Source organism: Epinephelus fuscoguttatus, linkage group LG11 (genome assembly GCF_011397635.1).
Source record: "Epinephelus fuscoguttatus linkage group LG11, E.fuscoguttatus.final_Chr_v1".
Taxonomy (NCBI): Eukaryota; Metazoa; Chordata; class Actinopteri; order Perciformes; family Serranidae; genus Epinephelus; species Epinephelus fuscoguttatus.
Window position 1 is genome coordinate 20,815,729 of NC_064762.1, and position 259,840 is coordinate 21,075,568.

Below are 259,840 nucleotides of genomic sequence, written 5' to 3' on the forward strand. Positions count from 1 at the left end.
CCCATTAGACCCTCTAAGATCCTTCGGAGCATGGAGATGCATTGCTACACTGCAATGAGGCTTGGCGGGATAATGCTTAGACTGTACATCTATTGTCTTTCCAAAAACAAAATTCTTAAATCTAATCAATATTTATATAAATATATGAGAATCTGAACTGATGGATTAAAGCTTCGGTTAAATGTCTAGAGAGGCTCAAGCCCCCTTTGGACTCTATCTGTGTACATGTCTGTCAGTGCAAACACTGTCAGTATCTGACAAACTTTTAAAAGGTCCTGATGGGGATATATTGCAACAGACCGTTACCCAACGTTCAGATGTAGTTATGTGATCAATTTTTTTTTAATAGAAAAACTGCTTGCTCTCTCAAACTTTGCAATGTTAATAAAAGATACTAAAAGACTTCAGCCGATTCAAGGGTTACTGCCGTTTATTTATTTACTGTGTCTGCTGTCCCTGCCACAAACTAGACCGCCGTCCAATTTAAACAGAAAATCAAACTCTGCCTGAACCTTTCAATCTTTGTGGATTAAAGTTCACCATCAACCCATATCAAAGTTTGGCAAATGTTTTCGCTGTTGTCATTTTGGCTTGTGGCGGTGGAAGCAGAACAACAACATCAAACTCTTATACAAGTTACTAAACTGTAAGTACTATAACTAGAATTATTTTTACTGTAAAGATTAGCCACATCACCATCTAAAACATAGAGTATGGTCCTAATGTATGTAGTATTGTGTTTAATAAATGTATATGAAGATATCATTAAATAATGTAAAAGGGATGAAAAAATAACTTTCTGCCTAGTCAACTGCTGCTTTAACCGAGACTGTAATTAATGTGCATTCTCCCTGTTAAATGAACCAATAAATAAAAGAACCAAACCAACATTAGATGATTAATCCAACAGCTGCTGCTACAATGCTGCTTTAAGGTTTGTTTTTTGGTCAATATCATCAACCGATAAAGTTGCTGATAAGTTTATTATCTTTTTTTTTTTTTTTGTTACATCTACAGGGACTTTGTGTGTGGAGCACGCCTTGATCACTCAGTGTTCACTAATGGGTGTTTATCAGTAACCTAATTCACACTGGAGCTGCTGGCTTGTTAACTTCATTGATTGACTCTGCATTTTTACAGCAGAAGCTCATGAATATAAACTTGTGCCTGTTTATGGACCTTTGAAACGTCCATACATAAATTTGGTCCATATGATAATCCAATAAATTATAATTATCATTAGACAGTGACCTGTGGAATATTTGACCCTGACATTTAAGTCAAGGCACACTCCTCTAGTCTAATCTTTAGTTATATAACAGTGAATCACAGAAAATATAATAATAAGTAAAATAAATGCCTTATTTAACTGACTACAAGTGTTACTTCTTTTATTGCAAAATGGATACCTGGGCCTACACATACCTGAAAACAGTAAAATCATTGTGACCACACAGCTACACTTCATCAATATTTAAATTATAAAAGAAATAGCGAAGAATCATAAAACCATCAGTGTCTGTTAAAGCTGAACTTTAATGTGCTATAATAAAACAAAATATATCATCAAAAGTCTTAAGTGCATTTTAATATCCATAAATTGCCCCTTTATTGCAGTTAAAAGAGTGCCTTTTGAGGACTGATTAGAAACGATCAGTTTTGAAAGCTTGTGTGCTTTGAGCAATGAGTATCTTTCTAAACCTTTTGCCTTTGTCCCTCCACACTGGAGGGTGGGGTGGACTTTGAGCGTTCAAACCACTGTCTGTGCCTCCCAGTCTCCCGACAGGGCCCAGCTGAGCATATAAAAGTCCCGAGCTGAGGCTGGGGAATCAGTCTCGTCTGAGTACTCGCCAATACCAAGGGAGAGAGCTTCAACGAACCCATCATGGGGGACTCAAAGCTCTGCCTTTTGCTGCTCCTCAGCACATCTGCCTTGGCTTGTAAGTACTTCTTTGAACATTTCTCTTAGCACTGCACATAGTTTAACATATTGCTTAGTTAAACACTGTAATAGTTCTTTATGTTTATGTTTATGTTTATGTATGTATGTTTTTTGTTTTTAAATCTTTTAAAATATGATAAAATAGCCTTTAAAAATAACATGTACAGATAAGTCATAAAAGTGAAATGTCACCCACCTATGTTTGGAGGCATGCTACAGTAATACAGGGCTGTCTCAAGGCAATTGAATTGAACGCAACTGGACTTAGTTTTGTCTTTGAAGATGTTTCACCCCTTATCCAAGAGGCTTCATCAGTTCATGCTTGTCTGACTAGGCTGGAACTAGTCTGACAAACTGGTGTGGAAACAACCCAGGTATTAAACCTCTGAGGAGGTCTTCACAAGGTTAAATACCTGGGTTGTTTCCACACCAGTTTGTCCAATTAGGTTCAATTCAATTGCCTTGAGATAACTATGACCTGGATAAATGAGAATATCCACAGGCATAATACAGGGCTGCTACACACATTTTCTGTTTCAAAATTCCATACTTTTCCAGGGTCAAATTTCTAGACTTCTCTGCAGACTCTAAGCAAAAATATCTAGATGTTCATCATGTAAATACATTTTTAAAATACAACTGCTAACATCTGTGTTTCATTTTAACTATTTGTGCTGCGAAATAATTGCCAGAAGACTGTTGCTAGGTAATGTAGCTCATAAACATCAATTGACTGAATAAACAGTATTATATTACTTTGTGCCCCCCCCCCCATATTTTTCATTCTTTTTTATAAATAAAAACTAAAGCTGAGTTGAAAAAAGTTAAATGATTTCATTTTTACAGCATCTGTGCAGCTTTGTTCACTCACTGTGTCCATGGAAACGATGATGAACGTAGCCACAAAGTTACAGTTTCCTTGCACGGAAAAATAGCCAGTTTAGTTTTATAATAATAACACAACTGCATAACTCATAAATGTTCAGACAAGCTTAATAGTTGTTATTTGTGATGATTCTTTCAAACTAATTTGGGTATGGATGTTTGGATTAGGCACAGTTATGAGCACTTGGGGCAGAGGTAGGCGTAGAAGTAGTCCTGCGTAGAAGTGTGCATTTCATCACACGCCACACTTCTTGCCTTGCTTTCGATGACATCAAGCTCGCTCTGGTTCACACTTTTGCACACAGTGGTAAACATTTTGGCTGGGCCGGCTGCGTGCTCCAAATGCCACAGAAACCCTTTGCTTGTATACTCAATTTACTTTTAGAAATTCTGCATTTTGTACTTTAGAAAACAGAATAAGGGCAATAGTCTGGAAACACAAAAATGTTTCGTACTCTTGTTTTTTCCATACTTATCCAGACCTGGAAATCACTAAAATTAATTCCATACTTTTCCACGTTGCATAGCAACCCTGACCATAATTTTGGCGTAGGACCTATGGATTTGTGTAGTTATAGTAGTTTAGTAGTTGTACATTACAATTACTAAAGAATATCCAACTTTTTTTTTAACAGTTGCCCAAGATGACGATCAACCATCCTGCCCATGTAAGTTACACCATACTACTTGCTGTGATCATGTCCATGCTAATAAGTTTATTTTTTGGTACTGACATCTGCTCTCCACATTGCAATTAATGTTACGGGAATAAACAGATGGCATACAAAATCTGCTCTTAACAATGATCTTCTCTTCTAGTGGCCCAGAGGTACAAGACCCTACACAAGTATGAATACCGATATGAAGCCGAATCTCTGAATGCCATCAACGGAGCCTCGCAGCTCAAGAACGGACCCAAGGGCGCTTGCACGGTACGAGAAACATCATTCACAGTTATCTTTAATCATCTGATTTTTCTCTTTTTCAGAGAGTGAGATTAAAAATAAAAATAAAAAAAAACATTTATCTTTTCTCACAGGTTGTAATTGAAGTACCTCAGACTTGTAGTTTCATCGTTCGCACCACTGGCTGTAGCCTGAGTGAGGTGGTCGACATGGACGCAGATGGCAACCCTGTGTTTGGTCCTGCACCAACCTCTGATGCCTTTGCTGCTGAAATGGAGAGGTATGTTGATTAATGAAAATCCCTGAAGTCTGAGGTTTTCCAGTGGGAAGTGAATTAAAACATCGTACCTTTTATTTTAGGTATCCTCTGAAGGTTGTGGTTGAGGGTATGTACGATGTGAAGCTGTACCCCGAGGACGGTGAGACAACAACTATCCTGAACATCAAGAGGGGCATCATCTCTGCCCTCGCTGTGCCTCTGCTGGAAGAAGACAAGAACAAGCACATGGTACATTTATTAGCCAAGAAAATACTTTAAAAAATTTGCATATTTCAGTGTCATCTTCTAAATTAACCATGCCGATAATTACAGTTTCAAAAAACTGCCAGTAGCCCACTCTACATATGTTATTTCCCTCTATCTATTTCAGCCAACCATCCATGGCAAGTGCAGGACCTATTCCACCGTTAATGCCAGAGAGGATATTGCAACTGACATCAGCCTCACAAGGGACCTGTCCAGATGCAGCAAATTTGTCCCAATCAGAGATGACACCAGCCCACTGGCACTCATTTCTGGCATGGTAAGATATCCTATTGTATGTACTGCCAACATGAATTTTTGAAAACAAAACTTAAAGAGTTAAATTGAGCTGTCATAGCTTCAATGTTGACAAATCAAAAAAAAAAAAAAAAGCAAAACAGGCACACATTGATCTATTTGATTGACAGGATGCATCTGGAAAGTACAGTGCAAACTATTCAACTCATTTATTTTGAAAGATTCATTGCATTAATATGATAATTTGTCTATTTTCAGCACTACCCTCTTGCTCAGCTGGTCAGGAGCTCTCAGACCTGCAACTACAAGTTTGACAATGAGAAGAAACACATGACCTCTGGGTCCTGCACTGAGAACCACATCCTCATTCCCTTCTCTCACAAGTAAGTCCAGCCTTACACTGCACTCTATACTGTGCTCCGTCATGTAAGTGTACATACTGATATGTAGGAGACTGATTCTAAGCATTTGTTTTCTTCTCACAGGGGAAAATATGGAGTTACCAACGTTGGAAAGCAAGAACTGACTCTGGTTGAGGTCTCTCCTCACAATGAAAGAGTTTTTGACCACAGTAAGCCCTTTGTGTAATTTTCTTCTCATTTAGCGTTAATTGTTTTAAAATGGTAATGAAAGCAAACACTAAGTAATTACAATCAATGTTGCTTGTGTATTATAGGTGACTCTGTCCAGGGTCTTCACATGGAAGTTGTCAAGGACAAGAGTGCTGTCCAGGACAAGGACGCAGCTCTGAACCTCCTGAGAGAACTGGCCAATCTGCCCGAGACCGAGGGTGATAGGAGGGCCCACCTCTTCCACAAGCTTGTCACTATGGTCCATGGAATGAAGACTGAGACCCTGAGTCCCGCCATTCCAGAGGCTCTTGCAGTGTCCCGAGTCCTGACCTACCAGGTTCTGGTGCAGTGTGGAACCCCTGAGTGCAGCAGTGCCATCATGCAGATCCTCAGGACTTTTGACACCTCCTCACTTGAAGTGGATGCCAGTGTTTTTGCTTTGGGACTCGTGTCCAACCCCTCTGACCTCCTGATCAATGACATGCTTGAGATGGCCAAATACAAGCCCAGCAAGCCCATCATGTACGCCCTGAGCAATGTTGTCAAGAGGTGAGTGAAGTTAACCACATTTTATTCCAGGTTTAATATCTAAATAATATTTCAGTAGACGTTTTTCACTTGGGGAAATAAGATACAAAGGCTTTAAATTCTAAATGTCTTTTTTTCTTCGACAGGTTTTACAAAGCTGAGGGAAAACTGATCCCTGAGATCTTCTCAGTTGCTGAGTTCATGGCTGCCCAGTTGGGTGACTGCTCTGGTGACAAGGACAACACTTTCATGACATTGAGAGTGGGTAACTTTCCCTATAGATCAACATTTCAGTGACTGCCAACCCCAAAGTGCACAATATAAATGTGTCATTTGATTCTAGGTTATTGGCAACATGGCTCCAGCTCTGGTATCTGCTGGTCCTGCACTCAGATCTGCTGTGATCCAGTGTGTCAACCAACCTGCTGCTTCCCCAGCTGTGCAGCAGGCTGCCATCCAAGTGTTCAGGCTGACTCCCGTCCCAGAGGAGGTGAGTCAAATTATTTCAGAGCTTTGACACATCACTGGAGTAGTTACTTCTACTTGTTACTCATTTCATCCATGTTTAATGCTCACAGGGCAGAGAGATTCTCATGCAGGTGCTTTTGGACAGCGCTAGCCCCATGCAAAAGCGTATTGCTGCATATCTGGTGCTTATGAAGGACCCCCAGCCCACTGAGCTGGCCCAGCTGGCTGATGCCTTGCCCAAGGAGCAGGACAAACAAGTCAAAAGCTTTGTGATCTCCCACATCACCAACATTTTGTCCTCAACTGAGCCAGAGACCCAAGAGTGAGTGAAAAGCAGTCACGGCTTTTGATTTATATTTTTTAATGTGTTGTTTCACTACATGGTAAGTGGGTGTCTTTATTTAATAACCATCAGATGTTTAACAGTAACACTTTGTTCTTTCCTACAGACTGAGACAGAAGATTCTTGACGCCCTGCAGGGTAACGAGATCGGATCCACCATGGACCCCACCAAGTTCTCTCAACTACAAAATGGGATCTGTGGAGGGCAACATGATCTTTGAGGGTACCAGCTACCTGCCCAAGGAGCTCATGCTTGAAATGACTCTGAAGGCATTTGGCTTTGACATCGACATGATGGAGGTAAACATTTTGAGCTGTTTAATTTAAAGTGTGCTTTGACAAGTTTTCAGTCAGCTAAACTGTGACACTGAAAAAATGTTGTCACCTTCACAGATTGGTATGGAGGGGAAGGGATTTGAGCCAACTGTTGAGGCCCTGTTTGGAAAGAATGGCTTCTTCCCTGACACTGCCCTGAAGACAATGTACTTTGTCTCTGACAACATGCCAGTCAGAGTCAGTGAGATCCTGCAGAACATTCTCCCTGCTCTGAAGAACAACAGGATGAAGAGACAGGTACTCAAACCAAACTGCTTTGTCCACATGATTAAAACAGCTATAATTATGATCATCAGTTTTTTGACAAAGGAAAAATCTAGTAACAGAGCAAACACTTCCGTGTTTAGGCCTCACAAAACTTGATGAGGGAGATCGGACGCAACCTCAACAAACTGGTCAGGGACATGAAGACGGCAGAGTCTCCAGAGGCAATGGTTTATCTGAGGCTTTTCGGAAATGAGCTGGGATATCTGAAGACCAACGAAATGGAGGAGATGGCGTACTCTGCTGCCATGATGATTGACAGCATGTTCAAGATGTTCCCAACTGATGTTAGTTACTTTTTAAAGAGCATATTTGACTATGACAATTTGCACTGACTTAGAAAATCATGTAAATGATTTAAATGTCTGGTGTGTATCTTTTTTGCCAAAGATCATGAAGGCACTGATGACCAAGGCTGACAATACAATCTTTGCCCACTACATCTTCATGGACAATGAATTCTTCCTGCCCACTCTCACTGGTGTGCCTCTGAGGATTGAACTGTCTGGTGCTTTCACCCCTGGCATCAAGGGAGGACTTCAGATTGCTTCAGACATGGTAATTATCCAAAAATGTGTTTAAATGCCACCAATAACATTTTTTTCTTTTAATAAACTGCATCAACACAGCTCTTCACAATTCTCCTGTGTGTCCATGCAGAGTGAGGTGACCTTCATGCCTTCCGCTGGCATTGAGTTTGTAACTCATGTTGGCGTCCACATCCCTGAATATGTCAACTCTGGATTAGAGATGCACACCAACTTCTTCCATGAAAGTGGGCTCAGTGCCAAGATGTCCATGGAACCTGGCAATATCAAGCTGACCATCCCTGCTCCAGTGAATCCTATGAAAGTCGTCGAAATGACGTAAGCCTAAGAGAAACTTTCGAAAACACAATGGTCAGAAAGTGCTTTGCAACTGTAGTTGTATTCCAGCTGTTAATTAGCTAATCTGATGTATAAAGGGGAAAACCGACGAGCTACCTTTTTTTTCTTTGTATAATCCTGGCCTCACACAATTCAGGAGACCTTATGTCTTGATTGAAGCAATTTCAACGTTTCTACAGTTAGATTAAAACAGCCGAAGTTGCATTTTAACTTTTCTGTATTTAAAATTTAGAAACACTATGTGGGCAGTGACTGGATCAGAGAAGAAGACCATCCCTTCTATGCTGATGGACAAGGTTGATGTCAGCGAGTGCACTCCCTTCTTTGCTGGAATGAAATACTGCACTGCTCTGCAGTACACTGATGCTTTCTCTCAGGAGACAGCCCCCTACTTCCCCTTCACCGGCGACAGCAAGTGAGAAAGACTTTCTCAACAACCAGCACAAAATTGTCTTTTAACAAAAAAATGAATTCTGGTTAATTAATTGCATTATCTACACAGATTTGCTGTGGAGTTCCACCCCACTGGTGAAGTAACTGAGTACACAGCCACTGTTGCCTACGAGCTCCTCAAGGAAGGAGAAGAGGGCCGGCAGAAGGTTGACTCTGTGAAGTTTGTTCTGAGGGCTGAAGGTAATGAACTATATTTAAAAATCTTTCTGAGTTATCACTAGCTCAATTTTGAAAGTCTCTGACATTTAGTGGAGTAACGTGATATTAACCTCGTGGTTGGTCAACAACAGGCACAGCACCCACTGAAGCCAGAGCAATCATGAAATATAACAGAAGGAAGAGCATCATCACGGCTGACATCCAGATCCCTGACTATGATGTGGAGGCTGGACTCAGGCTGGGTGTTGTTGATGGAAACACCAAGGGAAAAGGAACTCATTCCATTTCTCTTGACTTGATAAACAAGAACATCCCTCAGCTCTCCCTGGTTGGCCGTGCCAAGTAAGAAATCAACCATAAATCCTCATGATAGAACATTAATGTCACCCTCATCACTGAACGCACGCTAAGTTGTTGGTACATTTTTCAGTCTGAAGGAAATGAAGGAAGGTATGCTGCAAGTCCAACTTCTTGTCCCCTCAATCAATGCTGATGCCACCGTCACTGCTAACATGAAGCGCGATGAAGAATTGGAACTGGAGCTCAAGAATGAAATCAAAGTCATGGCTGCCAGCTCTGAGCAGACAATCAAAATGAAATATGGTAATGTAATTTTCTAGTTACTTTTTTTTTCAGAATATTACATAACATTTCATTTAACAGTTGTTGATTTATTAGACAGATGGATATAAATCTTGATCACATCCTACATCTAACTACATATGGCAGTGTCAGAATTGTGGTTAAAATCTGGGGCCCAAAATAGGGGGACATTTTGCGTGAGAGAAATTCCCATATTTGACTTTGTTTTGAGTAACTGCACTCTTGGACTTACTTTTACAGAAATACTTCCTTGTATGTCAGGATTAAATTTATTGTGCTCTATTGTTGCAGATGCCAGCAAGTTTGAGGTTGAGTTCAAGTCTGATGTACACGCTGAGCCAAACAGTACGCCATATGCTGATATGATTTATAACTATGGCGACAAACTTATTGACATGCAGGTGGGACAGACTGACATGAAAGTCCGTCACATCTTTAAGAAGTTTGGAGAGGTATGAATCTTGGACTTAGCAATTATTAACATTTTCTTTGATAAAAATTTGGAGCATAACTATAACACTGCTTGGTGTCTTCTTAGGCAGCAAACAACTACATGGAAAAGTATGGCGCAGACATGCCTTACATTCGGGACTTCAGAGTGCCGGATATGCCTGAGATTTCCCTGCCAGATACACTGTTCCTGAATAAGTAAGTTTAAATACCTTTTGAGGTAAATGTTTAAGTTATTCTTTTCTTTCCAAAACATTTATGCATTTTGCTTTTTTCTTTATAACAGTGAGGCAAAGGCTGTCTACTACTTCAACAATGAGCGCTTCACCATTACTATCCCTCTCCTTCTTGGAGGAAAGTCAACAGAGGATCTTAACTTCCCACCAGTTTTGACCACACCTAGCCTGTCTCTACCCCAGTTTGGACTGGAGATTGCCTCCATGGAAATTCCAATCCCAGAGCTTGTTGTTCCTGAGGACATTGCACTGTCCATTCCTCTTTTTGGCAAAGCTGAGGTTTCAACTCTGATGAAGAGCAACCTATATGACATGGAGGCCTCAATGGCTGCAGGCAAAGATGTTGTGGAGACTCCAAGCTACTCAGCTAAGTTTGATGTGAAAGGAACCTCCCCAGTTGACATCCTCTCAATAAAGATTGCAGGTATTTTATAGTGAATATCATCCATGAATTTAGAATTTACATTTACATTTTGATCCTTCACCCTTTTAAGTTACCAGCTTCCACTGATGTGAAACAATGTGACTTAATTTGAGTTACAAGATTACAGTGTTCCATGACAGCACTATGCTAAACGAATAATTTAGATATATTTTTGTATACAAACACATGAATGAATCTCAAAGTTTTATTATCAGTTGTCATTCATCTTCTCTTCTTTTGTGTTTTATTTAGGCTCTGGAATGTTGGCCACCACTGATTCCATCAAGGCCGAGTTGAAAAGCTCTTTGACTCATAAATTCCTTGAAGCCAGTATTAGTATTGTTGAGGATGCAACCATCACAGACAAAATCAATTTGAAATCAAGCAGCAAGATTGAAGCCAATAGCCCACTGGGTCTCAGTATGGCACTCGAGCACACTGGCATGACTGGATTCAACACTGAAGAAATCTCTGCTGACAGCAGCTTTGACGGAATGTTCAAGGCTGGGCCCATGTATGGCAAGACCACTTCAACTCAGGTGTTTGCCGTCTACCCATTCAGGCCAGAGGCAACGATTGACTCCACTGTTAAGGTTGACTCCACCATTGTTAATGCCCAGAACACAATTGCAGCAAACCTGGCCAATGGTGAATTCTCAGTTGTGTCTAACACCAATGCCTTTGAAGACACCTTGACCCATGTTGCCGAGCTTTCCTTCAAAGACAGCAAGCTGTCAATGAAATGTGACGCTAATGCTCTTGCTCTTGGCCTGAAGATCCGCAACCAGGCTGAAGCCTCTGCTGGTGCTGGTGAAGTTGTCATGAGAATGGAGACGAACGCAGACCACTCTGAAAACCGTGTTTACTCTCTGCTGACTGCCTCTCTTGATGTCAATGGTCTGGCTGTAAACAGTGATGCCACAATGAAGCTCCTTGAGAATGAGGCTACTCACAAGGCTACTCTGAAAATGAATAAGGATGGTTTGACCACAAGTGGAACAACCACCCTCCAGAGCCCCCTCTCTCTGGAAAACACCTTCAATGCTGGGCTTGATGCTTCAAAGGCTACTCTGTCCATTACCAACAAGGCTGCAATGCGCGACACAAAGGTCGATAATGCCAACACTCTGACCATCACTCTCTCTAGTCTTGACTTCAACTCAAAGGCTGAAGCCACTGTCAGTGAGTATTCCTCCTACACGCATGATATCACCATTGACCTGAAACCCTACACTGCCTCTGTTAATGTTCAAAACAACCTGAAACTTCTGGAGGCCAACTTCAATAATGAGGCTCAGCTGCAGGCAGAGCTTTACAAAATGGACCTGACTGGAAGCATGAAAGCAACCTATGGTGAGGAAGAGTTCAAGCACACCTATCAGGTAAATTATGTGGACATGACTGGTAACGCAAAGTGCAGCACCACTGGAAAACTCTTTGGAACCCACATGAGCCAAAATACTGAGCTTGAAGTTATTGGTCTTGCTGCCATGATCACCAATGATGCCCGCTTCAACTCCCAGCCAATGCGCTTTGACCACACCATCCGTTGCAGCATTGTTCCTTTTGACTTCAACCTTGATGCCATTTTCAATGCTGATGGAGACATGACCATGTATGGAAAGCACAGTGCACAGCTCTATGGCAAGTTCCTCCTTAAAGCACAACCCCTGGCTTTTACTAGCTCACATGAATGCAGAGTGTCAGTAAACCAGCAGCTAGATTCCGGTTTTGCCCTTGAGACCACATTTGATAACAAGATGGACACTGTTCTGTCACTCCAGGAGCAGAAGGCCAGTTTAAGAATGAAGTCTAAAATGAATGAGCATGCCATTAATCAGGACATGAGTGTTTACAACACTGCTGAGAGAGCTGGAATTGAGGTTTCTGGCACCTTCCTCACAAACATGCTTAATGCAGACTCCACGGAGACCCAAGAGTTCACCATGTCTTCCTTCCTCAAGTATGATAAGAACACATGTAGTCAAATAATTCAGCTCCCTCTACTTGAAAATCTGCCTGCTTTCTTGGAAAGCATCAAGGGCATTGTTGTGCGTGTTGCAGAGGCACTGCAAGACTACATCAACAATGACGTGATAAGGGCTAAACTTGAGGCTCTTCCTGAGCTTGTAAGTGACTTTATTTCTCAACTGCATATAGAAGACAAGGCTGTTCAGCTGAAGCAGTATTTCACTGATTTTACCCAAGAATATGTCATCTCCATGGAGGATGTGGAAGCCTCTTTGACTAATCTGAAGGTTTCTGTTACGAAACTGTTGGCTGATCTCACATTTTATATCGAAAACTTTGCTGTAATGATGAAGGAGATTATTTTAAGTGGCACACTCCCTGAAACCCTCATGCAGAACATCCAGGAACAGATGAATGCAATTAATGAGGAGTATGACATCAAGGGTACTGTTGTGTATGTGATTGATACCATGAGGGAGATGATCCAACAGTTCGACCTGGAAAAACTGAAGGGCAGCAGCATCGCATTCCTGTGTGATATTGATTCCAAGTTTGAAGTCAAGGCTAAACTCCAAGAGATCCTAATTAATATGAAAGAAGTAATTGAAAAATTTGACATGCAGAAATTTGTAACTGGCCTAAAGGAGTGCATTTCATCCCTCCAAGATTTCATCATGTACCAAGTGAAAGGGATTCCCGCAGAGATTCTTCGCGATTTAACAGATACCATTAGAGATATGATTCAGGACCTTGACATTGTAAGTAAGATCAACACATTCTATGCCAAACTGAGAGAGTTGATTGTAAAGTTTGAGGCTGACAAAATGGTTCAGGCTGTCTTGGAAAAGGCTGTTGATCTCATCAAGCAGTTTAGAATTGAGGAAACTATTAGGGATGTGGCCAAAATGGTGAAGGATGCGGACATTCTTACCAAATTCATGCAAGTCTTCCAGAATGCTATTGACTATTTGAAAACAACTGAGGTGAAGGACATAATTAACGAGCTGAATATGTACATTGAAACAATTGTGCAGAAGCTTAAGTCTTTGGATTATAATGACTTTGTGGAAACTGCCAATCAAGTTATTGCAGAGTACACAGTTAAGGTGAATGAGCTGATCAGGACTCTTGAAATCCCCCAGAAACTTGAGGCAACAAGAGATTTTGTCAACCTTGTCTTCGCCTCTTTTAGAGGTTTTATGGAAAGTCTGAAAGACATCAAAGTGGCAGAAATGATTAAATCTGTAAAGGATTTCATTGATCATGGTGTGCTTGACAACCTTAAGGGATTTGCAGAATATATAAAAGATAAAATTACAAATCTGGATATCACAGCTGAGATTACCTCTTATCTGGACTTTGTGAGCAAATTTTACAAACAGATTATTACCTCTGTCAAAAAGATGTTCACCAGGATGGTTAAGACAATTAAGGAAGTGGCACCTGAGCAAAAGATCATCAGCGAGATTCAGCAGATCATTGAAGGGCTCCTTACTGAACTTAAAAAGGCTGAGTTGAACACACCATCCTTCTTCATTCCTTTCACTGATCTTGCTGTACCTTCAGTGAAATTCAGCATGGACAAGCTTGACCAGTTTGAAATCCCAACACAGCTTGACATCCCTGACTTCACCATCATGGGCTCCTACACTGTGCAGGCCACATCAATTTCACTTGATGACATCAAGCAGAGAATCATTGCACTTATTGATTTCATTGCACACTTTGAGATAAATTTGCCTGATATGGATGCTTTCTTTGGAGAACTGACCATGAACTACCTTCCTTCCATGCCTGAGATAACCCTTCCAGAAATCTCTCTTCCTGAGATCTCATTCCCTACCATCCCACAAGTTCCTGTAGAAAAGCTTGTCAAGTCTCTTCAGCTTCCTGAGATCACACTGCCTACTATTCCAGATCAGTTTATGGTCCCATGCTTTGGTAAACTCTATGCCGAGATCAAATTCCAATCTCCCATCTACACCATCAAGACTTCTGCTGAGTTCCAGAACTCCACTGAGAGTGAAATGACACCTCAATTCACTGGATTCCTCACTTCCCAGGCCACATCTCCAAGTGCTGATGTTCTTAATTACAAACTTGACGCCACAGCTCGCATTGCAATCCCAAAAATGAGTCGCATTGTCCTTGCAGAGACTGTTAAATTCAGCAATCTTGCTCTTGGAGTTGAACATCAGGCATCTGTAACTCTCTATGGTCTATCAGCACAGGCCCAAGCGAAATCTACAATTAAGGTTACCACTACACCTTACACTGCTGATTTTATGAACACAGCCTTTATTGCAATCGAGGAAGGAATGACTGGCTCTCTTGAAACAACTTACCAACATGAAGTAGACCTCCCATTTTTCAGTGTCAAGAGTGTGGCCACTGCAACCCAGAAAGCAATTGCTCGCCAAGATGGCTACACCTTCACTCTATCAGTTGACAATACAGGCACTGGCAAGTTTAATGCTGATGATGGCACCCACAAGAGCAACTTGCAACTGACACTCACTCCCAGCACTGGTAAACTAACTTTCTCTGGTGACACAGACTCTAGCCTCTTCAAGATGAAACAGCAAATTACTGCTGAATCTGCCACATTTTCGTACTTCAAGTTTAATATCCGCAATGAGGCAGAGGCACCAGTCATTAAGAACAGTCTTTGGGTGGCATCTGGAAATGCCAACCTTTATGATATGAAAGCTGAGCTGAGGGCAAACCATGACACAGAGCTTTATGGTGCAGTCAGTGGAGTCCTGTCCAATGGAATCCACGTTGTTGTCCGTCCTGTTGAGTTTGTCTTTGAATTCCAAAACAAAGGAAATGCTAAGGTCAACATTTTTGAAAGTCTGACTGCTAAGATAGATCTGCAGAATGACTACTCAGCCATCTTCAACCCCAACAGCCAACAGATGAACACAGTAACTTTGGCTCGTCTTAATCAGTACAAAATGTTCTACAACTTCACTGTTAACAATAATGAAAATCAGGCTGGCATCTTTGTTGACATGGACGGTGAGGCCAATCTTGACTTCCTGACATCCCCCATCAGCATTCCTGAGATTGATCTGCCTTTTATCAATTACAATACTCCAGCTATCAGCGATCTGAACCTGTATGAGCAGATTGGATTAAAGGACATTCTGACCACCACTGAGCAGTCTGTGGATGTGCACGGCAAGTTTGTTTACCAGAAAAGCCAGGCTGCCCCACTTGTTGATATGATGGGTCTGATCCAGATTCCCTCTATGGGCAACCTAATTACAGAGCTGTCCGTCAAGTCTGCCATCATTAATCTGAATGTCAATGCTGGTTTCTATGCTGAGGATGATCTTGTGTTCCGTCTGGGAGCTACCACAGCCTCTGTGTTTGATAGTCTACAAGCTAAACTTGATGGCACCACCAGTCTCACCACCAAGAGGGGAATCAAGTTGGCCAATTCCCTGTCCCTTGAAAATCGTCACATCGAAGGCACTCATGACAGCACTATCAGCATGAGTACTGAGACATTTGAAACTGCAGCCACTGTGGCTACTGTTGCAAAGATTAACCTTCCAATACTCAACCTGGAGGCAAACCAAAATTTGGCTGTAGACACCAAAACCAAAGCAAATGCTGCCTCAACTTTGAAGATGAAGGGTGACTTCAACATCCCTTTGATCAGGGCTATTGGAAAGGCCGAAGCAGACCACAGTTTGAAGCTGGAGGGAACCTTTGAGTATGTGTCTATGGAGTCAGTAACTAAGGCTAACATGGATGGCACAGTGCTTGAAGACTACCTCCTATCGGGAGTCCTGGATAATGATGTTAATCTGTACCTGAATAATGATGGCCTTCGCTCCACCTCAAAGGTTATTGCTGATGCCAAGCTTAATCTAGGCCCCACCAAAGTCATTGGTATGGATGTAAATGAGAATCTTGCTGTTGAAGCCTCTCTGAGCCGTGTGTATGCAGTGCTGAAGTATACTGGCAACAATGAAGCAAACTTGTTTGAATTTAACACCAAGGGGAAGCATGTTGCCCAGGCTACCATTGATCTTGCACCAATCTCTTCCTTGGTTGCTGATATCGAGATCGATGTGTCTCAGCCAAGCAGCCTGGGTGACCTCACCATCTTTGAGAAAATTGCAGCTGAGGTTACAGCCACTAAGCAAAAGATCTTTAGCAACAGCAAGTTTGTCAGCCCACTGTACACCACAAACATTGTAGCTGAAGTAGAGGGCGATGCTCCAGTCTTCAAAGTCACCTTCAAGTCCTCTGCCACCTCTGTCATTGTCTTCTTGGAATATGACATGGATGGTGAGTTGACGAAAAGCCCAAAGCATATTTATCTGTTTTATATTGCAAGCAATGTTTAGTACTATATCTTACAAAAATATATTTGTTTCAATAGCTTCTACTACTGTGAACTTTGAGAATGAGGCTCTGAACATGATCGGCAAAGTTGGCCTGACACACGCTGACTTGACCATGGATGTCAATCATATCATTACCCTACCCTTGAGGTAAAATTTTTCATTCAATAATCTACGTTAAATAATTTTTCCGATATTCAAAGTTTAAATTAACTCCTTTTCTTCACATTTTAGGATAGAGCCCCAGACTGATGACAGGTAAATACTTAATTGACTGCTTTTTCTACACTTTGGCTACATTTTTAACCATTTATATAAATGCGCATAAATCAGTTTCCTTTTCTATTAAATATCAGGTCATGAATTGTGATTTTTATTTGAAATGAATTCTTTCTCTTTCAGTTACTCTCGCCACACCCTGAATGTGGACATCACCAGTCCTACTTTCACCAATGCGAACCTTCGTTATACTGCTCGCACAGATGGTGTCAGTGCCTCAGTATCTACCCCATCCACTGGCTTCATGGGCCTTCAGTTCAGTGGCAAAGTCCCATCTCTGACTGCAAGAGTCTATGGTCGTTATCCTGTGAGTATTACTAACATTACCTTTTTGAGACAGTGTAAAACTAAATACCAAAATAAAAAAACTAAAACAGTATTCTATTTTTCTCTCCTCAACAGTCTGCCCCAGAGGTTGATGTTGAATTCTTGGTCATCAGATCATCTTCTAAGGATGCTGATAAGATGAACCTGCAGATTGCCTACAACATGGAGGCACCCAAAGTAATGCTCACTGAACTCAAGACAAGACTCCCTTCCATCATTTCAACTTTCACAGCGTTTGCTGACAAGTATGAGATCACAGGGAAAATGGTGGAGTTGAAGAACTCTGTTGTTGACCGCATCAGCGAGGCCTACAATGCTGCAATCAACTATGACGCTCAAATGAGCCAACTGTCAATCTTCTTCAGGAACATCATTGTCCAGTACCAGAAGACTGTCCAGGTATTTCTGGATGCTGTTGTGAAGGTCTTAAGAGAAACCCAGTTCAAACTGCCTGGGTCTGATGAGATGACCACTCTCCCCGAGGTCCTGAAAAAGCTGACCACCAGCATTGCTGCTATGCTAGATACGACTCTCCAGGCTATCTATGACAACATGGAGGTTTCCTATAACTCCTTTGTTGAAATGATCAGCAATGTAAAATTGCGCATGCCGGTAGGTGATGCAATCACTGGAGGCCAGATCTGGGATCAGGTCAGAACAACTTTCAAGAGCATCTCTGATGAACTGGTGGACTTTGTGAGAAATATGGAGAGTCTTGACACAATGCTAGTGAAGATAGGTGAGACCCTGAAGGCTATTGTTGAGAAATCTCAGGAGTTTATTGACTCTATCAAGTCTGACTATTTAGATGCAGTGTTTGTCAACATCAATAACCTGTATCTTAGCTTTGTCACAGTCTTAAAGAATGGTGTGGACCAGATCTCTGCCCTAAATATGGAGCAGTTCAACAGTTCATTTGAGTACATTATGGACATGCTCATTTATGTAGTGGAGCAGATGAATAACACTGTGTATGGTTTCCTGCAGCAAGCTTCAGATGAGGTCCATATGAAAGTTAGTGATGGAAGGCTTGAAATTGACCTTCCATTTCCCTTCCAGCAGTGAGGAATCCTCACAGACTGAGGCCTAAGTCCATATGAAACACTACCATCTGTTTAATACATATGCTTGGAAGGAGTATGGACAATATCCTCGTTAACCATATTTATAACAATAAATTCAACAGAAACACCTGTTGTATCATTTCCATTTAGATGGTCTATTGTGTACACTGAAAATGTAACATTTTACTGAAACTCACCTACGAAGACTGAAAAACATCAATAAAATACATTAATGCAATCTGTCAATGTCTGATTTCCTGCTTTTAGATGTTTTCTGGAATTCACATCAAAACTTTAAATAAATGAGAGCAACTGTTTAATGAAACTACACAGAAAAGGGTATTGCTTAGCGTTGCAATATAGTTTGTATTAATTGCAATTTATTTAGAGTCAAGATTCAAACATTGATTGGTGTTTTTAAGATAAACTGCAGATGTGTAAAACTGACCAGTTATGACCAATTAGCTGACTGTCAACCAAATGTGTACCATTTTCACCTAACTATGTAGTAGGTAAACTTAAGTTTTCTAAATCAGTGACTCGACAGTAAGACTTATTCACACAAACACTGTAAAGGTTTAAATAATTCCAACACTAACAAAAATAATTCAACACAATAAAGGAATGCATGCAAAACCATAGCAGACAATTAAACAAAAGTGGCAACAGCAGCAACATCTACATACATACAGCCTGACATAGGTTGCCAGTTACTGAAATGATAAGCAAATGTAAAGAAAACACACACACACACACACACACACACACACACCTTTGTAAGAGACACCAACCAAACCTGCAAGAACTATATCCAACACAGGGAATCTGGTCACACTTGGGATCGCCTCTTGTTGCTTCACATAGACTAGAGCAGACAATTGACCAAAACACACATACAGTGTGTTTTGAACCTGTGACAGAAGAACTAACTAGTTCGTAGCCTGCCTAAATAATTTGTAATAATATTTGTAATACGTTGCTACTGCAACTGAAAAGCATCTTTGCACTTAAGATAGCTGCTACTGTAAAAATCTCTCAAGGGAAGGGATGGAGGAAGAGGAGAAAATAGTTGAGGGAGTTAAAGGATACACTGCATTTTGATTATGTTTGTAGTTAATCTTGTCCGAAAAAAAAGGCCATTCAAATACAATATACAATATAAACTCTGGAAAAGCAAGAGATTTGTTAGGGTTTGCTATATGATAAGAATTAACACATTTTATACGAACAAAGTAAGATAATTATAATATGTCCATGTTTTAAAAGTTTTAAACGTTTTTAAAAAAAAAAGTGTACCAAAGGGGTGGGTTGACAAACCAAATAACCAAATGGCCAAAGCGGAGCACTTTCAGAAAGAGATGGATCCAGCTCTGTTTTGAGGAGGACCACTACAGGAGGTCCTCCCTACCAGCGGCCATATCCCTACACCACCAGTCCCCTCTGTGTCGAGACAAGCTCCCCCCAAACAGACTAATATAAACATTCTCACCCAGGACTCACTTTTTATCATCTTTCAAACATCTGATACAAAACTGCACTACAACTTTACAGTTTACCTGCATTTAATTCAGTTTGCACTGCTTGCACTGTGTCCACTTCATTTAACATGTCTACCACTGCACAGCAATACACATATACAGTAAAATGTCTCCCAAAATTCTTTCTTATCTAAGCTATTGTTGAGTTTTTTGTACATTATCTTTGTCTGTTTCTGTTGCTAAACTGCTGAATCTATATATCTATCTATCTATAGTATAGACCAATTTTGAGTGGACGTCACAGTTACGTAACAGAAGATGTGTCCATACTGGTGGCAGAAAAACAATGGACATCGGAGAGAAACAGTTGTCATACAGTTATCTTGCTGTGCCGCTGAATGTCAGAACAGGAATACAGAGCAAAATAACCTTAATTTTTTATAGAAAACCATTGCAAGGACACCGTGGTAGAAAATAGAGTTTGTCTCAAGTTAATTATATTCTCGATATTCAGGCTATAATTACTGATGGACGCTCCGTAGAGGAGTGTGTGTTTGGCTTACATGAACAGAATTACCGACGTGGTGAAAGATAATTCTTCATCATGAAAACTCACATTTGTCATGGATTTTACTGTCCTTGGTTAAAACTTGTGGAGACGTCTCCATATAATATAATTTAACTTGGAAGTAACAGACATCTTTTCAACTAGCTAGCTAACACTGTCTGCTCATTGCTTTTTGATCATAATAGAATATAGTAACTTTCACCACCACTCATTTTGAAAGGGACGCTACAAGAAACATGCTCTTTGTTAAGATTATCCAATCGACATTGGATCATCATTTGTTTCTAGCTGTCAGCGATCAGCTACAGGGTGGGCTAGCTACGTTAGCTACATCGCTAATGTAAGAGAGCCTTTCATTTTCCCTGCCTGGATGCAGATGGGAAAGTGTTTTGTTGCGGTGGCCTTTCTAAACTAAGCAACGGTGAAAGTTAATATACTTTGTTTTGATATGGAGACGTCTCCACTACTATCAATCAGTAAGGACAATAAGCCCAATCCATGCTTGACAAACTTGAGTTTTTACAATTCTTATGGTGGTTTATCTTTCACCACGTAAATAATTAAGTTATTCAATTAAGTCGAACACACACTCCTCTTTTGAGCATAAAAAAGCAGCAGTGATTACAGCCTAAATATTGAGATTCTACTTAACTGGAGACAAAACGTTTTTTTCCACTACACGTAGATCATTGAGTCATGGATATAAAAACCACTCATTGCAATAGGTTGAAAAATATAAACATTATAGTGCTTTTTACGTCCCTTTCTGCCACCAGTTTGGCTCCGCCCACAAAATACATCATCACTATTTACAAACACAAAAAGGGTCTATATCCACAGTTTAACTTGGCTTTTCGGGACCTTCTCTCTCCTTCACACAGATATCGATACGAGAAGCCAGTGCACTCCATTACATCCAGAGGATCTAATCAAGGGATCTACAATTACTTAAACCATTAGAAGGATCAATGTTGTTTATGTCATGTATAACAAGTTACATACCACAGACTGAAACGCATTAACTTCTCCTGTATCATGATTTTAAAATCACAGATAAGACATATTCAGCCATTTGTGAACTGTTCATCTAAATTAAAAGCATCCAAATTGACTCTAATGGAACAATACTTGTGTCTCAAGCCAGGCACTCTCTCAGCTCCCTCTTGGGTTTTATGTTTGGATAAATATCACCTTCTTTGAAGACTGATCTGCATCTTTAAATCACAGTCACTAGTCATTTGACATCATTGTGGGATATGTAAATGATAATTTCTTGTGATATTTCTCTATGAGTGGGTCCCGGTTTTGTTTATCTCATGCATGCAAATGAGGACATGCATGCAGGTTATCCGATACACAGTCCTACGAATATGGTCACACTATTCTACTGATCTACAGGTAGGGGTAACATGCCAAGATATGCAGCAATGCACCAGCAAAGGCAGGGAAGAAGACTGCAAACTAGCATACATGACATTGACAGTGAATGATGATATGAACATGTTACTGATTTCATTGTTTATTGGAGTGATGGCCTGTGAGGAGGAACTGTTCTTCCCACAATGCACTTGACATGTTTGTTAGACTTTAAGAAAACAGAACTTTTGTTTGTTTACAAGGAAAATAAACAGGGCCTCTTTGAGTAGCCTGTCGCCCTGTCAGGAAAGCACAGACAGATCACTGATCGCTGTCTTCACTGACATCTAGTGGTGTAACCTGAGACTTGTCAAAACCAGTGACATTATACAGTATATGTGCTCATAACGACGGCAGTTTGACATGATAAGCCTTCTTAGATTAGATATTGACAGCTTTCACAGCTACCAGGTAAGACACAATTATTTCCATTGCAGCCAAATCAGATAATTGAGTCTACTTGTAAGGTAAGGTTTGGTAAGAGGTGTAGATTTAAAGACAAAGTAGGAACTTCTCTACAACATTAAAGGTCCTATTGATAACATTTTCTGTAGATGAATATTTAAAAAAAAAAAAAAACATCCTCAGAGCCTGTGCAGAATAAAAGTACTTGTTATATTATGAATGCAAATCAATTATTTAAAAAAAATTGACGGGTTCAAAATGAATATTTTGCTTATCTCAGTGTACTATGTCTGACGTTTGGTTACTGCTTCTAAGAACGCCTTTTTGTAACTGTTTTTATGAGAATGAAGCTATTTGCTCGCAGTTTTTGCGTTGCGACACGCAAAAACAGCCTGGGGTTTTTGCTGGAGCACCCCGACCTCCTCAAGTTGAAAAAACTTAAACTCAGAGCAGAAAATCGCCCCACGTCATCTCTTTTTTCATCATCTTTTTTTCCCCATTGTCCAGTGAGATGATTTGAGAGGCGAACCTTCTGTGGTGGTCACGACAACAAGTTTTGTTTGGTAAACAATGAGGAAAAACTGGTGGTAGCAGTTGCTAAATACCTAGAGCTGTATGGATAGATAGACAGCAGGTTGTCAAACTGCCCCTGAGTCCTAGAATATGCCTGGAAACAGCCATTATCGAGGCGAAGCTCCTGGACCAACTGGTGGTACTCCCCATGATCCACCCTCTTTTTCAGGGTCTCATGTACCCACACAGATCTCTGTTTCCCTGTGCCCAACAAACTATTTGCTGACAGCTCTAACTGTCAACCAGAGCTACAGCAAGTACCCTCTGCCTCAACATATTGGGAACTAGATACTAATTACTGTGAAATGAAATAAATAAACAGCATATCGATTACACAGGAACGTTAGGGTAAGGAAGTGAGTCCACGATTGCCTTGCAACAATAAAAAGGCGCAGCAAGCGTTTTATTTTATCACTAGTGGCATTCAAGACGCCAAACATTTTGCAACCTGCAAAATGCTTTCTGTGTGATCAGGGCATTAATCTTCATCATTATCTTCTTGACACAACAGAAGTCTTCTCTTTCAAGTCTTTGTTTGTTCCACACATATTCTTATCTATTTTCCAAACAGTTAACACAGATCTCATAGAAAGACTCAAAGATCTATTAGACGAACTGTGGTAAACAAAAGGAAAACATCTATTCACAGCTGATAGAAATTACTTGCATAATTATGCATCTCTAATGCATCTGTGAAACTCCTTTGCACAACTTTTCAGTGAGCCATCAGTCCGTATTTATTCATAAAATATTATGTACAAGCATGGATCAAAGAGGCCAAAGGCATGCTAAAATTAAATGAACAAAAATAAAACACTTTTTTCTTCAATATTTCAACAGGACATCTTCTCCATCTTAATGATAAAAAAAAGGGTGTTGGACGGTTTGTTGTAGCTGTATTTTTAATTCAGTTGTCCATTGTGTAATGACTGCTTGAAAAAATATTTTAACCTCCTAATGTTAACCAGTGGCATGGCGAACTCTTTAAAGTTTTGTATATGGAGCACCTGAGCTCAGTTTTAAAGGAGCACGACAGAGCTTCTGATAAGCTGTGGGCACCTTTCCTGAAGTAGCTTCCAAATAGCACAGCAGACCTAGTACATAGGGGACATGGCACCATATATTGGCACCCGTTGAGTACCCCTGTGAATGTCTAAAGCTCTCTCCTGTGTATTATGGTTCTCTGAATTAGCTGTGTTCCTCCTGAGCTGTGATTCTTATCTAGGCTCTTTGATCTTTTTACAATGATTTCCCATGTAATGTGTATTTGGTGTATTTTTTGTTTTGTTTTTATGTTTGTTGTTGTTGGGTCATGTTTTGTTATTAAAATGGAAACCTAAACAAAAATAAATAATTTATTAATTTGACCACAAGTTGTGCCTATTGATGGAACTATTTTGCTTTTGTTACAACTTTTCAATGTTTTTTGAGTGTTAGGGTGCTTTCACATCTGCCCTGTTTGGTTTGGTTCAATCATACCAAACAAGTGTGGTATGTTTGCGCAGGTGTAAACACCTGCACCAAAACAACCGGACCGAGACCTTCTTGCATTTCATTTGTGGTGAGAGCGTGTCCCGACCTCGATCTGAACCAACTGCAGTCACATGACACATTATTTGGGTTAAACATGAGCATGTTACAGTCCTGGAGGATTATTAATGTGCACCTCCTCCTGTACTGCCTTAATATGCACATTCAGCACATCCAATGCATCAAAACATTGTTTTCTAGTTGGAGCCGCGCCTCGTTTTCAAACTGTATGCTTTGACTAAAATGAACAATGACAGCAATATAGTCCACGATGAGCAACGCTAAAATCAACCTGCGTAGTTGTCCCTCCATTGTGACATTAGAAAGTGTCACATTTACCCTGCAAGTTCTTCAATGTTTTGTTTACTTCCTGGATTTTTCCAGCATGGAAATTCTGACCAATCAAGAGCAGCTTTCTCGAGAAAGGCATTTTATCTGGTCCGCTTGTAAATGTTGCCGTGAGAACACAAACCAACTCTAGGTAATTACGCAACTTTGTAACAAAACTCTTGGTCCCAATTCACCCTTAGAGCATTTTGCAAACAAAATGTGTAATTTTGGCTTTTAGTTGAGGCCTGTGTGTGAACTGTTTTGAAAATTTAACTTCTGAATGGACAAATGTGTTCAAGTTAATGATAACTGTAAAATCACTAAAATAACTGTAAAATGACAGAAATGTATTTCAGTTTTGTCCTACAAATACTTGTGTCATGTTTTGTTTATAATCAATATCTCCGAATCAGCTATGCTGTAAGATCATACCACATTGCCTTTAGTATGACCACAAGCGTGTTGTGATAGGGTGTTTTTTATCCAAAAGAAATAACCAGTTTAGGGAATGTAAAATCTCAGATTTTTAATTGGGACACCTTCCACTATCATCCCTGGGCTAACAAATTGAAATCATTATTTCATTTGAACAATTTGTCATTTATTTTCCAGGTTACTTTGTGACATTCAGGAGATTAGGAGTGAAATGTGTTGCATGTTTAGACAAAAACTGTCTGTTGATATATGATATATGATATAAATTAAAACTACGAATTTATTGTCTAATAAAAAACAGCTGCAGTGTGGAACCTTATGTGAACTACAATCTAAACAAAAAACAAAGGTCCCTGTGTGCACAGCTGCGCTCAGGAACATTATCATTAGCTTTAGAGACTGGAAGGTTTAACACCACACCAGAGGGGGACAGAACTTGTTTGTTGTGTAATTTAGGTGAAGTTGAGAATGAGGTTCACTTCCTGTTTTACTGACCTGTATATGAAGACATAAGGAATGTGCGTTTCAGTATCTATGTTGATTAGTTTTGGCTAGATGATCATGAAAAAATTGAGTTTTGTTTCAGAAAGGGAACCTTTTTTGTGGCTGAATTTCTTTGACAGGCCTGGGCTAGAAGCCGGAGTATTCTGTTTCTGGACTGAGTAGTTCAATGACATGTACTTTTGATTGTTACTGCAACAAAATTGTAATGGTGTCTTGTAAACCCAATAGGGTTGGGCATATGTATGTGTGCATGACACAAATAAAAATCAATCAATTAATCAATCAGTCAATCTAATTCACTGTGCGTAACATCGCGTCTATACAACCGACAGACTGTAGTCCACCACTCCTTTCACAAGATGCTTAAGAACAAACTGTTCAAGTTCAGTGTTACAGCTCCTTATCAGTGGCAAGGGGGCATAATTCCACCGTTTCTGGGTTATACATCTGAGTAAGCACTTTAACTACATGATTATGCAGTGTATGCATGGCTTTCAGCTTGATACACCAAATTACATTGATTGACTCTAAACTTCGTGAATGTTTTAAATCTTTAATATTGGGTGTTGATGATAAGGATTAGGATTATAAGCATGTTTTACAATAAGTGTATTTATAGAAGCCATAGTATCATCACATTGTATAGTATGTCATGTAAAAGATGAAATTAATAGTCGATTAAAATGTGCTTTAAAATGTGCTGGTGCAGCTGCAGTTTTGATTTAAACCAAGGTGCATCTTTAGCATCCACTGTAATGAGACTTTTGGAAGTATTAAGAAACACACAACTACACATTTATGTTTAGCCTGAGAAGCAGTAACAGGGCATTACATGACAATTTGATATCATACTATCTCAGACTAGTATTTGTTACTTAATATATTATACATATATTTAAACCTGTCACTGAAAAAAAACTATGCTCAATCTAGTGGCTTTTAACCTACATAAAGACAGATTCTGAAACTTTGCAATCATATTCAAGGAAAACCTTATGAAACTAGTTGCCTTTGTCCCTCCACACATACGTATAGAGTGGACTTTGGAACTGGGACAGTGCTGTATGTAGTTCCCACCTACCCCCCGCACAGAACACTTTTGGTATAAAAGGCAGATGAAGACATAGGGGCCTCAGTCTCGTCTGAGTACTCACCAAAGGAGCGCAAGGGAGAGTTGCAGAGAGCCCACGATGGGGGAGTCAAACCTCTGTCTTTCACTACTCCTTACCACACTCACCTTGGCTTGTAAGTATTTTTAAATTTACATCATATTACTTTTGATTGTGAATATCATGAATATAATAGTTTTGAAGCAAACACACCAAAGCAAAAACTCTATTCTAATGAGGAGTTTAAATCTAATTTTCTTATGATTGTCTTTACAGATGCCCAAGAGGAGCAGGGAACATGCTTGTGTAAGTGCTATGGTTTTCATGTATTAATTACACAACCTGAACACGTAGCTATCTGACATTACCCTCTATTATTGTTTAGGACAGTGGTTCGTAACTGGGGGGTTGCGTTCCAAGAGTGGGTCATGGGTCCATTCTGAATTGACTGCAAGTGACTTGCAACCATGTTTAGTTTGTAAGAAACATTCTTCATTGTAAAGTACGGTGAAATTCCAGCTCAGAGCTGCATTTTTAAGTGCCGTTTCTTGCTGTAGAGTGAGTGACTAACAGACAGCTACTTGACAGAGACTGCAAACTAGCTGGACAACATGGCCAGATGCAAGAATGAAGCTGAATGTCTTAAACTGTGTGGACCTTGAAGTAATGACTACGGAGAAATCTGGAACTTGTGGCTGGACCAGTTGGGAACCAATGATTTAGGATATTAAACATATCTGAGCATTCATGCTATCTCATACACTAAGCAGTTTTTTTCTCAAATTACTGATGTAAAATAAAACATGATGTCTTATCTGAATTGCTGAATTTTTAGGGCACTTTCTCACAGTACTTGCAGGGTACTGATATCTAACATGAAACTCTACATCCTCTTCCAGTAAACCAAAGGTACAACGTCAACCACAAGTATGAATACTTGTATGAAGCTGAGTCCTTGAATGCTATCACCGGTGCTTCACACCTCAGGAATGGACCTAAGGCCACTTGCAAGGTACTATTGTGCTTTGAGAGCTAAATTCATTGTTTTACATTATATTAAATCCATTTAAGATGGATCCTTTGCTTTGTGCAGGATATCTAGCAGCTAAAATGATGTTTTTGAACAGGTTGAAATTGAAGTACCTCAGACTTGTCGTTTCATCATCCGCACCACTGACTGTAGTCTCAGTGAGGTGATCGACATGGACGCAGAGGGCAAACCTGTGTTCGGTCCTGCACCAAGCTCTGATGCTTTTGCTGCTGAAATGGAGAGGTACGTTCAAAGTTTTCCAATAAGACATATTCATTCATGTGAACACATATTGTGCAATGAAACAAATTTGCTAAAGGACTTAATGGTAAAAGTCTCACATTTTCTATAGATATCCTCTGAAGGTTGTGGTTGAAGGTGTGTATGATGTGAAGCTGTATCCCGAGGACGGTGAGACAACAACAATCCTGAACATCAAGAGGGGCATCATCTCTGCCCTCGCTGTGCCTCTGCTGGAAGAAAACGAGAAAAAGAACATGGTAAGTCTCCTTAATACTGTATGCTACAAAAATAAGACAGAAACACCTCTCACCTGCTCATGTGCTCAAAAACTGTAAAAAGAATTTAACAGCAATTACATTGTTTTCAAATCTCTATTCCTACCAATTTCAGCCCACCATCCACGGCAAGTGCAAGACCACTTACTCCATCAACGCTAGAGAGGACATTGCAACTGACATCAGCCTCACCAGGGACCTGTCCAGCTGTGACAAATTCAACCCCATAAGAGATCACACCAGCCCCCTGGCTCTTATCTCTGGCATGGTAAGATATCTAAGCAACATGAAATGCTGACAATTCCATTTTTCCTGATAACATCAAACAAGAGCAAACAACAACAGTACACTGAACATCCACAGTGTTGTTAAAATCAGTAGACAAACTGGATTCTTTCTCTTTCAGCACTACCCTCTTGCCCAGCTGGTCAGGAGCTCTCAGACCTGCAACTACAAATTTGACAATGAGAAGAAACACATGACCTCTGGGTCCTGCACTGAGAACCACATCCTCATTCCCTTCTCTCACAAGTAAGTCCAAGCTTAATCTGTACTCTATACTGTGCTCAATTACATAAGTGGACTAACTGATATGTGTTATTCCACTGTACTTTACAACCTTGTGTTGTCTCTCCACAGGGGAAAATACGGAGTTACCAATGTTGCAAAACAGGCACTGAATCTGGTTGAGGTTTCTGCTCACAATGACAGAGTCTTTGACCGCAGTAAGCTCCTCCTCTTATCTCTGTTCTTTGCATTTAAGGCTAATTATCTCCACCAGGCAAAAGGCTAGAGAGGATCATGCATTCAGTTAAGTGTGTGTGTGTACGTGTGCACTTGAACATGCTACACAGTGAGGACCTGAGGACATGAATGTGCACATTCATGTACGTAAGCTCACGAACCTCTCATAGCTGTGGTGTTTCACAATTTTTGAAAAGCCTGTGTTTTACACATCACAGTCTACTGACTCCTTATTCCTGTTAACCAGCTGGTAGGGTTCACAAGTGATCAACAACTGCTAATCACATTGCAAAAGGCATACCCAGCAATTGGCAAGCATAAAAATAAACCTTACCGAGTCTGTTTTAGGCATCATTTTGGCTTTTCTCATGGCTCAAAAAGTGACACCATAGAAAAGTTTGGTCTCATTTTGAACCAAAGCATTTGCAGATTAATTTCATGCCATCTATGGTTCGATCCACTGAAGGTAGGCACAATACGAGATAAATAGGTCCCCATTTTTATTGTCTTCACCTCCAACATATCATGCATATATGCCGGACACTTAGCTGACCCTGCACTCTATCTGCACTCCACTGAACAACTCAAACCTTGTCCTTGTGTATCATAGGTGGCACTGTCAAGGGTCTTCACATGGAAGTTGTTGAGGACAAGAGTGTTTTCCAGGACAAAGAAGCAGCTCTGAACCTCCTGAGAGAACTGGCCGATCTGCCCGAGACCGAGGGTGATAGGAGGGCCCACCTCTTCCACAAGCTTGTCACTATGGTCCGTGGAATGAAGACTGAGACCCTGAGTCCCGCCATTCCAGAGGTTCTTGCAGTGTCCCGAGTCCTGACCTACCAGGTTCTGGTGCAGTGTGGAACCCCTGAGTGCAGCAGTGCCATCATGCAGATCCTCAGGACTTTTGACACCTCCTCACTTGAAGTGGATGCCAGTGTTTTTACTTTGGGACTTGTGTCCAACCCCTCTGACCTCCTGATCAATGACATGCTTGAGATGGCCAAATACAAGCCCAGCAAGCCCATCATGTACGCCCTGAGCAATGTTGTCAAAAGGTGAGTGAAGTTAACCACATTTTATTCCAGGTTTAATATCTAAATAATATTTCAGTAGACATTTTCCACTCTGTGAAATAAGATACAAAGGCTTTAAATTCTAAATGTCTTTTTTTTGTTCGACAGGTTTTACAAAGCTGAGGAAAAACTGATCCCTGAGATCTTCTCAGTTGCTGAGTTCATGGCTGCCCAGTTGGGTGACTGCTCTGGTGACGAGGAAAACACTTTCATGACATTGAGAGTGGGTAACTTTCCCTATAGCTCAACATCTCAGTGACTGCTGACACCAATGTGCACAATATAAATGTGTCATTTGATTCTAGGTTATTGGCAACATGGCTCCAGCTCTGGTATCTGCTGGTCCTGCACTCAGATCTGCTGTGATCCAGTGTGTCAACCAACCTGCTGCTTCCCCAGCTGTGCAGCAGGCTGCCATCCAAGTATTCAGGCTGACTCCCGTCCCAGAGGAGGTGAGTCAAATTATTTCAAAGCTTTGACACATCACTGGAGTAATTACTTCTACTGGTTACTCATTTCATCCATGTTTAATGCTCACAGGGCAGAGAGGTTCTCATGCAGGTGCTTTTGGACAGCGCTAGCCCCATGCAAAAGCGTATTGCTGCATATCTGGTGCTTATGAAGGACCCCCAGCCCACTGAGCTGGCCCAGCTGGCTGATGCCTTGCCCAAGGAGCAGGACAAACAAGTCAAAAGCTTTGTGATCTCCCACATCACCAACATTTTGTCCTCAACTGAGCCAGAGACCCAAGAGTGAGTGAAAAGCAGCTTTTTATATACATGTTTTTAATGTGTTGTTTCACTACATGGTAAGTGGGTGTCTTTATTTAATAACCATCAGATGTTTAACAGTAACACTTTGTTCTTTCCTACAGACTGAGACAGAAGATTCTTGACGCCCTGCAGGGTAACGAGATCGGATCCACCATGGACCCCACCAAGTTCTCTCGCAACTACAAAATGGGATCTGTGGAGGGCAACATGATCTTTGAGGGTACCAGCTACCTGCCCAAGGAGCTCATGCTTGAAATGACTCTGAAGGCATTTGGCTTTGACATCGACATGATGGAGGTAAACATTTTGAGCTGTTTAATTTAAAGTGTGCTTTGACAAGTTTTCAGTCAGCTAAACTGTGACACTGAAAAAATGTTGTCACCTTCACAGATTGGTATGGAGGGGAAAGGATTTGAGCCAACTGTTGAGGCCCTGTTTGGAAAGAACGGCTTCTTCCCCGACACTACCCTGAAGACAATGTACTTTGTCTCTGACAACATGCCAGTCAGAGTCAGTGAGATCCTGCAGAACATTCTCCCTGCTCTGAAGAACAACAGGATGAAAAGACAGGTACTCAAACCAAACTGCTTTGTCTACATGATTAAAACAACTATAATTATGATCATCAGTTTTTTGATAAAGGAAAAATCTTGTAACAGAGCAAACACTTCTGTGTTTAGGCCTCACAAAACTTGATGAGGGAGATTGGACGCAACCTCAACAAACTGGTCAGGGACATGAAGACGGCAGAGTCTCCAGAGGCAATGGTTTATCTGAGGCTTTTGGGAAATGAGCTGGGATATCTGAAGACCAACGAAATGGAGGAGATGGCGTACTCTGCTGCCATGATGATTGACAGCATGTTCAAGATGTTCCCAACTGATGTTAGTTACTTTTTAAAGAGTATATTTCACTATGACAATTTGCACTGACTTAGAAAATCATGTAAATGATTTAAATGTCTGATGTGTATCTTTTTTGCCAAAGATCATGAAGGCACTGATGACCAAGGCTGACAACACAATCTTTGCCCACTACATCTTCATGGACAATGAATTCTTCCTGCCCACTCTCACTGGTGTGCCTCTGAGGATTGAACTGTCTGGTGCTTTCACCCCTGGCATCAAGGGAGGACTTCAGATTGCTTCAGACATGGTAATTATCCAAAAATGTGTTTAAATGCCACCAATAACTTTTTTTTCTTTTAATAAACTGCATCAACACAGCTCTTCACATTTCTCCTGTGTGTCCATGCAGAGTGAGGTGACCTTCATGCCTTCCGCTGGCATTGAGTTTGTAACTCATGTTGGCTCCCACATCCCTGAATATGTCAACTCTGGATTAGAGATGCACACCAACTTTTTCCATGAAAGTGGGCTCAGTGCCAAGATCTCCATGGGCCCTGACAATGTCAAGCTGACCATCCCTGCTCCAGTGAATCCTGTGAAAGTCATCAAAATCACGTAAGCCTAAGTGAAACTTAGGAAAACAGAACAGTCAGTTGCAACTGTGGTTGTACTGCAACTGTTAAATAAGTTAATCTGATGTATAAAGGGGAAAATGTTATTTCATCTGGCCTCACACAAATAATTTTGAGGATCTTGTCTTGATTGAAACAATTTCAACATTTCTACAGTTAGATTAAAACAGCCAAAGTTGCATTTTAACTTTTCTGTTTCTAAAACTTAGAAACACCCTGGTGGCAGTGACTGGATCAGAGGTGAAGACCATCCCCTCTATGCTGATGGACAAAGTTGATGTCAGCGAGTGCACTCCTTTCTTCGCTGGAATGAAATACTGCACTGCTCTGCAGTACACTGATGCTTTTTCTCAGGAGACAGCCCCCTACTTCCCCTTCACCGGAGACAGCAAGTGAGCAAGACTTTCTCAACAACCAGCACAAAATTGTCTTTTAACAAAGAGTAACCTTGGAACACTGCTAAATTAATTGCATTATCTACACAGATTCGCTGTGGAGCTCCACCCTACTGGTGAAGTCACTGAGTACACAGCCACTGTTGCCTACGAGCTCCTCAGGGAAGGAGAAGAGGGCCGGCAGAAGGTTGACTCTGTGAAGTTTGTTCTGAGGGCTGAAGGTAACGAACTATATTGAAAAATCTTTCTGAGTTATCACTTACTCAGTTAGGAAAAGCTTTACTGTTTATTGGCATTCATAATATTAACCTTGTGGTTGGTCAACAACAGGCGCAGCACCCACTGAAGCCAGAGCAATCATGAAATATAACAGAAGGAAGAATGTCATCGCAGCTGACATCCAGATCCCTGACTATGATGTGGAGGCTGGACTCAGGCTGGGTGTTGTTGATGGAAACACCAAGGGAAAAGGAACTCATTCCATTTCTCTTGACTTGATAAACAAGAACATCCCTCAGCTCTCCCTGGTTGGCCGTGCCAAGTAAGAAATTAACCATAAATCATAAAAAAAATAATGTCCCTCTCATCACTGAAAGTACACTAACTCCCTGGTACATTTTTCAGTCTGAAGGCCATGAAGGAAGGTATGCTGCAAGTCCAACTTCTTGTCCCCTCAATCAATGCTGATGCCACCATCACTGCGAACATGAAGCGTGATGAAGAATTGGAACTGGAGCTCAAGAATGAAATCAAAGTCATGGATGCCAGCTCTGAGCAGAAAATCAAAATGAAATATGGTAATATAACTTTCAATTTACTATATCTTTCCAGCTGGCATATTTTCACTTTAACCTGGGTCATAAATAGTTGGTCCAAACACGGTGACACTCATCTTTCTCTTTCTAATGTTCCGGTATTCTTTTTCAATTTTCTTTACAGGTGCCAGCAAAATTGAGATTGAATTAAAGTCGGACATGAACTCTGACACCTCAGGCATTCTTCCATACACTGACAAGATTAAAAAGTATGGTAATGATGTTCTTGACATGCCAGTAGGGGGGACTGAAATGTCACTCTACCAAATCTTCAAGGCATTTGTGGAGGTATGAATCTTTGATTTTACAGTTATTTTGACAGATCTTCTTTGATTCGATGTTGATCGGAGAAAGTCTAAAATAAAAATTACTTCTTCTTCAGGCAACAAACAACCACATGGAAAGATATGGTGTTGATATCCCTTATATCGAGAGCTTCAGAGTGCCAGATATTCCTGAGATTTCACTGCCAGAGATGCTGTTCCTCAATGCGTAAGTCTGAAAGATCTCGTTTAATATCAATAATTTTCATAAGTTTCAGAAAATGTTACTGTTCGAGGTATATTTTTTAATCTTTTTGTTTTATCCTAACAGTGAGGCAAAGGCTGTCTACTACTTCAACAACGAGCGCTTCACCATTGCTATCCCTCTCCCTCTTGGAGGAAAGTCAACAGAGGAGCTTAACTTCCCACCAGTTTTGACAACACCTAGCCTGTCTCTACCCCAGTTTGGACTGGAGATCGCCTCCATGGAAATTCCAATCCCAGAGCTTGTTGTCCCTGAGGACATTACACTGTCCATTCCTCTTTTCGGCAAAGCTGAGGTTTCAACACTGATGAAGAGCAACCTATATGACATGGAGGCCTCAATGGCTGCAGGCAAAGATGTTGTGGAGACTTCAAGCTACTCAACTAAGTTTGATGTGAAAGGAACCTCCCCAGTTGACATCCTCTCAATACAGACTGAAGGTATTTTATTGTGATTATCATTCATAAATTTAAAATTGTGTCTTTCACTCTTGGTGGAGCAATGTTCAGCTGCAGTTACCAACTTTCACTGATGCGAAACAATGTGACTTGATTTGAGTTACAGTGTTTGTAAAGACTTGCTAAACTAATGGATTAGAATCTCATTTTTCACGAGAAGTAATCCCACTATGCAATTATCAGTTGTCATTCATTTTTTCTTCCTTTGTGTTTTATTTAGGCTCTGGAATGTTGGCCACCACCGAATCCATCAAGGCCGAGTTGAAAAGCTCTTTGACTCATAAATTCCTTGAAGCCAGTATTAGTATTGTTGAGGATGCAACCATCACAGACAAAATCAATTTGAAATCAAGCAGCAAGATTGAAGCCAGTAGCCCACTGGGTCTCAGTATGGCACTCGAGCACACTGGCATGACTGGATTCAACACTGAAGAAATCTCTGCTGACAACAGCTTTGTTGGAATGTTCAAGGCTGGACCCATGTATGGCAAGACCACTTCAACGCAGGTGTTGGCCGTCTACCCATTCAGGCCAGAGGCAAAGATTGACTCCACCGTCAAGGTTGACTCCACCATTGTTAAAGCCCAGAACACAATTGCAGCAAACCTGGCCAATGGTGAATTCTCAGTTGTGTCTAACACCAATGCCTTTGAAGACACCTTGACCCATGTTGCAGAGCTTTCCTTCAAAGACAGCAAGCTGTCACTGAAATATGACGCTAATGCCCTTGCTCTTGGCATGACGATCCGCAACCAGGCTGAAGCCTCTGCTGGTGCTGGTGAAGTTGTCATGAGAATGGAGACGAACGCAGACCACTCTGAAAACCGTGTTTACTCTCTGCTGACTGCCTCTCTTGATGTCAATGGTCTGGCTGTAAACAGTGATGCCACAATGAAGCTCCTTGAGAATGAGGCTACTCACAAGGCTACTCTGAAAATGAATAAGGATGGTTTGACCACAAGTGGAACAACCACCCTCCAGAGCCCCCTCTCTCTGGAAAACACCTTCAATGCTGGGCTTGATGCTTCAAAGGCTACTCTGTCCATTACCAACAAGGCTGCAATGCGCGACACAAAGGTCGATAATGCCAACACTCTGACCATCACTCTCTCTGGTCTTGACTTCAACTCAAAGGCTGAAGCCACTGTCAGTGAGTATTCCTCCTACACGCATGATATCACCATTGACCTGAAACCCTACACTGCCTCTGTTAATGTTCAAAACAACCTGAAACTTCTGGAGGCCAACTTCAATAATGAGGCTCAGCTGCAGGCAGAGCTTTACAAAATGGACCTGACTGGAAGCATGAAAGCAACCTATGGTAAGGAAGAGATCAAGCACACCTATCAGGTAAATTATGCTGATATGACTGGTAACGCAAAGTGCAGCACCACTGGAAAACTCTTTGGAACCCACATAAGCCAAAACACTGAGCTTGAAGTTATTGGCCTTGCTGCCACAATCACCAATGATGCCCGCTTCAACTCCCAGCCAATGCGCTTTGACCACACCATCCGTTGCAGCATTGTTCCTTTTGATTTTAACCTTGACGCCATTTTCAATGCTGATGGAGACATGACCATGTATGGAAAGCACAGTGCCCAGCTCTATGGCAAGTTCCTCCTTAAAGCACAACCCCTAGCCTTTGCTAATTCACATGAATTCAGAGCATCAGTAAACCAGCAGCTTGATAACGGTTTTGTGCTTGAGACGGTCATTAACAACAACATGGATACTGTTCTGTCACTCCCAGAGCAAAAGTCCAGTTTTAAAACAAAGGCTAAATTGAATGACAACAATTTCAATCAGGAGTTGAGTATTTACAACACTGCTGAGAGAGCTGGAATTGAGGTTTCTGGCACCATCCTCACAAACATACTCAACACAGACTCCACAGAGAACCAGGAATTTACCATCTCTGGCTTCCTCAAGTATGATAAGAGCACAAATACTCACATCATTGAGTTTCCTATTGTTGAAAGTATTTCTGCTTTCTTGGAAAGCATCAAGTTGCTTGTTGTACATGTTGCAGAGACACTGCAAGACTACATTGACAACAATGACATCTGGACCAAACTTGAAGACTTATCGCAAAATATAGGGGAATTTTATACCAATCTGAATATAGAAAGCAACCTCATTCAGATGAAACAGAATCTAGATGATTTTACCCAAAACTATGTCATCTCCATGGAGGATATGGAAGCCTCTTTGAGAAATCTGAAGGTTTCCGTTGAGAAACTATTGGCTGATCTCACAGTTTATATCCAGCACTTTGCTGATCTCATGAAAGAGATTATTGGTAGTGGCACATTCCCTGAAACCCTCATTCAGAAGATCCAGGAACAGCTGAATAGCATTAATGAGGAGTATGACATCCAGGCTATTGTTGTGTATGTGATTGATACTATGAAAGAGATGATTCAGCAGATCGACCTGGAAAAACTGAAGGGCAGCAGCATCGCATTCCTGTGTGATATTGATTCCAAGTATGAAATCAAGGCTCAACTACAGGAAATCCTAACTGATATGAAACAAGTAATTGAAAACTTTGACGTGCAGAAATTTATATTTGACCTGAAGGAGTACATTTCCTCCATCAACTTTAAAGCTCACATTGAGGAACTACTGAGTCAGATTCCCACAGAGATTCTCAGTGATATAACAAATTACATTGGGGGAATGATCCAGGACCTTGATGTTCCAGGAAAGATCAATGCACTCTATGCCAAGCTAAGAGAGTTGATTGTCAAGTTTGAGGTTGACAAGTATGTTCAGACTGTCTTGGAAAAGGTTACGGAGCTCATCGAGCAGTTCAGAATTGAGGAAACCTTCAGGGCAGTAGCCAAGATGGTAAAGGATGCAGATATCCCTACCAAATTCATGGAAATCTTCCATGGTGCTATCAACTACTTAAAAACAACTGAGATTACAGATATAATTTCACAGTTGAATTTATATATTGGCATAATGGAGCAGAAGTTGAATTCATTTGATTACAATGACTTTTTGAATCACGCCAATCGAATGATGGCCAAGTACACTGCTTATGTGAATGACCTTATAAGGTCTCTTGAAATCCCCCAGAAACTTGAGGCCACAAGAAATTTTGCCAACTTTATCTTATCATCAGTTAGAGGTTTTGTGGAACAAGTGAGAGAAATTAAGATTGCAGAATTTATGAAATATGTGAAGGATATCATTGACCAGATTGTGTTAACTAATCTGAAGGGATATGCTGAAATTGCAAAGCAGGAAATAGCAAAATTGGACATCAATGCTGAAATTTTCTCTTATTTGCAGTTGGCAAGGAAGTGCTTTACTGAGTTCACAACCACTGCCGCTGATATGTTCACCAGTATGGTTGAAATGATAAAGAATGTGGCACCTCAGCAAAAAATTGTCAGTGAGATATTACAAATCATTGAGGGGCTAATAACTGAACTGAGAACAGCCGAGCTGAACATGCCATCTTTCACCATTCCTTTCACTGATCTCCTTGTGCCTTCCATGAAGTTCAGCATGGATAAGCTTCACCAGTTTGAAATACCAACACAGCTGGACATCCCTGAGTTTACTATCTTGGGCTTCCACACTGTGCATGCCACCACCATCTCACCTAATGACATCAAGCAGAAAATCATCGACTTAATTGATTACATTCTCAACTTTGAGAAGGAGATGTTTGATATGGATGCTTTGTTTGAAGACCTGACTTTGAATTACCTTCCTGCCGTGCCTGAGTTTTCACTCCCTGAGATCACTGTACCTGAGTTCTCCTTTCCCACTCTTCCTCATGTTCCAGCAGAGAAACTTGTTAAGACTCTCCAACTCCCAACATTCAGACTGCCAGTCATTCCTAGTAAAATCATGATTCCAGGATTTGGTAAAATGAGTTATGAGATAAAAGTCAACACCCCTATCTACACTATTAGGAATGCTGTTGAAGTCCAAAGCTCTCCTGACATAGATGAGACTCCTGAGCTGACAGCTTTTTTGACTTCACAAGGAACATCTCCAAGATTTGAAATCCTTAACTTCAACCTGGATTCCACTGCTCGTATTGCTGTTGTCCAGGGGCATCGTGTGATTGCTGCTGAGACCCTTAAGTTCACTCACAATTTTCTTGCATTGGACCACCATGCATCTGTGACATTTTTTGACTTCTCTGCCCAGGCCTCAGCCAAGACCACAGCGAAGGCCACCACAGCACCTTACAAGGCTGAGCTCTTAAATGAAGGCTATTTGACTACTAAGGGTGGCTTATCTGCCACTATTGACACTTCCTATAAACATGTGCTCAACCTCCCTAACATGGGCATCGCTGGTGAGACATCTGTAACTCAAAAAGCTGTGGCCCGCCAGGAAGGTACTTCTATCACGATAACTGTTGGAAATCAGGGTATTACCACCATTAACTCGCATGAGAATACCCATAAGAGTGACCTGCAAGTCACTGTCAATCCAAGTACTGTCAAGTTGACCTTCATTAGTGACACAGATACATTCCTTTTGAAGATGAAGCAGACCGTGAGTACTGATTTTGTCATCTTCAGTCATTTCAAGTTTGATTTTCGATCTGAAGCTGAAGGCCCAACAATCAAAAACAACCTTTTAGTGGGATCAGTAAATGCCAATCTGCATGACATGGAGCTTGAGCTCAAGGCAACCCAAAACACAGATTTAACTGGTATTGTCAATGGAGACGTATCCAATGTGATCGATGTTGTTCTCAGTCCCAAAGCCTTTGTGTTTAGCTTTCAGAATAAGGCTAAGGGAAACACCAAGGTCAATTTTAATGATGCTCTTACTGTCAAAATAGATTTGCAGAATGATTACTCTGCAACCTTCAGGCCTGACAGACAACATATGAACACTGTAGCTCTGGCTCGTCTTAATCAGTACAAACTGTTCTGGAACTTTACTGTAGACAACAATGAGAGAGAGGCTGTCATCCTTGCTGCTGTAGAAGGAGAAGCAAACCTTGATTTCCTGACTAGGCCCATGAGCATTCCTGAGTTTTATATTCCACTTGTTAACCTCCGTACCCCAGCTATCAGTGATCTTGACTTGTATGACCAAACCGGGCTGAAATACATTTTGACCACTCCTGAACAGTCTTTTAATGTGGATACCAAGACTGTTTACCAGAAAAGCCAGGCTGCCCCCCTCGTTGATATGATGGGTCTGATCCAGATTCCCTCTATGGGCAACCTAATTACAGAGCTGTCCATCAAGTCTGCCATCATTAATCTGAATGTCAATGCTGGTTTCTATGCTGAGGATGATCTTGTGTTCCGTCTGGGAGCTACCACAGCCTCTGTGTTTGATAGTCTACAAGCTAAACTTGATGGCACCACCAGTCTCACCACCAAGAGAGGAATCAAGTTGGCCAATTCCCTGTCCCTTGAAAATCGTCACATTGAAGGCACTCATGACAGCACTATCAGCATGCGTACTGAGACATTTGAAACTGCAGCCACTGTGGCTACTGTTGCAAAGATTGCACTACCCATACTTAACCTGGAGGCAAACCAAAATTTGATTGCAGACACCAAAACCAAAGCAAATGCTGTCTCAACCTTAAGGATGAGGGGTGACTTCAACATCCCTTTGATCAAGGCTGTTGGAAAAGCTGACATAGACCACAGTCTGAAGCTGGAGGGAACCTTTGCGTATGTTTCCATGGAGTCATCTACTAAGGCCAACATGGACGGCACTGTGCTTGAAGACTGTCTAGTTTTGGGAGTCCTGGATAATGATGTTAATCTGTACCTGAATAATGATGGCCTTCGCTCCACCTCCAAGGTTATTGTTGACGCCAAACTTAACTACGGCACCACCAAAGTCATTAGCATGGATGTAAATGAGAATCTTGCTGTTGATGCCTCTCTGAGCCATGTCTATGCAGTGCTGAAGTATACTGGCAACAATGAGGCAAATGTGTTTAGTTTCAACACCAAGGGGAAGCATATTGCCCAGGCTACCATTGACTTTGCACCAACCTCTTCCTTGACTGCTGATATTGAGATTGACATGTCTCAGCCAAGCAGCCTGGGTGACCTCACCATCTTTGAAAAAACTGTTGCTGAGGTGACAGCCACCAAGCAGAAGATCTCTACCAATGGCAAGTTTGTCAGCCCACTGTACACCACAAATTTCGCAGCTGAAGTAGAGGGCAACGCTCCAGTCTTCAAAGTCACCTTCAAGTCCTCTGCCACCTCGGTCACTGTTCTCCTGGAATATGACCTGGATTGTAAGTTGTTTTTATTTTTGTCATATATAACTTTTACATCTTAAATAAAAAGCATAATTGTTGTTGTTGTTTTTACTAATTTTTCCTCAATGTGCTTCAACAGCTTCCATTATTCTTAACTTTGAAAATGATGGCGTAAGCCTGATTGGGAAGGCGGTTTTCACCCATACTGATATGACCATGGACATTCAACACATTGTCTCCCATACACTGAGGTAACATGATAAGCATCATGTGTGATATATTTTGGATTTTACAGCTGCAATATGACTTATTGCTCCAGCTTACACACATTTTTTTCTCATTTCCCAACAAAAGACACCATATGATTAAAGATATTTGTGATTGTTTTCTGCCTTCTTTACTACAGAAAAGTGACACATCTCTGTTTGTCCCTACAGTGACTCCCGTCTCACTCTGAATGTGGACATTAACAGCCCTGCCTTCACTGATGTGAACTTGCGTTACGTTGTCCGCAAAGATGGAATCAGTGCCACAATTTCTATCCCATCTACTGGCTTTCTGGGTGTTCAGCTCCAAGGCAGGGTCCCATCTCAGATGAATGCCAGGCTTTACGGGCGTTATGCTGTAAGGATCTAATACTGATACTATATATGCACAGTTACAATGATCAAGAGTTTCACATCACATCTAATGTTTTTGTTTTCTGTTTAACAGTCAGATCCTGGGAAGGATGTTGATGTCTTCACCATCAGAGCTTCTGCCAAGGATGTTGATAAAATGAATCTAAAGATGGTCTTCAACATGGAAGCCCCTGACATCATGCTCAGCGGACTTCAGGAAAGACTTCCTGTCATCATCTCTTGTTTTTCTAGCTTTGCTGAGAAATATCAATGGGTCAATCATGCTACTTGGCTGAAGAGTATTATTATTTACTATACTGAGGAGGCCCATAACATTGCAAACAACCATGCCCCAGATCTGAGCCAGGTGTCCATCCTCTTTAGGAACACTGTTGCTCAGTACCAGAAGACTCTTCAGGTCTTCCTGGATGATGTAATCAAGGTCCTGAGGGAGACCAAGGTCAAACTGCCTGGCTCTGAGGAGATGACCCCTCTCATTGATGTGCTCAATAAGGTGACCACCAGCATTTCTACTATGCTAAAGAAGGCAATGCATCTGGTGGCTGTCAGTGTAGAATATTCTTTCAGTGCCGTGCTCAATATGACCAAAAAAATTCAGGTCACTATGCCCATTGGTGATGTCATGGCTGGAGTCAAAATAATTGACAAGATTAAGGACTGGGTAAAGACTGCGCCTAATCCTATTGCAGGTCTCCTGAAGCACCTGGAGAGTGTAGACGTGCTCCTTGAGAAACTGGGTGACACCTTAAAATTCATTGTTGACAAAGCTCAGGACTTTGTTGACAACAACTTGAAGTCTGATGTCCTTGATGCCATTGCCGTCTACATTAATGCTTTCTATGACCAGTACGTTAGCTTTATGAAAAGAATCACAGAGTATGCAGACACAGCTGTGGACATTGAGTCTATAAATAACACCATTAATTACATTCTGAATGTTTTCAGATCTGTAGTGAATCAGTGTCACAGCACCGTTGCTGACTATCTGGAGCAGGCTCCTGCTGAATACAGATCCTATGTAAAAGTAAAGGGTAGAAAGCTTGAGATTAATTTTTGATTTAATCTCCAACAAAAGTGTAAAAGACTGACATGCTACAGTATTACCTAAACATAAATGTGTAAGAATTAATATAAAAAATAATTGAAAAACAAAACAAAAAAACAGATGAAAATAAGTTATCAAGTTTAGTTTTATTTAAAAAATAGATGGTTAAACACTGAAAGATGCATATAATACTGATATTACATGTAACAACTGTTTACAATAACCTGTATACCATGTGTTGCAAGTGTCTTTTTCTATCGTTGTGTTTGACAGAGGTGTGAAATAAAGTGTTAACTAAATATTGTCGCAATGTCATTATTCATTATTCACGATGTTTAAAGACACTACTACGTACCTCTGCAATGACATAAACAGGCAACTATAGATTTCTGAAGCATATAAACCACAATGTATGAATGCATGAAGAGTTACAACAAACTAAGTAGTTTTATCTTGGAATGACAAGACTATTTCATTTATAAACTTAGTTTATTTGATTTATAAGAGGACAGTGTGCAATGACATCAATCATTTACAAGAAATGAAAACATGGTTGCACCAAATTAAGCTAACTAATCTCCCTCTGAAGACCTACACATAATAAGTTGATGCAATAAATAAAATTCAAGGTGCAATGCAGACTACAGTAAATCCATGCACCTAACATAGAAGCATTAGGTACACACTGCACAATACAAAATACAATATAAAAACGCAGTACCTACCTTGTATAGTGACCAGGTTACCAGTGCAGACATCTTACATAAAAAAACAGTAAGTACACACACTGCACAGTACCAAATACAATATGAAATGCACAATAAAAATAATTGAAATAAACTATTTTCTTTTTAAAAGTGAGTGTACATTGTATGGTTGAAATTAGAGATGTACCGATCCAGCTTTTTCAGTTTCCATACCGATCCTGATGCTGTGGCTTTGATTATCAGCCGATACTCGATACCGAACCATGGTTGACCTAAAAAGCTATACTTTACATGTCAAACAGAAAAGACTAGAAGCATCAGGCATTGATGACTACACAGTTCTTTCCTAAGATAAAATGAAACAAGATGAAACAGATTAATGCAATGATGAACTATTTATTTTTAACAAAAATAAACAATTGTGCAACAGCAGTTGAAATAGTGTGAAATACCTCCACACAGCAGATTCTCTCCTTCGCTCCATGACGTATGACGTAGCTTGCGTCGCAATAGATTTAAAGGGAAAGGATCTCCTCAGGTATAGGTTGCATTTTCCGATACCCGATCCATCTACTTTGATGATATCAGGGCCAATATACGATCCAGATAATCGGATCGGTGCATCCCTAGTTGAAATACAATTTGAAGTACAATAACTATATTTTTCCATGACCAAGTTGACAATTTCTCTGCCTTACACAATAAACATCGGTGACTACAATTTTTTGAATCTAGTGCAAAACTACACTTTATAACTCATACAAGATAAAGGCATACTTTTGTCTTGTATGTAACATACATTTCCATATGCAAATGTCCCATAATTTAAAAAACTGCCATTGAGTAAAATGTAACTATATGTCTAAGTTTATTATTTTAAAAAATTAAGGTAAAATCTATCTAAATATTATTAAATCTGTGGCGCTATCTCCTCAACACAGATGTTTTAATGAGCAGACAAAGCACCAGCATCAAGTTGAGCAAAATTCATCATGTTAGATAAATACTGCCACCTCATCATTTAAGGCTCCTTTAAGATTGATGAGACATGATCTAAAAAGACCTAGAAAAAAACTGAGAACAGTGTTGTGAACTGAGTTAAAATGCATACTTTAATTGCTTCAAGTTACTCTTTTTTTAATCATCTCATTGCGTTTTCAATATGATATTGTATGTACAAGGAGCCCAATGTAAACAGGATAGCAGAGCACAACAACTTTGTCTCAAACTCTAAAGCTGGCACAATTGTGCTCTCTATGTTGGATATCAGATTCAAGAATAAGACAACAGACACACGAATGTAATTTCTATTAGCAACCACAGGGGGCCACTATAAGACAGGGCTCTGGACTAACTTAATACATCAGTTGCACCAACACGTAATTTAGATGCACACAAAAAATGTTACTGCGTCTTTTGACTCTGTAATAATACATTTCAAGTGTTACCTTTTTGTCAGTTCCCATACACATTGAAATTTCTTAGCAAATAATGTGAGTTATTTGTGTTGGTGCTCCAAAAGTTGACAGTTTTGTTTTGTTTTGACAGGCCACAAAATAGTATCACGAATATCAACTAAGTCCACAATTGTTTGAGACAATTCAAATTCTGTGTCAAGGGGAGTTAAAGGTAAATTTCGACCTTTTAAATGAATGTAGTACTGAGAAAATGCAGACAGTGTTTTAACTGTCTTTATCATCATTATTATTATTATTATCGGGGAAGGAAACGGGTGTTGAGGGGGTTGCAGCACCTCTGAAAACCAGGTAGCATAAAACATATCAATTGATACAAAGTTTATACTACATTGGTGAGAGTGTTTGTTTGCTGTTGGTATTGTTTCAACCAACTTGTCACTTGTAGGAGTTTATCTTTTAGTTTATTTTTTATGTCAATGCAATGTAATTAATGTGAAATGTTCTACATTTAAATATGCTTTGGCAGACAGAGAGAGAGAGAGAGAAAGACAAACCCTCACACAATTCAGCCCAACCAAATTATAGCTAAAGACAAAGAAGACTACATCAACTATTGGACATCTACCACAAATACCCCAAACAAACTTCAATGCTATTTGGCCCCAACAATATTTCTTATTGTTTTTAAACGTTTTAATGGTTTAGCTCTGTCCTCTGTCGTTGACATGCTCACAGAGTACACACCAGAAATCTCCATTAGATCATCAAATAAAGGTCTACTCGTTGTACCTAAAATCACCTCTCAGCCCATGGTGCTTTTAGTCGTTATGGTCCTACTCTCTGGAATATTCTTCCACATGATCTACAGTCTGCTACAACAGTGTTCTCTTTTAAAAGCAAACTAAAAACATGTCTTTTTCGCAAGCTTTTAGTTAGGTCGTGTAGTGTGTTTTTAATTGTTTTACAAATTAGTAGTATTGTTGTTATCTCCCTTTTTGTGCAAAAAATGATAATAATACCTTCTTATTTTGTTTTTATCATGTCCTGCTTGTTTTTATATACTTTATTATCTTATATGATATTTTATGTTTGTCATGTATGATGTATCTTAAGCACATTGAGTTTACCCTTGTTGTACAAAATGTTCTATTTATATAAAGTTGGCTTGACTTGACTTGACGATGGACTACAACTACAAAGCAGAATAGTGACACATGCTGTTAATTCACCTTACACACAACCTATAATCTCAAACAAGAAACAAGCAGCTTTGTCTCACGCACACTACAGAGCTGTATCGCACGTGTGCTACTGCGGTAATTTCATTCATCGCACAGACTGAATTTTGTATATATGTTCCGCACTATACACCACGAAGCAGCACTGTTGTCATCTTTCCTCATTAATTGAAACCTGCTGCGTGCCACACTCTGGAGCCCATATTCTTTATAAACTATACTAATGCAGCTATTACTGCTGTGAGACTCCAAGTGTTAGTGAATCAACCCCAATGTGGTCAGTGTGGCTGCCTGTCTTCTAGTCTTGCAGTTTTATAAAGGCGTTGCGTAATGTTCATTACTCGTTTGGCAAAACCCTGAATAGCAGAAATGCATGCATGCATGCGTACACTGATTATTAGCAGATTTAGTTCTGCAAATATGCTCACGTAGCTTTCAGATACTTTACAACCAACCTACCATGAAAAATGCACCCCAAACCAATTTGAAAGGCAAGAGGACAAACAAACATATAAGCTTGATTTTGATATATGAACTTAATTAATGGTCTTGTTGCTTTGTGCTGAACTATGTAACTGCATGAACTTGTATTGAAAAATGCCCTTATTAGGATTTATAGTTACTGTTAATAGCATCTGGGTTCCAGATGGTATAATGTGCAGCATGCAGCACCATGTGTTTAGTTTATTAAATATAGTCTAATAGCCTATATATAATATTTTGTCGATAAAATAAGTCAAAACAAGTCCTGGCAAGTTCAGCTAACCCCCTGAAACCTTTGGATCCATGGCTGTCTCTCCTTAACAGTACAGGAACATGTTATCAACTACTTCACAAAGATACTAGAAGATACCAGTCAGATGTTGGACAATGTTTTCCCTCTGTGAGTGTAATCAGTTGTGCACCTGGAAAAACGTTTGCACATACAGGCTGGTCTATGCCGCTTCTCAAAGCACTTTACAAGCGTTTCACACACACATTCACACACTGGTGCCACCTGTTCATCAGAGCCGATAAACACTTACACGCACACTCGCACACCGATGACACAGCCATCAAGAGCAATTTTGGGTTAAGTATCTTGCCAAAGTATGCTTCAACATCTAGAGGACTGAACCACCCACCTTCCTATTAGTCGACAGCCGCTCGACCCTCTAAGCCACCCCTGAAACATCATGACAATGCTGAAGTTACACGCCTATTGTATGTTATTATGTAATGTTATCCAATAAGTTAAAGCCTGCCCCAGCATGTCTGATGAATACTGGAGGCTCAACGCTTAAAGCCAGAGCAACTAATACTGGGTTATTATCAGTTATGCAATTTCTAAAACCTGCTGTTTGCCAACAGACACACAAAAACACACACACACACACACACACACACACACACACACACACAGTAGTGTACAATTATTAACTGACAGTGGCAACAAATAAGATGACTCAATATCATGTTTACCAGGTTCTACTTTGCTCTACGTGTTGCACACCCTGGTTTGGTGTTGAAGGTGCTACTGGGACTGCTACCACTTTCTCCAAAGCAACGACACTGCAAAGATGCCTGGAGGAACACACTCACAACAGCTGGAAAACCACAGGAGAACTCCTCATTTAAACACTGTCACAAGAGTCTTGCAATACCCTGTTCTGCAAATTCAAAGTGCAGGTGAGACACACACAGGGCACGACATTAGATATCTGCTCTGCTGTTAAGCACTGCTCTGGTACAGAGCTCTTCAGATTACAGGCCTATCATATCTAATGGTGTAATGACCCATGATGACCCATAGGTCCTCTTTATGAATGACACGGTCATATGTCAGATATGTCACAGAGGAGATATGCACAGGTTAATTACGGTAATAACATTAATAATGGCTGAATGCCATCTACCTGTCCTTGGGACCTGGGGCCTCATTACATAAACTTCTAGGCCTGAAATCTGATCTCATCTCTGCTTAGGATGAGATTAAAGATTTTTGATATTAATATTACCAGCGGCCATATGCACGGAGCTTCCTGGTACAAATAGTTGCTCCTTGTGATGAAATTCTATGCACCCAAACTTTAAAGTCCAGTTTAAACTGGGATACAGGGTTAACTTTAAACCTACTAGTCCAGTCAATCAAAAATAGTAATGTTCCATAGTTTTATTGGATCTAACACCCTACTGCATCATATATTAAAAGTATACCTTCATGGATTTAGTGGAACATTATTAATTCAAGGTCAAAAGCAAAGTTTCAGCATTTTACAGTTACATGGTCTGGGTGAAATGATATTAGAGGGTCTATGTACATGTATTCAACATATTAAGAGACTTTTCCTGAGTTTTTGGGGTCAATCTTTTAAATAAAACACTTTTTAAGAGGGTAATCGCATGTATTATACCTGTAATCCTGTTTGTACTACCCAATAACCTTTTCTTTTTTTGCCAAATTGTCCATTTACAGTTTGTGCCACACTGCTCCTATGGGTGTATCCTCATCTAAACTGGGTATAAATTATTCCGTATGTATTTAGTATCTATAACGTCATCATTTGTTGTAAGTTTGAGAGTTATGTAAGGGATTATTGTGCAGGGAGGTGAAGGGTTGGGTTGACGTGGAAATTCAGTGTGTGTGACTTTTCTACTCTGTTCTATTCAATTATTTTATAAGCGTCTTCACTCTTGTTGTCAACATCATCAACGTCTTTTTTTCATTCACCTAAAACAATATATTTAAATGTGAATCAATTGGAAAAGCAAGATGAAATCCTGTGCCAGAAAAGACATCCTGTACATCTTAGATGGGATGGGGAACATATACGGTGCAATAGTACGGTGCTATTTGTTACAGTCGAAACAATATTAGAAATCGGTGGTGATTGTGTTTTATGGGTCCAGTCCAGTTTGGTGTTATGAAAAACTCTTTATCTCTAGATGATATTTCAACATAAGAATCCCTCCCAAAAGGCAGCTTAGTCACAGATATCAACCTTCAATGGCATCAACAGTTAAACCATAGAATGAAAAAGCCAAGGCATGTTTCAAATTTGGTCTCATTTAAGGTCTCAGTCTGAGTGCTGATATGCATCATGATTTTCATGGACAAACAGATTTGCTTGCAAACAAATATGCCGTATAACCTGATTTTACTGATGTTGTTTGGATTTTTAAAAAAAAAGTCATTTTGGGGTACGCGTACCCCCTAATTGCACATATTCATATCTGATGGTTATATGTAACAGAACATCATAAAAATTAATGTTTAGATAAATTATATGAAAATATCCTGGCAGAGATATGCACTGCTCTGTAGGGCTGCAACGATTAGTCGACTAATCGATGACTAGTCGACTATCAAAATAATCGGTGACTATTTTAGTAGTCGACTAATCGGTTTGAGTCATTTTTCATAGAAAAGTACTATAAAAGTACCCCATAATACTCTTATTGCAGCTTCTTATGTTCAAATATTGGCAGCCTTACACACTCTCCCATGACGCTGAACGAAAGCCCTTTTGCGTGAGTACAAAACAAGACATTAGATGACATAATTTTGGGGTGTGGGAGAGACAGACCGACATCTTTCAACATTTTAACACATTTTTTGATAAAAATGATTAGTCGACTAATCGAAGAAATAATCGACAGATTAGTCAACAATGAAAATAATCATTAGTTGCAGCCCTACTGCTCTGTGTGATGTTGTGACATAATGGCCCCAAATTTCAATCCCTGAATTTACATTGATCTACTAAGTATACAACGGTATACTTTTAATATGACCTTTTCGGTCAGTCCTTGTTTTGTTAACTTGTGCTTTGTTGCTGATATATTTTTTTTTCTGTTGCTTTTTAATGACCGAATCAATCAATCAATCAATCAATCAATAAATATGCTATTTGGATAGCCCAAGAGATCATAAACAAACCCACCAATGCATATTATGCGTTTTACTCCTGCAATAGCTGCCTTTTTGACTCGGATTCAGCAAAATAATCAACTTCCTCATATAAAGTTGAGACAGATTCAACCCACTTGACTTATATGATGAATTTTTGTCAAGATACTGGTTTACCAAGCAAACTGTTTTGAAGCTAACGGGAAGATTGGGCCAATTGTCAAACATGGCAGTGACAGAGAAGCTCCTGGTGGCCCTGACATTTTATGCTACCAGTTGTTTCCAGAAGGTGAATGGGAACCTGTTTTTTATCAAAGGAGGAAAAATTTGAGCCTCTCTGCCGAGCCATCATGAGTACCTTTAAGCTAGCAACTTTTTAAGCTAGCTAGCTAGCCACGGAAAAGCAGCCGTTTGAGCCATTAACGCCCACTCTCCACCTCTTTTCTACTTACTAGGTGCCGATTATGCCCGTATTTATTCATATAATATTTATTTTTTTATTTTGATTTCGATATGAGCTTCTATCTATAGATGTAACTAAGTTTAAATTCTGTTTCAACAAATAAACTTGGTTTTGCTAAAATGGGCTAAATATATAATGGTGCAACAGAGCTCTGCCTAATAAATAAAAAATACAAAATAAAAAAAAGTTTAGTTTTATTAAACTACTGCCTAATTAAAGCTGACTTTAATATTAAAATTAAATTAATCCTTGTCAGTGCAACTCAGTCTCAATGTCACCAAAAAAAACAAACTGCCATGGAGCAAGATGCTAGCATGTAGTGATGCTAAAGGTTAGCTAGCATGGCACAACGGACGTTAACAAGTTAACTTTACTAACGGTGAGTTACAAGAAATTATTCAGCTGTTATGAGAAGAAGTAACGTTACTGTAACTTTAGCTATTGATATCACAAACTTTTGACAGCCATAGTTTCTTACCTGCAGCCACTTTAGCTTTGATCATCATGCAGATGGAGATGCTAACTGCGCTAGCTACTTTAGCACGGCTAGCTAAAACAAACAGCAGTCAAGGTTGGCACCTGCCGTGCGCTTTCACGCTCCCACGCTGTCAAAATATTTCCACGCCAGAACACTGCAAGAAATTTTTTGTTTAGTCCCGTATGATTCTTCACAATGAGTGGTTAACTGTCACTAAAGAAGACAACAGAAAGGAGATCCATACCAGAGGGTTTTTTTTCTCACAGGAAAACACGGTACTGCAACACACGTGGACATGACACAGTTATTTTTCTACCCAAAGAAAAAAAAAGTTAAGATAGTACATATGCCGAATTTACAATATGGGACAAATAATTACGAATTTGTCGTAGACAGTGTTTCACAAAGTTTATTAAGTTTCCCTTACTCAAAAAAAATCATAAAACTAAGTAATTTTTTAATGCAGTCTGGTGCTTTCTCCCTGATTGGGTTACAGTACCATTTAGATTGTGTCCCAAACACATCAAGTCAACCGCACATCATTATTACCCAACCATAAGATAAATGTCATAACATTACTGTGTGGTCTAAATAACTGCTTCCCAACCTGGGCGTGCCAAAGTCTCATGGGGGGTGGGGTCGCAAGGCCTATTATATATAGACAATAAAAACAATTGTAGTAGTAAATGCTATATCTCCAAATTTCATTAATTTCTGTGATGAAAACAAAAATAAACTGTTGTTATTAAGGTTAAGATCGTTATTCAAGTTGTAAACTTAAAAAAAGTAGGCTAAAGGTAAGGTGGTGACCTGAACCAGAGCTGTATTTACACAGTCCTCACTGTCAAACAGCCTTGTCCTACATCAGAAAAGTACACAGCTAAAACAACCAAAGAGCTAACAGATAAATAGACAAGTGTCAGGGAGAAGAAAACACTGAATTTGTCATACACACACACAATCACTGGCCACTTTATTAGGTACACCTTGCTAGTACCAGGTTGGACCCATCTTTTGCCTTCAGAACTGCCTTAATTCTTGGTGTCATAGATTCAACAAGGTGCTGGAAACATTCCTCAGAGATTTTGGTCCATATTGACACAATAGCATCACACAGTCAGTGGCATGCACAGACATTTTGAAGGGCAAGGGCGAAAAGAAAAAAAAGGGCACATACAGCGCGTTCTCGCCACTGAAGAGGGCACTAAGTTCTGCGTGTTTTCGAGGGCACTTTAGACATGTTTATATGTTATACAAATGGCACATTATATAGCCTTAAAACAAACTAACGAGACAGACTACTCAAGTTAGTTTGTAGTTAGGATCAGCACCCACGAGAACTGTGTAGATTCAGCGTTGGACCGTGAAGAACACACAGAGACATGGATGTATGAAAGAAATAAATCCCTGGGGGGGTCTGGGCGTCGTCTCCCAGAAAATTTTCAATTAAGTAGATGCCATTTCCTGTATTCTAGTGCATTTTAACACCATATTAGCACCAGATAATCCAAACTGGTTCTCTGAGATATAGTTCTGGCTCAATATAGATCAAAAAAGGGCCCAACATAAAAGTCATTGCAACAGTAATGTTTTGACCACCCAAGAGGGCAGTTTATCATGTTTTAACCAGTCAAGAGGGCAGTTTAGTGTGTTTTTTGGCTCCAAAGAGGACACTTTAGCTGCCAAGAGGGCACTTTAGCGCGCGTTTTGGCTCGCAGGAGGGCATTTTGGCTGCCAAGAGGGCACTTTAGCATGCGTTTTGGTTCCCATGAGGGCATTTTGGCTGCCAAGAGGGCACTTTAGTGCGTGTTTTGGCTCCCAAGAGGGCACTTTAGCGCGCGTATTGGCTCCCAAGAGGGCACTTTAGCGCGCGTATTGGCTCCCAAGAGGGCACTTTAGCATGCATTTTGGCTCCCAAGAGGGCACTTTAGCGTGCATTTTGGCTCCCAAGAGGGCACTTTAGCGTGCATTTTGGCTCCCAAGAGGGCACTTTAGTGCGTGTTTTGGCTCCCAAGAGGGCACTTTAGTGCGCGTTTTTCAACAGTTGGGCCATGAGGGGGACCACATCCCAAAGGTGCTCTATTGGATTGAGATCTGGTGACTGTGGAGGCCACTGGAGTACAGTGACCTCATTGTCATGTTCAAGAAACCAGTTTGAGATGATCTGAGCTTTGTGATATGGTGCATTATCCTGCTAGAAGTCCTGCATCCAAAATATCATGCAAGTAAAAGTACAAAAATATTAGCATCAGGATATACTTAAAGTTCCAGTTCCAATCTCTGTTATGTATTTACCTCTTAATGTTTGTCCACATATTTATTTATATATATCTGGTTGTGATTTGAAAATATGACTCATGGTTGTTTATCCCTTGCCATTTATCAGTAATTTCAGTCTGAAGAACCTTATCTCTAATTTGTACCTCTTCCAATAGTTATGACACCCACTGCATCAACAAGACTGTATCACCACAGGTATAGAGGTGAGTAGGATTGCAGTTTAAGATTATTTTTATTGTCCATTCATCTGTGGATTGTTTTCTTGATTAGTCGATATATGTGCTGAGAAATGTCAATCAGTGTTTTCCAAAGCCCGAGATGACATTTTTAAGTGTGGTCCAGTGTGTAGGATTTAGGGGCATAGATTGGCAGAAATGGAATATTATATAATATAGTATGTTATCCTTATCTTAGAATGAGCCATTTTTATCTACATAGGGAGCAGCTCCTTGCCTACAGAGATGTTGCACCTCCATGTCTTTACATTGGCCTAGAACAGACAAACTAAACACTGGTCAACTAGTTCAATCAACTCTGGGTTTTCCGGTTACCTGCTCCACCAGGTGAGTCAGCAGGTATTGTGCGGGTGCTGTGTTCTTGCCGTGGTGGCTATGAGATTGATTCCAGCCCACATCCCTTTGATACATATAATTCCCCCTCTCTCTCTTTCCCTTTTGCACTTTGGCTATCCTGTATTAGTAAAGGCAATGAAGCCCCAAAAAATGTCTTAAAAAAAATGTAAAGGTTTTCCTATCTAGCAACAAGCACGCATTCATGTTAAAGAGGTGGGGGTGTTAATTACAAGCGACATCATCACAGCCATCCCAACAGCCAAAGCTGTTCTCAGGGGGAAGATCATAGCAAGGTCATCCAAGCTTATAAAGTTAAAAGCCACTTGTACACTTTGTAAACAAGGACCCTTCTATTATACACAAAATCAGAAATGTTAAGCAGGAAATAGATGCAATATTAAGTGAGGAAGTAGAGACAAAAGTATTACGAGGCAGGCCCTAAGGCAGCAAAAGTCCTAGCTTGGAAGCTGCAGGAAACAAGATTAGAGATACTGTTACAAATAAGGCCACCAGTAGCCTGGTTGGTGTACAAAAAGCATTTCAAACATATTAGAAATCTCTTTACTCCCAACCAGATCAGGTTAATAGGCACACAATTGTTGAACAGTTGTTAACTAATTAATCGCTGCAGTTTTAGAGGTGAGTTGAATTTGCTGAGCGCTTTAAAAGCAATTATACGTCTGGCTCCAACTAATCCTGTAACAGTCCAGTGTGACCCAAACCCAGATTAAAGGCAAGACGCAATCAGGCCTTATTGACTTTGGGATACCCTGCTTGTTATGCTCAGTGTTGGGGAGTAACTAGTTACATATGACACATGATATTACATATGAGTGACGTAACTAAATTACGAAACAAATGTTGCAGGAATGCATAGTCCATTTTCTAAGCATTTTTCAGCTTAAGGTTTCAGCTTGTTAGAAAACTAACCAATAAGTAATAAATATAATATAGTTAAGTTTATTTTGGACATTTTCCAACTTGTAAAACTCAAATATAATGGTAGATAGACAATACATAAACATGAACTTTAACTAACTTTACTTTGTTGAAGTAATTCAAATAGTTACATGCACATGTTTGATAATTTAACTAGTAATCTGTACTGGTTAGGCTGCGTAAATCAGGTTTCCCAAACTCCCTTTTATGAATGTTAATTTAATTAAACATTTTTTTATTAATTACTTCCTTTTAATCAGTCCCACGCTTCTGCTGACTGTTTTAATGTCTGCAGTGTTGCTTGTGTGTTTTTGCGTTACGTAACTGTTTGGCTTCTTCACTGCTTTGTGGTTTTTGGTGTTATATATCCTCGTTGGTTCGGGGGACAATGACATCACATGTAGCGCATTGAACCGCATTGATCTGATGCGCTTGTGCTCCTTTCACAACACGATTGATTGACCGCAGTGCTTGAAGTTCAGTAGATGATCAGCTTAAAAGAATGAACTCTGACTGGAGCTCAGAGGTCCATCAGACAAAGGGACGGAGTTTTGATGTGTCAGAAAGTGTCCACTGGTTCAGATTGACTCTAATATTATATGATATCTAATATCATATTATCATCAACATAGTAGAAAGTTGATTTCTCTGTGATTATTTAACTTTGAAAATGCTTGTAGTACATCACAACAACCCCACAATAGGAGCACAGACTTCTAATCTCTCTTTTAATTGTCCCACATTGTCTGTGTATTGATTAAACATTCAGTTACAGCCACTTGCTCCAGGCCCAATGAGATATTTTGCACGTACTGTAATCACTGTACTCAGTGCTGCTGTGACTCTTGTGCAATGTCAGACTGAGTTCTTCAGCCTGATTAACTTATCTTGAGTTCACCTCTGTCATAGACCTTCCTTAGCAGGGGAAAGGTTAACCGAGACGTTAAGAAACCACTGATGAGACACCGATTGTTTGATCAACAGAGTTGGAGGACAATGGCTTAATTTAACTTTTCGAAATCCATAGTAAATCTACATACAGTTGGTCAGGAAGCCAAGCAGGCCTACCTTTGAATAGTAGGATATAACATAGGATAACAAAGCCTGCACACATTCATGTAGTTTCAGTCAAATTAAAATGAACAATGAAGAATACTGGACAACATCTGGGGATCATTTTAGTCTGAAATTAATTTTAAACTATCTTGGGCTTCACTACAGAAACTTCAGAAAAGGATTTTTTTTGTATTATAGAAACATTTAAGCAAAGGATAGTAATTTACTATCACAGAACCATCCTTACTTAGGGATTTATGAGGACTCATAAGTGAGGATTTTATAGACCCAACCGAGTTGCCAGAAGAAAATAAACCACAGATATGTTACATCTGTATGTTATTGTGTAGTGGATACATTGCAACTTTACTTTTTAACAATGCTGTGGGTAAGGTGGTTAGGTTTAGGTGCATAAACTACTTGGTTATGGTTAGGAAAGATTGTCTTTTTGCCTAAAATGCACAGTTTTAGGGGCACAATTCCACCACAAAATGCAGTGATATCTCTGTGAAAAAATGCATTTCTCGTAGTCCTATCCCGGAAGGAAACACAGCGATGTTTTTGTAAAAAATAAATGTTTTTCATTGAACTATCCCTGTGAAAAAACAGTGACAAGTTGCTAAAACACAACTGGTTTTGTTTGTTGGTCAGGCATCTTTACCTAGGTGGCGCACCGTCCACCCTCCCCTCCACCTCCCGATGATAAAGTCAACTCATACACTACATCATTTCAGAAATGTTGAAATGATAATGTATGAAACGTGCAAATGTAATGTATTCATGATTTGTATAAATGTACAATGCCAACATTTTCATCTGATGACCGGGCTGCATAGACTCCACACCAAAATTAAAATAATTGTCAAAAATTGCAGCAGCCCTGTTGTTAGGTCTGCATGGTGATGACCATGAAGACGGGAACACCATTTTTTTGGTTATGAGTTATTCATCACAAAGCAAAATACAAGTCCAACTTCCCTCTCTTGATTTTTTTTCTTTGTCTCACCGACATATAATCAGGATGTCTACAGGTCCTTAAAAAATTCTTAAAATGTATTGCATTCAATGCTACAACAATAAGGTCTTAAAATGCATTAAAGTGTCTTAAATTTGAATTTGTGAGGCCTTAACTACTACAAATATTTCATCTAATTCCATTTATATATCTTTTCATTTCTTTTTGTGGAAGTGAGTGAAGCTCTTTTATGTAAAAGTCCACATTTCTAATGTTACAAATCTTTTCATCTTTGAACTTACATCTACCTTTGCACAAGACCACATATATAGCTTAAATAAATTAAGACATGATTTGTTCAACAGGCTGTCCAAAATTTGGTTAGATGGTGTCTTGAAGGGGCCCTGATAATGATTGAAAGGCTACTCAAACTGTCTTATGATGATGCTTTAAATTATTCAGAACATGTATTAATGGGTATATATGGATTGCCAAGACAGTGTATTGATAATTTATAATCACAAATGTTTTTTAAATGTGATGGACATTCTCCACCGACTTGATTAGTGCCTCCGACTCCTTGTACTTAAAATTGACAACCTCTTTTTTGGCCATGGATAGCAAGCTAGCTAACCAGTAAGAGTGAGAGCCGTGTTCATCTCGAGTAGCTTAACATTACATTCTGGCGTTCAAATTTACAGTCATAGTGAGGATTATTTAAGTTAATATATGATAGGAGGTGTGAGATGGGACAGGACACAATCATGAGAAGATGAAATGCCTCTGTAATAGAAAGATTCTTAAGATTAGACAAGCAGTCAGGATGTTTGTCTGTACTGACCTAACTTAAGTAGCCTGTATGTTTGTTGCTTCTAATCAGCCGTGAAGGAAGTTTTCAGATCCTTAACTTGAGTGAAAAAAAAAAACGATGCCACACTGTAAGAACATTTCATTACAAGTAAAAGTACTCCATTAACAATGTTACCAAAGAAAAAAAAGTAAAAGAAAATATAGAAGTAAGAACTCAAGGCAGACAAATGTCGCCTGTGAGCAGGGGCGGAGCTAGACTCTCAGCACAGAGTGGGCGAAGCATTCTCGAGAGGCTCTTCTGATAAAGTCGTTTTAAATAGTTATATATATCCCATCATATTCTTAAACAGAAATTTTTCCTTTTATTTACATTAATTTCACAGATAGGAAACAATAAATTGTGAAGACAGTAAAGCCTCCACAAAAATAGCATTTTCAGTCTTGTGTGTGATTCATCCTGGCCTCATATGAGCAGAGGAAATCTCAGCTCATGGCTAGGCTAATTTATACAATATAAAATGCCATAGGTTTGTGCTAATACTGTTAGCATGTTATATTCGTTTGGAAAACGTGTTTAGTATAAAACAGATGCTTTGTCTGTGAATCTTGTGAGTTGTAATTGAGCCAAATTATGTACCGTTACATTTGTTAAATGTTGCTGTTGTCCCTGGCTTCATATGAGTAAAGGAAAAGTCCGCTAGCTGCTAGGCTAATTTATACAATGTAAAATGCCATAGGTTTGTGCTAATAACGTTAGCATGTTGTATTTGTTTGGAAAACATGTTTAGTATAAGACGGGTTTTTTTGTCAGTGAACCTTGTGAGTTGTAATTGAGCCAAACTTTGTAACGTTACCTTTGTTACATGTTGCTGTTTTCCCTGGCTTCATATAAGACAAGGAAAAGTCTGCTAGCCGATAGACTAATGTATACAATGTAAAATGCCATAGGCTTATGCTAAAAACATTAGCATGTTGTATTTGTGGGGAAAATGTGTCCAGATAAGAGAATGCTGCCAGTTATAGTGAAGTCAATTTTTGTACTAGTTTGAAACTGTCGCTCTTAAGTCATGTGTAATGTGTGTTTTGAATCAACTAAACTTTTCAACACTTCACAGAAACCCCGCCACAGACTAGTGTTTTGGAGGTGTAACTGTAGTGACACAGACACACCACTGCACAAGTATAAATGCTAACAACAGCGTAGGCTACAGCGTATAGGCTCTGCAAAGAGCTGACGCACAAGAATAACTTCTGACACAATGCACTATACCAGGGCTCAGGAAGTGGCACACTTAAATGGAACACAGCCATTATTAATGTCATCTGTTACACCGGTGCTCATAATGCTATTGCCTGTTCACAATATTTAAAAACTGATAATCAGCGGCCTAGATATGGACATACAAGATCATAAAAGAGCCAGTGCAACAGCTTCTAGACAGACTCTAATTTGTGGTGATAAAACTTTCCAAGTGCTTTAATAAAAGCAGCACGCAGTGACTCAGGTTTCGATTTTGCATGACTATGATTCATATTGTCCAGCAGTCATGGGGCAAAGGCTTACTTAACTTTCTGTAAGAGGCCTTCAGGTGTTTGAAATGCTCAAATGACACTGTCATGTAACCTTTGTGCTTAAAATCAATGAAGAACTGTGGAGTGTTTTGTTCCTTTTTAACTTTAAAGATAAAATAACTCTGAAAGGGTCATAACTTCATCAGTCACTTGACTTGAAGAGAATATATTGGGACATTTAGAATTAAAAACACACTGGTGTTAAAAGTAAACCCCGCACTTAGCTGATACGACCTAATTAATTTATTTGTGCACTTTGAGCATGGCAAACAACCAATCAAAGTTAGTGATTCGGGATATTGCTGCTGTTATATGACATCTGATTACAAATGTTTTTCTTAGATAAAGATGCTAGATTAATATTAATATATTCATTTCTCCATTAAAAAAAGACTTCAGGATGAGCCTAAAGCAACCCCCAAAACCATAAAACAAAGTACAAAGAGTTAATGCAACACAGTCACACAGAGCACCCCCACCCAGTGCTGACAGACAAGTGTTAGTTCGTGTTTTAACCTTTGGCCTGCCACAAGGACTGCTCAGACTTTGGAACCAGGGCAACACATTTGCAAGTCCTGGTAATCGCATACAGTAAGACTTGAGGAACTATAAAAGCCAAGGGAGCAAAGCCTAGAAATTAGTCTTCACAGAAAGAGGAGGACTCTTCTTACTTTAAAGGCTTACAGGAGCTTTACTAAGCCCACCATGGGGGGTACGAAGCTCTGCCTTTTGCTGCTGCTGGGCACATACACACTAGCCCGTAAGTACTGGTTTTTGTTTTGGCGCTAACAGAGTTTAAGTGTACAGTTTGATATTTTAACTTTGTGGGTGTTTATTGCTTGGTTTTGTAAAAAGAAAAGCTGGTTTTCCTTGAAGATGCTGCTGTTTTCATGTGTTAAATTAATTTAATAGCATGTTTCGTGCTCAAGCATCCATTTTTTGTACTAGCTGTCCTAGTTGTGATGTTATTCAGACCGTTTTTAAGTGACTGACAAGCAAAATACAGCAGATTAAACACTTTACAATGATTTAATTATACTTGTAAATACTGATTTGAGTCTTTAAGTGTTCTCAGCTGACTTTTAGAGTAGCATGTGGCTTTTTAAAATGTCAAACAAACGTTTTGTTTTTCATCTTCTGCAGAGCAAGATGTGGGAAATACTGAGGACCCATCTGTTTGCTTGTGTGAGTTGCTTTTGTTGTCTCTAAATTGTTTTATACGTTACTCTTCATGACATTAAGAAAATGTGATTGACGTGATAAATACACAACCCAAAAAAAAAAATCCATGTTTTAATCCTGACATTTAACAAGCATTTGATTTGATTTAATTTTACTTTATTTAAAAAAAAAATATTCAGACATTTGTCTTGCATCCCAGGATGTTAGCTGTTTCCCATAAATACATACAAAAATACATTTCCCTAGTATTAAACTGTCTATTTTAAGTGTTTAAAATTGTATAATATATCTATGACTCAAGTGTAAAAAAAATGTACAGTGTATAAAACATTGCCACTATAGAGCTCTTACTGATGTTTCAAATACATTTCAGTGGCCAAAAGATTCAAGAACTTCCGACGATACGTGTACGACTACGAAGCTGAGACCTTTAACGGCGTGAATGGAGCGACCGACGACAAAAGCGGCCCCAAAGTCTCTTGCAAAGTATGTCTCACACCTCCGATCATTATTGCAAGCACACCAGTTTCAAGACCTTTAACAGAGAACAGTGGTGCTAAAAAATATTTTATGTGCCACACAGGTTGAAGTTGAAGTGCCCCAGACGTGTAGCTTCATCGTCCGCACAACAGAGTGCTCTCTGAGCGAGATCTTTAGTGTGGATGAGGAAGGGAACCCAGTGTACCGTCCTGCTGAGGGAGCTCAGGCTTTCAAAGCTGCCATGGCCAAGTAAGTTATGTTTCCAGACGTGTTGCTTAAACCTGAGGGACCTGTATGATCAGAAAAGTGGAGGATATAATATTGAGGATAAAAAAGACAAAGATGGGCTAAATGATCTGTCAACGTCAACAGGAACCTCTTGAAGATCACAGTCCAAGAACAGACTCGTGTCACACTCTACCCTGATGATGATGAGCCCGTCAACATCTTGAACATCAAGAGGGGAATCATCTCTGCTCTCATCGTTCCAGTAATGGAGGAGGACAAGAACAAGAAAATGGTGGGTCACTGCTCCTCACTGCTTTACTGCCTTGTTTTTGTTTTGTCAGTATTTACCGCAGGGACTAATCAATTCAGGCCAGAGTCACCCCGGGCTCCGAGCAGAGCTTGATTCTGCTCTCATGCAAAGATAAACAAGTTGCACAATGTGTAGATAAGCTGCCCCAGTCACAGGTGATAAACACTCCTGTAACATCATGTCCTCACATTGATGATCTTCAGCGGCGGGTCAGAGTCCTAGATAAGTTTATCTTGTTAATGGCATCACCTGCTCTCATAGCTGGGGCTAATCTTTCAGATCAATTGATAAACAGATTCAGGAAGATTGCTAAAGGACAGAGAGCACGTTTATCACTTTGTTTTTTGAGCTGTCTCCAACTTCCTCAGTATCGATGATGTCTCTCATCATTTTCAGGCCACCGTGCACGGAGTGTGTCCCACCCACTTCACTGAGAACGCCAGAGAGGACATCGCCACAGAAGTGACTGTCAGCAGGGATCTCTCCCAGTGTGACGAATTCTTTCCCTTCAGGCAGGCCACCAGTCCCCTGACCCTCCTCACTGGCATGGTAAGAGATTAAGCAGTGTACTGTCACCATCCCAAACTAAAGGTGAAAACATTGCTTTTCATACACTGGTCAATATTTAGAGTTTGGACTGTTTTGCATCCATAACGTCTTCTTTCAGACAAGTGGAAAGAAAACGACCAAAATACATATTACGGTGTTTATTTTAGTTCAAATTTCTGTTCGGTAAATCTATCTAAAAAGCACATAACTAATAAGATAATGCCTCATTTGCATATATAAACATGAAATATCAAAAAACTTGTAATACAAAAAAATAATCGTTTGAATGTAAGTAATCACCTGCGGAAGTTTCATGGAGATATCAATTTTACCCTACTCATTTGTCTTTTTATTTTCTGGTCTAAAATGTATAAAATTTTGTAATACATATCTTTAAAGGCTTTTTTTTCCACTTAAGTATCACTTACACACCAAACTCTGATTTATTACCATGTATATTCTGAAGGTTTTTACATATTGGTTTGTTTATATTTCATTTATAGCCTGATTTATACGACAATTTATTCCTAAAACATGGCAAAAATATAGATTTTTTTATTGCTGTTGACAGTATTTTTGGATTTATGGGGTGATATAAAGATACATCCAAAATTCCCTAAAAACATCAACTTTAATTTAATTAATTTATGTGTTATTTGAGAGGGACAGTGTACATTAATCCACATTCAAACAAATGTATATGCACCTGAGTTAGACGAAAGGCTAGTTTTCATCGGCAGTCCCTTTGCCTTATGTTAAAAAGCATATACAGTACAGTTAAACAACATGAGTGCATAAAATCCAAATGGCAGATGATGCAGGTACAGTTTGAGTACAGTCATTTAAAGTTAGTCCTCAATAAACCATTTATAGAAACTGAAAATAAAAACAATTTCAAGTGAGTTTCTTCCTTGCTGTTCTTCAGCAGTCCGCTCTTCTTTGTAATGAAAGGAAAACACTGATGTTGTCTCTCTATCATCAGAACTACCATCTGTCCAAGATGATCAGCAGCACCCAGACTTGCAACTACAAGTTTGACAACCAGAAGAAGCACATGACCAGTGGAACCTGCACAGAGAAACACCTCTTCCTGCCCCTCTCCCACCAGTAAGTTTCAAAGTGATCCACTAAATAATAGAGGAGTATCAAATTGACCAAGTCTTTTAGGCTTCAAAACTGACCCATGTCTAGAGTGGGCAGGAGGCCAGACTTCTCAAATCTCAAGAGCACACACTGACAATGTGAACTCTAGATGTGTTTCATATGAATACTGTATTCTTCGAACTGCTCCATCTTTCCAAAGAATTACAAACAGACAGATTCCCTATCCTGACCAATATTTGTCTCATCTCTTTTGCAAACAGGAATGAGTATGGAATTTCTACTCTGGTGAAGCAGACTGTGACTCTGAGAGAGACCGCTAAGATCAACGACAGAATCTTTGACTTCAGCAGTAAGTGTTTTTGTTTTAGAAATAGCTTCTAAAATATCTGAATATACTCAAATGTGTCCAAATGTGCTGCATATTCTTACTTGTCTGTGATATGATTCTGTACAGATGTAAACCGCTTCATGAGCTTGGCTATGGATGTCTCTGACGACAAGTCCCCCGTGCAGACCAAGGATGCTGCCATCGCCACCATGCAGCAGCTGAACACCCTGTCACAGACCACCCAGGGCAAGGAGCGCGCCAGCCTCTTCCACAAGCTGGTGACTGAGCTGCGTGGCCTGGATGTTGACATCTTGGGAGACGCTGCTGTTGAGATGATGGACATGTCCCAGTCTCTGATGTGGCAAGCTTTCGCTCAGTGCGGCACCCCAGAGTGCACCAGTGCCATGCTGAAGATTCTCAGGACCTTTGACGAGAGCGCCCTCGAGGTCGACGCTGCTGTGTACGCCCTGGGACTGCTGCTTAACCCCTCCCGCCTCATGGTGAAGGACATGCTGGCTATGGCTCAGTACAAGCAGAGCAAACCCATCATGTATGCTCTGAGCAACGCAGTCAGGAAGTGAGTGTCATCTTTTTTACATCTGAAGGAACTGCAGCAGTGAGTGGTGGTTTCTGTTGTAAATTAATTACTGATGTCTGACTCTGTCTCCAGACTGTACCGGGCTGAGGGCCTCACCCCCGAGATCACCGCTGTCTTTGAGTACATGTCTTCCATCCTGGGTGCAGACTGCGCTGGGGAGAAGGACCTGACCTTCCTGGTCTTGAGGGTAGGTAACCAGCTGTGAACCAGAGTTACTATCGTTTGTATTTTTCATTAGTTTTTATTTTATTTTTTTTTTTTTCAGATCTTTTTTATTGACTTTTCTGCAGACATGAACAAGTACAGCAATACAGAGCCAAATAAAATGTCTGTGACAAAAAACAAAACGAAACAGGAGAACAGATCAATTTATTTTATTTTATTTTGTATTTTTTTGTTTGTTTGTTTTTTTTACTTCAGTTTAGTTTCAGTTGGTTTCCAGGTTTTTATTTTAGTTTTAGTTAACTTTAATAATCTTGCTGTAAATGGATACAGCTTATAAACATAGAGCTTTTCAGTTCCATGTTTTTTCTAATTTTAATTTAATTTAATTTAATTTAATTTAATTTAATTTAATTTAATTTTATTTTATTTTATTTTATTTTATTTCATTATTTGCCTAAATTGTGTGAATTTCTGTTTCGACCATGTATAGCACTTTTTTCTTTTTTTTTTTTTTAATTAACTGTCTATACTGTTCCCTCCAGGTTGTTGGTAACATGGGAGATATAATGGAGGCCGATGACGCCACCATTAAGACCACCCTGGTGAAGTGCATGAGACAGCCTGCAACCACACTGTCTGTACAGCTGGCTGCCATCCAGGCTTTCAGGCGCATGTCTGTAACAGATGAGGTAAAGACGATGAACCGTATCCCAGATTCCCAGTGTTGTAGTGTGAAGTTTCCACAATGAGTAACACATTGTTTGTCTCTCCAGGTTCGTTCCAACCTCCAGAGGGTCAGCCAGTACCCCAAGGGTGCTGTGCAGAAGCGCCTGGCAGCTTACCTGGTCCTGATGAGGAACCCCCAGGACAGTGACATTGAGATGGTGAAGAAGCTGATTAAGCAGGAGCAGAACACGCAGATCAAGGCCTTTGTGACCTCCCACGTCTACAACATCATTTCATCCACTGATCCAGAGACCCAGAAGTAAGAACGGAGCACCTTTCAACTGACAGCACACATTATACTTTATGTCACGGAAAAACTGCGCTGATTGAGCCCATCTGATTGTTTTATTTTTTGTTACTACCTCAGGATCGGTCAGAAGATCATGGACGCCCTGCAGGATACTGAAGTCACCACACACAGCGACTACACCACAAAGTCCCGCAACTACAAGCTGGGCATGTCACATGACAGCATGCAGGCCGCCATGCAGGGCAACGTTATCTTTGATCCCAGTAGCCAGTTGCCAAGGGAAATGATGCTGGAAACTACCCTGAAAGCTTTTGGTTTCAACATGGATCTGTGGGAGGTATGTAATACTGTAGCATACATACTGCTGTTTGAAATTATGGTTTTATACAAGCAGCATAAAACTAGTTTCATAGGTGTGTTATCATTTTTATTACTGGATTTTTTCAGTCACTCCAACCAAGACTGTTTCCTAACGTACTTGTTTTATTTTTCCGACAGCTCGGCATGGAAGGAAAGGGCTTCGAGCCAACCATTGATGCTTTGTTTGGAAAGAACGGTTTCTTCCCTGACACTTTGGCCAAGACTCTGTACTGGACTTTGGACAAGATACCACCACAGGTGAAAGAAGAACTGGAGAAATGGGTTTCTCCCCTGGACACAGACAAAAGAAAGGTACGTCTCATGTGTTACCATTTCTGTTAAACAATCTCAGTCTGAGTTATGTTGTTATTGTCACTGATACCGCCACAACTAAGATAACGTTTTCCTCAGGTTCCTGAAAATCTTGTGAGAGAAATCGTTCGCAACTTCAACAAGCTGGTGAAGGATCTGCAGAGTCAGGATGCCCCAGAGGCCATGGCCTACCTGAGGATCATGGGAGCTGAGCTTGGCTACATCAAGAGCAGCGAAGTGAAGAGCATGGCTTCCAACGCAATAATGTATGCAGATATTCTCATGAAGATCATCCCTACCAAGGTACTGTTCTATTCTCCTGTTATCAAGTTAATAAAATGCCTTTCTGCAACACAGCGAGAGAAAACTCAAACTGACTGCTTGTTCTTTTCATCAGGTTGTGTCTAAGATGATGTCCAGCACTGACAATGAGATCTTCGCCCATTACATTTTCATGGACAACAGATTCATGTTGCCAACAGCAGCTGGTATGCCTCTGACGTTTGCTCTGTCTGGCACCTTCACTCCTGGAGCAAAGGGAGGCCTTCGCATGGGTCCCACAATGGTAAATGTGCCATCTTTTGACTTAGACCTACCCCCAAAGCTCTGATTTATTATTGTGTTGTTGCTTTTTGATTTGACACACTTTCTCAAATGTCCCACAAACCATTTTGAAAACCTTTGACAATAATAATAATTCAGTATGTATAGACTCTTCAACTTATTTAACTTCATCTGATCTGTTTTTGTTTACAGAATGAGCTGCTGTTCTCACCCTCTATTGGAGTTGAGTTCGTGACCAAGATGGGAGTCCATGTCCCTGAGTTCATCGTGTCTGCCGTCGAGATGCACACCAACATGTACCACGAGAGCACGCTCAATGCCAAGATCACCATGGAGAACAACGAGGTCAAGCTTTCCATCCCCGCCCCACAGGGCACCACAAAGCTCTTGAGCATCAGGTAACAAATAACATCAAATACGTTCGTTGATTATATTTGATAAATGATGTTTGCTCATTAAGTGCTTTAGTTGTAGATGTCGATATTTCAATGGAAACTGATTTTACTGTTTTTTCTTTGAATCAGCAACAAAGTGATGATTGTGGGTGCTGGTAATGCTGCCGTGATCCCACACACCGAGGGTGAATCCAGCTGCAGCCCTCTCTTCTCTGGAGTCAGATACTGCACCAAAACACTCCGGGCCAACACTGGCGATAAGACTGATGTTCCTTACTTCCCCCTGAACGGAGAGACTAAGTAAGTTGTTCTTTAAAGAAGCTTGATTTTAATTTCACTGATTGTAACACGCTGCATGATTATCATTCTGTAAGTCATGAGGAAATGGTAGAAATGGTCAAAAGTGTGATAATAATAATATTAATTAATTTATAGAGCACTTTTCATACAAGAGATGTAGCTCAAAGCTCAACAGAATTAGACAATGAAAAGACAGTAGATGATAAAATATAGAAGTGAAGCTAAAAAGAGAATGAATAAAAATAATAAGAACAAGAAAATTATTAATTAAAAGCCAAACTAGATAAATAGATATTTAGAAGAAGAGCTCTCTTGGTAGGGTTTTCCATAATTTTGGAGCCTAGTTGTCGCTATGATTGTGTATTTAAAAGCCCAGCAGTAGAAGAGCACGTGAAGGATCATGAAACAACAGAGAGTCTGCAGTGTCGGCCATTTCCAAACCATTAAGAGCTTTTAAAACAAAAAAAACCCTAAAATAAAATCTATTGATCTGTCTATCTATTGAAGATACTGAGAGCCAATGGAGTGTAGCTAAAATCGAGGTTATATGCTCGGTCTTCCTTGTTTTGGTAAAAGTCTGTTCACTGTGTCAAATTTGTGATGCACAAATACTTCTTGTTCTTTGTGGTTTTCTAGATGCACACTATAATAGTAGATTTATCTGAGAGAGACTTAAACTTTGTTCATTTCACCCTAGGTTTGACTTGGACATCAAGCCCTCTAAAGAGGTCTCTGAGTACACAGCCACCATGGCCTACAAGCTCCTCGTTGAAGGAAAGGAGAAACGCCACACAGTTGATTCTTTGAAGTTTGCCCTGAGAGCTGAAGGTATAAACATCTTATTTGCGGAAAAAAATCATATCAACCTAAGTGTTTCTATAGGCCATGACCTCCTTTTTCATTTTGCAGGGTTACATACATGAGTAATGGAGTTATACTTTGTTTAACTTTAGGTGCTCAGCCCACCGAGGCCACAGTCACCATGAAGTTCAACAGGAACAGGAATGTCTTCAGCACCCAAGTCCAGGTGCCTGACTTTGATGTCGAGGCCGGCGTTAAGGTTGGCATGACCGACAGCAGTGCCAAGGGCCGATCCATTACCCTGGAGTTCACCAACAAGAACATTCCCCAGCTCTCTCTGACTGGCCGTGCCAAGTGAGTACCCGGCTAAAATCTTCTGTTTGAACACACTGTCAATAAATGATGCAACAGCATATCTTTATGTACAAGCAGTGACTTGACCGTGTGTTTTTTTGATTCATCACAGGCTTCAGACCATGACTGATGGCATGCTGCAGGTTCAGCTGTTAGTCCCATCATTCAAGACTGATGCTTCCATCACTGCTACCATGAGAAACACTGACGCACTCACCGTAGAGATCAAAAGTGATGTCAAGCTCCCAGCGACCTCTTCTGTTCAGGCAGTTACATTCAAATATGGTATGTCTGTTTAAGAAAATACTCCTAATGGACTTCAAAGATCGCTCATCTCAGGCATTTGTCTCACACACTGTGTCAAATTTAAAAGTTTAATGCTAAATGCTTTGTATTTCAGGTGAAGACCAGGCTGAGGTTCAGCTGATGTCCAACATGAGCGCTGATACTAAGATTGTTGTGCCTTACACCGAAGCCGTCATCGTCTGGCTCAAGCAGTTTGCGGAGGATGTCATGGAGCAGCAGGTTGTCAAGACTGACATGAAACTGCGTCACGTCCTCAACAAGGCAGTTGAGGTGAAAAGCATATGATTATTACTTAATATAATCAGAACTATTTTAGCAGACCTTGACTTAGTTATACTTCTACCAGACTAAAGCATATGTTGTTTTATTCATCAGGCCGGTGATATCTGGATGGACAAGATCTCAGCTGATGTTCCCTACGTTGAGACTCTGAGGAACAGAATTGCAAGTGTGGAGATGCCCTCTGTGCCTGAGAACCTTTTCATGAACTTGTAAGTAAACCCCACATCGAATAATGATTATTACTTTTCACATTTATTTACCAGTTGAATGTCTGTTTTGAATTACCTTATAACACATGTTCTGCTTTAATCCTTTCACCAGTGACAGCGCATTCAGATACAAGTTCAACCACGACCGTATGACCATCACCGTCCCTCTTCCTCTTGGAGGCAAATCATCTGAGGAGCTGAGGATACCGCCAATGGTCAGCACCCCACGCATCTCCGTGCCTCAGCTGGACATGGAGTTCGCCTCACAGGAGATTCAGATCCCCACTTTTACCATCCCCTCTGAATATGATCTCGTCCTGCCTCTGATGGGAATGGTTGAAGCATCTGCCAAGGTCAACAGCAACTATTATGACTGGGAGGCAACTATGTCTGCTGGTAACAACACCGTAGAGTCTCCAAGCTACCTGGCCAAGTTCAGAGTCGTGGCTGAGAGTCCAATCCAACTTCTCTCCTTCTCAACTGAGGGTAATTTAAACGTTATTCTTGTATTTAATGAGAAGAATTATACGTTTGTTATTGAATACTAGATACACAGCTTCAAGCTAATACTAATTGATATTTTATTATTCTGTCTGTTTTTAAAGGAGCTACAACAATCACCGACACGCCAGAGAAAACCATGAAATTCAGCATGGATGGTTCCCTGAGCCACATGCTCATGAACACAGGTTTTAGTGTCCTTGAAACCATTGCTGTCACAGACAATGTAATGTCAACAGGGAGGTACAACATCAATGCTGCCTCTCCTATGGGTCTGGACACCTCTCTGGCTGTTACCACCCAGGTCACCCTAGACTCAAACATGCTGATTGGAGATGTCAACACAGACGGAAGTCTCACCATTGGACCCATGGCTGCCAGCACCACTTATCAGTACACCTTCTCTGTTGAGCCAGCCAAGAAACAGGCTAAACTGGAGAGCACACTGACGGTGACCTCTGAAATCCTGAAGGTCATCAACAAGATGAAGGCATCGTATGCAAATGAGGAGCTTCTGATTGAGTCTAACATCAACATGGACAACGACCCGATCAAGCACACTACCAAAATGAGCCTTAACTACAAAGATGTCAAGCTTTCCATCCAGTCTGACTCTGTGACCAAGGCTGATGAGCGAATGATCCGTAGCCAGATGGAGTTCACTGCCTCTGACGGGCAGGCCAGCCTCAGGATTGAGAATCAAGCTGATGACACAGTGAACCGTGTCTACTCTTTGCTCACTGGGTCCATGAGCCCCTCCGGCCTGGAGATCAATGCTGATGCCTCCTTGAACATCTTCTCAAGCCTTGCCTCTCACAAGGCAACACTGGCCCTGAACATGAATGGTCTGACCACCAGCTGCACAACAACTGCTCAGTACAGCCCAATGACCTTTGAGAATGTCTTCCATGGTGGAGTTGACACCTCTGGTGCCACCATGTCCCTCACAACTAAGGCAGCCATTAAAGACAACAAAGCCGAGCTCAATGTTGAGGGAAAGCTTGCAAGCACAGACGTTTACCTCAACGGCATCCTTAAAGGTAACCTCTTTGACATCAACACCAGGAACAGAGTGAACTTCAGACTGAACAAAGATGGCTTGGTCCTCTCCAACAACGTAGTTGGATCTCTCAACAACATGAGGACTGAGAATACACACTCACTGTCTCTTACGCTAAAATCTTTCACCCTGAGCTCCAAGACTAATAACTTCCTTGACAAGGGTAACACTTATAAGCATGACATCAATGTTAACATGGAGCGTTTTACTGCCATGGTTAATGTGCAAGGTGAATTGAAGATCATGGAGACTGACTTTGTGAATGATTTCAAATTCGAGGCACAGCCCTACAACATGGAGCTGACTGGAACAATGATGGCAGGCCGCTTAGGGGAAGAGCTTAAGCACACTTATGAAGTCAAGTTTGTTGACATGGCCCTCTCTGCAACATGCAATACCGTTGGTAAACTCCTGGGAACTCAAATGGAACATTACTCTCTTATGGAGGTTGCTGGTCTGACCATGAAGTTCAACAGTGAAGCCAAATTCAACTCACCAGTTCTTCAGCTGGACAGTACAGTCAAAACTGTTGCTGCACCCTTCACTCTGAACATTGATGCCATCTTCAACTCAAATGGTGAAGGGTATCTGTATGGTAAGCAGAGCGGCGAAGTATACAGCAAATTCCTCCTGAAGGCAGAACCCACACTGTTCACACATTCATTTGAGCACAGAGCCTCAACCACCCATCAACTGGAGGGCAGAGCCGAAATCAAAACCAATATGGAAAACAAGTTCAACAGCATGCTGAGTCTCCAAGAGCAAAGTGTGACACTGAAGATGGCATCCAAAGTAAATGAGGACACTTTTGATCAAGAAATGAATGCCTATAACAACGCAGAGAGAATGGGTATTGAGATGTCAGGAGCAGTTTCAACCTCCCTCTTCAGTGAGACCAAACAAGATTACGCAGTCTCTGGATTTGTGAAATATGACAAGAGCAGTGACAGCCACTTCATCCAGATCCCATTCATTGAGCATCTGCCTGCAGTTATTGAAGACGTTAAGGCCACAATGATGAGGCTGATGGACCAGAGCATTGTGATGCTGAGCGATATCAACACCAAGTATGAGATCAGTGCCAAGTTTCAGAATAAAGTGTCAGAACTGAAGGAGGTGATTGACAACTTTGACTTCAAACTCTTTGTCCAAGACCTGAGAAAGTACACCAACTCAGTGGAAAGCTTTGTGATCGACCTGACGGCCAAGTTCCCAACTGACAAAGTTATGAATGTGCTGAGAGCAATGAAGGATGCCATCGTGGCGTTTATAACGAAGCATAACATTACCCAGAACTTCAATGAAATTTATGCCAAAGTAGAGGAGATCCTCTCCAGCTACGAGGTTGAAAAGATGATTGGGGCCATCATGGATGAGGTTGTTAAAATCATGAAGCAGTATCAGGTGAGGGAAAAGGTACAGTCTGCAATTGCTACTCTCAATTCAATTGACTTCGAGCCTTTGCGCAAAAAAGTTATGGCACCTGTTCAGGAGCTTGTGAATGAGCTGTATTCCTTTAACTTCAAACAGCTGATTGATGACATGAGTGACTATTTCATGAGGATGATGCAGACAATCAGATCTTTTGATTATGACACATTCACGATGGAATTGAAGGAGAAAGTGTCAGAAATGAGCAAGATCCCTTGCTTTGGAAAACTCTATGGAGAGTTCAGACTCACCTCCCCTCATTACACACTCAGGACCAATGCTGACCTCGAGAACACCACAACTACATCAGTCACACCAGAGTTTAAAATCAACCTTAACTCATGGGCAACATCTACTTTGAAAGTTCTTGACTTCACAGTGGACGCCAGTGCTCACTTTGCTGCACCCAAGATGAGTCGCCTGTCCATCTCTGAGAATGTTAAAGTTGACCAGATGTGTCTCAAACTCGACCACAAGGCAACAATGACTCTCTATGGCCTGTCAGCTCAAGCTTCTGCTGAAACTACTGCAAAAGCCAACACTGAGCTCTATGTAGCCGAGCTTGTCAATACTGCGTTCTTCGCCATGGAAGATGGAGTTTCTGCCACTGTGGAGACTAACTACAAACACGACCTCAACATGCCATTCTTCAACATCTTCAGTGAAGCCTCAATGAATCAAAAGAATGTCCTCCAGCTTGAGACAGGCACTGCCCGTCTGACCGTTACCAATGTGGCTAATGAAAAATATGCAGTTCAGGACTTCTCAGATGAGGTAACCCACAAGAGTGACATGGAGGTGGTCATGGATCTGCACACAGCCAAAGTGACTTTCACCGGAGCAACAGGCAGCAACAACATCAAAATGAATCAAAAAGTGGTTGCAGAAGTTTGCATTTTCCGCCATGTAATTTTTGATGCCAACTTTGAGACAGACACACCTTTCATGAAGGGCAGCGTTGCAGAAGTCAAGTTCCAGATTAATGCCGGAGACATGAAAATTGATCTCACTGCCTCTCACAGTGCAGAGCTGACTGGAAGGATTGAGGGAACTCTCTCAAACTCTGTGCTTGCTTCAGTCACACCTAGTGATCTTATGTTTGACACCAAGAACAAGGGAAATGTCAAGGCTGCCCTTCCATTGAAGCTGTCTGCAAAGATTGATCTCCAGAATGACATGGCCGTGACCCTGAACTCTGAAATGCAGCAGTCTAGCTGGACAGGTCTGGCCAGATTCAACCAGTACAAGTACTCCCATTTCTTCAGCATGGATAACGGTGACAGAGAAATTAACATCATTTCCCAGACTAAAGGAGAAGCAGATCTAGATGTGCTGAGGAGGCCTATCACCATCCCTGAAATGACCGTGCCATTTGTTGGTATGAGGACACCAAGAGTGGAAGACTTCTCCCTGTGGGAAGAAACTGGCCTGGGCAACATCCTGACCACAACTGAGCAGACATTTGACATGAACTCCAAGCTGAAGTACATGAAGAACCCTGAGATGATCACCATTGACATTAATGTGGATCCAGTCATCACTTTCGTTAATAACAATGTCAAGACTCTGCACAAGAAAGTGCTCATCGGCAAAGATCAGGCTGCTGCCATCCTGGCTACATCTTACAACCAAGCAAAGGCAGAGTATGAAAAGTATAGCATTGAGCTGCCCAAAACCATTACAATCCCTGCCTACAAAGTTCCAGTGATGAATGTCGAGGTGTCTTCCTTCACCATTCCCCTGCCTGACGTGAGTCTCATCACAATGCCTGCTCTGCATGTTCCATCTGCCCTCAGCAAGATGACTCTGCCAAAAATCACTCTGCCCAAAATTCAGAGCATCAGCATCCCAATGCTGGGTGATCTGACCTATGAGTTCTCCATGAAAACCGCAATGGTCACACTCAAAACTGATGCCAGCATCCTCAACCAGGACAGCATTCTGATCAAACTTGATGCTTCCTCAACCTCTACATTCGAGGTTCTGACTGGAAAGATTGAGGGCAACGCCAATGTGAACACAGCCGATGGATTTAAAGTGGTCTCTGTCCTGTCTGTTAAACATCCAATGATTGAGGGAAACCATGACAGCACCACCATGATCAGCTATGAAAATGTGGATACCTCCATCACCAATTCAGCAAAGGTCAACCTACCTGTCCTGAAAATGGAAATCTATCAGGAGATTACTGGAAATCCAGAGGAGGGCCTTGTTGTGTCTATGTCTACTCCATCTGCAGGACTCCTCGCACTTCAAATGCAGACCAAGCGCCCAGCACAAGTGAAAGCAAGACTCTATGGTCGCTACCCGGTAAGAGAACTTTTGCTTACTTATTTGCTCACTAATAACCATAAATTGTGATACAAATGTGAATGGTGTATTTGCTGTATATTTTAGTAATATTCATTTCATGTTTACTTTTTCCTCATAGTCTGAGCCAACAACCGACATCGAAATCTTGGCTCTGAAGATGTCTGTGATGGACTCCGAGAAGCTGAACCTTCAGACAACCTGGAACATGGAGATACCATATCAGATGATGTTGGGAATGAAGAAACAGGTGCCCACTGTGATGAAAATGGTGTCTGAGCCTGCTGTCGATACATATAACACAATCTACAGGCATGCTAGAAGCCTTGAGGGTCCCTTTGAGCAGGCTAAAGAGCAGGGTAAAGTGATGTTAAAGCAGGCTGTTGACAACCTTGCAGCAATGAATCCTTCCAGTGTTATGACAACTGTCACAGATAAGACCATCTTGATCCTCAGAGAGTACCAAAAGAAAGTTGAAATCGTTCTTGATGCTGTTGTTAAATTCCTGAGAGAGACCAAGTTCCAGATCCCTGGGTATGAGCAGAGGCTGTCTGGACTTGAGGTTTACCAGAAATTCAGTGCTTTTGTCGCTGATGTATCTGAGGAGGCTGTTCAGAAGGTTCCAGAGTACTTTGCCTCCATGTTTGCAGCAGTGCTTGATTATTTCCAAAACATCGAATTCACCCTTCCTGGCTCTAACTACATCGTCAGCGGAAGGGAAATTCTCGATGACTTAGTTGTAGCTTTGAGGAAAATTCAGGACCAAGTGATTGTCACTGTTAGGAAACTGGGCGAAATCCAGCTGGAAGACATCATTAACAAATTCTCTGCATTCGTGCAGTTTGCCACCGAACAGGGTGAGAAGTTGCTCCAAACTATTAAATCTCAGAACGCAGAGAAGCTCTACACCTTTGTGAATGATGTATACAATGATGCCATCAACTCTCAGGTCCTGGCTGATGTTACCATGCAGGTTGAAGAGGCCCACAAAATTATTGTGGAATATCTAAAAGCTGTGAAAGCTAGGCTCGAAAACATTTTCACTGACATGTCCTTTGACCAGCTTCAAGCTGACATCCAGTCCTGGATCGATGTAATGGTGAAACGTTTAAATGCTTTCCACAATAACGTTATTAGAACACTGAAGGAGACAAGCAAAACCGTTGAACCATTTGTGAGAGTAGGTGACAGACAGATGGAAGTTGACATCCCCTTACCATTTGTTGTCAAACTCAACTAAGTGACCATAGCTAACCAGGATATACTACAGTGTTTGCTTTGACTGTATCTGTTGTGTAACCATGATGCGTGTCTCTCTACGCTGTGTTTGAAATTAGTAATTTTGTTTATTATTTCACAGTAGATTCACAGCTGCTGTGCTCTCTTTGTGTCTTGTACTATTTAAAAAATATGTGGCCTTCAATAAAGACAGTTTGTACTGCATACTGAACATCTCTGTGCATTTCTTATATGATTCTTTTTTAAATCTAACTTCTTGGCAAACTTATAAAAGTAAAAGTGTGCACTGGTAAAATTTCCTCCTTAAGCATAAATCGGCATTTTATGGTCGTGAAGCATTTCACTTTGAGTCAAACCTGCTTCCCTCAAACTCAAAAATATATATAGTAGCAAGTCAATAAAAACAACATAATATGTCACAGTATGACAAAATTTTAAAAAGATCACTACACTGCTGTCACAGCCATTTGTACCCTGTGGTCTAAATTTAGCAGAGACGCAAATAGCTTCCTGTGACACACAAGCCCTCTTATCACAAAACAATGAGAAGAAATGAGTCAGTCTGACAGCTATTGTGAACATTATTAAAAAGAAAGTAAAGTAAAATGTATTCACCAGTTGGAAAACATGAACTAATATTCCCCATAATGGCTGTTGGCTATGTGTAATCAGAAGCAATGTGTTCACACCCTTAAGCAAAAGTGGCAGTACAATAGTATATAAATACTCCATTACAAATCTTATTCATGTAAACATACAGAGGTAAAATGTATGGGAATTATCAAAAGCAAATAACTCATAACAGAGCTCATAATAGAGGAGAATAAAGTAGTGTTTTAATGTTGTAGTTTGCTGGAGCTGAGCTGTTCTGAACTACTACTCAAAGGTTAGGGTCTCAGCTGTGAATAAATATGTTTTAATGTACACAGATGCTTTCTAAAATGAGGTGATTCGGGATTAAAGTAATGTGTATTTGTGCCAATCAGCCCCATCCGGAGGTTGGCTGTCACAGTGTTATAACATTATAGCTACAAAAAAAAATAAAATAAAATGAAACAACCAATAGAAATAATTTGAAAATTTAATTCAAACAAGAACCAGGAAAAAATGAACATTTAATTTAATATATGCCCATTTTAAAAATGATTTTAAGCAATTAATCAGTAGGAATTTTTAATTACTTTTGCCACTGACTATCATTAATAATAAAAAATAATGATATAAATTATAGCAGTTGCGCAGCGATGGGTTGGGTCTGGGCATTTTTAGGCAATTCTGAGCAACAAGCAGAAGAATGGGAAGACATTTAGGAATTTAGCAACACAATCTGCCTTTTGCATCAGCTGAGGCTTGAAAGCACAACCTCTGAGACTAAGAATCAATTTCTATCTCACTGAGCTAATTAGTCAGTGACAATTCATGTGTAGCTTCACAAATTGACTAAGCCAGACGTGCAGGTTTAGCAGCCATCCATGCATGGAAAAGCAGATTTCAAACCACTATAAAAAATTCAGTTATCGAAACAAAAATCTGAAAATACACATATTGCATCTAGACTGCATGGAGATGTTGGTAATTTGTTTTAACAATGATTGATTTGCTTCATAAGTGAAAAACTGATGTTTAACTAGTTGAGCTATGTGCAAAGTGAGAAGCCTCAGATGGTTTCACACTGAAGTATTGACACTGGATCTTTGTGCAAAGTTTGGTTTATTTTCAAGCATGAGAAGGCAGATTTTCTAGCAGAAAAAAGACTTGAAGATGCCGCACAGTGATCAGTCACGCTCAGGCAATTTTAAGCAATAAGCTGGAGCACAAGAAGATGTTTACATTACAATGTGGATTGTGCACCAGTTGAGGCTTGAATCCACAACCTCTGGAACCTAAGACAGTCATCTACCGCTCTGAGCTAATTGGCAAGTAGCAACTCAACAGTGGCTTCACGAATTGAGTAAGCCATTCACTGTTGTGTAGGAAAGCAGCCATCTGTGCATGGAAAGGCAGATTTGAAACCACTGTAAAAAATTCAGTTATTAAGACAAAAATCTGAAAATACACATATTGCATCTAGACAGCATGGAGATGTTGGTAATTTGTTTGTAACAATGATTAATTTGATCAATTTTTGATAAATCAAAAATTTGAGAAACGCAGTTTTTGTAGGACAGTCTGAAGATGCTCTGTAGCAAGTTTGGTGTCAATTGAGCAAAAATTGTGGGAGGAGATAGGTTTAAGAAGTTTTACAGTTTTTGAAAAAAAAAAACAGAGTGATGAACTTCATAGTTTTTAATAGGTTTAAATGTACAAAAGTTTCTTCAGTGTTGGGGCTACAGTTTGATGAAAGTTGTAAAGTTGTAGCACGCATGGTTGATTTGTTATGAATTTTCAAAGTTTTGAAATTTAGACGCTTGCTGTAGCGCCACCATCAGGACTATTGGCTTGAGTTTACATCTGAGGATATCTGGCATGAGACTGGACCTTTGTGCAAAGTTTGGTGAGTTTTCACGCATGGGAAGTATGATTTCCTCAGAAGAAGAAAGAAGAAGAATACCTAGGATTACAATAGTGTTAAAATAGTGATAAAATTATGTTCACTCATCAGAGACTTTCAAATCTTATTTCAAAATGTATCTGATTCCTTTGGTCTGTTAGCCAGATATAACACTTCAATATCTCTAACACAGTTTTAAGATACATTTACCCTCACCAAAAAGTTAGAAAGTTTAAAATAGTAGATGAGAGCAGGTGAAGAAAGCAAACATCTCTATGTTACATGTTTGTTTCTGTGACTTTCAAAGGACCAGAAAATAGCTGCATGCCAACTAACCCTGGTCTCCCCTACAACCATGCATCACATTTTATTTTATAAAATCATCAAGTTTTCTATGCTGTTATGTAAAATAACCATCAGCAAATGACCTACTAACGATCTGTCAGATGACTTAATGGAGTAAAAAGCAGGCTACGTATAAGTATAAAGCAGAGGTGTCTAACTCAACTTAAATTTGATCTCAAGTGGGCCAGACAAGTAAGACCACTGCATAATACCTTAAAAATATACCAACCCTTCTAATTTTCCCTTTTTTTTTTGTGTAAAGACGTCCATTCTGAAAACGTTCATCCATTTAAAGAACAAATGATGAACAGCCTGCAGTATATAAGAGAAATTGAGTGCAATTTCAACAGTATGTCTCAGTTTTTCCACTTTCAATCAGTCTGCTACTCACTTTCATTACATGTGCATATTTTTCAGAATGTTCCACTAAAGTGGAAGCTCTTGCAGAAGCAGGTGAAGTCATCCCCTGCCTTACAAACCATTTACAATCTGAAGTTTTGTCAGTGCCTCAGCAGCAGGGTTCCACTAATATTGTTTTAAGATAGAAGTCTGATACAGATTGTTTTGTAGTGAAGCTGCTGGTTGACAATATTTTGCACATTGTTCGATGTCTTTAAATTTGACAACACAAATAATTCATCGTTATGTCAGAAAGCTGTATTCTAGTCAGGGTGGCAACATTTTACATGAAGTATCTTCCCACTGTTTTAATTTTTCCTGAAACCTCTCAGCCTTCATATGTGCGTCAACATCAGGTGTGCAAAGTCATCTAGTGGGCCAGATTGGACCCTTTAGCGGGCCACTTCTCGCCCCCGGGCCGTCTGTTTGACACTGCTGGTATAAAGTATCGTAACATGGAGATACTCAGGTAAAGTACAAGTATGTTTCCTACCTAAACCAGAAAAGAAAATACACTGGATGATGTCATTATAGCTGCAACACCACATTGAGTATTTGTCCTTAGTGAGAGAAAATGAGGCACAAGAATGGAAAACTAGAGGTGATGACACACATTGATTCTTTTATTGACTTTGCCCAAAAACAGCACCGCTTCTTCCCTTACATTCTGAATTGTTCTTCCTCACAAAAAATTCCATTGTTCCATTTGAAACCTAGACGTTACGTCACTACATTAACGCAGTGGTAATTTGATCAACTCTTAGAAACATATGTTTGGCACATTTTTTCAGCAATTTTCATCTGCGTGGTTCCACAGTTTCATTCTTCAAAAAGGAAAGCAAAGTAAGGACAAAGTGGCTCTGCTCTGTCTGATCAGTGAATAATAACCTAACAACATTGAAAATCAGAGGCACATGAGGGGGGCCAGTGTGGGAAAATTAACCAGTCCAGCACAATGCATTCCTGTCCTGTAAGTCAGCAAAAAGCCCAGCAACAGAAGGCAGGGAGGAATGTGACTTTTACACCGTTGTAACTCTGCTGGGATTTATAAAACATACTCCTGTTAGACTCTGATTTAGTCTCACTGTAGTTGTTTAATGAACCACAGAAAAAAAGACATGTTTAAAGCTAAAACAAGCTTCTTTTTTGTCACTAAAAGAAAGACTCACATAGTGAATCCACCCCCCCCTGGATTCCCAGTGTTACAACACCCTCTGTAATTGATGTTCATAGCTGTCATTTTAACACGCACTCCCACTATGAAGAAAGAAACACTTTGTGGAGACACGCCAAACAAGCTGAATTCATTACACAAGTACGGAAAATTTGCTCAAATATATTGATTTAGCTTGTTCACTTCAAAGCTCCAACAATACTTTTTAATCAAATAAATCTGAGGTACATTCAAAGTCATGATGGAAGACATCAAGATGGAAAGTTTGTTTCTCAACCAATCGTGAAACAAACGTTTTACAGTGTCAGAAAACTTTACATTTGAAGCCAAAAAAGATACCCTTTTATGTCTGTGTACAGATTGTGGTTTCAATAACACGTGATAAAATTCCATAAAAGGTTTTTCTAATTGCCACACTCTCCCATAACCCCATATGAGCGCGTGCCGCTGGCTCACAGAGCTCCAACACAGCCTGCTCTTCTTTTCATGTCACCTTCTAAAAAACTGTTTCACTCTCACATGCTAACCCCATCTCACATGCTCCATCTTCCCTTGGAAATAACACCCACATAACCGTATAATGAATGTGTGGCTAAATGGGAAAATGTCAAACAGGAAATGCCAGCCTGTGAGACACAGCAAGGTCTGGATTTCTTGGTGAGATACTGTATGTGCTTCAAATGATTTGGTTCAGGTGAGCTGTAAGGACCCCAATCGGCCTTTGCTGGCTGTACTATTTACAGGCTGTGTGACTTCTGTCCTTGTTTTACATTAAAAAAAGCACCTCTTTTGTGAGTTTCCTCCAAAATGGAGTCACTGTAGCCGCCAGCAAAGCATAACACGGGGTAGAAGCATGCTCAGCAAACTTAATACGTGTCTTGTAAACCTTTGTACATTTGACTGTAAAACAAAGACGTGCTAAACTACACAGGACAATATGTTCAGCCCTTTTCAAGGCCGGCCAGTGTGTCATCTCTCAGACCTTAGATGGTGTTTGGCCTGTTGCGTAAAAACAACCAAACCAGGCATTTAACGTACTTTCTAGATGTGGTTCCAACTAACAAACCTGAGACAACTGATTTCTTTAACTGTGAACTGAAGCCATGTTTTAATTCAAAATGGCGTAACACACCAGAGGAAACTATACAGAACACCATGTGCATCCCTTGCACCGAACCTCATCGTACTTCTTATAAAACTCTCTGACTGTAGTGTCCAGATGCTGTGCAATATCATAAACTATATACAGTCATGTTACAATACAAAGTGGACATTAATAACGAGTGCAACTTTTTAACTGCTTTGATTATAACAAAGTAGCCTGTAACCTTGGCAGTAAGGCAGTGGCCTATGCAAACACTTTGAAACACACACACACACACACACACACACACACACACACACACACAAAAGTGAGCAATTGAAACCGTGGCTCTAAAGCAGGCCTTTGGGAAAGGACATGTCCACGTTAGATTAGAAGGGTGGGTAAATAAGGCGTCCACTGACATGTAGTTTGTCCTTTTCTCCTCCCCCCCTCCACCTGTCAGACTGGGATCATGTGACCCCACAAAGAACATGCTGTAACCAGTGCATTTCACACAAACACACACACGCCCCGATATCACATGTTCATCAAGTGTGTTCAAAACAACTTGTATGCAGTCATTGGTTTTGGTTGAATCACGGTCGCCTGGTTACATGGGAGTATCCAAACCATGGCCACTGCCCGTGCATGTTCAGACACAGATCCCAGCAGCAGTGGGAAGCGTCACGTCTGCGCGTCACGGCTCTCCAGACAATCAATCAGCGTCGTTTCACATCAAAACACAGCATTTGAGACAGCTCCCTGACGGTGTTTTCCGTTTCTGTAAAGCTGCCCGTGTTGCAGTCTCGAATACCTCCCAGATCCCCTCCTTGGTTTTGGCAGAGCACTCCAAATAGTCATATGCGCCAATGCGCATGGCCATGGCCCGGCCATCCTCTGCCTTCACTGGCTCCAGCTTCAACCGGGACAGCTCGTTCTTTACGTTCTCGTCGTTGCGCAGATCTTTCTTGTTGGCCACTAGTATAATAGGAACATTGGGACAAAAGTGTTTGACTTCAGGCACCCACTTTTCGGGGATGTTTTCCAACGAGTCCGGGCTGTCCACGGAGAAGCACATCAAAATGACATCGGTGTCCGGATAGGAGAGAGGGCGCAGCCGGTCGTAGTCCTCCTGTCCGGCTGTGTCCCACAGAGCCAGCTGGACTTGCTTGTTGTCCACCTCTATGTCCGCCACGTATGTCTCAAACACAGTGGGGACATACACCTCGGGGAACTCGTCTTTGCTGAACACGATCAGGAGACATGTTTTCCCACATGCGCCGTCGCCCACCACGACAAGTTTCTTCCTTATGTCTGCCATTCCTACTGCGCGTTTCTCTCTCCTAGCTGTCGCGTGAATGTGGCATCAAAAACACATATGTCCCCTCCGTGCTTCCTCCCTCGGCTTTTGTACTCTCAATGAGCCTCGTACCGTAAGCCGCTCCCGTCTCGCAACTCCAGAAATTTACCAGTAACCACTGCGATCTCTTTATAAAGCATAGGGTGGTTTCCTAAATATAGCAATCCAATCGGAAATAGGGAGGTGAGATCACAGCTTGGAAAGGAGGAGGTGATTGGATCTCATGGAGTTTCCTTATGTAGAGGAGGGTCATGGACCACGAGGACCCACCCGACCCAGGATCAGCCGAAACCATCCAAATCTAACTGCATGATGATATCACGCCATGTATTTTTTGCATTACGCGACTTTTATTGTGGGTCATTAAACCATTTCCCATGCTCAATATAATGTTTTAACCTTTGATACTATGAGTCAGCCTTGTTTTTAAAATTTAATCAACTATCCAATAAGCTTTCATTCAAACTAAGATATGATCCAGCTGTAATATAAGCGCGCGTTAAGGGAATATAACGTGCGTAAATATTGGACACACATTAATACGCATTAACATACATGCTGCCTTCACATGTACAAAAGGTGCGTTGGGGAAATTTACACTGACATTGTTATACGCATGTCTACGTAGTTCACGCTATTTACAGGGAGGGGGCACTAGCGTAGGCAAACTCTTAGCTTTGACTATCAAGCCTTGCTAAATCACCGCTCTCTCCAAGGAAACAAAACAATATAGAATTGGGTTGACGGCGTGCAACAAGCATAGACCCTCTCTCGACACGACAACGCGTGAGTATCTCCTCTATGTTTGTCCCCGTCGAAAGCAAAAGCTGTGCAAAGCGTCTGCTTTTTTAACGCGACTGCCGTGGTGTGAGTATTTCCCCTTTTGTTTAGCGGTTAAGGCCCCTCTGTTTGGAACTTGAAGGGGGGCCATGTTGTTTAGCCACTGAGTGTTTGGTTGATGTTTTAGCTCGCACAACACCAACTTGGCAATTAGCTAGCTCTTACATTAGCCATTTTGGGGGATTTATTTGTCGTGTTGCATGCAACCATTGTCGATTTCGAGGCTAAGAAATAGCTTGTTTTTTTACGACTAGCACCGGAGCCCACTAGCGTACTGTGAAACAGTGGTAAATTCACCAATTTAACTTTAATGTCTAACCAATAATAAACAGAGCAGGCCCGCTGTAGCTAGCGTTAGCTTGTTAGCTACGGAGGTTGCTAATGCTAATACAGTGGAGTAACATAAGCTAACACTAAACATATTTGATTTGTGCCAATAAAGGATTTGACCGTTATTAAAGGCAAATGATAAGCAACAATTGTACTCACTGCTACCAGCTAACCATTCAAAACCATTCAAAAGCATTGTGTACGTAACTGTTCAGTCGAAGCCGCTAAGTTAGCTTGCTTATTAGCAACGGACTTGCTAGCAAGGTAGCTACGCTAGCTAGCCAGCTTGCTAGAATGCTTGCAGTCGGTGTGCAACATCGACTTGTAATGTTGGATTTGTCGTCGTCGCTTGTTATTTTTAAGCGTCACCTCCACTGTGGTTAACAAATGAGCAGTGTTTGTGATATAAACGAGTGTCGTTTAACTCATTAATAAACGTTACATTAGTGGTAGCGTTGCGTTAGCCGCGATCGCTAGCTAACACTAGGCTAACGACAACGTTACCTAGCATTCTCGGTCTTGCAAGCTATCAACATGCTTGTCAGTCAAGTGTTTTGTTCTTGCACTGCCCAATCGCAAATAAGCAAACGGCCAGTTTAACTTACACTGATGTTGCGCAAGCCATTTAACTAAATTTAGATATTCAAGGCATCGTTAACTAATATCTCAATCTTCAGACGCATAACAGCCATGATGTGAAGCTAGCAACTCGGGAATTAGTCTGGTCCCGGCGAAGAAAATTTAAGTTGTACTTGTTATTCGTGTCGTATTCTTTTAAGTGCACCTTTTTCCTGAACTCTATTTCAAAAGTTTGTTTATGTCAAAGCTTACATAAGAGTCAGGATAAAGACCACATGTTGTAACTTTCAGTTTTCGTTACCTAACAGCCAACCAGAGGACAGGAACCTAACTATCATGTTTAAAATGGGTGCTACATTCACTTTATATGAATATACATAGTTGTAATTGTAAATATATATATGACTTATTTGTGTCAGGCAGTCGCTCTGGTAGTCTAGAAGGCAGTTGTATTATTATGCAGAACATTACAATAGAAGGATGATGTAACATGATAACATATGCATGTCATAATACTCATATATTGTGTTTTGTGCAGGCTTTCCCGTGGAATGAGCGTTCCATGCAGCATCCTAGGTATGAATGACGTGGCCTGGCAGGAGACAAGAGGTGGGATGCTGCATGCAAATGGCGCTCCTGAGACTGGAGGTGTCAGAGTTCACGGTGGCGGGCCCCTAGCCACAGTTGGGGGAGCTGGACAGGCTCCGGGAGTCCCACATTTACAGGGCATGGACAGGGTTGTTAACCCCACCCCAGGTACTCCGCAGCCACCGCTGAGCGGACGATCTCAGGATGACGCCACAGTCGGATACTTCTTTCAGAGGCAGCCTGGAGAGCAGCTCGGAGGTTGCACACCCAGCAAGCATCGCTGGCCGACCGGTGATGCCAATCATGTTGATCAGGTAAAGGTTCCCTGGTCATTGTAACTTTATTGAATGTAGTGTAAGTTAGAGGGATAGATGGCAGTGTTTTGTATCAGTAAGGCTACAAGTTTCATTGGATAGTTTATCAGTAATTTAACCTGTTGTATTTTACTTTGCAGAGTGGTATGGTGGGGGAGAGGTGGTTAATTTCACCTATACCGCTCACTGTTAAAAAACAAAACAACAAACACAATTGCCGATTGGTGATTCTTACTGGACCTTTTTCAAAACATTCCCCCTTTCACAATGCAGAACAGTACCCAGTAACCAACCCCAGAAAGCAACAAATGAACCAAATCTGTGTGAAACTAAATTAAAGAACTTGACTTTTAAATAATTTCTATTGGTAATGGGCTGTAGCATCTTGCTGTGTCATAGTTTGCGGTTGGAGGCATAATGTGATGTGCAGCCCAAACAATAAGACCCTGTTAGTCACCACGGACACTTGGTCACATATTCCACATGCTCAGTTAATCTGTGACGATTTACACCAGGTGCCAGCCATTCATCAATAACCATTTATTCCAGCTATGTTTTATTAAAGTTTTAACACACAAGAAATTTCAGTGGCTGATTAGTAGGGCTTAATGCTGTGGATTGCGGCAGTATAAGGACTTAACTGAAATGTCTGTAAATACACTGACAAATTAATCTCATAGTTAACTGTGTGTGTAAGATTTCCTGATTTAAAAACAAGGACTAATCTGAGGTGAAATTGTAGGTTGGTGAGCATTTACATTTTTAAAATCAGGCTCTTAATGAGAGCACAATGTGTAAAAATAATTAAAGAAACAAAATGGTAATAGTGCTCGTCATAGCTATATTTTTGTCTCCCTGATACCCAGTGGTTGTTGACCAGCTGAGACCCAGCTGAGAAAAGGCAGCAACCATAACATGCCAAAATAATGAAACTCTTAAATGTATCTAAATTAATTCACTTTAAGTTTCACTTGATTAAATGGAAAATAAAAATCCAGAAAATGGAAAACATTTGCTACAGCTAAGTTGGTGCTTTATTTGTTGATGCCAGTAATTCATTTAAACTTACATCAGCCTCTTCACTCCAAACAAAAGTAACCTAATCAACAAATCCTTCGTAATGGCAAACCCATTCCAGTTCTGGTCCATCCGCTTTGTGAATTTGGTTATCCCAGCACACACTGGTTGACACCAGACCACCAGTCTCTTACACATACACCCAGGTGTGTTAAGCTGGCAGTAGCAGTGCTTTCTAAAAAAAAAAAAAAAAATGCAGCCTCCTCATTTGCAGCAGACAAATCGTGTGAGACGAGTGCTTTGGCCCAGCAGGAGTCTGACAGTTGCTGTGATAACCAGCCAGACTTGTAATATCCTGTCTTACGGTCTTAAACTGCCATGCATTGTTCTGATATCTGAAAGATCTTCAGACTTATGGATTTGTTTCACAAGCTGGACTTATTGTATTAGATTTTATCTTCTTACTGGTAGCACCTACTGTGTTCTAGACCTGCAGTGATGTTGGAAATTGTAAAGAAGGAAAATCAGGAAATATTGGCATCAAAATTATTTTTGATATGGCTTTTATGTAGGTATATTGAGTTCTCAGCAGATCAGACTGGTCTTAGTGGCCTTGTCTCTTCTACATACACTACTGGTCAAAAGACTCAGAAAACCTAAATTTTTATGTTTTATTAAAATTAGCACAGTTTAATGGTACAGTGTAGTCTGAAATTAAAGCATAGAACAAATAAACAAATTGGATTCAAAAAATAAATCGATGTCGGGAGGCTTTCTTGACACAGTAACACACAAAATTAAAGCTTAAGTTGCAAAATTTTGATTCGTTGTGTCGCCTAATGTAAATTTGCGTCTTTGTGTTGACTTTGTACATACTCTTGCTGTGTCGAACCAAAAGTCTGCTCTTTACAGTTGAAACTGAAATTTTCTTATTTTAGCCACTGTAAAGCCGTTCTGTAAGCTGCTGTCCTGTGAGCTGCCTATCATGCAAGCTTTTGGCTTTTCAGAAATGTATCCAGACTTCTTCCTGTCGGTTTACTTCAGTTTCTGAGTGCTTTTGGAAGGTGGAGGAACCTGTACTCAACACACCTTGACTTTCTTCGAATCTTTCTTAAGGGGAAGACCAACACTTTAGGATTATAGTAGCTGTCTGTCTTCCTTTTGTTAATTTTTCTTGCCATCATGATAGAAATACACTACTTTCTGCAGAGCAGTATTGTCAAATAATGCTCCAGAGGGTGTAGAAATACTATTTTTGAGTTAGTAAATCCTTGTTCAGTTTGTATATTTGGTCCTCATATCTTAAACATGTCTGAGACCTTTATTCAACAGATCTCCTTGCTTACATACATGGGATTAGGCATGGGATATAACTAAATATGAGATAACAAAAGATCCTTGGGCACACCAGGGTGAAGATTTGTGTTGGACACCCAGACTTTTCACATGCTAACACAGTCAAGGAGGGGGCCAGAGTGAAAAGAAAATAGGTCGGCACCACTGTTGGTTGTGGCCTTTAATGTAATGTCATAGTGCTGTGATTATAATCTTTCATGTGCTTGTGACCCTCTGACATCAAAATTAGTTCCAGCACAATCAGCCTTAGCGCACAAAATGAACAATTCATTCATTGCATGAAAATCAGTCTTGACTAAGATGTAATTTGGTGATTAGGATAACTTATGAATCGCAAATTTGGATTACGCATTTCATAGGAAAACTGGTGTTGATCGTGGGGTTTCTTACTTTCTCTTCCCAATAGAAATGTTGATTGTATTGTGTTGATTTAGATACTTCATGTTTGAATGGCTCTGTGCTGAACAGGCTTTTGTCTGCTGAGGGGCCTGTTGAAATAATGTGTTTGGCCTTATTTATTTTGCAGAACCAAACTATTTTTGGGGTAAAATTGAACAAAAATCAAAGAAAACATGGGATAGTTTTTCTGCTCTGCAGTGAACAGAAGAAATGTAATATTTTTCATGCTCTCTATTTTTGTGGTCTTCCATTTAGTGCTCTTAGCTTCCTCTTTACAGTCCACTTTTTTTCCTCCTTTGTCTCAGGTCCGTGCTGTGGATGAAATGAACTATGATTTCCAAGCTCTTGCTTTGGAGTCAAGGGGCATGGGAGAGGTAAGGTCACTCTTTTTCTCCATTGCAGCACATCAGTAAATCAAGTCTGTATGAAACACTCACGCTGCCTAGGGTGAAAAGATAGCAATAAGATATCTGTTATGTGTTCTTTTAATAGATCAGATCGAGCAAGGACAGAGCAGTTTTTGTGATCAAACCAGCTCACACTCATGCATGCATGGTTGACAGGGTTGTATGTTTGAGACAGAAGTAGTGCATATAGCCATATTTTGCATATTTTTGAGCATACACATGGGCAGTGGCAAAGAAGACTATAGTGCAGGGGGGAGTGAATTTATTGTAGTTGCATTCATTAAATGTATACTATGCAGGAATCTTATAAGTCTTATACTTAACACGTTTCCAAACAATTATAACATGCTAACGTTATTAGCGCCAGCCCACGGCATTTTACATTGTATAAATTAGCCTAGCGACCAGATGAGATATACTCGTATGAAGCCAGGATAAATCACACACAAGACTTAAAATGATATTTTTGTGGAGGCTTTATTGTCTTCACAATATATTGTTTCTTATCTGTGAAATAAAAGTAAATAACGCTTCGTTTTCACTGAGGGAAATGGTTTCAGCTTACAAAAATAAACAGGAGGTCTGCCTTGCTGCAACGTGTAGTTCCATTTCTGGGGAGGTGCATGTCAGACTATGGCCCAGGGTAAGGCGTCAATTTGACGCAGAAGTATAAATCCTGTTTTACCTGGTCACTACCTAAGTCTATATATTGTTGTTTTGTTTGTTTGTCAAGGAAAATCCTGCATAACATACCTTTTTGATAATAAAAAATGCAATAAGATGTTGTCCATGAAGGAGTATTCTGCAATCTTAGAGCTACTGTAAGTCTATAGGGATAAGATTGTTGATGGAGTATGACTTTGCAAGATTAAAGTAAACACTAACAGTGAAACATCAGAACTGTAAACTAACCACTACACATCAGCTTTTAAATGAGCTGTGGTTGTTGATAGTGGCATATTTCAGATATTATATGCAAAGACGAGCGCTGATCTTACAGATGCTCAGAAACCATGTTTAATTTATTTGCAGCTTCTGCCAGCCAAAAAGCTCTGGGATTCTGATGAGTTGGCCAAGGATGGAAGGAAAGGGATGCTTCTCGGAGAGGAGTGGAGGGACAATGCATGGGGATCCTCTCGTGAGTAACTCCTATATCTTTGTGTATTGTAATGTTATGGGATTTATCAGTAGATCTGAAAAAACAGAATTTATTCCAAGTTAAACTACATGATTTGAAATGGCTTCATGCCCCACCCACTGACTATGACTTCTAGTATTGCCTTAATCTGACTGGGTGTTTACCCAGCTATAGTTTATGTACACAACTATTTAGATATTTGATCACGGCTCTTCATCCAGATCATTCAGTGTCTCAGCCAATCATGGTGCAGCGGCGACCAGGCCAGAGTTTCCATGGGAATGGTGATGCCAATTCTGTGCTTTCACCTCGCTCAGAAGGTGGAGGCCTGGGGGTGAGCATGGTGGAGTACGTCCTGAGCTCCTCACCTGGCGACAAGATGGATGGTCGCTACAGGAACGGTGGCTATGTGAGTCTGAGCTCAGAAAGAGGAGTGTCTCCTGCTGATTAAACCCTTCTTCTCAAAGGTGGCACATTATCTTACCTAATGTTTTTTTTATGAATACAGGGTGGAGGAGATGTTGACCAAGATGGGAGAGAGAAAAGTGATGTCCAAGAGAAAGTGTCCCCCTTTGAAGAGGACAAGAGCCCGGAGATGAAGGTGGGAGATGAGAATGATCCTGCGAAAGCCAACGGAAGAGGCCTGCTAAACGGCATGGACAGAGACTGCAAAGATTTCAAGTATGTTTTCGTTTCACAGTAACAGTAGATGAATGGCTGCAAGTGCTGGGCGGTATGACCAAAAATAACAACCTTAACATTGCTTCCTTGTCAAAACAAAATATTTTAAGATGGTAGTAGGGCTGCCCCTAAAAGTCAAAGATCCGAATCATCAGACAGACCCCTCATTTGACCGAGATTCCTTCAAGTTGAGCCATCATGGTTTTTGTTTTTTGGTCAGACACTGTACTTTTGGGCACATCGAGCGCTCCTCGCTTTCACGCTGCTCTGCTGTCTGGTACAGGCAACTGCAGACACACACCCAGGGTGAGTCTGAGAGAGATGGAGGTAGTGGCCCAAAGGAAAGTTTTGCCTGGTCAGGCTCCAAGTTAAAGTTATCTTCTGCCTTCTGCTTGGAAGTAGTGAATCTTCAGCTGACATTAACTCAATATGATACCGTCTCTGGCTTTTGGTTGATTTCTAGTGTCGTAAAATAATGTTGCACATTTCCAAACCCTTGTTAGTGTAGTTGGCATGCATTAGCTCAGAGGGCTAACTTGGCTTGTTTACCACATTACGTGAACCTCACTGTTGTTCCACCACTTTCTTTTCCTGTCATATGCACAGGGCCTCAAGCAAATGCCGCTTTAAGCAACGTCTGGCTTCACTGTTTCACTAGTGCTTCTGGTTAACCACCATGAACCGATGACCATAATTGCATACACTCTTGGTAATCCAAGAGTGAGTAAGTTTCTAGTGTTATCACCCCAGCAACATAGCTATGGTCTTTGGGTCTACATCAGATTTTTTACAAACCAATAACGCTTCCAAAAAGCAGATGCAGCTCCTCTCTTCGGCACAAGTTCCTCTGGTTCCTGCAGTCTCTTTCTTCACCCCCATTTCTTTTAAATGTACTCTAGCTGGAGACTACAGCAGACAAGTATTCCTTTTGGAGGATTTTTTTTTCCCCCCTTTTTCTGGTGTGTCATGTTTAACATCACAGATGGCCTGGAAAACGGCTTAGTAAATGGTACAAAACAGCATCTAGCACAGAGAAAATAGCATGGTGCTTACTTCTTCCTTATTAAGTCTAGGTGCAGACTAAATTATGAATTATGTTTGAGCGCTGCTTGGATGGAGGCAAACAGTATTTTCTGGCAACTCATCATTACATCGTGCAGGCAAAGGAGCTAAAATTAGTGCATCCCACCAGGTGTTGTATTTTCATCACTCCTGATTGAACTTTTGATGCAACTTCTCTCATATAATACAAAAGGAAAATGTTAGTGGGTGTAACTAGATGTTTGTCCAGTCAAAAAGGGGCTTTAGTGTGGGTTATTAATTGTTGCGTCATGAAGTTATTGCCTTTTAGTAAGAAGGGTACACACAGTTAATAGGGCTCCCTTCTCCCACTCTACACAGCATGGGCCAACCATAGCGCAAATGGGAAAGTAAAACCAGCACATAGGGTAAACAGGTTCACCGCCCAGCACTAATGGCTACCCATTGTTTGATGCTTTATAACTATGGTGGTTTTGAATTGAGCTCTTGTTTTAGATAATCTCCTGTTTCAGAAGCCTCAAAAGTTTTTCTAACAGGTGACACTGAAGTTCTTTTGGCAAATTTGTGCATTGCTACATAATTAATTTGTCCACGAGTGACTGAATATAATTGTAAAGGCTTACAGTGTCATTAATGTTACTAGGCTTCCTGTCTGAGTTTTATACTAACATGGCATGTGCGCTCCTTTACCTTCCCAGTCCAACCCCTGGAAGTCGCCAAGCTTCCCCCACTGAGGCCGTGGAGAGAATGGGTCCCAGTCAGACAGGTTTGGAGATGATGGGACAGCACCACCCACACGTCCTCCAACAACACAACCCCGCCCAAAACAAGGCACCCGAGGACTTCCAGAACCAGGAGGCCCAGAACATGGGAGGTATGGAGCAGCAAGCCGGCGTGGAGTCACTCCAGTTTGACTATGCTGGGAACCAGATTCAGGTGGACTCCTCGGGGACTCCAGTAGGATTGTTTGACTACAACTCACAGCAGCAGGTTCGTTGAAAAGGAAAAAAAACCACACAGCTTTCAAGAGATTGAACTGTACATTTGCTCGACAGATTGTGATCCATCTTTTTGTTTGTTTTTCTTCCAGTTGTTCCAGAGATCTAATCCCCTGACAGTTCAGCAACTCACTGCAGCTCAGCAACAACAATATGCCCTGGCTGCAGCCCAGCAGCAGCATCTCGGTAAGTGGGGCTGTTTGTCTTACTCAGTGTGTAGCGCAGTGTATAGAGTAATATGGTTAAACTACTTTGTGTCTCTGGAGATCTTTTTATGCAGTTGCATAGTCATTTGGATGAGATTTGATATGGAAATGTGAATTACAATACGCTTCCTCATATCACCCAGCTGGCCTTGCTCCTGCGTTCGTGCCAAACCCTTATATCATTAATGCTGGCCCCCCTGGAGCAGATCCCTACACTGCCGCTGGACTGGCAGCAGCAGCCACACTTGCAGGTGATCAAATAGCACAGTTTCATCCTGTGTTCTTGTCTGTTAAAGCTCTCATTTAGATGTATTTTTGATGTTGTTGTACGAAGTTCAGATTATAAAATACTGCCTTCATTAGTTGTACAAGATCTGCATGTAACATCGAAATGTTTCCCCAGGCCCCACAGTGGTTCCACCACAGTACTACGGTGTCCCTTGGGGTGTGTACCCGGCCAACCTTTTCCAGCAACAGGCTGCATCAACTGCCAATCACTCAGCTAATCAGCAAGCATCCAATCAGGGACCAGGGCCAGGCCAACCACAGGTAGGACCAGCTGTGCCTTTTGCTCTGAGAGGTGTTTTATGAAGGTGGCTTCAAAAAACAGGACAGAATGTGAAGAGCCTGTCTTGACTGACAAATTGTAGCAGGATTAAACTGTTTCATAAACACATCTCAAAGCTAATGTGTGCAGACAAATGCAAGTCTGGTTTATTTCATGACTTAAATACACTCAGGACATCACGCACTGATTGCATCATTTCACAGTGAAGGAAATGACCATGTAAGGACAAAACTATGATGTGCACAGCCACAGAGCTGCACATATTACATTATATAAGAGTAAAATATTACACTTAAACAAAAACCCTGCTACTGTTAAAATACCTTGACTGACAGATTTCTGAGCGTCTTTTTCTTTATTTTAAGTGACATTTAAGGACAAAACTAAGAGTAAAAATGCTATTTATTGTGACTCGTTGTGTCAAAGATGCTCATCTAATGTTAACTGCATTTAAAAGCAAGTGTTGATAGGAATGCTGTGTGGATCCTTTAGCCTGAAAAACCTTTTTGCTCAGATTTTAAGAACACAAATGCAGCCCATGTCAATTTGCAGTGCATGTAAAATGTATTACATTTTGAGGTGATATTCACAATGCAGTGGTAAAGAAGAACTATGAGGAAAACACGGTTAGAGTCTGCCAGATTTATTGTAACACTGTTAAAACCTGAGGTGAAGCTTAGCCAGTTTACATGGACGTATCTTGGATCTGACTATAGAAACAGAATGAGTAATAAGGACATTGAAGTGTTTGCCATGGTCGTTTGACTAGTATAAAAGAAAATGGGGATCGTTGTGAGTTTCTATGGTGACGACTAGCGATGCACCGATATGTTGTTGGGTTTTTTTTCCCCCAAACGATAGTTAGTTAGTTAGTTAGTTAGTTAGTTAATTAGAAAAATGTCCCATTATCGGCCGATGTATATCGTGCATCCCCAGTGCTCGTTTGGCCATTACTGTAACAAGTCAGTTTGTTTGCACAGAAGTTAGCCCGCTAAGAGTTGCAGTGGCAGAGGTACGCATTAAAATCGTAGCTGCTCTATCAATGTTGCTTCAAATGGGAATGCCCGTTCTACTCTTGTTTTGTTTCTATGGGTCCAACTTACTAAACATGTTTATGACACCGAAAAATAAACCAGATTTTACTGAAGTAATTCTGGTTAAACTGCTAAACTTGTTTTATGAAACACTGATCTGATTTCATATACATAGTCTGGCTGTTACTCAGATTTTGTTAACTTTATAGGTGTCTTTATTATGAAAGAGAATTGTGCGCTGTTAAATAATGTGTGTGAACAGCAGGTTCTCACATGCAAAATGTGATCAATTGGAAGCTTGAAAGGTCGTTAAAACCCTTCTGCTCATTCAGCTTTTTGCCCTGAGCACAGAGCACACAGCCCACATGACTGTTAAATTTAGAACGGTTTTGTCAAATGAGGGATTTTTTTTTCTGTATTTGTCTTCCTGTCCTCGTGTTTGAAGTGGGTGGGGCTCAGCTGGAAAAAGGTGATGTCAGAATGAGAAACATTTGAGTCAGTGTGTAATGACAGTTGTGGGGTTGGTTGTTTGTGTTGCTAGGCAACTGTCAATCAGATCCAGTCAAATCAAACCAACCCACTCCTTATGAAGCAGATTAGCTGGACTTTAACTGTGACTTTTTGCCATTATTCCTAAGTGTTTAATATCATATATAAAAATACTTAAAACCCAGTATTCAGATTGCTTTAAATGCAGAACATGTCTGAAAGCTTCAGTATGTCTGCAGCCTGTGGGTGTGACCGTATCCTTGAACTTCTCCCCCAGGTGATGCGCACAGGAACCAACCAGCGACCTCTTACACCTGGGCAAGGCCAGCAGAGTCAGCAGGAATCTCTAGCTGCGGCAGCTGCTGCAAACCCTGCATTGGCGTATGCAGGGATGTCTGGTTGGTAGACCACTTCATACAGCCCAACACATTTATCTTCACTGCTTGGTGCCTTTTATCAATATATCAGATGTTACTACATATAGTAATATTTTAAAAAATCTTGTATATGTAATAATTTATAATTGCTGACTCTTTTTTGTGATCTTCCATCTTCTCAGGTTATCAGGTGTTGGCCCCTGCAGCCTATTATGACCAGACTGGGGCCCTGGTGATGGGCCCTGGAGCCCGGACTGGTCTAGGTGGGCCAGTTCGTCTAGTCCAGACCCCTCTCCTCATCAACCCTGCAGCAGCACAAGCTGGTAGGCACTAGACCACCTGTCATTATTCTTACTGTGTACTGCTGCTAGTAATCTGCTAATTACTTCTCCTTAATTAGTACCAGTCAGAGTATAAGTACAATTAATAAGAATAATAATGAAGATGTTAAATGGGACACCCTGATAAGCAATCTGAATTGTCCCTAGCAATAACACTGTTGGTGTCTAGTCAAGGTATTGGGTACAGAGACAGTTAACTGTTGTTCTATTCTACAAGTGAGTGAAGTCCGGGGTTTTTAAATTAATCAAATTAATTTATCATTGACGTAAATGGGTGTCACATGCACGTTTAATGAGGTTAATTCCCCAAACAAAAGTCACAAAGGAGGAAGGAAGAGTAAATCATGCTTAGGTCTGCTGACTCAGCAGAGATAAGATTAAATGAGAAAAGTGGATCCACAGGAGAATAAATACTCGAATGCAGTACAGGATGCCTGAGAGTCTTACTGCTTTATATTCTGTTATATTTTGAATTGTCACCTGCTGCCTGTATTTTGAGTTTTAAAGACATTTTCACCCTGAACTGGGGCATTAAAATTCACCAGAATGCAGGAAATAAAGTGATTGACACTCAATTTCCTCAGGGACAACTCAAAATATCTTTTATACTTACCGCCCCCAGTGTTGAAATGAAACCCACGCCCTTGCCTCACACTGTCCTCTCTCCCTCCACCAGCAGCTGCAGTGTCAGCATCTGGCTCGGGCAACAACATGTCTGGTCCTCCAGCCAACGGGCTGTACCGCTCCATGCCTCAACCTCAGCCCCAGCCGCAGCAGCAGCAGGCTCCCCCGCCCAGCAGCGGCCTGCCCTCCAGCTCGTTTTATGGCTCCGGCTCGGTCCCTAACACTTCTCAGAGCAGCTCCCTTTTCTCACACACCTCCGCCGCGCCGCCACCACAGAGCTCCTCGCTGGGCTTCAGCAGTACTGGCGGCTCCCTTGGCGTCGGCCTGGGCTCTGCTCTGGGAGGCTTCGGCTCCTCTGGTTAGTGACTTTGCCACAAGCCACATGAGGATTAAAGAAACTTAACTTTTAGGAGTTTGTTTTCTCACAGTGGTTTTGTAATTTATTTTGCAGTATCCAGCTCTACCAGTAGCAGTGTATCTCGCAGGGACTCCCTGCTGGCAAGCTCTGATCTATACAAACGCGGCGGGAGCAGCCTAACTCCCATCGGACAGCCCTTTTACAACAGCCTGGGTTACTCCTCTTCACCCAGCCCCATCGGCCTCACACCGGGTCACTCCCCGCTCACTCCTCCACCTTCTCTGCCCTCCTCTCATGGATCCTCTTCCAGCCTTCACCTAGGTAAGCCTTGCACTCATGGGAAGTAATAAAAATCTTAAATTAATTTTAAGCCCATTCACTCGGCCTGGAAATTTTTTTTTTATTGCTGCAGTTTATATTCTTCGATTTCACTTTATTATCAGGCGCACAGTGTTTCACATACCTAACAGTTGTAGACACCTGCCGCCATCACTACAGCAGTATCTGGTTACTCTGTAATCCTAGGTGGCCTGACGAATGGCAGCGGGCGTTACATTTCTGCAGCGCCTGGAGCCGAGGCCAAGTACCGGAGCACCGGGGGGACGTCCAGTCTCTTCAATTCCAGCAGTCAGCTGTTCCCTCCGTCTCGGCCCCGCTATAGTCGCTCCGATGTCATGCCGTCCGGACGCAGTCGCCTACTGGAAGACTTCAGGAACAACCGCTTCCCAAACCTCCAACTGCGTGACCTCCCGGGACACATGGTGGAGTTCTCTCAAGACCAGCATGGATCCAGGTGGCTAAGATGCACTCTCTGACTTAAAGATTTTAACTGTTTAAGTTTAATGCAGGGAGTGAAAGTCTGACAAATTTCTTTTATCGTCACTTGTCTGTCCAGATTTATCCAGCAGAAGCTCGAGAGGGCGACCCCAGCTGAGAGGCAGATGGTGTTTGGAGAAATCTTGCAAGCGGCATACCAGCTGATGACTGATGTATTTGGAAACTATGTCATCCAAAAGTTCTTTGAGGTTCGGATTGTTTAAAGTTGATCGAGGTGTCATTTCGCTCACGTTGACTATCAAAGGCTCTTTTTTTGCGTAGCGTGTGTGCAATAGAGGTTGTGTTCTGTGTGGTTACAGTTTGGAAGTGCAGACCAGAAGCTGGCTTTGGCGACACGTATCCGCGGACACGTCCTGCCCCTGGCCTTGCAGATGTATGGCTGCAGGGTCATCCAGAAAGCGCTGGAGTCCATTTCCTCAGACCAGCAGGTAATTGTAAGTGAGATTATACTTCTTTTAACAATGATTTTCACTAACCTTGTTTTATTGTGAGAGTTTTTAATCGATTATCAAATCCACCACAGTGACATCTGTTAAAATCATGCCCCTGTTCCCTTACGTCTTCACCTTAGAGCGACATTGTCCGTGAGCTGGATGGCCACGTGTTGAAGTGCGTGAAGGATCAGAATGGCAACCATGTGGTGCAGAAGTGTATCGAGTGTGTCCAGCCTCAGGCCCTACAGTTCATCATTGATGCCTTTCAAGGACAGGTGGGTTTATTATCGTAAGCACTGACTCAGCTGCCGGTTATTTACATAATCTACATCTTGACTTTGTCAGAGACAGAAGTGGGAAATGTTTACAAGACCTGTACATGAACCCATGTGTTACCAATTTGCTTTGACCCGTTGCATTGTTTTAGATATGTGCAAAGATGTAATATGCAAGAGAGATGGTGCTACTGCAGAGTTGACAATCAAACATAAAAACATTGTAATGGATAAATCTGAAGGCCAGTCGCCATTTTGACTAATTAGACCACGGAGCTCTGAACTCCACTGTAACTTTAAGTAAATCACACCCCTGTCCAGCTGGTGAGTTTGTATTTCCTAAGATGGTGAAGATACAACCTGTCCTACTCTCCCTCTGATTGCCTAGTATCCATTGCCTTCATTGGTTGGGTTGGTTAACTTGTAGGCAACAGGAGTAAGATGGGTAGGGGGGTAAGAATATCAGGGCAAGCCAATCAAAGGCAGAAACAGGTGGGTCATGTCATTGCCATCCTAGGACAAACTGATGTGTCCAGTGATGTGTGCATATTAATTATCTCTTGTCTAGTATTTAATCTCACATTCATGGCCTCGTTGTGTAGCTGGGTTTAGCTGTTGCATAGGTAACCTATAATGCTACATACAATTCTATCTGCACCTCAGTACATCATCTTTCTTTAACAGTAAGAGGAGTGTCTGTTTGCGTACTGTAATACCTTGATACCACCCAGGCTTAGTTTGTAGCTGCCGTGGTAGCGGGCCAGTCACATGTCACATTAAATTAAAGAACGCTTGCAGCGATTGGCTGTGAGCAAAACCATACAAATGGTCTTTTATTTTCTAGATCTGTGTTCAAAAAGGATCAAATGCAGGTATCACAAATATACAAATGCCCAGCCCTCATAGTTTTTATCCTTATGCTGACTCTTATCTATGGAGCTGAGTACTGAGGCATCTTAGTGTTACATTTTTATCCAGCTCAGTGCAGCTTTAGACCCTGATCACACAGAAAGCATTTACAAGTTGCAAACACTGCACCTTTTTATTGTTGCCAGGCAACCACCCCATCACGTCCTTACACTAACCTTCCTGTGTGATCAACCTACCATTTTTTTCACAGTAATAAGTATCTAGTTCCTAAAATGTTGAGGCAGAGGGTACTTGCTGCAGCTCTGGTTGAGGGTGAGAGGCTGTCAGTAAATAGTTTGTTTGGTACAGATAAACAGATCTGTGTGGGCACATGAGACCCTAAAAAAGAGGGTGGATCATGGGGGGTACCACCAGTTGGTCCAGGAGCTTCACCTCCATGATGGACGTCTCCAGGCATATTCTAGGATGACTCAGGGGCAGTTTGACAACCTGCTGTCTATCATCGCGCCGAATAGCTCTGGGTATCCAGCAATTGCTACCACCAGTTTCTCCTCCATTGTTTACCAATTGTAAACTTGTTGTCATGACCACCACAGAAGGCCCAGCTCTCGAATCATCCAATTAGACAATGGGATAAGAGTTGACGTGGGGCTTTTTCCACTCTGAGTTAAACTTATTTCAACTCCAGGAGTTCAGAGCACTCTGGCAAAAGCACCAGGCGCCTAGAGCACAGAAACGCCAGGCATCGCAATACCAAAACAGCGAGCAAAAAGCTCCATTCTCATTAAAAACAATTACAACCAGGCACCTCCAGCTGCTTAAATGCTTTCTGTGTGATCAGGGCCTTAATAGTGATGCTGTATTTTTTTTTTTTTTTTTTTTTGTGAAATTACCTGTTTATTGATTAGCTCTTGTTTTTACCTCCCTCCGCAGGTGTTTGTGCTCTCCACACACCCCTATGGCTGCAGAGTCATCCAAAGGATTTTGGAGCACTGCACCCAGGAGCAGACTCTGCCCATCCTGGAAGAGCTGCATCAGCACTCTGAACAGCTGGGCCAGGTGAGCACATCTGTCTCCAATCTGTCTTTATTTCTATGCCTATGTTGATTACAGATGTTTATGTTTGTTAGATGTGATGGACCATTGTTGTTGAGACGTGTGCTTGTCTTGTGTATTTGCATGTCTCCTTCATATTTGAGCATTTCATATTTTCAGCTTGTCATTGTTCCTGTGTAGTTGTGGTCTGCTAAGTGTAAAGTGTAAAGGATGACTGTATTTGTACTGTTAGCTGTCATTACATCTGACCTATGTGATTATTGAAACATCCACCCTGCCCCCTCACTTATTCCATCTAGAAATATCAAGGCGTATCATTGGAGATGACACCCAAAACATATTATACAGTGTCCCGCGATGCACTGTTCAAGGTCAGAGCAATTTGCCTCTCTCTCGCGGATGTCCCCGTGCTCCCTTCCTCTTTCCCTTTTTTAATCTTTTCTTTTGTAAAGAATCTAATTTAACATTTTAGATAGATCTCAAACTCCCAGTTTCCGACTACAGGCCTTCTCCTAACCCACTGAGCCGCCTCTTTCTCGCCTTTCCCCCCCCTTTTGCTTTATGTCACAGAGGATTCACATGGCACATGCTTCCCTGCTGTCTGATGATTCCTCTCTTTTGCCTACAGCATCTCCTGATCAATCTGTTTTTCTGTTTTCATCTTCTTGATTTCATTGTAATTGTTTTCTAGAAGCTCCCCAAGAGTTTGAAACTAAAATGTTCACAAGTATTGCTTAAATCATCTTGAGTGCTTGGCTTCTAGTCAAGTCCAGGAGCAAAGTAAAGCAGGTTCATTTTAAAACAGATTGACAGGAAATGGATTTGAAGGCAAATACTACCAAATTAAAGGTGGAGGTCACGTTACCAACCCAACAAGTTACTATGTTAACAAGATCAGAGTGATGTTAATTTGTTGCTTGGTCAGGTGAGTTCCTGTCTCCATCTTGTCACACTAAAATTACACCCATAACTGTCTATCACCCATTTCTGAAGGGGCAAAGATGCTATTGGTTGTGTTGCCTGGTCGCCAACACTCCAAACCAGCAGCATCTGTTTTGTCTGACCTTCCGCAGTGATGACTTAAGGGTATTTGTAAGACAACAAATGGGGTGTCACTCATTCGTCTACCTATCATTGTAGAGATGCATGATTATCTCACACCAATTAAGACCAATGGTGAAAAGTAGTGCATGAGAATCGATCAGAGTAAAGGGTGTCGCACGGATCCTTTTTGTGATTTGATCAGTGTTCAAATGATCTCGAGTTAATATTTCCACTGCCTTCCTGCAGGATCAATACGGAAACTACGTCATTCAGCATGTTTTGGAGCATGGCAGACCGGAAGATAAGAGCAAGATAGTCGCAGAGGTCCGCGGGAAAGTTCTTGTCCTCAGCCAACACAAATTTGCAAGGTAAGCTATGTTTTAATGCAGCGACAGAGACGAAGACATCACTGAGATCTACCTGATGCTGACAAAAGCTGTTCCACCAAAAGTTAAGCAGGATTTTCAGTCCAAGGAACTACTTTTCAAGGAACATTCTTCAGCCTAGATATTGAAAAAATGGTGGTTGATGCTGTCCCTTCGAATCTTTGCTGTTACACTCGTGCTGCAAACCGTATGCCGTAGCCTTAATAGAGACAGTTTCAAACACAAGTACACAAATCAGCTTCACTATAACTTGCAGCATTCACAGACAAACACTTGTATTTGTGGGGAAAATTGTCCAGATAAAGACAACATGCTAATGTTTTTAGCACAAGCCTATGGCATTTTACATTGTATGAATTAGCCTAGCAGCTAGCAGACGTTTCCTCCTCTCATATGAAGCCAGGGACAACAAGTCACACACAAGACTTAAATGCAATTTTAGTGGAGGCTTTACTTTCTTCACAATTTATTGTTTCTTACCTGTGAAATCAAAGTAAATGGTAAATGGTTTCAGCTTACGAAAACAGACAGGTCTGCCTCGCCACATTTCTAGGGAGGTGCACGTGAGGTAACGGCGTAGGCTCCATGTGGATGCAGAGCCTCAGCGTAGCTACTACATCTATTCAATGCAGAAGTATAAATTCTGCCTAAGCCCCAGCCCCAAAGTTCCTGTAATTTTGGATTGTACTACCTCCCAGTCAAGGACCTTTTGGTTGAACTAATACCCCCAGAACTTAATTTAGACCCTGATCCCTGCAGTGGAAATGCAGTGAGTTTGTCAAAAGGACTCTAGTTCCTGGGTAAAGTTCCTGCGGTCCAAAAGGGCCTAAAGTATTCAACTGTTCACTGTCTGACCTCAAACACGTCATATACCAGTAGTTAAATTTAATTGAGCGCAGTGCAGCAGCCAAATCAATATAAAAGTAATTTTATTATCTCCATTAATAAAAGATGAATGTGATTTTAATGTCTATAAATTACTGAGTTTTATTTTTGTCTTCAGTCACAGCTCACTGACAGCTACGAGTCTGTAATGATCTGCAATCATGTTCCAAAACAAAGAAAAAAATTTAACAGTGCTGCATGAAACACCAGCATTCAGCTATGACAGAACACAGCCTGATGGTGTGTTTGGTTATGATTATGATTATGGGATGCTCCCTTAATGGTCGGTCAGGCTGCCTGCACTGATCCTTAGGTGATCCAAAGCATTACCTGCAAGGGCACACTTGAGAACAGGTAGTGTCTCATCGCCTAGAGGGAAGAGATCGCCATCCATAGAGCTTGATTCAACCACACAGACAGCAGAAATGTTCAAGTCAGTGAGAGCTGTTCATTATAATGTGTCACAAATAAAATATGGACATAAAAGCAGATTGATTCAGACATTCCAGTGTAGAAATAAAAGGCATCCACCGTCACTGAACAGTGCTGTAACTCCTTCAGCTCAGTTATAAATGTGAGCGTAACAGAAGCTTCTCTCTGTGTTTTTCCTTCAGTAATGTCGTGGAGAAGTGTGTGATCCACTCCTCGCGTGCAGAGAGAGCTCTGCTGATAGATGAAGTGTGCTGCCAGAAAGACGGGCCCCACAGCGCCCTGTACACCATGATGAAGGACCAGTACGCCAACTATGTTGTCCAAAGAATGATCGACATGGCAGAACCTGCTCAGCGCAAAATCATCATGCACAAGGTGGGTAAACTACTGAATATATGTGATCATGCAGATTGGGACTGATGGATTTATACACACAGATAGTGAGAAAGTTCATATTATTTTTATTAAGTGCAACCTAAACAAACAATCTAACACAGTTTTGGTAAAGTGTTAGATCTTTTTTGTTAAAGCAGAGACAGCCCAGAAATTGCCATCACTAATTCCACCAGACTCCATTTAAATAAACAGCAATTTTAGCGTGTATAAACCAGCATAGTTTCACATCTAACTGGGTGAATTAAGAGTTTATTTCAGCTGTACCAGAGTTGATAACTGTTGAAACAGTGGAAAGACAAAGAGATGTTTTTGTTTTGTTTTTTGTTTCTGTCTTGAATGAAGTGTGTTTTACAAGGACAAAATTACTGCTTTTTCAAATGGAGCCTGGTGAGTTTGCCGATAGCGATATTGGGGCTGGTTTCTGGTAGGGATGCACCGAAATGAAAATTTGTGGCCGAAGCCGAATATTATTAAACGCTTGGCCGAATACCGAATACCGAATATCATTGTTTAGTTGTTCATTAGTTTTTGCAGATGAACCCATATTATACCTCCATATTAGTGTTGTCACGGTATCAAAATTGGGACCCACTGTGCGATACCAATGAAAACATCATGGTTCTGAGTAGTATCAGGATACCACAGCGAAAATGAGGCAGATGTGCCTTTTGTCATTTATAAAAAGATAAATCATTTTTCTATAATACATTACTGATATTTCAATGGAATAAATTACTTACTGAATGAACATAGGGGGGTTCAAATAAAATAAATAAATAAAATAAGAATCAACCAGCCATCCTCCTCCCCTGATAGTCCCTTCGTAAGTAAAGAACAGTCCCTAAAGTGCGGTGAGGTTTGTGGGCCGTTACTGCTCGCACAGCGTGGTGAATGATTTAAGCCTACTTTGCTCGCTCAAAACTATTTTTAGTCGCAAATGCGAGTGCCATGACGGACGGATCACCACACTACCGACATTTTATTCCGCCCGTCACGGCACGCTGCTTGATTGCGTTATCAAAACCCCGCTATTATTCGGCCTTGCTTTTAACTTATTCCACCAAATACCGAATGTGTGGGGTTTTTTTTGCTATATTTGGTTACCGAATATTCGCTGCATCCCTAGTTTCTGGTTGAGCAAAAAGGATCTTACTCTATAAAAAAAGGGCTGTCTCTGTAGAGATCCTTTCCATAATGTTGTCAGACACTCACAATAAAGATCTGAGCTTCTCAGCGGCAAAAACAAATACTTTTAGTGGATGTAAAGTGACAGTGTAAACACCCCCTAAGTGTTTGCAATTCAGCCTGGCTGCTGCTCTCACTCAATACTTCACTATTTTTAAAAAATGTTCCCAATAGTCACTTGGATACAAAAACAATGAAAAGCAGGGTCCTGGTTGAAAAGCACCCTCAAACTCTGGGTTTTTAAGTTCATTTGACTTGTAAATAACCACACAGCTGCTCCTCAGCATGGTAGCAGTTGCTCTGTTTTTCCCCTCTGCGTAAAAGTATGTGACGTTTTTTGGGCGCTCCCATTAAAAACAAAACAAAAAAAAAAAAGACTGTACCTGTGTGAATGTGTGAGCCAGTGGTGGAAACTATTCTTTTGAAACTTTACTACAAAAAAATAAGTGTAAAACCTGGACATTTTCTCCCGTTTTGTTTTCTCCCTCCTCAGATCCGGCCTCACATCGCCACTTTACGCAAGTACACCTATGGGAAGCACATTCTGGCCAAGCTGGAAAAGTACTACATGAAGAGCGGATCTGAACTGGGTCCCATCGGCGGCCCCACGAATGGCCTCATGTAGTCACATCAACACCGTGAGTCCCCTGGAGAAGTGGAGAGGAGTAGGAGCCCCAAACCCCCCCCCTCACCCCCTCAATCCCTGTTCTGTGAGAGATGCTCCTTAGCCATAGGGGTTAGCCTTTTGACACCCTCTGATATCCCATTTTTGGGGGGAATTACCAAAAAAAGAGAAAAGAAAAAGACAACTTCACCTAAGAACGCTGTGACAACTGACCCCTGCCACTCTGCCACCCCTGGTGCAGGTCCCCAGCGTGGCCCCCCCTGCCCCCACCCCCAGGGGACGCACAGTCAGCAGGCCGTTTCGTTTTTGTTTTCTTTCCTGGGTAAAGCACAAACCCATTGTTAATGATGTAATTGATGTATTTGACTGGTTTTCATATTATCTTGTACATTTAGTTTTTTACCTTGTAAATTCTCTGTAGAAAAAAAAAACAACTTATAAACATTTGCTGAAATTTACAATTCCTACAATTTAACACCAGCAAGTGATTTTCTAAGGCTAAACTGAGTGATCCTTTTAAAAGAAACAATTCCATTTGTTTTTGTAACCAGACTTATTATGTCAGCTGTTCTAATTAAGTCCAGGCAATTGAATATAATATTTGTATATTATTATTATTATTATTATTATCATTATTATTATTATTATCCCATGCACAGTTTAAAAATGTTTTCCCATGCCAAAGCAGCTGATGGATTAGTTTTCAAACAGCACTGCATAGTACGGATGGATACACACCCCTCCGTCCACAGGTGAGTACTATGCGTCCTGTGCCACAGTCACCCAGAGGTCCTCACGACCCGTTTGCGAGCTCGGCTTTGGGGATTGGTGCTTTAGTGTAGGGTGGTGTTTTTCCAGCGGTGGCTTATTACTCTTGCCTCCTTTTTCCAGGCTAATTGCGAGGGGGGGGGGGCGTGTGTGTTTACCCCAGCAGCTTGTCGTCTGGCTGATGTAATTATCTGGACAGTTTCGGTACTAAAAACATGACAGACTGACCAACCTGAGCTGCTGCATCCTCTGAGCCCCATTTGAGCCGTCTGTCCCTCATCCAGGTGATCACTCGGGGGGGTTATGCAAGATTTAAAAAAGAAAAAAGAAGCTACATTAACTTATAGAAGCAGAGCATGAGGTTTGGTTGTACAGTGGGCGTGTAACCTGGTATAATCTTAACATGAAATGACCGTAGTGGGGAGGGGGGGGAGCTTTTTTTTGTGGGGATAGTGGGGTGGGAGCGGGGTTATGTGTTGGCATGCTGTGACAGGTTTTAATCCTTGGAATGATTTTTTCTTTATCATGTTTTCGTGTAACATCTTATCTGTCTTGTACTTTGAGATGAACACTGCCCTAGAGACGGTATCTTTATGTACTGAATAATCATCTCTTGCGTAGAAGTAGTTTAGCGACGTATAGCATCTTTATGTACGAGTAAAGTTGTTGCTTTTGGGTTCGGGGGGCTTGCAGCGATGATGGGACCCCCACCGCCTGAAGGTCAGAGTAGTCCCAAAAAAAAAAATAAAAAAGCAAACGTGTCGTGAAGTGGAGCTTATCCCGGTTTTGTACATCTGAGGTGAAATGAGCTAGAAGTAGTGGGATAAGAAAGGGATGTTGAAGGAACCTTTTTTTTAATGGTTCTGTTTTTGTTTTTTAAAACTTTATTTTCCATTTGGTTGGGTATGCAAGTGCATTGGTGGAGGCCGGTGGGGCCATCAAAAGCTATACAATTCACCTGTAATGCTCGTAGTGACGGCTTCTTTGCTTCATATGAATAATTGTAGAATACATGTAGTATATGTGCAGTTAATAAGTGTAAGATTATTAGTTTAATTGAGAAAAAAATACGTCTAGTCGTGGTGTTTGACAGGCCTTGCTCTAAAAATTTGTAGTGATGCTTTTATTTCGTCTGTACAGTTGTACATTTGTAAACGTTTATGCTGTAAATGGGATGTCTTTTACACTTTTTGGGGAGAAAAAGGCAAAAATGTGCATTTTGATGTGTGTATATTCATCACTCCTTTCCCCTTGAATATAATGTATACAGTTTTATTTGATCAAGTGTTATTTTAAAGGAAAAAAAAAAACTTTACGGCTTCACAATCTGGCATGTTTTTTTTTTTTTTGTTTTTAATCTGTTATGGGAAAGGCCAGCCTCTATTTGTACTGGAGCTGTAACATCCACTGTTGATAGTCTTTCTGAAGTGACAGTTTAAAAAGAAGAAGGATAAAAAAAAAAACACTCTACTAAAAACTGAGGCTGCATTTAGTCCTCTCTGCTACCATGGAAACTTCACAGGATATGACAAGAATTATTTTTGTACAGAAGAGTGCTGTATTTTGGAACAGCTTCTACCTTGTAAGCAAAAGCAATGTAAAATATTGTCAATTATATAAATATGAACATATGAGTTTTGTCACACTGTCAAAGTCATGTACATTTTCAGGTGGCCTTATGTACATTTCCAGATGTTAGATGAAGAAAACAAACTCATTTTTGGAAGCAGAATTGTGACTATGTATGATTAAACTGTTCTTCTAACATTTGACCAGCATTGTTTTGGTTTTTCTCAGGTGTGTTGAGCTGTTTTTTAGGCGGTGATTTGCATTGTCGTCGCCCCTCTGTGCGGTGTTGCATGTTCTTCCCAAGTCAGTATGGGTTTTCTCCGGGTACTCCGGCTTCTTCCCACAGTCCAAAGACATGCAGGTTAATTGGTGACTCTAAATTGTCCGTAGGTGTGAATGTGAGTGTGAATGGTTGTCTCTCTCTGTGTCAGCCCTGTGATAGCCTGGCAACCTGTCCAGGGTGTACCCTGCCTCTCAGCCTATTCCAGCTGATATTGGGTGAGAGGCAGGGTGTACCCTGCCTCTCACCCAATATCAGCTGGAATAGGCTCCACCCCTCCTGTGACCCAAAAAAGATAAGCAGTTACAGAAAATGAAATTTTTATTTCCAGAAGCTTGAGTCTCTCCTAACAGTAGTCTGTGTCCAAGATGAGGAAAGGGTTGCTTTACATCTTTGAACTGGCGCAAAGGTTTATTCCTCTAAACCAGGGGTGTCAAACTCATTTTATCTCCTCACTTACATGTGTAAAGAGAATACAGTAAGGATTTATAGAGTTTAAACATTATGCAGGAGAGGTTGGAAGCCAAAAATAGCTTATTAAAGTACCTCGAAACTATAGAAATCAGGTGTCGCACTCTGGCTCCAAACACTTTTATTTTATTTTGAAGACGTTTCGACCTTTGGGCCTTCTTCAAGATCAACAAAGAAGAAGGTCCAAAGGCCGAAATGTCTTCAAGATAAGACACGCTTACGGAGCCAGAATGTGCGACACTTGTTTTCTACAATCAAGTCAACTGCCAGTGATCAGCACCTCATTATAATTCTTGGAGTGTGTTATTTTTATATTTTGATTTATGAAAGCACCTCCCCTGTTTAAATAACAAACATACATTAAAGAAAAATATAAAAACAGTGATTGCATAACTGGCCTGAGGATCTTAAATTACGTAAAGGTTCATAAGGGACGATCAGGTCTGAAATGTAATCTGGAGCCATGAAGAGCCTGAAAAGTAATCAATAAGATTTAAAACTCAATCCTGAAACAAACAGGGAGTCAACGTAAAGAAGCTGAAACTGTTCAACTTCAACAACCTGGAACCTGACACCTCTTGGCCTTCATGGGTGCATCAATGATCCTGTTTAGACCTGGTGTAAACATGGGTTTTGAGTGATCTGATCACAAGTGGACAGGGCTAAATACACGACTAAACTGACAGCCCCCTGAGAAGATGGAGGAAGCCCATGAGCAAAAGATGACCAAATACCTTGCGCTGTCAAGAGGCTTGTAGAGAGGGTGGGTGGTTGGAGGGCCTGCTGTGAGCCAGTTGAGGCGGGCTGCGCGGGTTTCCCAGAGCCATCTGTCTCAGCCTCAACGTGGCTGTGGATCAAGAGGGCAGATCCATGGTGTAGCGTGCTTCTTGGACACATGGCGGCGACTGATAACACCCGGCTGGGTCGCCCAGGTGAGGGTGTCTGATGACCTGAGACCTGCAACACCCTATGACCCTGGGTTCATCACTGATGATGGGTCCAGGTGTTTCAAATAACTATTTTTAATTTTATTTTATCGTCAGTTATTTTTTACATATTTATTTTGAATTAATTGTGTACCTGCTTCATCATTTTTCATTTATTTTTATTTTATTTATTTTTTGTTTTTATTTTATTTTTTTAATTTATTTATTTATCATTACTTTGTTGGATAAAATTTGGCTACAAGAAAGTGCTGTGTTCAGGCGCCCTGTGTAAACCATAGACTGTAAGTATAATGCACGTAGCCACCGTGACGTCACCCTTTGGTTTGTGGAATAGGTGTGAAAACGTGCCGGCATCTGAAGTTCACAGCTGAACGTGCTGTATTAGTGGGCGGGGCTTCAGCCCGGCAGAGGCTCGAAGTTCAATCGAAACACCTGCGGAAGACCTGAGAGGAGGAAGAGGAGCAAATAAACTGGACAGCAGCTCCACTGAAAGATGAGGATACCTCTGACAGCCTCGTTATTATTAACCCTGGGGTTAATACATCCCGTACATATGTCGGTAAGTTGTTCTTTTAAACCTGTAAGACACTTTTTTAACAACAGACGTTACGTCAGTCTCGTGCTCACCTTTCTCACTTCCTGAAGTTAGTCTGTGGTTATCACTGTACCAAGGTGTTTGTTTCACGAGCTTATTGTTTTCTAAGGGTTCAGTTGAATTAAAATAGTTAAATTTTTGATTAAATTAATTTTAATTTAATGTTCTATGTACACGTTACTGAAATTTATTTTATACTAGTCGAATTTGTTTGTTTATTCATGTCAATTTTATTCCAATAATGTCATTTTAACACTTATTAAAAACGTGTTGGTGTCACAGGGATTATTTCCGTGCTTAAACTCAGTTCCAGATAAAATAGGTCGCTGTACGCAGAGAATTTGAGATATTATCAATAATAGTAACCAAAGTCAGTGTTTGAGCAGAGAACATCACACTTCCCATTTTGTGGATTTTACACCTCTTACCATATGACATATGGGGCTTAGTGGGAATTATCTATCTTTACAGGGCAGAAAATGAATTGAATACAGATATTTTCACCATTAAATGTCTTTCATTACAGCCCTGCTGGCTCTGGTGATGGTATTTGAAGTAGAAATGACAAAGTATAAATATACAAATATATAAATTCAGAATTGTTCTTAGATTAAAGTATATCAATGACAGTAGTTCCAGTTGGATGTACTTAAAGTATCAAAAGTAGAAGTACTCATCTGGCAGAAAGTCCCTGTTATTACTTTATTTATTATTGTGTGTGTCATTGTGTTATTACTGATGTGGCATTTGAATTTATTATCAAATTATGTAACAAATTGTATAGAAGTTCATCTATAAAAGTGCACCATAATTTTAAGTTTATCACATTGTGTGTAAAATTATAATCCACAAATTAACCAGTAACTACAGCTGTCAAATGATCGCAGAGTAAAAAGTACAGTATTTCCAATGGTGGGAAAAGTACTTAAGTTACTTAACGAAAAGTAGCACTACCATGTAAAAATACTCTATCACAATTTAAAAATGTCCTGCATTCAAAATTGTTCTTAGACTAAATTATACCAGTGAAAATATTACAAGTTCAGTGTAATTAAAGTATCAACAGTAGAAGTACTCATCAGCTAGAATCTCCCTGTTCTTACTTTATTTATTATTGTGTCATTGTATTATTACTGATGCATTTATGTATGAGCAGCATTTGACTTTATTATCCATTGTATCATAAATTAAAAGGCAGTTGCATAGTTTAATCTATTACAGCGCACCATATCTATCATATTGTGTGTACAATTACAGTCCACAAAGTAACAGGTAACTACAGCTGTCAAATAATCATAGAGTAGACAGTACAGTATTTCCAATGGTCGGAAAAATACTAAAGATACTGAACTAAAAGTAGCACCACAGAGTGAAAATACTCTATTACAGGGGTGTCAAACGTACAACCCAGCGGCCAGATGCACTTATGAAGGCTGAGAGGTTTCAAGGGAAATTAAAACAGTGAGTAGACTTAATGTAAAATTCTGCCTCAGAGGCTTTTCCACCCTGACCAGAGGACAGCTCTCTGACATAATAATAAATACTCTGTGCTGTCAGATTTAAAGCTATTGAACATTGTGCAAAATATTGACAACCAGCAGCTTCAGTACAAAACAATCTGTATCAGACTTGTGTCTTAAAACAATGTTAGTGGAACCCTGCTGCTGAGGCGCTGCCAAAACTACAGATTGTAAATGATTTGTAAGGCGGGTGATGACTTCACTTCCTTCTTCATAATTTCCCACTGAAGTGGGAAATTATGAAAAAAAAAGAAGTATGTAATGAAAGTGAGTAATATACTGACTGAATGTGGAAAAACTGAAACACACTGGTGAATTTGCATATAATTTTTCTGTGAAAGATTCAGAATGAATGTCTTTACACTAAAAAGGGGGTTGCAATTTGTAGGTTATTATGCAGTGGTTTCACAGGTTCAGCCCACTTGGGATCAGATTGACTCATAAAATGAGTTTGACACTACTGCTATATTACAAGTAAAAGTCCTCATATATGTGGAGAACACACACTACAGGAGAAGCTCCCAAGTGCTGGAGATTGTACAGGAGCCAGGATGCAAATCACTGACAGAGTGCCCTGTAATGAGGAAGTTACTGTCAAACTGGACCACGTCACACCCTGTTAGGAATTGACAAATTATTATTGTTTTTATTTTTAATTCTCTTTTTACTGAGGCAAAGGACTTGCTTCTTATCAGACACTTTTCTGTCTCATTTACACTTTTTATTTATATCAAAACAAAAACAAATTATCAACCACAATAGTAAAGTAAAGGGTACTGTACTATACTATACTTTAATCCCTTACATCCACATGGGCATATCCTCGCTTATTTGTTCTTCTGTGTCACATGTTCCACTGTCTATACCTCTTCTACCATTTTAGATCAAAAAGCAAAGAAAGAAACGGAAACAGAGGAAAAAAGGCAACAAAAAAATACTAAAATAAGTAAAAATGAGCTAATAAAACTGAATCAATACATACAAAATAAATAAATAAAATAAATAAAAATGAAAATGTATCTCTGTCCTTTTCCTCCTCCCCTCACGCTCAACACTTGCAAACAAGTTATAGAATATTTCAAACATCTCTGGCAATGAACCAAAGTATTCTTCAGTTTACACAGTCTCTCAAAAGAAGTCCGACCTGCTTGGCGACATGTACTCAGTCCAGTTTTCTCAAAATCTATAACATGTATCCAGCTCCAATCTGGAAGAGAAGGTCAACTCCTCCATCACATATATATACATCACATATTACATCCTCTCAGCCCTTAATCATAGGTGCCTCTGTCTGGTGATAGCTTTTTTACTTGATATTAACATAATCTTTAACATATATTTATCTCTGATTCTTGTAAGACCTATATTCACTTATAATATCTCAAATGCAAATGGAAATTTTACCCTCAGTATTTTTTCCATACTTTTCTTTAGCTCCAGCCAGTACAGGCTAATGGAGGGGCAGCCCCAAAACATGAAAGGAATTGACAGATTAATAGATCTCTTAAAGGATGCCTGGTTTGCTAAGCAACTCTAAAAATAATGTACTGGAATGTCTCCCAGTTTGATAATGTATACATTATGTTATACATCTCTTCTTCACAATGTAAAATAGTTGAAGAAAACTTTACAGGGTACACACCGTTTAAAAAAGGATAATGAGGAAAGTTGGTCTCAAGTCATGCTGTGTAAACTGCTGTAAACACACAATACTCTTTGTACCTGCAAGTATATATATACTGTATCTTTTTTTTTAAATTGGTTGTCCACTTGCAATCAGCCCTTTATACCAACAAAAACTGTCATGCAATGTATCGTATTATTGCGTGAATAATACAGGTGCTTTAGGGTGTTTTCACACTTGGTCCTTTTCAGCCCTCTAAACAGACTCAGAGCGGTGAACATTGTGAACACAAAGCGCTCCAGATTTGGTTTGCTCTTTGCCGTTGTATTTAGCCCTCTAGATCACATGCTACTGCACTGGGACACTTGAAAAATCAGACGAAACCATGTCGGCGTGTAACGCTTGCAAGGACGCAGGACGAGGAGTAGTTTGGTCCATGGAAGATGCTGCACGTCTCCAGATGTGAACTGTAGAATACATCAAACAGTGACAGTCTACAGCACAGACACGCTAAGGGTTTCCTCCAGTTTTAAGTTCATCTGAAAGCAAGGGGCTTTGTAACCACACTGCAGTACCACGTCAAAGTAAAAACAATAAACTATGTCAATATATGTTCTATAGCCTATAGTGTGAACAGGAAGAGGACTGAGGCTCCGAAGTTGACCAGAATGAGAGTCTTCTTTCTAAAGAACTGACAATGTGACCACAAAAAGTCCCTTTTCTATTGGTCCACTTTTTGGTGCACTTTAAGAGGACTGAGTTCAGTTTGTTTAAAAAGGACTATATGTGAAAACATCCTTGGTATGCAAAGGATGGGAGCAACAAACCAATTAGAGGCATTTCTCAAAAAAAAGTAGCATATTTGGTGACGGTACGTATACAAAAGTTATGCTCTGTGTGTCAAATTACTCAACCCTTTGTTCGACACCTGTTAAATCTACTTTATAATCTTTGTCTTTGTCCCTTGAGATCAACGTCGAGTCAAACACCAGGTTTACCACATCCCTTTAAGCATTAGTGCTGCCTGGTGAGTGTTTCCAGCAGTAAACAGGAAGCACCTCAGGTGCATTTTATCTCCTGTCAGGGTTTTCACAGCATGACTCTTCAGATTGTTTTATGCTCACGGAGCCTTAAGGCTTGAGTCATTAGCAGTAAAAACATTTCTGTTCCTCCACCACTCTCCGTCCAATCTCAGTATCACTTAATCACCCCCTGTAAGTTTTAAAGCTGTAAAACATTTATAGTTGTTTTTTCATTAAGGATAGCACATATACGCCTGCTGGTTTCAATGGATGCAGGCTATTTAGACCTCATCAGTGAGTTTAGCTTGTGAATATCCAGTTGAGTTGGTTAGGAAAATATTATTTCAATGGATTGTTTGCTTGAATAGAAATGTTTGTAAGAGCTTCTTAACGTCATGTTGAGCTGCTGTATTCACTGGAGCTGTTAGGGAAGAAACAAACATAAAGGTTCAGCATTCTTTTACTGTTTCGCCAAAAGGGTGGAGTGACTTTACTGTTTATTCCAAGCTATATTCTCTAGTCATTACACTTTATTGGTGATCACAATTGCATCATTATAGGTTTGTCAGCCAGTGTCTTGTCTTACTTCACTGGGACTTTGTATCTGAGACGTGATTCATGTCCTGCAGAGGAAGGTACCTTTACAGGCTCCCTTCACCTCTTGACTGTTCTTATATGTCTGACAATAAGGCAGGAAACAGTATTGTGCTGTTTTTCATCAGTGGTCTGCATCTTTTAAATATCCCCATCTTTTTCTCTCCATGAAATTAGCTTCATTCCCCTCCTGAGGACTTGGAGGGATCAGGATATGACCTGGAGGGCTCTGGCTCCGGTTCAGGGGACTGGTCGGAACAAGGTAAGGCAGAGTACCGGAGGTGTGGCCTTTAGTCAGACTTGACTCACCACATTTCCTTTAGATTTGACCTGACAAAATAAAAAGACTTGCAACTCAGCTTGGACTTTAACATCAAGGACTCATGACTTCACTTGCACAGGAGCCAAGCCCAAAGATAAAAAAAAAACATGTTATTTAAAAGGTGTGCCAAGAACCAATTTATTTTCTGTCACTTCCTCAATCAGCTGACGTTATTGCTGTTCATTCCCAGGAAGTTGACACATATTGTAATTCCCCAGATGTGCTTTGTATGAACCAATCCAACCACATTAAATTAAGTTGCAGGAGAGAACTGTGATGAACTACAATTGCGTTACTAAATGACAGTTTGAAAAATGATAGATGATCAAGTTCTTGATTAAAAGCTAAACTGTGGTCAACAAAACAATTTGCGGTATGCACAAGGTGTGGGTTGAACTTTACAAACAGAGACTCAACAGTTTCCATCTTCAATTTGTCTTTTAAAGTGGCACAGGGAACAATAAGTCAAGGGTAATACTAACATAGTGAGCTTATACTTTGCTAATGTTATTATTCCGGTGTTAAAACGGCTTTCCATTTGGTAAAGAGTGCTTTGCAACTTGTTGGAGACTGGAAACTCAAAGTTTAGGATTTGGGACTTGAGTGCAAAGACTTGACAGTTACTTGTGACTTGCAAAACAATAACCTGGGGTCTCATATATAATTTATCCTACACTAGAAAACATGCCCATATCACACCTAGCCTGGCTTCCCTACACTGGTTACCTGTTGCTCTTAGAATTGATTTTTAGATTTGATTGCTAACTTAAAGCCCTGAGAGACCTTGCTCCAAGTTATATAACATCTTTTACTGCCCTATGTTCGTTCTCACACCCTGAGGTCATCAGATGCTTCTTTTCTTGTTGTTCTGAGGTCTAGATTAATTCACAAAGGTGATGGAGACCTCCTTGCAGTGACGGACTCAGGATGTTTGAAGGGCCGGGGCGAAAAGGAAAAAAGGGCACCTACTGCATGACATGGGGACAAGAGGGCAGCCAAAAGGGCACATCCGCTCGTTTTCATCCAATAGGGCACATCGTCTTGTTTTGATCAGTCAAGAGGGCAGCCAAAAGGGCACGTCCGCTCATTTTCATGATTCAAGAAGGCAGCTGATAGGGCACATCCTCTCATTTTTGCCACTCGAGAGAGCACTTTAGCGCGGCGTTTTCAACCGAGGCAGCTACTTTACTTTGTCTTTTATTCTGCACTGTACTTTGTAACTGTGTTTTGAAAGGTGCTATATAAATGAAGTTTTTAGTATCATAATTATTATTATTGTTATAACTGTGTACGCACAAAACGAGGCCTGAGAGAGGCTTATGTCACTTCCAGCGCAAACGTTGTGATGTATGAAAACAAACTTGATGGGAGAAACTTTGACCCATGCACATAAACATTTTGGAGATGGTGAGGTGGAAGCCTGATTGTAGAAACTGTCGAATATTTTTTGATGTGCACCATTTTTGGCTTTTGTTTGTACGTACATTTTAGTATGGATCCCACACATTGTTTTATAAATGAGACTCCAGGTCACGTCTCTGCTCAGTACCACACACACTATAAAATGCTGTTGTTCATGTCATTTTTATTTGTTATAATTTAAGAGGAGAATTTAATTTAAAAAAAACCCTATGTGATCGTACAACTAAGAAGAGTCTGTATATTTCAGTTCAAATCAATTTTAAAAAATATATACCAAAAAGATATTTTTGGCAGATATATAGATGAGGGAAGGTTGTGTTAGGGGAGTACATATTTATTTTGTAACACAGGGTGGTACTGGGATTGTAAATAAACTGGGTTTATTACTCATTTATTTAATTGGGTGGTAAATAGACTGGGGATAGTTGTATATTATTAGTAAATACATTTGGGAATTTGTTGAAATTATATTTGAGTTAAAAGAGGAAACATAAGAAAGGGGTAGAGACATGTAAGTTTAACTTCTGCCAACTTCTTTTTGGACAGTGCTATCTTTGTCTTGTTTGTTTTTTAGTAGGGATAGACTGATATGGATTTTTTAGGGCCAATGCCGATACCGTTTTTTTTTTCCATCACCCTTAGCCGATGACCGATTATGGACTGCCGATTTTCTTGAGCCAATATTTGGGGCTGATACTGCTTTTGCTCCCTCAATTTACATAAAAAAATGACACAATGATAACAAATATTACAGATCTCAAGTTTAAAATAAGAAACATTTATTGAACAGTAAAAAATACTAAAACAAGATGGAAAGTTGAGGTAGAACAGGTAGATTATTATTATTATTATTATTATTATTATACATTCAAATAAAAAAAGAGTTCACTGCTCTTAAATCTTCCAGTAATGTCTTTATAAAATAAACAAATATTTAAGCTGAAGCATAAATAAAACAACAACTACTGTACACAGTAGGATTCAACAGCTTCGTTCAACTTAACCACATACTTTCAAATGAAAAAAAGTGCCAGGGAAAAATAAATCCGCAAACCCACACGCGTATCGGCCGATGCCCATACAAATAAAAAACTCAAATATCGGCCCGATATATCGGCCGGCCGATGTATCCGTCTATCCTTATTTTTTAGTATGTTTTTTTTGTTTTTTTGGTTCGCAATATAATCATTCATTCATTCATAACATAAACAATATATTTTTATGCTCTCTGTGTCTCCAGGTGAAGCAAAAACCATCAAGGATCAAACCAGCAGCAAAGACGTCAGAATTTCTGCAGTAAAAGCAGGAGGTGGAAACAAGAACACTCTCCATGTACGTTGTTCTCATTAGTCTCACTGTTTCTTCATCTTATAATGTGGTAATGGCAGAGCAGGAAATAAAGTTGTGCAACTGTTTCTACTTTTGTCTTCAGCATTCTTCTGCCCAGAACTTTGACAACATGCTCAGAGACAGCGGATCATTTATTGTTTTTGAAAACAGCAAGAGTTTCATGGACAACAAAGAAATCTTTGCCGGTACTTTGCAGTTTGATGCACTGATTTTAACAGAGTGATACACTGTGTGTTTGTGTTCTAACTCAGTCATCTGTGTTTACAGCTGTTATTGCAGGAAGTGTAACAGGGGTGGCTCTTGCTGTTGCACTGGCAGCACTATTAATCTACACGTGGCAGAAGAAAGATAATGGAGGATATGTTCTGGGCAAGCAGAGGGCTTCACACGAAGATTATCACAGATCCAACAGGGAAGGAGTTATTGTTTAATTAAGCACCAATGTTTGTGTTCTAAGGCAGTGGTTCCCAACTGGTGGGTTGCGGTCCAAAAGTGGGTCGCAGGTCCATTCTGAATACACCTCAAGTGACTCGTGAACACACTTTATATTGAAGTATAGTGAATTTCTGGCACAGAGCTTTTATTTCAAAGCGCCATTTCCTGCTGTAGAGTGAGTGACTAACAGACAGCTACATGACAGAGACAGCAAACTAGCTCGATGACACACAACACAAGTATGACACTGGATATATTTAACTGTGTGGACCTTGAACTAATGACTAAGGTGAAATCTGGACCAGTTGGGAACCACTGTTCTAAGGTGATGCTGCCAGGCCGTTGTAGAAATTACACTTATGCTGGATTTATACTTGTGCGTCAGCTCTATGCAGAACCTATGCTGTAGCATTTACATTTGCGCAGTGGCATTTCTGTCACCCTGCAGTTACACCTCCAAAACACGTTGGCGGCGATTTGTGTACTTTACTATAACTCGCAGGATTCACAGACAAAGCACATTTCTGGACACATTTTCCCCACAAATACAACATGCTAATGTTTTTAGCACAAGCCTATGGCATTTTGCATTGTATATATTAGCCTAGTGACTAGCAACTTTTCCTCTACTCATATGAAACCAGGGACAACAGCAACATTTAACAAAGGTAACATTACAAAATTTGGCTCCATTACAACTCACAAGGTGCAGCAACAAAACAACTGTCTTATACTAAACATGTTTTCCAAACAAATACAACATGCTAACATTATTAGCACAAGCCTATGGCATTTTACATTATATAAATTAGCCTAGCCACTAACAGAGATTTCCTCTGCTCATATGAAGCCAGCATAAATCACACACTACATTTAAAATGCCATTTTTGTGGAGGCTTTATTGTCTTCACAATTTATTGTTTCTTATCTGAAATTAAAGTAAGGGAAATGGTTTCAGCTTACAAAAATAGACAGGAGGTCTGTGTTGCCACGAAATGTAGTTACATTTCTGGGCAGGCTACGGCGCAGGTACGGCGTCAATTTGATGCACAAGTATAAATCCCACTTTATTCTCGCGCCTAATTCAAATGTCTGCAGTTGCTCATAATTTATTTATTCATTGTTTATAAAGATTTGAGATTGTTGAGCGTTGTCGTTCACAGGGCTGTAGAGGGTAACACTGAGGTCACATCCTCTGCATTTTAATAGATATATATTTTTGTTACTGTCTAATTTTTTGTGGAAATCAGGTGTAGTCTGCCAAGATAGTGATCAGTGACTAAATGACTTTTATTTTAAAATGTATGTCTGGCTTCAACAGGTGTATATAATTTTATTTGACATGATTGAAAGAAGATGGTAACAGATATAATATGTGATAAATTATTGATGGTGTACACTTTGCTGTGTTAATGTTTTAAAGTGGCAGCTGTCTTTACTTTTGTGCATATATGTAGCATCTAAATGAAAAAAAAAGACCTAGAGTCACTTTACAAGAGCTGTTTTACACAAAAAATTCTTGATAGCTGTTTTTCATGGAAGACACTTGACATGTCACAGTAAGAAAAGCACAGGTGTAAATAATGAGTAACGAAGGCTGAATTTCATCCAGCTGCTTCAGTTTCAGGGTCCTGGTGTTTTCACACCAGGGAGATTCATTGTCAATGTCAAACATGTGCTTTTCCTACTATGACAAGTCAAAATGTCTGCTGTGAACATCTGTCCTTTGTTACACCCAGGTGTAACAGGGCATTTCAATGCTGCATTGAAGATACATGACCCCAGTGTTTCTAAAATCCTGTATTAAATAAAAATGACAATGATTACGCTATGCTGATAGGCTGCTATCATGTGACTTGCATTATCTCGTCTAGATTTGTGCCATTAAATGACAATTACTATTTTTGTATTCCATAATTGTTAATAAATGAGCTTTATAACATTAATCCTGTCTTTTTCATGTTTTATGAGCATATGTGGAGGGTATATACAGTATATATGGTCAGTTTAAACACAAGTATGACAACGAGATGATATTATGCACATGCTATTACACTTTTTGTCTTGTACCATAATATATAGTACAGTAAAGTGACTAAGTATTGCAGCGTTTTTTCAGAAATTGGTCTGACATCACAGGTCATCTGTTGACTAGTGCTGCCATGTGGAGAATGTTTATGATCAGAGATGTTCTGAGGTTTGGGGACCTCAGAATTGCATATCTGCTTTTTGCAGATGACGTGGTTTTGTTGGCTTCATCACACCATGACGTCCAGCATACACTGGGACCATTTGCAGCCAAGTGTAAAGCAGTTGGGATGAGAGTCAGCACTTTCAAAGCCATTGTTCTTTGCCGGAAAACGGTGGGTTGACCCCTCCAGGTTGGGAGAGAGTTACTGCCTCAAGCGAAGGAGTTCAAGTACCACTGGGAATTCATGAGTGTTTATGAGTGAGGGTAAAATGGAGCATGAAAGGGATATGGAGTTTGGTGCAGTGTCTGCGGTGATGCAGGGGCTGCACTGTCCCAACCCTCACCTATGGTCATGAGCTTTAGGTAGTGACTGAAAGAATGAGATCGCGGATACAAGCTGCCAAAATGAGTTTCCCCCGTGGGGTGGCTGGGCTCAGCCTTGGAGACAGGGTAAGGAGCTCGGACATCCGGCAGGAGCTCTGAGTAGAGCTGCTGCTCCTTGGCGTCGAAAGGGGTCCTCTGAGGTGGTTCGGGCATCTGATCAGGATACCTCCCAGGTGCCTCCTGTTAGAGGTGTTTCAGGCATGTCCCACTGGTAGGAGGCCCCGGGGCAGACCCAGAACACACTGGAGGGATAACATATCTCATCTGGCCTGGGAACACCTTGGGGTCCCCCAGGAGGAGCTGGAAAGCATTGCTGGGGAGAGGGATGTCTGTGGTGCTTTGCTTGGCCTGCTGCCAAGTGGGTAGTACTAAGTTATGTGGTAAAATGCACCATGTAAGCACAACATAAACTGAAACAATAAAACCGTAAACAATGTTTTAGTTGGTGTTGCAGTAGGAGTGGTGCAAACAAATTTGCAAATGCTTAAATCACTACAAACTAATTGCCCCATTGTGAACATGTAGCCCGCTGAAGATCTTGTAACCTGACTGCTTTTCCTGGTTGGTAATCCAGCCTTTCTTGTTATATGAACAGCTAATAAGTGGACTTTTTAGTCAAGCTACATATTTTATTTTATTAAGAAATTTTCATTACCTTCCCTTGTCACTTTATTTCATTCAAAGCTTTGTCTGCCATTTTTAGTCACTTTATTCATCTGATGTAGTAATTTTATTTTATCTTTTATCTATTATTATATTTAATTTTTATTTTTTCTCTTTAATCTTATTCTATATAATGTCCTTTAATTTTGTCTTGTGCTGCTGTGATACTTGAATTTACCCTCTGGGGGATCAATAAAGTAAATCTTATCTTAAACATAGCCTGAAGCCTATTGGCTGTGCTTGGTATTCCTCCACGCCCATTGGTTGATTCTCCTGTCAGTCGAAGTCAGCGGTCCCCGCCTCTTCCTGTCCGTCAGAGCGTTTGTTTTTATCCGCGGTGTCGTGCAGGTCGTCAGGGAAGTGGTGGGCGTTCCTCCGCGTTCGTTCGCTGACTGTCGATGCCGAGAAGATTTTTCTCCTGCGCGACCAGCTCTCCTGATGTTTCTTCCTACGTTCGTGGAGGACATGCATCATTTTAAGCCCAGTCGAGACAGATTGTACACCACCAGGTGTTGCGGATGTTGCCACGTCCGGACGGGGACCATCATCCTGGGAACATGGTACATGGTACGTAAAATGGTTGATGGTGGGGGTTAGCGAGCTAATGCTAGCTAGCGCTGCCTATCAACTGTGTTAAGTTCGCTAAAGTAGCGAGTTAAATAATGAATGTCAACCAGACTGTGTTAACGCAATGTTAGTTATTATGAATAGTGTTAGCAGCCCCAGTATTAGCTAGTCGCTACTTTTGACCTAGCTAAAACATGCCGAGTTGACATTAACACAACGGTTGCGTTAGCATTAGCCTGCTGGCATTTCAGGGTTGACTAGCTTAGTGTTTGTGTAGATACAACTCCCACAACCTTGAAAATACGTTTCACATAAGGATGCAAAGACAACAAATGTTAGTTACGAGTCTCTGAGTGCGTTATGGAAGTATAAAATACGTGACATTCAAACGTTAGCGCAAATTAACCGACACGGCGCTGACATGCTAACGTAACGGTTGTCATCCTAACAAGCTTGACTATGAAGGAATCCTCAGTCACATGATTTGCTGTGAGGGAGGCATGTCTAACATCTTATTTATGGTGTATACGGTTATTTTGATCATAGTTTTAATTGGAAATCAATATATAAGCACGTTGGAGTATAGTTAACTGTTTGCTAATGTTAGCTTGTCGTCCTCTGCACACATAGCACTCTCATTCAACCCACAGCTGAATTAATCCCCTCCGTGTCCCTTTCCTTTTTTTCATGTCACACAACAGATGTTTCTGGTTTCGCTTGCGTTTCAAAATCCTCTGAGTTGTTTTTTTTCCCCTCAAACCACTTGGCTATACTTAACACATACACGTGATCCATGTTCCGCTATTTACACAAAACCATTGCTTTCACAGTGATTTAGCACTTTGAAACCTGATGCAACGTTAGGAAACTGAAAATCAGACACAGCAGCTGGACACAGCGTTACAGTAAGGAGACAGGGGAAGTAAAGAGTTGGTGGTAAATCCTGGAGAAGCTGTTAAAGTGGTGCATGCATTGTTGAGACAGATATCGGCATCAAGAGTGTGCTCAGACTCTGGTTTGCTGGAACAGTGATGCAAAGAAGCTTACATTTGCATACGAGAGGAAATTGTCGTGAATAGTTTGTCTTTTCATCTATGTTTGTTACTTTGGTTTCAAGCCGCTTATCTGTTGCACTAATGATACTTTAATGTTAAGCATTTAAGCTGCTGTTAACAATAGCTGCAAAGAAAGCAAAACACAACAGGCCTTTTTCCACAGAAGACACTTTGACATATCACAGTTGGAAAAACACAGGTGTCAGTAATGATATTAACGATGGCTGGATGTCATTTAGCTGCTTTGCTTTCAGGGTCCTGGTGCTGTGCTTGCTCGCTCACTGTCACCCTCACTGGGACTCGTCAGTGTCATTAGTAACACCTGTGCTTTTCCTATTGTGACAGGTTAAGAAGATGCCTGCTAAAAACATAAACAAGCCCACACTGTTCATCACTTGCACTCACTTTAGTAATAACGTTTCAGTCCTCAGACCTTCATGTGGCAAAGTTAAAATATATTAGGTGTTACACCAAATTCTAACCCAGCCCCTAAATCCTAACCCTTAACCACTCAACAACTTTTAGCAGGTACTGCAGCTGCCCTTAAAAAGTATGTTCTGCTGCATGCAGTATGAACACAATCTGGACATACTACTTTACCACAACATTACGACCTGAACTTTGAGCCTCTTGCTTTTATATCTGTTACCTTGGAGATAAACGGCACTCACCAAATTCGCCAGAGACAAAGATCAACCCAGAGAGCTCTGCTGTTGTGACATGGCATTTTCTGTAGTTTAACTTTAACATTATAACTGCATAGATTGTAGATTCTAACATATTATATATTTGCGACAGTTAAATTCCATCAGCAGTTCTCTGTCACTGTTATTTTTTATAGTATTTTATAGTCGTCATTGCAACCTCTGACAGCTGTCAATCATCTCTCGTCTGCTGCACAGAGGACTGTGGGTCAGAATAGCCAAAAAAGCATGCTGGCTTGCATACTGCAAAATTGGACCGGATGTAGTAGAACATCCTGGTATTTTTAGCACACTGCATTTCACATACGGGACATACTAGATCTTCTTCTGGCATACCATATAGTATGGTAGTATGGGAATTGGAACACACACACAAAGGTTTTTTTAGTGGTTCTGGTACTGTGTCACAGAATCTGAAGGGTCACAGATTTCAGTGTTACATTAAGAGAGCCGAGAGTGTTTGATTCACCCACCACCAAGTCTTTATGATGTGCAAGAACTTTTGTTTTTACATTGCTGCTTGCAGAACAGTTTACTTGTGGTATCTGTTGGTCAGACAGATAAAGCTGTTTCCCATAAGACAAGTCTGTCTGTACCAGTGTAGACTCAAAACCCAGGCTACTTGTATTCATCAGCGTTTGAGTCCCCCTGATGTGGCTTCCTCTGCCATGTGCCTGTGTGTGTTGTGTCTCTGAATATATGAGTTGTGGTCTTGACAGTTACATTGCCTCTCGTGTGTGTGTGTGTGTTGTTAGCGTCTTATTCCTACGCACTCTGGTCTGGTGGTTTTAAATGTGCTTCATACATATATTTGAGTTGAGTTGGGGATTATAGGCGTTGTGGTGATAAGTGTTTCCACTCTGTCGTACCAGTTTGACTTGAATTATTATCTTCCCTTCACCTAGATTATTAGGATTAAATCTCACAAAAATATTTTATGCCTTCCCAACTCTCTCCTCCTTTTAAATTTGTCAGAACACACGAACTGTAAAGGAGCAGCCTGCCCACTACACTTGGCTCCAGTTAAGTCCATCCTACGTCGATAGACATTCTTTGCAGAAGTTGTAGATACGACGCTGATGTTGTTGAAAGACTTGACAATAATGTTTCATTTTTTAGACGTTCTTGTTCCAGCTTGTAGGTTTTTCATTCCACCTCTCAAAAAGCTACTTTCTCAATGAACACCATTGCCAATAATTTTTTATAGCGTATAACAACTTAAATTTTCTTCCTTTTAGATAACCAGTAGTTTGAGTTTATGCCTGCACATGTAATGTGTCTTTTTCACAGTTTTTACAGTCACGTCTTTGTCTTGAGGAATTTATTTTTCAACTGCCTACTGTATCTTGTGAGTGCCGTGCCTGTCAGCGGCTTGAATGCTGGACTGTTCTTGAGTCCTTAAACGGTTCCTCCTCGTGGCTGCATTCCCACATGATGATAAAGTAACCTTGACAAAAAAGGGTGATAATTGTTCATTGTACTGGCGCCCATCTCATCCATGTCTGCACAAGTTGTCTTCTCCACAGTAGTAACGTGAACTGAAAGCAGTGGCTGACTGTGAGCGAGGAATTTGATCTGAAACATAAATCAAAGTCTTTATAGAAAATGTTTTTCATTATGTAAAGGATAAGACATGAAAATTATGGTATGAGTTCTTTTTAAAAAACATTTTCTGTTCCTCCTTCCTCTCTTCAGGTGGTCAACCTGTTGATGGGCATCCTGCTGACTGTAGCTGTGACCCACCCAGAGAACGTGCCCACCATCGACTTGCAGTATGAGGTCATCGACCATTACTTTGCCTCCGACAGGATGTCTGGTAAGCAGTTAACCTACATAAGAATGACTGTAAGGGCGAGCAAAGTGCATTTTGAAAACATGACATTTTATGGAGTTTATCAAATATTTACACATCAAACAGTCTTTTATGGTATCCGGGTGAAGATGGTTCGCCCGCTGAAACATCACTGAATAAATATCTCTCTGCACTGGATTTAGAGGTGTATAGCTGCTGTTTTCACTAACACATTAGCTGCTGTTATGCCGAGGTTGAACATGTGATTCATCTTCCACAGGGAGCACACCTCCCCGCTGACTGCAAAACAAAACAACTCATGAGGACAACACAACACTGCTGTGCTGCATGTTGTCTGAAAATGTTGTTACTGGTGCCGTGTCACTGGTGTTTCCTCAAAGATTTATGTTGGTTCCAAGGTGTTTGTGTTTATACGTGCCAGGGCTGGCAGGGACTACCAGAGCGCCTTTTCTTTGGAGCTGGCGGTTGTTTTTGTTGATTTGGCTCGGTGAAGGCTTCTTCTTCTGAAACGGTGACTCAGCGGGAGAGGAGGGGAAACAACCGTGGTGGGCTGACCTTCCCACAGCAGGCACATGCCAGCACGCAGAGCAGCGGAGGTTGTCCGTAGCCCGCAGAGGCAATGTTACCATATTAGTGCTGCTTCATCAGGCTGCACTCATTTTTAATTCAGATCACGTTTAGAAGTTATTTAATCAATATAGAGATAACTTGTGAAGTTTGATTAGGTTGAGTGTTGTCTTTTATTATAGTTAACTACAAAATGACAGATATTCTCTGGTTGCAGTCTCTCCTCTAATTTTCTAGTCCTCTTTAACTTATGTGGAAGCAAACAGAATATCTTTGTCTTAGGAAAACTGACATTTTACTGACCAAATATTGCTTTAAAGAATACTTTACCTGTAAAATGACTCACCCTGTGTTAAGTTAAATTCATGAGGAAAACTTTGTTTTTCTTGCATGTCTCCACGGTGAACGAAGAATCCAAAAAGGACAAAAATAGAACTTGTGCAGTATAATTGATGTCTTATTTATTCAGCCGTGTGCTCTGCATTTTCACTAAAAACGTTATACTATATAAAACACTTGTGCTCTGAGCGTGCCTGAAAGAACAAACGTTTTCTTCATGAATTCAAGGTAACACACAGTGAGTAACTGATATACAAATGATAATTTTGTGGGTGGAGTAATCCTTTAATTGAGAAAATAATTGGCTTATTGAGAACAAAAAGTAGATGACATGGTATGTCACTGCACGGTTTCTTTTTGGACAATTAATATAAAAGCTTTTCGACACATCTGACCCTCCGCAATCATATACAAATGACACAAATCCAAAAAATAGTATCATTTAGACCTGACAAAGATCAATGAAAGTAGTATTTTCATCACACCCTTTTTTGTATTCATAATACCAGAGCTTAAGCCTTTGCAGATTTTGTTTTCAGTAACCTAAAGGCGAGCTCCAGACAGCCTCACACACTGATGTTCAAGTTGCTTTGCCTGAGCTGCTTAACAACAAAGAAATGTCTGCGGACCGCATTGCTGCAGCAGCTGTCTCGCAAGCATCATTTCTCCAGTGCAACAGGCTGAACAGTTTGAGGAAGCGAGCGAGTGAGTGATGGAGAGAAAAGAGGATATGAAAGGCTGGCCTTTTAATTATACCCAGCTGCGTTTCATTGTGTATTTACCGACACCACGCAGCCGAGAGGGAGAGGCTTAATGCTCCCCAGAGCTGGCCTTTAAAAACAGAGTTGGCTGGAGATGGAGAGAGGCCCTGAGACTGCTCACTTAGACTGTATGCAAATCACTGCTGCTTCAAAGAGAGCAGGCACATATACGCTCACCCACACTCACTGATGTATATACATTAATGATTAAAGCTAAACTAGAATTGTCCTCTCACTTCTTCTTAATACAGAGAATGCCTGTGTTGGATTCGCCATCTCTCTGCTGATGCTCACCATCAGCGCCATGATGGTGTACGGAGCCATTACTGTAAGTCTGCACAGTGGATATGTTGCCTTTTATAAATCTCCTTTGACAGCACGCACTGAATTTAAAGTGCTGTCACGGTTTCTTATGCAAATATGTAATCCCAGAATGTGCATGCGTTTAAGAAAAAGCAGCACTTTCAAGTTGTATAATAATAGCACCAGAGTTAAGAGGTAAGCAAGACGTAACAGGAAATACCAAAGCACCCTCCCCCCTACTTTTATTTTTGTTTAAACTCTGGTAGATTTTAGCTGGATGCTCAAAAGACTCCTGATGCAGTGGGAGTGTAGCGCACGATGCTGTGTTCTCACTGCCTGTCATCTCCACCTCACAGGCCTGCCTGATGGCATCAAGACTGACAGGTTTGATAGCCTTTTGACGTGGCCCTGCTTTAAGCTGCTAGTCGGGATAACTGCGCAGTCAAAGCATGACACATGTCTGCAGGCTGTGCAAGAGTTATGCTTTAGTGCAGTCTCCCAGACAACAGTAGTAGAAACCCTTCTCCCAAAAATGTGGCTGTGCAAAGCTGTGGTTGCTGTAGTGTCCCAGTAAATCACCCTAAATGTTTGAACCATGATCGTAAAGTAAGATATTTAGCACCCTGCTACATAATGTAGGAGTGGAGAGTGAAGTAGGAGTACACTGATAGGAAAACACCCAGAATGCCTGTAGAGATTCTTGTCAAGTGACCCAGTTAAAGGACCGCTTTGCTGTGTATTTGTTACAGTACAGACGCTGGTATACACAGTTACTGTGTCAGCACTCCCTGTCCCCGCAGGCAGGCTCCTTTCATTTACCCCAAACCACATCTGACGATGCAGCCACAGCCTGAGCAGAAGGAAAAGATGTTTTCAATCCAGGGAAACTCTAATTAGACATTTTAAGCCAAGAGCCCCAAAGTTAGAATCAGAGTCAGAACATATTTTTAAAATACTGAAACCGTAGTGTTTCTGGTCGCTGCTGCTCAGACTGTGACTCATCCTCAGCTGTGGAGTTTGTAGAGGGCAGTAGAGCCAACTCACTGGATTCAGATATGTAAGAGTGTTAAGACAAGTATGTGGAGATAAGGTTGAAAAACATGCAACATGATGCGCTTACACAGAGACCTCAAACAGGATCTGTCTAAATGATGAGTGTGTTCATAACTTGACCTTGACTTCAACTCTAATGGTTCTCCCCAGCACCGTGACGGCTGGCTCATCCCGTTCTTCTGCTACCAGCTGTTTGACTTTGCTCTCAGCTGCCTGGTGGCCATCAGCTCTCTCACTTACCTGCCCAGGATCAAGGACTACCTGGACCAGCTGGTCAGTGCCAACAGTCACACCTGTCACACCAGTCTACTTCTGTTAATGTTGCGAATCGGTCACACTACTACGCTTATGTTTATATCACAACAGAGAATCCTGACATCACAGACAACATGATACAGTGTTTATAACGAAGCCTCGTGTTTTCACTTTAAAAAAAATACTTGATCTAGTATTATATTTTATTAAATACTGAAAAGGTCCCACCTACAATATTTTACTGTTAAAACGGCCTTGGGATCTTTTTAAAGTGGAGTTCTTTTCTAAGGGCTGCATGATAGAGTTGACAGTGATGTGAGCTGAATAAGTAGAAAGCGGTCTTATTGATTATCTGACGTCTGTTCTTGTCTTACTCAGCCGGATTTCCCGTACAAGGATAACCTCCTCTCCCTGGACTCCAGCTGCCTGCTGCTCTTTGTGCTGGTCTTCTTCGCCTTCCTCATCATCCTCAAGGTGAATCAATTGGTTGTTCACAGTGAAATCTGGTTTTATTCCGTGTGTTGGTTCATTTTATGTCTGTTCTACTAAAGCAAAATAATATAAAAGATGTCTAATATGTTGAGATGAGAAAATTTGTATTAGTTTCATGTCTTTGGATTCATTAATGGAGTGATGTGATGTGATTAACACAGAGAGCAAAGTTCTGTTTACCAGCACCACAGGCTCTGTCCTATTTAAATTCCCTCTGGTGCGTTTAGATGGGAAGGAGACACTGTGGTTTAATGAGTGAAGGGATATTAAGTGTTTATTGGCTGTTGAGTCATGCAGACTGATTAAACCATAAAACTGAAAATGCAACCTTTGTCTCCAGGCTTACCTGATCAACTGTGTGTGGAACTGCTACAAGTACATCAACAACAGGAACATGCCAGAGATTGCTGTCTACCCGGCCTTTGAGACCCCTCCTCAGGTATGCAAGCTGCTGCTTTAAACACTCTCTGACTGACCACTGTGAATTTTATCAGTATCAACTATCACATAAACAAAGCAGCAACATGCAATACTTGCGCCAAACCAGCAGGGGGCATGCTGTCCATACATTAACAGTCGGGGAAGCAAAGTGAGGACAGTCGCTGCAGAAAGTGTTTATTGGTAGTTTACCATGTCAGTGAATAACATTAATTACAGCAACATTTAGAAATATTTATACTAGACAGTTTGAGGCTCATTATTTCCAGCAGATTTTTACCCCCCAAAAGTCTTAAAAGGTTTAAATGTTTTCACACATCAAAAACTTGAGTTTTACCGACTGATTATTACTTTGTCAATCGCTCAATTAATCAACTTCAACAAAGAAAAACTGAAAGAACACAGACACAATTTAAAGGAAGACACAGACAACTGCACAATGTAGATGCAGGTGTGCTCAAACGCCAGAGAGAAGCCACTGCAACAGGCACACGTTTCCGAGCACCTATTTTTCAGGCCGCGCGGCTGCGCCCTGAGAAACAGAGTTCAATTTTTGGAAAGCAGCAGGGCGTACTGCATGTCATGTGGCGAGGACCAACTAATCACAGCAGACAGATACCTTTCCCTTCTTCTGTAAATACCAGTCTGTGGTAAATATGAAGAAGAAGTTGATCATTTTAGTGCAGAGCTGCCCAGAGCTTTACATCTGACCCACGGACAATATTTTTGGTCTAATACACACTTATAAACAGAGCCTGGAAGAAGATCAGCTCTGCACTCAGGATTTCAGGTAAATAGGCTGTGATATGGTGCTTGTTAGGGTTGCTTAGCAACCTCAGACGTAACCTGCACTCTTGAAAGCTGGAACAAAAAAGGCACAAGAGTAACACTCAGCGCCTGACCTTGTGTTTTTTTCTGGGCAGTTAAAGATGCAGCTTGTGTACTAAGACAATAAAATATTTGTTAAAAAGAAAAAAAACCCCAATAGATTATAAAATAAAAAAAAAATCTATAGAATAAAAAACAAAAATAAATAAAATAGAGTAGAAATAAACAGCAGGGATAACTTCAGGTTAAAACAATTATTAAAACTTAAAATTAGGACTTTAATGTAACTCCCAAAAGAAAAAAAAGAGCCAGATTGAAAATGTAGACCTTTAATTTAATTTGAAAAATACAAAGCAAGCTTGTCTCTTACATCCAGAGGCGGTGAGTTCCACAATTTACGGGCATAAAAACAGAAAGCACTCTCATCTGGCCTTTTATGGGACACATGAGGAACATTTAAAAGTAAAGCAGTGGAGAACCTCAGTGATTCTGTGGGAAACACTTAAATCACCGTTTCATGTTGAACCTGTATGTTATAGATATTTATATAATTGTTTTATGCTTTTTATTTCTTCCTTGTTTCTCCAGTACATTCTGCCCACTTACGAGATGGCGATGAAGATGCCAGAGAAGGAGCCACCTCCCCCCTACATGCCTGCTTAAGCACCAGCCCTTTTGCCAAAACACACACACATGCACACACACCACCACCATATGCATTCCTCCCTTCCCTCACTGACCCCTCCTGAACACCGTTACGCCCTTATGCCCCCCCCCCGCCCTATTGTGTATGTGTAAGGCCACTGGCAATGTTTCGTTCAACCCTGCTGTCTGTATTTCTACAGAGCGTCTATCGAGCATCTGGGAGGTTTGAGAGGAGACACGTGAGAAAGACTGAATGACATAAATAAATGAATGAGTGAATGTGATGTTTGAAGAGCCGTGGAAGCTACCAGCCCACCCTCCCAACCCTCTGGCCTTTTTTTATGTCTTAGTAAAAGGGATACATGTGAAAATTAAATTGCTTGAAATGTTCTCATTCAATCCAGCACCATCCTATCTATAGATTGATATATGAAGTGTAAAAAAATATAATGACAATCCACTTATTCTAGCTCTTATTGTTGACTTGTGTTACACCCCCCCCCCTCCTAATTATGAAGATCTAGATTATTCCATCTCAGTCTTGAATGGAGTCTGTAGCACTTTTTCATCTGTTATTTATTTAGCTTTGCTGTGGTTCAGTTCACTGCACCCCCACACCCCCCCAACATGTTCATCTCTCCCTGCTGCCCCGATGTGTTAGCACAGCTAGTGAATAGTTTCCCAGCTAAGAGACTGAGAGACAGATGGAGAGGAAGAGCGAGCAGAGAGCACTGATGATGGTGGGTCATTTTCTCTGCTTCTTTCTCACCCCACATCTGGAGCAAACAGCTAGTCTTGTGAACATTAGTAGTTGCATGCTTATCAACAGCCTCCCCATTACTTTACTGGTAATATGATTTTATCCTAGTGGAAATACATTTGACTTCAATAAACGTTTCAGAACAGTTATGTCTTCAGGACTCTTTTGTTCATGGCTCATATACTGAAGTAAATTTAAAAGACATTAACAGGAGTTGTCTAAGTGTGTTGTTGAGGAAAATGATCATACCTCAACCTCAAACATGCACTTGTAGCTGTTCTGGAGGTTTTGATTGTTACATGATGTTCATCTGCAGATTAAGTTCACGCAGTTGTCATGGAAATATTCAACATGAACAGTAAAACATTTGACTGGAATTTGGCATTATTAAAACCTTATGTTGTCATCTTTTCACCAAATCCTATTCCTACAATATTGTGTTGCTTAAATGCTTAATTTTACCCAACAACTTAAAGGTCCAGCGTGTAGGATTTACAGGGATATAATATAATGAAAAAGGAACCTAACCTACAAATAGAATATAATATCATAAGTATGTTTTCTTTAGAATATAATCACCAGCTGTTTTAAATCACCTGGGATCTCATTTATAAAACAACTCCCACAAGCGGTACTAAAATTGTTCGTACGGACAAAGGCCAAAAATGTTGTAATTTCTACAATCAGGCTTCCACCTCACCATGAGCATCGCCAGTTTCCTGTCTCCAAAATATTGGTAAGCATGGGTCAAAGTTTCTTCCATCAAGTCTGCTTTTACAGATCACAACTTATGTGTGGGAAGTGGCATACGCATCTTTCAGGTCTCATTTTGCGCGTACACAATATGGTCCATTTGTTGTTGTGGAGAGGAAGTGACCTCTGCAGATAGGTTAGCTCCTGTTAAAAACCTCCTTAATGTCTGGCTCTTCAGTTATCAGAGAAGAAAGGTGAGCACATGTCAAGTTATCAGAGTAAAATGTAAAGCAACTATTAGCAGGTGCTGGAAGCCCGTCTGCAATGAGCCAAGCAGCATTGGAGAAACACTGATTTGTAACATGAAACTGCTTTAATCAGTTTTTACCGGTTTAAATCACCTGGTTGGTTTGTTTTGGAGAGGAGGAGACCTCTGTGGATAAAAACCTCCTGAATAAGAAACACTGAAGGAATTGTAACTGGGAGAAGTTTCGTCCTGAGTCCTGTTCTAGCAGTTTGTCAAAATAAAATAAATGTCCTCTGCTACTTTCAGTTTTTATTGGCAGGGACAAATGCTCCTGGTCTACAAAATGAGGGGGACATGTCCCCCCCCCAAAATGTATGCCTGTGGCTAGCTGGGGCAGTTTATATTCTGTAATTACAATATACAGCTTTTGGCTATTTATAAGCTGATTTCAATATTCTAGACTCAATATTTTATAAATATTACTTCATCTTGTGTAATAAAATAACAAAAACGATTCAGAGTTCAGCATTTAATCACCAAACATTGTTCCTGGCAGTGTGGTAAAGTCATTAAAACACAATTTAGACCTTGGTGCTGGGGAAAATTAAGTGGTATAGTTAATTGAATAAATAAAATCTGAAAAATCGAATTAATTAGGAACATTTAGTGACATTTTTATTAGTGGAGAGTGGTGCGTTTGAGGGAAGTGGCCTCAATCTGATTTAATTGAATTTGCAAAGGGGGGGAAATCTATCAGTATTTTTTTTTCTCCATATCGTCCAGATTTGTTTTCTATACCGTCCTCCATATGGTCTGTTACGGTGGCCCGGAGGTCATGCCCCACCTCTGGATTGGGTGCAGGGTGTGACGCATTGGGCTGAGAGCCCCTCATATGTGGAGGCGGTCAGACCCCCGCTGAGCTGAGCTGAGCTGAGCTGAGCAGGACACACACACGGACACCACCGGAGGACTCTGTGTGCACATGATGAAGTCTGTCCTCTGCAGCCTGCTGTCCTGCGCCTCTCTGCTGCTGTCTGATGTCCTGGCCACATACCACCTCAGTGTGGGGGACCCTCAGCTCATCTCCACGCAGAGCTTCGCACAGAGCAGGAACAATGGACGACCACTGCTCAGGACCCTCAATCCTGCAAGTAAGTCACTGCAACTTGTGTCCAATATACTCTGTTTGATATTTCTTAAAGATAGTTTTAGTGGTACTTTATAACAGTGGTGGAAGAAGTGTGTTTTACTTAAATTAAAGTAGCTATATAACACCTGTGGTGGAAAGTAACCTAATTTATTGCATTACATTTAGGCTACTGTGTACCTTAAAGGGGAATCTAAACCGAAATCAAGAATTACAGTATGTTATTTCCATGGCTTAGGAGGGTTTAATCAGTATTTGTGCACATCTCTCAAAGCCAGAAACCAGAGAAGTATGCCTCAATTTTGTGACGTCATAGCTCAGTGGTTTTCATACTTTTTTTTGCCCAAAGCCAAAATCTTGAGGCACACCTGTATTTAAATCTGTTCACAATAGCCTCTATAAGGTGTGTTATCACTGTTATCATGACATAAATGTTTGTTTTTATTTGCTAATATCAAATAACAATTTACAACCATGAAATATTTATTACCAAAATGATTCAAGAATTCATTTTAAACTTTTTAGAATTACATTAAAGCACTAATAACACATCCATTTAAATGGCAAATAATGTAAGATAATGTGATGTGTCACACACTTACAATTCCCATGTCCCACTGGCAACAAAAAGATTCCTGTGCGTTTTTTTTTTTTTAATTAAATTTATACTTTATTAGGAAATAGGTGCACACAACATACTGATACAGTCAATTAAAATTTAATTTATAACTTATTACATAGGCCCAGTTGAATATTGCAATAATAATGTGTGGTTATCACAAAATCCCACATGAGAACCGCTGTCATTAGATATAAAGTCTGGAGCTGCTCCATACACAGTGAATGGGAGACTGATTTTGTGGACCCAAAAAATGTCTGTTCCTTTTTTATATGTAAATTATCTTAATTCTGTTGTAGTGTTACGTCTGAAACAGAAAATGTTCCCATATTCTCAGAATATTCCCCTCAGTGCTCTCAGTGTCATCAAAAACATCATTCACCATTCATTGTCTATGGAGCAGCTCCAGACTTTATACCCTATGACGTCACAAATTTGAGTTTCAGCACTCTAGTTTTTGGATTTCTGAAAGAGTTGTTCGTGTCTACAAATATTTTCAGACTGTCTTAGACCATAAGAATAACATATGTGAATTTTGAAAATGGGTGTACTTCTCCTTTAAGTAAAGGTGGCTGTACATTACTTTACACTTAACAGCGTTTCAGTGAGAGATATTGTACTTTGTACTCCACTAGTGTATTTGACAGCTTTCATTATTGGTTATTAAATTAGTAGCTTTGTAGCTTTCTTGGCAATAAATAAGTCTATGAGTTGTATGCAGCTCCAACAGTTTCCCTTTTAAACATAAGCTGGTTGCATTTAAATAAATATTTTAGGCCTATAGATGGAAAACGCCTCAAAATTTCACAAAAATATAAATATCAGATAGTTGAGGAAAAGTCCAAAATATGACTACAAATGCATTGCAAAAATGTATTTCTTCTGTCCTCTCCCATAAATAATGAAGGGGTGTAAAGGAGTCTGACCCCTAGATTGAGAACCACAGGACAAAACTACCTAACATAAGATAAAGTTGTCAAAATAGCTCCACCTCAACCAGCTACAGCAGTAAAACACTAGTTAATCAATATAAACAATGTCATATATAATTACAAATAAATTACAGGGGCCAGTTGTCTTCAATAAGAGTACCATTACTTTCATACTCTAAGTATATTTTGCTGATAATACATGTATATCTTTACTTTAAGCTAGATTTTGAACGCAGGATTTACACATAATGGTGCATTTTTACGTGGTTGTATTGCTACTTTTACCTAAATACAAGATCTGAATACTTCTTCCACCTCTTAAACATTCAGAATGGTACTTTATTAAAAGTACAGAAGTATCATTAGCAAGTAAAAAGTACTTATTTATGCAGAAAAATTGTATTGTATTTGTAATTGTATTACTGTATGGTATATCAGATTGTTAGATTATTCTCAGTAAGATGCATTTTAATGTAGTAAATGGTCAAGCTCATCATTGGTTGTGTGTAAAATGTTCATTTGCAAAGTAACTATGAACTATAATCGTCAAATTAATGCAGTAAAAAGTGGAGTAAAAAGTACAATATGTCCCTCTCAAATGTTGTGAGGTCAATCTCTTGTCACAAGCTATGATTTGTTTACATCAAAATAATGTGAATTGTTTTGTAAATTGTTAATTCTTACAGATTACATTTTGAAACAGTATTTTTTGTAAATTGACAATTAAATATTGAAGACTAGACCTGAAAGAATAGATATTTCATCTTTCAAAAATGTTATCTAACGAGTGATATAACCACCAGATTTGACACGTTTCTCAAACACAACATGCATGAAATGTTAAATTCTCACTGGGTGTTTCACAAGCGTTACACAGGATTATCCCAGCTTGTTGCAAACACCCCAGGTGGCTGATCTTACACTCATGCTTCCACTAATAATTTGTGTGTTGTTGTATATCTCACTACAACGTATTGTACAGTGTCAACTTACACAGCTTTCCTACTAATGTTCTCTATCACTTTTCCTTTCTGGCGGCCCTGTAGTTCACAGAAGTGACTACACGTATAGAGGAGGGTATCACTACCACTACCAGCCACCCAGGATCCCTCCACCGGTAGTGTATCCACCTTTTCCTCTGTCTCCTCCAGTGACTTACCACAGGCCCTCAGTCCCCGTGCCGCCCTATCACCACAGATTCAAAGGGCCACACATACACCACATATACAAAGGTCTGTCTCCACCAGTAGCTCACCATCCCCATCACAGGCTCAAAGGCCCGTTCCCTTACAAACTGAAGGGTCCATGCCCCACACAGTCAGAGGCAACAGTGCCAACAGCACCTGTGGTACACCTCCCTACCGCCGCTCCGACTCTACCGGAGCCGACAGTGCAGCCAACTCTGCCAGCGACTACGGTGGCACCGCTGACAACCATCCTGCCAGTGGTGGTGACCACTGTGCCGCCAGTGGAGACCACCGCTCCCGTGACGCTACCGGTCAGTACCCAAAGCGGCTTCATCACCACCATCAGTCCTGTGGAGACAGGTAGAATATTACCAGTTAGGTTTGCTTTCCATCCCAACGTCCTCACTGCTTTACAGGTCAGATCTGTTTGTTTCACTCTGAGAGAGAATATAGGAACACCACTCAGAGCAGATTTTATGTAAAGGAATCAAACACTTTGTGAGTGAGTGAAAAGGTTGATGCCACATATCTGACAGTCATATCTGTCTGGTAAATATAAGCTACAACCAACAGCCTGCTAGCTTAGCTTAGCATAAAGACTGGAAACATAGGGAAACAGTTAGCCTGTCTACACCTACCCTGCAGAGTCCTGCACCCAAACCAGCATCTCAATGTGCAATACCAGACCCACCCAACCACCCACGCATATGACCAATTAGTCCCGCAAAACAAGGTTATGGGACTGTATTGCCTATATCTTGCATACAGTGTTTATAGAAACATGTATTAGTGCCCTGTTTAGCTGTAAGAGTGAGAGTTTGTGAACAGGAAGTGAGCACCATACAAAAAAACTGACATCAAATAGTAAAACTAACAACGCTGATCAAATATAAACCCAGATTCTGTTACTGAGTTGCCAATCTCTCACCTCAGTTGTTTTCAGAAACATGTTTTAGTTTACTGTTTAACTGTAACACAAGATCGTTTCTTGCCTGCTGTCACCCATTATTTTACACAGACATGTTAACATTACATCACCCACCAGCAGGAGCGTTCATTGGTCCGGTGCGGCATGCTGCATACTGGTAGTTGTAGCTTTTCTACCTCTTAAGCAAAAGCATACTTCTTCTGTTTTCTGTGTTTCTGTAGCACCAATTTCAAAAGTATTTGCGTCTTTCTACTGCATAGACATTCACATTTTATTAAAAGACTGTCTCTGCAGCAGTGAAATACTTCTTTAAAATGCAGCTCACATATTCCATCTGCCTCAGAGGACAGAGCTGACACACAAAGTCAGCAGTCAAAGGATTAAAATGTTAAAACATTAAAAGTGCAGTGCATAGGATTCAGAGGCATCTATTGGCAGAAATGGAATATAATAGTCGTTACTATGAAAATAGCCACTTAAAGCTAAGAATCCTGTTTTCATTACCTTAGAATGAGCCGTTTATGTCTACATATGGAGCGGGTCCTTTTCCATTAAGTCCACCATGTTTCTACAGTAGCCCAGAACATACAAACCAAACACTGGCTCTATATAGGGCCATTCGCATTCTCACGATAGCCACAGAGAAGTTTTATTTCTACAACCTCACTGGTAGATGCCTCTAAATCCTACACACTGGATCTTGAAATTAAATTATAACTATTTTCATTTTACTTTAATATGTTTATTATCTAACACCAGCGATCGTACCTAGATGTACTTTGTTAAATCCAGAACCAAGACCGGAAAAAAATGATGCCAAAATACCACCTGTGAAACACTTCTATTGCTCGTCACCCATCGGGTATCCGCGGATACTTAACCAAATGCAGGACTCTGCCTTCCAGCACCTCTAAAGCTCTCTAATCAACATTTCATCTGGATAAACTTCATGTGGAAACACTGACTTTATATCAGACATTCAAACATCACATTCAAAAAATGTTTTACAGGGAATTTAATTGTTATTATTAAGGAAGTTTGATCTCTCTCATGACTCTCCGGTCATTTTTTTGTGTCATATGTAATTGTTGTAAATGAATGATGTGTGTCCCCAGTCATGTGCTAAGCTAAGCTAACCATCTGCTGGCTGTAGCTTCACATTTACTATAGACATGAGAGTGGCATCAGTCAATATGCATTTTTCCTTAAATAACTATTATTATAGTGATAGAATCTAATGGTAGAATGATGGTATTTTAGTGGCAGGAGACAAAACAAATAGCTACAAAATAACAAACACCATGAGTTTCCACTCTGTATCACTTCATCATCCATCCTATTGGAATTTATGAGATACGGACAGATTAAGACATCTGGAAACTCAAACCTAAAAATATATGCCAGAATATGCATTTGAAGTTTATAATAAAACAAAGCTAAAGCTGATATCATGTCTTAAAATTAAGGCAGATTTTGCTTCCAAAAGCAGAAAGGATCTGAGGAGATGTAGTTGAGTGTGTGTATGTGATTGGACAGGCAGGCCTGCTAACACTGTCTCCATCTTTCGGTATCATGTAACTTTTTGTGTGTGGGCACTAAGCATCCTTTTCATTCAGGGAAATGAGATAAAAGGATACGTCCGATGATAAGTCTCTGATGGACTGTTGAGACACTGAAATGATACAGTATGTATGATGGCATACTAAATCATTTTACCCAAACCACAAGCTTTTATTTTACCACTGCAGCGATGCACAACAGTCCTTTTGTTACCATGGGAACCTGTGCTGTGCATCCCAGAGTGTCCTGTGTTTTGTTCTCACTGTGACAGTTTAACTAACAAGCTTGAATGTGTCTCTGAATGATGAACTGGGTTTTGGACTTAATCCTGCCATGGTTTGGTTGATCACCAGAGACAGACTCTCAGTGCAGGAGCCGGCCCCTGGACCTGGTCTTTATCATTGACAGCTCTCGCAGTGTGCGCCCCGGCGAGTTTGAGAAGGTGAAGATATTCCTGGCCGACATGGTCGACACGTTGGACGTGGGCTCGGAAGCCACCAGAGTGGCTGTGGTCAACTACGCCAGCACGGTCAAGATCGAGTTCCTGCTCAAAAACCACTTCAACAAACCGGACATGAAGAAAGCCATCTCCCGCATCGAGCCCTTGGCGGCTGGCACCATGACCGGCCTCGCCATCAAGACTGCAGTTAACGAAGCCTTCACCGAGCAGTCTGGGGCCCGGCCTCGCTCCAGGAACATCTCCAAAGTGGCCATCATAGTGACAGACGGGAGACCTCAAGACCAGGTGGAGGAGGTGTCAGCTGCAGCTCGGGCCTCAGGCATTGAGATCTACGCTGTTGGGGTGGACCGTGCTGACATGCGCTCCTTGCAGCTGATGGCCAGCATCCCTCTGGATGACCACGTCTTCTATGTGGAGACCTATGGCGTTATCGAGAAGCTCACCTCCAAGTTCAGGGAGACCCTGTGCGGTAGGACAGAGACCTGCAAGACCTTTTTTAAAACCATTAACCCTGGTTCTAGTTCCTCAGTAAGGGGCACCTACAGTCTACAGGGGGTTTGTCGCAGATTTCGGATCATTTACTGTGTTATTGGTGAATTATAAACTCTGAAATCATGAGGAAAGATACCAGATGTGTTTAACCCCCACATGGACTGCAGATGTCGGCACTAGAACCTGCTTGTAGTTGCCAAGTTAATCCAAGGTAAAGTCTTGGGGCCGTGCAGCCCTAAACTTTCAGCTTCTTTTTTTAAAGGCAAAACATGTATATGATGATTGTCAGTAAATAGTTTTGCAATCAGAGCATCATGATGGTGATTGCTTTGAATTTATCCAGTTTTGTTTGAAATGATTTAAATGCACAGCAGAACCTCACTTTTTCAAAGCAATCTGGAAAAAAGACATCTAAACAATTGAGTGAAATACACTTCAATATGGACACATGCATTATATGGTTTGGCTTCATTCTATCATAAAACAACCTACATATAATTACAATACTGCATTCATATGAATTCAGAAAAACACGCTTTGTTGCTGCTGAAATAACTTATTTACATGACTAGATTTTAATTCACTTCTGTACAAGCAACCCAGTCTCTGGAATAAATGTTGACACCGTACATTTCTGCAAACCACAGTTATGTTACATTTGTACGTTTCATATGTTGAAACTTAACATTTTTCCACATTGTGATTTTCAGTTTTATGTAGTGAAAACACTGTGGTTAATGTGTGGTTGGGTGTAGGCACCAAAAACAGTTGGTCAGTCATTTTTGGCTTAAAATATATGGCTGTTGACGGCACAACCACTGCTGGAAGTGTGCTGATGTTGCCTTGAAAATACCCAGTTGTCGCAACAGCACCCCTGGAAATCTCCTCACATCGCCCTAAAGATACCTGGTTGTTGCCAGAACAACCACAGCTAGAAATATGCCCACATTGCCTGAATAAATACCCACTCGTTGTTACCACACCCACTGCTGGAAATGTACTGACAGTGCTGTAAAAATACCTGGTTGTTGTTGCCACAGCCACCACTAGAAATGCACAGATGTCGCCTGAAAAAAATACCAGGTTTTTGTGGCAACAACCACCACTTGAATTATGCTGACATGGCCTTAAAACAAATACCTGGTTGTTGCTGCCACAACCACCCCCTGGAAATTTGCCAACATCACCCTAAAACTACCCGGTTGTTGTGGCAATAACCACTGCTTGAAATCTGCTGGCGTCGTTTAAAAAAATACCCAGTAGTTGTCACTACAACCACCGCTGGAAATGTCCCGTTGTGGTCTCGAACAGTGGACTTCTGCTTGGCAGCTGTCTCTCCTGGGTCTCACACCATCCCTTAGCTTATATACATGTAATCTAATCTACCTCAGTTAGAAACGTCGATCAGATACATACAAAATGAACAAATGTAATGTATCAGTGGTTTGCTGAAACACACACTGTGCCAACATTTTCTTCTGGCAACTGGATTGTTACATGAACTTCAGAGATTTGGACAAATGAGGTTTTGCTGTTAACTTTTTCCATGTTACTGTCTGATGTTTGTCTTGTCCCCCTACTTATGAAATAATTTTATCATGTAACTGTCATTATTGTTATACTTCAGGGTTCTGTGATTTTACCTGTGTTGTCCAACACACAGTGAACCTAAGCAGTTCGCAAAAGACCTTGGCTGAGATGTGGTGAAGGTGTATGAACGGATCAGGTTTTTCACCACAAGTGACATGTGGTCAAGTACAAACACACAGGACAGCTTGCAAATATATATATTTTTACTTGTATAAGCAAAAAAATGAATCAGAAAAAGCTGATTTTACTTGTTTTTGTCAACATATATTCTCCATCAGAAGAAGATACTTACAAACATCACTTGTTTAGTGGATTTTGCAACTACCTTACCCATAACAAGCTAGCTAACTTTAGCATACTGTATGTTAGCACATGACACATGACAGCGCCATCCCTTAATCCCGGTTTATTCCAGGTGTGGACCCCTGTGCCATGGGACACGACTGCGAACACATATGCGTCAACAGCAATGCCTCGTATTACTGCCAGTGCCGGAACGGTTATATCTTGAATGCGGACAAGAAAACATGTTCCCTGAAACGTAAGAACAAACTGTGTGGATTCCTGCAGCACATGTGGCTTCTTGCTGTGATATTAATGCTGCCTCAAATATATGTGTGTAAAAAGCTTTTAAAGCAGTGTGCAGAATGTGTTTGGCTTTTAAGCAGGGCTTCACAACATCGCAACCAACTGCTGCATGATTCCTGACTCTATAATTCACTGTTGACTGTTGCATTTGTTGGACAATTATCGGGTAATATTATAGAATTGATTCACTATAATTGTTGTGGCAATGGTAACGTGATATTTTAAGAGTGTGACTGCAAGCTTTGGTTTGATTTTGGAAGAAGTAGAGTGGGTGGTATTATGTGTGCTTTTTCACTCTCAGCATGATCTGTTACGCTGATGTGAAATTTGCTTTCTCCCGGCAAAGAGGTGAAGGCGGTGGTGGTGGAGGATCCCTGTAAATGTGAAGCCAGGCTGGCCTTCCAGAAGCAGACGCAGGCCGCCCTCCAGCAGCTCACAGCCAAGCATATCCTTCCTGTTGTTTCAGATGGGAACCTTTTTATTATAAACATTCTCCGCTGCATATTTCTCTGACGTGACAGCTGATTACTTCAACCTGCTGGCGTTGTTATTGTAATATATATTAACAGTGTGTCTTGTGTATGTTCTCATCACTTAATTGTGCCTGTGAATGAGTTTCCTTGACTGATCTCACTATCTGATGTGTCTGGGAGAATCGAGCGTCTGGAGAACATGGTGGGCCGTGCTTAAAGCTGCACACTGTGGTAGGTGTTGAGGTGCTGACAGCTTTTTTTTTCTGGGGGTGATTTGTAGTAAAAGCCTGCCACCCACCGCACAGTTTGACCTTTTGTTTATTTACCCTCTGCAGAGACAGCTCGCCGGTTTACATCGTGGACGTGGACATGTGTTTCCTGTCATCCACCCTCCCAGAACTACTGTATGGACTTCGACCACAGATGGAGTGAAACTGTGATTCCCCATAGTTACTGACTGTAGTGACTGATGAGTAACAATATCTGTTGTTGAATGTGGGCATTAAATGTTATGTAACCAAAGAAAACAAGTATTATTTTCAGTATTTCTCATGTACTGTATCATGTGTGTTTTGTGTTCTGTTTGTACAAATTTGCATATTGTATATAGTTTTTTTTAAAGAATATCATTGTATTTACTTAGTAACCGACTTTAATAGAAAAATGACTTTTTTGCTATGAAGCATTCAGCCAGTAAAATGTTTCCAACTTTAAATATTTTTGCTTATTTTGTATTATATTCTCTCATTTTCAACAATTTAACCATTGAAATTTTCATTGTTACAGGTTGTTTCATGATGATAAATGTTAAATTTGTGTGTCTGTGAATGTTATCAGATGACATGTAACCAAGCACATAAATTGGGCAATAAAGTAATCACTACAGAGGATGTTGTGAGCACTGTTATCTTTACGAGTTCTAAAATGAAAGGTCATGCTGACGTGACAATATTAATACCATAGGCCTATTCAAACACAATCTTATTGTCTGAATCTTGAACAGTGAATCTGATATAAGTTATCTTTTTTTAAGAAAGTGAAATAAAAAAAGTATCCATTGTGCAAAGTCATTTGAATCCAGGAGAATCTGGAGAAAACCCACGCTGACATGGGGAGAACATGCAAACTCCACACAAAAGGGCTCGCCCACCCTGGGTTTGAACCAGGAACCCTCTTGCTGTGAGTCGACAATGCTAAGCACCGCATCACTGTGCTTCCCAAATGTGGTTACATTTAATTATTGTTATTAAAGTTATTGCTTGAAAAAGTGCCGACCATAACTAGTGAAATATGTGGATCATGAAAGTTTAGCGGATTGTTAGGAGCTGTATGCAACATTCAGAGCTCACAAGCGAATAACTACTTGCTTTGTAATGGCCCGTAAACATAGTGTGTTCTTTGCACCCTCAATGTAGAACAACAAGTCAATGTAGATGACTAGAAGGCACTCACAAAAGCGAGTGTTCCCAAGCACCTGGTTTTAAGGATCCAGCCATTGTTCCCCGAGATAGACAGCTTTGGAACCACAAATGGACTCGGGGGGGGGGGGGGGGGCCACCCTAAAGTGTCGTCTTGAGTGGCGAAAATGAGAGGATGTGCCCTATCAGCTGCCCTCTTGAATGATCAAAACAAGACGATGTGCCCTATTGGATGAAAACAAGCGGATGTGCCCTTTTGGCTGCCTTCTTGTCCCCCATGTCATGCAGGAGATGCCCTTTTTTCCTTTTCACCCCTGCCCTTCAAACATCCTGAGTCCGTCACTGAACAGTGCGACCACGTCATGTGACGAGGAGCTTTCTTCAGTAAATATCAGTCTAAAACATATGGAGAAGAATTTGTTCATGTTAGTGCAGGGCTACCCAGAGATTTACACCTGTCCCAAATTTGGGATTACTGGTAAGTAAGCTTTAGTTATGGTTGCTTAGCAATGTCAGGTGCAACCTATCTTCGTGCCCTTGAAAGCTGCTCAGAGAAGGCATAAGAGTAGCATTTGTCCCGGCCCTGAGGATATAGTGGAGTGATGGCATCCTGAGCAGAGAATGAAGTTCCGCTCCTTCTGTGTGTGTGTGTGTATCCCACTGGCTACCTAAACGCTGCCCTTCTGCACTGTACTCATACAGTAGTTGCTGCTGATAACACGGTCCTGACCTACAGTGGCAAAGCAGCGGTGTCACAAAAGCAGAACCCTCTGGTTCTCTCCCAGGTTAATACCATTAGCTCTGTCAGCACTGTCGCTGTTGTCAGCACCAAGGCCCCAGGAACACTGCCCGGCTTTGAAGCCAATTTGACATAGTGGCCCAACATGGAATTATAACTTCCACGTCCACCATGTGATGCCATCAAGCCCCAAAAGACTTTTTCCCCATAGACTTAAATTGTGAAACAGACGTTTGTAAATCGGTGGATACATTTTTTTGAGCATCACAACCCAAGCAAAATGACTCGTTTCACTATCGGGATTTGATCCATTTAATCTGATAACATTTGAAAAGTCTAAAAGAGAAGATAATTTTTATCCCTATTCAAGTTAGTGGAACGCTAAACTGGAAGTTAGCTCCTCAGCTGGCAGGAGTCTTGTTCACGGAAAATCGACTTAATTTCTTACAGAGGAAATGGAGCTTTTTTGGCCTCATGTGCCACTGAGCAACTTTCATAGGAATGAACGAAGCTCCGCCATCAAAGTTGCATCCAGTTCTCTTTATACACCCATGGTCAGCACCACTAGCTGCTAGCTGCCGGCTTAGCTAACTCCATATTGAGAGCCATGTGCAGACAATCCCGGCTCAGACTCGGAACCATAGATATGCTCTGAATGTTGCATACAGCTCCCTAAGACCTTACTATGATGATTGACCAATAATTCATTTCACTACGAAGAAGAATTCTAAACATAAATTTTCTTGTGAGGAGGAAAAGATTATTTTGACTTCTAATGATTCAGTTCAATTCAATTCATAATTCACAAACATTACTATGATAAATCCCAAATTGTATCTTTATGAAACTAAAGTGAAGATCAAATTTTAGCCGGTACCATACTTGGCCGAATCGGCATATCACTCTAAAATATGTTTCTGTAGATAGAAAGGAGGCATTATATCAGTCACGCTTATATAACTGTACATTTAATGCCATGTATGTGTTTCTGTGTCAATATAGAAAGTTAAACACGATGGATGAGCTCTGACATTTCTATTAACAATGTGTTATAATTTCCTCTGGCTTCACAGAAACAGTCAAAGTGCTCTGATACCTGAGGTCAGGGGAAGATCACTTCCTATCCATGAACACTTTTTACTTAAAAACACATATTCAGTCAGTAAACCTACAAAATAAAGCTGTATTACAGAGCTTTTAGTTTGACTGACCTGATTTGATAAATTAATTTGGAGGGTTGATTATTTCAACAACTTTCTTACACCACCATCTGTTTTTGTACTCTGTTGTCACCACAATGTCTTCTTTACACCCTCAGCGTTGCCAAGAAAAACAACAGACAGGGGTCATCATGTAACCTCTGGAATGAGTTGGCTTATTTGCCCGAGACAGCGCTGACAACAGAGCTCCTCTGTCTGCTCCGTCTGTGTGAGGCAGAGAGTCAACACGCCAACGTTTACCTCCAGTCTGGCTTGGATCCTTTCCCTCCTTCCTTTAACCAGACAGCTGCTTTATGTTTGTTCGCTATGTCAGTGGCTTTCATGGTTACCACACACACGGGCGGTCGCTGAGGTGAGCCCACCGGTGTTTAGGGGAAGAGGATGAATGGGATTCACACACCTCTGAGAAAGGAAAGAGACACATAAAGTGCGGCATGCATTCCTGCTGCAGTGGCGCCCCAAGACATTTTTCATAGGGGTGGCCAGGTGAGGCTACTGAAAACTGAATTTCAAGAATTTTATTATACTACTGTAATATAGGGTGGTTGAAAACTGTGTCAATGAGAGTTCAGAATCACACACTGATATAATTTAGTTTATTATTTACAGGTAAAGCTGAAGTAGGCAGTTTGATTTTGGTTTTATTACTCATAATAACCTTTGGGGATAGTGTAATTTGAGTGGACTAAGAGACCTTTAGACTTCTGCTCCTCCTCTTGGCTCTGTTTTCAAGCTGAAGAAACTCTAGGCCGTGACGGAAGACTTTGGCCAATCACAGGTTGCGTACGCTGCAACACAACCACAAAAAAAGGAAGACGGACTTACCAAAAAGAGTGTCTACAAAGAGAGTCAATATCGGCGAAGCATTTTAGAGATGGACAAAAAACATTGATATTTTTTAGCTGTCTGCTAACTGGAGCTAAAGGCTAATAGCATCAAGTTCACGTTTAGGTAGCTAATGTAAGCTAGCAACTCAAATCACAGTGTGTCCTCCAACTCACTCCCCGCAGCTACAGTCCACCTCACCACGAGGAGAGGTGGCAACAAGACCCCCAGTCAACAGCCATAGCAACCCAAATCCAGCTAGCGCGACTTCCTGCTGGATCAGCTAACAAGCTAGACCCACTGTGACACCAGGCGCTGGGAGGTTTGCCCAACATGAGCCGCTGCAGCCGCCAACTAAAGGCTTATCTCGCAAGCTGCTGCTAGCTCGTCTCCTAGGGAAACAGTTTGCAACGACAAAGAGTGAGGCAAAAAAGATAAAATAAATCAATGTATGGGAAACACTTGGTTACTGTGTGAAGGCCATGCTTTTGGCCGTGGTCGTCTGGTGGGAGGGGCTTATGACAGAGAGGGAGGGGCTGCAGGAGGAGGTGTATTTTTAATTTCTGATGTTTTTTTTTTTTTTTTCTCTTTTCCAGATTTCTGCCGACACTAGCTTTAATGTTACTAATTATTTAATGTGCGTAGACTAATTCTGGTGCACTTGAGTTGAGGGGCGGGCAGCGATTGAACGAGGCCACTCTTTCGGGGTACCATTGTCATGCTCAGACAGTTTAAGTGAGACAAGTTGAGGGTAAACTTTTGGTTGAACAAAAAAGTGCCTTTATAGCTTTAACATTTAATATTCCTCAGCTGATCTCTACTAAAAGCAATATTTTGGGATATTCACTTTCATGCTGTGAGTTAGATGAGAAGATTGATACCACTCTAATGTTTAAATATGAAGCTACTAATGACTGAATACTGATTTTATGACACTAATACTCAGGTAAAACACGATTAATATATTGCCAGAAAGGATAACATTATAAGAAAAGGGACAACTGGAATTCAACAAAATTAAGTCCTACTGTGTTAAGTAAAGTAGAGTAAAGAGCAGAGTAGTAAAGTAGTGTCTGTCAGTGAAAAGGATAAAGGTGTGTGATAAATGTGTGTCCAGGTCCTGCCAACCCAAAGTGGACTTTGATACTTTGTGTTAAGTCTCTCAGCAAACAGCAACATTTAGGGTGCAAGAAGAAGCACCAGCTCCTGCACTGTTGAACATAACAGTCTTTGCTTCAGGTGTCCAGGTCGCCCGGCTCTTGCCAAAGTAAACATCATAAGACTTTCCATAGCATTACAGCAGCTGCTTTAAGAAGTTTTAAGCAGCCTCGCATAAACAAATCTGACCTCTAATGACGGACACAGTGGAACCAGGTAATCCTGTCTCATTTGAGGGGAGACACTACAGGTATACACACAGTTTTGTCATGCACTTGTCACTTTTTAGATTTGGGGTTATTTTATCTCCATAACATGTGGACTAGTAGAAAGAAAATTTCCAAAATACACATTTAGGTGTTTATCTGAGTTTAGTTCTGAAAATGCGAATGAGTGTATATATAATTAGATAGTGTCTTATTCACATATCTAAACATAAAATTTACTTGGGGCTCCCACGAGCTCACCTGGTCAAGCAGGTGCCCCATGTACAAAGGCTGTGTTCTTTGCTGCATTTCATCCTACCTCCCTCTCTCTGCTCCTTCCCCCCAATTCTGTCCTATCAAATAAGGCAAAAGGCCCCCACATAATATCTTTATAAGAATTTTAAGGACACTTGAAATACAAAATAATAATTGTTTTAATGTCAGTTACCAAAATGGGAAGTTTCATAGTGATATCTGTTCATTGTAAGTTTTATCCTATTCACCTTTAAATGCATGAAAAAGCATTTGAGTCTCTTACTGAGTGTGACTCTCTGGATGTTTTGGGGATGCAGAAACCCTTTGATTCATGTGATGATGTAACTGCCCACAGTTAACCTACTTTTCCACAGGTTGCGTATTATTGCCATTTTCTCAGCAGTGTCAAACAGCCAGCCGCCAATATCCTCTTCCTCTGGGTCAAAGTGGTCTCCGTTTGATGTGTTTCAACTCGTCCACACAGTCTGGAGATTAATGGGCCGCAACAGGGAAGTGCACGGCTACTGAGTGACCTCTGCTTCCTTAAGGTGTCATTTTTCACCACGACTGTTGACTTCCTCACCTCGGAGATTGTCGGGAATTTCTCATCAGTTTGCTTATGGGTTTGCTCCTTGTTCTGTATTTACTGCAGCGAGTGTGCACACTGTCCTGAGAGCAGTGTGACACATGTTTGAGTCTGTGAGGGTCAGGATCCTTCTCTTTAAAATGAAAAACACATCCATTGCTACATTACTGGGCTAATATTATTTCACATAGTTAGCCACAGACTGGATTTTATGTTAAAAGTTCATGCTTATACTATATATAATCATATATAATTTGAACTGCACCTATCTACAGTGATAACTTCACTGTCTTGTCTCAGGTCAGTCAAGTCTGCCACCTGCTGTTAAAAAAAAACATTTAATCTTACGCATCAGAAATCAGTTATCCTCTGTGTATAAATGATTTATGGTACAGTAAAGTCTGAAGGCCAATCACCACATGTTAATTACGTTATCTAACGAGAGATAATATTGTGAGACATGAGGAAAACAGTTTAACCGCCTATTTACTTGCAGAAGAGGTGAACCAACTTTTTCATAGGAAATCTTAAATTGAAATGAAAATAAAATTAGGATAAAAAAAACCCCATAATTGTTTATTAATCTCAAAGGAAATGTTGGTGCTGAAAATGCTTACTATGCATAATAAAATAAATATATATCCCACTGTAAAATAAAATACACACACATATTAAAATAAAAAAAAAAGTGGGAAAATATCTATGCATATGGAACAACAGTGGGTGCAACATATTAATGAAAGTGCAGGGCGCTGGTTATTGTGGGTTTTTTTTTTTTTCAACATATTTTATCAGCATTTTAGGGACAGTCACAAAACAGTTTAGTGACATGAGTTTTTCCAACAATGAACCTGCACCCACAGCCCTCATACAAGGTTGAGGAATGGCAATAAGAACAGCAAAATATCTGTTAATAATTAGAATTATCACTGAGGTACATTAATATAAAGCAAAGAGTAGAAAAAAGACAAATACTCTTATAAAAAAATAGATAAAATTAAAATAATGCATTGTTAATGTTATATTCAACAATCATCTCACCCAGGTGGTAGAGAGTGTTATATATTTCACAAAAAATGAAAAAAGAGGCATCTGTGTCACAAAAGTGCAAAAACACTGCGTCTTCGTTACTATTTAAATATAACATTAGCATAGAAATATAGGATAGAAATAATATGTTATATTATTTAATTAAGTAAAGTCAAAGTGATAAAGACAAAGGAAAATTATAATACAGTTGGTCTGTTAATGTTAAGCCCCGCCCATTTGAGACACACTAAAATATGATTGGACGGTCTCTTAAGTGACATCACTTCCGCAGCTGTAAAACACAACAGACAAACCTTCACATAATGGAGGAAGATAACTCCCAAACACTTGAATATGCTCACTCTGAATTCAAAAGGCGGAATTTCCAGCAGGCAGAGGAGCTGTACACGAAGTATATCTCTTCCTGTTCACAGTCCAGGTACAGTTTGTTTCTTTATAAAGGTGTTAATCGAGCTAACGGTCACCAACTGTTGTCCACCCGGTGTTACACAGTATTCTGCTACCTGTCAGATTCTGTCACCCGAGTTTAGCTAACTGTTAGCTAACGCTAATGTCGTTTCTCTCTCTTCGGTGTCATTTAATTGACTTCATTCTTATAGAAATCATGTTTAACGGTGTCATATTTCCACAGGGAATGTGAAGCTAGTAGTTTGGCCACTGCTTACAACAACCGCGGACAGATAAAGTACCTCCGGGTGGATTTTCATGAAGCGGTGGAGGACTACACTTCCGCCATACAGACTGACAGCGGGTTTGAAGTACCGTTTTACAACAGAGGGCTCGTCCACTACAGACTGGGTGAGGATACATCAACACTTAATTGACAAAAGTACACAATGACACAGTAGGTAGCTCTGTCATCTTCAAAGTTGACGGAGCGAAGTGAGTTACTTCTTCTTTTACTTCTTTTAATGGCGGCTGGCATCTAATAGGTGGCTTTACCGCCACCTACTGGATTTAGGCTAGGGGTCTCTTCTTAGGATAAGATGAGTAAGATATTCATTTATTCGTCCCACAGTGGAGAAATTTGCACCATTACAGCAGCAGAGGGATAGTGCACACAGGAAGCATCAGTCAAAAAAATACAAAGCAATATATAAGTAAGTAAAATAAGTAAATTGTACATGTCAAGAACCGATATGCAAACAGTATAAAAACACTGAACAATATAAAAAGGGAGCATCAGAAAGAAGCAGAATATATAAGGAGACAGAGACTGAGTGGCTGATTTCACATTACTGACTGATGTAAGTATAGATATTTTGCAGTTAACAGATACAAATGTCGCACATGAGTGATGATTGACTCTCCATAGTTTTGGTATGTGTGATCTACTGGGAGCAGAGTTGGTTGTGTCATCTGACAGCAGCAGGAAGCAAGGACCTGCAGTATCTCTCCTTCAGACACCGCAGGTGAAGCAGCCTGTCATTGAAGGAGCCACCCAGTGCTGTCAAAGTGTCCTGCATGGGGTGGGACATGTTCTCCATAAGGGATAATAGTTTGGCTATCATTCTCCTTTCTCCACTACCTCCACGGGGTTGAGGGAACATCCCAGCGCAGAGCTGGCCTTTTTTATCAGTCTGTTAAGTCGCTTCCTGCCACCTGTCGAGATGCTGCTGTCCCAGCAAACCACTCTATAGAAGATGGCTGATGCCACCGCATAGTCATAGAAAGTCCTAAGAAGTGCCCCCTGTACAAAGGACCCCAGTCTCCTTAGCAGATAAAATCCACTCTGGGCCTTATTCACCAACTGTTCTAAAGAAGAAATTTCTTCTTGAAACCAAGTTGTGCAGTTTTCACAAAGATTCTGATCAGTGTTTTCGTATTTGAGATTTGTTCTACACACACTCAAGAGCACTCTTATGCACATTTTGTGCTGACATGTTTCTGCAGAATAATAATAATTTGTGCATTTTCCTCAATTCTGTAGTTGTAAAATATTATAGGATTTATATTACAATGATTTTTTTCATCTTTTTAAATAATTATTTTACAAAAATATTCTGGTCTTTAAAAAAAAAAAAACACACTACACTACCACTTAAATTCACAGAACTTATGTTACATTATGCTATGGTGTGATCACAAGGTGGGTTGATGATGTTGTATGTGAAGTCAGTTTGGTGTGTCCTTCCTCTTTATGACACTAGATGGAGCTGTGTATTTTCTGAAAGCTCTTGTGCTCATGCTGCCCAGAAAATAAAACTGCTGACTCCTAACAACCCAGTTTGGCAGTACATGACAAATCATAAACTCACTAAGTATTTACAATTTTTTTATTTTACAGGTTTTTTTGACGATGCCAAGAGTGACTTCCAACAAGCATTAAAGCTCAATCCAGATTTTGAAGATGCCAAAGTGAGCCTGCAGCAGACAATACTGGACCAGCAGCACAAGATTAACAGGGGATACTGACAGCCAGAGTACATATATTATATATCCTTAAAACTGGTGGCTGAAGAGAAGATGTATATTCCGTCAAGTGTTGTCAGTTGAGTTGATGTGTGTGGACGATAATGTTTAATTTATGTTTTTAAAGGTGGACCCCAGGAAGATAAGTGGTGCTCTAGGGCACAGCTATTGGGGATCCTAACAAATAAACAAAAAAGCTTAAATTTATGTACAGCTGTCATCTAACAAATTAAGATGTCGCTGTTTAATCTGAGGATGAACACTTTGATTATTTAAAGATGTCAGCGTGAAGATAAATCTAAAAGTGAAACATAAAACAACGTGCACAAAGCAGTGACCACTGTAAATCAGATGATAGCTGCAAAAACATTTTCAGTTTGAACACATGAAAGGAAGTAGACAACCCACTGGATCAGGCGCGACGCTTGTATGGATTTTTGTTAAGCAGAGCATTGATAATTCCTTTTCTGCACTGACTCGAGACTCTTCCTGTTGGAAATAATGTAATGGCCTCATAAATGAAAGTAGATTATTGTATGAGTCTGTGAGTGGACAGCACAGACTCATCGACTCGAGCAGGAGCACCAGGTGAAATGATGAGCTTTGGTTTTACAGTCCGTAATAAATGTTAGAGCACCATCTTGAAGACACTGGGAGGAGGTTTGCGACTATAAACAAACCATAATCAAGTGTTGGCGTACAGTAATGATGAGCAGGCTCTCTGGTGCAAAGGAAAAATGTGTTTTGTGTTTTAAATGCTGGCATCATATGTTTCTGCAAACCATGAATGTGTTACATTTGTATGTTTCATATGTATTGTATTAACATAGTATATTAATTGACTTTGTCACTGAGAGGTTGAGGGGATGGTGGATGTGTGACACCTGGCGAGACACCTGCCAAGCTGCAGATCACAGTTCAAGACCAACAAATCCATTTTTTTTAGCATGTCATTGCTAAAAAAAAACCCAGCTTTTTCGTCACCAAATGCAAATGTGTTTTAGCGACCTGTTGCTGTTTTTACATCACCGATAGTGCCATGAAAAACAGTTGCATTTTACCAGACATCTACAGCTTGTACAGCCACGATTGTGACACCAAAACTGGACTTTTTAAGTCCAAATATGATCTCTTCCTAACCATACGATGAATTACTGGTCAGGCCTACTGGGCACAGGCCTGGGAGCCTGAAGCAGCCTTTACCTGCAAAATTCAGATGTACATGTGCTCACCAGGAAGAGACAAAAAAAGCCCACAAAGAGATGCAAGGGGACTGCAAAGAGAGACAAAATAACTACCGGAGGGGGCAAAGCAATCATAAAGAGACACGAAGCGACTACAGAGGGAAACAGAACTACAAAAAATACACAAAAATACTCCAAATAGAAACGAAATGATCTTAAAAAGACACAAAACGACAAAAAAGGATTCAAAATAACTTCTATGAGAAACGAAATTATCTATAGAAGGCACAAAACTACAAAAAAGGCATAAAATTACTCCAAAGCGAAAGATATTGATCTTAAAAGAACACAAAATGACTGCTAAGAGACAAAGTGACCACAAAAAGATTTATACGATTACAAGGAGAGGCAAAACGGACATAAAGTGTGTGTGTCTTGCGCTTTTGTAGAAGAGAGGTAGTGGGGCCTTTTCCAGAGCTGCGCCCAGGGGTCCAGAGTCTCATAATCAACAACATTCCTAACCACATAACCAAGAGGTTTTACGGCTAAACTGAACCACACTTTAACCACAGCGTTGTTCAAACATACAGTTTCATCGTGTCTGCTACATAATAACGTACACATGTAACATATCAATGGTTTGCAGAAACATACAGTGCCAACATATATTCTGATGATTGGGTTGGTTTTAAGGATTTTTTATCCTTGATTCTTGAGACACAAGTTGAATAATTTAAAGAGAGACATTTATGTTACCAAAGACATGTACATATGTTTATAATCACTGAACAATAAATTATTTTTCTCACACTCCTGATAAATGTGTTTTTATTCTTCACACATGCAGTCTTTTAGTAAGAAACATGGAGGCATGTATGAGCGCTCTCACTGCATTTGAGGTGGGTGGAGAGCCACTGATGTGCCTCACCTGTGCACTGTCATTAGCTGATATATAAAACAGCTGGTGTGGGCTCAGTAAAGCAATGGGGCCCTTCACGTCAGGGTTGGTTTGTTGGTGGGGGTGTGCTGGGGTTTCAGTGCCAAACTCTGAAAGTAATTGGATTCTTGTCATTTTTTGTTTGGCTGTATTCAGACTGCAACATGGCGACGCTTGAGAACATGTAAGTTAAGTTTTCTTTTATTTAAAGGCTTTTATCTACCTGCTTTAATGTTTCTAACCTGTGTGTTTCATTTGTTTAAGTTTGTTATGGAACTTGATGGCTGCAGTAATCGTCTTGGGTCAAGCAAGGCCAAATGTGAAGCTTAACTCGCAGTCAAGTAAGTGTTTGTTCACATGAAATCACTATCACCTTTTTAGTGAGTGTTACCTTCTTTCTCATGAGGCTTTTCTTTTCAACAGGCAGTGGTTTAAGGTCAGAGTGTGCGGCTAATCTCATGAGGCTGTCCTTGGACGAGGCTCTAGCAGTGGGGAACCAGCTCGAAGTGGAGGCCGTCAGTGAGTATAAAATATGCTAGTGACAAGCAGATTGGCTCATCAGTGGGAGAAGGGATCCCTCATGTTTGCTGTTTGTCTCCCTAGATGGCACCCAGCACATTGTGTTAACACCCAGCTTGGCTGCTCAGTGTGGATATAGCATGGAGTCTGACCCCTGGGGTAACACCAGAATCTACACATCTCTGATGGGCTGCTATGTGGACAACAAAGTATGTTTTATGGTGTTTTTTCATTTGATTTTATTTAACTTAAAAGTGGCTGTTGTGCAAATTAATCATTCCCTTTTTATATTCAGTGTTTGACCAGGTACATCAACGCTACCTTCGATGCTAGTAGGTTGACAGACTGAGAAACTAAAGGGTTTCTCAAGCTGTTCAAACTGCCCGTGGGACTTTAAATCTTCTGTGCTGCAGCAAAAGATAACTTTCAAATAAAATGTGAGATTGCTCAGATGTAATACTACCTACCTGAGACAACATGCTCTTAATACAAACAGTTAAACTTGACTCAAGTGTTTCACCCATAGTCTTCAAGCAGATTTGTTGCAGTCTAGTTTTAAGCGAACAGAGGAGCGATACCATGTCCTGGATTTTGTAATTTTCCACTGAGAAAGCACTTTCTGGTCCGCATCGTTCCTCATTTATTTCTCAGGGGACCAATGTAAATTGACACCAGGCAGACAGTAGTTCATTTTTATGTCCTTGATGAGAACTTAAATCAAACCTCCAATTAGTGCCCCTCCCCCTTCCCTCTAAAGGACCCAAAGTACTTTACCCTTTGGTGTAAGGAGACCAATGTGAATTTCAGGGCTGCAACTGATTTTCATCCCATAATCTGCCTGTATTTTCTTGGCTTAAATGCTTTGGTATAAACTATGCAAAGTAAGATCTTCAAATATTTCAGCCTTAATCCAAGGTCATTAAATTTACTGATAAATGGACAGAAGCAACTGCAACCAAACAAGTTTGAGTTTTCACCCAAACAATTTAAGCAGTGGCTAAAACAAATCTAAATTTCAGCTAAAATTTTTGGCTAACTCTTTAAAAATCTGAGCAAATTGGCTCAATTTCTTTTTAAAAACACGGGAAGAAGACAGTGAGCAACGAAAGAAATGACCAAATAGTTAGCAAGAAATTAGTAAAATGAGAATTAAAAAAACAAGAAAATTAATAATTAAAATGGTGATACAGATTTATTATTTTTTAAGTGTTCCATGTGTTCTAGTTTTTGTTTTTTGTATTTTTTTTCTTTTTCTCGCAGTTTGTGGGATTTTTTTTTTTTTTACAAAGTTGCTCATTGCCTTTTTTTCATTTGTTTGAACCCCGAGCAAATGGTACCATTTCTTTCAAAGGTTTAAATACTTAAAGGCATTTCAAGGCAGTGCAAGAAAAGTGATTGTTAAAGTTTCTCCAACCCCAGGTTTCAAAGGGCCAATGCCTAAACTACAGATGCAAAAAATGCTTACACAGCAAAGACTTCTGTCCTCATCCATCTCTTTTTGTTTCCTTCCTCTGTAGGATGATACAACATTCAGCGTCGGCTTGAGACTCCGAATGTACGGCCAGAGTCCCTCGGACGTGGTCAGTCACGATGTGACGCAGACTTGCAGCTACACTCGGTGGGCCTCCAGAGAGATTCTCTGCGACAGGAACTACATGGAAGTAGGTCGCTTTACTTTGGGGGTTTATCATCTTGTGTTTGTGTGTGGTGACAAATTATGAAGTGAGTATTTATTTATTTATTTATTTATTTATTTATTTATTTATTTATTTAAGGTGTCGAACCACTTGGCTACACCTGATCCACAAGCTGAAGCAAAGGGGCAGAGTCAGGATGTGAAGGTCAACACCATTCCTGACGTATGTTGACTTTTTTTGAGTTACTACAGTTTTTACCCTGCACCATTTGGCATCCCCTTCAATAGAATTTCTGCTTTCTTCCCTTCCTGTAGGCCTCTGGTGCAGAACATGGTATCTGGAAGATGACGTTTTTCACCCCAGAACCAGTGTCAATGGTGCTGAAGGAGGCTGAGCAGGCCGGCTACGGGGCTACGACCACCTCCACCCGTCTGGTTATGCGAAGCCCGTACAATACAGCCGAGACGTACTCGGAGGATGTAAGCAACACACCCATCTCAGTGTTTTGTTTCATTTTCGTCTAAATGACACTAAAACAGACATCTTATAGGTGGCTGGAGTCCCCATGGAGGTTTTCAGGGCAAGCGCTTACTACAAAGCACCACATGGTTTGAGTATGGTGAACCTGGCAGCTGCTTGTCCCACAGGTGATTCTCATGCTTACTATTAATTTCACAAATTGCTAAGTTGTTGCAGTTATGTCAGCAGTTGCTTTGTTTAACAGGTGGCGTCCTCTTCACCGACGACGTAATCTCTTGGCACGTACCTCGCCGTGTGACACCTCTGGTGCACGGCAACTTTAAAATCCTAGAAATGCACATGGGCATCAACGGGCAGCGGCTGGACAAGCCTCAGATGGCGGCGCAGGGGTACAGGCTGTCCACCACAGACTTCCACATCGTCATCGAAATCCCAGTGGGCTCGCCTGATGGTTACTACAAGGTTGGAAAGTCTCTGGATTTGCTATGCAAGACTCACTGGGCCATTTGCATGTTTTATTAAAATGCCATGAATAATTGCAGAGCCATGCCCCAGATTACCAGTACCACATCACCTACATTGTGGAGCCCATGCTTGAGGTACTGTGGAGGGCAGATGACACCCACGATGATACCAGATACAAGGTTTTGTTCCCTATCACCACCCCTCTGATGCCCCGACCGCCCCACGTCCAAGACAGTAAGTCTATTTTATGGTAAGCTATAGAAACCCAGACTCATGTGAAGGGTGTGAACGTGCCACTTTCTGTTCCTCAGACACCGTCCCAGAGGCCCGGCTGTTCAGCGTTCACTTGGGGACCTTCCTTCATGATGTGGTGCTGAGGAACATCACCTTCTCCACCGGGGTTCTCACTGTTGAGGAGTGCAACGCCAGAGGCTTCACGGTCCAGGAGCACGGCTTCCCCAATGGCACAAAGAGCTTCTCTCTACAAGTGCCCTTTGATGCTGACGTTGTCCTGAAACACGTATGTGGAATTATAGATGCAAAACACCTTTTTTGCAGTTTGCTCTCTGCTTAAATGTTTTCAGTGACATGACAAGCTTTTTCTTTTGACATCTGCAGAATCCTGAACGCTTGGTTACGACCTACACCCTCCCTCTGATCTTTGGGTTCATGATCCAGCCTGAAGAAACTCCATTTGCCCATCCAGTGGACGTGCAGGCATCTCTGCAGGATGTTGGTGAGCTCTTCTTGTTCATGATGGCTGCTTTTTCCAGAATTTAAGGGACCTTGTCTGAAGATTCTCAGTCATCCAGGTCATGGTAATCGTAAGTGCTATATCGTAGGCCACTGGACTTTAAACCCTGTGTGGGTGGGAACCCTTGCAGAGTCATAGGGGTCATGTGAGCTCTTAGTTTCTCTGCAAGGGTTCCCACCCACACAGGGTTTAAAGCCTGCAACTTCGTACCAGTCATTTAGAACTGAAGAAGCTTCTTGGATGAGAGGTGAAACGTCTTCAAGAAACGCAAGCAAGTCCAGTTGCTTACGATATAGCACTTATGAATTTAAGGGGCCGTTCACCCCAATTTATATATATATATTTTTTTTTTTAGTGCTGCTACACAGCCAACTGCTTAATACAGTCTCTGCTTCTAGTGCTGCCCACCATCACTGGCACCTGTGACCACAACCAGTTCTACATCAGCGTGAAATTCGGCAGCCAAGGCTCCAATTTCCAGGCCATGGTTGGAATTCGAGAGCTAACACCGGAGATGGCCGAGGACTACCACTTCCAAGAAAACAGTACCCACTTGAGCCTTATACTGCCGTACACCGCCCAGGACACAGTGTTTGAGGTATGTCAGGAAACTGCAGAATGTCTCCATAAATCTGAAGCGCTGGATAACTTCACTTCCTGTCTTTTCAGCTGATCACGGCATATTCAGTCAGAGCCAGAGTCGACATGCTTGTGTTTGATCACAACAACTGGGTGCTGGCTGATCTCTACCTGTCCTGCAACTTCCCCCTAATGACAACTCGTAAGACATGAAAATTGTAGCATTTTTTTTGCTGCTTGCATTATGGGATGTTTTCTTAATCTGTTGCCTCTTTGACCGTCAGAGTGTTACCCCAATGGAACAATGACCGCTGTGGCTGTGAAGGTGGAGTCGGTGCCTAATCTGGAGCCAAGCTGGTTGACTCTGAGGGACCAGTCCTGTAAACCAGTGTTCAGTGACAGTCGCTTTGCATATTTCTCTTTCAGTGTTGACTCCTGTGGGACCACAAGAACGGTAAGTATAAGGTCTTATTAAATCCAGAAACTAAAGTGCTTGTGTTTAAGGTTTTAATGCCATCTGCTCTCCTTTAGTTCTTTGACCACTACATGATGTATGAGAATGAGATCAGCCTGTATTACAACAACAAAGGAGCAGCCTACACATCACCAGTTGATCCAGAATACAGGTAGACTCATTAGTCTTAACCTGATGTACTGTTTATCATTATTAGGTGAACACATTTAATGTGTTTTTTTTTTTCTCTTGTAGGCAAACTATTTCCTGCTACTACATGGTTAATAAGACTCAGACTGTTGCATTCAGCGCTAAACAAAGAAGCTATGAGCCCACAGCAGAGATTGGCTCAGGGCAGCTGTTGGCGCAGATGAGGCTAGCTCAAGGTAAGGTTACTAAAGCAGCAGTTTCAAAAATTGCCATTTCCATAAGTCACTGAGGCCTTGTTCACATGGACACTGGTATTTTTGTAAACAGCTTCTTATGCAGGTGGTGTCCAGGTTTGAAAAATGGAGCTCCCCTTAAGACACTAACTTTTGTTCGGTCCATGTCATCTTCCCCTCTTCTCCTCCAGATTCATCATACAATCTCTTCTACCAAGCAGAAGACTATCCAGTACAGAAATATCTGAGGCAGCCTCTGTATTTTGAGGTGGAGCTGATGGAGTCTACTGACCCACATTTGGAGCTCATCGTGGAGAACTGCTGGGCCACCCTCAATGAAGACCAGACATCTCTGCCCAGCTGGGACATCATTGTGGACGGGTATTGGACAGCTTCTTGCAAAATTCAGCTTTTCAACTAGTTGTTTAAATGGAAACAAAGGTGAAATCCAGGTTTCAGGTGTTTAAAGGCTACAATGTTTCTTCACTAGCTGTGAGAACCGTGACGACAGCTATGTGACAGTTTTCCATCCTGTCGTGAGCAGCGCCAGGGTTTTGGTCCCATCCCACGTCAAGCGCTTCTCCATGAAGATGTTCACCTTCACTAAAGACGAAGAGGTTCTGAAAGACGAGGTGAGACTCAAACATCCAAATGTGGTACCTGTTCTCAGCAGGCGGTACAGGCTACATCACTCCAGCATGTCTGCCCATAGATTTATGTCCACTGTGAGGCGGTGATATGTGACACAAACAGCCAAGCAGACAGTTCCTGCAGAGGCCAGTGTGTGCATCTTGCAGGCACGGCTAACTCTAGACACCAAGGGATAAAAGGAGGAGTGAAGAGAGGTAATGTAACCAAATGTGGAATTATGGAGTTGAACTTTTAGATATCTGTGTGCAGTTGGTGGTCTTAACATTTTACTTTGTGTTTCCAGAGCGAAGAAGTACAGACTCCTCCCTCCACAGGCAGATCTCCTCTGGACCTATTCACATATTGAACACTCGGTCAAAACTCTGAATAAACAAAGTTCTTAACTACTTGTCAAAGTTTTGTTTTTTTTTTTTGTTTTTTTTTTTTTTTGGCCTTAATGAGATTCTTTGAAAACTTTGAATATGTTTAACTGTCCAACCTGCATTACATACAGCAAAATCAAACTGTAGACACTGCTGTGACTATTGGCGTACTTGAGGCCTGCATGACCTCAGGCACTTTAACTAGCATTCCTGCTCCTTTTTGGGAAGGCTGAAGATTGGCCAGATCAACACGAGGTGACTTGTTGTATACAGACATACTGTACGCATCTAGAGCTGCAAGAAGCAATTTTATAAATTGTTTGTTCAGAGGATTAACTTTGCTATGAGATGATTCTCTTTACTAGCTAGAGTAGTGCCCCACTTGCTCTTGTAAGCCTTATTTTATGATCTCAATTTTAGGGTTCTTTAAGGAGCCTTAACCTATGGTGCATTGCCCTCTTGAGCTAAACTAAAATGTTGTATGCACTGACTCTTTAAAAATCCGAAATATGGCTCATGTAATGTCTTTTTGCAAGATGGCCCAGAATAGTATACTTGCCAGCCACTTTATTAGGTACACCTTGCTAGCTTGACACCCCTTTTGCCTTCAGAGCTGCCTTAACTCTTCATGGCATAGATTCAACAAGGTGCTGGAAACATTCCTCAGATCCTGGTTCATATTGACATGATGGCATCACACAGTTGCAGATTTGTTGGCTGCATATCCATGATGCAGATCTCCAGTTATTTTCATGACTGTTGCCTTTCTATCGTCTTGAACCTGTCTGGCCATTATCCTCTGGCATCAGCAAGGCATTTTCACTCTGAACAGCCGCTCACTTTATCTTCTCTTTGTCGGACCATCCTCTGTAAACCCTAGGGATGGGTGTATGTGGAAAATCCCAGTAGATCAGCAGTTTCTGAAATGCTCAGACCAGCCTGTCTGGCACCAACAACCATGCCATGTTCAAAGTCACTTAAACCCCCTTTCTTCCCCATTCTGATGCTCAGTTTGAACTTCAGCAGGTCGTCTTGACCATGTCTACATGCCTAAATGCGCTGAGCTGCTACCACGTGATTGGCCAATTAGTTGAACAGGTGTAAATAAAGTGGCCAGTGAGTAATTTCTCACCTTTCCCAGTGTTCTCTAGCTGTGCAGATTATCTTGCCATGTTTTCTTATCTCCTCTACCTGAATACAATGTTGGTGAATGGAATTATATTGCTCACAGAATTAAATTTGGAAACTCAGCATCTGCTCTTCCACAAACAGTTTCCACTGGAACTGCTGTCTACTAAAAATGGTTGCTAATAAGTGACGAAGTGTGTTTTTGATCATCCAGAGTGACGATGTTGCTGGAAAGGTTTATTTTACCAAATGTAATAGTGACTTTTATGTTAAGCCTCAAAAAATAAATTGTAGATAAGTACATATAGACTGTGGAGGCTCATGCACACCTTCAATAATTTGTAGACTGCACACTGTCTTATTACTTGCAATACACTTCATTTAAATACACAAAATTTAATTCCTTGGAACTTTACCTGATGAAGATCAAAGGACTGAAATGTTGAAAGTGGTCAAGAGATCAGTGAAAAACACATTTGTATTTTAAATTAAATCACTTGTGTAAAAAATGAACATACGCAGTTTGCATGCAAAGTATTTTTGTTTATGATAAACAGGTAATTCCATCTATTAGGAAGCAACCAACTCCATTAACTGAACAATAGTCTGACTCACCAGATGTAGATGATGATTAAAAGCATAGCATTGTGGTGCCGATTTCACCCGGCATCCTCCTTTCCTTCCTTCCTTCCTTCCACTGTCTGCATGTAACCATTTCCACCTCCCATTCACTACAGGAAACAACAGCAGTCTCTGAGCTAACAGCTTGAACGCTGGAAGTGGCACGTTTTGATAAAGATTTGAATCGTGCAATAAGGCCTGCCTGCTTTGTTCTCTCTGTGAATTGTTGTAAAGATTTACAACAAATAAAACAACTTGTGAACGCACCTCAGAAAAGCCCAGACTCAGAAAACGGATCAACATGGGGTACAAGAATCCTGTGAGACTGACATGACCAGCTGGATTTGATTCACTACATCTTTTCTCTCACAGCTGCATGCACCAGTCACATTGACATCACCAATGTACCAATCCACTTCACATGAGCTTCTGTGACACCATCATAATGATGATCTGCTATAAATCCATACTTTAGCTCCGGGGTTCCTCCAGAGCTTGAATCACACAGTGACACACGACTGTTGTAGTTTTTGTGGCCTTTTCTTAGGTAGGGCCATTTTGATGACAGTGCTCGCCTCCCTACGTGCAAATGTTCAAACGTAACAAGTTCATCCTGACACTGTTGTGCAAGGGCACTGTCGCTATATCCTCAGCATAGTGCTGCCCAAAATGACTGTGATGGGTTTAAAAAAATAAAAACACACCAGAGTGTTTTTTCCCCTACAGCAGAAAGATAATCGTTGATTCCAGACCTTTCTCTAACGCTGACACAACGCTGTGGAGATACTTCTGGATATGCAAAACTAAATTCCGTTTTACACTACCTCTTCAAGGTGGGAATTTCATGCCGTTATGCCACCCCGCTGTTCTGTATAAATGGTATAATCGTGGAATGGTGGGACAGAGTTGTCTCGCCTTTAAGCCAGCAATGGAGGTAGAAACAGCACCAAAACAATGCCTCTATAAACAGGACAGTTGGCAGAATCATGGGTGGCACTGATGTGATGTTTTGATGAGGTGTTATGCGTGTGATCCACCTTAGGAGGTTTAAAAAGTAGCTGCTAGCAGTTAGCAGCTAACTCATAGAAGAAGTACAGCAAGTACAAGTAAGCAATGACGTCTGGAAGCTGCTTACTCTCCCAACAGAGGACAAGATGTAACGGAGACTTTACATAATTGTGATTGCCATGTTAATGCCATTATTACTGTTATATAGAGCTGCCAACGCATGTGTTATAGGTGACACTAGAGGCTGACACTGGTGTGTTACAGTCTCGCTTGTCATGCTTCTTGATTCTTCTTGATCCTCTGATGATCGGACTCATTTGGCTATTTATAAAACAAAACACACAATATAATTACTCATTCTTATTTCATTTATAACGCTACAACCATTTCATTGTATATTATATATATTTCAGATTGTCTACTTTACTATTTTATTATTTATTTTATTTTATTGTCTACTTTAATATTTTATTTTATTTTATTTTATTTTAATGTCTATTTTAGTATCTTATTTATATCTTCATCTTTATCTCTTGTTTCCATTCATGCTGTATTTCTGTTTCTACTTTGCACAGAGCATTGGAACAAAAACAATTTCCCCCCGGGGATTAATAAAGTATTCTGAATCTGAATCTGAATCTGAATTCTGAATTCTGAATTCTGCGATGCCGGCATGCAGTCTAAAAATCACACACTGGGTTGGCATGATGCTACTGTCATTTGGTTTAGTGTCAAAATGCAAAGGCAGCATGAAGAAGGAACTTTGTAGCTGCCATATAGTGCGATCTCTGTATAAAAAGGCTTAAAAGGAAATGGCCACTTTAGAATGAAAATACAGACAGTACTTACTGACCCTCATGCCAACAAGAAGTCCAGTGTAGTTTTTTAATCCACAAAACTCGTTTGGGGTATCGGAGGATAACAGCTAGCCGGAATAACAGTTACACTTGAAGTGCATGGAACCCACATTTTGAAAATGTAATAAAACTCCGCTAATGCATTTCAAAAACGTCAGAACGGCTCGTCCATTGTAATCCAAGTGCCCTCAAGCCGCGGCATGCAAAATTGACTTGAAAAGACGTAATTTACTCCACTTTATAGCATCATTTCTCTCCCACCACTTCCAATCAGCTGATTATAGGTGTTCCCTCTCCTGGTCAGCCAATCACATTTTGCCACGATCTCCTTCAGCCATTCATGTTGCTGCTGCCAAACTTTAAATCTGTTCTCTCTGCTCCTGTCAGCTGTCATTTCAGGAGGAATTGTCGCACCATCCTCCACCCCATTCACCTCCAGCCACCTTATCCAGAGCCCAGGATGAGCTCATCAGAAGCCCACTCCTCTTCACATCCAGATCCTGAGCTTCCTCTTCATCGCCACCACCACCACAGGGAGGGTTCCCGAATCTACATCTTTAGACCCCATCATTATGTCATCTATTCCAAGAGGGTGGTAATCGCCAAATATTTTAACATTTCTCATACTTATCCGCACAGGTAAATATTCTGTTCCCCCCCTGAACGAGTCTCTCCTGACTGACATTAATTTAGAATAATGCTCAGACGCAAGCTTCTTCTCAAACACCTGAGGTAACAGCAGGCCTTTAATAGGATACTCGGTTAGGACCTTATCCAAAATATAGAAAAACAATCACAGCTGAAAGATATCCATCTCCAGGTAAATATTTCCAAGAAAAACAATGCAAGTGTGAAGTTTTAAAATCTTTTATTAGGATGTTAGTTTATAAGTATGGGTCCTGATGACACTTGTGTGAAAATGTGACCATCTGAAACAGCACGTTTTTGACCTGTGGAAGAAAAACAAATTTTAAATGAACAATTCTGCTAGTGCATTCTTGTATATTGATCAGTGTGTGAAAGGTCATACCTTTGATTCTGTCATCCTGGTTTGAACACTGCACTTTACAAGCTCCACCCACTGGATTTCTGGCATCACAGACCTCCACATCACAGTGGACATACACCTACAAGACAGAGGTTTATGGCTACTGTTATTTATATTTACAGTTTGTTTTCCTAAATCTGAAGCATAAAACAAAAAGGAGCACAAGAACATTTATTCTTATAGCTGAAGTTACCTGGTGACTCAAGTTGTCTTTGTCTTGGGCGAAGGCAAACATTGGGACCTCAAAGCGCTTGAAGTTCGAAGGATACTGAACTCTGGCATCAGGCCAAACAGGATGGAAGATCACCTGGTGTGGGTCTCTTGGGTTTGCACAGCTATGGGGAAAAAAACAAGTTTAAAATCTTAAGTGCCCACTAGTGCACTTTAATTGGATAAAAAGGTGTGGAAGTCTGCAAAATGAGCCCCCCTTGATGACACTGTGTCCATTATGAGGCAAAAGGACAATGTCCATGTCTCAGTTTGACAGTTACAGTTTGTATATGTGGGCAAACATCCCAGCAGGGCACAATTAATAAGTTACCCGCCAATAATGAGGTCCCATTTGGGTAGGGACGTCCTGTCACTGTCCAGCGTCGCCCAGCAGTACATCAGCTCCAAGGACACGTCAGGGTTTGCAGACTTCATCAGCTCCACCTCAAAATACAGCGGCTGTTGTAGGTACTGTGCGACTGGATAATCCTCCACTCTGTGAAAGGCGCTGTAGGAGTCGTCTAGAGAAAGAGACACAGAACATGTTGACCTGAATCATTATGGATTCAGACAGGAATAGAAATGGCCTGTACACAGAACCTGCAGATAAATGAATGAGTTTAACTTGAAAGTACAATGTCCCACTCGCCAACTTGGTCATTAAGATGATGAATTTAACTGACTCATTTTAAACCTAAGTCAGAAGTTGAATTAGTTTGACCAACACGATTAGTTCAAGACCTATTTGCAGGATTGCCTCCTGTCTTTAAAGCACACCACAGTCATTTAGGAACATGCCATTGCTTCTTTTGCAGTGACAGACTCAAGATGTTTGAAGGGCAGGGGCGAAAAGGAAAAAAAGGGCACCCACTGCATGACATGGGGCCCCATTGGTGCGCAAGAAGCTCGTGTCCCATGTATGGCAAAATAGTCTTCGTCCTTGATTCTTAATTAACAGCCAAAAAGGGGCACATCAGCTCGTTTTTGCCACTCAAGAGGGCACTTTAGTGCGGTCGCCCCCCCTGACTGAATCCATCAGTGTTCCTTTGTCTTTAGGAGAGTTGCACGACTGTCCAAGACACCCCAAAAGCCAACATTATTCAGTTTAGTAAAAATCTGATTTATGTCTCTTTGCATTATCCATGAAGATCTGTGTTTCAACATGCTGACATGATGGGAAGTAGAATTATTTTGCCCTCGCTTTCTGGCTTTGGGAGAGTTCTTAAATGTGTTTGTGGCTTCAGGCAGAGGGAGAATTAAAGGATTCCCAGTGTTGAAAAAACAGAAAACAATCCCATAATCAGAACTTCTTACCCGTAGCAAGTCTTATTGCAACTTGCAGCTTCCCTCTTGCATTTTCAGCATATGGTTCACTCCTGCGGGGTCTGGTGTTGAAGGCCACAGCGTGGTTTGTGTTGATGTCATAATAACAAAAAACCTTGAGCCTGAAGAGACAGGGACCCATGAGAGTTTCAGAAATACTCATTTAACATGCATGTGACAGTAAAATAAGTCTCGATTTGTCAGTGGCCTCGTTCACTCCAAAGTGTTGCATTAAATCTCTGCTCGTAAACTGTGGTCAAACTGTCCAAATATTATACTGTTTAGCTGGAAAATGAGAAGTTTGCTTATGCTGGTGGGCGGTATCGTGTTTCGGCTCGACTGTTTAACATGGCAGCCGGGTCCCAAACTCATTTCGCAGCTAAACAGTACGCTAAAATAAGTTTCAGAAAACATTTGAGGCAAGAAATATTCACTGCAGTCACAGAATCTTGATTCATATTTGATCAGTGCTGCCTAGTTTGATCGCAGTGCATTTGATTGACAGCTTCGTTAGAGACTCCTCGGCTCTCATTGGCTGTCATTATTCACATGCAGTAAGGCCATTAAAAATGTATGATGTTTTTCACAGATTTGTTCTCTCACAGTGACGGACTCAGGATGTTTGAATGGCAGAGGCGAAAAAGCAAAAAAGGGCACCTACTGCATGACATGGGGACAAGAGGGCAGCCAAAAGGGCACATCCGCTCGTTTTTGTCAATCAAGAGGGCAGCCAAGAGGGCACATCTGCTTGTTTTCATCATTCAAGAGGGCAGCTGATAGGGCACATTCTCATTTTTGCCACTCAAGAGGGCAATACAGCATGGCGTTTTCAGCCAAGGCAGCACCAGTGCTCTCTCATTTAGTGCTGTGTGAATATAGTGACAGTTTTAGGAAATACAAAAAAAAAAAAAAAAAAAAAACTTTATACAAGTCACCACCTGTAGCTTTTAACCACAGATATTTTCTCAATTTATAGTTTTGGTCTATAAAATGTTCAAGTTGACGTCTTAATTTTACTTGTTTTGTCCGACTAAAGTCTAAAACCCAGAGATGCTCAGTTTACTGAAATGCAGCTACAGCTCACATTAGAGAAGCTGTGATGAGGGAATGTTGACTCACGAGAGCTTTGAATGTGTGTTCTTTGACGATTAACTCATCTCAGCTTGATGTGTTTAAAAAAGTTTCAAGACACTCACTCATACTCCGGCTCATCCGTCTTTGATTCCCCTTTCATTATAAGTTCATCTGGCAGAGAGATTTCATTTTCATACACCATCATGTTTGGCAAAAACTAAGGGAAAAAGAAGAAACACTTATGGTCAGTCTCAGCATTACTAGTCAGCGTCAGAAATATTTAGTCGGATGCTACCTTTCTGGTTGTCCCACAGGAGTTCACAGTGAAAACGAAATAAGCGTAGTGGTCATTGCTGTAGGTGGGACCACAGCTGGGGTCATTGAGGGTGAGCTGACTGGGGTTCAGACTGGGAACTGACTCTAGTTTCATTGCCAGAGCCGTCATGGTCCCATTAGGGAAACATTCTGAAAGAGAGGATCAGCCATTAGTACATGTTGGGAGTTCTGTCTGACATGAGAAACATTTTCTCTCACAAACCAGTCAGTGTTGAGATGAAATTGCAAGCCACAGAGAATTCTTGGATATTTGTGTTGGTTTCTGGACTCCTCAGAGCCACGTCGAGCCTGCTCCTGATGGATGATGACTCAACAGCCTGGGATGGTGTCAAGAACAAAATAAAACGTTATATTATATGGAGGTTGATATCTCGAAAACAAATGGCACCGAGATAAATCCCTGCACATCCATCACTTCAGTTAGAAGAGCAGACCCTCATCGTACCTCGATCACAACGTCGGAGGCAGAAAATGGTACTGTCAAACTGAAGTGTGTGCCATTGTCCATGAGGCCGTACTCCTGAGCCAGCCTGGGGGTCAACATCTGTCTTCCAACCATGGTCTGGAAGTTGTGGGTTCCATACTTCACCAGGACGTAGAAGTTTTGATAATCACAGCCACCAGAGACAGAGGGAGGAACTGCAGAGGGGAAAAAAATACAGCTGTTAGATTAATTTTACGCATTTTGTGATGAAAGAATCGTCATATCCATGAGTACAGACCAACGTCTACTAATCTAGCCTCCAGATATGCATTGAGAGAAAATGGAGCAAACTCTGGTAGGACCAGCAAGCCAAAGGTCAGGTGTAGAGAGTAGACTGTAATCCCCTGATCTCTCTGTTGGGACATACAGAGAGAGATTAGCAGCCGAAATTAAAATGAATTTTTTACATTTCATTTCCCAAGTTGAGAGTAAAGCTCACCATCTGTAGTACAGCATGGTCCGTGAAGGGCACTTCAAGTGTAAAGACCTTTGAGCTGCCGTTAGGGGACATGTGTTCCAGGACATTAAAGCCTCTGACACTGCAGTCCGCCACTGACAAAACCTCAGAGGGGAGGGTGATGTTCATTAGTGCCACATCAGTGCCGAAAGGCCCGAGCAGCACCTTAAATATCCGCTCCTTGGGAACAGTGTCTGTAAGGCAGAAATACAGAGGAATGAAGGCAACTTGCTGTATGTTAAAACAAAACTAAAGTACAATGATAAAAGACTCACTGTCGATAACTTGCGGAGGTTGAGACATTAATGGTGTCGTGATAGGAAAGAGGACTTTGTATCTTGTGTCCTCGTGAGTGGCGTCTTCAGTCCAGAGCAACTCAAGCATCGGCTCAATCGTATAAGTAGTGAGGTACTGACCATCCTGAACATGACTCTGCAAAATCAAACATCCTTCATACATTATTGACAACAAACCCAGATTTACAGAACATACAGTACATGCATATATGCAGAAGTGTGGCACTGAGGGGCAAATTCACAAGACAAATCGTGCAGCTTTCAGGACTGAAATTTTCACAAATTAGACAAAAAGAAACTAATTCTTAAAACACATGCAACGGTTGAAATGCACTCCTAACTGCATAGCCAAGGGAATACTGCCTCAGTGCTCCTGTGCAATCTGAATGCATTTTAATGAGGTAAAATGTACACGTTTTGGACAAAAATGGTCCCCTTCCTATGCAAATGGTAACAGGAGTGCATTTGTCTGTGTCACATTTATACATAATACACTGCCTGGGGTTATAAAGAGCATCTGCATCTCAGTCTGGACCTGTTGCTGGCAGTCTGGAGATGTAAGTTTTTCTCTCTGCTGCAAATTGTGCTCAGCTGCAAAATTTTGTAACCAATAATATTACAGCGCATACATGCACTTTTTGAATTGGACCTTGAGACGACTTAACCAGAGTTGCAAGTGATCCGCCACTTATAGATTCATCAGCGGCTGCAATCCAGTCTTTGACTTCACCCATCAGTCTTGCTCATCTATGAAACAGGGGCCATATTCACATAGCTCCCTAGTACTAACAAGGAAAGGAAGGAAGGTTATGTTTTCCTTGGTACTAAGAGTTTCTCCTCATGACAAAATTCTAAGAAAATTCTTAAATTCTTGACATTGAGAATTTCCCCTTAAAGTTAAGACAAGGGGCCATACTCAAAATATTCTGAGGACTCCTAACTTAGCCTAAAAACTTTGAGTAGGAGTCCTAGCTTAGGAGTGATTTAGGAAAGTTCTCAGAGCAACTCTAAGGAGGGGACAGAAACTTTTACCTTAGTGAGTGAGGACGTGTGGTTGTTAGGTATTCTTTTAACAGATGTGATTGGTTGTCACAGACACCCCCTTTTGTGAGTCTGCAAGGTGTGGACACCCAGTAGGAATGAAATGAACTGCTGACTGTGAAAGTGTTAGTGTGATCACTCTGCTGATGGAAGGTTGAGACAGACTCAAGTCATCATTGCTGTACTGTTGCATTTAATCAGTTTTCTAGGTATTAGTATTGTGGTAATTTTATTTCTGGTGTTGTAGCGTTAGGTGGGAATTGTATGCTTATCCCTAATGACATCAACCAGACATTTTCCCCATCTAATCTGTAGCATTTCATTTACTCACTGTCATCCAGTTTTTGGAGAATATTTCTGACCTCTTTGTTTTTCCACCATTTTAAGCCTCTTAAGCCTCCTCTCTGCTCCCAACAGTTTTTCACCCTAGAAGTTCTCTTTAGGGCCAAGATGCTCTGTGAATAAACTTTTATCTTTACAGTGACTTAGTCTTAACTTTAAGGGGAAATTTTAAGAAAACGTCCCAATTCTAAGAATTTTGTCAGTAGGAGCAACTCTTAGCACTAGGAGGCTTTGTGAATACAGCCCCAGGTCTTGGCAAAGATGACTTATCTTAGCCCATAAATGAGCACCTAAGATGACAAACTATTAGGAATAGAAAGGAGGACTTAGTGGAAACACAAAGAGGTCGGAGAAATATTCTCCGAACGCTGAATGATGAGTAAATGAAATGCTACAGATTAGATCATACAGGAATAATGGTTGTGGTTGATCTCATTAAGGATTCGCACACATTTCAGACCCTACACATAACGTTATCACGCCAGAAATAAAAATGATCACAACACTAAGATTTTTGGAAAACTGGAAAAATGCAGCACTGCAGCAGTGATGACTTGTGTCTGTTGCAGCCTTCCATCAGCAGAGTGATCACAGTAACAGTGAACACTTTCAGTCTCATATCATGATGCAGTTCATTTCAATTCCACTGGGTATCCATACCATGCAGGCTCACAAAAGGGTGTGTCTGTGACAACCAATCACATCTGACAATAGACTGCATCATACCTAGCAATGGGGGTCAGCCACACCTTCTTACTAAGATAAAGTTTGTGTCCCCCTTCTTGCTTAGAGTTGCTCTGAGAATTTCCCTAAATCTCTTCTAAGCTAAGACTCCTTACTAAAAATGTTTAGGCTCAGAGTGTTTTCCAAATGTTTATGAATACGGCCACAGATTTTAGTTGCACAGAACTGTCTCTTGAAGTTGAATTCAAACAAATGCAGAAAAAGTACATGTCTGACCTTGAAGTGGCCACCGTCAGCCCCAACTGGAATTTCAACAACGATATACACATCATTTACAGACAGTGAGTATTGTCTGGCAGCCATCTCAGCAGCGTCGAGCCTCTTGCCATCGACGCCCATGTGCACCTCTAACAGTTGGAACTGGCCAGAGATCAGCGGGTCAATGTGCTTTGGCAGGAACCAGCTGATTGAGTCTGGAGTGAAGGAAACACTTCCTGTGCACAAACACATACAGCACTTAGATGAGGAAAGACCCAACGTGGACACGTTTAATATTTTATAGGCAGGGGCATATAACCAAGGTTTTAGATATACTGAAGTCATGATGAGTCCATGTTATTCTAGTGGAGAAATTTGAATATACAAAGTCTAAAAATACTGAAATTGGTATTAAAATACCCACTATGTGCAAGTTTAAAGGGGACCTATCTTGCTTTTATATGTTCTGTCAGATATTACAGTATCCGTTTATAATAAAACTTGGCTAAAGTTTCAAATAAGCAAGCACACGTAAATGTGGGCAAAAACCTCAGGCTCCAGACTATTCTGAATACTCAGTTTTCCACCTTTTTTCCTTCTGTCGAGACAAACTGAGCTTGTAATAGATATCTTTATATGGTCAACTACCCCAGGCACGCTACTGCGTGTTTTTACATTATGTAGCCTACACTGCTGCTTGAAGCTACATGCTAATGTCAGGGACACCAAACCCATCTCACTTCAAAGTTGCCGAAATCCGACGTTTGGGCAGTGACTTGTGGTGTCAGACACTGACAAAAAAAGCTGTCCTTAAACGTCGCCATGATATACGACTGGTCACTCTTAGTGTAACGGCACTTGGCGGAGTCACAGGGAAACGCAACTGGACAAGAACGATGGTTAAGGTGGCGAAAGTCCAATACAACTGTATAAACGGTAAATTTCCAGTGAAAACGAAAGTGTATTTTTAAAGAAGACAATGCATGCGACAAGCAGAACTTGACTCGGCGTCCCAAAACATCGACAACCAATGCATCCAGGGTACCTTGCATGTTGTATCTGGAGGTCCTTGACCAAACGTCGATGTGTGACCAAGTCGGAGTGAGAATGTGTTGGGGCATCATGCAGTTTTGGTTGTTGTTGATATTATTTTTACAATTGAATTTCCGTACTCGAACATGCCCGGTTACAAAAAGGTCTGGATTGTACCGCTCTACAATTCAGATACATTACATTTGTACAAACTTTTGTAGTGTGTGTTTAAAAAAAAAAAAAAAAAAAACCCTTAATGACTCGACACTTAGAAGCTGTGGTTAGGTGTAGGCACAAAAACTCTTGTTAATGGTTAGGAAAAGATCACGTTTTGGCGTAAAACCACCACGTTTGGCACAAAAGCCGCTGGAAAAGCAGGGACGGGTGGGCTGTTATGTGTCGCCAAAACACACCAAGGTTTGGGGCCACAAACACCGGTGGAAACTTCATAAATGGTCGCCACAAGCAAACTGGCGGTGGTCTCCACCTTTGGATGACAAAAGTCATGTTATATTAAGTCACTTTAGAAAATACGTGAAATGCGGAAGTAACAAATTCGTTGTTTTCAGAAATGTACAATTCAAATATTTTCTTCTGGAGACTGAGCTGCGGGTTACTTTTATTGGCCATTTTTCAACAGTAGAAAACGTTGCCGTTCTTGTTTAGCCATTCCCTGGCTGCAGTGAACGTGCAGAGACACGATGGTGCAGAAAATGTTGACCAATTAGAGCAGACTATGCTCCTTCGGGAGGGGGGATTAAAGAGACAGGCGCTAAGTGTTTCAGACAGGGGGTGTATACAGATGTTTCAGCACAGACAGTAACGAAAACAAAAAGTTTTGACCATTCAAACATGCTCTATCAGAAACTCAAAATATATGTATGAACGTAAAATTAGCATAATCATAATAACAATAACAATAATAATACTTCCTTTTTTATTATGGGCAGTAAACCTCTGAAACACCCAATAAAGAGCCCCAAATTCCCAGAGAAAACACTGAAGACATGACCTCAGCAGTGACTACGGCCATGCCTGCTGTTCAAACATTACCCTCCAGTCTTGGACACGCAGCTCCTGCATCGATTCGAGTCACCAGCCACTTCTTTTCAAATATTGTCGAGGTTTTGAGCACCGTCATGGGCACCCCTGCTACCTGCGGGGTGAGGTTACACAACACTTTGTATGTAAATGCTTCCTTTAGTCCACTTATTGCTGTAACAAGAGATAATTTAATCTCTCAGGATGTGGGTAATTTCAACATAATGAGGGATATAAATAAAACAAAAGCAGCCTATTGAACGTATTTAACCGTGCCAACTGGGTTTGAGACAAAGTAATCCATTTAAATGCAGTCTGATTACATTACTTGATCTAAATCCAATAGTTTACAGGCTGCAAGTGTAAGCAAGTAGTCATCTAATGGACTGCGAGTAATTCAACCAGAGCCTGCCTGAGGAGCAAGATATCAAGTGAGGCTTGTTTAAAATTTAGTGAACCACGGTCTACTCACATTCTGGGTGTACGTTTCAGGTGAGGTCTTTGGGCTTCGCAGAACCAGCCTCGTGGGGGTGTTTGAGATGCCGTAACCGCGTTGCTGGGCCTCGGTCACCTTCATGATCCTCTCCTCAGGGGTGAAGAACACCAGGGTTGTGATTCTGAATCCTGCGTCTATGGGCTGCTTCTGTGAGGCAAATATTAGGACAGTAGATACTGAGAGTGTTGTTTCTGGAATGTTAAGGGGCAAAATGAACTCGTCTAACCTCAGCAGCTCGTCGAGGATCACCAAATTTTGAATGAGCCCCTAGGATGGGATGTTCAGGCAGGGCGTAATCATCTGGAGCTGCCCTGTTCACAGACACCTAGAAATGAGGGCACTCCATAAGTGATAATCAATCTCCCCCTCTCCCCTCTGCCAAGACATGCAATGCACCAGCCTTGATGCTCACACGGGACATAAAGCCACTTATCATATAGACTGAAACACGACCCCTGAGAGCCCTGCTGTATTCACTTGCCTCCATATAGTCGCGGTCACATACAATTTCCCTGGAGGCCCAGGCCGTATAGTGGCATGTTTTAGCCACCTCGTACAGCTCGTCCTCATCCACCTGGTTCCCGTGCAGTCGCAAATTTAATTTGGTCGTGAACGTTTCATCGCCCTACAAACACAGATATGGCTTGAAATGATCACCACGTCAAGAGACAACATTTGGCCAGGCTCTACAAATTCATATTTTCAGTCTTGTTTACCACATTTTGAGCAAAGCAGTTTTGAAGGGAAGCATAAATCACGGCGTTCCCCAGCTGGTCCATGTTCATCCTGAAGCCACACTGAGAAGCTAAACTTGGTGTGAGAAGGATTGCGGAGTTATCTGAGGAGGACAAAGAGGACGATTGGATGAATTAAAGTGAGACGAAGCGGAGAAACACAATAAATTCAGAAATATTTAAAGTCTATGGAAGAGTGCTTTTAAAGTTTTTGCTCCTGTATCTCAGTGTCGGCTACAGAGTCATCTTAAACTAGATTGTATTAGGAGCATGGGAGATTTTAGATACAAGTTTAAGGACTATTTGACCACTGAATCTGTTGCTTTTTGTGAAAAATTTATGCCATTTGTATGAAGCCGGGTTATGTGAGACTCTATAGGTTGCCATCTTTGCTAGAACTCCCTTGCAAAAGCAATCTCAGTTTGATGGATTAATCCTAGTGAAACAAAAGGTTAAATAGATACATAAATCAAATATGAGCTTACTAATGACAGCAGACACTTCAAGTAGATTCCCTCCAAGTGGACCAACGTCCACACGCATGACGCTCCCCAGGCATTTTGAGATGATACCTGGGATGGAACATTTATATCAGTAAGCAGCATATAGCAGGATTAAAATCATATTTAAAATGACAAAACTTACTTATAGGGGGCATCTTTTGTGCCTCTATGTTCCCAACTGCTATCAGGAGAATAAACCACCTGAAAGGGATTGAGTCATTTCAAAAGTGGCAAGAAAAATCTTAAGCTTTGAGAGAAATCAATGGATAAAAACAAAACTACAAACCCCAATCCAACTATTCCACCCATGGCACAAGAGGTGGGAAACTGGTAACAGCAGAGTCCCTGTATTTGTGGTTTATAAGGAAGTTTGTGGCGGGAATGAACTCTCCAGGCCGACCCTTTGGGCAGGATGAGGGACGTCTCTGCTCAACATATACAACCACACACAGGTGGATCCTATTACAGCCTGATGGGGATAATTGTCTGGACCTGGAGTCTCGTGTGAGGTGAGTGTCAACACGCACTGCAAAGAGGCTGATTGTCCAAGGTTGGCTTAAAGGTGCAGTCAGCAATTCTGATCCAATAACTTTTAAAGAAAGGCAGTGAGAAGGGGAGGGATGGTAAATCTGACACATGCTGAAGGGCTGAGCTCCACAGCCAGCGCAGTGTCAACAGTCTTTCTTGAGAATTGCTGACTCTGCCTTTAAATTTAAAGTGCTTAATTTTATTAGAACTTTTTCATCTCCTCTATGTGTAGATGAGACAAAATAAATCAGAAAACTTAGTTACAAAATGGAGCTTACAGGTATGTTTTTTAATAGCTTACTGGTGCAGAATGGAACTGAAATGTGGAATTAAATAAAATGTGTTATATATATATATATCTATATCCTTACTTTACAAGTTGTGTTTTGGGCATTTTGACAGGAAATGAGGGAGGGAGACCCCAGCGAGACTTAAAGGGACAGTTCACCCCAAAATCAAAAATACATATTCTTCCTCTTACCTGTTGTCGTTGATAGTTGTAGAGATGTCTGCCTTCTCTCCACTATAATGGAACTAGATGACACTGTGGTGCTCAAAAGCCCCGTTTTGAAGCCCCCGTGTGAAAAGTTGTGGATGGTGACAATAGAACCGTTCCATTCCATCCCCATTTTTGGTCCCCCCTCCTTTGGGGTACCTAGCACACAGATCTGGTACTAAAAGGTGGAGCTGTGAACACTGCAGGCTGTTGATTGGTCAATAGCGGACAGTCACTCTGCTTAGGGCTGAGCTGTGGCTGGTTTTGAGGCTCATGTAACCACTGTTCATACCGTGGAGAGTTTTATATCTATAAAATGAAAGGATGTTTTGCTGGCTCTTGCAGCAGCTGGAGTCTGAGAAAAAATAACTTAATTAACTAGGCCGACTGCCAGCAACTTTTAAGGTGGAACGTTAACTTGTTACTCAATGCATGAGATGACGACGTGAATCCATCAACACACCTTAAATTTCACTACGACAACTTTGACCATTACTTTAGTTTTTATATGACAAACACTTTTAGTAATGAGTGGATCATTAAGCGTTTATATAAATTAATTTCGACTAGATGATGTGACTGCATATATACTAATCCTTACTTGGAGAAAGAAAGCGTTGTGGAGCGTAGTTCCTGTGGGCTCCGGCAACACTAAACCCCTGAGCTTGCCTGAGAAGGACTAAATGCACAAACCTGAAATTTTTAAATGTCCCATGGAGAGAGACTCTCACTGCAGCCTGTTTTACTTTGTTCTAAAATTGTCAGTGCGCATCTCCGTTCTGTGGACGATAAACGGAGCAGTGAGTGACAACAACTCCACCCATATTTAAGAGTACTGTTTGCGGTGGAAACGTTAGGGTGTGGGCACCATGTCTGAAGAGTTACTTTTGCTTCCATACTGAAAGCCTTTGGTGGAAACGGGGCTAAAAAAAAAAGTGCCAAAAAAAGCGCATTTGAAAACCCCACAGCAATTTCTGTATGCAAAAGTCATGACCCAGTTACTCCAGATAATCCCCAGACCTTGCTGTTAGAAGTTTCATGTACAAACTATTTCTTTCTACCAAACTACACCTGCTAACTGTATCACTGCTCATAAGGAAGTGTGCATCTACTGCTAGCTCAGCCGAGGAGGAGGCTATAATCTTGCATAGGAATGTCAAAGATCTGTATCCGGCCAATCAAAGCATTTTTTAACTCATAGGGAATCGGCCAAATTGAACCCCCTTTGTTTAATATCGGCAGTGCAGCCGCCATCAACTCTTCAACTCTCCGCACTCTGTCTCTCCTCCCCTCTGCACCCCGCCCACCACAAACACACACAATAACAGCAAAATGCTACGTGAGACAGTTTATTTATGTTATTTACCCATAGTATGAGCGCTCATTTTAGCTCAGTGTGAAAGTGTCTTGTGTTTTCTGCTGTCTCTGGCACATGGTTTTTCACTGCGGGCAAAGGAGAGGCAGACAGCAGTTTGTCACACCACTAAAAGTGCTACAAAATCCTTGCAAGCAAAAACACAATAAAAGTAGGTTAATTTATTAATGTAATCTGCACAAAACATACAGGCGACGAAAATAAGCCCTCAATAGAATACAGTTCAGGTAACAAAGGCTGCACTGACGCAACAGACACTTGAGGACACTCTCTTAAAGCAACAGATAAATGTTACCACCTGTTACCATCCCATAATACAAAGAAAATCAGCAAAGTCTCACAACTGAAAAGCTGGAAAAAAACACACTAGGGATTTAACTAATGCTTTAGCTCTCCAAATGTTGTGGTGGGCCCATTACAATACAGGACAGAACTTTTCAAACCCTGAGAAGATGCACAGATGCGTGTTTTTCCTGATGGGAAACAGAGATGTTAAATCGCCACATTAATTTTAGGAGTACAACAGAGAAAGTTCACAAACACCCTGCAAGTTTTATGCTTTGGGCTACACATCTGACTCGGAGATACCGAGAATGTTTTTTATTGAAGTCATAAAAAGATGGATGGAAACCCCCTCAGCTATGACACAGATGGAAAAAAACACATTATTTCATAGATTACAAATTGTCAAACTGTTCTGAGTGCAGCGACAGCCAATAGCAGTCTTTTTGTTAAACTGCCGCCACTATAAAGGTATGTTGTATTTCCCCTCTGCTGCCAAATACAGCGTTACAGCCTGCTCTGGCAGTTAGCCTGCCAGCAGTGCTTTCTCGCAGAGGATTGAAATGTCAGAGTGTGATTTTACTTACTTTCCCCCCTCCAGCTGCACACAGGCTTTGGTCAGCTGCCTTCAGTTGCAGTACAATTAACAGACTTTAATTCAACATTGGGGGAGACACATATGAAATGGGGGAGGTTTTAGTCCCCCCAGGAAATACTGGGGGGGGGGGCTTTGTTTTGTTTTAGTGGAAGCTCTCTCAGGCCCCTCTTACCCTTTAAAGGCACAAAATGGTTTAGTCCACCCCTGCACTAGGATTCATCTTAAAATGCAACTAGAGCTGATAAAGTGACTTCTTAAGCAAGATTTATACTTGTGGGTTGAACCTATGGTTTAGCCTGACGTGCACCTCCCTAGTAATGTAACTACACATTGCGGCGGCGCAGACCTCCTGTCTATTTCTGTAAGCTGACACCATTTCCCTCAGTGGAAACACAGCTTTTATTTACTTTAATTTCACAGATAAGAAACAACAAATTATGAAGACAATAAAGCCTCCACAAAATAGCATTTTAAGTTTTGTGTGTGATTTATGCTGGAAAGGAAATCTCCGCTATTTGCTAGGCTAATTTAAACAATGTAAAATGTGTTTAGTGTTTAATATAAGACAGTTGTTTTGTCAGTGAACCTTGTGAGCTGTAATGAAATGAATATTGCTATTAAGCCGTGTTTAATGTGTGTTTTGAATCAACTCAACTTTACAGCACTTCACAGAAACCCCACCGACGTTAAGAACGGCTTTCTTCGGTGTCTGACACCGCAAGTCACTGCCCATCAACTAGTGAGACACAGAGACACCATCACACAAGCATTAAAGGGATAGTGCACCCAAAAATGAAAATTCAGCCATTATCTACTCACCCATATGCCGAGGGAGGCTCAGTTGAAGTTTGTGTCCTCACAACACTTGCGGAGATCCAAAGGGAGAGGGGGTAGCAACACAACTCCACCTAATGGAGGCTTATGGCGCCCCAGAGTGAAAATTTGCTTGAAACAATATTAAAATTGTCTAAAAACAAGTTACTTTTTAGGTGTTGTGTCTTATTTTAAGTGGAATGACATTTGTTTTGACTAGAAATTAGACATTTTGACTCACAATAAGACATAATATTCTTGGTAAGATTTTGAGTTCTTGCAGTGTATACTTCATGATGTGTTCAAATGTAACTACAAGAAAAGGAAATTTGGGTTTTTGTGAGAAAAATACAGTTGGGGGGGGGTGAAATTTGTTTTCTTGGCAATATGAAGCAATTTCATTTGTTGATGAATGCATCTGAGTTTGTGTTCTGAGGCTTCTTGTTTTTATGTGTTTATTTTTGAGCCATAAACATTTTCTGTAGCAGAATGGCGTCAGAATGACAATACAGCTACTTTCCTTTCCTGTATTTCCTGAGATTTTTTTTAAGTAGGCTAATTTTACTTAAGTAATTTTTTAAGCAAATACTTTAGTAATTTTACTTAAGTAATATTTTGACTAAGCTATTTTTACTTTTATTGGAGTAATATTTTACAAGGAGTATCTGTACTTTTACTCAAGTATAAATCTGCCTTTATGCTGCTGGAGCAGAAAGAAGAAAGAAAGAAAGAAAGAAAGAAAGAAAGAAAGAAAGAAAACTGACTTTGTGAAAAAGAAAAATCAAAAGGTGATTAGGAGAGACATAGGTCAAGAGCGGAAGGATGGGGGCCCACGGAGACTACTTATGCACAGGGACCGGTTTTTGTTGCTACTCCCCTGCTAAGTTGTGCCTTTCCTGCATTAATTTCAAGTGGAAATGTCTTTGATTCATCAAAATATAAGTCCTCTGCTTCTTTCATGCTTTAATTGTAGGGAACAAATGTACATGTTCTAAATATTAAGGGGGGAATAAATTAGATATACTTTAGTCTTGTCAATATTTATAAATTCAGTACTCATATTTTGACATTTGGATCTAGGTTACCCAATCTATGGACATCTATTGGTCCAACCACTGACTATCAGTGATAGACTAAAAGATGGATGGATACCTGTATGGATACCTATTTTTCCTCTGATGTAGATGGAGACCTATAGTATATAGATAGCATTGTACTGAATTAATTTTGTTAAACAGACTTTTCCAGCAAGTGTTACAGCTAACCATCTGCCTGTTACAATTAACCCCACCCATGGGATACGCTGTAACATTTCACGTCCACCACTTCTTAGTGCAATTGTAAAGGTAAATTCTAGAAAGAAAAAAACCCCACTAACTTTTTATTTGTAGCAGAGATGTCCATGATGTTAGAATAAAACAAACAAACAAGCAAAAAAGAAATAATCTCAAACAGTTTTGAAAATAGCCCAAACAAAAATGTTTTAGGTTGTGCCCTGCTCTCCCCTTTGTACAGTCACACAAATAGATGCATTTATAAAACATGAAACATGCATAAAATATTACACTCTGTAATAATAGTATGTCATATTCTAATAGATTGCAGAGATTAAATATCACAACAGAGCTACAGCTTTATTTAGAGGCTGTTATTATAAGCATACAGTCAATAGTAGGCCTATTACAGTAATTTCTCTCAGGGTGTTCCTGTGCACTAACCCTCCCACCTTCCCCTCCCCTCCCCTGCTCTCTCCTCCTCTCCTCTCCTCTCCTCCTCCTCGCCCCTCCCTGTTCCCTGTAAAAGGGAACAAACTGCCGCCGCGCCGCTGTCCCGCCTCCAGCTCTTCTTGTCCCGTCCGTGGAGCTGCAGCACGGCCGCACTGCCTCCACCGACCCGCTGCCTGCCTCACTTTACAAGAATGTGAAAACTAAACCACCTGGATAAAAGTTATTTTCATGGAAAGAAAGGCTCCAACTGCAGGTACGCGACAGCTCCACCTTTTACATTCATTCATAGTAAAATGTAGCAAGTAATTCACTTATTTGTAAACAGGGTTTGGTGAGAAATTTTTTTTCTCATGCATGGGTGTGCATCCAAGCCAGCATATTGCTCGGAATTTCTAGAAAAGTAGATATTAAGAGGACAATATGGAAATCTAAACGTGCTGAAAAACAGTCTTTGGCTTTAGTCATTGCTTAAAATGTTGTGTGGCTTCAGTTTCAACTTGTTGCCTCTCATTTCCTCTGAATTAGTCTGTTCCGCTGTGTAATTTGATTCCTTCTGGTGATAATACTGTACTTGAGCCCTGGAAGAAGTGACAGCACCTCACGCCTCTTCACTCACTCCAGCTCAAGCCATTTCCTCTGTGTGTTGTATTGATTTTTTTTTCCTTCAGAGGACTAATGTGTTCTACAAACAGCGCAGTCAAATATTTCTTGATAGACATCCCCCTCCACAGAAATGTACCACTTATAATCTTGACTGTATGTGTTTATGGGGCATGAAACAATCTATAAATCTGACATACTTCAATTCTGGTTGTAATGTGTGTGTGTGTGTGTGTGTGTATTATCAGGACCATGGGGTATGGGCAAATCCTCCACCGACGAGGGAATGAGGAGGACCAGGTCCACCTCAACGTGGGAGGGGTTCGACACCAAGTGGATGCGGACATGCTGCTCCGCTTCCCTCACACACGCCTGGCTCGTCTGTTGTGCTGCCAAAGCGAGGCAGCGATCCTGGAGCTGTGTGACGACTACAGCCCTTCAGAGAGGGAGTACTACTTCGACAGGAATCCCCGGGTTTTCCTCTGCGTGCTCAACTTCTACCACACGGGGCGCATTCACATGATGGAGGAGGCGTGCGTCTTCTCCTTCAGCCAGGAGATCGAGTACTGGGGAATCCAGGAGCTCCACCTGAGCCCCTGCTGTAGCTACTGGTACCACGAGAGGAAGGAGTACATTGAGGACAGAGAGTGGGACGTCCGGAGTGACGACCAGCAGCATGCGCCGAGCATCGACTCCTCCTTTGAAGAGCTCTCTGCTCTCGATAAGGACCTGGCAAAATTCAAAGGTGCCTGGTGTGCAGAGGTGAGGAGCTACGTCTGGCTCCGGCTGGAGGATCCAGGTCACTCAAGGGGCTCAAAGATCATCGCCGTGGCCTCCCTCAGCTTGGTGTTGACCTCTATCGTTGCCATGTGTGTCCACAGCATGCCTGAGTTTCAACAGGTGGACGACAACGAGAAACCCATCGAGGACCCCGTCCTCACCATCCTGGAGGAGATCTGCATCGCTGGTTTCTCTGCCGAGTTCATCATCAGGCTGATTGTCGCGCCCTCCCGCAGGAAGTTCCTCGGAAACCCCTTAAACATCATCGACGTTGCCTCCATTTTGCCATTTTACGCCACTTTAGCTCTGGAAACAGCCGACGAGGAGGTCGCAGAGGAGAACGAGGACTTGGAAAATGTGGGGAAGGTGGTGCAAGTTCTGCGCCTCATGAGGGTTCTCAGAATCCTCAAACTGGCCCGCCACTCCATCGGGCTGCGAGCGCTGGGTGCCACCGTCCGCCACAGCTACCATGAGGTGGGTCTGCTCCTTCTCTTCCTCTCGGTTGGGATCTCCATCTTTTCCGCCCTCATCTACTTCGCTGAGAAAGAAATGGAGAGCACAGATTTGGGGACCATTCCTTCAGGCTGGTGGTGGGCCACAATCACCATGACCACAGTCGGTTACGGTGACACCTGCCCAGTAACAGTGGCTGGGAAGATAGTGGCCACCTTGTGTATCGTCTGTGGCCTCTTAGTGGTGGCTCTGCCCATCACCATCATCTTCAATAAGTTTTCAAAGTACTATCAAAGAAACAAAGCCATGGAGGGAAAGTGTATCCCAAAGCCTGAGAGACAAGACCCAGAGCTCCCTCACTATAACATCAGAGACCTGTTCACAGGAAGCGTGTACCCCTTTATAGGAGGTATCGCCTTCAGGAACAGTGTGAGCAGCGCAGGGGACGATACGGATGCCTCCAGTCTCCAGGACATAGAGGTGTACGATAATGACACTTGTGAAAATGGGGCGGCAAAATGACATTCACTCCCTTTATGACTGCAAGTCACCCCGTGCCTCTCAGGGCCGAACGCTCCATCACCGACCCTGCCTCCCCTGCACAGTCTTCCTCCTGCAATTTGACAGAGAATTACCGTGGCCATGACTTTTTTTATTTATTTTTTTTGTCTACGAGGGAATAGCTTGTGAAATATACAGCGTCGCTAAAACCAGGAAATCTAAAGGGAATTATCTGAGCCTTGCTCGGAGGTTTGAAAGCCCATTTTCTGCTTGAGAAAACGGCAATGATGCATGTAGGAGGCCATAATGTTAATGTTTCTTCAAAGTAATGCGCTGTATTGATTTGTCTGCTCGCTGGAAGTTCAGACTGAGAATTCGGCGAAAGTCTAGGATGACAACAACACTGTTTGATGTTTCCAAATGGTATTATAGATCTCTAAGTTGACTGATGTTACACAGTCTGCATGAAGAAAAATAAATGCATTTCTGAAAGAGAGTAATGTGGAATTATGCAATATTATTGATGACGAGAGGCCACGTGACTCTCTCAGCACTGTGGAAAGCACTGATATACCAGGTTATTGTTATTAATCTTTTCTTTTGGACAGTTGTTTGGCATGCTGGGTCACTCCTGGGGGGTTACTCATGTGGACATGAAATAAAACTCAGTGAACCAGAAGTAATATGCCTCTCATTTGTGACATGGCATACAGGACTACTCACTCACTCAGATTAGGTTTTCAGTTCAGGTTTATTGCACTTACTTATAGCGGTATATTCTTCACTAAAATGACTCTAAAATCTCTAAAAGTCTTTTCTTCTGTGGTGAAATGCACTGAGACTGTAGAGAAAACTTTCTGTTTCCTCTTTTCTCTGCTCCTGAAAGCATTGATTTCCCGTCCCCTGTTATCATCTCCGGTTGAATGCGCTGCTGTCCTACCAGAGCGAGAGATGTAAAAGATCTTTTCTCGACAGGGGTCTCAAAGGTCGACCCCCGCAGGTCAGGTCACGCAGTCGACCAGAAGCATCTACTCTCAGAGTTAAACACTTCAAAGTGTTCCTTCAGCCATTACATTTAAAGTTTTAAGTTAATATTTCATGACAGTTCAGGGAATCAAACCTTTAAAAACGATAGTAAGTGGGTGTCAGTGAGGGGGCTGCTAAACAGATTACACTCTGATCATTTCTTAATAGTAGTACATTAGTTCTGATTGCTTTCCGTATGGGGTGTGCATCACAGAGGATATTAGCATACTGTTTAATCCTCACTGTCTGATTTATGCTTCCACGCTGATGACAGCCGTGGTCAGAGGCATTATGTTTTTGGATTGTCTGTCTTTGTCCCATCCTTGTAAATGTGATACCTCAGGAACAACTTGAAGGAATTCCTTCAAATTTGGCACAAACGTCCACTTGGACACAAGCATAGGCGCAGATTTTAGGGGGAAGATAGGAGACACGTCTCCCTCAGTATTGAGAACGTGCATTTCTAACCCCCAATTAGAACGTGAAAGTAGCAGAGGACTTTAATTTGGACAAAATTAAAGACATTTCCACCATAAATTTAGGCAGAAAGGGCAAATTTGGTGCATGAAAGTTCACCAGAAGTGTTTGATGGTTCATGCGTGTACCCCACAATGTTGAAATGAAACCTGTGACCTTGGACTCAAAGACGGACTGATTAGATTTTGATGGTCACGGGTCAAGATCATTGTGACCTCATAAAACACAATGATGAAGTGATGACATGTTCTATCCAAAAGGTCAAGGGTCAACTTCACTGTGATGTCATGTGTTCTTCAAAGTCACATTAGATATGACATTACTCAATGTCATATCTCAGAAGGGGAGACATTTGGTCAGATACTGGATTGGTGTCTCTCATCTTGGGTATCCACCTTAAAACTGTGCTGATTGTTTAGATCCTCTGTGCTGCAGGGTTGAAGATGTGTGTGAAACATCCAGGTTGGAGAATCCGTAGCTTCTTTGTCTGCTGTCATAGCTAGAACCATGTGTTCAATCCTTCTCCTCTGGTCGTCCACCACAAGCTCACTGGTTTCGCTGAGTTTGAGAGTCAGGTGATTGTCATAGAGTAGGCTGACCTGGAAGTTAGCATCGCTCTGGGTCCCTTGTCAAAAAGCCAAAAGGACTTTTCCATTGGATTTTGTATAATGGCAGAAAATAAGTTCTGTGGCAAACAAACATTTATGATACTTACACTTTTGTTCAGCAAGATAATCTACGCAATGATTTTTGAAGCCTAAATGCAATCCCCAGAAGCAAAAAGCTAATGTTAGGCTATAACCAAACTCCACTACAGTCACATGACCTAACATCGCCACTACAACGAGGCTTGATGACGTTCTGTACTCTCATATAGCCACTTGCTTACAACCGTCTTTTTCAAGACACCTAAAAGCTTAAAAATTCATAAGTGGGTTATCTATTCATTTATTTTATGTCGTAGAACAAAAGGTCAAAACCTCTAAAGCTCGTGTTAACCACAGACCTTATTTCAGGCATCTGACCAAAAATCCACTGACATAAAGACAAGGGAACCAGGAGTACTAAAGTGCTTACTCATATCTGGGTGTAAGGACTCATTACTGCACCACTCTGTTCTATTGAACCTTATGTGATGAAGCTCTGTATCAGTCCTCAGCATGATTCTCGCTGGAAGTTATTAACTGGAATCATTGAGCCATCGATATAGTTATAAGCTCCATTTTGCCAAAAATATATGCTTAGTACCTTTAATTAAATTCCTCCAGTGTTTTCACTACATATTTTATCTACATATATTATCTGAGACTGGACGTACATGGATATAAACTGTAACTTGAGTCGTTGGCAGAGGCATACAACCACAGGGCAGTCATTTTAGTTTGCTTTTGTCATCTGCCTTTCATTGTAATGACACACCCAGTATTGGTGCAGACAAACATTGATTTTTAATAATGATTATACATACAGAAAGATGCAGTACATAGCTAATACTACACAGTACATGACAACAGCTGAATCAGAGCGGATATATTTGTCAAAACTTCTGTCCCAGTTAAGTCTCACAAATTATGTTTTATTAGCAGTGCAGGCAGTGCAATTGCATCGGGGCCCCTGGGGTGGAGGGGCCCGTAGAGAGAGCGGATTCAGATTGGCACCTTGGAAATATACCTGTGTGCAAAGATAAATGATTAACTTAAAAACAGTGCCATTTGCTATATATGTCTTCGAAAAGGCAAACCCACCTGTGTCATGGTTTTCATTTTTATTTATTTTTTTAAATAGTGAATATGAAATTATATGCTTTTGAAACGTATTGTATTCAAAAAGTCTGTTTTATTGAGTATTTTTTTCTGTTTTTCATGGTAATTTTGTTTCTGTTTTTCATGGTAATTTTGTTTCTGTTTTTCGTAGTAATTATTAACACTACTGTAATCCTAGGTATTCTTCTTCTTTCTTCTTCTGAGGAAATCATACTTCCCATGGGTGAAAACTCACCAAACTTTGCACAAAGGTCCAGTCTCATGCCAGATATCCTCAGATGTTAACTCAAGCCAATAGTCCTGATGGTGGCACTACAGCAAGCGTCTAAAGTTCAAAACTATGAAAATTCATAATAAATCAACCATATGTGCTACAACTTTACAACTTTCATCAAACTGTAGCCCCAATACTGAAGAAACTTTTGTACACTTAAACCTATTAAAAATTATGAAGTTCATCACTGTTTTTTTTTTCAAAACCTGCAAAACTTCTTAAACCTATCTCCTCCCACAATTTTTACTCATTTGACACCAAACTTGCTACAGAGCATCTTCAGACTGTCCTACAAAAACAATTTGATTTATCAAAAATTGAGCCTACAGTGCATCAAAATGTTTGACTGTAAACGGTACTGTAAACATATACGTGCAAATTCTTGCTAAATAAATCTTCAATGTTCATGAAAAAAATGACAAAATTCTAGAGTCATGGTAGATGATGTGTGGCAAATTTCAGAATTTTATCTCAAAAACTGAATTTTTGACAGCATTTTGAATTTTGCTCTAATGTGAACAATTGGAGTCAATGTAAAAATGGCAATTTTAAACATCAGTTTTTCACTTATGAAGCAAATCAATCATTGTTAAAATAAATTACCAACATCTCCATGCTGTCTAGATGCAATATGTGTATTTTCAGATTTTTGTTTCGATAACTGAATTTTTTACAGTGGTTTCAAATCTGCCTTTCCATGCATGGACGGCTGCTAAACCTGCACATCTGGCTTAGTCAATTTGTGAAGCTACACATGAATTGTCACTGACTAATTAGCTCAGTGAGATAGAAATTGATTCTTAGTCTCAGAGGTTGTGAGTTCAAGCCACAGCTGATGCAAAAGGCAGATTGTGTTGCTAAATTCCTAAATGTCTTCCAATTCTTCTGCTTGTTGCTCAGAATTGCCTAAAAATGCCTGGACCCGACCCATTGCTGGGCGGGTCCAGGACACTGGGAGATAAGGTGCCTGCGTAAAATCGACAAACTAATGATAACACCATCTATATGACTTAAAGACAAGAGTATCTTCCAGTATTTCAAACCCAAAACAAAGTAAAACTGGATTGAACTGAACAAGCGGGTCATGTTTGCTTCCATTATATCGAGCTCTCAAGAAAGGAAAGAAAGCGTCTGTTGTTCTATTGCTCTCTTAACTCAGAAAAACAGAAAAAATTACCCCGAAAAACAAAACAAAAATACCACGACATAAACAGAAACAAAATTACCCCGAAAAACAGAAAAAATTACTCAATAAAACGGATTATTTTTCATTTGTCAAGTGAATGCAATATGCTTCTGTACTTTTGCTATATAAGCTATAAAAACTATAAATATACTATAAAAACTATTCAATTAAATGATTTAATTATTAATTTCTTTGATATTTTTGTCAGATATGCAGTGATGATTGCTGGGCAATGTGAATTTTGATGTCCCGTGTCAAGTGTCTATTTGTGTCAAGACAATACATGCATAATAGCGTGCACTAGAGCCCGTTGTAACTTCCATACGCCACTGACTCAAAATTATGTTTATTTGCATGATTTTTCTCTATTTGTTCATCTTTTTTTTCTAAGAGTATTCAATACTTACAATTCTTCTGACCTTTCTTCAAATTAAACAATCTGAAAATGTAAAATCCCTTTGGTTGACACCAAAAATGTTGTTAACCACTGCAATAAGAAAAGAAACATAGGTTAATGAGGGGATATATTTGGATTATGTGCATTTAAGTGTAAAAATGAACTACGGGTGCCATAAACTGGCAATGGATGCATATGATGATCGTTACTGCTGCTGCACTGACACTTGGACTGATGCTGTGACAATGAGCACACCTAAGCACCCCTATAAAGAATAAAAGACTAATTTAACAAAGCTGTGGTGCAGTATGTGAGGCAAAAACAAGACAGGCAAAACAACACCAGTCGATTTCTGCTCAGATGAAATTACGTTTAAAGACTCTTTAGGCAAATCTGTAATCTCTCTTCAATGTTTGAGTGAACAGTGACGTCAGTCTTTCTGTTATAGTATCCATTGCAGAGGTCGCAGATGACAATCCAGCACTGTCGGCAACAGATAATGATAGTTTTGCGTTCCTCACCATTACTCCCAGCCTTGTGGCTTTGGGTGTGGGTTCTGCTGAGTGAAGTGGGTTTCAATATCCTGTCACTTTGCCACCAGCAAGAATGCATTCACTTATTGAACTTACGTCAGGAAGTGTCTCTTATATTTCCCAGCAACTCAAAAAGTTTGGTCTTTTATGAGGGTGATTACGTTTGTTACAGTCAGTGATGGAAAGCATAGGGCACAGCGCACCAGGCTTTCAAAGGTAAGCCCATCAGCGACAATATTTGACACTGAGGGCAACTGACGTGGTATAAAGAGTGAGGAAGTCCAAGTAGGGTGGGAGGGCAGGACTTTAACCCAGGAGACTGCTGTCTGTGTCCTGTGTGAAACCAGAAGTCAATATTGTTTTAAAGTAACATGATGTAATTTACATGCAGTTGTTGTGCACTAATTGATGTCATGAAATGTCATTGTTACATACCAAACATAGTTATTTTAACCCAAAACATGATCTGTTTTTTAAACCTATCCAAGAGGTTTTGCTGCCAAAACATAACCGCAACCATTTCACAACATTAACCATGTGTTAGAATGTGTTTCAGCTGTGCTTCACATAGAGACGCTACAGGGTGCCCTGTGCTTCACTTTTAGACGCTGAGGGGTGTGACAAAGATTTGGTATTTAACAACCTCTTTTGTTGTTGTTGTTGTTGTTGTTGTTGTTGTTGTTGTTATTTTTTGTCCCATTGTAGTCGTATTGTTTCTCTTAAAGGTAATTTTATAATTTTTTTGGTTATTTTATGTTTCTTTGTTGTCTTTTTGTGTGTCTTTGTGATCTTTTTAGGTCTCTGTTGTCTTTTTGTGTGTCTTTGTTGTTGACTTTTTGTATCTCTTTGTTTTCTTTTTATGTTTCTTTGTGATCTTTTTGTCTGTTGTCTTTTTGTGTGTGTGTGATCTTTTTGTGTCTCTTTGTTGTCTTTTTATGTCTCTTTGTTGTCTTTTTATGTGTCTTTGTTGTCTTTTTGTGTCTCTTTGTTGTCTTTTGTTGTCTTTGTTGTCTTTTTGTGTCTCTTTGTTGTCTTTTTGTGTTTCTTCGATCTTTTTGCGTCTCTTTGATGTCTTTTTGTGTTTCGAGATCTTTTAATGTCACATTGTTGCCTTTTTCTGTGTCTCTGTTTTCTTTTTGTGTCTCTTTGTTATCTTTTTGTGTTTCTTTGTGATCTTTTTAGGTCTCTTTGTTGTCTTTTTGTGTCTCTTTGTTGTCTTTTTGTGTGTCTGTGATTTTTTTATGTCTTGTCTTTTTGTGTGTCTTTGTGGTCTTTCTGAAACTCTTTGAGGTTATTTTGTGTATTTTCTCAGTAGTCTCTCCTGGTCAGTAATGATGTGAGTGATATTTTACAGGTGTAGGCCAGGGGGCCTCCTGACACTCTTGGCCTGTGGGCATGTGCCTAGTAGGCCTGTTCAGTATTCCATCCATGTGTAGAAGGTAACAGTAAGCTAAAAAAAAAAAAAAAAAAAAATCTCCCTGCATTTTAGACTCTCCAGTTCTCTCTCAGAGGTCAGCACTGTCACGATTACCTGCTTTTAGTCAATGGCGCAAATTCGCAGGTCAAAGTTACACAAAGTTGAACGTGACAAGGAAGAACTGCACAAATTTACTTCACCCACATGAGCAAATGCACAGATTGTGGTGACTCTATTGAGATAAATTGCTTTAGATGTGAAATATTACTGCACTGACTGAAAGCAGTGACAGTGACTTCAGTCCCTGCCAACTCTCCACCATTACTGACAACTGAGACCGTGGTTTAGAGCCGTTTGTGCTTTAGCCTAGAGAGGATGCAGCAGAGGCAGCAGAAGCAGTAGTATTTCTAACAGGGCAGAGGGTCCCAGGTTACATAATGGATTTTTCACAAATCTTTTGAGGGTCAAGTGGACAGAATTATTGGATTTTCTCTAGAAAGACGAGAATAACTTTTGTTGCAATAAACCAAAATGGGACCAGGATCAATAGATCGTGTAATAAAGTTACTGTACTCTACTGTAATTTAGTGCCTCAAAAAGTGGATTCAGGATTAAGTTACATTTTCAAGGCAACAGGATATATATTGCAAGGCGAGGGAGGGGGGGGGCAGGGGAGTCAGGTTGTTGTCTGTGAAGGGAAAAAAATTTCAATTACCTGTAAAGGTCACAGCGAGTGTGTCAGCACAAATGTCAGTGTTGCAGAACTGACAAGGTGAGTTTTGCTGCAAACTTCCCCTTCAGGCTTTTTCCCCCCCTGTCTTTAAATGAAACAACCTTCATTACATTAAGGCTGAAGTGAAGTTGCTTACTGTAATGCCTCTGCTGGGTCAAATGAAGTCTTAATCCCAGCTGATTGGATGCAGTGGAGCATTAAACCACCAGGATAAAAGGTGTCACCGAACTATCGAATTCCTGTCAAAAAGACTGCGGTCACTTCCATGAGTGGGAGGTAAAGACAAATCAATAAGATTTATTTAAGATGTTTTTTTTTCTTCTCTCTTTGGGATTTATATTTATAATCCCTGGACACTTTGATGCTGATTTGAAGTGAGCTGTCTGTGCGCAGAAAAGGGACAGGGATGTTTCCCAGCTTGCAGTGCTGTCAGGAGGGGATACCTCTGCAGAGTCTGCTGGACATCAATGTTAAACAAAAGTCACTGCAGAGGAGGATGGAGAGAGTGGAAACATGGCAGGCTTTCACGCTGATCCATGTATGCAGTTTTAGAGTGCTGTTTAAGGAGAAAACATAAATCTTTCCATGAAAAATCTGACATTTGTTTTCAGGTAAGAGTATGAACTTATATATTACATGAGGCCTGCGGGTCTGTGAAGGCGTTTGTCCCTCTACCTCACTCGACAGGAAAAGGTCACTGCAGTGATAAATGTGCAAAAAGCAAAGGGGAGTTTTATGTTCTGTGAAAGTCTGCTGGAGCCACTTCACAAGCTCTTAAGCTGAAACTTAGCCAAATTATAAGTGTTGAGTAATGGTGATACAGTAAATACACAGGCTGTAACACAACTAATTGTTAGGTAGAGGTTGGTTGTCACAGTGTGTTTACACATACAGAATAAAAGAGCTCAGATATGGTCAACATATATCTGACCTGACAAAAACACAGTAGCTAAGGCATAATGTAATGCTAATTATGTAAGCTAATATAGCATTATTTTATTTCGCACAATAACGCCTCAAATCTGACATATGTATACCACGTATTCTGTTGTCCACCTGTGGGGGTGTTTATTTAACACTTCCATGGATCGTATTAAAAGGTAGAAACGTACAACTTGGTTGTACGAACATTAGAAGGTTTAATGCTAAAAGCTTTGAGGAGTTAAAAACAGAGGCTGTGCTAGCTAAATATTTTGCGTTTAGGTGATATATTTCAGGCTTTTAGTACTCCCATGGTGTGAAAATTCCTTACTGAAGAAACTGTGGAGAACGGTGCTCCTATCAACAGTTCCATCTGGGCGTTTTTTTAAATGTAAATCTTCCATTTTTGAGACCAAGAAGCATCGTCTCGTCTGCCTCCATCATGTGACAAAGCCACTGTGGCCTTCAATGACACACCGGGTCAAAGGGCACCACGAAATGTGATTAATCAACGTTATTAATCAAAATTACATGTTATTTTGACAGCCCCGATATGTAAATATCACTTGATTTCAATTCTTGCATTTTAGAGGTTGGACAAATCCGTCATTTTCAGGGCATTTTTGTTGGATTATGCCGTCTTATTTAGAAGGACGACTTTTGAGTTGGACAAATCTTGTGGGCAATCAAGTGGACATTCCAAATATTTACCAGCTACAACAATGTCACAGGGATTGGTATTGTTGTCACCATGTGAGTTTGTGTGTGTGTCATGGCAAAATGTAGTCCTGGTGACACCTATTGTATTACTTTACCAGATGTTTATCTGTCTGTTGTCACTAAGATAGCATCAAAACTGTAGCCCCTTTTACACTGCCAGATTTTCCGCGAATGTTGGGCCGTTTTGCCGGCAAGCTGTGAGCGTTTAGACACACAGAGCCGGATTGGCGAGTTGATCCAAGGTGCCCAATTTTCCGCCCCATAGGGTAGTCATATTGGTGGAACCCTTTTAGTTTAAACAGACAGAGGTGGCCTTCCGTAAGCTGTTGAAGACTTGCGGTGGATAAACAGGAAACAGCTGATAGCAGGAATTAGCGAGCAGCTAGTAGCAAGAGGGAAACACGAACCTGACCGACACTGTAAAGATCAGCAACTGGAGAGACAAGGACTTGCGTGCTCTCCTTGTCCTCGCAAACGAAGAGGCCAGTAACCGTCAGATGACGGGGACGGTGAAGAACGTGCCGACATACGAGAGAAAACAAAAGTAGGTAGGCGGCATTTTACCGCACTCCCCGATTTTGTATTTATACTGCCAATGCTGAAAGAAGACTAATTGGGCTTTCCTGCAGATTTACACAATTCCTATCTAAAAGGGGCTTGTGCAACATGCAGTCACTAGCTTTACAAGCTGAGGTCGAAGATGGGTGTGGTCCAAGCAAGGGGGACAAAAGTAGGGAGGGCCCCTCACTTAATGCCCCTGGCCCACACAGTATCATGGCTGGGGTGATCTTATCTCAAGATGGTCTCTAGTTTCTTGTGCTCTTATTTGGGGTTGGAGGAAGAAACCAGGTCTCACTAGTCACAGCAGCTCTGGAAGTGCATTTGTATCCAAGCTTAAAAAGTAAAAATGTATTGCTATCTGCTGGAAAGGTGGTGGTGGTGTAGTGTGGCGTAGTGTATCAGCATTTGTCAAGGTGATGACGTGACTCTAAAAAAAACACACTTCAATTTCTCTACATTTGTGAAACATTAATGAGCCGGAACTTGATTCTGTGACACCTGTCAGGAGACAAAAGGAAAAGACAAGTGGAGGTGTTTTTGTTTTCCCTGAAGTGAATCAAAGAGTGAAGAGACCCCAGCTGGGAGAAACAGTTTTAATATTTCCATTAGCTTAAGCTAATTTGTAATGTTTTGATCTGAGTCATTACATGGTGCTGTTCGCCGCAGAGTAGAGTCAGATCACTTTCACTCAGCCATTACCAGCAGCTGTGTGGTTTCAGCTCAGGGTCAGATATAACAAAGAAACCTCTCTGTTTATGTTTGGCTCCTGCTTTTTTCACTCATGGAGGTTTATTACAGTGAGGCTGGGTGGACACTATGAGTGTGCATGTCCATAATCGTTTATTACTCTGACAGAGGTTGAGTTCTTGGCTGGGCAACATATAAATCTGCTCTAATTCAGTCCAGCATATAGGCCTTTTTTTAACATCTGTTAGCTTTTATTGTAAACGAGTCATGTACTGTTGTCCTTTAAGCCAAATACTCCTCTTCATTTCAGACTCAAAAAAACTTGCCATCATAAACCACTGGAAACTTGTCTTGGACATGGCATATTATTAGTTTAAACACACAGTATTTATTTATTTAATGTTGACTTTTGTAGGGTCAGAGACATGGACCAATGCCACACACCACCACAGTCTTTATAGTCTGATTTGCAACACTAGTCTTGATTGGGATTATAACTACATGACTCAAATCTGACCAAACAGTCCCTCCCCAAGGTTCACTTACTCGCTTGTGTGGTCCTCATCTGTGGATGGAGGTTGTTCAGCTGTCATGGCGATGGACCTGTTGATATGCAGGCTCAGCAGTTCTTATAATTTTATTCACAGCAGTTTAAGGCTTTTGTGTTTGGATTGGCTTAAAATTTTGCATGAAAGCTCCAGAAAAAGTTAGAAGTAAGTCAATAGATTATTTGTTTGTCACATCAAACAACCTGGTCTCATTTAAAAGTCGTTGAATACCAGCGCTCGGGCAGCATCAGACACCAACGAAAAAGCCGTCCTTTCACATCAGCATGATACAACAGGAACGACACAAAACTTGTGCTGTGTCTCAAATCATGTACTTCTGTACTTACACTTACAATGGCTACGTAGTGGAAGGGGAGGGACCACTTTTCAAACTGGAAATGTCAGCTGAGGACTGTGCAACCGTGAACGTCGCTGCATTGTACAAATACATGTGTTTTTTGCACTAAGCACCACTATACTGTTGTCGGGTATAAGCCTGCAGTATGTTTGTTGGGTTAATTTAGCAGTCTGTAATGATTTGGTACCGCGAACAATAACGCAAATGCTAATGCTAGTTTGCTATCTAGCTAATTTGCGGTCGTCATTTCCGGTGAGTGCACAACGGCCGTGTTTGGTTTGAGACAACACTACCCTGTCGAAATTCGCGCACTATGCCAATAAGTACATAGTGCACATAGTATACTACATGGAAGTGTGATTTGAGACACACCAATGGATGGACAACAATGAAAGTTAAGGGGCGGTGGATGGGCCCAACAATCACAGATGGGAGGCCGTTGTTCACCTCTTGTATGAATATAAAGCCAAACCCTTTCTTTTAGCAGTGAACCAGAGCAGGAACAGGACAGCGTCTCACGTTCTCACTGTCACACCAGTCTTAATTCACCATAAAGTACGTGCTTTCCCTTCTTCTCCTGCCAGAGTCCTCTGTTCTGACAGATGTAAGTAGCCAAGTTTCGATGTCAAACTTTTTTCAAGGTTTTCAAGGTATTTTCAAAGACAGAAGATTTCCTAATGAGATTCATTCAAAATTATACATCCAAAATTTTATTATTTTAAGAAGCTGCACATTAACTTAAAGGTACAGTGTGTAGCAGTTAGGGGTAACTCTTCGCAGGAATGTTACATAATATTCACAACTATGTTTTTTATTTTAAAATGAGCTGTTTATATCTGCATATGGAGCGGGTCCTCCTCTATGGTGTCTGTCATGCTGTTCTACAGTAGCCCAGAATGGACAATTCAAACACTGGCTCAAGATGAGACTATTTGTCATGATCCTGGGTTTTGGTTTCACATTCTGTTATCTGGTGGACTTTGTTTCTGAGTTTTTCTGTTTGTGTTCCTTGTTTCAAGTTGTTCAGCTCATATTTAATCTGCTTCCTGTTTTATTTTGTAGGTTCTCTCCTCCTGTGTCATGTCTGGTTGTACTTCTGTCTTTGTGTTTTTTCCCGCCTGTTTTCGTTAGTCCTTCCCTGTTCCTTGAGTCTTCCCTTCACACCTGTTCTGTATCTGTGTATCTTCTGTGTTTGTCTGTATCTGTCTGTGTACCTTCGGTGTTCATCATTCCTATCATTATCCTACATCCATCCCAGGTCTTCATGTCTTTTTCTTGTTGGTATTTTTGTTATGTTGGATTTTGTCTCTGCTCCCCGCTGGATTTTGAGTTGCTTGCCTTTTTTTTTTTTTTTGAAAGCCTTGAACTGCTATATTAAGTTGCCTTTTGCTGAAAACTGCAAACCTGTCTGTTTGATCTGCATTTGGGTCCTCTCCTGAAGCGTTAATCAGAATCAAACTGTGGAAGTTGCAATTTAATTGTATGCACATTAACTACACCACCACGGAAACCAATCCACTTAAAATCATTCTCCATTAACCTTTAAATTCAACTTATTAGCCTCTGGTGTGGGCTGTTCCCTGCATGAAAAACATATTGACCCACTTATCTTAATATTGAGCTGTTTCACACGGACAAAGAAAGTAAAAGCATACTAGACTAAAAAATAATCAGCTGTGGCCAAACTCACCTTCACCCCACCTTGGACACTGCAGCGTGACTTATGTCATTAAGAACAAGAGAAGACTGAAGCATTTAAATTATCCTCCACGGACATGCCTATTGTCCACCATTACAGTCGTGCCCTCAGCAATTATGAAGGCAGAGATAAGCGGATGATCCAGTGTCCCATGTGTAGCCTGGTATCCATCCCAGAGGGGGGTTCAGGCCTCTACATAGCCTGTCCTGACCTCACTGCTCTGCTCTCAACACGACTCCAGTTCACCTCTCACTGCAGCGTCCGCTCCTCTGGGACCTGCGGTATTTGCCTTTGCAGGCGGATTCGATTTCTGTTTGTTTGGACAGGTTACGTGAGGTTACAGCCTAAACACTGCAAGGTTGTTGCAGAGCTTAAAACACCTCAGTGTGCACGCAGTGAGGAGACACTGTAGTGCTGAAACCTACAGATGCATCATTTAAAACTATGGAAGGTAGTTAATAGAGATAAATTACAACTCCACATACAGTTTTCCCCTTGTGTTTCCCCTTAAAGGTCCAGTGTGTAGGATTTAAGGGGATATATTGGCAGAAATGGAATACAGTATAAGCCATTTATATCTACATAGTCTATGGAGACAGGCAGTTTGTATGTTTTCCTATGAAAAGCAAATTTTGTACATATCCCACATATTTTTAAAGGCTGCGATCAAATGGCCAAAGCGCTGACGAGAGTAGGGGGTGGTTGGGGTGAGGAACAGGTCACAAAACCACAGACTTTCCCCTGGTGATGTGTGTTCAAAACCGTGTGAACTTTAAGTGAACTTTGAGTCATTTTAAAGAACGTCCTCACCATGTTTCTTTTCCTAAACCTAACCTTGGTAACTCTACGTTAATTATGTAACTGTACATAAACATGGGCCGCTATTTCGTAGGATATCATATGAAATGTTATGCATCCACATTTGCAGAATATTGTACAAGAATACGTTGCAACTGAGATCACCAAGTTGCACTGTCATATTTCACATTGCCCACTGTAGTTCACAACTCCTCAGCAACGAGAGTGTCAGAAAAACTGATTTTTTTTTTAAAGGTGAAACTTCTTTATTCAGTGTTTTTACCAGTTTAAATCACCCAGTCCACTTGTTTTGGAGATGAAGAAACCTCTTTGGATAATTTGGCCCCCCTAAAAACCTCCTGAATGTCTGGATCTTACTATATAATGACGAAAACTCTGTCTGTGGGTGTGTGTGTCTGTTCCACGTTTTTCTCCTCACTGACTTGGTCAATCCATGTGAAATTTGGCACAGTGGTAGAGGGTCATATGAGGATGCGAATGAAGCAATATTACATCAACTGGCCAAAGGGGGGCACTATAGCAACTGATTGAAATTGCAAACTTTGAATGGGCATATCTCATGCCCCGTATGTTGTAGAGACATGAAACTTTGCACAGAGATGCCTCTCCTCATGAGGAACAAATTTGTCTCAAGAACCCATAACTTCCAGTTATATAGATTTTCCACCATTTTGAATTTTTTGAAAAACACTTAAAATCGATTTCTTCCTAGGAAGTTTGACGGATCTGCATGAAACTCAGTGAACATAATCTGGGGACCAATATCTTGGCAAAAGTTAGAAAAATGGCGTGTGCCAAAAAATGTTTGACATTTTCTACAGTTAGGCTTCCACCTCAACATCTATTTCACCAATTTTCACCAACTGTCTCCAAAATGTTTCTCCCATCGAGTCTGATTTTATAGATCACACCTTTTGCATAGGAAGTAGTGTACGCCTCTTTCAGGCCTTGTTTTGTGTACATGAAATGTATATAAATGACACCGCTGGTCTGTTTGTTTCCGAGATGAAGAGACCTCTGCAAATAATTTGGCTCCTGGTTAAAACCTCCTGAACAATGAACACCAAAGGAATTCTAACCGGGAGAAGTTTCAGCTGGTTGCAATTCGCAATCCTCACCACTAGATGTCACTAAATCTTACACACTGTCCTTTAATCAGCTGTAAGGTTGTGAGAATGATTTAACTATAAACTGTCAGACAGTATCATATATTCTGTATAGACTTGCTCCAACTTTTTGTTAACAGAGTTGAAGACCACGTTGTTATGGATGCTTCTTCAAATTAAAATATTCTTGATGTTTTGTGCATCATATTCGACGCATTTTCCCCCAAATTCAGCCTGACGTTTAATATCTTTTGGATCTTCACTAGAACTTTAAATAAAGTTTGAACAAAGTTTGGCTGCACAGCATGAGCACCAGCAGTATTTAACTTTAAAGCTCTGTCTCCCACCAGGCGCTCCAAACGGTTTGGATTACCCAAGTGATAATGCACATTTAGTCCTTTTCAATTAACGTTTATGGGGCATTTTATTAGCTGTTGCCACACTTCATTATTTACTAAGTAAAACAACATGTGTTTATGAATTAATATTTTTTATGTCAAGGTTACTTTGTTCTGCTCGGCAGCAGGTACAAGGAAAGATGTACTTGTTATAAGAGTTTCAGACATACTGCCCCTCTCCCAGTGTTAATCACAGGCTCACAAGCATTATATGAATTGAATTTACATTTCATTAATGTGTTGAAGAGTGACAAAGTGCTGAGCTGGGCTGGGCCAGGCCTAAATAACAATAAAGTGGGTTGGATGAGAAATGTGGAGAACATGGCCGCGGCTCTTAGCTGGGATGATGAACGGACGCGCTCGCTATCCATGGAGAGTTGCAATGGAGAGAGCTAGGATTTAATGGACGCAGTAAAAGAGGGCAGGAGGGCTCGAGTCCTGCTAATGAATCAGAGGGCGGGAGGATGAGGAGAGAGAAAGAGAGGGGGGAGGACTGAACAGCAGAGGGATGGGCCGGTGAAAGACACAAAAACATGTTCTGCTCTGACCTGACAAATTCTGCTTTTTTGTTGCGAGTTGTTGCAGTGGTGTGAGGTCGTTACGATGGGCCCCAGTGGACGCAATTATGACGGGCCCATGTGCACCCTCATTACTAGTTAAGGGCATCATAAAGAATGTGTGATAGAGACATGTGCTTGTTTTGCTTCAGATGCCATTATGTTTGAATAGTAGTTGTTTTATTGTATTATATGTTGTATTTGTTGCATTTTAAATGTGATTTGATTGGCTGCTACCTTGGCCAGGTCTCTCTTGTAAAAATGATTTTCAGTCTCAGTGGGACTTCCTGGTTAAATAAAGGTTAAATGAAAATTAAATTAAAATAACTGATTAAACAGAGACTTGATATTGGACAACATCAACATGTTACTAGTAAATTATTATTACATATCTACATATGACAAAAACTACATAAGAAAATAGGACATTATTAATCTAACTAAATAGTTTTTATGTTTTTTTATAGTTTATGTAGAATAAGTATAAGTAAAATTTTGTTACAGATTGATAGTAAAACTAAAAGACAAAACCATGATTGAGATGGGTTTGCCTTTTTGAGGGCATATACAGAAAATTGCACCATTTTGGATTCAATATGAGTTCATCTTTGAACACGGGTGTATATCCAGGTGGCAATTGGGCCCCTCCACCCCACGGACTCCTGTGCAACTGCACTGTCTGTATTTATGCCTCTGCATTGGTGGATACCTTAAAACATTTTGAACAGAGGCAGCGCATCCAAACTTTTTTTCTCATAGCTCTGTCGTAAAAAAAAAGTTTACAAAAAATCAGCCCTGTTGCCAAAAGAAAGTGTTCACAATACATGTTTCTGCACATGGTGGATGTGGTGTGGTGTGTATGAGCTGAATTTGTCATCAAGAGGTGGAGAGGATGGTGGATGGTGCAGAGTGGTTGTTGCCTCACGGCAAGAGGGTCCCCCAGGGTGGAAGAGCCCCTCTGTGCAGAGTTTGCATGTTGTCCCTGTGTCAGCGTGGTTTTTCTCCAGGTACTCCAGCTTCCTCCCACAGTCCAAAGACATGCAGGTTAATTGGTGACTCTAAATTGTCAGTGGGTGTGAATGTGAGTGTGAATGGTTGTCTGTCTCTATGTGTCAGTCCTGTGATAGTCTGGTGACCTGCCCAGTGTTAAGGTTGAACTGATTGGACTCAAGAGCAGGACTCAACTCAGGTACAGTTCACAACAAAAGTCTTTAATGAAAAAGGCTGGTTCGGTACACAGGCAGGCAGTCAGACAAGGCAGAGGTATCCAAAAAACGCTAAGGCAGAGGCAGGGTCCAAAAAACAGAACTAGATCATACACTCACAAGACTCACACTGGGAAAAAGGCTGGGACGCTTACAGGGAACTGAAAAGACGAACTGGCAGAGACAAAGGGAAGCACACAGACTAAATACACAAGGGAAGGTGGGATAATGAGACACAGGTGACACTAATCAGGGCGGGGCAGGTAATCACACAAGGTGGGAAACACAGGAGGACAGGAGGTGAGGATCTGGAATGACAGGAAAATACAAAAATAAAACAGGAAGTAATCAAAATGCACAAAGACAGAAAAAACATAACTATACTCAGGGACTAGATGTTACACCCAGGGTGTACCCCGCCTCTTGGCAAATGCCAGCTGGGATAGGCTCCAGCCCCCCCGCGATCCCCAACAGGATAAGTGGTTACAAAAAATGAATGAGGTGGAGAGGATGGTGGATGTGTGACATTAGTTTTGTATCACAAAAACCTCTTCCCATTAAACCCTGAAAACCCTTCAGCCTCTGCAGTACTCATGTCATGAGAGAAAAAGTAAATCCTAAAGCAGTGCTCTGGACTGTACCTGGACTCACACAGTCAGCAGATAGATGTATAATTTTATTGCTTTCAGCCTATAATGATAAAATGCATTCATGCATTTATAAATCCCATCAGTGCTGAACCTGGAAGTTACTGCAGCAGGGTTTTTTTTTTTAACCTTGACTGCAGATTTTTATTCTGGTCGGATGTTAACTGCCTCTACCATGTAGTGCATGTGCTACATAACTGTGTCCACTCAGCCTCTCAGAGCATCAATAAATGTCTCTAATTAAAAATCAATGACAATTTGCACCTTTATCGAATTTTATTTCAGCCGTAGCTTAGTTAGTTTTATGCAAAATGATTTAATCGCTCTCTGATTTATTGAGATCTTGTGCATTTGTCTCCACTGGAGCATCTCTGGACGGACAACTGTGGAGAGTTTTTGGCGGCAGTAACAAGTAAGTGCATGTGATTAAACAGATGGATGGTAACATCCGTCTCGTGGAGTTAATATTAATGATGTTGATGTTATGACCACTGCCCTTGATCACCACTGCAGTGCTTTAAAAATGGAAAAGGAGAGGCACATCAGGTATCTGTCTATTTATGATCAGTGGTAAAAGACGTGCTCAGATCTTTTAAAAGTGATAGACTACTACAATGTACAAATACCATGTTATAAAAAGTCCTGCATTCAAAATGAATAGTGCAAAAGTATTTTAGCACTGGAATATACTTTAAATACCAAAAATAAAAGTACTGATTATGAAGAATGGCCCATTTCAGAGTCGTACTGTGTATTACATTACTGGATAACAGTAGCGATGTGTTAAAGGATCTTTAGCCTATACAATATTCAGTGTTATTAATCATTCAGGGATTGTGTGCACACGGCTCTCAACATGGAGGAGGCTGAGCTGGCTGCTAGCACCTAACAATGTCCAGGAGCACTGATGCGCATCTAGTGGCCACCTGTGTGGGGTTGTACACTGACTATAATAGGGGCGTATTTTTTGATGCACGCCTTCGCCACTAGTGTGTTTGGCCATTAGGTGATTCATTGTTTTTGTGCTAGCTTAAAAAATGAGTGCACTGCAGCCCTTTGAAGACAGTAATGTTGTGTTGAACTCTAATTAATTTCACCAGGGGGGGCTCCAGTGGAAGGGGCTGGCACTTGCACCAGGAGGGCAATGGCCTCTCCTTGGGGGTGCCACTGTTAATCTATAATAATACATCATGATTCACTCTCAGTAGCATGAAGTAGAAATACTCAAGGAAAGTATAAGTACATCAAAATTGTACTTCCGTACTTCCCAGCTGGTATTCTACTGTTTATTCACTGCTGAATCAATGTCATACACCATGATTAAATCACTGTTGAATTATGTTTTGATTTTGATAGATGAATCAACATTGATTTTTCAATGTTGATTGATAAACTTTAAACATACAGTAGTTTCAAAATTTACATTTCAATGTTGATTTATGAGAATTTTGTTAACCTTTGTTCAGCCATCAGAATTAAATGTTGTTTCAATGTTGTTTAAATGTTGAAACAACAACTGACATAAGTAAATGGACTCAGTTAATTTCCACTGCTATCTATGATGGAGCAATGACAATAAATGAAAGAAATAAATGTCTGAATTGTGGGAAAAAGCTTCAATTATTGAGTGATAAATGTGGAGCTATAAAGATATAATGATCTATACATGATAAGAAATAAATGTGATTTATAAATTACACAGTAACAATGTGAAAGTGAATGAACCAGACGATGGCGCACCAGAGAAAATGATGTCTCTGTTGCCTCTGTGTGTGGGTATATGGTTGGCCTCTGCCCCTCCGGGTCATCTCTTCCTCTCTCTAAATAATCTGCTGTTGTCTTCTTCTTCACTGACTGTTATGACACAGCAAGCTCTCCAAGTGTCTTCGCCCGTGTCAGGTTTCAGTGTATCAGTATCAGTTACAAGCAGCATTTGTTGTGTGTTGTTGATTTAACATTAAAATTGAAATTGACTTTGATACCAGGGGTACTTAACAAAGCTCAGAGGACGTTCTTCACTGAGTAAATGGCTGCTGCATTGTTGAGTCTTAATGTGCCCCGGTGATTGCTTTCATTAACCCAGCATGACCTTGTGTGTAATTGATTTGTGAGTTTTATTTCTTCCAGGATGATTGAGGCCACTACAAATCGTAATTGCAAAGGTGAAAACACAGCTAGCTACCGTGTGCATAAGTCTGCTCGTATCTGTGCGCTTGTTTATCCTCTAATAGCCAAAAGCAGCAAAGTAATTTCAAATAAAGCACAACCTTACTGGGCCGCTATTCTGGCCTAATGATCCGTATAATTATTTTGGGGATCTGACAATGGGACATTGTCTTGATTCAGTTAATCAATTTTTTAGTTCCTTGTGTAATTTTGTACTTAAGTCGATGAAACGCAAGAAAATCCTCTGAAATGCAAAAGCACAGACAGAGACAATCCTGTTTGCCCCATAACCTCATACAATATACATCTGCTGGACGAAAAGTAACCTCATACATTTATTGCAATTTTGCAATGTTCTCTGCTTGCTTTGCATGTACCACCATACTCACCCCTGCTTATTATTATTCAGTGAACTTTATCATGCATGCATCAGCAAGGTAGTTGAAGATGGTGTACAGATTGTGCAGAACATCCTCCGCTTCATCATCATGACATTAATAGTGTATTGCATAACGTGTTTCCAAGATCCACACACCGTTACAAACACAAATCCCTGTGTCTGCGGAGAATGAGCTCCATTGTTTATGTTGTAGCCCAGATATGGATGCTATTGGAGTTGTCATTTCAGCTCAAATACGAGGCCAGAAAGCTGAACAAGAGTCTCTGTGTAATGGACAGCGACAGCTTATTTACCTGCATATGTAAACAGAGAAAGCACTACTGGACAGGCCAACTGTCTTGTCTAATATCACACACAGGGTGCGACATGTAGCTGTCGAGCAGAAGCTGAAACAACAGCTTTCCGTGCGGTCATTAGGAGACAATAAGTCTGATTTAGATTGTTCCCAGGCACCAGAGAAAATGCTCCTATTGATCAAACGTACAATAAAGTGTAACTAAAAGAAGATTTATGTGGTGTCGCCCTCATTTCTGCATACAAATGTGTCAAAACAAAGGAATGATCAGGGCTATGAGGAGAATGTTTATCGGTAAATCACAGCTGTCATATTACTGTCTGCTATGAAGGGTGCAAAGTGCAATTTATGATTTTGTATGTGTTTTATTGATTTTAGTCCAATACAGTCAAGGCAGAAAGTAGAGCAGGGAAAAGAAAAAGGCTGAATTTTAAGTTGTTGTCTGAAGTGATGACACTGCGAAACTGTTTATTTTCCCAAAGTAACGAGGGAAAACTGAAGTCTGAAGGTCTGAGACAGATCCATGTTGTTCTGGGAAAGAAAAGTTTCATGTTTTATTTATTGGGGTAGTTTTTGTCACAACAAAGGTGTAGTCAAAAACATCGGAAACTTCTAAGAAACAGGAAGGGTACAATAATAAAAGAAAAACTTTGACACCTGATTCAGACAAGAACAAACAGACAAAGTATGCTTGTGAATGTGCATGTTTTACCCCATTAACTCTATGCCGAATAAGCAAATTTAGTTTTTATACTACACACCGGTAAAATATGAAAAACAGCCTCCTTAAAGAAGCCTTTATATTTTAGTCTAAGTCACATGTGTTGTCTGGTGATGTGTTTACAAGCAGGGACTGTCATGTAAAGGTTCCTTGGTGGTATTAAAAAGGTCCTTGAAGAACAGGAAATACTGCACAGACAGAAAGAATAGAATAATCAATATAAAGCATCAATACTGAAAGCTAACCGTCAGTCAAGACCATGAAGATGTGACAGACATCAAACTAAAAATGTACCTCAGAATTAACAGCCCCCTTGTGTCTGTACACACTCCCGGCAACGTCTGGGCATGCTCCTGATGAGTCGGCAGATGGTGTCCTGGGGGATCTCCTCCCAGACCTGGATCAGGGCATCACTGAGCTCCTGGACAGTCTGTGGCAGTACTTGGCGGCGTCAGAAGCACCAATACATAACCTCCCATAGGTGCTTAATTGGATTTAGGTCAGGGGAACAAGAGGGCCAGTCAGTGCCTTTGTCATGCAGGAACTGCCTTCACAGTCTGACCACATGAGGCCGGGCATTGTCCTGCACCAGGAGGAACCCAGGGCCCACTGTGCCAGCATAAGGTCAGACAATCGCTCTGAAGATTCCAGCCTGGTGCCTAACAGCAGTCAGGGTACCGTTGGCTATGACATGGAGGTCTCTGTGACCCTCCAAGGATATGCCTCAAATGACCGCCAAACCAGTCATGCTGGATGATGTTACAGGCAGTATATCGTTCACCACGGCGTCTCCAGACTCCTTCACGCCTGTCACATGTGCTCAGTGTGAACCTGCTCTCATCTGTGAAGAGAAGGGGGTGCTCTCTGGTGAATGCCAATCGAGCTACATGGTGCTGGACTTTGAGCACAGGTCCCACTAGAGGACAATAGGCCCTCATACCACCCTCATGGAGTTTATTTCTGACAGTTTGGTCAGAAACATGCACACCAGTAGCCTGCTGGAGGTCATTTTGTAGGGCTCTGGCAGTGCTTCTCCTGTTCCTCCTCGCACAAAGGAGCAGACACCGGTCCTGCTGCTGGTTTGATGCCCTCTCCGGCCCTGTCCAACTCTCCTTGTGTAACGTCCGGGCACCTGGTATCTCCTCCATGCTCTTCAGACTGTGCTGAGAGACAGCAAACCTTCTTGTGACCACACATATTAATCAGCCATCCTGGAGGAGCTGGACTACCTGTGCAACCTGATTGGGCTGCAGATACTGCCTCATGCTACCAGTGGTGACAAGGACACTAGCAGAACACAAAACTAGAGAAGAATCAGTCAGGAAGGATAAGGAGAGAGCAACTGTCTGTGGCCACCACTTGCTAAACCATTCCCTTGTTGAGATTGTCTTTCTTTTGCCTCTCCACTGCACCTGATGTCACTTTGATTTGCACCAAAGCAGGTGAAACTGATGACTGATGTAAGTATTGACTTTGCACATGAGTGGTAGATTTTAATCAGTACCAAATGATAAATAGACAGGCTGAGTGGCAGAATTAACATTATTGCACAGATCAGTGTAGATATTTTGCAGTTTACAGATACAAATGTTGCACATGAGTGATGATTGACTGTCCATAGTTTAAGTATGTGTGATCTACTGGGAGCAGTGTTGGTTGTGTCATCTGACAGCAGCAGGAAGGAAGGACTGCAGTACCTCTACTTCAAACACAGAGGGTGAAGCAGCCTGTCATTGAAGGAGCCGCCCAGTGCTGTCAAAGTGTCCTGCATGGGGTGGGACATGACGTCCATAAGGGATGATAGCTTGGCTAGTTTTCATACATTGATCTGGAAATGCATCCTCTGGCACGAGCCTACAAAGCCCTGCATCTGTATTCCTTGTCATATTTGTCTGTGATGAGGCGGACAATTGCAGAATTGTCAGAGAGCTTTTGTAAATGGCAATTGGCTTAGTGGTGTGTGAAGTCTGCAGTGTAGAGAGTGAAGAGTAAGGGATCCAGAAGGGTTCCCTGTGGAGCCCCTGTGCTGCACAGAACTGTGTCTGACTCACAGTCTCGTATTCTCACATACTGCTGTCGGTTGGTGAGGTTTTGTGACTTAAAGTACATTTTGCTGTAACACTTTCATACTTGTAAATGAAGATGAGTATTTTAACATTGTTGAATACTTTCAACTGTTTGTTTGTACTCACATGTGGTGCGTTTTTCAAGCTGTTTTTATTTTATATTAGACTTTTTTTTAATAAGATTATGGTAAAACTTCCCACTGGTATAAAATTGTATAGTTTATCTCATATGACAGATGAGATAAAATACAGTATATGCTCCTAAATGAGTAATGTTCTTCTTTAATAAAACAGGTAAAAAGACTGATTTGATTTAATGCTAAAAAAAACCTTGCTTATATTTTAAAGGGCCAGTGTGTAAAATGGGTTGAAAACAGTGACATCAGTGGTCAAATTCTAGATTGCAGGGCTCACTCGCTCACCCCTCCTGTCGGGTAAATGACGGTGGCCTTGTAGGGACAAAAAGCCTTGCGCACAAGTTTTTCAGGAGTAGGTCTATCTAGCAACGAGGTGAATGTTTATTTAGAAATCTAAGCCATGTTACGATATTGTAATGAATGCCTCACGAGCAGGAGACCAGAGGAGCATTCGGGAAAAAGGCCCATTTATTTGAGCACTCCAGAAACTCCGGTAACACTCCAGGGGGTAAAAGACTCCGTCCCAAACTCTGACTCTTCTGGCGTAACACACACACTCCATAACTTTACACACATACTCGTTTACCATACCGAGTGGGGACTCCCCTCCCCTCTCTGCTCCACCAATCTCCAGCCCGCATACTGACTGACAGCGTAGCCTGTAAACAGAGCTCAGCTGTTTACTTAGCCTAGCGATATCTCTGGACTATAGTAGCTGCAATGGACGACTTTGAACGCGATTTTGAACATTCTTGTAGCGGACACAGACCCAGAGCCATACCTGTTTGAGCTGGCGCATACAGATGAGGAACTCCATGTGTTTGATGCTGAGCGGGCGAGAAGAGAGGCTGAATGCACAGAATGGTATTCGGTGCTACTGCACCCATCGTTGGGGAGATATATCATCAGGAGGAAAAGCGCCGCAGAGAGTGCATCACAAGGAGTGAAGTTGCGTCTTCTTTTCCTCGCAGATGACGGTTCGGGTTCATTCTCTCCTGTTGCGTGGTAAGTGTGGTGCATTTGCAAACTTTATAACTAAAAAAACTTTTCACTACTCTCTATCGACGAACTACTAACACTCCCTGCTGTTTCCTCCTCCTTCTTCCTTCCCTCCGCTGTCTTCGTTGGTTTATTTATACACGCGAAACGCGTTCTCTGGCTGGCTGGATTGTCCGCTCGGTCTGCCGTACATACATGACAGAGCAAGATGGCGACTTCTCTAAAGCAAGGCCCTTGCTATATATATATATATATATATATATATAAGCATAATTATAAGGCTACGAAAACCAAACGAATTTTACTTTATAGCGATTATACACTTGTATAAACATATTAATGGGTAGAATATTCAGATTCAGATTCAGATTGACAATAAACCATGCCAAATATTACACACTGGCCCTTTAATGAATAATCTAGAAGATGTCAAACTGAGGAAAGCTCGTCTGAGAAACTGGTCCCTCATCATGCAGCTCTCAGTGCAGCTTGTTCACTAATGGAGCTCTGGCTGCACGCCTGGATCGATCACAACACCATAGTGCTGAAGAATGCCTGATTTCAACAAATCAGAGCTCATCCTCCAGTTTGCATCCCACAGCTGATGTAGACTGACACTCCATCACGTCTGGAGGCACCAGGGATGCTTAATCACGATAGTGGTCTTGGTGGTGGTGGAGGAAAGGGGGAGGGCAGGTGCAGGTGAGACAAACGGGCCAGGCAAACACAGGCATGGAAAACAGTGAATCACGTATATAAATCAGAACATCTGAGCCACTACATCACCTCCCCTGTGAGAGGAGAAGGCTGCATGTTGATGACTTTATGATGGATGACTGGTTCAGTATCCATCAGATCCAGTGATGGATCACAGCGAGATGGAACAGGACGTTTGGCCGAGCTAAAAACTGTCGGCTCAGGGGTTTGAGGGGAACATCCTCAAGCAGAGAGAAACATGCTGATGTGGTTTATGTGTATCAACTGTGAGTTCAGTGGAGCGCTTGTTTGTTTCAAGTGATTTATCATATTTTCACTCAACAAATATCTTAAACATGAAGTAAGACAGAGTGCTGTTTATTCATAACACATATACAAGACAGACTTATTTTATTTGCAGATGGTTTGGTTTTCCAATCTTAAAAGAGAACAGCATCTAAATAAGGAATTCCAATATGTTATTTCCATGGCCTGTGAAAGTTTAATCAATATTTGTGAACATGAGCTACTCTCTCTCAAAGCCAGAAACCAGAGAGGTCTCAAACCTGTGATGTCACCAAGCATAGAGTCTGGAGCTGCTCCATAAACAATGAGTGGGAGAATGTTTGTTTTCTTTTTTATACCCCTGTGAGCTTTATTTTATTGTAGTGTCCTCAATTCTGAAACAGAAAATGTACCCATGTTATTCCGCTGGGTGCTCACAGTGTCACCTCTAACATCTTTTAGCAATTACTGTCCATGGAGCAGCTCTGTTCCGACAGCCCAACATTTCAAAGCCCTGGTTCAATCAGGAGAGACAGAGGAATGAAGTAAAGATAATATTTAATACAGAATATGAATGCACAGATTATCAGATGATTTGTGCTGATTGATATTTAACAGAAGTCTTTGGCGGTATTTTTGTGAAACAGCTCCAGTTCCCAAGGGAGATTGCGGAAACATCACTCCTTCCAGACCTGGTCCCGTGGTCAGAAGCTCGCAAGACGGTCCTGCTGGTCGAGCTCACTGTCCCGTTGGAGGAGGGTCTGGAGGCTGCCCATGAGTGGAAGCGATCCAAGTATGCAGACCTGGCAGCAGACTGCAGGTAGGTGGGCTGGAAAGCCGTCACGTGCCCTGTTGAAGTGGGGTGTAGGGGCTTTGTTGGTTCTTCAACTGCTCGCCATGGGATGCACAGGAGCGGGGCATCGGAAAGCCATTAGAACTGGCTGAGGAGGCAGAAAAAGGCAGTTTCTGGCAGTGGTTAAGGAGGAAGCATTGGAGTTGGGGGCCAAACAACACCTAGGGCATCAGCAGGGGGTCGCTCCACCACCAGGAGATGTACTGGGGTTAAAGGAGCAAAACATCAATGACCGTTTGTCACCAGCTGGATGATGATGACCCACATAGGCCCACAGGTGTTAGTGATACTTGCATAAAAGGCACCGGTGGAGGTGCGTCAGGCAGCAATGCCCAGCAGGTAGACCATCAACCTGTATCATGATAAGATCAAGGGACATCCGAGCGGCAGCAGGATAAATCCCCCCATGGAGTCCAGACAGTGGTGGAGGTGGTGGCTGATGACTCTGAGGATGCTGGATGATGAGGCAGATGAGGCTGATGATGACTACAATAACTCTCTGTGGCTATGTAATATTAATAACTGCAATATAACAATGGTGAAACACAGTAAACTGTTGTAGTACTGATCCTACACTTACACATAAGCCTACAGTCAACAGATTCAGTTACTTCAGTAATTTTGTTAAGAAAGCTAAATTTATCAACACTTCGTTGTAATGTTATCTCCTTGTAGTACACACCAGAAGGAAGAGGGCCAATTTGGGATCAGGTTTGAATCCTTTCAGATCCCTTCATCTGCTGACAGAAAAACCAGCGTTGACTTGTGTTTTTTCGCCTGTGCTCTATCACTGCCTCTTTTAGCCTTCTTTTGTTCTTTAGTCAGTTCTTTTCATTTTGTCTTTGTTGCAACAAAATATAACATAAAAAAATAAATTTCTCTTGGGAAAAATCTGTGAAGACTTAAACGTAGGCTCTTCCTTTACACATACTGTAGATAGTTTTGTCAGATTTAGCAGGGAGTCAGATGCTGGGTCAGGCTTTAACAATAACTATACAGCCGATCTTCTCGCTGATGGTCTTGTTTGCTTATGTAAGCCATATAGAGACATCAGTATTAAACTGAGACAGTTAAAAACTCCTTGTGGCTGCTTTAAGGATGGATAAAATCTTCGCAATATGAGCTTAATTTCAAACAGATGCAAGTTACATGAGGACAGGGCCTGTTCGGTTTAAACAAGACAGATTAATGCTTCTCTGAGAGCATGGCAGATGATTGCTCGATGATGTGTCTAGGTAAGACAAGTTTATTTTTGTAGCACATTTCACATGCAGTACACTTCCCTGTCATTGTGTGACACCTTCTGAACTACCTGATGTTGTAAATATTTTAGGGGAGCCTTTAAAAATGTATCACAAGGTCACTACTACAATGCAAATGTGTTTTTGTGGTGTCCTACTTCCCCATTTCTAGTGAAGCAAGTGAATTTTTATTGCAGCGTAAGCATTAAATAATGTCCTTGTGCATAGACTGTCTTTGTTAAAGCCGTGACTCAGTGAGGATGGGCCAAAAGCTCTTGTTCTCTCCTGGGAAGATTGGTAGGAGTCAGGAAATGACGACCGAATTGAGAGCACTTACTGTACAGCGAGTGAGTGCATTTGGCAGCGCTACAGCCACCACTTCTTTCACTCCCGGATAATTTCAGATTTCAGCAAGGTGGCCACCTGAGCTGCTTATTTTGCAGAGTCATGACAAAGGGAGTCTCTGGTAATAAACAGAAAGTGACTTTATGAGGTAAGAGGGCGGGCGAAGGGGCACAGCTTCCCTGATATTGTTGCTGCAGTGATTTAGATCCTTCTGTTTGAATGCATCTCACTGTTCAAGCTAGATTAAGTTCTCATTGCTTCGTCCTCCACACCTGGTGGCTCCACGATAAATCGCTCTAAATGTCAAGTAGCCCTCTCTTTACAACAAGTTACAGTTCTCGACAATGACATATTTAAAGGAACAGTTTAATATTTTGGGGATCAAACTTATTCTCTTTCTTGCTGAGAGTTATATAAAAAGACTGATATCACTCTCATATCACTATCAAAGACTATGCCAATAGAGTTATAGATTGCAGTTAGTTTATTACGTATAAAGGATGATGGAGATGAGGGTCGAGGGAAGTAGGGAAGAGGATCGAGGGCTATGGGATAAAGGGATGAGGGTCGTGGGATGGAGGGATGAGGGGATGTAGGGATGGGGAAGGAAGGAAGGTGGGGGAATGATGGGAGAAATTCGGGTCACAGGCAGGTGGAGGGTGGAATTGATGGTGGTCTAGTGTCAGCTGAAGGGAGGAATGGAGAGAGGCGCAACGGAACCAGGGAAGTTAAGATAGAGTGGGGGAGTTACCAGTATCTCTTCGCCTGGAGTCCCCTTGGTGATTTCTGTATTCTGAGGAGACAGAGAGACAAAGGAGAGATAACGGCAAAATGAAACACAAAGAAAAGGGGTTTTGGGGGGGAAAGATGCGAGAACGGAGTCAAAGGGAAGGGAAACGTGCTTACAATATTGCCCTCCTTGACAAATAAAATAAAGACTATAAAGGCATTGAATAGTGGCACGGTGATGCAGTGGTTAGCACTGTCGCCTCACAGCAAGAGGGTTCCTGGGTCCAGGGTGGGGGAGCCCTTCTGTGCGGAGTTTGCATGTTCTTCCCATGTCAGCATGGGTTTTCTCTGGGTACTCCAGCTTCCTCCCACAGTCCAAAGATATGCAGGTTAATTGGTGACTCTAAATTGACCGTAGGTGTGAATGTGAGTGTGAATGGTTGTCTGTCTCTATGTGTCAGCCCTGTGATAGTCTGGTGACCTGTCCAGGGTATATCTCGCCTGTCGCCCAATGTCAGAGCTGGGATAGGCTCCAGCCTCCCCTGCGACCCTCAAGAGTATAAGCGGTTAGAAAATGGATGGATGGATGGCATTGACTATAAAGAGAACATCTAGGGAGGTGTCACAGCCATATGTATCCACAACAATTCGTATGATATCCTACAAATTAGCAGTCCTAGCAGCCTCGGTTCAGACAAGTAATGTGATATTCTGTCAAGTTTATAATCATGTGTTTGTGTCCACTTCCTGTTTCATTTTGAAATGTGTTCTCACAGTGGTGTTGTCGTAATTGATGAGGTGGGTGTACTGCTATGTACATAGGTAGGTTACCGATGAGGAAGCAGGCATACTCTCCTATATATTACAATGGCTTTTTCGCTGATAGGTGGGTATACTGTAACTGGATAGAAAAAGAAGAGGGTATACCCTGTATACTTGAGTATACCCTCCACTACACCACTGTGTTCTCATTGTGTTTAGTGCTTCTTTTACTTTCTGAGTTTTCCTGCCTTTGTTGATTACCTCGTGTTTCACCTGTGTCTTCTTCCACTCATCTGTGTCTAGTAAGTAATCAACCCTTGTGTATTTAAAGCCCAGTGTTTCCCCCATTCATTTGCCAGATTGCCATTGTCAGTGTGTTCATGCTCTCCAGCCTTTTCCTTGTGTTTGATTCTTTGGTTTTTGACTCTGCTTGCATTTATGGACTTTGCTTTTTGTATGATTTCCCTGAATGGACTTTTCTGCCTTTGCTGACTGCCCTCACGTGTTTGACCCCTGACCTCCTAAGTAAAGATTTGGATTTGATAAACTATTCTTTGTGTTTTCCGCTGCAACTGAGTCCCAGTTTTGTACTAGATCGTTACTCGTAGAGTCACTGTGGTTAGGTTTAGGAAAAGAAGCGTGGTGACGATTTGAGTTCATTCAAAGTTCACATGGTCCCGAACACCAGTCCCCAATGGGAAAGTCCTGGAGAGAATTTTTTGTAATCCATCCATCACCCCAACCTACCTTCTCATTGGACCACTCAGGTCGCTTCTTTCTTTACTTCTGTCAGCGCATTGGTCACATGATCACAGCCTACCAACATACATGGGTTATGCACAAGTTACTGGCTCATCATTATGTGGGATATGTACACACTTGGGTGCAATACATTTCATAGTAAAACATATAAACAGCACATGAAAACAGCCTGAGCAGCCGAATGTGCTTGTGATGCTGAGTATGCGATAAAAGATGGATAAACATTCTTCACTGCCAAGATAATGTATAACCAGTAATGTCCAAGTGCATTAGCTGAGGTAATGCTATGGACATTATAGGTTAGACATTACATTAGTAATACACATAGATGTGATAAACACATTCGAATTAGATTAAGTCCAATTATAAATTATTAGAAAAAACAGCAGTGAAGCTCAGCTTGTACACTGCTTCTTTAGTTCTACTCAAAGGAAAGTTTTCTTTCTTTTTTTATTTTAATTTCCTTGTTTTCCGCAACATAACACCTGTAATATATCCTGAGTGGAATACGAAAATACAAACCCTTGCATGTTGTCCATTTTAATACCACCCACCCATTAACCTGCACGTCTTTGGACTGTGGGAGGAAACTGGAGTACCCTGAGAAAACCCACGCTGACACAGGGAGAACATGTAAACTCCGCACAGAAGGCTCTCCTCCATCCTGTGGTTCGAACCCCCCACCCTGGATTCATACTGGGAACCCTCTTTCTGTGAGGCGACAATGCTTACCACTGTACCACCGTGACACCCATTTGTGCATTTATGCGTCATTATTTTAAATATCTTTAAATTTGTCAAAATAAAAGCTCTCTGCTAATTTCACGTTTGAGTGGAGAAAACAAATGCTCATGTTCAAAATATCGAGGGGGACCTGTACTCTGATTTTCCCCCCAAAATCTACACCTATGGTGGAATGCATGGAACACCAATATTCTTGGTGGCTTTGGTTTGACAGGTTTGAATGTAAAAGTTTGTTTACGAATATTTCAGGGTTTTTTTGTTTGTTTCATCCCCATTCTGAAAATGCCTTTAGACAGCACCTAAGTTGGCTGTTGCCCCGTTTCCATTTCTAATGCTGACTGGATGCTGGCAATACTTTGTATTTACTATGCAATCTTATCCTCTAATCCTTGGCACAAAACTGAGTAAGCGTAATATTTCCTATAATTTACCTGTTTTCTTTGAGTTGCTGGAGCTTAGTGTTGTCCCTCAGGGAGGACTTGATAGACTTTGGACCCTGGAGAAGGTAATAAATTCCTCTTGATGTAGCTGACAGCCGGGTAAGGAGCCCCTTCACTCAAAAGCAGAGGCAACACTTCAAGGTGTAAATTGAACCTAAGATGTATATGTTCCATTAAAATGAGCAGTGAAACAGATTTCACAAACCATGTCGGTGTCAGTCACCAGCGCCTCATATTTCTGTGGCATCACAATCTCGCTGCAGCGGAGATGAATGGACTCTAGTCGAGGGCCATTTGCATAACGGTGAGAGAGTAATGCTGCTGACTCCAGCTGAAATACTGACAGATGGCTTTAATTTCATTATGTGAGCTACTGTGTTCAGGATGGAGTAGCAGCTGACACACAGCAGACCGCTGGGCTCCTCTACGTGCTGGACCTGGCTGTAAAACGCTGGAGCGCTGTAGGTAAAGATGAGAGACAGATAACCAATCGAAGCTGGAGGTGTCACAGGTCAAGAGGTCAGCCTGGTAGATTGCTCCTCTCAAGGCCGTTGACCGCACATTGAAATTGAGCTGGGTGGTTAGTCAGTTATATGGCCGCTGTTGTCATTACATGAAACGGTTTTGGTTCTTTGTCAAGGACAGCTGTGAGCAATGTAAGCAATGCTGGGGAGATTACTTGGGTTACACTCAGCAAAATGCCGTTAGAGGAAGCTGAGGAGAAGCAGCATCATCCTCTATGGAAACAAAATAGGGTCAAAAGTATTGTAGCTGAGTACGACCATATCTGAATGTGTGAAAACATGTTGAATAAACACGCAAGTGTTTCGATCAAATGAATTCAAATAACTGAATGTATTTAAAGGCACAAAGGTTTACAGTTGGAGGCTCAGGAGGTAGAGTGGGTTGCCACTATTTCAGTGGTTTGATACATGGCTCCTCTAGTCCACAGATCATAGTAGTAATGGCAGCCTCGGCCATCAGTGTATGAATGTGTGTGTGTGAATGGATGAATGTGGCATGTGGTATTAAAGCACTTTTAGTGGTTATAAGACTAGAAAGGTGCTACACAAATCAAGTCCAAATCAAGTCCAAATAAAGGCATATCTTCCACCGACTATATGGATTCATGATATTGGATTGTTAATCACTGAATCAATATTGATTCAGATTGATGTATTGTTACACCCCTGGCTGTATACAATATGTACCACGCTACTTTTGAGTGATGCTTTTACAGTCAAATTACATAAAGTCAATGAACTTTATGGTTTTGTACCAACATAAAATGATACAAGACTTATCCACAGCCAGTAACCCTTCCATTGTCACCATTAATTAATCTTACATCACCATAAAGTTACATTCTGTCATCTGTATTTGTCCTGCAAACAGCTGTTTAAAAAATAAATAAAGCATTAAAAATAAGTTGCATCTATCTCTCTCACTTGCTTCCAATACAAATTCTTTCAACACAAAATGAAAAGTTCCTTGTAGCTGCTTAAATGTAATTTCTAGGGGTGTAACAATGTGTGCGTATGTGTATATTGTTGGTCATTCTGCCTCTCTGTCCCTCTCCTCAGTAACATTTCCATTGTCCCTTCATTGCCATTTTCCATCCATCCAACCAGATGTCCTTGGACTTACCCTCCTTTGCCACCTGACTGCTCCACCCATCTGCACACCTGCTCCCACTTTCCTCATCAGCCCTTTTTCACACACACTTGCCACTTTGTTTAAGTTGCCATGTGCTTTTTGCCTTTGAATTTCAGCCTTTAAAACAACTTGAGTGGGGAGAAAAGAACATGGCTGCAGACAAAATCTACACATACAAATATGGCTCAGAATGGTAAGTTATATGACTTTAAGCTATTTAGGCACTTATGTACAATCAGCTTGATGCTAGAACTGTCCAGTCTAATGATGTTTATTACTTGCATACACCCACTAAACATATAAGTTTACTGTTTAGACATTGTTTTAAATATATCAACCAATACATTTTTAAACATAGTGGCTGGTAAAATATAGTGGCATATGGATTAAGATACCACACTTCTAGTTAATATGTCTGCAATAGTAGCGTCAGCTATTCATGTAGCTATTATCATTTTACTGGGGTAATTTAGATTAAAATTTATTTTATGTAGCACAAGCCTAAACATTTGATACCGCATACCATATAACTAAACATGCACATAGGCGTGTATCATATTGATTGATTGATTGATTGATTGATTGATTGATTTCTGGAGGACGATAAGACAGTAATCCAAAGGATGACATGCTAAAGTAAAATACTTATTTCCAGCATGGTCATATCGTATGGTATGATATCATATATTATCGTATCGTATCGTATATCATTATATAATTCATTTAATTTATCATTTATTTAAGTTGATTTTCTATAAAATTTCAAAATTTTGACTGACAGTGGTTAATAAAGTAGAATAACATTGCAGCATACCTGAAAATCAGTGATAAATTTGTTGCTTTCCCATTGGATTGGTGTCGGTTAAGCAAAAACTTAAGCTTAATTGGCACTGGACATCAATATGATGTCAGAAAAACATTGGACGTTGAATTCTAGTTGGAATGAAAATCAGGTTAACGATATTTTATATGTCCAACAATGTTGGAAGTTGAGTTTGGTTTTGGTTACTAAACAACACAACTTTAAATCAGCGTCATCTTTCGTCAGTATTCTACATGAAATTGTATTGGCATTAGATGTTGTCCTGAATTTGACTTGTGGTCACCCAAAGTAACAACCTAAATTTAACAAACTATCAATGTCTAATGATGTTGGTGGCCAATGTAGGTTTGTTGTCCAGCATACGTTGCCATAGTAACTGAGCTTGAACAATGTTGAATTTACTTTATGGAGCTGATCAACTAATAATGAGTCAGATCAACCGAATGATTCATTTGGAAAACTCTTATGGTGCAGGCCCCTGTTCAGGATTTACTGCCAGCCTATTTATCACCTGCCTACCTGCTCCTCGTTGGGTTTGTTTACTTATTTGGACTGATTTCCTGGTGTTGACCCCCGCCTGCATCACTGTTCTGTAAGCCTCGTCTCAGTAAATCATTGTGCTAAATTATCATCTGCATTACCCCGCACACACCAGCCTTAACAAGAGACGTGGTTGCAGCAAGTTTTTCCTGCTGTAAACTGCTTGACAGCTTTTCGTGTAGATTTTATTGATATCAGCGCCATTATCTATTCTGCCTCTCCGTCCAATTCTCTATTGATTCCCTCATTAATTCCTGATTTTTCTGTGTAAGGAAAAAAGTATGCCTACTCAGGTTTTCAGCATCAACACAAAGTGTCTGTGTCTCTACACAGAGTAGAGAAAATAAGGCATGCATGTGACTCAGGTGTGCAAAAGCTCCACTACTTAACTGTTTTATTAGTTGAAGAAAAAAATGTTTTTCTTCTGTGGTGTTTGCTATGGCGATGGACAGGTTGACAGATGAGGTTAGACAGGAATCCCCATGGATTATGATATTTGCAGATGACACTGTGATCTGTAGTGAGAGCAGGAAGCAGGCGGAGGAAAATCTAGAGAGGTGGAGGTATGCCCTGGAAAGGAGAGGAATGAAGATTAGTCATAGCAAAACAGAATACATGTGTGTGAATGAGAAGGGCCCAAGTGGAACGGTGAGGTTACAGGGAGTAGAAATAAAGAAGGTGGAGGATTTTAAGTACTTAGGGTCAACAGTCCAGAGCAACGGAGAGTGTGGAAAAGAGGTGAAGAAACATGTGCAAGCAGGTTGGAACGGATGGAGAAAAGTGTCAGGTGTGTCATGTAGTGTGTCAAATCCATAGAATCTCACGAATTTAAGCTCTGAAAGATGTTTGTTACTGGTGTTTCAACCCTTACTTAAAATGATAATTTCAAAGGCATAACAAAAGTAGCAGTGTTGTTATCTTCTTGGTGAAATGAAATCACGTTTGGACCGTTTCTTCCTCTCCACAATGACTCATTCTTGTTGCAAGTTTCCATAAAATCATGCCGCCATTGATACAAGGGAATAGATAAACTCGACTGCATACAATTCCGATGGATTGGACATTAGGAACCACTTCTCGATACCCATCCATATTTTCATGTGCCCCTGCTTGCACTCTTGTCTTGTCTTGTCTTGTCTCGTTTTGACTTTATGAGAGTGTTGTTCACTGTAGCTCGTGTTTCTTTCTGTGCACTTACTGCAAGAATGACATTGACCCGCAGCCTCTCGGGTCAGAAAATCATCAAAGTTTTATCTCTCAGTGGCTGAACATAAATATTTTTAATGTACATTTTGCTTTGCATCAGATTTAACCTCAGCCCTGCTGAAGGAGAAACATTGATCTCATCATTTGTCTTCCAGACATTTAGTGACATTGATCCAGCGTTTTGCTCTTGTCTCCATCGCTCCACACCGATCTGCCTCCTAATGTCTTCATCCTTTCCTCCATCCCTAACCCATTTTACTTTGTCCATGTAGCTTGGTTTCTAATGGTGCCTTATTAGTAGGTCCACTGCTCAGGGAAGACATTTGATCCTCGCTGCAAACCTCTGATGCTTCGTCACACGCCCTGAGCTAAAGAGGACCCTCTGAGGACACTGCGCACACCACAATGTCAGTTACAGTTCACAGTAATGGACGACATGTCAGTAATGAGCAGTGATCTGTTTATACTGATAACCATATTTCTGAGTTTGGACAATTTGGTGTCTTAAAATATATCCGGATCTCTTTGTCAGTTTTCCTGAGGGATAGACATCCACTGAGTTACAGTTACAAAGACACAATAAGTTGGCTCCTGAAATAAGGCTGTCTTCCCAAAAACATTTAAGGGGACTGTACTAAAATTATTAGGGGATCAGAAAAGAGAGAGCGTTGTGTATTTTTTCATTTTGCAGGTGGAAATATATTATTAAGGGTGGCTTGAGGGGAGAGACTCGTCATATGCAGAGGACAACAATCATGTTGCACTGCTCATGCACGTCACAAAGCAGCAAGCTAGTTTTCGATCATTATAATTCTGTCGGGAGGAAAGATGATAAGAACATCACTGTTCCAGGTAACTTCAGTGGTACTAAAATTCTTAGTCGTAGCAGGTCTGAAACACCTACTATGACCAATAGCAAACAACAGAAAGCTCCAGGAAATACACCCCACCAAAGATTAGCCTTCCTTGGCCACGGAGGACGGCTGTAGCCCTGAAATGGCTCAACAACCAAAACTGGATTTTATAACCATTGACTTCTGCAGGCTACACGTAACAAATAACTACTGAAGCTTGTGGCTTGATGTGTGGTGGATGAAATGTTGCTCCACGACTGACTCTCTGTCTTTCAGACAGATCCATGGGGAAATACTGGTCACATTGCAGGCAGTCATTTGTAAATCATTTGCAAGCTATGTAGCCTTGGCTGCCCTTACCAGAGATTACCCCGACACACACACAGGTGCACATAAGAAGTCTGAATTTTGAGGAAAAATTATGCAATTGCCAATTTTATGGGGTATAATGGAAACGTAATATTTATTTTATTTATTTATTATTTAACCTTTATTTAACCAGATAAAACCAGTTGAGATCAAATCTCTTTTACAATGGTGATCTGGCCAAGAGGCGGGAGCGTTACACGTCGGAGAGCAACAAATAAAAACAAATACACATATACAGAACACAGTCATAGGAGATGTGATAAAGAGGAAAAGGACTACCATCAACAAGCACAAGGAATGATCACATAAAAAACAAAAACAATAAAAGACAGCAGCAGACGATTAAAGCAAACTAAACACCATGGCAGGAGCAAACAGTGGTCATAAGCTCAGCAGTATTGTGCTTAAAGCTCTCCAAAGACACTAGAGAGGCCAACTTGAGTAATATAACGAGTAGTGTAACAAATCACTGATGGCAGGGAGTAATAAGCAAAGTAATACCACTACTTTTAAAAAGAGCGACAAGTAATGAGTAATACATTACATTTTAGAGTAATTAGCCCAACACTGGCGGCAGTAAGCTTAGTCTGCATTGTGTGAACTCGTTTAGCAGGAGCTTGACTGTAATGGGCGTTCATTTGTAGGTAAAAGTCCTGCGCCCCAGCTTTAATATCATAGGTATGAGACAATATGAGTCCACAGAGAATCTGTATAATCAGTCGGTCATGAAACAAGCAACAAAAATCTTTTCAGACTCTACTCACCCATTGTCCTCTGAATACGAACTTCTCCCATCAGGAAGAAGATTTCGTATACCAAAGTGCAAAACAAACCGCCTTAAATTATCATTTGTTCCAGCCTCCATTAAGCTGTTGAACAATGTTAAAAACTAGTGCAATAGAGCAACGAGCAACGTGCATTAAACACACGGCACTTTAGCACTCAGCACTTTTTCTTGCACTTAAGACGTCTCTGTATTTTTCTGTGTTGTGATTGTTAAATGTAGTCCATGTCTGTTTTATGTGATAGAACTGTCATTGTGGTGGTGTCCCTGTGATGATGTTTTTATCTTGTCCTGTGAAGCAATGAAATGTAGCACTGTGCCCAAGATGAATTTCCCTTAGGGGACAATAAAGTTTACCTTACCTTACCTTACCTTAAGTCCATCCATCTGAAATTCTTCGCTTTGGCCATTACATTCATGTTAACAGCGAAATTGTTTTTACCAATTATACCGTTTGAAGGGTGCTGCAGTCTTGGTCTCAGTCAAAAGAAATACTAATAATTCTGGGCGGATTTTGCAAAGAAAGACAAAAGGAAGAAAGCAAGCATATTATCCCCATTTCCCAAACCAATCATTTTCACACAGTCCCTAAATGTGGCCAACTTGTCTCCCAGATAAATGTCAAGAACACTGTTTAATAACTGTGGCGCTCCTTAACTTTTTATGTGGCACCATCATCAGGTCAGAATTTTAATTTGCCCTTTTATTACCAATACTTTGGTTTATGACTAAATGCCCGCAAAACTGTTATTCCCATCAACCTCTGTTGTACTTTATGTTTTGTGCTAATTAACAAATGTCATCATGCTAACGCTAAACTAAAATGGTGAATGTGGTGAACATTATACCTGCTAAAAATCAGCGTGTTTTTTTTTTTTTTTTTTTAAAGATTTTTTTGGGGGGCTTTTGCCTTTAATGAACAGGACAGTGAAATGGGGTGAGAGAGAGAGCGGGAGGGGGGTGACATGCTGCAAATTGAACCTGCGACCGCTGCAGTGAGGCATCATCTCTGTACATGGTGCGCCGGCACTATCCACTACGCTACCAACGCCCCAAAATCAGTGTGTTTGCATTGTTATTGTAGCATGCTAATGTTAGCATTTAGCTCAACACTAACTCTGTATGTTTGAATTGGAATTTGAACCGACAGTGTCAATGACCAAAGATGCATTCTTCTTCTTTTTACTTTCAGTACGTACTGCAGCTGCACCTACAGAGTACGTACTGTTGCATGGAGTATGCATACAGTTGGGATATACTACATCCTTTTAACATTATGCCTTGAACTTTGACCCTCTTGCTTATATATCCGTCCCAGTCCATAGTGCGAGCTGTCATCTGTCTGCAGACGATGTGACTTATCTTCTGCTGTGCAGAGGATCGTGGGTCCGACTGGAAAGAAGAGCATGGTTGCTTGCAGTAGAACAACCTGATATTTTTTGGCAAACTGCATTTGACATACTGTATTTTGGGGCATACTCATTTTTAATGACATACAAAATAGTCTGTACACCTTTAATTATCATATTTGTGGTAAGGTGTTCTTTTAAAGTACTTTAATCTAATTAAATCCAGGAGCAACATAAAGCAGCAAAGTGGATTTCCTCTTGCTCTCATCTTGGCTCAAGAGGCAGTTACGTATGTGTGTATGTGTTGGCTTCCTCAGTTTATTTCAGCAGTAAAACTAAATGAGAGCTGACGAGGTCCAACATGTCAGTGATGAGTGGGAGGCAGAAACAGGGCCATTTTGTCCTTCATGGTCTCAGGGCCCGAGGGCGACAGGCCACGCTTCCCTTTACTGAGCACGCTCTTTAAATGGCTGAGTTATGTCACCGCTGATCACTGCCAAATTTCACCACACCCCCCTATCTGAAGACGAGTTGGCTTTCTAACCCATAATCTGAAAATGATTACGGAGCCGTTCTTGCTTACTGAATCAGATTTATGAATATAGTATTTGAGTTATATTTTATAGTGGTAAATCTTTCTTGCTCAGGAGATATAGATGTTGGTTTAGGGACGGCATTTCAAGCATCATTTAAAGAGGTAAAGTGACAAATGGATGCACAAAGAATTTCAGCCAAATGTATCTTAATCCACACAGACAGCAACTAAATGTCTATTTATCTCCACATACAGAGGTTGAAGGAAACATCCTACAACATACTGAACCACTGCCTCCACCTGCTGGAGCAACAATGTCTTGCAATCATAGGCAAGGTAAGGCAAGCTTATTTATATAGTACTTTACATGAAACATCAAAAGCATTGAGACAAAGTGCAAAAGAAACACACTATAAAAGGACATTTAAATACATAATGATTACACAGTCATTAAAGAGCTATAGGATAAAAAATAACAAGCCAAAACATACAAAGACAGGGATAAACTGTAAGAAATAAATAGTTGTTTGATTTAATGAAAGGCTGCAGCAAACAGATAAGTCTTTAGCTTTGATATAAAAGACCTGAGAGTTGCAGAAGACCTGTAGTTTACTGGAAATTTGTTCGAGATATGTGGTGCATAAAAACTAAATGCTGCTTCTCCGTGTTCAGGCTTGACTCTAGGGGCATGAAGCAAACCTGTCCCAGATGACCTGAGAGGTCTGGATGGTTCATAGTGTAGCAGAAGATCCGAAATGTATTTGGGCCCTAAACTATTCAGTGTTTTGTAAACCAACTGTAGTATTTGGGGGTTGATTTCTCTGAGACAGGAAGTCAGTGCAAAGACCTCAGAACTGGAGTGATTTGAGTCACTTTCTTGGTCTTAGTAAAGACTCGAGCAGGAACGTTCTGAATCATCTGCAGCTGTCTCACTGACCTGTAAAGACACTGTTACAGTCGTCGAGTCTACTGGAGATAAATGCATGGACAAGTTTATCCAAATTCTGCCGAGACATCAGTCCTTTTATCCTCAATATACTCAACAGTCACATTAATATGATCACAAAGTCAGCCGACTGTTATGTTTAGACAGTCGGCTGACTTTGTGATCATCTTAATATGACTGTTGAGATTCAGGTCTGAGTCCATGACTACACCAGAGTTCTGGCTTGGTCTGTAATTTTTAGCATTGTCAACTGAAGCTGGGTGCTGACTTTTAATCATTCCTCATTGCCTCCAAAAATTATCCTCAGTTTTGTCTTTGTTTAATCGACAAAAATTGTGGCACATCCAATCATTGAGCTTATGTATTCTCTAGCATGGTGTGCCTCAGGAGTCAGTCCTGGGACCAGTTTTATTTTCCCTGTGCACGCTTCCCCTTGGACACATTATTAAGAAACATGGTGTCTCTTTTCATTTTTATGCTGACGATACACAGATGTACCTTCCCGTCAGATCCACAGACTCTGGAATGATATGTTCACTCAGTGACTGCCTGACTGATGTTAAAAAAGCTGAATGTCAAAATGGTTTCTTCAACTGAACTTGGACAAAACAGAGATTGTTGTCATTTGGGCCGCAGAATGCTACTCAACGAATTCTGCCTTTGGCTGGTCCTCTATTGGATATTATCAAACCTGTTGCAAGAAATCTTGAACTCTGGTTTAAGCAGCATGTCACAAAGCCTGTGCAATCATGTTTTCATCATCTTAGAAATATTTAAAAAAAAATACAATCCATTTCAACTTAAAGACACAAAGACAATTTTACGCTTTCATCTCTTCACACCTGGATTATTGCAACAGCTTCTTTTCTTGCCTGAATCAAAAATCTATTAATCGACTCCAGACTGTTCAGAATTCAGCTAACAGGCTTTTAATCAGAGCAAAGGGATGTGATCCTATCACTTCAGTTTTAGCTTCTTTACACTGGCTCCCAGTATATTTTAGAATGGATGTTAGGATTCTACTGATTCCTTTTAAGGCTCTTCATGGTCTCTCTCCCAGCTATATCTCCTACCTCTTAGTGCCGTACATGCTAAGACGTATTTTGAGATCCTTGGGCAGAGGTCTTCATCTGTTCCAGAGACCTGGCTGAAAACTAAAGTGGACAGAGCGTTTGCTGTCAGGGCCCCGAGGCTCTGGAACAGTCTGCCTGAGGAAATCCGAACAGCCGAGTCAAGGATCTCATAATTTCTTAAAACATACTTTTATCTGAGAGCCTTTTAAGTTCATTTAGACTGTCTTTTATTTCCTCAGTTTTTACACACAGAGGTGTTTTTATCAGTTCTTTTAAAAGTTGTTGTTTTCATGTCGTCTGTTTCCTTATTCACATTCAAAGCACTTTGAAACTGTTTTTAAAAGCGCTTTATAAATAAAGATTATTATTATAATCATATTGGACCAGTCCCCTGGTGATATGGTTATGTAAATTACATATTGACCATTTTGTGACCAAATAAAAAACAGACACACTTCTCTGAACAGAGATTTTAATAAACTTTTCAATTCACAAGTCTTATTGCAGCTGACATGATTAGTTTTTATATTACCAAAATCATTGCAAAAATGCAGTATCATAAATATATGGCCATCTCATATATACTTTTTTGTACATATTAATTTGAAAGGTCCCTTAGTTGTAAAAAATAAGTGTGCAACCAACCTAAAAAATCTGGTGGATATCTGCAAAGTTCAGAACAGTATTTTCCTACCAAAAAGATAAATACTCTAAAGCTCTATCTTTATTTAAAAGGGCTGCTGCTGTAAAGTGAAAGATTGCTTTGATCTTGATGTTTTATTGCTAAACAGGCATCCCGATTATCTTACGAAATTTCATATAACCATGAAGTCCACGCCGTGAAGATTTATGATGTTTTGACATATATTCAATTAAATAAAAGGATATAAAAAGGCAATATTGGCAAAAGCAGAAGCATAGGGGATAAGTGCATTTACAAAAAATAAACTTCCTCTCAATATTTAAAAGATACAAAATGTGTGAAGGTGTGGAGTGTGACTGGCTGGCTGATGGATAACGGTCACATGGTGCCAGCTGGGAAAGGAGTGTGAAGATTAACAGGAAGACTTCTCTTCTGCTGTCCGTGAGGCAAGATGTCTTTTTTTTCCATGCCTCTGGTTCCACCTCCATCTCTACCCTCTTTGTACCCATCAATCCATCCTCTCACTCTCTCCTCTCCTGTTTTTTTTTGTCCCTCAGTGCCAGTCTTCGTCGTCATCATCCTCTCCCTCAGTTGAGTCTTCCTGGCTGCTGAGCTCTGCCTGCTCCGTCTCTCCGTTCCCATCTCCTCTCTGATTTGCCGCCGCTGCTGCCGCCGCCACCGCCTTCCTGGCCCGAAGTTCAGCTGCCGCCTGCTCCTCCTCCTCTTTCTGACGCAGCGCCGCAGCCTTCTTCTCCTGCTCCGCGTGACTCTTCATGTGAGCGCTGCGACTCTTCACTTTGTAAAACACCCTGTTGTACAGGAAGAAAACGACGTTACATGAAACAGCAGCTGTTTGGAAAGACTACAAAGTTTACTGAGCTACTGCGAGGAAGTGTGCTGAATATGAAAAAAGCTCTCGTTTCAAAATGTCTTTCTTTGCAACACTGTTTCTCCATTTTATTTCATAATGACACCTTTCATCACAAAGTCTTTTTTTGTCGATCAAAACAAACAGAGCAGATTATTTCATATATTTTATCTGATTAATTGTCTAACTTATAATTTCCAGTTTTATCTACAATTGAAATCTTTCAATATTTTTGAAGATCAACATGACGAGGCGAACCACTTGAGCTGCTATCACTGCAACCGACACACTGACAAGTCACTGCAGCTACAAATCTCACCAACACTAATGAGACTGCAACACTGGGTGAGCAAAAATCAGAATTGACCATTTAGCGCAAAATCAAGACATCACATCAAAAGTTATAAAGGAAGACGTACCTGCCACACTTCTTGCATGGAAATATCGCATCAGGATCTGGTGGGGGCTTCACTGGTGCTCTGCTCTTCTTTGCTGCAGGGTCGCCTCGTTGCCTGTGGGGTGCTGATGGGTGGTGAGCCTCCTTATTCACAGCGTCTGGCTCTTTGATCACCAACACTGGCCCTGCCTGGAGGACCAAAAGTAAGTGGATGTTAGTTTGACTGATTTTGACTCGCATCGACTTTTATTAAACCTGATTGGGTTGATAGAAAGTGTGGTCTTTTAGTCGAAATGCCTCGCAGATCCTATAATACATAGTGAAATACTTACATAGTCATGAGCCTGTAGTGACCGAGCAACCCTGGCCTGCTGGCTGCTCTCGTAGGAAGGGTCCTTCTTCTCGTCTCCGTCCGTCTCTCCTTGAGTCAACTTGGACTGCTGTGAACTCTGTGCGATTAATCAAAATAATTGCACAAAATATTAAAACAAACCTTTAAAATACGAACTTAAACTCCCTCAAGGCTTAAAATCATGAAATGATCACATCTTTCTCGTAACCTCTACGAAAACAGTTTGGCACACACATCCTGTAACACTCAGTGCTGAATGGTTAAAGACAACCTACTTTCATTTAAAAATAAAAGATGAAGAATTAGTTTCCAGTGATCATTTTTGTTGCATTCCCACACATCACTCCAAGTTGACTTCACTCTACCTTAATATCCACCACAGCCTCTGTGTGCTTCTCCACAGGTGAGTCTGGAGGGCCGAAGGTTAAAATCCCGTTGCGACCGACCTTCACCTGTTTCTTGTACGTGTAGTAAAACTCCACACACTGCGCCACAGACTTGGTCCTCACCTTTAAAAATCAGTCCAACATACACATGCACAATTTCTTATAAATTAATGAACCTTTTCCACTGTGATGCGACTGTGCGCATCTTGCAATTTGCATTTGTAGCATCAATATAGTGATGACAAACAAAACAAACAGTCATTTATGTGCATATCATTAGGGATGGAGCTTTAGCTGCTTTCTAGGGGTTGCTGCAGGGGGCCATTACCATCCCCAATCAGATTCTTAGGCTTATGAATTCCCTTCAAACATGCATCTACACAGCTGGAAACTAAAGTTGACAACAATGCTGCTGTCTGTACAATCATTATTCTAAGTAAGGGTGGAAACATCTTTCTATGCAACATGAGCTTAAATTCCAGGGATGACGTTTAACACTTGAGCGCCAGTGCTTCCTAACCAAGCAGCACATACATTACCAAGAGTAAATATCCTGTTATGATAACTGAGCGCCACGCAGGCAGCTTTAGCAGAATTTTTTGACGGGGAACCCTAAGTGAACACAAATGTCATCCAATTTAAATGATGACAGACGGTTGCTACAGCAAGCTCACAGGGTGCTTTCAGACCTAGAGTTATCTTGCTTTGGTCCCAATCAGGAACTAGTTTTGTTACAAATTTGTATAATTGCCTAGAGTTGGTTCGTGTTCTCACGGCAGCATTTACAAGCGGACCAGATCAAATGCCTTGTGTGAGAAAGCTGCTCTTGATTGGTCAGAATTTCCATGTGGGAAAAATCCAGGAATTAAACCAAACGTTGAAGAAGAGTACACTTGCAAGATAAATGTGACACTTTCTAATGTCACAATGGAGGGACAACTACGCAGGTTGATTTCAGCGCTGCTCATCGTGGACTATATTGCTGTCATTGTTCATTTTAGTCAAACCATACAGTTTGAAAACGAGGCGCGGCTCCAACTAAAAAACAATGTTTTGATGCATTGGATGTGCTGAATGTGCATATTAAGGCAGTACAGGAGGAGGTGCACATTAATAATCCTCCAGGACTGTAACATGCTCATGTTTAACCCAAACAATGTGTCATGTGACTGCAGTTGGTTCAGATCCAGGTCGGAACACGTTCTCACCACAAACGAACTGCACCAGAGTTCCTTTGTAACTGGACTGAGACCACCTCTTCAAGATGGTCTCGGTCCTGACAACGTGCGCACCCGAGTGCGATTGCTGTGTTCACACCTGCCCAAACGAACAGCACTTAAGGGGCAAACGAACTTGAGTTCAATTGAACCGAACCAAACTGGGCAGGTGGGAAAGCAGCCTTGGACTACAGCCAGCTCAAGAGTGTCATGGTTGCACTGATGCTGAAAACATCAGTGCAAGTGGTACTGTTGCTGTTATTGTTTCTCAAAATGAAGACCACATTTCCCATAAATCCAGTTACTTCCTGTCACAGAAAGAATATTGTTGGTATAGTCTAATTTTTTTTCATGTTTGGAGCTTGTTTAGTTTTAACAAAAGGATTTTCCATTACATCAGAATTTGGCCTCATATTGTCAAATCCATGCACTGGAGAGTAACAACTGCAAGTCTGTACTCTGACCATCTTGTTTGTTTAAAGCAATTATACTAATGCCTCATAATTATTGTGCCGATGATTTATAGGTGTTGTCATGCAACACAGAGCACATTTAATCATATTTAAATGTATTTCAGATTAATTTACACTGATTCATCATCGTCCACGCTGCAGGGTAAAACTAACGAGCGTACCAATTTCTGCACCATAAAGAAGTCCTTCCTGTAGGCAGAGATCCCCTTGTTGAAGTAGCGCTTCTCTTCTGCAGTCCAGCAGTCGGAGCCTGTTTGTAAATCAGACGCAGTGCAGTTCAATGTGTGCTCACAAGAGAGAATGAGGAAACGTTTAAAGAGAGGTTAGGAAATCAGAGACAGAAGGGGGAAGATGAAGAGACGAAGGGAAACCATGAGAGTCGACTGAAGTGATTTATGTCAAACAGCTTGTATTTTCCTGTGATGTCACAGCTCACCTGAGTAGTGATAACCTGCCAGGTGATGACCTTTGGGGAAAACCGGGTCCTGAAGCATCAAACGTCCCAGAGTTTCCTTAAAAGCAACGAGATTTATCACAGTTGGCACACAGTTCTTTAACAGGGTCTCTGTTCCTCATTTGAGTGCTTCAGCTACACAACACTGTAAAACAATCCTGACGCTAACAAGTGCAAAGTTGCCTAAAAAAGACCTGCTGGTGTCATTTTTTAGGATTTTGATTTCATTAAAAAGTTGTTCTGCTGACTGAAATCTAGTAATTTGAGTGAGTTACTATGGGTCACTATACTCACAAGGAAATCACCTCCACATTCATGTAAACAGTGTAAAACCAGCTCCTGGTTGGTTCCTCCGCCCCGGAGCACACTGCAACACGCCATGCTCATCAAATCCTCCACTATAGAAAAAAAAGAGAGAGAGAAAATGACGACACTTTGAAAGAATTAGTGTGGACCTGTGCAGTGACCGTTTAATATGTGCATGCTCAGAACGGACTGACTGCTCGGCCTCTGGTAATGCTGCATGCAGCTCGAGAACCGCTCATACAAACAACTTCAAAATCGACACTGTGCTTCCTTGGGCCCTGAAAAATAGACTTACATATGTCCCTTTTCTACAGTCAAAGGCTGTGCAGTAAGAGCCTGTTGTCTGCAGCTCTTCATCAACATCTCACTGTGGCTGTTTCTGATCTTACTCTTCCTCCCTGCTGTATTATTAGACTTGTCTTAATTGAAGAAAAGCTGTTAACAAAGTGCTGCTAATTCGGGAATAACACATTTAATTTCCTATAGATTCTTCACAATAAAAGTTTTCTGTTATTTTGATGTGTAAAAACTTTTATTGTGAAGCACCCAAATAAGGAAATGTTGGGTTTAGGAACAGGAGCCTCACACAACTTGTAAGTCGCCTTTCTGTGTGGTCTCCTGCAGACAAAGGTGAGTAGAGTCGCGCAACACACACACGCTTATTTTGGGGGCGAACAAGAGTCATCGGGGGTTGGCTGCGACCGGCAAGACATCACTACTACCTGCTTGAGGGTGGGTGCGTCCAGCTATTGGACCTACTCTGGAGAATGTCTATCTCTGGAGTGGCTTGGCATGGCACAGTGCGTCTAAACTGATGATGGAAACACCACTGGCTTTTCTCGACGCGGCCAAGAGTGACAATGGAAAAAGGGTAATAGTTGAGTCCCCTAGAAAGCTCACACTAACATTTTAAGGCTACAATTAAGTCAAAGCCTGACTATTTTGGGGGACTAAAGTGTTCATTTTGGAAGTCACGTAGCTGGTGCTGAAATGTTTGAGTTCACAGCAGTCAAAGTTGACTCAAGGAGAGACGGATGGAGACGACAAGAAGGACTCTTCCTATGAGAGCAGCCAGCAGGTGAGGGTTGCTCAGTCACTACAGGTTCATGACTATGTGAGTATTTCACTACTAGTATCTCTCTTTCCTCATCCCTTGTTTCATGTACTGTGACGTTAGAGCAAGCAAGAGCTCGCGCTTAACACTGCACTTCCCTGGGTCCTCAGCATAGACTGTAAAAAATAATGGAGATAGCTTATGTGACGTCACCCACTGGTTTATTGACTCTAGCTGTCAAGTGTCAAGTTTGGCATTTTGGCCGTTGCTATCTTGGTTTTGTAGAGCCAGAAGTGACCATACCTGGGCAAGAGGCTGGCGTTGTGGAGGGGCAAGGGCTGGATCTGACTGAGAAGCTGATAACACGATTGACAGCCCTTATCATGCCTAACTTTAAGCCTTAATGAAATGTAAACAGCTGAGTTATATGAAGATTCACCCCCGTACAGTTGTTATGAAGGAGGAATTAGCTATAGAGACCAAAACCGTGATTGTACCAGGCCGTAAACATGTTTATTTCTGCTGTGAAGTTTGGCATTTTAACATGGTGGTCTATGAAGACTGACTGGCTTCTGGAGTCAGCCTCAAGTGGCCATTCAAAGAAATGCAGTTTTTGGCACTTCAAGTGTGAAGTCAATTGGATGAACGGTTGGCGAGAAAAAAAAAGTTCACACAAAGAAAAGAATAACAACAATCAGTGCAGATACTAACTGCTCTCTTGGTCACCGTGTTTGAGGTTGGAGTCATCTATAGGGAGCCAAACCAGGTCAGCCTTGTGCTGGTCCAACTGGGAGCAAGGTTGATCCTGCATCTCTGGAATTTCTGCCTGGTACTTCAGCCCGATGTTGATACGTCTGAACAAGAGAGGGAAAAAAGTACATTGAAGTACATTTCTGATAAAGACGTCTTTTTTTTGGGCCAGGTATTGAGAACGTCAGAGTTCTGCAGGGGCGGTTGTACTTACGGTTCAAGGCTCGCAGGTGTGGCGTCAGTGATCAAGGGCAGAACAGGAGGTGTGATTTCTGAACTCGCTGCAAATACAAAGAAACGTCCTTTTAGCCACTATCTGAGAACACCTAATCAGTAAAATTTGTCTGAGATCATACAGCTGAGACTTACTGGAGCGCAACAGGCTGCGTGTCGCAGATTTGGGCGTAGGCGGTGGCGGCAGGATCTGGTTGCTTACGGCGATGTTGGTCAGGAAGGTGGAGAAGTAGAGACCCGAGCCCTCGCGCACAGGAGACAGGATCGGTGGTGGCGTGTACGGGGGCAGGGTGAGGGGGTTGTCCGGCAGGCGGACCGGAGAGCGCAGGTTGCTCTGGTAGGCAGTGATGTTGGAGTAGAGGGATGGTGGGATGAAGGTGGATGGTTTGTGCGGAGGGATGATGAGAGGCTGGGGACGAGGTCGGCGCTTGAATTTGGATTTTCCATCCTCATCAGGCCCTGGATCGTTTTCCCCGTCCTGGACAGAACATTGAAGGTTTGATACTTTTCTTTGATATCAAATAAAATCAGATTAAAAGTCACATTATTCAGCTGTAACTGAGCATGTAGGTGTGTTTGCTGTCATTTATTTTCCCATAACCAATTTATATCGATTATAGAGTTCTACCTGCCTGTTCAATGGAAATTGTTCTGCATTTTTTGACAGCCGATGAGTTTTAATCAAAACCTGAGCAAATTGACTTAATTACTTTTTAAAACATGGGAAGAAGGCAATGAGCAATTAAAGAAGAAATGACTCAAAAAATTAGCAAGAAATTCGTAAAAAGAGAAAATTATTAAAAACAAGGAAATTAGCAACAAAAACAGAAAAAAAAAAATCAAAAACAAGAAAATTTATGAGAAAAAAAATCAAAAACAAGAAAATTGGAAAAAAAATATAATAATAATATTGATTAAATCAATTAATTTATAATAACAATTTTAAAATGTAGTAGTAATAATAATTATCATAAACATAATTTTATCCTTGATTTTTTTCTTTTTTAGTGTTATTTTCTAAATCTATTTTATTTATTTTTTTTTGCAATTTGTGGGGCATTTCTTACCAAGTTGCTCAATGCCTTCTTTTGGAAAGAAAATGCACCAATTTGCTCATGGTTCAAAGGTTTAAATACTTGTGAAAGGCATCTGCAACCAGGTTTCAAAAGGTTAAATATTGCTGCAAGTAATAAAAGACCTGAAGACACCTGAAGAAGAGCTGCAGGTGAAAGGCTGCTAAGCACAGTTGTTGTGTGGGAAACTACCCACTCCATGCATGTCATGTAACGGGATGGCAGTTGCAAATATTACTGACTAACTTCTTTATTAAGACAACTTAAGTTCTCTTGTTCCTCTGGCTTATGTGTGACATGACAGCAGCTCAAGTGTTGCTGTCGCCAAATCAACCAGGAATTTTACCAGACAGAAAATTAACAGGCAAACTTCTTCACATACTTACTTATCCCCACATCTGATTGGACCAAAGCACCACTTACTGGTGATTTTCAAAAATGGACACATGTTTACATGTACACTAGTATTCCACTATCATTCCAAATATGACAATATTTTGAATTTGATAGGGAACATGTAAACAGCATATTTAGTTTGGATACTCCCAATTAGGCTTGACTCCGAATGTACCATTTTCCCCTTAACACATGTGGGATATGCCAGTATTACTCTACAGTATATCTTATGTTAGGAGCATTCTTTGGACATGTATACAGCACATTTGAAATATGCATCTCAATTGGGCTTTTTACCACAGTATGTGACACATGGCCTCTGGCCTGTTTACGGTTAGCTCTGCACGTTGTCATGGACGCACTGAACGCAAACCAACACGCCAACAGTTTGGTGGTTAAAGGAATCAAAGAGGGAGGCTGTGCTCACAAAGCTGAACGAGTACAAAAAAACCCTCCTGTTTTGACACAAAAAACCAAAATGACACAAACAGCTCCAGTCGTTCCACTTTTCCATATTTTAATGTGATAAACATCACGTTAGGGGACGTTATTCGGAGCTGCATATAAATGAGAATATTTATTTCCATCAGCCGTGTAAACAGCTTAGAGTAGAAATATGGTCGTTTTCAGAATAAGCGCAAAAAAAAAAAAGATTTTTTTTTGTGCATGTAAACGTAGTCATTGTCACGTTTCCTCCTAGATTGCTTTCTTCAGTACCACGACACAAGCAGTACATTGTGTACTGGCTGAATCAGGCTGCACTGTAAACCTACACACCCAGTTTAAAACAGCTGTTTTGGAGCGTTAATGAGTCACGTTATCGTCTAACCCGCTCCATAAACATGGCAGATTGGTTCCAGTGGATGTTTCCCAAACTAAAATCTGGAATCAGACTAAAAAGCGGGCTCCTCGTACTAATGAGAACTTGAACTTTGAAGCTGGTCAGTTCATCACAGATCTGCATCTCTATGGGGTCTAGAAGAAGTTACGTTACATGAGGCTGAGTCTAAATATCCATCTAAAACCATGACTTTTGTATAAGCTTCACTGTGACATGTACACACTGACAATCAGAGGGTAGGAACACAATTACAAAGTCCTGTCCTTGAGTAAAATTTCGGGATACTTGTACTTTACGTCATCCCTAGACAGGTTATTACAAATTGGTGGCTTCAACAAGCACTTCTTCACCAAGGTTAGCAGTGTGAGTAGCAAATATGAAGCCGGAGCCAGCAGCCGGTTAGCTTAGCTTAGCTTAGCTTAGCATAAAGACTGGAAACAAGAAATAGTCCTGCACATAACTATATTACTTAAACAAGTGGTTCCCAACTGGTCCAGCCACAGGGTTTCTCCTTAGTCATTAGTTCAAGGTCCAAACAGTGTAATACATTTGGTGTCATACTTGGGTTTGGCCATGTCATTGAGCTAGTTTGCTGTCTCTGTCAAGTAGCTGTTAGCAACTCACGCTACAACAGAAAATGGTACTTCAAAATAAAAGCTCCGTGCTGTGCTGGAAATTCACTGTACTTAAAAGTTGTTTTGTTTTTTGTTTTTTTTTAAGAAACACATTTACAAGTCATTTGAGGTCCATTCAGAATGGACCCGTGACCCACCAGTTGGGAACCACTGGTTTATACAAACAAAACAGGAGAGAACAAGGCTAACAGCTAGCTAGCTTCTTGCTAACCAGCTGCTGACTGCAGCGTCATATAGAGCGCTGCAGGATTGAGTCCTAAAACCTGGAAATGAGTTAGCATTTTTGCACCCCCGGTGCCCTTGTCTCTAAGTCAATGGGTTTTTGAATGGGTTTTTGGTTAGACGCCTAAAGTAAGGTCTGTGGTTAATACAAGCTTAAGAGATTTTCATATTTTCCTTTACCACATAAAGTACATTAGTAAATACCCTGTAGACTTGTAAATTCTGAAGCCTTTCTGTGTCTTAAAAAAGACGGTTGCTATCACATGGCTAAATGAGACTACAGAGAGTCATCACGTCGAACACAGCTTTACAACCTCGCTATGGTGGCGATGTTAAAGTCTCAGACTGTGGTGTAGTTTGTTTATAGCCTAACGTTAGCATTTACGCTTAAAAAAATCATAAAGGTGGTGTTCATGTGTGAAGATTATCTTGCTGAACAAAACATGCAGGTATCATGAACCTTATGGTCGCCACAGGGTTTACTTTCTGCAATGATCCAAAATCCAGTGGGAAAATCCTGTTGGCTTTTTGACAAGGGAACCAGGGCGAAGCTAACTACTGTGGTGGCCTACAAAAGAACATCATCCCTGCAGCACTTGAGCTGTGAGATAATTGAGGGTATCAAACTACTCATCTGACTCTCGACAAGAAAACAAATAAGGGTATCTCCCAGAATTTCTTACTATACCTTCAAGATTCAACACACAAAACACACAACATTCTGCTCACTTGTTTATGGATCAGTAATAACACTCCAATAATGTTCTACCAATGGGTACTTTCATTTTTGATACTTTTGTTGCTAATACTTTCATACTTTTATAAAAGTTAATTTATGAATTCTGGACTTTTACTTGTATCAGTAGTATTTTCAAATTCTTGTATTTCAACTTTGACTTCAGTGACAGATCTACTTATTCCTCTCGAGGCAGTAGGAGGCTGATAATGTGGTTAAAGGTCACCCCAGGTCTACTGATATCAACAATAAACCAACAATCAAAGCAACGTAAAAGTCATCTCCTCACAATACTGACCTGGCCAAAACTCTCCGTTAGGGAATTTCTGAGCGATCTCCGACGAGCCACGATGACCGACGGTTTGCGATCGGACTGTCCCACGGGCCGCTCACCTGGGCCGAATCGTCCCTGAGCCCAGCCACCCTGAGGGTCTGTTTGACTCCTGTGCACTGGTACAGACACCGGGATAACCAGAGGCACCATGGTAGACTGTCTGCCTGAAGAGCCGTCTTCCTGCTGACGCATCAAAGGAAAGACGCAGGAAGATGAGGAGACATGGAGGATGGAAAAGGGATTGAGATATATGGTATGAAAATCAGATTAATTTTCAAATCGTCTACAACAGTATGAAAATATATCCTCCTGAGACCCGAACTTGTTTTTGGTATGTATTTTTAATTTCTCACAGCTATTTGGGATCAGTAGGACCTGATAAGTAAAAAAAAACTAAACGTTGTCAACGATGATTAAGTCCCAGTGTCCTCATATGACATGACAGCAAGGTCCCAATGTCTTCATACAAGTACTTAAGCGTACTTAAGCGTCTTGTCTTGTCACTGTTGCTAAAATTGGTCAAATTTGTTGCTGTATCACACTACAAACAATATTTATCATAAATAAACAAGTTTCAACCATAAAATGTGATCAGGTTTTGGACCTTGTCCACTTTTGTGTCAGGATTGGCTGCAGACTGACTTGGCAGAGATGGCGGCCATCTTGTTTTTACATGCATTAGTGTACTGTGCTCTTACTACCACTAGATGGCACAAAAAAGTGTCCATGGACAAGGACAACGGGTCTAAATTAAGTAGAATAGTATACGGTAAAGTAAACCCAAATATGATGACCTCATGAGGACACAGGGTCTCAGGAGGATAATCAGTGGATTTTAACATAAATTACCTAAGATTATTTTCACAAGTTAAAAAAAAAAAAAGCACGAAAGATAGCCATTACACGAATAACAAGACATCTTAATTGTCTTGCTAACCAAAACTTTCAATGTAAAATGATATAAAACTTTAAATGCAGCAAATTAATTGGCGATAATTGGGCAACTGTGGTTTATTTAACGACTGAAGTAATAAATCAATTATAAAATTTGTTTTTCTTTACTTTTTTGTTTCTGTCGATTGATTAAATGACAAATTGTTTCAACTATGGGATTATATAATTGAGAATGAATAGCTAATTAGTGGCCACTTTACTTTAAATGTTGCATTTACTGAGCAACATTAATAATTCTGAATACAACTGGTAAAAAAAATCTGCAGTGCTGTCTCTCTCATATGCAACTTAAGGATTGCACTCTCTTTTTTAAAACTGGATGAACACAGTGGTTTTATTACCACATATTTCCATGACGTTGCATCCAGAGGAGTGCTCACGTCTCCCTCGTATTTAAGGTCAGCATTTTCACCCATCCTGCATTCTGCTAGCTGCAGTAACATGTAATTCATGATTTATACTTCAAGGTAAAACCCAGCTAAGAGATTTCAATCTCATCACCTGCTGTTTGTTAACCACACACACCAGCTCTGGGTTGTGAATAGCGATATAAACCTGTTTGGTGTGTGTGTTGGGGAGTAAACTGTGGGAGTATAGCTGCGCAGGTTGACAGCCCAGCCCCTCCCTGGCTCTGCTGAATGACTGGGAAGGAGCCTGAGGAATGTGGAGGTGTGCAGACATGCAGCTGCTCCAACTGCTCATCCAGCATGTGCACTCTGCACAAAAACCTACAAGTCTGATAACCCCCCTGAGGGAAGAGTACTACATGTCCCTGCGCTGAGAAGAAAACGTGACGAAAAGTGGAGTTTAACAAGTTTTTGGTGCTCAGTGTCCATTAGACACAGAGTAAATCAAGAAGCCCGTTCCAGTGGGTGTGCCGCGTAGAATGTAAACACCGTAAATCCTGAATAACTAGGTTAAGTGTATCATCTTTCCTTCAGCGATAAAAATGAGAGCAATCTCTCAAATCCAAACGTTCTTCAATCTTCAATAATAGCTGTTTTTCAGGTCGCGCCAGAATCACATGCATGACACTGTTCTGCACGGTGTGACTGCACACACTTGTTAAACAGCCTGCTGTAGCCGAGGCTCGACAGCTGTAGGAGTCAACAGACCCAAGAAAATGATTTTGTAAACCATAGGGAAGTTCTGCATAGAAACAGGGTTCTTCCTCTTTGTGCAGCTGCTCACCAGCTTTGCCAGATGAGAAAATTTGCTCTTACGTGCACAGATTAGCCCTCGTCTTTGTTCCTCAACTAAGCTGGGCCTCAAGGAATAGTTCAGCCACAAAACGACTATTTGTTTATCAATTAGCCATGCTGTGTTTGCCTGAATTTATCAAGAAAACTTTGTTTTTCCGCATGCCTCCACAGAAAATAACCAACATATTGCTTGACTGGGGAACATGCTACGTCAAATCATCCATTTACAAAGTCTCACACAAGTCATGCATGTCACATTTATTCATTCATATGCTCAGTACTTTCTGAACACATGCATTTCCACTAAACTTTAAGGTTTACTAAACTGAAAGTAAAACATAAACTCAAAAACCAAGGTATTTTTTAGCAAAAATGCATGTGTTTGGGAAGTAACAGTTGTTTTGATGTAGTTTTGCTGTTGTTAAACGTGGTCCCCGATTAATCAATCGATATGCTCTCCATTTTCCGTGGAGGCGTGGAAGCGTTAACAAATTTTCTGTGTAAATTAAAGGTAACACAGCTTTACAAACTGATTTACAAATGGTCAATCTGTGGGTGAAGTGCTCCTTTTAAACAATTATTTCTGCATTAAAATTGCTATAAATAAGCGATTAACTACAGCAGTGTGTAATAAGTGTTTTTAACCTTGATCATTTTAGCAGGCTCCATCACTGACGCCTGCTGGGCCAGAGTCTCCAGGTTGATCTCCTTAGACGCCCTCCTCCTCCTGCGGATGACCCCTCCCGTCGTCACTTCCCCTCCTCTCACAGCCTGGGTGCCTGCTACTCCGTTCTGGGGTGCTGGAAGCTCTTTGGTTGCTTGAGACCAGATGTTTGTCGAAGGGGGTCCCAGTGGGGACTGGCCTTCTCTGGAAAGGCGTCGCGAGCGCCGAGGGGCAGCCAGCATCGCATCTGAAGGCTCTGCGGGATTTGTGGCGACCTTTTCGGGGCATGGATCAGGTGCGGATGATGCGTCACTGACTTTCGCCTCTGGTTCCTGCTGCGGCTCCATTGGCTGGGCGTCCTCCTTTTTAATCGCAGCGTCAGGTGGACCCGGCTCAGGAGGCTGAAACGTTGCAATGTTCTGGGTTTGTTGCTGTTTTGGTTGCACCTGTGGTGGCGTCGTTTCTTGCTGTGGCACAGATTGTTGTGGCACTTGCTGCTGTTGCTGCTGTTGTTGCATTTGCTGGATTTGTTGCTGTCGCCCCTGTATCTGTTGCTGGTGATACTGTTGCTGCATTTGCTGCAACTGTTGTTGCTGCTGCATTTGATGCTGCTGGATTTGGTGCTGCTGCTGTTGCTGCAAATGTTGGTGCTGTTGCAACTGAAGGTGGTGCTGCTGCAATTGTTGCTGCTGCTGGTGATGGTGATGCATTTGTTGCTGTTGCTGCTGTTGTTGTTGCTGCTGCTGTATTTGGTGCAGCAGCTGTTGTTGAGATTTAGGTTGCTCGCCGTATGGCAGGCCCGACATCCCCTTGTTGCCTGGAAAAACAGAGTAATAACCTGATGAAAACTGCTGCTTGCTGGGCCTGAATGTGGTCTGGAAGGGCTGCAGCATGGACCCCTGTAAAGTGTGAGAGGGCACGTGGGGCTGACCCTGGAGCTCCACGCCCTTGTGGGCGTGCTGATAGGCCTGCAGCTGAGCCTGGTGCATTGCAGCCGCAGCGTGCTGCTCCCACTCCAGCCCCCTCCCCTGAGCTTGAGCCTGGGCGACATCTCTGTAAACCTCAACAGGTCCTGGCAGTTGATTCTCTCCCCCCATTGGCAGAGCTACACCCTCGTGGACTCCTTTATGGAACGCCATCTGACCTCTGACATTCACTCCACCCATGTAGGGGCCAAAGTTCTGCCCCCAGGCTGGCACGGGAGCTTCCTGAGACCAGCCGGGGGGCTGCACCGAGTCCTGGTGCATCCACTTTACTTGAGCAGCCTGCTGATAGTGTGGTAGACTCTGGGGCCCTTTCTCATGGTTGTAAACACCAGAGCTGCTTGCAGAGTCACTGTGGCTCGACTCTAAGGCCGGAGGTCCCATACCATAATACACCTCCCCTGAATGCTGCACAGGCTCCTTCATGGCTGCAGCCCGATGCTTGCCGCTCTTGTCAGTATTAACTTGAGGAGGAAGACTCATAGTAAATATCACAAGGTACTGTTGGAGTCAGAGCTCTCAATCTTAATCTCTGGGGGGTGCAAACTGTGACTGCCTCTGTAGTGTGCTGCTCACTGCCTGTGGCTCAGGAACTCTTTGTTTAATTGTGTATACAGAGGTATCTGGGAGGAAATATAAATCCCAACTGAAAGTGCAGGGTGGGGAGCACGCAACCCTCCTTCCACAATCAAATCTGAGGTTTCCTGTCCATTCTTCTCATCCTCTTTACGGTACCAGACCTTGAGAGAGAAAGAAGAGGGTTAGACACTTTCTTTTTCTCTGAGGACAAGCACACAAAGTTTTCACTCGCCGTTAACTTGCCTGCAGCAAAGAGGAAACTGAGGCCTACACGAGCAAATAGCCCAGTCAGTAAAGTGAGAATCAGTCAGAGAGTGTGTGTGTGTTGTTGTAAGGAGGAGCAGACCTATATTTTGAAGACAGGGCGTGCAAACAGGAGCTGTAGAAGCCATAAGAGAAGCAACAAGGAGGCGCTCACTGTGAGCTGCCATTTGGCATAACAAGAAATACAGGAAACGGAGGGGCTCGTGCAATCACCCGAGCGATAGCCAGTGATGTTATGTTAAAAATCAGCAATAAGGAAGCGCCTGTAGAAGCAGTTGGGCAACACGGCAGATTAGTGAGCATGAGTTAAACACGGTGTATCTACCTGATCAGTGGCGCACGGAGCTCTCCATGGCCAGCTCCATGGAGTCACTTTGGTTTCGATCAAAGTCGACTGCATGCAGCTCCATGAAGGGATTGTGCGCAGCGAGTGTCATAACTCTGACAACTTTCCCTCGAGTTTCACAGCGCACAATATGGCGAACAGGCGACTTTACAATCCCACGATGACATAATCCAAAGTCCGGACAGGCTTGGAGAGGCGCATTAACGCCGTGGGCACAATGTTGCACACTAGTATCCGTCAAACCGTGCACTTGGGGGGAAAAAATGTCCACAACTTTCTCCCCGCATCAACGAGTAAACCACACAGGACACGGTGAGAGTGTGGAAACGGTGCCGTGCAGCGGCCTGCTCTGGTATTTCCGCTGATTTGCACACGTTGCTGACAAACCCCGCAGCTCCGCGCGCGCTGCGTGTCGGTTTATCCAGAGTGTGTGAAGCGCTGCGAAACTGCGCAAACATGCAGAAAGTTGTGCACCCCAGGACACACCGCCTCACCCCAAAACAGCTCAACTCACATCCTGTTATCCAATCCGATTGTCTGGCCACTCCCATCGCTGTATCCGTGTTCGTTTGTTTCGCTGTCGCGGCCGCCCGGAAAGCGGAGACTCAGCTCGTTATACGGAAACAGTTTGCTGTGGGTGAAAGCAGGGCTGTAGGTAGGGTTTGTAAAGCACTGGGGTCAGGCACATGCAGCCCCTCAGCCCTGCAGTTATTATAGACAACTAAAAATAAACAAAAAACTGAAACAAGGTGAGAAAAAAAAAATACTTAACTGAAAAAAATGACATAAAAAATAGAATTTAGAAAAAAATATCTGAAACAACACTGTGTAGGACTACGTTAAAAACAAATTATAATACAATAAAAAAATACAGGCTACAGAAAATGTCTATCATTTGGTCAACACAACAAGCATGATGAGGCATTGCTGCATATTTTTGAGTCTACATGCTTATGAATGAAATACCTCTGACAGATACCCCCTGTATTATAATTTAAAAAAATACTAAAACTAATACGGAAAAAAACTCAGATAAACTACACATTTTTAAATAAAACTAAACAAAAAAATAAATAAACTGGACTGAAAACAAAATTATAAAAACTAATGAAAAATATATATTTGAAATTTGTATCACCCCTGATAGTTTAGAATTGACCTTAAAATGTTAAATTACTTTGGATATTTTTTTCTTGTTTAATTAATTCAACTTAACCATTCATTTTTTTTTCCATAAAATTTTTACCCACCTATAAAAACAGTTGTATGACACAGCATTTTCCACATTACAAGCTAGGAATTTTTCACAACATTGAGTCCGATTTAAAAAAAAAACAAAAAAAAAACAAAACACAGTGGTTATGTATGTATATGAGGATTTTTTTTAATCATTAGAAGTATATTTTACATTTAAATACTTTTTACAGAGATATTTATGTATGTAGTTATTACATTTCTATTGGTTGAATCAAGAGAAAAATATAACTCATAATTTGTATGCAAACCATGAATTAAAGTTCACCTGCTTAATGACAGATAGATAAATAGATAGATAGATAGATAGATAGATAGATCGCTCGACCTCAGTGGACATTTGTCTTTGGCTTCTCTCAAAAATCAGGTACAGACAGACACAAAACACAATACACCATTAAAAATGTACAATTTAAAAATAAATATGAAACAATAGTGCAAATAGGAAGGTAGGACCAATAACTTATAAACATAAAGGACCTCATATATGTTGTAACTGATTCTTAGGACCTTAAATCAATGCCCAGAAGGGAGCAGCTCAAACTCTGTACAATGGATGAAAGGCGTCGGCAGTTATATGTTTAGCCTTCCTGTGTACAGCACTGTTAGCGAGACAATGACGTTCTTAAACAATACATCTATTACAACAGTTATTCTGACTCAAGATAAATGTCTGTGCATAAACACAGTCAGAGCTGTGTCCATGTGGCCTGCTCAGTTTCCTCCTGGACAAAATGTCAAAGCACAGCTGATGGAGGGGAAGTGTCATGTCAGGGCTGCATCTCTGCCTCAGCACACTGCAACTTCCAGCAGGCGCTGCAGGTTTGTAGCTCACAGTGAAGCAGCAGGGATGAGAGCGAGCAGATTTAAGTCTGGAGCCGAGATTATTGAGCTGGAATCTTTGTTTAGATTGGCCGCTGCAGCACATTGTGAGATGACGTTGCAGTTTGCTGTAGCAAAAGTTGAGCTAGGGTCAAGTCTTTTTGCCAGATGACCCTGTGGTTTTGATACACTGATGGACCCCCTAGTGTGTCAGATTAAATGGCATCTAGCTGTAAGGTTGTAGAATTGCAACTTATCCTGTGTGCCAGGCCTGTAGAACTGCAGCAGTCAATAGGATAACTGAAATGGCCCTGTTTAGAGCCAGTGTTTGGTTTGTCTGTTCTGGGCTACTGTAGAAACAACATGGTGGACTCTGTGGAAGAGGACCCGCTCCGTGTATAGATATAAACTGCTTATTCTAATGTGATGAAAACACAACAAGTCTTAATTTTAAGTGACTATAAACTGATGAAAGCATACTCACGACTATTGCCAGTAGATGCATACAGACCTATATTAAAAATTGCAGTAAGTTAAAAATTGTTTTGTCAAATTTCAAGTTTATTGGTCACATACTCAAAATATCTCTACATTGTGCAGTGAAATGCTTTGTTGCCCCCTTCAGTACTGTGCTCAACATAATTATAAATAACAAATTTCTGTTTATAGGTAGATAATGAACTTTATCTCTAATGTTAAGAGGTGTAAATTATTTATATATTTATTCAAACAGACATGTATATGAAGGGTCTATCGGGATAGTCCATTCCTTACTTGACTCACATAATCTGGAACTCTTGACTTTGTTCAGGGACACTGTTTTCTGATGAAGTTTGGAAGAAAACTTTAGATATGACACATTCCTCTTCAATCTGCTAATGACATAAAATTATCCAGTTCAAGATTTTGAATCTTCTTCTGATCCAAAGTAAGGTTAGCTAAGTTCACGCCTAGTGTGTGACTGATGTAGGCATGCACCAGCCACCCTTTCACATATGTTTTGGCTTTGTCCAGAACTAAATAGTTTCCAGCATTCAATTTTTAAAACCTTCTCAGATGTTTTGGAAGTGCCCATAGAACCACGTGCCACTACTGCAGTATTTGGAGTAGCTCCACAAGATGTACATTTTAGTCATCAGGCAAAAAATATGTAAGCCTCTGCATCTTCCTCAGCTAGATGACTTATACTGCTGAAATGGAAGGAAACATTTCTTCCAACCTTCCAGCTTTCATTTGACTTTGGAGAAAATTTGTTTTTCTACGAGATGATGTGCTCAGAATTTAAACCTATGTAGAAAAATCGGACATCACTGACATTGCAGTAATATTGACAGTTGCCGTCTTTTGTTGGGATTTTTAATAATTTTTTAAATGATAAGTTGTGTTTTTTCCCCAGTTGTCTACTGCACTTCTCTAACTTAATATTTTTTTATTCTATGTCTCACCTACGATTGTCGTCACACTGAAATCTTTGTAAGTACTTGTAATTTTTTTGTGCAGTTGACTCTGTTCAGTCCCTCCAGGGTGTCAAGTTTTTGTGATCGCAACAGTTAAAATAAATTCAGCCAGTCCCTGTAAATTCTGTGTGACCTTGCAATTTTGTCCAATCACTGCAACTTTGTCTCAGATTTGACTATGTCGAATGGGTAAAATCTCATGTCAGTAGAACTGGTTGCAGCGTATTGATCCACTCATCCTCTCTTTGCCCTACTCTCTTTCTCTGGTCATCATGACACTACTGCTGCACCTGGGTCAGAGTCACACACACAGTGACAGGGATGACTGTTAAATTCACACGGCTAACGTTACCCAAGGTTTATTAACAGGTTTGTAACTGAGTCAAGCCATTTAGGGCCTTCACACGTGAGTTGTTTTAGTTTACGCCAATGTTGGCTGTGAAAATGCACCATGATGTTCATCCTAAATAACTGTAAGACATTTTCTTTTTTTAAATTGTTACCATGAAGGGATGTGCATTGGCTCACCTGGTGGAGCGGGCACCCCATATATGGGTGCTGTGTCCTTGCCGCAGCTACCGGGGGTTCAACTGCAACCCACGGCTCTTTGCTGTATGTCAGCCCCCTTCTGTTTCCCCCTTTCATGCTGTATCTACCCTATCAAATAAAGGCAAAAGCCCCCAAAAAATCTTAAAAATATTTATTTAGGATCTACTACTTTTGTATGACTTTAACTTTCAACTTTCTTGAGCAAAAAAACAAAGTAGTAGTGTATGTGACAGAAGGAGATGTGTGTGGTTGGGCGGTGGTGGTGGTGGGTTGAGGGCTTATCAATATTTTATCCAGAGCACCAGAATTCCCTGCAACGCCCCTGCTCCTCTGATGGTGCAAATCTCGACAGTAGTGATCACAAGTGATCACTTTGAATGATGACCTAACAATACAGGTAACGCAGTGCTGCTTCCCGTGTACAGTGCGCTGTTTGGACCCCATGCAGCTTGTCTGTACCTGATGTTATGCAAGTTATGTGCTGTGCAGCTGTGCTGTGTGTCTGAGGGGATGCAGGAGTTTGCGGATCAATCAGGAGAGACTACCGCTGTGACGTCACCACAGCCGTTGCGAGGCACAGCACAGGGGCATCACTCCCCATCCATTAGCAGGCTAGCTGGCTAACACCAAGCTAACGTCAGCTATGGTCCATCACCATTATCCCATTTCTAAAATAAACAGCTGCTCGGAATGACCTGGCTAACCAACGGCAGACTGGCAACATGGCGACTGTTTGGGTTTTAACCGGGTTCGCGATGAATGGTGCAACGAAGCGAGGTAAGGGGCTCACGAGAGGTTTGCTACCTAACGGTTATCCTCAGTAAACATGCTAGTTAGCTTGTTTGCAGGACCACCGGAGCCGCCGCATTGAGCGCCGTCACACAGCTAGATTAGTTTCCTAACGGCTAATCCTCTCAAACGAGCGGATTGTGTCCGTTTATGACATGTGTCGCTAGTCCTGGTTGTGTTGTGTCACAGAGTCAATCAGTGTTAGCTGTTCGTGGTTATCTAGCACTGGTTAGCATCTCGTGTGAGCATGTAAAACCTGAGGTGTAGCTAACCTTTGTAGCCCTTTAAATGGTACTTCTACATGTTTCTGTCAGGCACTGTAACATGCTATGTTTTCTCTCTCAGTGCTTTGTGAGGCTGAAACGATTAATCAAGTAATCGATTAGGCGATGATTGAAAAATAACTAGCAACTTCTGAAATAACTGATGCATTGGCTCAGTTATTGTTAAAACAGAAATGCCTAACAATCTCTGCCTTTGACTTTAATATAAATCAGTATTAGTTGAAACATCTGAAGACATCAACTACTTTCTGACATTTCAATGACTGAACAATGACTCGATTAATCAGGAGAATAGTCAGGATGTTAATCATAATGAAACTAATTGCTATTTTAAGTCCTAATCTTTTGCATGCTCAGCAGCATGCAGTGATTCAAAGAGGAATAAAAAGGATCTGAATTTCAAAATCGGTTCCCTCTTTTCAGTGAGGAGCTTGCGTCACTGATGCCAGGTGCAGGCTGTAGCTGAGAGCACTCAGGATGAGTGGGGCTGGAGAGCACACAGACATCCTGTCAGTGGCAGACGTGGTCAGAGACCGATGGAAAGTGGTGAGAGAAGTCACAAAATCATGTTCAAATGAAAATGAATTCCTCCACAGTCATACATGTGTTGACGTATGTGTTGAATTTTATTTTATTTATTTTTTTTACAGACGAGGAAGATAGGTGGAGGCGGGTTTGGGGAGATCTACGAGGTTTTGGATCAGCTGAGTCAGGCCACCGTTGCCTTAAAGGTGGAGTCTGCTCAACAACCCAAACAGGTGCTGAAGATGGAGGTGGCTGTGCTGAAGAAGCTTCAGGGTGAGTGTTAACAGTCCCTCTGCCAGTGACAGTGTAACTTAAATTTTCCAGACAGTTAAGAATTCATCTAGCAAAGGCGGTAACCCCCGATATCATGATGTAGTTTGACAAATCAGTCAGTAGATGATGGCCTAGCAACAGCCAAACTTATTAAAAACATGGTGTTTACTGTGCAGAACTCCTCTGCTATTTGTCAGTAAAGGTTAATGTTTTATTTAAAAGCACTGGATAGATTTTTATGGCATAAGCTGCAGTAGTCTCTTCTTCAGTCGCCACAAAGCAAAGTCAGAAACCCTGCTGCATCACAGTAATCACACTACAGAGCCTGTTAAACTATTCAGTGAATTAAGGAGGTGCTTATGATATCTCTATGTACTCCGTGTCCTAATTTATGCTGAAATATTCCAGCAGTGATTTTTATATATCACACAATTAGCGGCTGCAACATTATTACATTTGTACCTGGAACAATATCAGTAAATATAAAGGCTGAGAAATTAAAACATACGGGGAAGGCAGATTTTGTGTCTTATGAAAGGCAAAGCCAGCAGGTATTAAGCACTCTACCTGTCCATATGGATTTATCTATTATATATATTTCATCGACAGGCAAAGACCACGTGTGTCGCTTTGTGGGCTGTGGCCGCAATGATCGTTTCAACTACGTGGTGATGGAACTCCAGGTAGGATTTGTTTGTTACCAGTCAGTGTTGGTGAAGTATTTTGTTTGCCGTTTACACCAAATTAGTCTGCATCATCACACTGATTTTTTGTCTGAAGGGGAGGAATCTTGCAGATTTGCGCAGAACCATGAGCCGCGGCACCTTCTCCGTCTCTACAACTCTGCGACTTGGCAAGCAGATTTTAGAAGCCATCGAAAGCATCCACTCTGTAGGCTTCCTGCACCGTGACATTAAACCCGTAAGTCTGCCTGAAACCGTCGATGGTGTGTGAATGTATATTTGCATGACGGTCAGTTTACAGTTTAACTTGCTTGTGTTTATCTGTTTTGTTAAAATTGCAGTCTAACTTTGCGATGGGAAGGCTAGCCAGTACCTGCAGATGCTGCTATATGCTTGATTTTGGCTTGGCCCGGCAGTTTACCAACTCTAGCCAGGAAGTCCGTCCAGTAAGTACTCTGTTTCAGCTTCCTTAAAGCAGTGTTTTGGCTTTTTTAATCAAAGATCTCACAAGTTACATGTCCTTTGACAGGGTTCAACGCTAAGGTTTTTTTTTTCACTTGCCCGGTCGGGCAATTTGGTCAGAGATCTACTTGCCCAAAGTCAGTTTTTACTTGCCCTATAAAAATTGTTTAATTTAAGCAGCTATCAAATAACAAAGACTGCAGTTATTTTTATGTTATGTAATCTTTATTCACACTGTATTTATTAATTAAAACAACGTATGTCATGTATTGTAGCTTAATTCCTACGCAAAAATGACAGTGTCAGGGCTTAAAGTGAAAAATTTGTCAATCGTTCTCTGTCTATAATTTTGCACCCTACTTGAGCCATGCCCACCTCTATTTATTTTTCACCCCTCTCTCCAGTTCTGCTATATTAACACCGGGTTTAATATATTTTGCTTCCATCTCTCTGCCCTGCTCTACTCTACTTCAACGCTACTTAGCTCTCTCTACTCTACCAGTAGACTACCACATCCACCTGTTGCACAAAACGCACACAGCAGTGTTTCCTCTAGGATGGAGTTGTAGCAGCGGAGGTGAAACACACGCATGAAAAATAATTTTCACATGCGTGAAACTTTTTTGTATGCTTGCAAAGCACAGCCTGCTGGGATGTTTCTATGTATCTACTGGCACCAGAAGGGCTCTTTAGGACTAAGTACATACAGTACATGTGTGCACAGTAATGAGCAGGTGAAATGTCTGTCTAGCTTACATATGAGGTGTCTCAAGATTAAGGAACATACAATTGTATTGAATATAATAAAAGTAAAAAGTCACTTGACATGCTGCCGTTTTGTGCTATGACCTATTTAAGTGCTGGAAGTTATTTACGTGACAACGCCTGAACGCAACACAAGCTCAGCATGAGTGCCGTGCTACGCTGCTCTGCAAGCAGCGTGTCTGTCTGTGCGTAACAGCAGACTGATGGTTATTTACACACTGTCCATTTCAATAACTTTGTCAGCTGACAAACTGCACCGGGCTCGGGGTCAGGTTTGGTCAGGAAAATGCGGCCCAAGCCGCTCTAGCGTGCTCACCTGTGTGTGTGGCGGAACTCCGCCGTGCACGATACAGAGAGCAGACCTGGGCAATTGGGTAATCCTTATTGTTGAGCCCTGCCTTTGAGAAGCTGTTTGAAAGCGTAGTCAGTGGTGTCAAGAAACAGAATGGATCCAAAAGGAATTAAAATCAGATACTGTATGAAAAAAGTTACTCCTGTAGCACTGGAGCGTCATCTATGTGATAGGACATCTAGAAACACTGAATTAAAGGTACACTGATACACATTTTACACCAAATTCACATGACCACTGTGTGACCTCAAAGACCCTCATGTGACATCTGTGTGTGACCATCCCTAAAAGATTCAAACGGCTAAAACAGTAATCCCAGCTTCTTTAACACTGTATTTATAGATACCTCAGAGTGATTTAAGACCTATAAACTTGTTGTAAAGGACAAACATTGTGTTATTTGTGTTTCCATTTGTATTTCTTTATTAAATGATATCTTTATTCTCCTTCAGCCTCGGCCTGTTGCAGGCTTCAGAGGAACTGTGCGATACGCTTCAATCAATGCTCATAAGAACAAGGTGAGCAGGGACCACAAACACATTCTGCTATTCAGTCTATTTCTTTGGTAATTTATATTTTATTTACCGTTGAAATTGCTCACATTTGTCTATCTTTATCTTCAGGAAATGGGCCGTCATGATGACCTGTGGTCCCTCTTCTATATGCTGGTTGAATTCATAGTTGGTCAGCTGCCTTGGAGGAAAATCAAAGACAAAGTATGTGCCTCGATATATTAGTCAGCATAGATTTGTAATTTGCAGCCTGTGTGTCCAGTCTGACTTTTATTTTTCCCCTCTCTGTTCTCAGGAACAAGTAGGAAACCTAAAAGAGACGTATGACCATAGACTCATGCTTAAGCACCTTCCCTCAGAGTTTAGTACCTTCCTCGATCACATCTTGACCTTGGACTACTTCACTAAGCCAGACTATCAGGTTAGCCGTCTCTTGTTTGGCCTGTTTTGCACACTCTGTTTGTTTCCCTCCAGCTGTCACATGCTGATGCCTGTTGTTTCCTGTGTGACAGCTCCTGATGTCAGTGTTTGAGAATGCGATGAAGAGCCACAACGTGCTGGAGAACGACCCTTATGACTGGGAGAAATGTGATTCGGAGGATATGCTGACTATCACTGCCACCGCAACCACTGCTCAGCAGCTCACTCGCCTCACACCGGCGTACTTGGGGTACTTAGCTTTAAAAGCTATTGACACACAGCCAGTTATTGTAGTCAGTGGTTCTCGCCGTTGCAGTTTCATCCGTGCTGTTCAAACTCCTTTCACACTCTGTCGGATATGTGTTAAAATATATGGCTGCAGCTTTATTTAGCCCCGAAATGTGCACAGTCAGAGATCCCTCAGAAATCGCTGCTCTAAATTGTGCTGTGGAAATGAGCTGCAGGGTGACCTTCTCCTCTCCTCCACAGCATGGCCAATGCTTCAGTGCTGCCAGGCGAGCTGCAGAGGGAGAACACTGAGGATGTCCTGCAAGGGGAGCGCCTCAGCGACGCCGACAACTGCCCCCCCATACCCACGCCGACCACCCCTGGTGGAGACGTATGGGAAGAGATGGACCGCAACCGAAACCATAAACACGCCCAACCGATGATCAGGAAGGTCAGGGCAACGTGGTTTACTGTTAATGAATGTTTTTACCTACAGCTGACATATAAATCTTATGTAATCTCTTCCTGTGCATTGAGATGCTTGGTTTAGCTGCAGTGCAGTAAATGTCATGCACACATCTCTCCTCAAGACTCCATTGACTTTGCCTAAAGATATGATAATGAATAAGACCCCACTAACCACTTACTTCATCTACTCCTCCTGGGCTTGAATAGAAACCCACTACTTACTGAAGAAAATGAAAGAAATGGATGTCTTGCTGCAGCGTCTCTCTGGGGATACAAATGCAATATCTCCATTTTTGAGCCGCCTTGTCGCTCCTTCTTTTCAGGTGGTGAGTGAGGATGAACACAGTCAGAACCAGGGGAACCAGAGCCCCAACACCGGCTCCATGCAGAGCTCTCCTAGACGGGTGCGATCAGAGACCATGTTCTTGGAGCGGGCTGCACCGCTGCTCCGGAGGATGAGACACAGTCAGAGCTTGGCATTTGAAAAGAGACTTGCACCTGAACCCAAGCCCACCATTGAACGCTTCCTCGAGGCCTAGTAAGTACTCAGTACAAGTCAAATTACGTTATTGTGAGTGCTTACAAAAATCGTTTTTAGGAAGTGGACAGAAACTCACCACACTTACGATATCTTGTTTCAGCCTGGGCAAACAGCATCCTGTCCTTTCTCAAGTCAGGGAGAAATCTATTCCCGAGAGGGGGCAGGGGACGCCTTCCTGCAATGAGGAACACTCCGGCACAGCGACGCCAGACCAAGAGGAGGGCGCAGCGAGCAGCGGCTTTGTAGCCGTGAACCTCAGTCCCGTGCCCCAAGAGGGAGACTCTCAGGAGTGGGTGATGCTGGAGCTAGAGCAAGGCAGCGGCTCTGGAGCCACCAAGCCTCCTGGTGAGGCCCTGCACGAGGACAAGACAGGGACGCCAGCTGAGGCTGAGAACCAGTCGTCCGATCCGCAGGATGGCCAGGCCACAGCGGTGCCGAGCAGTCCTGTCCTGTCGCAGATGTCCATGCCCGGCACGTGGTTGCTGGGCCACAGGAGGCTGCCGGGGATGCTGGGACAAATGCCCTCTGTCATGATAGGAAGAGCCCAGATGGACCAGGTAGGGATGATCAAGCATTCAGTCTTGTATGAAATGAATTGTGAAACAAAACAGTCCCAACTCAAGCTTACCTGCTTGTTTAAGAGCTTTTGACCATTTTATGTGGAAAGGAACTGCTACAAATATGTAATTTAGGCTGTTAAACTGGTGCGACTACAAAGTTAACACTTGGGCTAACCACCTTGGAATAATGCGTGTACACCAAGTAGGATGAAGGAGTGTTTTTCCCTGTTCTTCCCATTCTGCTGACATAGCATGAACGCAGCACAAGCACAGTGTAAGAGCTTTGATTGGGCCTAAACCTACATGAACCTGCATAATTTATGTCAAAGCAGAGCCTGAGCCAGAACTACGGCAGCAGTTTGCCCAAGCCTGATTTCCATTGTAATTTTTGAATAGTAAATCGTTTATTACGAGCCAAAGTCTGTCATCGTCTTGAAATGACTGGTTTGGAGAACCAGGTGTCCCTCTTGTTTCGTCTGCATCTTTGAGCACACACTAGTGATACATGGGTTGACTCATGGGTAAAATATCAGAGGCTTCAGGTGGGCAGGTTATTAAGTGACAAAGCAGCGTTCTGAGTAAGTTGTTACTAATGTATAGAAATATTGTGCAATAGTCCACCTTTCACCGTCTTTTCCCCTCTCTCCTTCTCTTTGGATGAGTACTTGCTGTCTTCCTACGTTTGTACTTTTTAAACAGAAAACATGTTTTATATTTGGATATTTACTGGAAATGACATACAGTATAGCCAACAGCAAGTTGGTTGTTATCAGCGATGGCTATTACCGGAAACAGTTTGTGAGTTTGGGTTTTATAATAAGCCTGACCTGTGCATCACTAGTGCGCACTGTGATCCATGGCGATGCAGCGCACACACATCATGCTCACCACTCTTTGCTGCATGTTATGCCCATCTCTCTTACTGTTGGGGAAGCAGAGCCAAAAATAAAAAATAAAAAAAAATTTGGAAACTGGCGTGAACCCAAATCGATTCAAGCCCGAGGGGATTTGAGAAATTACAGCCTGGCCTAGCCCAAACCCAGTGGGCAGAGAATCAAAGCTCTACACAGTGTTTCTTAAATTTGTGCTCAGTTACCATGGAAACCTAGATGCCCTAGATGATTTGGAGCACCCCTGTGACGTAGATATACTTAGGACTCATGTATTTTATTTAAATATTTAGACATGCTGTTGTGAATTTATGTGATTTTCAACAAAAACAAAAGGATGGAATTTTCAAGTCATTTAGATATTTTGTGTCTAAACTTTTTAACAATCATTCAACTCATCTCAGTCCTCCAGCTGTGCGCTACAGTCCCCTGTTCAGGAGAGGAGTGATGCAATACCACTGGAGGCACCATCTGGTGAATCTGAAGAACTCCCAGAGGAAATCTTAAAAGATGGAGGAAGGTTGGAGTTAGCTCCTGTCCCAAGCTCAGCCAAAGGCCCCACTGCTCACCTGACAAATGACAGAGACCCAGAGAGCGACTCCGGTCTGCCTGATCGCTCCTCAGAGCCCAATCAGCAGCCTCAAGCCGACACAGCAGGAGGTGCTATGGAGAGCACCGTCACCGTCTCCTCCTCCCCGCCCCCAGCTCTGCTCAGGAGAAGAGACTCTCCCTCGTCCCCGAGATACAGTCGAATCCCAGTGCGAGACCCCAGCAACCCCCTGGACTCTCCAAGCAAGGACCTCAACATGGAGAGGCGTCATCGCTGGAGCAGTCCGGTCCCTGGCTCCCCCACCCACTCACCCTCTCCATCTCTGTCCTGTGACAACCTGCCTTGTGCTCTGCCGAGGGACAGGCTCCTCTCAGAGCGAGGCTCCAGGTCCGACTGTGCAGGAGAAGACCCCCTCTCTCTGTCCTCCTCATCAGGTAGTAAAAGTAAGATCCCACGTCCTGTGAGCGCCACCTTCGTACCCGAGCAACTCACAAGCAGGTTCCTGCCTCGACCACCTCCTGGGAAACCACCCATCCGCCCGTGTGTGGACAACAGGTATGACGCTGTGAAGGTGTTATTAAATGATCTACATTAAATTGAATCTATGTTACATGGTAAATATTTGAAGATAATCCTTCAGATGTCAGTGCTGGTTGATTTGGCGACACCTGTGGTTACTTGTGGTAGTGCGGTTTAATACAACAGCATTTTCCGTCATGGCTCGAGTAACTTCAGTCTGATTTAAAGCTACACACATTGCGAATAAATAGCTTTTCATACAGCAACAGGGCACCAGAGTTACAGCCTTAGAGAGGAAGGAAAAGGTAGCAGGAGTGCTGCTGGTGTCCCTCAAACCAGCGGTGCTCCTGGAAGGGAATGCTTCAAAAAAAGAGAATTTATTGCCCAAAAAGGCCAAAATAATCCAGGCACTCAAGCTGGTTTGAAAATATATAACAGGCCTTTATTTCAACAGGCTATAAACATTAAAAATACACCACCGTGTATCGCCTTGCTCCTTCCTCAGGGTGTCGTGACAAACAGGAACAAACACTGTGTGTTTACTACATCCTGAGGAAGGAGTAAGGCGATACATGTTGGTGTATTTTTAATGTTTATAGCCTGCTGAAATAAAGGCCTTTTATATTTTTAAACCATCTTAAGTGCCTGGTCCTAAATTATTTATGTCTTTTTTTTGGCAATAGGTTCACCTTGGTGAAGAGTTGGAGATGTGCAGCCTGTCGCCTTAAACTTGTCAAACAGCTCACTGCGGCTGCTCCATCATCTTCTGTTTCTCTCGGCAATATTCAAAACTGATGTCAAAAAAATGCAGAAAATTACTGTTGCCTTGGTTTGTAGATGCAGTTTTGACGAGTGATTACTGTCACACTGATGCTTCACAATACAAGCCTCCACGTGTTTTGCCAGATGAATGCTTTTAATGTGAATTAGCAGCAGGAGGAAATCCTGGGTTTGCACAAGGGGTGTTTTCACATATAGTCCTTTTTAAATGGACTGAACTCAGTCCTCTTAAAGTGCACCAAAAAGTGGACCAACAGAAAAGGGACTCAGTTTTTTTTGTGTTAACATTGTTAGTGCCAGTTCTCAGTTCTCTCTCTGGTCAACTTCAGCTCTGATGGGGCCTCAGTCCTCTCTCTGTTCACATTATAGCCTATAAATAATATATATATTGACATAGTTTTGTTTTTACGTTGACATGACACTGCAGTGCGGTTATGAAGCTCCTCATTTTCAGATGAACTTAAAATTGGAGTGAAACTTTAGTGTTTCTGTGTGTTGTAGACTATTGCTGTATCATGTATTCTACAGCCCACATCTGGAGATTACAGGCTGACATGGCTTTGTTGTTTTTTTTAGGCCTCCCAGTGTAATAGCATGTGATCTAGAGAGCTAAATACAATGGCAAAGAGCAAAGTGACAGTCACAGTGCACAGGTTAAGTGAACCGCACCATGGACTTGAAGCGAACCAAACTCAGACCTCCCGAGATAGTCTGAGTTCGGTTCACTTCAGAGGAGTCTGAGTTTTCTGTTCTGTGTTCACGTGTGCACAAAAAACTGCTGAGTCACCGCTCTGAGTCTGCTTGGAGGGCTGAAAAGGACCAAGTGTGAAAACACCCTAGGTACCCACAAGTGGTATTTTGTCTTAACTTTATGTCTTAGTTTGGTTCTGGGTAAAACGAAGAACTATTATTTTAAAATATATGATCTTAGTTTCACATGTATGAAATGTCCAAAAATGATCACTTTTATTCATGCTGTCTAACCAAATTATTTGAACAGCGTGTGGTTAGTATTAAATTTGTAGTTTGGTGTCGGGCTTCAGATCTTATCTCAATAGGTCAGGATGGATTGCGGCACTAATTGGTCATATGTGCAAGTGGCAGGATGGTTGTGGTATTGCATGTCACAGTTTTGAGGTGGGAACTCTGTCAGCAGTAGCTTAGTATGGCTTTTAAGGAAGGTGATGTCTTGTGCATGGATCGGCAAATTTAAATCTAGCACAGGAATGGTGGACTCCACCACTAATAATGAAAACTACAGTAGCTACTTACAGATGCAATGCAAGATGAAATAGTGCTGACAATAAATATCAAAAATGTGCTTTGATTTCATGAAATTTTTAAGGATTATACTTCTCCTCACAGAAGGATTTGAGGAATCATCATACAGCAGCCATCGTAACTGTACCATCTTCTTTTCTCCAGACGTCGGCGGTTGAGAGTGCGTGCCAGCAGCACTAGTGATGCAGACTTCCTCGCCAGTCTGACTCAGCTGATGCAGGACCGTAGCGGGATGCTCTTTAGCCCCCCTCCTCGCCCTCGCAGCTCCTCCTCCTCCCTGCAGCGCTCGCTAAGCTCCTCCCCCTCACGGCAGGAGCTCCGAGAGGGCGGGGCACTGCAGGGACGCAGCCGCTCTCCGTCGAGCTTCTCCAGCTCCCCTCCTCCGCGGCACCCACACGACAGGTCCGTAGGGCCGGCTCAGTGGGGCCAGAGCTCCAGCAGGGGCAGGGGTCTGATCCACGAAGGTAAAGGCTCCGGCAAAGTGAACCGATGACTGTATTTGAAGCACACGTGACTGATCCAGATGGTGCAACTGTAGCGAGAGGCTGTTCCCCATCCAGTCGCTGATAGCATGTGTAAATACGGTATTTACTCAAGGGAATGTACTGTATGTAATGTAAAATGTATAAAATGTATTTATTTATTTATTCATCGTTGGATGTGTCTCTCAAAAATACTTGACGATGTGGCTTGATACCTGCAGTTGAAACATAAAAGGCTGAGGAAACCTTGAGATTGCCAACTCTTACCTCTCATCTCACTCCTAACTCTCCATGTAGGCCTAAAACCAGACCAAAAAGATAATGTTTAATACTCGAGGGATGTAAAAATGACGCTAATTGTAGATATGTACCATGAGGAAAATAGCAAACACTAATAGAAACCATGTACTCATGTTAAGAACACTAATAGTAATTAACACCACGCGCAGTATACCAACATCGGTATTCATGTACAGAACCAGGGCATGCAGCCCGTATTGACCTCACTCCTGTAAACCAGCTAGATTAATTATCGTATGTGACAATGAATTGCTCATTTGGCATATCACAGTGTGGTAGTGTGCTTTTACTTTGCTAGAAATATTTGTCATGCGAAAAAAAGGCATCCACATATTAGAATGTACATGTAAGTGCACTCATACTTAAGTATTGTAGAAGTGCATGAGTATCATTGCAAATGGTTTTTTGGTTTATTTTTATTCATTTGTACAATCTGCTGCGACATCTGTATTTTTATTGAACTGCTTCTGATCAAAGTACATCATAATGTAGACCAGCAGCGATGTGCAGTTTTATTTCATACATCCAGTAGATGGAAAAAGGAAGAAAACTGATAAAAATGAAACCTGTTCATCACGTCTGACTGTTGTCGCATTTTATTTTTATCACAATTTAAAATTGGATCTCATAGATTCAATAAGGTGCTGGAAACATTCCTCAGAGATTTTGGTCCATGTTGACATGATAGCATCACACAGTTGCTGCAGATTTGTCGGCTGCACATCCATGATGTGAATCTCCCGTTCCACCACATGCCAAAGGTGCTCTATTGGATTGAGATCTGGTGACTGTGGAGGCCATTGGAGTACAGTGAACTCATTGTCATGTTCAAGAAACCAGTTTGAGATGATTTGAGCTTTGTGACATGGTGTGTTATCCTGCTGGAAGTAGCCATCAGAAGATGGGTACACTGTGGTCATAAAGGGATGGACACGGTCAGCAACAATACTCAGGTACGCTGTGGTGTTTGAACCATGCTCAGTTGGTACTAAGGGGCCCAAAGTGTGCCAAGAAAATATCCCCCACACATTACACCACCACCACCACCAGCCTGAGCCGTTGATACAAGGCAGGATGGATCCTGGATCTGCTGCTGTAGCCCATCTGCTTCAAGGTTGGACGTGTTGTTGGTTCAGAGATGGTCTTCTGCAGACCTTGGTTGTAACAGGTGGTTATTTGAGTCACTGTTGCCTTTCTATCATCTCGAACCAGTCTTGCCATTCTCCTCTGACCTCTGGCATCAAAAAGGTCACTGGGTATTTACTCTTTTCAGACCAACCTCTGTAAACCCTAGAGATGGTTGTGTGTGAAAATCCCAGTAGATCAGCAGTTTCTAAAAAACTTAAATCACCTTTCTTCCCCATTCTGATGCTCAGTTTGAACTTCAGCAGGTCGTCTTGACCATGTCTACATCCCTAACTGCATTGAGTTGCTGCCATGCAATTGGCTGATTGGCTAATTGTGTTGACAAGCAGTTGAACAAGTGTACCTAACAAAGTGGCCGGTGAGTGTGTATTACAGTAAGTGATTTCACTAAATGCCAGTTCTCAAAATGTTACTTCTGGCAGGATCTACTGAGGGAATGGGAATTGATAAGATTTTACTGATACCAATGTCATTATCGATTCTGTTTATAGGTCAGCTTCTCTTCCTGATCAATTTTTTTGGCCTACATAGGTTTTAACTGAAAATGTTTTATTGTCTCTCTGTGCAGCAGTTGCACTCATGCATAGAGTGTCACATACATGTGATTTCTAGAATTTAAGTCCATGTTGCATAGAAAGATATACCAGTATATTGCTGGTTTCTTCCTCTCTGACATGACTCCTTGTTGGAAGTTTCCAGTAGCGCATACGCATGACTTTGTCATTGTTTTGCAATGAACAACTGTCAGAAAAACATGCTGGCATTGATAAAAGGAATCGATAACATCAGAGGCATACTGTTCCAATGGATTGTGCAATTTGGAACCTGTTCTTCAGTCCCATCATTGCACCTGCTGCATTTTTTGATGTCATTAAAGGGCCACTTCACCTAAATTTACCCATTAGTTCTTTATTAGCTCCCAGCAGTGTGCAGATAGTTTTGGTTTTATTTGCCTGAAATATTTCTAGGGTTGTACCTGACTCAGAATTATGTCAGTTGAATCAGATTTGGTTGTTCAATGCGAATACTCAATGATCAGTGGGGGTTTTTTCCATATAAAGTTTTAAAGTTTGAATGGTTCAGAGTGACAATGGCGTTCATGTAATACAGTAAACAAACTAATGGTGCTAATGACCAATCAGAAATCAGCAACAAAATTTTTTTCCAATGCTAGTTATCAAACAAAAACCAGAGACTGTGTCATGGCAACTTGCTTCGAGCTGTAAACTCAACACTTATGAGCAGAGGAGAGAGGATAATGTTTACTCGGAGCCTTTCGTTGGAAGGTTTTTCCTCCTCTGTGCAGCTGCATCTTGTCTGCAGCTGACTCTACCAAGGAGTATCGTGAAAGTCAAGAGTGCTCAGTCGACTGTTTGATCTCCAACTGATGATTCAAATCTCTGACTTTCAGGGGGCATCCCTTGAAATTTTTCCTGCCACCTTGATACAGTTGAATGCAAATTGTTTTGTGGTATTTACAGCAATGGAAAACAGCAGCAGTGCCCCTGTTACTCTGGGTAATTCTCAGGTGATCACTGTGGGTGGATTATATTTTTAGAGCAAGTTTCTGTGAAAAAAGTAGTCCTGAGCTTAGCTGCACTTTCAGTGATCAGATAACTGAAGAAAGGGCAGTCAAGGCAGACTGATAAACCTTGAGCAAACACACTCAAATGATTAAGCAGTGTTTTTTTTTTCTCAAGTTAAACTCAAGTCACACCAGCTCAGACTGCAAAA

The 259,840-nt window shown here is 41.2% G+C and overlaps 14 protein-coding genes across 22 annotated transcripts; 11 read left to right on the forward strand and 3 right to left on the reverse strand.

Annotated features, from left to right (window-relative positions):
- Window positions 1-567: 567 nt before the first annotated feature.
- On the forward strand, window positions 568-18,476 carry apobb.1 (apolipoprotein Bb, tandem duplicate 1). Its single transcript, XM_049590005.1, is given in 31 exon segments — window positions 568-646; window positions 1,776-1,940; window positions 3,463-3,495; window positions 3,647-3,759; window positions 3,867-4,012; window positions 4,093-4,240; window positions 4,383-4,535; window positions 4,772-4,896; window positions 4,999-5,084; window positions 5,190-5,634; window positions 5,760-5,874; window positions 5,957-6,103; window positions 6,192-6,403; window positions 6,531-6,602; window positions 6,604-6,724; window positions 6,818-6,997; window positions 7,108-7,311; window positions 7,415-7,582; window positions 7,685-7,890; window positions 8,144-8,326; window positions 8,414-8,544; window positions 8,655-8,865; window positions 8,954-9,126; window positions 9,418-9,578; window positions 9,665-9,774; window positions 9,863-10,236; window positions 10,489-16,512; window positions 16,607-16,718; window positions 16,803-16,826; window positions 16,971-17,154; window positions 17,250-18,476. Coding segments are annotated over 30 exon segments (11,406 nt in total). The 5' UTR covers window positions 568-646; window positions 1,776-1,885; the 3' UTR covers window positions 18,240-18,476.
- An 8,191-nt stretch (window positions 18,477-26,667) lies between these two features.
- LOC125897573 (apolipoprotein B-100-like) lies at window positions 26,668-42,318 on the forward strand. Its single transcript, XM_049590974.1, is given in 28 exon segments — window positions 26,668-26,722; window positions 26,863-26,892; window positions 27,486-27,598; window positions 27,714-27,859; window positions 27,969-28,116; window positions 28,250-28,402; window positions 28,541-28,665; window positions 28,774-28,859; window positions 29,489-29,933; window positions 30,060-30,174; window positions 30,257-30,403; window positions 30,492-30,703; window positions 30,826-31,021; window positions 31,115-31,294; window positions 31,405-31,608; window positions 31,712-31,879; window positions 31,982-32,187; window positions 32,414-32,596; window positions 32,690-32,820; window positions 32,930-33,140; window positions 33,224-33,396; window positions 33,539-33,702; window positions 33,797-33,906; window positions 34,009-34,382; window positions 34,621-40,656; window positions 40,760-40,892; window positions 41,058-41,244; window positions 41,335-42,318. Coding segments are annotated over 28 exon segments (11,415 nt in total).
- Window positions 42,319-59,253: 16,935 nt separating this feature from the next.
- LOC125897497 (apolipoprotein B-100-like) lies at window positions 59,254-75,231 on the forward strand. Its single transcript, XM_049590868.1, has 26 exons — window positions 59,254-59,443; window positions 59,827-59,868; window positions 60,239-60,351; window positions 60,449-60,594; window positions 60,718-60,865; window positions 61,280-61,432; window positions 62,415-62,539; window positions 62,797-62,885; window positions 62,991-63,441; window positions 63,535-63,649; window positions 64,170-64,316; window positions 64,401-64,612; window positions 64,721-64,940; window positions 65,102-65,275; window positions 65,375-65,578; window positions 65,673-65,840; window positions 66,032-66,237; window positions 66,364-66,534; window positions 67,232-67,362; window positions 67,488-67,689; window positions 67,802-67,974; window positions 68,090-68,265; window positions 68,371-68,486; window positions 68,599-68,972; window positions 69,092-73,788; window positions 73,910-75,231. The coding sequence occupies exons 1-26, from the start codon at window positions 59,389-59,391 to the stop codon at window positions 75,026-75,028; spliced, it is 9,927 nt and encodes a 3,308-aa protein (XP_049446825.1). The 5' UTR covers window positions 59,254-59,388; the 3' UTR covers window positions 75,029-75,231.
- A 3,633-nt stretch (window positions 75,232-78,864) lies between these two features.
- Window positions 78,865-81,975, reverse strand: LOC125897499 (rho-related GTP-binding protein RhoB). Its single transcript, XM_049590874.1, has one exon. It carries the CDS (start codon window positions 81,839-81,841, stop codon window positions 81,251-81,253), a length of 591 nt encoding a protein of 196 aa, XP_049446831.1. The 5' UTR covers window positions 81,842-81,975; the 3' UTR covers window positions 78,865-81,250.
- A 175-nt stretch (window positions 81,976-82,150) lies between these two features.
- On the forward strand, window positions 82,151-106,530 carry pum2 (pumilio RNA-binding family member 2). 5 transcript variants are annotated; one of them, XM_049590869.1, is made up of 23 exons: window positions 82,151-82,666; window positions 84,168-84,531; window positions 87,609-87,677; window positions 88,743-88,848; window positions 89,070-89,257; window positions 89,357-89,529; window positions 91,269-91,560; window positions 91,661-91,754; window positions 91,918-92,025; window positions 92,178-92,323; window positions 94,143-94,263; window positions 94,425-94,565; window positions 95,260-95,565; window positions 95,659-95,886; window positions 96,091-96,358; window positions 96,461-96,590; window positions 96,702-96,836; window positions 96,974-97,111; window positions 98,915-99,040; window positions 99,337-99,408; window positions 100,328-100,449; window positions 101,967-102,159; window positions 103,859-106,530. In XM_049590869.1, exons 2-23 carry the CDS (start codon window positions 84,181-84,183, stop codon window positions 103,988-103,990), a joined length of 3,639 nt encoding a protein of 1,212 aa, XP_049446826.1. In that variant the 5' UTR covers window positions 82,151-82,666; window positions 84,168-84,180; the 3' UTR covers window positions 103,991-106,530. The 5 variants fall into 5 exon arrangements, with proteins under 5 accessions (XP_049446826.1, XP_049446828.1, XP_049446827.1 ...); XM_049590871.1 differs by having other exon boundaries at window positions 96,702-96,830; XM_049590870.1 differs by having other exon boundaries at window positions 95,263-95,565.
- A 1,898-nt stretch (window positions 106,531-108,428) lies between these two features.
- Window positions 108,429-118,855, forward strand: LOC125897508 (syndecan-2-like). The gene is made up of 5 exons (XM_049590883.1): window positions 108,429-108,584; window positions 113,558-113,642; window positions 116,365-116,456; window positions 116,557-116,659; window positions 116,742-118,855. Exons 1-5 carry the CDS (start codon window positions 108,519-108,521, stop codon window positions 116,903-116,905), a joined length of 510 nt encoding a protein of 169 aa, XP_049446840.1. The 5' UTR covers window positions 108,429-108,518; the 3' UTR covers window positions 116,906-118,855.
- Window positions 118,856-120,470: 1,615 nt separating this feature from the next.
- On the forward strand, window positions 120,471-130,872 carry laptm4a (lysosomal protein transmembrane 4 alpha). The gene is made up of 7 exons (XM_049590254.1): window positions 120,471-120,714; window positions 124,169-124,289; window positions 126,205-126,281; window positions 127,460-127,582; window positions 127,943-128,038; window positions 128,397-128,495; window positions 129,911-130,872. The coding sequence occupies exons 1-7, from the start codon at window positions 120,586-120,588 to the stop codon at window positions 129,983-129,985; spliced, it is 720 nt and encodes a 239-aa protein (XP_049446211.1). The 5' UTR covers window positions 120,471-120,585; the 3' UTR covers window positions 129,986-130,872.
- Window positions 130,873-132,652: 1,780 nt separating this feature from the next.
- matn3a (matrilin 3a) lies at window positions 132,653-142,138 on the forward strand. Its single transcript, XM_049590068.1, has 6 exons — window positions 132,653-132,818; window positions 138,394-138,969; window positions 140,998-141,123; window positions 141,517-141,615; window positions 141,805-141,874; window positions 141,979-142,138. The coding sequence occupies exons 1-5, from the start codon at window positions 132,653-132,655 to the stop codon at window positions 141,858-141,860; spliced, it is 1,023 nt and encodes a 340-aa protein (XP_049446025.1). The 3' UTR covers window positions 141,861-141,874; window positions 141,979-142,138.
- Window positions 142,139-149,377: 7,239 nt separating this feature from the next.
- ttc32 (tetratricopeptide repeat domain 32) lies at window positions 149,378-153,506 on the forward strand. Its single transcript, XM_049590392.1, has 3 exons — window positions 149,378-149,518; window positions 149,732-149,898; window positions 151,388-153,506. The coding sequence occupies exons 1-3, from the start codon at window positions 149,403-149,405 to the stop codon at window positions 151,513-151,515; spliced, it is 411 nt and encodes a 136-aa protein (XP_049446349.1). The 5' UTR covers window positions 149,378-149,402; the 3' UTR covers window positions 151,516-153,506.
- A 159-nt stretch (window positions 153,507-153,665) lies between these two features.
- zpax1 (zona pellucida protein AX 1) lies at window positions 153,666-159,931 on the forward strand. Its single transcript, XM_049590391.1, has 21 exons — window positions 153,666-153,817; window positions 153,898-153,974; window positions 154,057-154,152; window positions 154,237-154,361; window positions 155,670-155,813; window positions 155,928-156,011; window positions 156,104-156,268; window positions 156,340-156,436; window positions 156,514-156,731; window positions 156,812-156,968; window positions 157,046-157,254; window positions 157,353-157,470; window positions 157,887-158,086; window positions 158,158-158,269; window positions 158,352-158,521; window positions 158,599-158,693; window positions 158,777-158,907; window positions 159,096-159,285; window positions 159,395-159,536; window positions 159,617-159,749; window positions 159,839-159,931. The coding sequence occupies exons 1-21, from the start codon at window positions 153,798-153,800 to the stop codon at window positions 159,919-159,921; spliced, it is 2,766 nt and encodes a 921-aa protein (XP_049446348.1). The 5' UTR covers window positions 153,666-153,797; the 3' UTR covers window positions 159,922-159,931.
- Window positions 159,932-164,410: 4,479 nt separating this feature from the next.
- LOC125896976 (uncharacterized) lies at window positions 164,411-175,288 on the reverse strand. 2 transcript variants are annotated; one of them, XM_049589979.1, is made up of 21 exons: window positions 175,177-175,288; window positions 175,033-175,091; window positions 174,873-174,959; window positions 174,370-174,491; window positions 174,135-174,278; window positions 173,880-173,978; window positions 173,630-173,800; window positions 173,170-173,272; window positions 171,103-171,320; window positions 168,739-168,895; window positions 168,446-168,657; window positions 168,245-168,359; window positions 167,968-168,161; window positions 167,725-167,839; window positions 167,482-167,651; window positions 167,309-167,403; window positions 166,104-166,234; window positions 165,121-165,310; window positions 164,773-164,914; window positions 164,562-164,658; window positions 164,411-164,481 (listed from the first exon to the last, which is right to left on the reverse strand). In XM_049589979.1, exons 1-21 carry the CDS (start codon window positions 175,197-175,199, stop codon window positions 164,411-164,413), a joined length of 2,715 nt encoding a protein of 904 aa, XP_049445936.1. In that variant the 5' UTR covers window positions 175,200-175,288. The 2 variants fall into 2 exon arrangements, with proteins under 2 accessions (XP_049445936.1, XP_049445937.1); XM_049589980.1 differs by having other exon boundaries at window positions 175,033-175,068; window positions 175,177-175,286.
- Window positions 175,289-180,828: 5,540 nt separating this feature from the next.
- Window positions 180,829-183,712, forward strand: LOC125896972 (potassium voltage-gated channel subfamily S member 3-like). The gene is made up of 2 exons (XM_049589975.1): window positions 180,829-180,962; window positions 181,558-183,712. The coding sequence occupies exon 2, from the start codon at window positions 181,562-181,564 to the stop codon at window positions 183,062-183,064; it is 1,503 nt and encodes a 500-aa protein (XP_049445932.1). The 5' UTR covers window positions 180,829-180,962; window positions 181,558-181,561; the 3' UTR covers window positions 183,065-183,712.
- A 41,611-nt stretch (window positions 183,713-225,323) lies between these two features.
- mideasa (mitotic deacetylase associated SANT domain protein a) lies at window positions 225,324-241,766 on the reverse strand. Of its 4 annotated transcripts, none has more exons than XM_049590059.1 (13): window positions 241,194-241,766; window positions 239,024-240,765; window positions 236,187-236,402; window positions 232,121-232,463; window positions 231,966-232,032; window positions 231,728-231,855; window positions 229,936-230,039; window positions 229,624-229,699; window positions 229,349-229,437; window positions 227,477-227,620; window positions 227,092-227,208; window positions 226,782-226,948; window positions 225,324-226,303 (listed from the first exon to the last, which is right to left on the reverse strand). In XM_049590059.1, exons 2-13 carry the CDS (start codon window positions 240,506-240,508, stop codon window positions 226,048-226,050), a joined length of 3,192 nt encoding a protein of 1,063 aa, XP_049446016.1. In that variant the 5' UTR covers window positions 240,509-240,765; window positions 241,194-241,766; the 3' UTR covers window positions 225,324-226,047. The 4 variants fall into 4 exon arrangements, with proteins under 4 accessions (XP_049446016.1, XP_049446014.1, XP_049446015.1 ...); XM_049590057.1 differs by having other exon boundaries at window positions 231,713-231,855; XM_049590058.1 differs by having other exon boundaries at window positions 236,187-236,405.
- Window positions 241,767-245,826: 4,060 nt separating this feature from the next.
- Window positions 245,827-257,721, forward strand: ttbk2b (tau tubulin kinase 2b). The gene is made up of 15 exons (XM_049591032.1): window positions 245,827-246,073; window positions 246,793-246,915; window positions 247,020-247,167; window positions 247,777-247,850; window positions 247,948-248,088; window positions 248,192-248,296; window positions 249,882-249,947; window positions 250,053-250,145; window positions 250,237-250,362; window positions 250,454-250,611; window positions 250,851-251,040; window positions 251,381-251,595; window positions 251,699-252,155; window positions 253,453-254,153; window positions 256,323-257,721. Exons 2-15 carry the CDS (start codon window positions 246,847-246,849, stop codon window positions 256,669-256,671), a joined length of 2,892 nt encoding a protein of 963 aa, XP_049446989.1. The 5' UTR covers window positions 245,827-246,073; window positions 246,793-246,846; the 3' UTR covers window positions 256,672-257,721.
- Window positions 257,722-259,840: the final 2,119 nt, after the last annotated feature.

Bases quoted from the DNA above. Each gene is read 5' to 3' on its own strand.
- matn3a (XM_049590068.1), top strand. From the start codon at position 132,653: ATGAAGTCTGTCCTCTGCAGCCTGCTGTCCTGCGCCTCTCTGCTGCTG. The intron at 141,124-141,516 runs GTAAGAACAAAC...CTCCCGGCAAAG, and splicing joins GAAAACATGTTCCCTGAAAC to AGGTGAAGGCGGTGGTGGTG. The intron at 141,616-141,804 runs ATATCCTTCCTG...GACTGATCTCAC, and splicing joins CCAGCAGCTCACAGCCAAGC to TATCTGATGTGTCTGGGAGA.
- zpax1 (XM_049590391.1), top strand. From the start codon at position 153,798: ATGGCGACGCTTGAGAACAT. The intron at 157,255-157,352 runs GTATGTGGAATT...TGACATCTGCAG, and splicing joins CTGACGTTGTCCTGAAACAC to AATCCTGAACGCTTGGTTAC. The intron at 158,908-159,095 runs GTAAGGTTACTA...CTTCTCCTCCAG, and splicing joins GCAGATGAGGCTAGCTCAAG to ATTCATCATACAATCTCTTC.
- LOC125897499 (XM_049590874.1), bottom strand. From the start codon at position 81,841: ATGGCAGACATAAGGAAGAAACTTGTCGTGGTGGGCGACGGCGCATGT.
- ttc32 (XM_049590392.1), top strand. From the start codon at position 149,403: ATGGAGGAAGATAACTCCCAAACACTTGAATATGCTCACTCTGAATTC. The intron at 149,519-149,731 runs GTACAGTTTGTT...ATATTTCCACAG, and splicing joins TCTTCCTGTTCACAGTCCAG to GGAATGTGAAGCTAGTAGTT. The intron at 149,899-151,387 runs GTGAGGATACAT...TTTATTTTACAG, and splicing joins GCTCGTCCACTACAGACTGG to GTTTTTTTGACGATGCCAAG.
- LOC125896972 (XM_049589975.1), top strand. From the start codon at position 181,562: ATGGGGTATGGGCAAATCCTCCACCGACGAGGGAATGAGGAGGACCAG.
- LOC125896976 (XM_049589979.1), bottom strand. From the start codon at position 175,199: ATGGGTGGAATAGTTGGATTGGG. The intron at 174,960-175,032 runs GTAAGTTTTGTC...GTTCCATCCCAG, and splicing joins ACAAAAGATGCCCCCTATAA to GTATCATCTCAAAATGCCTG. The intron at 168,360-168,445 runs GTGAGCTTTACT...ATGTCCCAACAG, and splicing joins ACCATGCTGTACTACAGATG to AGAGATCAGGGGATTACAGT.
- mideasa (XM_049590056.1), bottom strand. From the start codon at position 240,508: ATGAGTCTTCCTCCTCAAGTTAATACTGACAAGAGCGGCAAGCATCGG. The intron at 236,406-239,023 runs GTTAAAAACACT...TTGATGCGTCAG, and splicing joins AGCCTGCTAAAATGATCAAG to CAGGAAGACGGCTCTTCAGG. The intron at 232,464-236,186 runs GTCAGTATTGTG...TGTTCTGTCCAG, and splicing joins TAACGGAGAGTTTTGGCCAG to GACGGGGAAAACGATCCAGG.
- LOC125897497 (XM_049590868.1), top strand. From the start codon at position 59,389: ATGGGGGGTACGAAGCTCTGCCTTTTGCTGCTGCTGGGCACATACACA. The intron at 62,540-62,796 runs GTAAGTTTCAAA...TTTTGCAAACAG, and splicing joins TTCCTGCCCCTCTCCCACCA to GAATGAGTATGGAATTTCTA. The intron at 67,690-67,801 runs GTGAGTACCCGG...GATTCATCACAG, and splicing joins TCTCTGACTGGCCGTGCCAA to GCTTCAGACCATGACTGATG.
- LOC125897508 (XM_049590883.1), top strand. From the start codon at position 108,519: ATGAGGATACCTCTGACAGCCTCGTTATTATTAACCCTGGGGTTAATA. The intron at 113,643-116,364 runs GTAAGGCAGAGT...CTGTGTCTCCAG, and splicing joins AGGGGACTGGTCGGAACAAG to GTGAAGCAAAAACCATCAAG. The intron at 116,660-116,741 runs GTACTTTGCAGT...CTGTGTTTACAG, and splicing joins CAACAAAGAAATCTTTGCCG to CTGTTATTGCAGGAAGTGTA.
- pum2 (XM_049590869.1), top strand. From the start codon at position 84,181: ATGAGCGTTCCATGCAGCATCCTAGGTATGAATGACGTGGCCTGGCAG. The intron at 94,566-95,259 runs GTAGGCACTAGA...TCCCTCCACCAG, and splicing joins CCCTGCAGCAGCACAAGCTG to CAGCTGCAGTGTCAGCATCT. The intron at 99,041-99,336 runs GTGAGCACATCT...TATTCCATCTAG, and splicing joins ACTCTGAACAGCTGGGCCAG to AAATATCAAGGCGTATCATT.
- ttbk2b (XM_049591032.1), top strand. From the start codon at position 246,847: ATGAGTGGGGCTGGAGAGCACACAGACATCCTGTCAGTGGCAGACGTG. The intron at 248,089-248,191 runs GTAAGTCTGCCT...TTAAAATTGCAG, and splicing joins TGCACCGTGACATTAAACCC to TCTAACTTTGCGATGGGAAG. The intron at 251,596-251,698 runs GTAAGTACTCAG...ATCTTGTTTCAG, and splicing joins GAACGCTTCCTCGAGGCCTA to CCTGGGCAAACAGCATCCTG.
- laptm4a (XM_049590254.1), top strand. From the start codon at position 120,586: ATGTTTCTTCCTACGTTCGTGGAGGACATGCATCATTTTAAGCCCAGT. The intron at 127,583-127,942 runs GTCAGTGCCAAC...TGTCTTACTCAG, and splicing joins AGGACTACCTGGACCAGCTG to CCGGATTTCCCGTACAAGGA. The intron at 128,496-129,910 runs GTATGCAAGCTG...TTGTTTCTCCAG, and splicing joins CCTTTGAGACCCCTCCTCAG to TACATTCTGCCCACTTACGA.